This window comes from Fusarium odoratissimum (assembly GCF_000260195.1).
Source record: "Fusarium odoratissimum NRRL 54006 unplaced genomic scaffold supercont1.39, whole genome shotgun sequence".
Lineage (NCBI taxonomy): Eukaryota > Fungi > Ascomycota > Sordariomycetes > Hypocreales > Nectriaceae > Fusarium > Fusarium odoratissimum.
In genome coordinates this window covers 1-244,039 of record NW_022158780.1, presented here as the reverse complement: position 1 = coordinate 244,039, position 244,039 = coordinate 1, and the positions used below count along the sequence as shown (strand labels likewise).

Sequence of the window (244,039 nt, the reverse complement as noted above, 5' to 3'; positions counted from 1 at the left end):
TCTCGCTGGATCGCACTGTTTCTAGCCGCTGTATCTGCCATCATGGGTCTCCTCTTGCTTCCAGCTGTGGTTCTAGCCGCACTTATCGTGTATTATGTTCTCTTCCCTAAGAAGAAGACTGGACTTGACCTCCCTCCTGGTCCCAAGCCTCTTCCCATTGTCGGTAACGTCTTTGATCTCCCGCCGGCTGGAACGGCTGAGTATAAGCACTGGGCCAAGTTCAAGGATCTGTATGGACCTATCAGCTCTATCAATGTCCTCGGAACTCCCCTCGTTGTCCTGAATGACCGAGAGGCTCTTCATGACTTACTGGAGAAGAGGTCGACAAAGACATCGTCTCGACCTTGGTCACCCTTTGCAAGTGAGCTGTGCGGTTACAGCGTATTCCTTCCCGTTATTCCCTATGGAAACAAGTTTCGATATTTCCGTAAGCTGGTGCACCAGCAGATGGGCACCAAGTTGATCTGCTCCGAATTTCGCGACACTCAGGACCTGGAGTCACTTCGGTTCCTTGTGAGGACGATTGAGAGACCCGAGGAGTTCCAGAAGCACATCAAGACGTAAGTTAGACCAATAACAGTGCAGAGAGACAGCCCCGGGGAAGCATCGGCTAACCACCTTCACAACAGTGAAGCCAGCGCTATCATCTTGCGGATCATTTACGGATACAACATCGAGCCCAAGAAAGTCGACCCTCTCGTCAACCTGATCGAGAAGATGATGATCAACTTCTCCGACGCCTTTGTCCCTCTGTCCTGGGCTGTCGACATCGTCCCCAGCCTCGCCCGCCTCCCAGATTGGTTCCCCGGAACTTCTTTCAAGAAGACTGCCAGAGAGTGGCGCAACACCACCGATCAAGCCTTGAACACCCCTTACAACTTTGTCATGGATCAGATGGCTAGCGGAACAAACCGACCGTCTTATGTTTCCCAACTCATGAGCAGCAAGTCATTCAAGAACGACAATGGTACTGGCGAGCCTACCAAGGAGGATATTGAAGCTGTCAAAGCTACTGCGACTATCATGTACGGTGGCGGTGCTGACACTACCGTTTCGACTATCAGCAGCTTCGTACTTGCTATGATTGCTTTCCCCGAGGTTCAGAAGAAGGCTCAGGCTGAGATCGATAGCGTCACTGGAGGCGAGAGACTGCCGACCTTTGAGGACCAGGACCGCATGCCTTACATCAACGCCCTGTGCAAGGAGGCTCTTCGATGGATGCCTGTCGTTCCTACCACTACAACCCATGTTACTGAGGAAGAGATTGAATACCGAGGATACCGCATTCCCAAGGGCACATACCTCATCCCCTCAACATGGTGGATTCTACACGACCCCGAAATCTACGCCAACCCTGATGCCTTCGACCCTGAGCGCTTCATCGCGCCTCGAGATGAGCCTGACCCCAGTGACTTCGCTTTCGGTTATGGTCGAAGAATCTGCCCTGGTCGATACCTGGCTGAGGATAGTATCTTCATGACTGTTGCTCGATTGTTGGCGGTGTTTGATATGCGCAAGGCTGTTGACGAGAATGGAAAGGAGATTGATGTCGTGATTGATGGTACACCCGGTCTGATCAGCCACCCTGTTGAGTATGCTTACAGCATTACACCAAGAAGCGCTAAGCATGTTGAGATGGTTCGAGCTGCTGAGAGGGTTCATCCTTGGGAGGAGAGCGACTCCAGTCTTTTGAAGAAGGATTCTCCTGTTTGAGTTTATGTAGCTCATAAATAAGAAGCATTTGAACTCAACAGAAAAAATGCTCCAGCAATTGTCGTCATGTGTCGGCTTGACATGATGTTCACAGTAGTAGTTGTGCCTCAGACTTCCCTGAAGGTTTCAACACTGTTATTCAGCAATATCAAGCTCGAGCTACCGTGACCCAGTGGCCCATACAAGAAGTCACACTGATGAAGGATCGATGAGAGCGGGCATAGCTGATCAGATATGCCGCTTGATCCTGAATCAGCCACATTACTGTGCATGATGTTGTGAGCAGGGGGACCTAGTCATCAGCATAAGTGTTGATATGCTACGTGAATGCTGAAAGGAAAGCCGCGAAAGAGTGCTATAAGTGCAGGTGAGCACCAGCCCAATCTTTAGCCCCAACAAGACAAGCTACACACTACAAGAACAACACAAACAGCACGCATCATATCACTTCAAACCCCACCAAACATTTCAGCCACTCACTAAACACTTTAATCATCCAATCATTCACCATGTGTATCAAGGTTATCCCATATGGCAAATGCACCAAGCCCGACTGCACCACGCGAGTTAAGTGGGAGAAAAGGGCGGAGCTCATTCCGTGCCAGCTGAGCCAGGAAGGGAAGCAATGCCAGACAACCGAGCGGTCTAAAGACATAGATATTGTCTGCGAGGACTGCCAACTGGAGGAGGTGGGTGGAGGCTATGAGTACGGGCCGACCCCTCTCCCCAACCCTTCGAAGTAATGACCTATCTTGGTCCGGAGAGGATATTGAACGGCGGAAGGAGGTAATAGCGCAAGATTTACCTAGACCGGAGAGCCTATAGAAGGGTAATAAAGCCCAGGTATCTGGAATCAGCTTTCTACAACCTCACTGCTTCAATCCAGGGGAAACCGTGCTGCTGTGCCCAATTATGTGAAGATGAGTTTGACTGTCGTGTGAGTTGTGATATATTCCAGAAGTCTGCTTGTACATTAAAATAACCATTAACTGCTAGCTCTCTAAGTAAAGTTCATGATATCACTGCCACCGAGAAGTATTGTCAGTCGATCATGGCTTGACAAAGCGATACTTGATGTATGGAATCCAACCCTTGGGCATATCAACCTTCTGGGTAGTGAAAGTACAGGGGCTGAAGACAGGCCAAGTGTGATCCTTTGAGAATCCAGCCTCTGTGAATGTCTTGGTTACTTCCTTTCTGCAAGGATACTTGAACTCAAGGTTGTACCAGCGATCATATGGAGCAGCTCCCCACTCGACCACCATCTTGTTACCTCGGAGAGGAAACTTGAGGAAATCATTGTCGAAAGCATCGATCGCATTAATGAGAGTAGTGAGGGAACCTTGAAGTTCTTTCTTGAGGTGACCCTGGATCTGGATGAAGCCATCACGAACCTTGCGTGAAGCCACAGTCTTGGAGAGCTCCGCGTTGTTCTTCCAGTTCTGAGTAAGCTGAGCGTTGATCTTCTTCAATGCATCGCGAGATCTTGACTCATGCTTGGTAAGGAGAATGAGGGGAGTAAGGTTCCTCTTGATGTCGTTGGCATACATGCTGATTTCAGATGTGACAGTACCGTAGCCATGCATGATGCCGCGAAGCGTGTCGAACCTTCCATCATCCAAAAGATCAGCAAGGTTGTTAGGGATAAGATACTGTGCATCAAGGTTGTAGGCGGCCTGAATGTTGCCCAGGAAGTTGTAATAGATGAACTTGCGCTTCTCGTCGGCAGAGCTAGCAGCGGCGATGATGTTGTTGAGATCCTTGACGGCTTTGAGAGCGGCAGACACTGTGATAGTTAGCGATGAAAGCTCACGCAGACGGGAATAGTGACCGACCATTGTTGAGGTATGTAGAAGCTGTCTTGCCGGAGCAGGCGTTCTTCTGACAAATACTCTTCTTGATCGAGTCGACCTTGGTTGAAACAGTCTTGACGCGGGTTTGGACAGTGGTTGCTGCATTCTTGATCGCCATAATTCGGTTCTTGTAGGGTGTAGCGAAGGTCTTTTCCCAGTCGGCGAGCATCTTTGACATCTGGCCGTTCTTGATCTCGGTGCCCTTGGGAATCCACTCAAGAAACCATTCCATGACGGAATCGAGCTTCTCTCCGCCGCATCCATCTGCACCGCATTTGCTGAGGCGCTCGACAAGATCGAAGTAGCTCTTTGTGTTGATCTGTAGCCTGGTCAGTTAACCGTTCAAGTTGAGGCGAGGGATGGGTGATAACATACCTCTGCTGCTTTCTGTACCACCCATCCATCCTTATTGGCAAGTTGGTTGGAAAGAACGGTGCTCTTGGTGTTCCCGTACTTGAAGCCTCGGTTGGCGAATTCCTATTTCCGGCTTTAGCATCAGACGAGACGATGATGAAGGAAGACCAACCTCTTCAGCGCTGTTCGCAGTAGCCAGCGCAATCCACTTGGCTCCCTTGAGCTTACCGTCTACCCATACAGCGCGCTCCGTCTTGACTTCTTTGATAGCTCGGGGCGCCTCTCTGCAGTATGCTGTGTAGCCGCTGACGAAGTCATCGTTGCCCATGGCATCTCCGATAAGGTCGCAAATGTTGCGGTTGTTGGTCAGGATTTGAACGCCACATGGGCTGGTGTCGAAGCATGTTGTGATGGGCTCTGAGCCGTATGGGATCTTGAAATATTCCTCGCAGCCGTAGGTCCCTTCAGTGGACTTGCAGATAGCGTCGAGATTTTGACCAGGTCCAGCAAGAACCCTGGGAAAAAGTGCCGAGGCAAGAAACGGGAGCGATTGATAGCGACTCATTATTGATTGTAATTAAGAAAGTCGATTTGATCTCAGAAACACAGACGAACGGTGATCGGAATTTTGGTGGGAAATAAACAGTTAAAATTGACGACCCCTGGCTCAGTAGCGCATGATGCATTTTCAGCTCCAAACACCAACTTTGATTAGTGGCATTCAGCCCTGGCGGTCTAACGCGCCGCCACAACTACTAATTCATTCCACCTTACGGAATTAGACACTTGTGATCAATGTGACAGGGTTGTTGATTTGTTGACAGTTTCTGGCTTAAGCGAAGCTACTTTTTAACCTTATTTATCAACGCCACGAGACCGGTCCAGACTGGCGGTTTCAACGCTATCGCTCTGGTGTCTCGGTTGTTCAGTATCCCTTACGTGCAAGGCTAGCCCAACACAGACATGAACGGTTTTTGGTTGAGGGATTCTGCCTTGTCAGATCAGGGATATTCCTGTTTTTGTGTCGGGATGGTGTCCACGCACTGGAAAGCAGACCGTCCAGACCAGCTGAACTCATGTTGGGTGCGAGAATGGTTGGCTCTTTGGTCCAGAAAGAGCTTTCTGCAAGGATGAGAAAATGATAAAAAAGACTCAGGTCTGAGGTATGGATACACTAAGCCTGGGGAGGGTATCGCAAGGGCCACAATAGAATCAGATAATCTGCATGATGACTTGATCCTCAGCCCTATGGACTAGATTGGCGCACTGCCTTTTCCCAAGAGCGTGACCCTATGGTCAAGGCACACTCTCGGCAATTTCAGCATCCGTTTGATATGGCTTAAAAGCTTGTGTGTCTTAGAGGTAGGCCCTGCAATACTTCTAGGCAGACAATCCTTCGGTGGGGTGCATCGACGGGCCCTGACCTGAGTTAAGGGCTATTTACTAGAGTCTGGCACTGCCTTAGTATTTCGAATAGCTGGTTTTTATTCTACAATCCTTCCCTGCTATAGTAAAGAGGAGGAATAGTGATATTAGTGCTGCGTTTATGAACATCTAGGGGCAATCTAGTATCATTATCTGGTAATTTACTAAAAGCCTTCTTTATCTCTCTTGAGTGAGGAGAGAAAAGCTATATTTTAGGTTGCCCTTTCTTTTAGTATTATATCTAGATCTTGCTCAATGTATTATTTACAGTTACGACCTATGGCCGTGAGCTTTTAATCGCTAGACTGAAGTTGGTGTTCATGTAAGGTGCCATTATAACACAGTTTTCAAGGGGCAGGCAGCTGCAAACAGATGGAAAGGGCAAACAAACTAGGGGATGCATTGTAGTCTCACCGCAAACCTGATAATTCTAAGAAAACAACTCACAGACAAACACGACTTTGACCCACTCACCCGCCCGGCTTGCGTCTTCGTTTAGCTGACATCTTCGTAACGCAGACTTTGCATCACCTGAGCCCCAAAACTCAACAAAATCACCTTAAATCCGTCGCCATCACCACTACCAAAACCACCAGAAAGAGAGACATGGAGGACGGGCCGGAAGACGGTCATGTCGCTCTAATAAAAGAGTTGGAAGCTGCCATGAGCAAAGAAGCAGCAAGAAAAGGCTAGCCTGTAACTGACCATCCGGATCCTGAAGCCCTCGTCGAGGCACTCCGAAAGGAAAGTACTAAACGCAACGGCACAACAGAGATGCCTAGCTTCTCCGTCACTCAGATCCCAGATCTCTACGAGCCATGCGTAATCCCCGAGGAGGACCTTGAACCAATGCCTATCTCTGACATGAGACTCAAGACTCATCACCGCGGCAAGAAGGTCTTGCTTCGGGTCAAGACCGCACCCGCTCGAGTCACGACCGTCGTGACCATCGTGGAAGATGAAGAAGGGACAGCAGTCCTACTAGCGCTTTATCAACAGCTCCAGGAAGACTTGTTGACTGTCAGACATCCTGCTCAAGACTCCGTAGCAATCCTCAAAGATCCCTTCTTTGAGCAAACAGCTGAAGGAACTTACTCCCTACAAGTCGACCACCCAAGCGACATCATCTGGCTAGAAGACCACGACGAGAGAATCCCCGAGAAGTGGAGAGTCCACAGAAAGATCAAGAGTAGCGCAGAATATCGTGCCGAGGGAGAAGGGCTCGCGAGCAAAGAGCACTGGTTGCCCGCACTACACTCGTCAGTTTCTCCATGGTCTTCATTCACGCAACCTTACTTCTGACACAATCAAAATAAACCTTGACTCTAAACACAGCAGAGTCACCAGACGAGAAGCAGCAAGCGCTTTTCGGCCGTTCCGACATTTATCTCAAACTCGATCGCCCTCGTCAGGCGTTGCTAGACGCTATCGAAGGAGATGGCCTTGCAACTTCGACCGAGAAGCCCTGGCTTCTTCAAGCTCGCGCGATCTACCGCCTTGGGAAGTTTGAAGAGTGCCAATAGAAGCTTCGGGCTCTTAAAAAAGCGTTTCCCAAGAGCGTGCCTGCTTGGAGCCTGCAACTACACATCGGTAAAAGTCTCAAGGAGCAGAATGACGGCGCGTATGCATTTGGCAACATGCTCATTGATGCTCAAGAGACACCTCCATTGATCAACTGCGCCACCTTCTCCTCTCTTGTTGAGACCCGCGTCGCCCCTGGCCGAGTTATGGGGCTCTTCCTTACCGAAGACCTATCTGCTGGAGACTTGATACTCTGCGGAAAGGCGTTCTCGTACTATTTCATGGATGATGAAAAGAGTCATGAGACCTATCCCATCTTGTTGAACATGTCCAGTAAGGAACTGACATCTGGTGGCTCTGTTCACTTGTGGCCACAAGTCACCCAAAAGCTGTTTCACAACGCGAGAATGCATCTATACGATCCAAGAACTATTCCACGGGGACCACAAGAAGCTTCATCACCGGAATACCTGCTAACGTGGTCGTAGCTTCATGGTAGAAAGAATCATTAACTACAACGAAGTAAACGCCCCGAGAACTAAAAGTAATGACCTCGAAACCAGGGTATTTCGCAAGACAGGAGGCTCCCTAGAGATCGACAACAACAACACTAAGTTCCTGACTTCAGGGATCTGGCTCCTCGCTTCCTGAATCAACCACAATTGTGTCAGCAACTGTCGGCGTTCTTTTATCGGCGACATGCAAATCATCCGAGCTACGCAGGATATGTCCGCTGGGACGAAGCTGCTTCTCTCCTATCGTACTCCCTGCGCCTTCGAATCCTACGCGCAAGTACAGAAACACCTCTCAACTTGGGGCTTCAAGTGTGCGTGCGACCTATGCAAGAGTAGAAGCAAGGAAGATAAAGCGGCCCTGGAAAAGCGGCGCAAGATCTGCCACGAGGCTTCCGATCTTCTAAAGACTGAAGTGCTTCAATTCAACTGTGCCAAAGCCAGAACAGTCCTGAAACAACTAGAGAAAACTTACAACGGAAAGTCCGCCGACAAAGTCGGACTGGAGCTTTCGGAACTTTGTTTTGGGATGAACGATCGGTACACGGATTCGGGAATGCACGCTGATTTTGTCAGGATGATCGTGAAGTCTCTTGAGTCACTGGGCTTCGTCATTGTCGCGTATGTCCCTGGCCCAACTATGTCATTTATCTGTTTCTCAATCTGGCTGAACTGTACTGGAAAGTATCTCGGCAGCTCTCCATGCATGTTTTCAACTACGCCAAGCTCTCGTACAAATTCGTTGTTGGTGAAGTAGTCTCGATGCCACAGTTGCTCTCGGACACCGTTGAGCACTTCAGGTCTATGTAAGAGGAATGAATTTTGTATTCACACTGGACTGAATGTTCAGATTTAAACACATCCTATAGGCACGCCAATACATTAGAGTTGGCAAACCAGAGGAACAGACAACCATTGCTTCGAAGCGGGAGAGACGGATATGGGAAAGGGAATTAATGTAAATTAGTTCCGTTTTTGCTACAGAATAAAACAAGAACTAAGATCCCTCCCCAAATATGTACTATCAACACACAAAGCTCCGTATATATCCCCAGCTATAATCCTTGACTGCTCTCAGAGGCTTCCAGACTCTTAGGCACTACCAACGTTGACATAACACAAGACCCATCCAAATTGAACGGGGTTGAATAGACTGATATGAGCAGGCGTCTGCTTCGTAAAAGCAGCGCTCCCAGGCTGGGTGCCAAGGCTGTCCTTGTACATCTGACAGGTCACCTTGTCGGGGTCGACCTTTTCGCCGTCGGGGAGAAGGAACTGAACGCCGCGGAGCTCAAGATCGGTGATTTGGTAGTCAATGTGCGTGAGCTTGCCGAAAGGAACGTCGACGAACTTGTGTGTGTTCTTGTCTCGGTTGAAGGCGTAGACGCTGGCTGTTGCGAAGGTTTCAGTCTTGGGGGCAGCTGTTGCGGTAGATGCGAGGGTCGCGACCGCGGTGATGAGGATGGTGGCGAAGTGCATGGTAGCGAGGAACTTGGTTATTTGAGATTGGAAGTTGATAGGAAATTGAGATACTGTATTGAAGTAGTGTAAAAGAGAGTGTTGGCTGAGTTGGATTGCAATTGAATATTGGGCATGGCGAGTTTCTTATATACACTTGGGTAACTCTGAGCGTCATCAGCCATCGTGTCCTCTTCACTATTTTTAGGTAGGTAAGCTTCCTACAGTTTAATACGGACCAAACCTTTCGTGTTGATTCTGCGGACCATTTGACACGGCGTAGGCAGTGTTCAAAGCTGCAACGAAGAATAGTCAGCACTTGTTTCCAATACAGTACCTCGAATCACTTTCCCGTATTCGATGTTATGTCTCCCTGGTCACAATCCACACTTTTGAGGCTGAGTGACTTCATGAACGTCGATCTTCTTCGCCAATGGTGTAATCAAAATGTCCTTGCGCCAATGGCTATGCGGCAGTCAGCAATGGTACCTCGTGTCCTGGTCGATCATATGTCAGATTTGAGCCGCTCGTCAGCCTAACCCATCCAAGCCATGTAGCTCACTGCTTACTGGAGAAATTGCCGAGAGTGCTTGGAGGAAATGAGATGGTGATGCACTTTCTGTATACGAGGTTGAGAGCATATTTATGTTATGGACAGACGTTGCCGGAAGAATAACACCACGCATCACCTAGCAGATGATCTGCCGCAGCTGTGGTGACCAATAAACCCAGGCACCTGCAACTACTCGATCAGCACACCAGAGTCAAATGAAAGGTTGGAATCGATACATCGTCTGCGGTAACGTTGCTTATTTTCTTCACGACCTGATCATCTTAGTCACCCTTGCTGGCCTGCTCTTACTTTCACTATGCTCTCCACAGATTGCTACCGAGTCGCCCAAAGCAGAGAATAACATAAGAAAGAATCTCCGTTTCCGTCAGCTCTCCCTATTTTGAAAGCAAGGTGCTTGGTGAAAGAAGAGAGAAGTCAATGCTTGGCCCCACTTCCACGTCTTTAAGATAAGTGACCGAAAAGAACCCAAGGAAGAATAGACAAAGATTTACTCAAACCAAATTCCTGAATTTGTATTGGATGAGTCGAGTGAAATTTGATCATGTTTACTCCATGCCTGGAAGTTATCGAGATAACAGTGAACTAACTGCGGGGGCCAATCGGCCATCTCTTAGAGATTCCTGTTTGGTACAAGCGTTGCCAAGACAATCCGATGGCCTCTTTGATTGGACGAGCTCCCGCAGTACACATCAAGACGCTCCACTTCTTGTGACTTTGGCTGGACAAGATGGACGAAGGAATGGCTATATAGATATGACATTCCCCCTCCTAAAGACTTCATATCTTTGTTCCTCGTCACAAGCGAAAATGGCGATCCTCTCTCTTGCCCACCTCGCTGGAGCAGCCGTGCTCATTTTCATCGGCGTTCTAATCGTCCGTCTGCGTTCACCTTTAGCTTCCCTCCCAGGACCTCGTCGCCTAGGTCTTCTAACACCATGGCAACTGAGATACCATGAGCTTCGTGGCAAAAGAACGCAATATGTCCATCGAATGCACCAGAAGTACGGTAATGCAGTCCGTGTAGCCCCAAATGAGGTTGTTTTCTCGTCACTCGACGCGATGAAGGAGATATATCTGTCCAAAGGCAGTGGCTTTGACAAGACAAGTTTCTACAACCTCTTCTCTCAGTTTGGGCTCAGGTCAGTTGATCCTTAATGTCACTATGGCACACCGAACTAACACAGAAAAGGACAATGTTCTCAACTTTGCAAAAAGGCCCAGTAAGTCTCAAACTCCTTCCGCAGCCATGAAAGCGCTAAACATCCCGTGCAGCACAGCCAGAGACGACGAGTAATCGCCGACCGTTACGCAAACACCAACGTCAACCGCGAAGCCTCTCTACACGGTATACAAGAGAGATCACAAAACTTCATCTCTCGTTGCAAAGATGCTCCAAAGCAGGAGCTTGACGTTTACGTATGGGAGTCTGATCCTTTCTGCGCTTCCTGGCTAACATCAAGAAGATGTTCCTCCACTGCTATGCGTTCGACTGCGTCACACATCATCTGTTCCATCCTCATGGCAGTGACTCGATTCTCCAGGCGTCAGATGAAGAAACACTCCATGAGGCGGTATTTGACAACAGCCTTGTTAGTAAGTATCATCGAAAACCTTAGAGGGTACAGCGCTAACATAAATGACAACAGGGAGGCTCTTGAACTATTACCACCCGACTCTTGGCAGCGTTGCAGGCAAGCTGGGCTTATTCGGAAAGTCGCGCGGTATTCCTCGAGCTACAGAACTTGTGCTCAATGGTGTGAAAAAGGGCGGCGTCGCTGACTTTACACTGGTGAGTCGCATGCAGGAAGAGAAGTTCGGCATGGGCACTTTTGACATCGCGTCTGAATGCATGGATCACATGCTTGCCGGGATTGAAACCACTGGGGATGCGCTGTGCTTTCTGATGTGGCAGATCTCTCAGCCAGGCTATACCTTCATCCAGGAGCGCCTACGAGATGAGTTTAGAGCTAACCCTGATGTTCCTTCTGATCAACTTGAGTACCTCGAAGCAGTCGTCAAAGAAGGTCTCAGAGTCTTTCCTTCGATCCCCATGAGTTTACCAAGGTGCGTTCCTGAAGGCGGCGCAACTGTTGATGGCCATTGGCTTCCTGGAGGTACTATCGTGAGCTGTCAGCCATACTCGATGCACCGAATGGACGAAGGGGTTTTCCCCCGTCCAGATAGCTTTGAGCCACAGAGATGGCTAGAGGAGAAAGGCTCAGCTGAGCGAAACCGACTGTTCTTTGCGTTCTCTAATGGAGGTCGTGCATGCATCGGAAGACAGTGAGTATACGAGCTCCCAGTTGAGGATACTGGCTAACTCATTGTCCAGTCTTGCTATAGTTGAGATGAAGACACTTTTGCGTGACATCTATTCGCGATATAGAACAGCCCCTGCGGATGGCATGACTTTTGATATGAGCATGGATGACCAGATTTTTACATCTCGACCGAAAGACCAGAAGTGCAATTTGAAGTTTATCGAATGGGTTGAGGTTGCAGGTTGTTGAAAGCCAGAAAAACTGCTGTCGAACTTTGACGCAATGCTTAAGGAGAAAGGCGGTATCTTAGACACAGTAAAATACACACTTTCTTCCGCCAATAGCAACGCTTAAGATTTACCTTACCTCTTGACATATGGTGCATGTGCCGATGTTACATTGACACAAATTCGAGCATTGGCGAAGTAGAATGCTCTAGAGAACCTGCAAGTAGAAAACGACATACAGCACAGTATCTTAATGAACACCAGTAGTTCTCCCATGGGAGATGGAACAAGCAGCTATTCAGTCAGGGGGAACTAATCTCGTTCTGGCGTTAGTGTAACCCTGCGGGGACTTCCACCAAGCCCAGCTCGCTGGAGCCACTCGCCAAACTATCACCAACTCATCTCAATCGGCCGCGACCACAGCGATGAGCGCTCCAGTTTCAGACACTCTCAAATCGTTACCAAAGAAAACCAGGTCCCGAGCAGGGTGCGTGCGATGTCGCCGCCGACGGCAAAAATGTGACGAGAGTAAGCCCTCCTGCGATAGATGCGTCGAGGCTGGGAGCATCTGCAAATATGAGGTTGCGCTGAGTTGGGGCGGAAGAGCATTCGCAAAATCCACTTTCGGAAAGTGTCTTCACGATATCAAAAGAACAGGTATGCTTAATAGACTGGAGACTCGGGTGAGCACTTACTTATGCTGGTTTAGACAACGCCTCGACAGGCAATGGCTTTGTCTACAGCACGACCCATGCCCAGTCACCTAGGCGCAGGGCATCGCGGAGGACCACAGCGACGCGGTCAAATGCCAGCCATGAAACAAGGCCACAGCGCTCGACAGAAAGTCATGTACCGGAAAACACTCCGGATACACTAGATCGACGTGTCACCACCACCAACGCCTCCTTGATCATGAAAAGCGATTGCATTCTGGAGGTTTCATCAAGAGTTCACCCACAAGATAAGCTGACCGGTCCCCTTCACCCCTTACGACCGCAACATCAGATATCCTTTCTTCCGCCCATGGCTAAATATCTCTTCCAATTCTACCTCTCCGAAACGATGAGACTTACAGTCCCAAGCAGCTATGCCAAAACAGAGATCTGCCGATTCCTCGTCCCGATGTCGCTCCAAGAGCCTAGCTTACTCTACGCCGTGATGGCGTTCGCCTCTGTTCATCTCGATGCCATCGGTATGCTGCCCGGAAATTCGCAGCGACTTATCGACAGTCTCCATTGGGCCAGCATCAACCATCTTCGAAGATTGTTGGAAGATGCTGACACCACGTCACAAACTGTGGCGCTGGCTACCACGAGAACACTATGCCAGGCTCAGATTTATGGTGGGACATCATTATGGCGCATTCATCTTGATGGTGCGCGTGCTATCCTCCAGGCGTCTCAAGCAGGCAAACAAGTGATGAGCAGGCCTCACATTCCTGTGAACACGGGGTTCCTGGATAGTTGGTTCCATAATGCGGAAGCACTAGCTTCCTTGAGCCCGGCCGGGCTGCTCGGTGGTCAGCTTCTTGTCCACGGCCAGACCGATTCTGGAGAGTTTCTCGACATTTATGGTGGCGTCATGTCTGATCTTCCTGCATTATTCAAAGAGGTCGGAGCCCTCTTGGGAAAGAAGCACGTACGCACCGCTGAGCTCGAACTTGAAACGGAGGATCTCGTTCATCAGATCCACGCAAGGCTTTCTCGTGACAAAGCCGAGAATATGATCATCGCATCAGATCTGCTCTCGTTTCTCTCAGCGAATGATATCCAAAACTACGCACTCAGCAACGCTGGGTTTCTCTATATGGCACTCTTACACCTATACTGTAGCATGGGGTCTTTGTCTCCTTTCGCTACCGAAGTCCGCTTCTGCGTTACTCAAATCATTCAGTGTGCTCATAAAATGTCTCGTGAGTCTGGACTCTCTCCGAGAGTACTGTTAGTCTCACCCTTGTTCACCGCCGGGCTTTATGCTATCGGGTCTGCGCGAGATGAGATCAGGCTCGAGCTGGTAGACATTGGAAGATGGATGAAGACTCCTCATCTGTTCAAGACACTAGAGCTATTGGAAAGAGTTTGGCTTCAACACCCCGATGACTCGACGCGCACTTGGGAGACGATTGAAGATATGAGCGTCGACTTTCTTCCTTACTAGCTCGAAACTACTTGAGGAAAGCCTTAAAGCTTCTTCACCCGTTAAGGAGATAATAGAGGCATACCAGCTACTGTGACGAATACAGACTAGCCCACCACATGGTTGTTACTAGACTCTCTCAGTTTCAACGACGTTGAGCTCAACGCTTAACTTTCCAACAGTCTCTCCGACACCTGGTCCCTGCACTTTGTAACCTCGGAACTTCCTGGCTGGCAGCTTCTCGTTGAACTACACAGAATGGTGAGTAATCTTGCCTTGTTGCTGGATCGACTTCGGGTTACTTACCATAGCGTCGATTTCTTCCAAGGCCCGTCCCTTAACTTCAGGCAGGTAGAAGTACACCCAAACAGCGCTAATGATGCACGAAGGGAACCAGATGTAGCCATATCTTGGTCCCCAGTTCAACGCAACGGGATTAATGAAGTAAGGAGCGGTGAACGTGATCAGCCAAGCGCCAAGGAATCCTGCTGCTGCAGCAAGGCCGAAGGTGTAGCTTCGAAGGCGTTGTGATGGGATTTCGCCAGCAACGAGCCATGAATATGGAGCAATCATGCCCTGAATGAGAAGGTCAACAACACAATCTTTGCATAGACATCGAAACACTTACATTGAAAGCCATCATGTAGAAGCATGAAAGCGCAACCAGTACCTTGCCGGTGATGATTGCGCCCGGGTTGTGATCATAAACGATTGCGATGATCAATTGGAAGAAGCCAGCGGTTATGAGGCCACAAAGGAGGAGTACTCTTCGTCTTCCATATCGTACAACGATACAAACATTGGCGATGATAGCAAGCATACCTGCCATACTGAGAACGTTGCTCATTGCAAACGGGTCTTGAACTTTAGCCATGGCGAAGAAGTAGGCCTTGTAAGCTGCGTAAAGGTCAGTTACGTATCCCTTGGGCGACATCAGGGATGGTTACCAATGATGAACATTGACCCAGTGGCAGCCTGGAGGCAAACAGCACATATGGAGATCATGGTTCGCCTTCTGTCGATTGGGTTATTGAACATATCCAGGATACCGACACCCTTGGACAATGCACGCTCGTTATCAATAGCTTGGCGGATATCTGCTATCTCCGCCTCGGTATCTGCGCCCTCTGGCCTGAGCCACTTGAGCGACTTGAGACCATCTTCGTAGCGTCCTTGAAGAACAAGCCATCTTGGTGACTCTGGAATGAAAGGCAAACCAGCGAATATGATAGCTGGAACTACGTATATCATTCCGAGAGGGATGAGATATGCAGAGCGATCAGGGCGTTTCGCTGTTGCCCAGTCGATTATGGTACCGATGAGTGTGCCCTATGAACCACGAGTCAGTATCGATATACTCTTCATACTGTCAGATAGGAGTACTGACAAAGGTTGTGCACAGATGAAACACGGTCAAGAACAAACCACGATACTTTGCTGGACTACTCTCTTGGATGTACAGTTGGGAGAAGGTCATGAAGTAGCCGTTGGCCAACCCGATAAGAAGCCGGCCAACATACAGCGGCCCAATATGTGTCGTGGTCATCATGATGATGTTCGATACTGCGCAGAGAACGCAAGCCATCCGAAGACACATTTTCCTTCCAAGTTTTGCCGCTACGAACCCTGCGAGACTGGAGCTTATGAAGGCGCCCATCGTCATCAGGGACGAAATAAGCTGCTGTCGAGTGGTGTCGATGTTCCACCCGATTGCGACTTCGGGGTCTCGGTAGCCATAGATCTGATCAAGAGCAGTAGTCAGCACAATGCTCGAGTGCTTGTTGGACGTCAGGGAATGCAGGTGCCTACCTTGAGAAAGCCAGGCATGGCTTGTAGTCCACCGATCAATCCAAAGTCAAGGCCATACTGGAAAGGAGACAATACGATGATTCCGCATGCTAAGAAACATCGCCAGTGGGCACGAACAGTATCCTGCGATGGGTCTGCCATAATCAAGGGCCAGATGGAGTGAGGACGATCAAATGAATCGAGCAGTCAACTGCTCTGGCTTTCTGCGGCTACCGTTTCCTTTCATACTGGAGCTCAACTGGAGGGACTTGGCCAATCACCTCACGGTTGTTCCTTCAGACAAAAACATTGAAACCTCTCATCACTAACTATATCGATTGGCGCTCAACCGAAGTGCGGGGTGCATAATAGGTTCCACCTAGAGTTGCAGATCAAGTCAGAGTTGCACCCGGTCGTCAGCCTGAAAGTGCGGAAAGAGTGTTGTCTCTTTGGGTAATCGGGGTGTTTCTTCCGGAGAGTTGCCCTATCGTACTGAGTTCGGCGGTATGCATCCGATGGGAAGAGTTGTCAAACTAAACCCAAAGCTACAAAGTTATGTACTAGAGCTACCCTTGCATCAACTTTATCCAACAAGATGTGAAGCCTAATGGAATTGCCAAGTACTTCCCCCGCAATCTGAGAGTCATGCTGAAGTTTTAGTCTCGTCTTGCATGAGTTTTCAGCTTAAGTTGAGAGCCATCGCGACTGGCTGCGCTGCTAATTCCCGAGCCAAATGCCGGGACCAGGGTAACATTTCCCCCCTCATCATTCAGATTGGCACTGATTGTCACAACATTGCCTGACAAAGAGATGACATGTCAGTCACGTTCTGAAGCTCATTCGCAGCCTGCAGGACGTGTGCTGCTTTGCATAGTTCTCTGCCAATAGGACCACGAACCTGGCTGTTAGCGTATAGATATCCCACGGAGGTCAAGCGCGTTGCATGATATCCGAATAGAGAGGCGATAGCAGTTTGTTCTCGCCATCGGGTGAAACATTTGACATTTACGGCCCTGTAATTCGAGCATCAGATTTGGCTGTTCCGTGTCTAGAATGGAAGCATGCTATAAATTGAGCGTAATCAGTAGCAAGTGAACCAAACTGATGACAGAATCAGAACCATTATCCAAGTACCGTAGAGCTTGTTAGCGAGTTTGTTACACTAGCATAATCAACCAACTCTTGGCTGCAGAAGGATCCTGGTTGCAGACCAAAAAGGGCGGGGAACAAGACGGGGACAGCTACCTCGGCTTCCCAGGGTGATGTTTTCCGCTAACCACATGGTCACATAAGTGACATGTTGCATTAAACCCCAGATGAAAAGTTTTGAAAGTGCCAGTACCACCTGTTCAGCCTTTTCAAATCATGGCGGCTCACAAATCCGGTATCAAGGTCATCATCGTTGGGGCCGGCTTTGGCGGTTTGACTGCCGCTATTGAATGCCATCGGCAGGGTCATGACGTTGAGATCTATGAGTCCTTTCCTGAGCTCAAAGTTCTTGGAGACATCATATCATTTGGTGGCAATGCCGGCAGGATCTTTAATCGCTGGTCTGACGGAGAGATTGTAGCCCGTCTACGCCCGTTATGCATCGACATACAAGAATATGGCTTCAGAATTCACAAATGGGACACAGGAGAGGTCGTATATCATCAAAAACGACCCCCTCCTAACCCTGAAGCCCCAGTGTTGAACGGTCATAGAGGCGAGCTGCATGAGATTATCTTCAATTATGCACGTGATGAGCTGGGCATTCCAATTCATCTCGGCCAACGAGTGTCTGAGTATTTTGAGGACAATACACAAGCTGGTATCATACTGAAGACTGGGGAAAAGGTATTTTACATATTTCTCAATGCAGACCTTTCGCTGACTTTTGTTCCAGATTACTGGCGACGTGGTGATAGGTGCTGATGGGGTGAGGTCAAAGGCAAGGGAGCTTGTTCTAGGATATGTCGACAAGCCCAAGAGCAGTGGATACGCTGTTTGGAGAGCATGGTGAGATCAGGATCTTGTATGGTGACGGGTAATCATATACTAACAGGCATTAGGTTCTCGAACAAAGACATGATACAAGACCCCCGCACAAAAGAGTTCTGCGAGAACGGCGATACCTTTAACGGCTGGATCGGACAAGATGTGCACTTCTTGTTCTCGACCTTGAAAGGGGGTAAGGACTGCTGCTGGGTACTGACCCATAAAGATGACCACGATATCGATGAGTCATGGTCGTTCCCTGGTAAGATAGAAGAAGTGTTAGAGCTCCTGAAGGATTGGGATCCTACATGCCGAGCGATTGTGGAAAAAACGCCGTCAGTAGTTGATTGGAAACTGGTCTATCGCGATCCGTTACCGACTTGGATCAGTAACAAAAGGCGAATCGTACTTCTTGGTGATGCTGCTCATCCTTTCTTACCGACGAGTGCTCAAGGCGCAACTCAAGCTATGGAAGATGGCGTTACTATTGCTGTCTGCTTGAAGCGCGCGGGGAAGAGTAACATCTCTGGTGCACTAAAGGCTCATCAGAGTATGAGGTAGGAGAGATCCAGCATGCCATTTGAACATTTCTTCCGCAAAACTAACACAGTGATAGATATGAGCGCGTAAAAGCGGTTCAAAAGACAGGAGAGTCAACCAGAGATCTTTGGCACAAAACGGATTGGGGTAAAGTCAAGGACAATCCTAGCAGCATCGGATTCCCGCGCGAGGATTGGATTCACCAATTTGATGCTGAACGGTATGCAGAGGAGAATTTCGAGAGTGCTCTCAAAACTCTATGGCATGAGGTCAAGGATAATGTCCTGGTCGACGAGGCCCCTACAATGGCGCAAGTAGCGGGCTAGGATTGCATCACTGTTTCTGCTATCCTGACTTTATTTCTTTTCCGCCACCAAATTTACAGCCAAAGTTTTATGACGTTGACCAAACGCGAGCCATTGTGTAGTCACTGTCTTCAGGGTAGGCTGTCGGTGCCTGTCCCAATTGTCAAACACGCGTCATAGACTTCGGCAGTTGTCCAATTACTCATGCTGAATCATCTGCCCCCAATCAATAAAATGATCGTGCCTTACTCATGAATCGCGCGATCGTCACAGAAATGTAGTTTCCCGTCGGTCTTGAAACTTCGGCAGAAATCCAAGAACCTTCTAGCGCCCTTCCATGAGATGGTGTTAACGTTATATCGAAGCCATACCTCGGTAAAGAGTTTCTATTCCAAGCACCGTCGCCGTGAACTAAACCAAAATTGTGGTCTGAAAGTGGAACATGACGGCATAGACTGGGTCTTTGGACCGAAGTTCGTGGCAATGATGGAACAATAACCATACAAGTCATGACATCACAAATATCCGATTTCTAATATTTGCAATTGTTTATAAACGTGCAAATGTCTCGGCATCTATACTGTAGTGAATAGAACATCAAGTTATAAAATAATATTATTTGAAAATGGCACCAAGACGATTCTCTACTGAACCTGCAGACGCAAGCCCTTTGGGCCAGCCTCTCAAATTCGAGTTCAGCGGTAAAACCGCCAAGAACCGATTTATGAAGGCTGCAATGACAGAACGACTCTCAACCTGGGATCCCAAAGTCCTTGAGAAGCGAGGCGTTCCTACACCAGAACTTATCAATGTCTACCGACGATGGGGCGAGGGAGATTTCGGTGTTATCCTGACTGGAAATGTTATGATTGAGTATGACCAGCTCGAGGCTGCTGGAAACCCGATCGTGCCCCGAGATGCACCTGCGTCCGGTGAGCGGTTTGAAGCGTTCAAGGAATTGGCAACTGTTAGCAAGAAGCATGGAAGCTTGATTGTTGCACAGGTCAGCCATCCTGGACGCCAGGTCGCCGATAACATTCAAAAGAACCCCATTTCTCCTAGTGATGTGCAACTGGAGGGTGAGGTGATGGGCATGCACTTTGCCAAGCCCAAGCCCATGGATGAGCAAGACTTCAAGAATGTTATTGAGGGCTTTTCTCATGCTGCCGAGTTCCTTTACAAGGCCGGCTATGACGGCATCCAATTGCATGGTGCACAGTAAGTAGACCAAGTCTCAGTGCTCTGGATATGATACTAACAGAGAGAAGTGGTTATCTTTTAGCCCAATTCCTTTCACCTACGACAAACAAGAGAACAGACAAGTACGGCGGTTCCATCGAGAACCGATCTCGCATCATCTTCGAGATTGCCGATGCCATCCGTGCCCGTGTCCCCGATAAGTCATTCAGCCTTTCCATCAAGGTCAATAGCGTCGAGTTCCAAGAAGGCGGTTTCTCCACCGACGACTGCAAGGTCCTTTGCAAGCAACTCGAACAGCATGGCTTTGATTTCGTCGAGCTTTCTGGAGGAACTTATCAGAGCCTTGCCTTCTCTCATCGGCGAGAGAGTTCGAAGAAGCGAGAGGCTTTCTTCCTCGAATTTGCCGAGAAGATTATCCCTGAGCTTACTAAGACCAAGGCTTACGTCACTGGTGGCTTAAGGACAGTCAAGGCTATGAATGAGGCTCTCAAGACGGTTCATGGTATCGGCTTGGCACGACCGGTTACTAATGAGTTCGACTTGCCTGCCAAGATCCTCAAGGGTGAGGCTAACAGCGCAATCGACACTTTGCTCGATGAGCAGAACTTTGGTATCACCAATGTTGCTGCTGGTACACAGTAAGTCTACACAAGAACTACAATCATTTATGGCCAGAAGACTAATTTCTGTTTAGAATCCGACTGGTTGGTAAGGACAAGCACCCTCTTGACTTGAGCCGAGAGGATCATAAGCAAATCTTTGAAGAATCTATGCAGAAGTGGGGTGAGGGTATGGCGCATAATGATGATCAGTCTAAGTACGGATACGTTGATATTGAAGGAGTCAAGTTGGAGCCATATGGCCAAGCTGATGCGGCGGCGTAATTGACAATAGATAATTAGATCGAGTATATAATAGATCGTAATCTGAGTTCGCAACAGACTTACTTAATTTCACAGTCACTACCATACTCCACTGTACAGGACCCCAAACACGATATTCAACTACAATCTCAGATGAGGCAACGAGAGGAGGGGCTAGATGCCTTGACCAATATGCATATCAGCTGATGTTAGCATAGCCCAAAGAAAGTCATGGGTGCGACTAAACAGGCTAAAAAGACGTCAAAATTATGACGTTGACTTCAGCACCACTACAGTTGAAAATGCAAAGGGAGCCTGAAAAAGCCCTCATGATAGTCTTATTTCACAAATCGGCTGTGCTGACCATCCAGAAACCCAAGGTATAATTTGTCCGAACCCCATTTTCACCATGATCTTCAACATCTACAGTTTGGTCCCGCCTTGTCTACAGCCCCAACTCAATCAACTGAATCAGCCATGGTTGCGACACCTTGGACCCTAGTTCGTTTCTTGGATGAGTGCGAGAATGCGGAGAAAGAAAATTCGAGCGATGAAGTTTTCATCTCGACTACTACGATCAATTTATTAACATCGAAAGAGTGCGTCAGCGACATCCTAAAGGATCGAAATTGTCCAAATCAGGATGTTTTGAAGAAACGGATCTATGATAGACGTTGCCCTGCGAAGATCATCTTCCTTATCTTAGCTCGAGCCGACATGCTAGATCGTATTGGCGAGTTCTTATCCAATGACTTTTCTGATCATCATCTTCCTATAGAGGTTCTATGGACGCGCGAAGGGTACAAACTCAAAAGTGCGAAAGATTCAGACTGGACAATTGCTCCCTTCGGAGCAGGAATCCACTATAGAGATGTCGACTATTTCACGCAGAAGCAATGGCCATTCTTGGCCCCTATCTTCGAGAGAGAGTTCGAATATGTGCTACAGCAAGGTATTCCTCTGCCGTTGGTCGAGAAAGGCAACGCGATTGTCTCTGGATTTAGCTCCGTTTCCAAGATCAAGATGCACCATGCCCATGTTCCAGAGCAGATAGAAGTAAGTCTGCCAAGCCCGGCTCTTCAGCATGTTTGATTTGACGTGATATAGCACTCGATGGCCATGAAGAAAATGGAGCTGGAGAGTGAGGACCAAATCAAGTATGTCAATAAAGAGATGACTAACGTGACGTCTCTTCGATTGCTGGATCACGACCATCTTGTCAAAGCGATTCTCGCCTGTACCAAAGGAAAGCAGGCTTTATTCTTCTTCCCATGGGCCAAAGGGGGAGACTTGTATAACTTCTTGAAAAGCAATTCTAATGAGGGCATGGCTGCTATCATATGGATGCTGGATCAAATGGTCGGACTCTGCAGCGCTTTAAGTCTGTTGGCGGACAAGGGATATCGACATGGTGACCTCAAACCTGCCAACATTCTATTGTTCCCTGAAAAGTCTGGTAGCTACCGCCTGAAGATAACAGACGTTGGACTCTCGAAGCTTCACATCCTGGCAACAAGCAGACGACTAAATGGGACGACTGCCAAGGCTACCACGAGGCGATACAGCCCCCCTGAATTTGACCTCTTGTTTGATGATGATGGGGAGCCAGTAGAAGACTCTGATGACATCAAGCTATCGCGCAAGTTCGACGTTTGGTCTCTCGGTTGCGTCTTCATCGAGTTTCTCATCTGGGCCAAACTGGGTCGGCAAAAGTACAAGGAATTTGACCGGTCTATGAAAAGGGACCGACGTTTCTGGGACTCTGGACGCGAAGACCTTGACGACAAAGTTAAGGAAAGGATACAGAACCTGGAAGATGCTGTAGAGGATACCCCAGGTGACAAGGTCGTCCAACAAGTTCTGGAATTGGCCCTGAAGCAAATGCTCCTTGTCGACAGCGATGATCGTAGCAGTGCGTCAGACATTCACAAGGAATTGGAAAGTATCAGAGATAGCTACAGTGAGTGTTTCCAATCAAAGGATGAACTTGATCTGCCGCTAGGCCTGACTACCGAGCAGGACGCCGAGTCCGACCGTCTTCAACAAGAACAGGACCTATCAGGCGCAAATGACGGCATGGATCAAAACGAACCTGAACCGTCTAGTACTCAAGACGAGGGCTTGAACACTACGGCTGTTCCTTCGGGTCATACAGCTGCTATGGTTGTAAGTTGAATAATCAGAACACCGGTGCTTTGAACTTGATGGCTGACAGCAAGGTAGTATGTGAGTTAAAACGTTAGGTCCTTTGTCAGAGAATAGAAGAGCTGATGAAGAACCTGATATCGCGGCATATAGAATGTATGTATCAGGCAATCCCGTACACTGAACTGTTGTCCTCTTGTATTAACAATTTTTGAGACTGTTAGTGCATCATGAAAACTTCATCTTGAACTTGTATACTTACAGGAACCTTTTAGCGGGTATGTTTTGCCATCCTTATCCTATAGTAATTGTTGTATACTGACAGGAACAGCAAAGCGCCAAGCTACTCAATCAATGGACAGTCAATCCCGACAATGAGTTTGCAAAGAAATTCTTCTCGGAACAGAGCAGCCCGAGCCCAGTGGACAGAAGTCGATTATGCGACTCATGTTCAATGCTTCGCATCTGGGAGCCCAATGCTACAATATCTGGTAGAATGAGGGACTTTCAAACTCTTGCTTCGACATGTGACATGTGCAATCTTCTATACGCCATCTTGCAAAGGCTTGGCCTTGAAGAGGATCAAGAATTGCACTGCATTCGGGACGGCTCTACATTCAAGCTGAAGGGGCGTGACGGCCCGCCAATCCTTTCCCTGTTCTCTGATCCTGGTACGTTCTCAGTATGTCTCATCGATGAGTTACTAAATATTATGTTCTCAGCTTACAATTCTAACGATCTTGGATCCGTCCAAGTGGGATATCCAACTTTGTCCCCTCCAGAAAGTTCTGAACGGTATCGTCTCTTTCAAAAGTGGCTCCATGTTTGTGATAATGAACACGGCCATGCACGAGACGCATCCTCTGGCGGCTGTGCTGTCCAGATGCCCACTAGACTGATTTACGTAGGCGAGTCGAGTGAACATTTGGAGGATATTAAAGATTCTGGCTTTCTACGTTATCTTGCTCTTAGCCACTGCTGGGGAGGCAGCACGAGCCTGTCTACCCTGACGAGCAACATCGATAAATTCCGCAGTGAGATACCGCACGAGCAACTGCCTCTTAATTTCCAGGAAGCCATCAAAGTCACGAGAGCACTCAAGATCTCATACTTGTGGATAGACTCATTGTGTATCATCCAGGACGACCCGGAAGACTGGCGACGAGAAGCTGCTCGAATGGGTCAGGTTTTCAGCAACGCCTACTGCACAATCGCAGCGGCAGCGGCAGCGGCGTCTAACGAGGGCTTTCTCACTCCAAAGCTCAACTCAGCACTTTCTGCGACCTTGAAAACTCCCGAGGGAGGTCTGCTTCACATTTCGGAGTTTATGGAAAATTGTAACAGAGATTTAGAGTCAGCACCCCTGAATACGCGAGGTTGGGTGATGCAGGAGCGAGCTTTATCTAGAAGAACACTGCACTTCACCAAGACACAAGTTTACTGGGAATGCGGAAATGGACTGCATTGTGAGCGGCTCTTCAAATTGTCGAAGTAAGTACTATTCATTGCTCATCGTAATTCATGTCCGGTCTAACTAGTATTCTTGTTAGTCCCCAATCAGCTCTGTTCGCAGACTCGGATTTTCCCAAGGCGATACTCAAGTACTACAAAGGTGGACGAATCACTCTATTTCAAAATCTTTACGAGAAGTATTCCAGGCTCAATTTCAGCTACACGTCAGACCGACCAGTGGCCATCCTGGGTCTGGAGAAACACCTTTCATCTGTCCTCCAAACTCGCGGCGGGTTTGGTGTCTTTGAGCAGTACCTGGCGAGAAGTCTGCTCTGGTCCCGACCTGAGAATATCTATCTGAACAGTATCACGTTTCAAGATGACTATCATGTTCCTTCTTGGTCATGGATGGCATACGAGGGTCCGATCACCTTTGCGAATATACCTTTTGACGAGGTCGAATGGAGTACAGACTGCTTGCTTCGATCTGGCGAGGAAACCGGTACAAACAGCAAGAGGACTGTGTTGAAAGCAGTTGCTAGAGATCTCAAATTGGATAAGCTGGATATGCGCCATAGAGTCAAACTTGATGAAGGGTCTGGGTTCGAACTATCCAACTTGCGGGGGGTTGTCCTTGGTAAAGACAAGAAGCGAGAATCTCGGGTCCAGGTATACTACGTTCTCCTTGTCACCTTAGCCGAAGACGAGCCAGAGCAAGCAAAGGTGTATGTTCGAGTTGGAGTGGCCTGGCTTCTTGAACATAACATCAAAATGGATGGTGAGGATGTTGTGATTTACTAGCTATCGCTTCCTTAATTTATGATTCAAGTTATTCTTTGAATCCCTTTCATTCCATTGCCAACTGCTATGATTCTATATATATGTGATGATGATAATGATGACTAGTGTAAGAGAACCTACGTCCCCAGACTGTTATGAATAATGGTATGTAGGTTTGGTACGCTCATTCGTGTAGGGAGCTTTTCTGAAGGTCGTGGGAAGACACTTTGCGCGGAACAATATGTTGTCACATCCCACGTCTAAAAGAGTCCCGGTCCCATCGTATCGTGTAAATATCTTGCTGCATTTCGACAGAGAACTTGTTTCGGGGGAGACTTCGTTCGAGGATAGCGAGAAGCTTTTGTGGGCTGACGTCCTTTGCATTGATGCGGATAGTATCGTATGATGAGCTGGTCACTGCATGCCCACTCGTTTGCTGTTGTATTTGCCCGGGCATTTTGAGAGCAGGACAAGAGATATTGATGAAGTGGGACGTCAACGGATAGATGAAAATATGCTTGAAATGGAAGTCGGAGAAGAAAGACGGAAGTGGCTGATTTAAAAAGACTCGATCACGGACGCGATATGACTCAGAAATGACAAATTGTAAAAAAGGCAGACAAGGCAACCTCAGAAGCGGGGGCTGTGCCTAGTGGCCTCTCTTGGTGGCCTCCGTCTGACACACCTTGGAAAGGCAGGCTCTGGATTGAGCAATCAAGGCAGCCACTCAATAGCTTCTGCCTGGAATTTTCAACCCTGGCTGCAGTTATCCTCAGATTAGGCTAGAGGAGGGTGCCAGAAGCATGCAATGGCGCTGGGCAGAGTGATTCGCGAAGTTGATAACGAAAAGGTGGCGGCACGAGCCGCTCCAGGCCAAGCATTCTAACCGCCGTGGCATCATCCTGGCCAATGTCCGTTATGGGGGCCAGAAGCCTTGTTCGAATTATCTATGCGACTATTGGCTGGCCATATGCAAAGCTCAAATGTCTCAACCAGGGGTCTCAGCCGCAGTTCAGGAAGGGCTTTATATTTCTCAAATGCGTACTGAAGTGAAATCAGGCTCGGCTGAATTGAGAGTGGAAAACTCAGCCTTCAGACATCATAAGCAATAAAATGCATTGTCTTGCATCCCCTAACCTGAGATATACCTTGACTATATCGGACTTGCATGATTGACGGTATGGTCAAACCTTCTAAACCCCGTTTAAGAGTGAGGGGGGCAAAGAGGACCACTTCATATGTGACATCACCAGAAAGCCTCAGTGCATCGCAAAGTCAACAGTTACCCAACTCATCAGCGACCTCTCATTATGAGCCTCCAAGCATCCCCAATTGGGGAGAAGCGCCATCTCGTTCCGAAATCGACTTGAAGCCTGGGACAGGGCAAGGGTCTATCCATATTTCAGTTTTATCTCAGAGAGAAAGCACATCAACGTTTCGGAGTATCTCTGATATGGGTCACCGTAAATGGCTTGAGTCATTAGTTTCTTATAGAATGTCTGCAAGTATTTTTGGGGATGTTCAGGATTCGGAGGCACCAATGGTTGACATCGATATCTCCTCTGTCTGGGAAGCCCTGATGAATGCCTGCAGGAAGCCCGCCATTGATCATACTGGTAAGCAAGAGTTTATACCTCTGGGACAGCTCCTTCGGATTCTAAGCCCAAGGAATGTTGAAAAGATACTAAATCAAAGTTTCACGGATGAAGCTTTGATAAGCCTTGTCAACGAGGTATATGGAGCTGATGGCGAACCACGAAGACTGAAGATCATGGCTACACTGATATTGGTGAATGGACTGAGCTTTCTACTAGACTTTGTCAATGCAAAGGTAGAAGATAGTCAGCTTCCAGTTACCGTCCAGCGACAGGGGCAGCAACCTATTTTATACGACCGTGAGAAGAATGAGATAGAACCTTCAAAGAAATGGACTTGGTCCTATCCTCAAGCCGAATACTTTACTATGAAGCAGATGCAATTATGCAGCCTGTTCTGCACTATCGACGAAGAAGGACAGTTCATGGATCATTTTCGCCTCCCTGCAGATTTCGTCCTACCATTCGTGGATTCTGAGCCCCCTGAGATTCGGTCTGGAGGATATGGTAAAGTCACAAAGGTCTTCATCGAGCCGTCGCACTTATGGTACCGGGGTAAGTACCCGAAACCAAAGTGCTTCGCTATCAAGGCTGTTCAGCACAGCTCAATAGACCACCCAAGTGAAGCAGACTCTCTCGCAAGGCGGTTGGTTATCAAGAAGCTCGCAGACAGAGAACACCTTCATCAGCTTCTTTTCTCCTTTCGTCGGGCCGACTATTACTATCTCGTTTTCGAATGGGCTGATGGCGATCTGACTGATCTATGGAAAACAATGCCAGGCTTATACCGCCCCGATATCTACGAAGACGCGTGTTGGTTCTTCCGCCAATGCGCCGGTATTGTGCGGAGCCTGGGTAGTCTTCACGAGCAGCGCTCGTCCTACACTGCTAGCACTATGGAGGAAATAGTTCATGTTGCACTGGCAGGAAAGTACGGACGGCACAGCGATATAAAGCCGCAAAATTTGCTTTGGTTTGGTGATTATCAAGGAGATAAGAAAGATCATCTAGTCATCGCCGATCTTGGTCTTACCCAGTTCAACACGTCACAGTCCAAGTCGCATGCGTCATGGGCTGGTATCAAAGGTTATACGCAAACCTACAAAGCACCTGAGAGTGAAGTAAGCCGTGAGGTTGGCGCCAGATACGATATTTGGTCCCTTGGCTGCGTGTTTCTGGAGCATGCGTCTGTGTTTCTGATGCGGGATGATAGCTCTGTCAAGGCCTTCTCAGACAGCAGGCTAGAGGAGGATCGTCGTCGGAACAGAAAAGGGAATTATCATAGCGACACTTTCTACAATGTGATCACAGAGGAGAATTCTACAGACGCGTACACACCGATTGGAAGCAGTGTCATCCGGGGGGAGGTCAAAGAGGCAGTTATGAAAGTAAGAATCATATCAGAATCAATCCTACATCATGAGCTAACAACTCATTGTCATAGATGATTCAAGGTCTAAAAGACCATAACTTGTGTGCTCCTTCGATGTGTGACTTCTTAGATCTCATCAGCGAAGGGATGCTAGTACCGAATCAGTCTGTTCGATATACTGCCGGTATGGTATTGAGAGCTCTTAAAGATATCCAGCTCCGTTGTGAACAGGATCGCCGGTACGCTTGCTCATCAAGACACTTGCCATTGGAGGATCAGTTGGAGTCAATTCCCGATAGCCACATTCCTTCAAGACAGTCTCAGATCTTGGCAGGTATCTCAGGAGGACAAGACGGAGCCAGGGCCAACTTTGACTCATCTCACATGGAGGCAAACGTTGATGCTGCGGGTGCCGACCTGGAAGCAATGAAAATGCTTCATGAGTTGCGTCACATGAGCAACGACATGACCCTATCCCCAGGTAATCTACAGCTCCAGATGCCCCAGATTCAATTTGATGGGTCTGTAGCAGGGCTTTTGCAAGAATCCAGCCCTATCAGCGATTTGATCCATAAACTTGAGTCATTCTCCATCAGAGAAAAGACTTGACAGGAGTTATGCATCCTGATGGTTATACCTTAGACTGTACAGCTTGAATAGACTTGATACCCATTCTTTTCACAGGTGTGGACCTAAAATATCATCAATCTTTTCGAATCGACTAGGGTTAAGATTTCCAGAGGCGCCGATTAGTGATGGTGGTGGTTTCCTTCAAAGAGGGGCATCATAACGGTGTTTTGTGATGCAGCTGAAATACATCACTAACCGGGTCCTGGAATATTGTAAGAGATTTACATAAGTTCTCCTTGGAGTTAGCTTTATGAACTGTCCCAGCTGACGAACCTCAAGGCACTGAATACAGCTAAGTCTACCAATAATGCAGGGGTATTTGCATCAGTAGCGCAATTACAAGCTGGCACAGACATGTCACGTTGCCCATATCGGTGCTTGACACCTAATCGGGACGCAAAAGGTATAAATATTCCAAGAAGCTGCCCGAAACATGCTGAAGTGTCAAAATAATTCTTATCTTTTACTTTTTTATCGCCTCCTCTTGATCATTCCAAACTCTCAGCATGAATCTGAATCTACACGACCCCGGGGAATGGATGAAAGACCTTCCAAGCGACATGAGTGTCACTCAAATCTCAATACCAGGAACTCATAATAGTCATGTTATTAAATCCAACATTGTGGTAGAACGAAACGCCAACATGAACTTTGCCTCCTATGCGTTATACAATCCTGGGATCGTTATAATGTATTCTGAAGTTTATACTGCAATAGCAACATGCCAAAGATTTTCGATGTGGGATCAACCTCTTATTTCATTCCTGACTAGAGAGTATAGGTCGCGGAAGAAGGGTACATATGGGGTAGTTGTTACTGACTTCTGCAATCAGAGTATCGCCTCACTCTTCTATGAGCAGAACTTTGGCCGTTAATTTCTATACTACTCCGCCTGTTCTGTTTCGAATTACTGGGGGATGTTCATTGAGCAAGATAGCGCCCCATAATGGTCAAATACATGGCACCATCAGTAGTATTATTTGCAGTTGAGACCTGTGGCTGAGAGCTTATAATCGCAACACAGAACTTAACTTCAATATCCATAGTCTAATACGATTCTATTGCCCTTTTATCTCTATAGCCCTTTCTATTCTATTATGTTCATCACTTGTGAACCTCATTCGTGCTTTCAGACCTCGCCACGCTTATCGCTGACGTCCTCGAGGTTCTCGGATTGGCTCACTTCACCCTTGACATCAGATCTGAACTGTTGCTCCTCCTGTTTTAGTTGCTCTTTGAGGATCTTGTCTGCCTTCCAGATTGGCTTGATCTTGAAGAGTCTGTAGACTTGCTCCAACGGAATTCCACTTGTCTCGGGAATGAGGAAGAAGGCGAAGATGAAGGCGAAGAAGGACAGAGTCGCAAAGAACATGTAGACACCGTATCCCATTGCAGCAAACATCTGTTCGGTGAATCGCGATACGAGGAAGTTGAACAACCAGTTGCTGGCGGTCGTGCAGGCTTGGGCAAGGGATCGGAAACTGGGATCGAAGAATTCCTTGACACTAATTAGACGATGGAAAATAGTTGGGAATGCAAGACTTACAGAGTTGATGACCCAGGGTGTACCATTCCATGTGGGGGTATAGACGGCGGTCCAGAGGTAAAAGAACACGATAGCGGCAATACCACTGCCAGTCAAATGATCTTGGGGGTTCTTGGTAGGGTCGACGACATAGATGTATGCGCCCAACACCCACATGCAGATGGAACCGGTGATACCACCAATAAGCAAAAGCTTTCTTCGACCAAGTTGATCAACAAGGAAGAGAAGCCAGACAAAGGTCATCACAGCCTTGACGACACCAAAGATGCCTGTCATTACGTTGACAGTATCATGCTGAACTCCAATGCTCTGTGAAAAGTTAGATTGGTACTAGTACAAAACGCGACCATGGTTGTAAACTTACGGAGAACACAGTTGGGGAGTAGTAGTTGATGGCGTTGATTCCAGAGCCGTTCTGCCAGAAAAACAGCATGCATCCCAGGAAGAGGCGCCACATCATGTTTGGTCGATCCTTGAGAGCCTGGAAAGGCTTCCAAAGTCCAATACCAACAGTCGACTTCTGGATCTCGTGAGCGTGATCAATGGCTGATACCTCTTCGGTGATGTAGAGATCGGTCGGTGGGAGCTGTCGAATCCAGCAAAGATTCTCCATAGCCTGTGTTCTGCGGTCTTTGAGGAACAGCCATCGAGGAGACTCGCGAAGCCAGAGTGTTCCAAGGAAGAGAAGGCCCGACGGGATGATCTGGACGGCAAAGGGAACAATCCATTGTTGGTGGCTTTCGGGCATGTGCTTCTGGACACCATACTATCCAAAGGTCAACAAGCGCGCAATATGGAACGGGATGAAGGCTTGACTCACGTTGATCCAGAATCCAACCAAACCACCAATCTGCCAGCCAAGCTCGTACAGACCGACCAGACGACCTCGAATAGCAGGAGGCGCCAGCTCAGAAATGTAGATGGGGATGATGTTGCTTGCAAAACCGGTTCCAAGACCTGATAGAACACGACCTGCGTATAGAATTCCCAAGCCAGTGCTAGAGTCGGCACCGCATTGGAGACCAGCTCCGAGCGTGAAGGTAGCGGAAGCGATAGCAAGACACCATTTGCGGCCAACCCAGTGACTGAGAACGTAAGTGAGAAGAGCACCAAAGAAGGCGCCAGCAATGAAAAGCGAGACAATGTTCTCACTGATCAAGTTTCGCTCCTCGACAGTCTTCGTGTCGATCCCAAATTCCTTCTTGAACGAATCAAGCGTGATAGTCGTTCCAATGAAGGCACTTGTATAACCGATCATGTTCGAGCCGCAAGACGCGACAACAGCAAGCACATAAATGCGCCAGTTGTACACCGAAGGCGGCGTCGGCCTATCTTCAGCAAGAGTGAGGATACCCATGGTTACAAGATCAGTATGTCCGTGAGTTATTCGAGCAGAGGAGCTGTCGAGATAAAGAACCAACTCCAGATCAAAGGCTTTATAGGAATCAGCGGGATCCGGGGCCCCGACTTTGAAGTGGTGAGTCTTTGTTCTTCCCCATCCTGACAAAGTTTTCTTCTCCATGCGCTACGTTACAAAGATGCCCACATTGCTCTGGGGCGCTGGAGTCTATGGAGCAAATGAGTCGGGCCGGACGAGCGTTTTCCCCGTATGGGGCAACGAGATGGGATTGTCGTCGGTGTGCTTCCGCTATCTGATCAATTCATTCACGTAATTTCGATTGAGCTTAATGAGCTTAAATGATTGGTAAAATCGGCAAATTGAGTCGTCGAAGAATCTGTTCCTGAGTCGCGTTGACGCCTCTTACGGACGGGCGGCTTAATGGCTCTTGGCTTCCAAGCCATTTGAGCCTCATATTGAGCCTCAACATCCACTATCATCGCCAAGGACAAGCCATTTACCGCTGTAGAACCAGTAAAGCCCTCTGGAAAAAGCCTAGAAAGGGACCTCGACCTCTCGTGACCCCCACTATCCCCGTCCAATACCCAGACCCCGGACCATCCGGAGATCAGCGCGGAGAAAAAATCTCCAGGCGTCTCTGAGCCTCCGGCAAAACCTTTACCCCACAAGGTATGAGTCTTTTCTTCGCCAGAGGGATAAAAGCTTCGATGGGCCACGTCAAAGCTCGAGGGTGACACCAAAATCGGGTACCGGCACGTCTAGCTGATCAATGAAAGTGTTATCAATGGCATCTGAGAGGACCCTTGACGTCAGTTGCGTTGGGGGAGTTATGCGTGACCCCAATTTCCCCGAATTCAGTGGTTGAACCTTGATCCGGGGCCTCCATGGGGGAATAAACATGGAGATTAGCTATGCATAGACTAACAAACCCAAGGAGAAGACTTTATCAGTAGACAAAGGATCCAAATGCCGAAGGAAACTTCTCAACGCGCATGATTGAGCACAATTGATTACCCACTAAAAAGAACCAATGAATCGACCGCCGTCATCGGAAGCATCTTCAAGTTGTTTGCTGTGAGACGCGTGTGCGCCAAACCAGAAAGACAAACAGGCAATACTTTCAGAAAACTGCTGCATATATGATTATTTAAGATGAATAGAGTTTGGGAATTACATCTTGACTTACAGACTTAGATATCTCCATCAATGTCTGGCTGTTTGTGCAGAACCAGGATTGTCAATGCAGAAAACAATTACCATATTCTGCTCTCCAAACAAAGCAGATAACACGCTCAGTGCTTCTGTACAGTTGCATCAAAGAGAGGAGAACTATCAGAAAATTAAGGCGACCTGCATAAAATAGCAAACCTCTTTGTCTTTCCAGCACTACGGCCTTATCGTCATGATTCGGACAACTACCCTAGAACGAGGAGGCGGAGCTTGAGGGCCTGGTGGATACGCGTAAAGTACGCGATTAGGCAGGTCCTGAATTGTTGGGACATCGTCAGCTCAACCAACAACTTTTGCAAACAACTCATGACTCTCCAACAATCTCAGTCGCCATGGCTGACAAACGTCCTTTCAGAGTTGTGATTGTTGGTGCGAGCGTTGCTGGGCTTAGCCTGGCAAATATGCTCCAGGCCAATGCCATCGACTTTCTGGTGCTGGAGGCTTATCCCACTGTAGCGCCTCAGGTCGGAGCTAGCATCGGGCTACTGCCTCATGGAAACCGCATTCTAGACCAGCTCGGCTTATACGAAAAAGTCATGGAGATTGCGCCTCCTATACAGATTTTCAACTTCCGAGACACAAATGGCCAAATTCTAGCCCGCCATCCAGGGATGGACGAGCGGCTTGTCGAGAGGTCAGTATGTTTACGTATCTTAAGCCTCCTTCGACTGACCCTACTGTTGAAGGCATGGATACCCTATGGTCTTCCTCGACAGACAGATGCTTCTTAAAGTGCTCTACGACAACATAAAGGACAAGTCAAAAATCTTGACAAACAAGCGAGTTGTCCGGACTGAGTTGGCCAATGGCGGGGTTCATGCAGTCACATCAGACGGAACGATTATTGCTGGTGATATCCTTGTTGGAGCGGACGGCGTGCACAGTACAGTACGCTCTGAGATGTGGAGGCTAGCTGGCAGGTTTTCACCAGGCCTCTTTGACCCAAACGAGCACGAGGGTGAGTCAAGATACGATCAAAACATATCAACACACTGGCTGACGGATACAGCACCTCCCTGTGAAAACAGCTGCATCTTCGGTATCTCTAATTTATGTCCTGGTATCAACCCAGGCGATCTACATTGCGTATTCAGGAACAGCTCTTCGTATCTCGTTACTGGAGGCCCCCAAGGGCGAGTCTACTGGTTTCGATTCCAAAAGCTCCCGGAAAAGGTTCACGGCTCAGCTATTCCACGTTATACCGAGAAGGATCTCCAAAAGTCGCTGTCCGAAGCTGCTGACGACAACATATTGCCTAATCTGAAGTTTTCAACACTTATTGAAAACAAAGTGAGTGCTGTCATGACTCCACTCGTGGAGTATGTCTACAAGCAGTGGCACTTTGACAGAATCATCACTCTGGGCGACTCAGCGCACAAGGCAGGTCCCAGAGAATACACGATATTCACCCATCTGACGCATATAACAGTTTCATCCAGTGGGCGGCCAAGGGGGCAATGCTGCCGTTGAGAGCGTGGCCTTACTGACAAACATCCTCGTGAAAGCACTCAAACGGAGCCCTTCAGGACGTCTAACCACCGTCCAAGTCGAGTCCATGTTTGCAGATGTCCAGTCTCGCCGAAAACCCAGGTTGGAACTCAACCATCATTATTCTCATAACCGTGCGAACACAGAAGCACTTGATACGCCTCTGAAAAAGCTTATGGCGATCCACCTGCTTCCGCTGGTAGATGAGCAAGTCGTAACTCTTGGCTACTGCTCTCAGCATCCCGGTGGAGAAATGCTGGATATGTTACCAGTGGAACACCATGAGAACTTAATACCATACAAACAGGAACTGCTTTGCGAGCCAATGTCAAGAGGCAGTATACAATGGGTATTGATGATGACCTATATGATTTTCGCAGTTGTTGCAGTCTCTGCAGGCAAATATGGTACTACTGCAACCGATGGATTTGCCTCGGATAACTCCCCCAACGATATTATTGGCGACCGATCAACTTTGTATGAATTTAGTCTCTCTTGGACGGCCATGGCTTGGATGTCGTATCTCAAGCCTCTAAAGCTCTACGCATTTGGCCATTTAATCCAGCCGGTCGGCATCATCATGATTGAAGGCTATAGAGGAAGAAACAAACTCACGCCTCTTGGACTGTAAGACATCTTTATTTGGGTAAGAAACGTGGATACTGATCGTGTTTAGGCCTGCCTTGTGGCTCATGCTCATTCAATACGCCGGAATCGAAGTCGCCATGCCGTTATACTACCTCATCTACACCTTGATATCTGATGTCGAATCATATTGGTGGCCTCTTAGGAGATTCGTTCCTCTACGACACGCCAGGCATATTTTCACCGCGTGCGTGATAGCAGAAGCAATTCATATCGGTCCTGTCCTGTCAGACACGTGTCTCCCCCAGTGGATGGAAGCCGCCAAGTCATTTTGGCCCTTGCTGGTTTCCGTATTAGTCACAATATTCGGATCCTTTGGCAGCTATCAAACTGCACTGGGTCCAAACAAAGCACTAAAAGCCGAACTCAAACTGTTGGGCAGTATATACTTGGCTGCTGGACTTTTCGGCGCTTTGTGGCATTTTTTTGCCATCACGCAAGCCGTTCGCAACGTTGACCCCAATACTTTACTCAACTTCGGCAGACCGGCTATATTCGAGGGACCACCCCATATAAAGGCAACACAACAGACTGGGCTATTTGTATACTTCCTAGCCTCGTATGTGTGGGCGGTCCAAGCTATCTGGGATTTGAATAGAGTCGGCCGAGCCAAGATACACGTGTTCGCTGCAACACTCTGGATCTTGCTGGCGTTTGTGAGTTTTGGACCCGGTGCTAGCGTTGCTGGTGTCTGGTACATACGAGAACATGCTATGTCACGGACGAGCTTCCAGCAAAAACAAAGGTTCAAAAAATCTCAGTTTCATGATGGCGACGCCGTCAAGACTGGGGCGTCAACTTCTGGTTGAGACCTACGCTATCTGATAAGATAAGACTAATCGATAAAATAATATCTTATCGCACGTGCCTGGTGTGCCGATAAGGTTGATATCGGTCTATGATCGGACTGTTCATCGTGATAAAACCTCAGCCGGTATCTCAGTTCGCAAAATATCAATGATGAGCTCAAGATAATAATAAACTCAATTTCTCTCAATCATAGAACATGGAAGAGTACGCGCGTCAGCCCAGTCCTCTGCCGGCGCGGCCTGGATCTCGCAAACGCGTCGCACCGATAATCTCCGTGCTAACCCTATGCCTCTTTGTCAACCTATCGATGAGCCTCTATCAACTCCCCTCAAATCGATTGATCGAGAGGCGTCTTTGCGTAGACTACTACCGCCAGAATGATCCGTCGCAAATCCAGCCCGGTGGCAGCGTTGACGAGAAGCTATGCAAGATTCGCGAGATAGAAAAAGACCTGGGTCGGATTCAGGGCGTAATGGAGACGCTCTGGGTTGCCGGAGGTAAGTATCCTTTACCCGATAGCATTTATCCTACTGATACGAGGAAGACTTTGTCATGACTATTCCCCTCAGCTTTCTGGCTGAGAAATGGGGACGCCGGACGATACTCAAACTAAACCTTCTGTCGCGTTCCTTTATGCTGCTATGGGCTATCATAGTTGGATCTTTCGATGCTCTGCTCTCAACCAAGGCTATCATGGCCGGCCCGGTGCTGTCAGTCCTTGGTGGAGATTGCGTCTTCAACTCTCTTACCTACAGCCTTGTCTCGAATTTAACAGACGACCATGTTCAACGAGCCATTTACTTCGGATACATGAGCTCAGTGTCTTATGTCGTGGCCTTACTTGGGCCTGCACTAGCTTCATCTACCATGACTCTATCGCTATGGCTACCGTTCTGGCTCGCCATAGCCCTGCTCTCATTGGCTGTCCCTACCATACAGATGCTACCTACGCAAGAAAATACGGACAAAGGAACCGATGGTGATGACGAGAGCCAACATGAGCCTCTCCTCTCATCCCCTCGTATTAAAGCTCAATCCCATCACGAGCCACTACTCCAGTCTGTGATTGGCCGTCTCCAGACGATCAAGACCATCATCGTCAGCCATCCAAAGAATTTTAGCTTGTTGTTGTTCAGCTTCATGCTCACATCCCTCGCGAGCTCAGATACAAAGCTTCTTGTGCAGTATATATCCGCACGCTACAAGTGGACATTTGCGTCCGCTGGATATCTATTATCTGGAAAAGCAATCGTCAACTTCACGTTACTCACCATCGTTATTCCCAAGCTTTTGCGATCTGCACGCCAGGCGCGACAAGAAGACGCAGCTGAGGTAGCGGATAAGTCAAATATCCGGAACGCTATGTACTGCCTTGTTGCATCTGTGTTTGGCGCCTTGGGCATCGCCATTGCGAGCGAGATTTGGATGTTAATCCCCTCCATGTTTGTCTACGCTCTTGGTTCTGCCCTTCCTATCTTCACTCTATCACTTCTCAAATCTCCTGTCATATCGCCGCCTCATAATTCCGACTCGTCCGATCCCGAACCTCACATCTTCTCTATTGTCATGCTGGTAAAGACTGTTGGTTCGCTTTTAGGGGCGCCTTTGATGGCAGCGCTCTGGGTCCGCGGTCTTGGGATTGGCGGCATGGCTCTCGGTATGCCGTTCTTCGTCAGCCAGGCATGTTATGCTGTGGCCATTTGGGTTTTCGTAAACATAGAGGTAGACCGTGATGTGTTGGCTGCTGCCGAGCGGAGGAGACGCAACCGGGACTAGAGCTCAGGGAATGCCAAAAGTCAATTCACTGCCAAACCTGGCACGCTTGCGATCTTCTAGCACTGTCGAATTGCTTTGACAACTCAACAAGAATGGCTGGGCAAGGCCGGCATGGCGCGTGCGAGAAACAGCTATGGTTGCAGTACACAACTTTCAACCACACGAATTGTTGCCTCAGGTTGTTTCTAGATGAAAGGGCTTATCAAGTTGCAAGGTTCAATATGTTTATGGAGATGATATTCGCGTCCCTGGGCTTCCTGAGACATGCAGTTATCCACCAATATCACCGCAGCCGCCCTCAACAATCATGACCCGCACCAGGATCTTGCCTGCAATACTACGTAGATCAGTCTAATGTCCGGAAATAGATGGAGACACAGAACAGAATGCTGTGGAATCCGCGTAAAGAAGTTGGCCGCCATACAATTGTGGTTCAGCGTGACGCTCAATTCTATCTGCCAGCAATACAGCTGGTATATCAACTAAAGCTGCTGCAGTTCAATGACCTTAAAATAGACTGCAAAGAAGCTTTCTGCCCAATTATAAGCATAACAACAACCTCGCCAAGTAAAGTTCGGCGAAGAACGCCAGAGGTAAGATCGCGCGGTTAAGCTTAACCCTAGTCAGGGGTTGCGTTTCAGCATCGGGGATTTCTTCAAAAACTGACCAGTGATCGACGCGTCGTCTCATTTGCCTGCAGGGATTCTTCACAAAACACTTGGCTATGATAGGCGGCAATATTCGTGTTTGAAACGAGCCGCATGGGCTGTATCAATTAAGAATTTTGCCATGTCAAACGGTGGGTTGTTTCAGTCGAAATGATCCACCTATCTTCAGAACGACAAGGAGAGTTCGGGAATGTGGGCAATCTGATGAGCGAAAACTTGGCTTCTGGCGCCATCTGGGGAGTATGTCACTGAGTTGACGAATGACTCCCAGGAAGTGACAAACCTATAAGTTTCCAAGACATCTCCTCCACCGAGTCCTCTTTTTGTTCTGTGTCTCATCATCACTTTCTTTGCATTTTATTTCACTCTTTCGACAAGCTGTGCTTGGTCATTCTTTATTTGTCTTAACCATTCCTAAAGTATTTACTGGTTTGATACCATTTTCTGTCGTTTCACTCATCTCTCATCACATACCAAGCATTCTTTCCTACCGATCATCAAAATGCAGTACCGTGTGATCATGGCGGCCACTCTGGCCATTGGTGCCTATGCCGCTCCCGCTCCCCTCATTACTGGCGCTCCATCTCTCTCTCGTCGTCAGGATAGCGAGGGCGGCTCCGGTGGTTCTGGTGGAAGCAGTGTTCTCGATGCCCCCATGACCATTGCTGCCGGCGAGTCATTCGATGGTGGCAATGCTATCTTCGACCGTGGTGTTTCTTGCACTGGTCAGGTCGAGGGCGGCGACTCCGATGCCGTCTTCATTCTCGAGAAGGGTGCCACTCTTTCTAACGTCCGCATTGGTAAGCTCAACCAGTCATTCTTATTCCCAGCCAGTCCTAACTGTTACAGGTCCCAACCAGATCGAGGGTGTTCACTGCAACGGTGGCTGCACTCTCAACAACGTTGTCTGGGACGCCGTCTGCGAGGATGCTTTCTCCATCAAGAAGCAGGAAGATGGTGAGACCACTACCATCAACGGTGGCGGCGCTACCGGTGCCGAGGACAAGGTCATCCAGCACAACGGTGGAGGTACCGTCATCATCAAGGACTTCGAGGTCTCTGACTTTGGCAAGCTCTACCGTAGCTGCGGTAACTGCAAGGAGATGCCCGCTCGCCACGTCGAGATCTCTGGCGGTTCTGCCAGCAACGGAAAGATCCTCGTCGGCATCAACCCTAACATGGGTGACACCGCCAAGATCTCCGGCATCCAGCTCACCAACGTTCCCAAGGAGTGCATCACTTTCGAGGGTGTCACTGACGGCAGTGAGCCCAAGGAGGTTGGCACTTGTGACTCTAATGCTGGCTCTGGTTCGGGCTCTGGTTCTGGAGACTCTACTGAGGCCCCTGCTACCCCTACCACTCCTGCCGATGGCTCTGAGACCCCTGCCGCAACTGAGGTTGCTGACCCTGTTGAGACCTCCGCTGATGGCTCTCAGGGTGACGACCAGTCTGGTGACGATCAGTCCGGCGACAACGATGATGGTGACAAGGATGAGTCTGATGATGACAAGAAGGACTCTGACTCTGACGATGAGAACAAGGATGAACAGTCCGACAACGAGAACCAGGACCAAGACTCTGAGTCTGAGAACCAGGAGAGCGCTGATAACCAGCTGGCCCAGCCTTCTCAGCCTAGCTTCAACTTTGGAAGCGGTGGCTTCGGTGGCTTCTAAGCGAGCCTTAGAATTGGGTTGGACACCGTACAATCTACTCAAATACACCGGATGTACTCGAAGGCATCATTCACAGTTAAAAACTTGTGTTCTTGTATCTATATAGTTAATATTTATGGGGTTAAGACAATTGTTGAGGCGCTATCATGGCTTTACTCTTCCACGTGACACTTCATTTCTCCGACATGATCCAAATCTTCCTTTCATTCTCTTGTTCTTGAATAGTGGACGGCCGTGGTTGAGGTAAGGTGCTCATGGTCACTCACGCTCGAGGCAGTTCCTGATTAAATTATCACAAACAATCCCATAGTTAAAAACATTTCCTTGGTGAAATAGATCCACCCACCAGTGACAGAGCCTAATCGGTATAGGCTAAGCTATTCCAAACACAGTAGTCGCCGGAAACAACACGCTGTCAAGCAAGAAGCGAGTAAGACCTAACCCCATTCGTTGGCGAAAACAGGGTGAGAATGCGCAGCTCGTATCAGATAACTATGCGAGACTTGCATGACTGTCAAAAATGTAACGGCTTCATGAATCGAGCGGCAATCCAGGCCTGAGGCTGAGCTTAAAACCGGAACAACTCTCTTCGAGTGATCGTGTCTTGTTGACTGCCAATAGGTCAACAACAGATCACTGCGCCGCTTCTGAAGGGCTTGTTTTGCAACCGTCCTTGATTGCTCTCTTTGGTGGCATGTCATTTCCTTGGCGCCAGGTCTTTGGTGACGTATTCTTCAACCCTCTTCATCCATTCCAGGGCATATTGAGCATGTTCACACCCTCTTGATCAACACGGTTCACAAATCGACGATGTTTCAATTGCCTTTATTTTTCATACATGGTTTGAAGCATTAGAATACTCAAATTTTGTGAGTCTTGGTAAACATCTGACATAAGCAAATCTGGGTCGTAATTTGGATATTCACGATGTTATTGGGTCAACATAGCCCCCGAAGGATTCAGTCCAAGCGGCGGGTAATGATTTCGCTCATTTCGCTAGCTCAACTGCGCCTTTTGCTTGGCTCGCGCTGCCTAGCGCGTTACAATTTTTGTCTGATGATAAAAACCTTCACGTCAGCCCAATTCCTAAAGTTGCAGTAACCTTATCAGTCTTCTCCACACTCGTTTCTTATTTCCGTCGTAACACAATGGGTGTATTCCAGAAGGGTGCTGGCCTTGTGCTATTTTTGGCACAGTTTGCACCTGTCCAGTCTATGAAGCTTGACAGCAAGGATGGCATCTTAGACGCGTCTAAGGGTCTTGCTGGGGATCTCATCAGTTTCTACAAGGGCAATGAGACTGGTCAAACCCCTGGTCTTCTGCCCGAAAGGACTATGGGAACAGATGGGTACTATTGGTACCAGTCGGGGGCGTTCATGGGTTCTTTTGTGGACTATTGGCAATTGACAGGCGACAAGACCTACAACAAGCTTATTACGGAGGGCATTCAGTGGCAGGTTGGCAAGGGAAAGGACTTCATGCCCGCCAACAACACTGCGAGCATGGGCAACGACGACCAGTCTATTTGGGCCTCTGCTGCACTGACAGCCGCCGAATATGGCTATCCTGAACCCTCTGAAGGCCAACCTGAATGGCTTGATCTTGCCGTTGCAGTCTGGGAAGAGCAACGCGCACGATGGGACACAGAAGTAGCGCAGAAGACCTGCAATGGCGGTCTTCGATGGCAAATCATGATGACCAATGCTGGTTTCGATTACAAGTCGAGTATGTTACCTCATCAAGTTCTGCCTTCAAGTCACTAACCTCTATAGCACTTGCCAATGTTCTTTTCTTCAATCTTGGCGCTCGTCTCGCTAGACTCACATCCAACGAGACATACGCCGACTATGCCTCAAAGACCTGGGACTGGCTCGAGACCAGTGAGTTAATCGACAAGGAGACTTGGGCAGTCTATGATGGTGCTCAAGCTACAAAGGCGACCAAGAACTGCTCAAATGTCAACCAGATCCAGTGGTCTGCCAATTCGGCAGGACTCACCATGGGTGCTGCATTCATGTACAACTTTGTAAGTATATAACTTGATGATAAATGGTTTTATACTGACTCATCTTTTCAGACTGAAGGATCAGATGAATGGAGGAAACGTACCGAGAACCTCGCATCAGCAACCTTGGGGACATTCTTCAAAAAGAATGGCGACTTCAATGAGATCGCGTGTGCGAATAGCAAAGGAAAATGCCCTCGCGACATCGTCATGTACAAAGGCTTCACGCACCGATGGCTTGCCGTGGCCACCCAGGTGGCTCCCTTTACAGCCAGTTCCATACTCCCTGTCCTTCGAAAATCGGCCGAGGGCCTGAAGGCAGAGGGAAATGGCGGTGATGCTTTGGAACAGAAGTTCTCCAACTTTGTTGTTGTTTCCAACTTGTTGATCGATGACTCTTCTGCCCCTGGACATCAGAATGAGACCGGCAAGACGGACAAGGCGGAGGACTCTCCCTCTTCGACATCTACGCCTGCTTCCAAGTCGTCGTCTGCTGAGGCTGAGGGCAACTCTGCCATCAAGCTCACAGGTTCAAGTAGCTTCCTGGCTTTATCCGTTCTTATAATGGCTTCCCAATGGATCTTGTAGATTCATAGCTGAGTAGGGTTGGAACTTGACCTGATTATTGCTTGAATGACATGAGTCAACGTGTATAGAGATTTATGAGATGAAAGAAACTATAGAATACCTTAACGGCATGTTCATATAATAATCGCTGACCCGATTTGGGCGACATACTTGTAATTCCAACTGAGAATGAGACAACATGACCAACTCGGAGCCAAATCTAGGTCCCGGTGGAGACCGACGATAGCTTCCAGGCTTTGGGCCGCATCGGAGGCTAAGTGGGCCTCTAGAAACTTTCCGAAGGTCCGGTGGAATAGAGACCGAAGTCTACCGAAGCTTGGGGTTGATGGTGGATCATTGCGCGTTGGACATCGTCCCAGCATCAAGTTTACAATCACGGCGACGCGTATTCAGTTTTGACAGGTTATCGATCATTATATACAATTGCTAGAACTATAAACGCCTAGTAATCAGATCCAGGTTATGTACAAATCGAGGAAAAGTCTTTACTCTGCTCGGTCAATCGCAGCTGCTTTCCTTGCTAAAATCCAATGATCCCTTGCCATAGTTCGCTCCAAGATTCATTCTTTCAGATCCCTCAATGCGATTCTGGTATATACAAATTTCTGCGAATATTTTTTCTCATTTCATGAAGAGGCTGGGTATCCGTGGTGTAGTAATGGTATGTCGGGGCATGGTGGAACGTTTCATATCGTCATTCGGTGGGATAAATCCCGACGCGATGGGTTAGGACAGTCATCTGGAAGCTGACAATGCCTTGTTTGTGGTGATGTGTGCGATGCTATGGCCACTACTCATCTATTGTCGGCCAGCAGGGATGGAGATGCCAGACCAGCGAGGAGCGGATGAAGGCTCAAAGACGTTGGTGCCCAGAGGAGGGTCACGGCTGGTAGTGGCAGCGGAGATGCTGGGTGTCTCAGTGACGATGGCGGAAGTTTCGGAAACGTTGACACGGTTGCCCCAGAACTTGTCCATGATGGGATCATGGACAGCCGAATCGCGAGTGTTGGAGAGGTTACGGCTGGGCTCGGTGGTGCTCAGTCGTCGAACCTGGGTAAGTCCACGGAGAGCACGAGGAGCAGTGCGAACACCACGGGAGAGAGTCTGGATGGAAGAGCTCATGATGAAAGTGTTGGAGATTAGAGCGAGTAGATGGATGTATTGATCAGATAACAGATGGTTTGGAGTACAGAATCTGGGGAATTCGGAGTCCTTTCAATCTACTTATATCCTTCTCGGGCTGGTCCCCGGGCTGAGGGTGCTTCGGCTCGGATGAAGGGAATGCGCCTGGAAAAGGCAATTCCCCGCAACAAAACTCCCCGCACTATCACCGGTTCACTCCGCATTTACCCCAAAGTGGCCTGACATTTAACCTGGAACCCGATGTCGGTAGTTGTTTGCCAAGGGCAATGGAAGAGTGACATGTCTGTCAGTACAATGAGGCTACAGACTTAGGTATAGAAACTTCGATGGCTTGCTTCTGGATATCTTGCATCGTGATTGTCTGCCCATGTCCACCCCAGGTTCTTGCGATGTCAGGCCATCCGATAATGCAACAGTACCACGCGCATATCTCCTTGACCACTGGCAGTGAGGCTGGTTGTTGGCTGTACCCTCGCTTTTGGTTTCATGACCGCCGGCGAACCCTCCCAGTCAGTAGATGGGTGGCTGTCGCTTCACGCGATAAAGAGGAGACTTTTTACTGGACCATCTAGGCAGCTGCGTACATATAGTGATATCCAGGTGCTATGTCCGCCGGTTAATCGAGTCGTTGTCGCTCAAGAAAAAGATGGAGGGTGTGATTCTGTGCCGCGCCGCTGAACTTATCCAGCCAATACCCTTGCACGGCGGGTTCGCTAGGCGGATGATTCGCTACTTATAGAAGATTATGCATCTCCCTATTTCTCCTATATGTTCCACGATTCTCTTGAATGAGTACTGAAGCCATTAATCTCAATCACCTAGAAGTTGCTCTTACAGTGATAATGTTTGAGGATCATCAAAGCACTGAAGCAGACAGCCGATAACGCGAAACGGTATGATCATACTATATTGGCTACGATGGATTGCAGAAGATAACACGAAGCTCTTCAGGCCCCCCAACCTAACATAAAGACAAAGAAAATCGAACTCTAGCATAAGGATTCTGTTGAGTAGTTGCTCGCAGATAAAGCAATTTTGGATTGCATCATTACCTTCCAGATCATGGAACCGATACCTTGCGCCTTGGAAACTATCGTTCACCCCGAAAAGCAGAAACGGAAAAGCGACACGAAATCATGAGAAATGCGCAAGTGGAATAGACAAGAGTGCCTCAGTTTCATGTCGATAAATGAAGGGTGACGCATATGATACTTTGAAAACGGGAGTTGCTGTTATCAAAGGAGAGAATTACATAGCCCACGGCTTTCGGTGGGCGTCGCGAAGGATCGTGTTGGATGTTGTGCATCGTTGTGTACGAAAATAGTCGTCTTCAAAAGCGTCTCGAGAGTGCCAAATATGCCCGCTCGCTTATCGTTGTCGAGGTTGGTTATGGCGCTGCTTCCTTTCGTTCATACCTAATCATTGCTATACTCCGTCGTTCCATCAGCTAAGAGGATCGTCTTCGGTAACCGACTGAATCCAGCATCTTCGTAACACACATGGCCTTTTATGACAAAGAGTTCCTGCCACGTCGACCACGGCGAGATTCATTGGTGGCTGTCTTGGTAAGGGCGTTATCCACCATGACATCGTCCTTCTTGATACTTCTTCGTGGAATCCAGAAAAGCTGAACTGCTCCGATAACAGCTACAACAACACAGCTGAACCACGCTGACACGGAACCTGACAGAGCATAGAAAACTCCAGCAAGAGGCGGCGCAACAGTACGTGCCAAACAGGCACCAGACATAGCCAAGCCATTGACTCGGCCAAGCACCTGAGGAGATGGTGTAGCATCCTTAATAAGAATAAGAGTAACGGGTGCCACTATCAGCCCGCAGAAACTCTGCATTAACAATGATGCGTAGATTCCCAAGGAGACAACTGGTTCGCCAAACGCAGAGAGGAATGGCATGAGCAAGTAGGAAGCAGGATACAAGATAATCATGCTCACAAAGGAATGCCATACTCCAACGCGGCTAACGAATACGGGGAAGATGACGGCCTGGATGAACAGACCCAGTACTCCGTTCACTGCAAGGTATACGCCGACATCGTGTACGGTGTAACCAAGACCACCAATCCAGTCAATAGTTCCGCGTTTCTCAGCAGGATCGTCGAGCAGATACGTGGCGAGAAGGCTGCTTGCAGCCATCTGGTGATACGAGAAGATAAGTAGTGCGACGATGAGCATCATGATCGTCTTGTTGAACGTTCGTTCACCGGACTTGGCCTGCTCGTCCTCCTGCTCCTCGTTAGGGGGTGTGAGAAGATCCTGAGGAAGGACAATGGAGTGCACAGTTCCGAAAGAAGAGCGGCGGAGGTCGATAAAGTCGTGTTCAACTGCCATTCCAAGACTGGACTCGGCAAAGCGAGGTCGTGATCGGCTGGTGGAGGGAGACATGTGTCGACGGCTGCGAGAAACGGAGGTGCGGACGGCAGAGCGTCGGAGAGGTGTGCGCTCATCGATAGATTCGAGATCGTCTATAGCAGGGACTTCTTGGTAATTGATAACGCCATTCTCGCCCTCGGATCCGGGCTTCACAAGTGTCTCCTCGAGAAGAAAGAGTCCTTGAATAACGGCGATGGCCACCACGGCCACTGACACAAGGTTAGGGAGCAGGTAAGGATATCGCCCAAACAGTCCATCCTCTGAAAAGATTGAAGGGTAAAACTTGGCGGGTTGAGCGAGGAAACCTCCCATCGCGGATCCGATGATGCCGCCAAGAGTCCAGACGAAAGGCTGCACGGCGTAAGCCTTGGCTGTGAGAAAGTTAGCATCTCCACGATAATCCTAGCTCAAAGAAAAACTTACGCTCATGCTCAGGCAATTTCACCATCTCAGCGACCATAGTCTGCATGACCGACACGTTTCCGTTCAGCGCGCCGCCGACAAACCTTGCCAGAAGAGCAACCCAATAGCTCTTAGCCAAACCAAAAATGAGACTCGACAATGCCACGCCAACGAGTCCAAACAGAACAACAGGCTTTCGACCGACGCGGTCCGAAAGAATACCCCATCCCATCGAGGTCAGCGCCTCAGCGACCGCATATGCCGAGACGAGCAGTCCCGCGTAAAGTGAAGCATCTTTCTCAGCAATACCCAAATCCTTGACCATCACAAATGTGTAGGCCAGAATGGAATTGAAGGCAATCGGCTCCGAAAAGCGACATATTGCTGCATGTCGTGGTTAGCGCTCGTGAGATTATCATGGGTGAGGGGCCGTTATGGCGGTGAGAGAGAGGCGCGCATACCGAGAATTAGAAGTTGCCTCGTGGGGAAAGCATTAGGATCTTTGTCTTCCCTTGCTCTCAAATTCATGATATTTACAACAAATCTTGAGTTTCTTTTCTTCTTCTCTTGGAAAGTAAATGATCTGAGAGAGCAAGGGCGCGAAGTTGCAAGACCTGAAAGTGAAAAGAGAGTCCAAGAGAGAGAGAAAAAACTCTTTTGGTGGGCCTCATGACTCTCAAGTAGCCTAACAGAAAATCCACGGCCGCTGAATGAACGAGTGCGCTTATGGTACTACGGCCCGCAAACCGACTCGGTGCAACGCTACTGTAACCCCCCACGCAAGTTTTGCAGCGTTGCCACCCCCCGGTCAATTCACGACATCCAATGCAATGTTTATCACTTGGCAAACGAGGGGGAAAGATCCTGGTTCACGGAGAATCTCTGCTAATACTGCGGATATTCTCAGCGCATCATCATTATCGCTCCATGCAAGACATGAGCTAATGGAATGGGCGTTGGCGGAGATTGAATGCCTCTGCGCATTCCCGCGTCGACCTCCTCCCCTGCTCATTACTCAAGATCTCGATAGCCAAGCACCAACACGAATCACTCACTGTAAGAATTTGCTTCTTTTTAAGCTTTGAGCTTGACTGGTGTCTTCTTGACCGCTCGCTTCACGGTCGGATGGCAATACAGTAGCCTGCCTACCTTACCAAAATGCGGATGATCAGTGGCAAGTATTTCCCGTGAACGTTTGTTTGCCACCAACGGGAGGCAAAGCCACTTTTCCTCGTCGTGATGTGATGTCAAACCACATGCTCCGGCTGTCAAAGTGTCAAAAAAACTCTAACAGCCATAGCGCAACCTGCAAAAAAACGACGACATGTCGCATACAATTTCATCACAATACCGATTCAATATTCACTGAGACCAATCAAGACTTTTGTCTCACAGCACCTAGATCTTCCGTCGCACACCGTTCTTCTGCCAAGTGACGACCCGCCCATCTTTCATGTGTGGCGAAACGGAAATCGTTCAACCAACTAACGTCTAGTGGGAGACGAGCCAATCGACACTGAGTTTTCGCAGCTATCATGCGGGCACAATGAGGCTGAAAACGGCAAAGACGATTTCATGCAACAGGATGATGTGGTATCGGTAGATGACAGATCGGATCCAGATCTCAACTGTTTCTCTTAGCTTCCCTATTGAGGTCTGAGCTTACTCTGATCTGCAGGCTTCTTTTCACTGCACGGACCCGTGATATCCGCAATATCGTAGCGAGAGATAAGCACGATTAGGCGCTGAATCCCAGGAATTGACGGCTATATGCAGAGTAATACATCCGGACCAATAAATCGTATTCTGTGAATTATCGGGAGGCTGAAAAGCTTATGCTGGTACAGCATTAGTGCATGAATATGATACTCTCGTGAGCTGGTAGCTTGGCCTGCTTGGTACTGTTCCCCGCTCACTCACCGGTTTCTTTAGTTCCTGGTGGCTGGGGACTGTCGCTTCAGCCTTGACAACGAAAGTCGGTAATTGAGCGATGCTTGTTCTACAACGTATGATCCAGCTTGTGTCCATGGTATAATCCTTGATGATGCGCGAATATGATACAAGCTCCCAAAGCCGTGTTACGGGTACTTGGGTACCATCCCAGTGCAAGAAAAGACACGAGCACGTGAATTTCTCAGAATGGTACGCTGCAACATAGCATACAAATGGACACCTGCTCATGGAAACCATGAATGGTGCACCAAGGACTGATGACAATGGGCTGTGATATTGTGTCCGCCGGTGTATCGTCTCCAATGTCACAATTCGGAACAAAGCTCCCTACCTACGACAATTTCTGTTTCTTGTCAAACACTGGTTAATCACCCCGGGATGTGGCTGACCCTTTGTGGTCATCAAAAAAATTGCTTTTGCTCCATGTGCGATAGATCATCTCGAAAACCGGACTGCTGATTCATTATATACTTCTGTATCACCGTCGCTAGCGAATACGGTGGGTAGCACGAACTTCGTATTGACTATACCCCTGCAATGTCTCAATATCTTATGCACGGGGAAACAAGCATCTGCAGTCGAAACGTGGTTTACAAGACTCATTGGGACAAGTCTTATCGTCATAGAAGGTGAAACAAGTACGGCACAATGTCTTGGGCGTTGTTGAGCCGTTCCGTTGGTTTCACTTGTAATTTCTTATTCACTAACTTGTCCCTGTATCATATTATGCGTGTTGTCTTGGTGATTCATCAAAGTAGCATCATCGAGATCTTCACAGTACTAATCCGTGCACTGGAATGAGCTTTACTTTACATGCTGTGTCACCATTATTCCAGAAACGGAGGATATTCGAGTCGGGGGTACACGGATTTAGGAGTAGAAAGTGTCTCACTTAATTCTTGAGCAGCATAGATATTAATGGCTAAATTTAGCGGATTTCAACAACAAAGGGGCGGCGATAGTTGGCCATGACCATCGTGAAAGATTAATGATACTGCATTGAATTTTACAGGTAAGGTCGTCCGTCAGGCTATGCAAATTTAGTTCTGGGACGTTCCTGGAGTTCACCATCTAAGATGATATCAACCTTCTCGTTGTAAAAGCAGACAAGTCGTGCAATCGCTGCGCTCTCAAGAGTTGGGTGGTTGTAATACCAGACCAGGTTCTCAAAGGTCTTTCCGTCGATGACAATATTATAGTATTCGGCCTCGCCCTTGTAAGGACACTTAGATCTGACAGGGCTTTTCGATAGGACAGTCTGATCAACAGCAGATAATGGAAGGTAGTAACGAGTCGGCAGACCTGTCTCGAGGAGATGCATGGATGATGTAGCTTTCGCAACTGTTCTGCCGTTGACTTTGACTTCAATGGGACGTGTGGAGTGCAGGATGTCAACGCGTTTGAAGGGATCTTTCGCGTGGACGAAGATGGGTTCATCCTCCTCAAACCATTGATCTAGCATCTGTCAGTGCGCTGATATTCTTAAGTCATACTCGAAAGCTTACCTATACTGCGAAATTCAATCCGCACCATATCAGAAAGTGCCCCAAGGGTCACATCTTGAAAGAAGCGCAAAACATTGTCCACTTTTGCCTCCTTGATACTATCATGGGCTGGGATCACGAGTTGAGCTATCGCAGCCCTCTCTTTGAGCTCCACCGAGATGTTCTTCTTATCAACCAGCTTCGCGTTCTTCACATCAACCACCGGCACATAGATAGTGGGGAAACTGTCATGTTCCCAAACATAGACTCCGTGAGTAGTATCCACAATAGTGGTATGGTTGTGAATGGCTCGTATGCGGCGAGATGTCTGCATTGTCTTGCGGGGACCATGTTCGATCAGGCTCTGAGCGAGCTCAACCAGGCCTGATGCACTACTCATATTGAGATATACCTGAATATGTTTATTTTTCGTGATTCTGCGTTTCTTAAATAAAGATATGGCAGTATCAAAGGATGTTGGGTGAAGACAAGTACCCCGCTCAATGACGCAGACAATATTCAGACGCTGGTCTTGATTTATAATCATCGCTGCAGGAAGACTAACTCGAGTATGAGAATATTAATGTCATTTTAAATAGCTCTGACCTTATCTCGGGTTTCTAAAGAAAAGAAAAAAAACTCCATGAGATGTAAATTGTTCCCACTTTGTTGCAAGCGTATTGCTAGCTTTGAATGCAGTGATACTAGAACTTCGGCTTAATATGATTTCGCGCTCTCTGGTATGTTGGTCACAAACCAACGGGCACAATTAAGTGTCGGTTTAAGATAATAAGACATCGTTTTCTTTTCTTTCGAAGTGATGTTTTGCCCATTCCGGTATCAGCCAAGGACAAGTTGGCTGGCCGTTGGTGGATGACCGACACAGACAAAATGCATTGACGGAATCCATAATCAATGCCACCAGTTGAGGTGGTTTTAAAAAGAAGTCCGTGAAGGCGATTGAGTTAACTCTGGCCTAATTCATCGAGGAGAGTCTGTTTGGGGAGGAGCTGGCTAGACTGCAGGCTGTAGCATTTGTGTCGATAGCGCATCGACGTGCGCTGCGACCTGTCCTGTAGTATGTCTTAGTTCTGTCAGATGAAGCAGAGGTAACAGAAGGGCGTTACAATCTCTGGGGTCATGTCTTATTTGAAGGAGACCGAGTTGAGCAAACGGTCTCGTCGTGTTCGACTTGTAGACGTCGAACGACAACAATGACTATTTCCCAAAGCACTACTAACCTCCATGAGTTCATATTTTCCATCTTTATGACTCGTAATTCAATGACCGTGGCATTTGCGACCTGGACCTAGGGTACAACGGAGTGCAGCGCCTCGAGTTCCATTACATACGTTGCAGCGAGCGCGCTTTTAATATCTCGGGAGGCACTGCAAACGACGGTAACGAAGAAGAACCGACCCATTCAACTACGGACCGCTACGCCGGCCCAGCTACTCCCGCGTCAAATCAGTTTTATCTTCCACAGAGCTCCGCAACATGATTCATTTGATCCTCTCGTGAAGATTCAACATCCTCCAGAAACCTTCGAAATGTTATGTCCAAAGCCAGGTTCACTTGTAATGGGATGTATCTATCGAAACTATACGTAACAGGCAGTACCTACCGCAACAAAACTAGAGCCACGGGCATTTTAAATCCTTCTACAAAGCTTGCCTGTGTCTAGACTATAATCCCAAGCATCACTTCCGACTCCCGATAAAACCCAAAGACTCTGAGTAGGGTCATACTTTTCCTTCACCGCCAACAGGCGGGAATAGAAAGCTCCATAGAAGTCCTTCTTGAAAGACGGAGTATAAGGATTTGCCTCGTTCATATACGCTCCAGTATCTGGCGCCCATTCCTGCCAGAGCTTTTCCTTTGAATCGTTCAGGTCACGTGCTCCTTTTGCCAGCGTTTCTGCCGGCGTAAGAGTAGTGTCGAGAGTCAGACCGTAGCTCATTGTATGCAGATAGGTCGATCGCCATGCTGGTAGAAGCGCGCCTTGCATGCTTCTTGGCGTGTTCGCAGGACCCGGCCCACCTTGCAAACCGATAACAACCATACCGGATCCTTCCGGGTCTGAGTTTGTAAGCATCCGCTTGAGGTAGCTAATTAACCTCTTCTGGCTGATTTTGGATGTCTCTCGGCGGCCAAGAAGTCGACTGGACGGCATTGAATAAGCTCCGGCCTGGTTTGAGCCTCCAGCATTCAAGGCTTCGAAGAACCCCTTATAGGTGGGATAGACAGTTGTGTTGGAAGCAACGATGGATAGGATGCTACTGTCGTTGCCAGTAAAAGCATGGATTCGATCGATTGCCATCTGAGCCAGCTTTTCGGTGGCTGTCTTTGACTTATTGAAGGCATAAAATCCCTGGCTGATGCTGATGCCGGCTTTGTGATTACCTTGTACTACCGCTGCACCGGCTAATCCAGCATCCATAAAATCAGGAAGTAGGCGCAATAACTCTGAGAAAGCGTTCCAGGTTGCTTCATATGCAGCTGAGGTGTTACCACGAGGAGAAATAGCGAAACCAGTTTCGATGACACTTGGCGCGGGATAAGCTTTCAGCACGTATTCAGTAACGATGCCATATTGTCCCGCGCCACCCCCTCGAATGGCCCAGAGCAGGTCCTGATTCTGAGTGGCATCGGCAGTGAGTATGTGACCCTGAGTCGTTACAACTCTCACTTGGTATATGTTGTCAGCGGCCAAACCGAAGGTGCTGGACAATGGGCCATGACCACCGCCTTGAATGTGCCCTCCCAAGCCAACTGTGGCATCATTACCGCTTACGATGACATGGCCGTGCCTGAGGGCGTAACCAACTGCATCACCGTAAGTGAGTCCGCTTGCAGCGATCAGCACGGTGTCTGTCTTGTTAGTCCCAGGCACTATCCAGTTCGGGTCGAACTTGACCCGTTGCATGTGACGAGTCCAGATGGACAGGGAGTGTGCACCACTGGATCTATAAGAACACTATTAGCAAGAGCCGAAAGCTTCGTGGCGGCAACGAAATACGAACCTTCCGCATAAGTCGTGGCCAGTTCCTTTAACAACGATGCGAATATTTCGTTCTGAAGCCCATTTGACAGCGAGAGCGATCTGTTCATCGCTCGTCGCATTTACAACATAACTTGGATAGCCACCGAGATGGCAACCAACCGTTTTGCTATATCCTTGAGCCCCAGGAGGTAGGCAGGAATTGTTGGCATATAAAGCGGACGAAATCGACTCGGGAAGGTTGGCATGGAACATCGACTGAGTCCAGTTGGCCTCAACGGCGTTGCATTTCAATGGTGAATCAAATGGATTCGTTTTGTAACAGGAGGATGCAGCCGGGCGTGTTTTGATGAGACTGCCACTGATAGAGTCATTCAATGCCGCCCACTCGGCGTCAATGGGCCAAGCTTTATCGAATGGTGAAAGTTTGCATTTCGGCGGCTCTGTTGGGGAAGCAAGAGCTGCTGAACATAAAAGAAGCTCAAGCAAACGCATGATTTTTTTTTTTTGGAGTCGATCTGATGCTGGAACAAGTGTATATGTATCTGCTGTTCTACGTCCATTTCTACCGTAGTCGGCTGTTTTATAGCATTCAGCTTGGTTAGGTAAGGGACACAAAATACTGGGACCTTCGGACATGACGGAAAGCGAGTTGCGGCTCTAGAGTTTTCGTATATCCCTTTTCTTTTTCGCATTCCAAGTCAAGGAACTTGCTTGTCTGTAATGACCAAGCCTAGGTATTTTTGGTGCACCAGACTACGTCATGTGGGTTTTGACAAGCCATGGCTTTTCCTTTCCAAGCGCCGTCGGCAAATTACCATGTTGTTGACTCGTGGAACCCCTAATCTTTAGATCGTTTTCGTGAGGGACACGTCATCGTTTTGCTTTGTTTTCACCCTGAACATTATTCAAAGTGAGTGGAGTCCGTGAACAGGCCGCCGGAGAAGTCGAGAGGGCGGCTTGACTTCAAGGGGTATTGTAGCCAATCGCTGGTTATTCGCACAGCTTGACCAAATTGCACTCCACCACTCGGGAACGGTTTCGAGAATGTGGGCCAGCTTGCAACTACTAGGTTACTGTATCAATCCGAAGGCTCTTTCTGGGACATCAGCTATAAGATGACAGAAACGGATCTTGCACTTGTACTACTTCATTCTTGCCTCAGACCCTTTGATCCCTTCTCCTTTCACAATCATGGGTTTAGTCCAGTTCGAGGATGGCAAGGTCCTCTATTACCCATATACACCTTCGACTGCAGCTGGCTATGGCTTCATGGCATGCTTTGCCATTGTAACATGCGTACATATCGTCCGTGTTGTACAGACCAAAAGGCGCTTTTTCATCCCTATGATCCTTGGTGGTATATGTATGTCTTGCCATGCTATCACCAACAACGCAACTCTTACTAACTGTCCACTTAGGCGAGATATTTGGATATTATGGCCGCGCTTGGGCCGGTCAGCTACCCAACTCACCCAGGCCCTTCATGTTGCAACTCATGCTCATTCTCGTCGCGCCAGTGTTTGTCTGCGCTACCATATACGTCACACTGGGACGATTAAAACATCGTATCCTCGGTCGACCTAATCGAAAATGCAGCATAACAGTGCTCTTTATTCTCACCGATAACGTGGCTTTCTGCTCGCAGATCGGTGGTGGTCTCGTCCAAGTTACCGGCAATCTCGACCTGATGAAGATTGGAGACCATGTTATTTTGGGCGGCCTCGTCTTCCAATTGGTAGTTTTGGCTATTTATCTGGGCCTGGTCCATAAGTTCTGGAGAAAAGCCAAGAGGCAGCATGATACGAATGGTCTTCGATGGCAGCCCTTCGTAGCAGCGCTGGCTGGAACAGTGGTAGCGGTTTGGATTCGAAACCTGGTTCGTGCAATCGAATTCATGCAAGGATTCCATGGTTTCATCAGCGAAAATGAGGCCATGCTATATATATTTGACGCGTTTTTGATGTTACTGGTTATGGTGACCTTTATTCCGTTTTACAATAGTAATAGTATAGTGCCACAGCACGTCAAGGGAGGATGGGATGCTATCGAGCTGGGTCCTTGATGATGCAACACAAAGGTAGATACCATTTTTCAAAGATCCTTCTTAGATTGTTCAGAGAAAACCCCAGTTGCCAAACCCGCTCATATTACCCTCACCGCTTCTGTTGGCCACTGAAGCAAGTCACAGTAGTCGTGTACTACATATTTCCTGCATACCTGGAGGATGTGATCAGCCCAGCCATGCAGAAACCAAGCCCTCTTCACAGTCTGAACCAAAGGTGCGTAATAGGCTAATAGCAATAGAGCTACAGGGTCTTTGGTCTGCAGGCAGTCAATAAAGGTGTCTTCCATCATGTAAACCCAGATAAGAACCATCTTGTAGTGCAGTGGGCACCTGATGCACCCATCCTCACTACCGAAAGTGGCTTCGTAGATGTTGGTGAGGGTTTCTAGAGATCGTACAAAGACGTCATTGCGCGGCAGTGCATCTGAAACAATAAGATCACGAAGTTTCCCAACCGAAACAGTCCAGTCAACCCGAGCGAAGCCCTCGCAGATGTAGGTTGGGCGGGGGTCATCAGGAGGCGCCTTACCGCTACCGAGCGCCTCAGTGAGCCCAGAGAACAAGACCTTTTCTTCAAAAAGCTGCCTTATAAGTCGTGTGCCACGGGCTAGTGAAAGAGAGCTATGAGGTGAGTTGCCGTTGGCTGAACACACAAATAGATCATCAGACCCTGTGGGACCTGCTGCAAACACACAGAAGCAAACTAGCGTTGTTGAAACATACAGACTGCCGCAATTTGAGGCGTCTATTTGCGACAAAGCTTCATTTGTCTGGATCAACCCGACAGAGAAGTGATCTTTAGCCAAGGCAATATAGCGTGACCTTTTCAGTGAATTGTTGGATGCTAGAAATGCTAGATGGTACGCCGCAAGAGAGAGGCAGAGATGGAGGAGATAGGGATACGACGCGGCAAGTAGTGTCGCATCTCGTGACCAGAACTGGACAATCGGGTGATTAGGATCATCAGAGCCGCCAAGATTTGGTCCAGTGAAGATGATGAATTGACGCAATAGCTCGGCTTGAGCCATGTTCAGTTCTGTTTCTGGGGACTGGGGTGACTCTCTGGGTTCAGACTGGAAGTGGGATCGGAGCGAGGAGTCCTGGGCCTGGGATGACCAGTTCTTACGCGGCCGGCCTCGTCCAGGTTTCACCGGGGCAATTGGTGCGGTTGCGAGTGAAGATGCTGGCACGACTGGATGAATGTCATATTGACATTCCAAATGAAACCTGGTGCAGTTGGTGCATCTCGGTTGAAGTTCATCACACTAATCACACGGTCGTAAGTACTTGATGAACGATACGCATGCATGGATAACTCTAACCTTAACTTTGCGCCGCTTGCAATTGGAGCAACCATTCTTAGACTTGTGATGGAACTTTTTTTTAGATCGTTGACTTGGCAGCATTGTGGAATTGATATGGAACGACCTGAAGCTATCCAGTCGGCAGAAAGCTGATTTTTCGCATAGACTGAGGTGGTTGTAGCTAACTTATAACCTCGCCACGGCCTTGAGCGTTTCCGGGACTGCTGGTGTTTTTTTTATCCACAATTTGAAACGAGTGGAGTGGCCGAGAGCCAATCGCTGATATTTCGTTCAGATAAACCCCACTGACCTGGTAGCATCCATTATGCACCTCTTGGGTACCGATAAACTTGGTCGAAAGTGGTAGGCATACTACCCCGGTGCGTGTATGGTTGACCTCAACTGGCAGTGGTTATAAATCCTGATTAGGCAAGTCTAGCCTATGAGAATCGCCAGTAAGTTCGGTGCCTAATTGAGGCCTCTTGACCGTGCGAACTTAGCGAACTCTCTACCTCGGGTCAAACAGTAGCGAAGGAGATACCGCAATTGAAGAGTTTGTGCAACATAGCCTGAGAATCGGTACTTTCAACCTGTAGATCGATAGAAATACAGTTCTTCCAGCTGCTCATGACCACGTGGCCTTCCGTTGGGGAATCTCGATCTCTCAAGTCTCATTTGAGCACTACAAAAGGGCCCTGGAGATTGCCGAAACCTGTCCTCGCATATCATGGAGATTTGAATGTCATGCAAGAAAACTGGAAACCGAGTGCTTGTAATATCCAGATGAGTCGGGGCGCGGGCATTGAACTTCGAATCCACAGCTTCAACACTTCTCGGTCAAGATACCTCGCTTGGTCAGGGGACACCCTGGAGTCGAAAGAAGAAACCTGTGTCCGTGTTAGAGCTCACGGGTTGACTTACCAACCGTCAACTGATTGGTCTGATTGGGTCACGGTCGAGGCGGGTCGCATACAACCCAAAGACTGGCAACGCGCGTTGTCCATTGCCTCGCGTCAGAACCTTGGCAAGGGTAAACCAAAAAGCTCATGATACCTTCGAAAGAACTTCGATCTAAACACGAAGTTAACTCACATCCAGAAGGCTCGCCTATATATAACTGCTCTTGGTCTCTACGGGGCTGAGATCAATGGCGAGCGGGTAGAAGATCATGTCCTAGCCCCGGGCTTCCAGTCTTTTAAGCATCTACATGTCTACGATACCTACGATGCTACAGAACCGGTTTCAAGAGGCCGAAACGCTATTGGTATCCTGGTTTCAGAGGGCTGGTACGCCGGGCGTCTCTTCGGTCATATCGAGAAGCGCGATTTCAGGAACCTCTGCGGATTTAGAATCGGTGCTATGTGTCTTTTGAAGGTCACTCTCAGCGATCGAACCAATGTTCATATCCCATCTGATAAGACGTGGTCCTCTAGCTTTGGCCCGCTGTCCGATTCACAGATTTACAACGGAGATCTACGACTCAGGAAAGAGTCCGTTATGACGGGTTGGTCAATGGCATCTTTTGACAATGGCGATTGGCTCAGCGTCGAAGAGCTTCCGCCATTGACCGCAACTCTCGTTCCGTCAGACGGTCCACCCGTTCGAAAGCTGAAAGAGCTTCAACCAAAGGAGACCTTCCAGACCGTGTCGGGCAAGGTTATAGTCGACTTTGGTCAGAACTTTGCTGGTTGCGCTAGGATCACTGTCAGTGGCCCCAGCGGTACCGATATCATTCTCAGAAATGCTGAGGTACTGGAAAACGGCGAGACAGAAACCAAGCCCCCACGCACCACTGACGTGCCGGCCCGCAAGTTTGAGAACCTCGATTTACATTTCACAGCTTCCGCTATGCTAAGACTAACAACTGGCCCGTGAAACATACTCCCCTAGAAGCCGAGGGCATCACGAGCATTGCAGTATGCAGTGATATGGAACGAACAGGATGGTTTGAATGCACTGATGAACTCTTGAATCAACTTCACACCAACGTCGTGTGATATATTCAAATCGATTTTATCCATATTTCTACTGACTGCCCGCAGCGTGATGAACGTATGGTTGGATTGGCGATGCCCACATTGTCGTGACAAAGGTTGGCCGAAGATTGAAATCGATGAAACAGTCTCTGGAGGCGCATGGCGCACCGATTAGCCTCTTCTAGTTCACGGAGATCAACCTAGACCTCATAATCCGTGTTCCAAACTACACTTCTTTGGCTGTGGCATTCTAGAACCTTGCCGGGAGTGGAAACATCAACCTGACAATACGAAATGGTGCATCAAAGACGGTCGCCTCATACTCTCAACAGCGACTATCACAAAGAACCTTCACCTAGCAGCCAACACCCTTACTCGTCGCACAATCGGTTCCAAAAGCACTGCAGCCTTTCATATCAGCGCATCAAGACTGAAAAAGGGTGGTGTCGCCGGTGCATCCATATTTCACACCAATAGTGCATATATCGCTATTCACAAACACGCTGACTCTTCGCGATTTGTCTATGTTGAGCTCCCCAGAGATTCCTGAACCAAGCGAGGAGGCATTTAAAGCTTGTAGAGGCACAGTAAACTTCACGGGCTCGACTAGGTAACGCGTAAACCTCACAGTTTTCATCAATGCTTCATAACTCTTACAATTGACATTTCGTGTCGGGAGTCCTTAGTCGTAGTACTTGGGTATCGCATATAATCGACATGTGTTGTCCCAGCCTTCATTTATGAGCAGCATCTGAGGCCTGGGTATTAAATGCAGCGCTACGACGATTCACAAGCCTAGGAGTTTATGCAGTGAGATTTTAGTCAGCTATAAAAAGAGGCTTTGCTTCAAGTGTAGATCCTCTATTGAGGCGGAGTCATGGGCAGGCAGACAAGCGGCATGACTCAGCTGACTGCAAACACCTTTGATATGTAGCATGTCACAACGTAAACGAATAAATATTTCTTGCTTCCATCCTACTCATTGTTTTAAAGCATCATCATTCAATTATTGCAAGTCTCAAATCCAAAGATCCAACCACCAAAAATCTTCACCATGACAACCGAAAAGAGATTCACTGGCTCTCGCATCAACGTCAAATCCATCGAAACCCCCTCCAGCGCAGAATGGCGCATCCGCTTATCTGGCCCAAATATGATAAACCTCATGAACGGCCATCGTCCACAAGACATGGACGATAAGTGGATGTGCATGACAACGGGGCCTGCTGAACAAGGATTAATTCGCGTACGCATGTGCAGAAGCTGGTCAGATAGAGAAATCATCGCGCTTATAGGACGTGTCGGAAGTGATGATGAAGCAATTATTGCCAAGGAAGGCGGAGAGATTTTGGCGATTATGTGGCCGACGCCGGAAGAGGACGAGTATGATCCTTTTGATGAGGAGAGAGCGAAGAAGTTTGCTATTGGGTTCTGTCGACATTTTATGAATTGTGAGCTTGAGAGTTGATGAGTATATGAGGGCGAATAATGGTTTCTGCCAATGTTCAGGTTATGACATGGTGTTCTCGCGTTAGATTTCTTTGGTCGGTATGTAGGATAGCTCATGAAAGAACGCCGATGCTCCAATTTACCAAGATCGTTGTCTTTTCCCAAGGCCGTCTATTGTCTTAATTGAATGGCGCGTCACTGCGCCTGAAGTCAGCTTGGCTGTCTGCGTCGTGGTCTCGGCGTGACTGACTAGGCGCTCCATCCTCTCACGCAAGATCATCGCGTAGGGTCGCCTCTCGGCGGTGAAGGCATTCTTGCGGATGCAGCTCTGACCTCCAGTCTCTCCGTCGCCCGGCGATGTGTTTCTGCGACCGGGCGGGCTGTTACAGTGTACGCTTGCCGATGGGGCTGCTGAAGTTGAAATGGTTGGCGATTATTGATAAGCGGTGCCGAATCCGCAGAACGGTTTGGGAAGAGGTCATCAATGGCTTCCATGAGATCCTCGTAAAGGCCTTTGACGAACGGCACGATCCCGCACATTTTTTGTAGGTCAAGGATTTATGAGAGTAAAGTGTCGTGACTGTTGACCTTTTTGTGACAACATTACGGTGAAAATAATCTGTGCAGAGATCACGTGCATCCGTGTCACAATGAGCAGGCTTCAATTCGGAATAACCTCAGCAACGACTCATGGACTGGATATCTTTTGAATGGGATCTTTTTTTGATATCCTTAGTTATTTGTATACGTGTAGTAAAAAACGACATGCGCTTTACATCTTGGGTTTCCTGCCCGACTTCTTGAAATGGCCTGCCTCGCCAGTACTTCCCTCTCTGCTATCCTGCTCTTGAGCATTCTGACTGTTGGTATTCTTCTCCTTCTCTGTCATGTTCTTATCTTCGAACGAGCTCGCATCGCGTTTTCCCGGTGCACCCTTCAGCGAAGCCATGGCTCCATCTGAGTGATCGGCGACTGGTGGATTGTTCTTGTCGTGGTTGGGATCGGAAGACACTGGTGTTTTGACTTTGCCTGAGTTCATGCGGATAGAGGTGTATGAGCTTAGCACGGGTTGGGATCGAAGCGCGGATGTGACGGTCGAGATGCGTCTGAAGGAGGAGAGAGATTGGCGTGCGATGGTCATGATTGCGAAAAGTCGAGACGAGTAGAAGATGTATTTGCGGAGGATCTGGGAATTTCTGTTAAAGCTTGAGTTGCTGATGCTGAGGGGTGTGCTGAAGAGTTGAAGAAGCAAAAGAATCGTGGCTTTTCATGGGTCTTTGCTGAAGCGAAAGTAATGACGACATTTCTGAAGCCGACATATCGTCAATCATGGCCATGGTTGATGTCATTGATACATCAGTTGACTTGACCTCGAGGTTCCACAAAATCCCAACGCGAACTCCATTTCCTGTGATTACTCCAGATTTTCGACTTGTCCTATGTTTTGCCTCTCAAACACCAATGGGACTTCACCTCTTAACGCTCTCCAATGATTAGTTGCCCTCATCAGCTCGGGACATCCTTCGACAGCCCATCCCCATCTTTCCAGAAACCGAGGCGTCACCTCCCAGCTCTCCATACGATGCGGCTCTCCCCAGATAATCATGCCACGCCGATCTGAAGCATAGTCGCAATGTTTGCCTCTTGACACAAGTCGCCGTCCTCTTGGCCCAGTGCCCTCTCCATATTTGCTGAACATGATGTCTTCCAGTAGATCTCCCATTATGTCAGTGACAAGTAGTCGATGATTGAAATGATCATGGTGATTGATAAGATTGTCTCTCATCTTCGGAAACGGAATGAAATCGATCCAGGTTGCATGTACCCTTGTTGATTGCAGGGCTGTAGGACGAAGATGAGGCGGTACATCTAGGCCTGTCTCGACACAAATAGCATCGCGCTTTAAGCCAACCATGACATCCAGTTTCTCAGTCCGACCCTCTACAAGTACAAGATGATCCGTCACCTGTGAGAGGGTTACTTTGTTCTGAAAAAGCCCTCGGAAAGCATTGTAGTTTATGAGATACAGAAGATGGTCCGAGAGAGGAGACGCCCCGCCCGTCAATGCCCGTAGACGTTGATGCATGTCGAGCTGCTGGCTGTATAATTCAACATCTGCGGTGCTCAATGTGCCCTTGTATATAGTGGTAAGAAACAATCTCGGGTCTTGCTTAGTGATGGAGGATTCATCATTGTCGGCTCCGGCCTCCAGACCGAATTCATCCACCCTCCAGAGCTTGACTCCGAATGTCGGCCTTTGCTGCTTGACGCGAGTTTTTGTTGTGTCACCATTGTTCATGCGATTTCCTGCGTGCAAAAGTCAGAGATGGTCAAGCTAGCCTCCAAAATAGGAAGTATTGTAATCAGAGCTGTCCGTCAAATTACTTACGGCGAGCTCGTTGGTTGATCCTGTTTTGCAGCTTACGCCGCTGCTTTCTCTCAGCATCTTCCATCATCGATGGAATTCGTGACAGGCCTTGCTAAGCTCCAGCAGTAGTGATGAATCAAAAGGCCAGCGGGCTATAGCGAAAGTAGTAAAAATGTAAGCTTTGATCAAAAACATGGTCGAATTGGGGTTTGTGACGGATAAACTCTCCATGTGATCTGACGAGCCGAAATATGTCACGCTAATACGAATCGAGATAAAAAGTCATCCTCGCATGGTATGATCTGCAAAATCCGATCGCGAATATTCCTCGAGCCCTTGCTACACGTTTCCTTTTATTCCGATGATGCGCCACTGACAAGCGTTATGACTCCGTCCAAGCGACCAGCAGCATGCATGGCGTACCTGGAGGAATCCTTCGGTGATTTATTCTCTTTTGGGTTACAATGTCATCAGGACTTGAAGAGCGACATAGCATGGTGGTCTAGGTAACAGTTTTTGGGCTGCATCCTGAGCTGCGATAAATCTACTATAAATTCAGGAGAAGCTGCAATATTATACCAAAATCTCTTCAGTTCAATCCAACATTTAATTTCACTCCAATAACCCTGCTTCTCAAATTCAGTTTACACAACTTTAACATGTCTCGTTACGCCTCTCTCTACACCAGCCCCCAAGGTCCAGGTGACAGCCGACCAACTGCTCTACAGGTAGTGCAGGATGAGCAGATGCAGAACGAACTCATTGGAAAGACAGCAGTCATCACTGGCGTGTCATCCGGTATCGGCATAGAAACCGCACGGGCGCTTGCTGCTACAGGCATTAAGCTCTTCCTTACTGCCCGAAACCTTGATAAAGCCAAGGAAGCTCTCGCTGATTTCTGGAACCCGGATCAGATGGAGCTTGTACAACTTGAGCTGAGCTCTATGGATAGTGTTCGAGCTGCCGCAAAGACAATCCTTTCTAAGACCGACGAGCTCAGTATCTTCATCGCCAACGCTGGTGTCATGGCCGTCCCAGAGCTCACGACGACTGCCGATGGCTTTGAAGAGCAGTTTGCTACGAACCACTTATCTCACTTCCTCTTATTTGAGCTCCTCAAACCTAGTCTTCTCAAAGCGTCAACTGAGAAATTCCAGTCTCGGGTCGTTGTCGTCTCAGCTACTGCTCATCGCATGCAAGGCATACCCGCTTCGAACGACTACAATTATGAGACCAGTGGTGCCTCAGCTTATACACCCTGGGAAGCATACGCCCGATCCAAGACCGCCAATACCTACATGGCCAATGAGATTGAACGTCGATATGGCTACAGGGGCATCCATGCGACTAGTGTTGCCCCAGGACTGGTTGCCTCCAATATTGGTCGTCATATTCCCCAGGAAGTGATGGCAGGGGTTATTGGTGACAAAATGCATGAGGTTCAGAGCCTCGAGCAAGCGGCTGCAAGTACTCTGGTCGCTGCCGTGGGCAGAGAATGGGAAGGAAGAGGAGGTGTTTACATCACCAACTGTAGTGCTGCCGAACGGGGCGAAGATGACGGTGTTTCGACTTCGTACACGTATGTTTCTCACACTTACAACCCCAAGGATGAGCAGAGACTGTGGAATGACTCTCTAAAGATGGTGGAGAAGTGGAACAACTATAGCACAGAAGACATTTGACGATGAAAAGGTCGGATGGGTTTGCGGATCAGCTGTATACAGATCACCAACCAGCTCTACAATTTTCTTGGCTTCAATTTATATTTGGTTCGCAACTTCACATCATATCATACGGACACGGATACAGGAGAGATCATCACATCCAGGAATTCTTACGATTCGTCAGGTGTTCTTAGCTCCAAGTCAGTCCCGTTATGTTCCAGCATTGCAATTGCTGTATCATGCAATAGGTTTCATAAATGTGATGTTGAAAATTGGAAAAGAATTTTCATGGGATAGCCTCATATCCAGCGCTTTTGGGCAAAAACAAAGGAAACATCATCGGCCTCCATATTCCTCTCTGTCATGTGAAGACCCAATGCATCAAACATCGGTCAAAGATATGAAGGGAGTCAGTCAGTAAAAGGGTTCCAAAAATTCCCATACCAGGCGCACCCAGTATGGAGTTGGTCGCTTTAATGAAAGAATAAGAAATTTTCAATAAGCATAATTCCTCTCTCAGCTTATTGCTTCACAGAGCAGGAAAAGACCCATGCACTAGGATGTATAAGGAAGAAGGAAAAGAAATTGGAAGGGTGGGAGGGAGAGCGAGACTTTATACTCGTTTCTGTCAGGCCAAAACGTCAAGGTTCAGGTATTTAATCAAGTAAAAGAAAGGATATGAGCGTAGTGGAACATTCTAAGGAGTCAGAAGCCATTCCTCTAGAGTTTAAATATTGATATTTGTTGGCTGCCTAAAGCTTATTCATCCAGCCTTCAGTTCGTCCTATAGTATCCACTAGCACATGATGCTGCATGGAAGCTTTAATGACTACTGGAAAGTTACGTGGTGGTAAAGTTGTGGATTCGTGTGAGGCAGCGCAGTGGCAGCCTCGAAAGAAAGCTACTTACGACAATGCTTTCAAGTGTAGGCGAAGATTTTGGAATGAATGGTTTTCTTAAAACTCAGCCTGAGGCTGATCTTGATGTATTAATATCGCATTACGCGAAAGTCCTTTCGACCCATGAGCGTTCCCTCTCAAGAAACTCTTTGAATGTTGTCAAAAGGATTCCCCAGCCCTTAACTTCTCCAATATCGACCTTATCTCCCAAGCCTCTCGACATCAACTGTACAGCAACAAAGATATCCTCATTCTTTTTCGCCTCGATCTCCTCATCAGTCAGATAAACAGCTTTTAAAGGTTTTCCGCTTGCTTCGCCCAGTTGTTGCATAATCTCATCTGGCGAGAGTTTCTCACTTGCAATTTCAATGGTCTGCCTATTGAAGCGGTTCGGCTCGCGGAAAGCTGCCACGGCAAACTTTGCAAGGTCCTCGACATCCATGACTGGTAGCTGTTCCTCGGGCGTGTAGGCAGTTGACCACGTATTGCTGCCTACAAGGCCGGAGCACATGATGTTGACTTTAGGCGCCAGGAAGTTACACATGAAAAAACCCCCTCGGAGAATTGTCCACTCCTCGAAACCGGCGTCCTTGACGAGATTTTCGACTTCTTTCTTCCATCCATGGGCGCGTCCAACAGGGTGTTGTGGGTCATGGTATTGGTCTTTTTCCATATCTTTGATGGCCATACCGCTAGAGTAGATCATATGTTTGACGCCAGCTGCCTTCGCTATGTCGATGATGCGTTTCGCTGCCGGTACCTCCGAGGTGAATGCTGTGATATTTGGTACCAGATTCATGAAGACGTGTGTGCATCCGTTGATGACCTTTCTGAGAACTGCTTCGTTGTCCCAGTCGCCATGGGTAACTTCAGCACCTTGGTCTTGTAGTCTCTTGGCGGTGGGAGAGTCCATGTTACGAGCTGTAGCGCGTACGATCCAACCAAGCTCAAGGAGTCGTCTTGCCACAGCGGATCCTTGGGAGCCGGTAGCACCGGTGACAAAAACGACGTTATGTGACATTGTGTAAGTCCTGAAAATGACCTCCTGGGTTGGTGTTACTATGAAGGTATTTTAGTCGTTTGAATGACCTGCTTTCAAGTTCAATCGGTTTGGCTATACGGGTTTATAAAATACGTATGGTTCGTTGCCATCCTATGTCAAAGTGCGGAGTTGCGGACTTTCGATGTCCTACTCCTACAACAGTCCTCGACCCCCAACACGTTCTATTCGTCCTAGGACCATGGTATCCATTATAGTCTGGACCTTGAAGGATTCAGATTTATCCGCTTTAGATAATCATGTACGCACGAACCAATAGCATGACGGGACGGCTGCAGTGTTCTTCCGTGTCTGATTAATGCGAAGAGCAACTCCGCGAAGGTTTTGCTCTGATTTGTCACCAAAACGGCAGGTCCCGTGAGACATAGTCACTAAGCCAGGCAGAGTCAGATATGATATCGTTTTCAGAGGTGCTTCTATCCATAAAATTCAGATAACATAAGTTCTATCTACATGTGCCTGGCTTTCTTCAGTCCGGGATAAATCTGGGGTTGTTTGTTACTTTTCTTGTCATTCATGAACTCTTCCGCAAACAGGTCTCATGATGTCACCAAGTATTCACACTACTCTCTAGGCTTTTGTCCACATATGACGTATCTGTATTCGTGTTGGTTCTCTTTCATTGTGGTCAAGGTTCATAACTCACATGGGCCAATATGCGTGGATGGAAGGGTTCTTGAGATCTTTTCTGACATCAGTCAGGAAAACATCCAACTGAGGTTTCGACCAGCCCAGGACCCTAGTGAAGAGAGCACTACTAATCCCGTCGAGGCCACTAGAAATATTCTCGAGGGTCCAAGAACCTAAATCTCGTCAGTTGTATTCTGTAAATGGCACCAGCAGGTATTTATTTACCCAGCTCTTTGTACTTTGGATCCCTAGGCCAACGGTTTTGTGGCCATTTAAAAACCCGCTGTGTGACGTTCCTGAAGCCAGCAGCTTCCATTTGTGTCTTATAGGTCATTGTTTCACCAAAAGGTCGACCCATCTTTTCTGTAGCTTCAAGCAAGAGTTTCGACCACTTATATAGAGCCGTTTCAGGAGCCATTGTGCCATCATCGGACGTTGGGGGAAGGATGTCCACGACCTCCATCCAGCCACCTGGATTCAGATGCGTGAAACTTTGTCCGAAGAACCGTGGCCAGTTGGCGAGCGAGACCGTCATAAACCTGGTATAGATATAATCAAATTGCTCTGAGAATGTCCAGTCTTCTTCCACGTCATCAATCTGGAACTGGACATTAGGCGGCACGAATAAAGGCTGGATTGGGCTCAAGTCAATGCCGATGACAGTGGTTTCAGGATAATCATCAGCAAAGTCAATTGCCCAGCACCCTGTACCTGTGCCGGTGTCTAATACCCGTCTCACAGGTATCTCGCCCTCTCGAAAGATGGGCGCGAGGAATAACTGGTTGTCAAAAGTGAGGAGACAAAGCGCATGCTGAAGATCCAGGCGGTCTTGTTCCGAGTTATCGTTTGGGCCGACGTAGATGCCATCTTTGTAGGCATGATATGATCTGCCATTTTCAATTCTGTATTTGTAAATGCTGGAGGCGATCGAAGCTGTGGAGCTCCCAGTATCATTTTCGCCCAGGGCTGAATCATTGTCGGCGATGTTCCCCTCATCTGCTTCGAGTTGACCAGCGGGCTCTAGTGGCGCCGTCTGTTCATGGGGTGATGATTCCTTTGGAGAAAGGGATTTTGACGTTGGAGGTGACCCTGCCATGCTTGCAAACTGTATGTATTAACTTGAGCAAAGTTCAGCTGGGGTTTGTACAGGGAAGCGTGTCTTTTCAAGTGGAGGTGAGATATTTTGACAGCTGGCATATGTGAAAAGGGAGGGTTAGCGTCAGGTCATGAGGGGAAACCCGGTTAAGAAGCCATATGCATAACCCTGCAGTAGTGTACAGTCACGAACTTTGAACCCATGGACCAGGTGTTCGTAGTTCCCCGAGACATCCAATGCATCAAGTAGACTCCGGTAACTTGTTCTTGACTGCTAAAACAGCGACTTATTTCATCATTGAACTCATTCGCCATCAGCATTGACGTGCTATAAACATTTTCCGATAACCAATGCTGTTTATTTGTTGTTGGTTTGGTCTGATTCAGCTCTTTTCTGCCGAGCTGCATGACCGGTATCTCCCTCAAAGCGATTGGTGAAGCCCCAAACTATTGGCTCTTAGTCTTGTGAGGCGCGTTATCGGCTGCGGCGATTGGATGTATCTTCAGCCACATATTTTTATTTTCATAGTGAAGCAATCGGGGGCAGGTTTTGGTTTTGGTTTTGGTTTCCTTTCTATGCCGGTTGGCTTCTGCATTTTAGGCTCGGGTCCTGGTCCGATATGCTGCAATGGACATGAAAATGCGGACGTAAAGGATGAGATGAAGTGTCGTCAAATATGATGCCAGACACTAGGCATCTGCTTTCTAGTTTCCCACTGTTGTACGGTCATCAAACGTTGCGCCCATGAGATCGTTTCAAATTCTCACAGGCGTGTTGGCCTTCATCGTCGCCAACAACGTTAGCGCTGGGCCGTGCCAACCTTCTTCCTCATCCATTGGCATAAAGGCCATTGTCGACACCACCATGGCTAAGACATGAGTTACTGCGGTCAGCGAGACTCTCACTAAGTTCCTCACTAGCCTTCGCTCGACCGAGAATGCTACCGCCGATTGTACCACTGAGACACTCACTGTTTCGACTGAGACTTCAGCTGCTGTTCCTGAGCGCACCACCAACGCCGACTGCGACGGAGCAACTCCCTTCCATGACGTAGGAACATGCGTTACTACTAATCCCAACCTGCCCTAATGCACCAACGCCCAGTTGTCAGACTCTGAATAGAGGAGTAGACCCATACTCAGGCACATATGTTACGTCCATTGCCAATTCAATCTTGTATCACTACTTACTCTCTACTAATGAGTCAATACAAAAGAAACCTAGGGTAATATGCAAAACGTTGTTGCATTCAATGTGTGGCGATCTGCAAGTTGTGACTTGTTGCCGGATCTCAATGGCATTCGGCTAAGGACTTCAGCCAGTGAATATATATTGAAAGTACAAAAACACCTCGTCGGCCCAAGATTTTAATGGTGTCTTAGATACTACGTCCAATATCTCCATGTCAACGTCTCTATTCACAGAAGATTTGAAGCTCTGAGAGAAGATCAAAAACACTTCTTATCACAGGCATCTAATACGCTTCGCTATGAACAACATAACTAGGGAGAAACAGCAGATAGCGCTTGAATAAGAAATACCTAACCTGTGTGCTTTTGTGTTGATCTATCAAGCTCATGAAGGAATTGCTCTACTAAGAGGCATTAACTATACTCCATCTAGAGTTGCAACATTTCTTGCCCTCAAATATAGGGCTTACATCACGGAGTCCTTATTAACCATTCACGGACTTCTCTACTACCTATTGATAAATGGCTATACAGTACCGTAGAATATCACGACTCCACGGACAGCAACCGGTACAGTTAAGGTGGTTTTAGCAAGATTCTTACGGGAGACAATTATGAATATAAAAGTCCTCCACAAACATCTCCATCAGCTTACACCAAACCCTAAAGAAAAAATAAAATACAAAGACGAAATTTTCAACTCCAAAAAGATTCACGAATATCCAAGGAAGCACTATGGCGGGCTCCGGAACCATCAGCTGGATCAGGTCAACTGACTTACATGAAAAAGTGGTATTCTGGAAGTGCATGCAGTATCAAGGGGGTGCAAAGTATTGTGGGAACTACAACAGTAAAGCTCAAACAGTGCGCGAAATGCCAGGCTAGACGCGATGCTGGTGATGAAGCGGTCAATAAAATGGGGGCAATTATAGGAGTTCTTGACTTTGTTGAAAATGAGACCGGTGTAGAACATTGGCGTTACGACTCAGAAAAATTCCAAGATCCTGGGTCTTCTATCTTTGGACAAATAAACAGGTTTTACTCGATCACAAGGAAAGCTTAGCTCCCATTTCTGACATTGCAACAACTGAAATCGCTGGGCTAATCTTGAAAGGCATGCAAACTGGAAGATAACACGCTTGCTTCTAATCGTAACCATAATAACTATTGGTAATACTTGATGGAGTTGAAGAGCCAGTACGACTCTTTGAAGGCCTCAGGATGGTTAGTGACATAGTCATCACAGGTCTTAGATCCAGTAGAAGCCTTGCACTCTTCGTTCCAAGTGCCTTGGTCAATGTTGTCTCCACAGAATGCTGTGTTGATAATCTGTTTCGCATTAGCACCCGACTGTTTGTGTCTACTGTTAGACTTACGATGGTCTGTCCCTTGAAGTACTTTCCAACATTGCAACCAGAACCGCTAAGGAACTGCGAAGCAGGAGTACCCCATTTGCTGGGATCGGGGTTTCCAGACTTGATGTTGGCGGGGATGCTCTGGCGGTTGAACCAGTAGATCTTCAGAGCATCTGACTCAAGCCAAACAGCATAGACACCTCCTTTGCCCTTGTTGAAGGCTGATCCGTATGAACCAGAGGCGTGAGTGCTACCGCAACCGTCGCTGAGAACATAAGTTAGCTTATTGTCCTGTATTATGCCATGATATACTGACTAGTTCGTGCCGTCCTCGCATTGCTCAGACTCAGTTCCGCCGTTGTTGCAGTTAGGGCGCTCGTCGAGACCACCGATCTTGGTGAACTTGCAAGCACCACATGTATGCAACGAGACGACGTTTTGGCTTTGGTCGTTGATCCCCTCGATGATGTCAATCTCCCCGACTGGGTCCTCGTCAAAGTTGTACGACCAGCTGCGACAAATGTTAGCTCATCATGCCCAGTGAAAACATCCAAAGATTGGAACTCACAATGATGGCCAAACACCACAAGCAGTACCAGGCATGTGCTCAATGTCGGCAATCAGAAGGCCATTGCCATAAGCAGCTTTAGACTCTAGGCGGACACTGTCTCTACCATGTCTGGTCTTGCTTGAACCAAGAAGTTTAGCCTTGTTCACAGAGTCAACGCCGACGTAGACTTGGCCGTTGGTTGTTTTGGCAAGACCGGCAGATTGAGCTTTGCTTTTGCTCAAGTAGTTCACTGATCCGTGAGTGGGATCCCCTCCGTAGGAAGGGTCAATGCTATCGTAGTAAGCAGCCTATCTTGTCAGATTTGTGCGTTTAACTGCGAGGTCGAGAACGTACATCTCTGAAGTAAAATTGATCAAAGAAGTTGCTGGAGTCGTAAGTGGTCTTGAGAGAGAACTTGCGCGTGGCCCGGGCACATGAGGCCTGGGCAGATGCCGCCACCACCAACAACGTGAATAAAGATGAATGCATGTTGAGTCTTGTGAAGAGAAAGAATGTGCAGTTGGCGATGAATCAAGATCGTCGCTGGGATAGTTCAGCTTTACATACCAAATGCCGTAGCTGAAAGGATCACCGCACGGCCCGATCCTCAGCTCACCGTGGTTCAAACCTACCTCCGCCATTCGCTGCTTCGCATCGGAAACTATGCTCGAGACAAGCGTATTCCCAAGCGCCATCCTTCGCTATGCACGTGCCTTGGTTGTCACTAACAGCCCAGCGAGCAAGGGTTATTAGTGCTTAGAACAACGGGGCTGAGTGGTCCTTTGGAAAATGAGCAAATTTGATTCGGGGCAGTGCCAGTCATACGACGTGAGGCCATTATGTTCCTTCGACAATACTAGGACCTGAGGAACTGTTCGAGACTATAGACCTCATGATTATGTGGTAAAAGCACGGAATGTGTTGCACGATGTGATACAAGATAAATAACCGATATAGCCAGCCAGTCGCGATGAACTTGTGTGCGACGTATGTGCATGCATTGCAGAAGAACGGTTCAATTCCAGCTTGATCTGGTTCCTGGTTCGGCCCTACTAGATCCGGGATTGTTTGTGGTTGCGTAGGGCTAGCCTGGACAGGAGGCCTGAACTAAACTATTGAACGGAATGGTCTAGACGAACTCAATGTTAACGTTGCATATTCCTACGCATCAATATGGCTCAGCATAAGTGCCTGGGATGCCTGGTAGTACAGCGTATGTGATCGATGTTGCATGGTCTGATGACTCTGACCGCCTTCGGTATAGAACTCAGGAGGCCGTCAACTGAACGTATGGGTAGAAATTCCAAATAAAAAGTACGGAATAACCTTTGGACAGAACCCTATGACAGATCTGATAAGTATACAGACAAGAGCCGTTAGAAAACTTGTCTTGGTGGTGCTTGGCAAAAAGATGGTGCCCGTCTTGGCGAGATCATAGTGCCGAAGGACAAAAAACGTGGTTCCGCCCGGGATCGAACCGGGGACCTTCTCGGTGTTAACGAGATGCCATAACCAACTAGACCACGGAACCTAGCTGTTTTGTTGCAAGAGGGGCTGAGAATTATGTCCCAGGAATCTGAAGCGAAACGACGCGCTCCGAAGAGACGGGCGGCTCTCTAAATTCCCATGGAGCAGCCATGGACACTGGCTTACCAATTCATTGTTCAGATGAAGGAACGGAATTGGCTGGGGGCGTATCGTGTCACTGAACGGCAGACTTTGTATATGAGTGACGCGTCATTGTCAACTCCAGTCTCCAGCGGGATTCCGACTCGCGTGATACCATGAGACAACTGCATGGATCTGTCCTACCCTGCAGCAGTTCAAATGATTAAAGAGTCAGAGCGATTTTGAGAAGCAGGAACATTATTTGCAGGTAAGAATAATTTCAATATTTAACATTCTTTATCTAAACATTAGTTCGCTTTTGTCCCGGCTTCATGTTGAGTTATACCTTCAATGTTGTTATTACTTTGATGTAGTAGACAACAGACATCGACGCTGGACATAAATAGCCCATGACCCCAGAGAAGTTTATTCACCCTGACATCTGCTGGGCCAAAGCATATCGCCATATACTAACTCCGGGACATTGGTAAGATTGGATACTACGTAAAAGATCTCCATTTCAAACCCTCGAATCTAGATACGAGAGATCGACCCTGGTGCTTAACAAGCGGATCATGCGATAAGCAACAGGAATTCACGAGTCAGCGAGTTCCGTCTCCAGGGAGAAGAGCTGGGTTAGGCGAAATGTGTGCCTTGGGACCGAGGGATTGCTAAGCTGAAACCGGATTTCGGGAAAAGTCATGACGCAACTCCGTGGCAAAGAATTCTTAGCACAAATCTCAGCCAATGAAAGTATTTTCGCAAAGTTTTCGTACCAGAGTCCATGGAGTTTCCGCGGAGGACGTCATGACGGACTCAATCAGCTCTCCGAAACAGTCACATTGTGTAGAAAATGTGCATCATCAAACCCAAAACATAATCTCGTGCATTTGGATAGTAAAGGTTACGTCGCAGATATCACAAACCCGCGCAGTTTCCGACTGTAACCAGTCCAAAGCAAAAAAATACCCGTATCAAGGGCCGGGGTTTATATGATTACGGCCGAAAACCCCGTTCCGGGTCCGACAAGCTAAGAGATGATGGGCCGAGGCATAACCATAACGAGATAAAGGAGTAACCCAGAAGGTTCTAGCCTCTCGCTTGGTGATATCATCCCTTGCCGGATTTAACGTAAGGACCCAGTCACCACGAGAAGCCCAAGCCTGTATGGGGACTTACGGCCGGTCGGCGGATCCGACAAATCCATGCCATGGAATTGAAGAGATTTGTACTCCTTAGTCGTTAGTCGTGCCCGTTACGTCGTTGATTAATAAAATTTCTACCGTTTCGATGTGGAACCTTCCAATGTCTTTGTTTATAAACTGCCTTGGCTCCCCGAGTCACCGGTGATCGACATAGATCTTGTCTCTCACACCACAGATCGCAATAACACTAACCGACGCGGAACACCAAACGTTATTCCACAGCCTCGATCGGTAGTTAGATTACGACAATAACGATGAGCGACGCGGAAAACATCGAAGTCCCTGCGCGGACAAGAATACCCTACTGGCGATTGGTCGCTGACCAGGCTGGCATCACACCAGAGGTTCAAAATTACAAGTACGATGGCTCAGGTACTGAGGAAGATCCCTACCGTGTGAAATGGATTCCCAACGATCCCCGAAACCCTATGACCTTTAGCTTGGTCAAGAAATGGTTCATCACCATGACCGTCGCTCTCACAACCCTTGCTGTCGCGCTTGTGTCGTCGGCTTATACAGGTGGTATCCGTGAGATCATCATGGAATTCCACATCAGCCAAGAGGTAGCTACCCTGGGTGTGTCACTCTTCGTCTTGGGTTTCGCAATTGGTCCCCTTCTCTGGGCCCCTCTCAGTGAGATGTTCGGTCGTCAATACCTCTTCATCGGTACCTATGCCGCCCTCACTGCCTTCAACTCTGGCTGCGCGGGCGCACAAAATGCCCAGACCCTGATCGTCCTCCGTTTCTTCGCTGGCGCTTTCGGCTCATCACCTCTCACCAACGCCGGTGGTACCATCGCCGATATGTTCCCTGCCTCTCAGCGTGGTCTCGCCATGGCCATCTTCGCTGCTGCTCCCTTCCTCGGACCCGTCCTTGGTCCCATCATTGGAGGTTTCCTCGGTATGAACGCTGGTTGGCGCTGGGTCATGGGCTTCCTCGGTGCCTTCTCTGGTGCTCTCTGGATTGTCGGTACTCTCTTGGTCCCCGAGACATACGCCCCCGTCCTTCTCCGACGACGTGCCTCCAAGCTCTCCAAGATCACAGGACATGTCTACGTCAGCCAGATTGACTATGAGCGTGGTAAGGTTACTCTCACCGAGTCTTTCAAGACTGCCCTGTCGCGACCCTGGATCTTGCTCTTCAAGGAGCCTATTGTCCTTCTCCTCTCCATCTACATGGCTATCGTCTACGGTACCCTCTACATGCTTTTCGGCGCTTTCCCTATTGTGTACCAGCAGAACCGTGGCTGGAACTCTGGTGTCGGCGGCCTGGCCTTCCTTGGCATCATGGTCGGCATGCTCTTGGCTATCGCATACACCATCCCCCAGAACAAGCGCTACATCAAGATCGAGGAGAAGAACGGTGGCTTCGCCCCTCCCGAGGCTCGTCTCCCCGCCTGTCTTATCGGTTCCGTCTGTCTGCCTATTGGCCTTTTCTGGTTCGCCTGGACCAACGATCCTAGCATCCACTGGATGGCCAGCATTGCTGCCGGTGTCCCCTTCGGATTCGGCATGGTTCTTGTCTTCCTCAGTGTTATGAACTATCTCATTGACTCCTACACCATCTTCGCCGCCTCCGTCCTGGCTGCCAACTCGGTTCTCCGATCTCTCTTCGGTGCCGCATTCCCTCTCTTCACCTCTTACATGTACCAAGACCTCGGCATTCACTGGGCTTCTTCAGTCCCTGCTTTCCTCGCTCTGGCTTGCGTTCCCTTCCCTTTCCTCTTTTACAAGTACGGTGCTTCCATCCGTGAGAAGTGCAAGTTTGCCGCTCAATCCGCTGCTTTCATGCGCAAGCTTCAAAACGACGCTGCTCCCTCATCCGAGGAGGAGAAGAATGACGAGACTGTTCCAGAGGAGGAGAACTTCGACGACGATGCCTCAACTGAGGTTGAGGAGCCTGCCTACGCTCCTATCACTGCTAGCAGGACACACCACTCTGTACGATCGCACGCCTCTCGTGCATCGCGCGCGTCACGGGCTTCAATGGCCTCGCGTCGCAGGTCATATGAGGGCAACCCTTACGACATCGACAGAGTCAACACCAAGCAATCATTCACATAATCATCTCATAAAAGTTATTACTGGGGCTGGAAACCCGAAAATTAATTGGTGGCATCATAGCGTTTAATTTTACTATAGACTTTACTTCAATTTATTTAATACCCAATTCATGTATCAATGCCATTCATTGCAGTTAGCCCTTGAAACTTTGTGAGATTATCGCCGTGATGTATTTGTGACAGAATGAGATTGTCGCTGGCCGTCCACAAATTTGAAGTCATCCGGGTCGCATTCACCAATGGTAGCTCTGGTCGCGACCCCGAGCCGTTGAACGCCGCCGCTCGATGGTTAATCGAAGCCGATCAACCGTAAAGAAGTTTCTAGGCTTTTGCGCTTTAGTTGAAAGAAGGCGAGCCTCTCACCCCATACGCGATTCTGCGTCCATGACCTTCGAACTGCGATCCAATTCTTGCAGGGACAGCGAGCTCGAGAACATAATACCCCGGTACTCCAGATGAGTCATCAAAAGTCTCGGTTCCGTGGTCTAGTTGGTTATGGCATCTCGTTAACACCGAGAAGGTCCCCGGTTCGATCCCGGGCGGAACCACGTTTTTTGGCCATCATTTCGTTTGATGCTCATTATTTTTGCTGAACCGTACCTCTACTTGAGGTCACTAACAATGAGACACGTCACTTGGAAATATTGAAAGCCTTCAGATGGTGGAAACATCCTTCTTTATCTATAACTTCACCTCGATCCTGTAGGTTCTCCAGGTGGTTTCGCTAATACGCATGCTTCCTTATCTAAACTTGGTTCTCCTGGACATCAACACTTATCGCTCTGCTGAGCCTCACTTGCTGCCTCACTACTGACTTCCTCCACCTTCACTGGCTTTGGTTTGATGAAAACAGCCGACACAAGCATCAGTCCGCACAAAGCAGTGTAGAATGCCCACATAACACGTAAACCACTGACATACCCATGCTTGTCAGTCTCACCCTGCGCCTTGTCACTAGACACAGCAGTCAAGTTGCCACCGTGAACAGTACGCTGGATAAAGACCGTTCCAACAACAATTGATATCGAGACAAAAAGGCCACGCATAAAAGTGTACGCTGACATAGTCGCCGCCATATCTCTCTGGCGGACATGCGTTTGAAGAGCGATCATAGGGTTCTGGAAGAGTACACCGCAGCCGAGACCTGCGATAACCTCTGCTATGACTAGCTTAGGCCATTCCTTGCGTTGACCAAGGCTAATGAAGAGACCGATTCCCAAAGTCATCAGCGCGGCACCCACCAAGATAATAAGCTTGTAGTTGCCGGTTTTTCTCACGACCAGTCCCCCGACACCAGTTGAGATAGACATCGGGAGGATCAGAGGGAAAAGCGTGACTCCGGATATGATTGGCGAAAAGCCCAGAACGACTTGGAAGTACAGCGGCAAGAAGTAATCGCAAGCAATGAAAATGAACGAGTGAAGGTTGGCGACGGCAAAGGCGGCGATATTGGTGGTGCTCTGGAAGATTCTGATAGGAATGATGGGATTTTTCGCAAACTTCGCTTCCCAGACCATGAAGAGTGCCAAGATGACGACTCCAAAGACCAAGAGGCAGATAACAAACGCAGAGTTCCAGGGCGCAAGTCCACCTGAGCCAGCTTCAAGTCCGTAAAGGAAGCAAATTGTGCCGCCAATGATGAACGCAAATCCAGGCCAGTCGAGGCTGCGAAGTCCGTCAACGAGAGGTTCCTTCTCGATGTCGACCTTGAGCAAGAAGAACAGCCCAATCAGTGCAATACCCTCAAAGGGTAAGTTGATGTAGACTGGTAATGTCAGCAGCTATCTCCAAAGGGGTATGCGGTGTCAACCTACAGCACCATCTCCATGTCACTGTCTGAGAGAAGACACCACCCAGCACAGGTCCAATGGCTCCAGCCACGCCAAACACTATTCCCGTTATGCCGTAGTATTTGGCACGATCTTTCAGAGGAAACAGATCTCCGATCAGAATAGTTATTAGCACCATACAGCCGCCACCTTAGTCCAGTTAGCGGGCTGAAGTCGTGTTTGATAGAAAGTGCTTACCTCCAAGACCCTGGACAGTTCTTCCTCCGATTAACATGCCACTTGAGCTCGCCAAAGCACAAATGAGACTCCCGGCCATGAAAAGACCAGTGGAAGTCATCATGCTAACCTTTCGACCGACGATGTCAGACACCTTTGCCCATACAGGCGTCACCGCTGTCGTGGACAGGGTGTACGAGGATCCAATCCAGGCATATTCGCGAGCTGATACATGTAGTTCTTTACCAATAGTCGGAAGTGCCGTTGCCAAGATAGTAGTATCCAATGCACAGAGGAACAGCGTCAAACAAAGAGAAAGAACAACAAGACGCCGCTGAAGTGTCTTCATCGGCGGAGGCTCGTACGATGCACCCGTCTCAACGGGCTGGAGGCGCGCGCCCACAGAGTCCTTCTCGTTTGGCTGTTCATCTTGAGATGGCTGTGACTGTTGAGGCTCTGACATGATACGCGTGATGTTACAGCCGAGAAATTGATCGAACAGGAACTCGTGATTTTGTAAACAGGAGATTATTGAACGAACCACTTATTCGAGGATTAGATTGCGTTGGTTCGGCTCGCTTTCGGTTCGGGATGTAGATTCCGGGAAGGTTGCATGATCTTCGTGGTAGCGTGCCGATGAGAACGGCAATTAGGAATTGTGCGATTGGCCTGTGAGATGAGGAGAGGGGGAGAAATAGAAACTGTATTTATTCATTGTTAAAATTCGCTACGGGAGTGGATTGATTTGAACCGAGAGAGACTGAGATCTCAGTTGTCTTGGGGTCTTGTAGCGCCATGATGTGGTTACAAACGTGATGCGACGAATACTCATGACAACGAATGCTGCCACGACGCGGAAAAATTTACTTTCCGACCACGTTACTATAAGCTTACCCTGGAGTCCTAAACCGAGATAAATTATTCAAACTTTATAATGCTACTCTAAGCTAGATTTCGGATGGAAGCTTCCAACTCTATTTGGACCGCTGGGTTACCCTTGTGAACTCAATCGGAGTACTGAATTTTTAGTGCATATAGTGCGCTGTCTCCAGCATATCTCCCTCCAGCTGGCACCAGCAGATGTTGGCCCTCACCCAAGGCCAGTCAATGTGCACGGGAGAGAAGCCGCGAATTAATATGTTTGTTGGGAATCAATGCCCTGAGAAGAAGAAGATTTACTGATACTCTGGTCATCGGCAATAGTAACAAAAGGAGACGACTTGGGAAGAAGCTCATGGGCGATTGTGGAGGTCGTCGGTTTGCTGCTTGAAGCAATTGATTCTGGCTAACAGCTGATGCCTATCGTGCGTCCCCCCCCCGGCAAGGGATGACAGAAATTGAAGCATAAAAAAGAGGGACAAATAAAAAAAATCGATTCCACAACTCTAAAGGATAAATACAAAATGAGAGAATCATGTTTGGCTGGGTGGTGCTGTTGCACCGTTTTCCAGACGAGTACATGCCCGAATGTGAGAAGAGCAAACGCGCGCCAACAATGGGCAGGCGAACCAAAATAGAGGAGGATTGCAACATCTAAGCTTGAACAAAATACACAGTTTTCTGCATCCAGAACGTAAACCTTTCGCTAGGCCGGCTGACGTCTTGGTGGATGGTAATCTTCGGGCTCGCCTGCGATGCCTGTGAAGTTGCTTTCCACGCATAAATAATCCACTGATCCACCATGAGGACCCATACCATCACTATGCCCACGAATTCTACCCCGATGACCAGCGTATTTCTCACGATCTCTCAAGCGACAACTTTTTTACACATTCGGATGATAGAAATTATCCCATCTATGGTAAAATTGAAGACGCGACTGCGAGTGTCAAGAGACTGTGAACCTAGCCAGCCGCGTCGTCGGCCTTGAGAAGCATGCTCATGCTCAGGATTGGAGACTCATCAACCTCAGCAGCGCGAGCTTTCCAAGGCCCTCTTAGAGCATGCAAGAAAAAGTGACTTCGGGCAACCGATACAATTAGATAATCTTGGCGACACGTTCAGGAAAAATAAAGCCTCAAGTTTGACCAGTATTTTTGCATCTGGCCGTGAGCCTTGAGTCGCGTCTCATCTCAAATCGGCCAACCTCAGACTCTCAGCGACAGACCTACCCCTCGATTCGGTTCAGAGGGTGATCTTTTCCGAACCGAATCGAACCGAAGTTTAGCGACGACGCCTCCTCAACGACTCAAGAGCTCATCTCCAATGAAAACGAGCACAATTGAACATGACCAAGTTAACCCGGGGCCTCGAACTTCGTGGGGGCCATCTAGTCTCTATTAGGAGACCCCAGAGTCTACCCCGCGAGAAAATATTCCTTTGATCTGAAGCCGCGAAGGTCTTCCGCGATTCGGAGATCCCCAGGCATGCGGGGAACATGTTTTTAGTGCACTGTACCCCGGACACTCACTGCGATAGCGCCCTGTGTCATGGTTATCTGCGGGGGATACAAATTGTTGACGACACCCTCGGCCACCGTCTCGGAGAGACGCAGAATCTCTGACTGAGCTCACAGCCTCACTCTGTCGTTGTCAATTGAATCAAGCCTCAGGGTATTGTACTGGAGACTGAGTTGCGGGCTTGAAAGAGACTACGTCGTCGAAGAGCCTCATACGTTCATCTTGAAATATCCCAAAGTTGTCTTAATCTTTCCCATCCCCAAGGATCGCGGTCCCAAGTCTTCTACCATTGCCTACCTACCTAGCCAAAATGGATACGGTATCACAAGAACACCCTCTCTCACCGAGACCGCCGCGGTCAAAACGAGGTCGTTTATCGCTAGCTTGCACACAATGTCGCAAGCGAAAAGTGCGATGCGACGCGACAACGCCCAAGTGCCGCAATTGTGTTCTTCGCGGCGACGAGTGTGAGACCTTCGATCCGCGAAGGCCAAATGGTCCGGCTGTGCGCAAATGGCCACACAAGAGCTCACAAAGCACATCTACAATATCACCGATTCAGCGCCGAGCTTCAATTGCGACCGCGAGCCAACAGAGCTCTCCCGCGTCTTCGATCGTGGGGTCGCAACATGCAGGGAACAAAGATAGGAATCCGTCGTGGATTGAGCGCGCATACCAGGAGAGCCAGAGCACGCCCGATAGCGGTACAGATGTGCACACGAACGACAGTCCTGATGTGGTCATGAACACTGATGAGTCGTCTCATCGCATCAAGGTCAGTATTCAGGCTTCGTCTCACAGCTGCATACTAATTGAGCTTGCGTGCAGTACATGGGCTCCAGCAGCCTACAATGCCTCACCCGATTCATCGATCTTTTCCTCCAGCGGCGCGGTTTTGACCCAATTGGCAGACATTTCCGATGGGGAATGTGCTTCACAGAAGAATATGCCCTTCCATTAGTGCCAATCCTCCCAGATCTTCCCAGCATGTCAGTCATGGAGCCCTGCTTGAAGAAATACTTCAGTCGCACGCACCCTCTCGTCCCCGTCCTCGATCATACAGCCTTCATATCCGACGTTCTGCGATTTTCCGAGATGCAACAGACATCCCCGACCGGGCTACAGGGCGCGGTGACTTCAGTGGATGCGCCAGCCCTTGTCGCAGTGTACGCTGTGCTGAGCATCGGAATGGACGACCACGAAGGTCAAATATCGCCAACGGCTACTGGCTATCTTACTGGGGCTTATTCCCTAGTGAGTCACCTGCTGAGCTTCCCATATATGAGCTCAGTACAAGCGCTTGTGTTACTCGCAATTGCAATGCGTGCAAGAGGTAATTAGTTACTCATATCCTTGTCTCATCTTCATCAAATTCTTAGACCACTGAGGCTGACTATTCTTATAGGGAAGGACGGCCAATGCTGGCACCTCCTTGGCCAGGCTATACGAATTGGCTACTCAATAGGCTTCCATCGCAAGATCGTCATATCGAATCCGAACGAAGATTCCGGCAACCAAGTCGACCGACAATTACATTCCCGGGTCTGGTGGGCGTGCTATGCTTTGGAGAAGTCCATGCAATTGGAGACCGGTCGGCCGAGCGCTATTGAGATCACCGATTGTGACCAACCGTTGCCCGACAAAACCAGCGGCCTCGATCCTTGTTTCATCAGATGGGTCTCGCTCTCTTTGCTAGTCGGTAAGATTAGCGAGCACATCTTCCAGCGTAGAGCAGAGTCTGCCTTGGAGTTCCTGTCTGGCATCTCGGAGCTGGATCAGGCCCTTGTAGATTGGCTTGATGAGGCGTCGGAAGACGCAAAAGCGAATCAGAACGCCTCCAAAAGCTCAGAAGAGCGGTCATTTGCCGTTTTTCTGTCTCTTCAATTCCACCAAGTGAGTCTCTCATATCCATACGACACTTCTGTTACTAACGCATCTCCCTCAGGCTCAAATCACTCTTCTACGAGCATCTCTCCTCTTCCCCGAGGCCTCTTTCAGCAACGAAGTGCAAAAGCATGAGACCAAGATTAGTACAACACGACTACTACAAAGCCAAACAACCTGCGTGGAAGCCGCAAGGTCAATCATAACACAAGTCGCAGAGTTTGCAGACTCGCAGCCTGACTTTCTTCTTCTGACGCCTACGCCGACCTTCCTTGCCGCCACAACACTCGCGCTGCAGACATTCAAGAAGCCTCATAAGCGCATGGGCCGCAGCGACGGGGAACTTGTGCGCATCGCATCGGACTATGTGGCAGACTGTTATCGAAAAGTTGGGCAACACAGCGAATTCGTGAAAGGCGTGCTCGAGTTGACGCAGCGGGTGAACCAAGTCTTGTCTGGCGATAATAGCTCTTCTGTTGATCAAACACAAAGACCTCAGCAAGACTTGCCGACCACAAATAACGACCAGAGAATGTTATCACCGAATCAATTCGGCGACGTCGCGACCGATTCGTTCGTGTTTGATCCCTTAGAGTACTTTCAGGATCCCTTCCAGGCAATGCCTTTAGACCACTTCTGGGCTGTGATGGAGAGCGATTTTGCCACGATTGGAGATCAAGGGATGTGCTGAGATGGCGCATGAATGGTCTAAAGATTCCCCAAGTTTATCATGAACTTACCTAAGCATATTATGACTTCGGATTAGATACCCTGTGTAGTAATGAATTGACGAGAGCGTCTGCTTTACATACCTGTCACAGAAGATCCAGCATAGATGATTTGAGAGAAGAGCGGAACGTTTCAAAGCGAAGTAGTAGGTCCCCAGCGGGTGCACGTCTGATATAAAACTCCAAATGATCATCCTCGTCGGTTTCGTTTCCATGCACACCGAGCCGAGCCGCTCGGACTCCATGATATGGTTTCATTGTGCAAGCTGATCATACGTGAGAGGTTCGGAATTGCCTATCATCCTTGAAAACGCTGTCAGTCGGGTTACAAGGGAAACACTGGGGGAACAATCGTCCCTGCTTGTGACAACTTATAATCCTCTTGCCTAAGATTAAGTAAACTAAAACCCTAATTTGGTACTAAGATCCACTAGGCTTATGAAGATGTTTCTCAGACTTATCTAGCAGTAATGGAATTTTGTATTGGAACATCGTTGTCACAGGTCACGGCTCGAGGCTCTTCCTACCTCTTGAAATGCGCAAAGCAAGTATGAGCGATTCTTACACTTTATTCTCAACCGCCGTTTAAGATCGCCATAATCACAAAGAGACGAGCTGAAATACTAGAATAATATCCCTCATGCTATGCTTATGACAAGTAGACTCTTGGACCTCGTATCAGCCAGTTCCTCATATACCAAATAATGTCGACGAGATTGGATCGCATACAAAGCAACACGGGCATGCAGAGTCAGCGAAGTCATGATGTACCGTTATATTCGGCAATTAGACAATACAAGTGACTACAGGGTCCTTTTCGTGGCATCATGTCGCGTAATGTGAGCCGCTGGAGCCTCCCATGGGATTCTTGATCTGTCAACCGTTCGCGGGTCTCGGCGCGGGAAACAGTGTTCTAGCCCAGTTGTGAGGCAAAATCCGCGACAAAGATGATCAAATGATTAACAGAGGACCGAGATGAAAGCCTCTCTGCAGACTTTGCGGACTCGTCCGCTCGGTTGAACTCGGTTGGTTCGGTTCGGACATTCTATTCCCTCGTCGCTGATCCTGCAGTACCCCAGATTTTAGTCTACGCACCAATACTTTGGACGCTGTGGGGCCGAAGAGCCGCTTCTTCGAGCTGGATATAAAGAGGAATGGGAATTTCGACCTTCAACTTCAATCCAAGTCAACAGGTCACCACCGAAGCATCTGGTTCAAACTTCATCTTAAGCTAGTATCAGTTTACAAGATGGCTCCTTCAGCAACTACCACCACCACCACTACTGAGGAGCACCCAACCCTCACCCTCCGCCCCGAGGGACTTGAGCGTATCGTGATTGATGGTAACGACAGACGATACGGTGATTGGAGAGATGATCTCGTCCGTGATGGATACGCCGTTGTCAAGGGTGCTATCCCTAGAGAGCGAGCTCTGAGCTACGCTAACCGTATGTACGGTCTTATCGAGAGCTTGTAAGTATACGACCGCATCGCAATTAACGAAGTGTTTACTGACAATTCTCAGCGGTCTCGGCTACAACCGAAACGACCCTTCAAGTGTTCACCCCGACAAGCTTCCCGTCATCAACGAGAAGGGTATGCTTCTGAACTACGGTGCCGCCCACGAGGACTTCGTCTGGGGAGTTCGATCCGAGCCTGGTGTTGTCGGAGCTTTTGAGAAGGCTCTTGGATCTGAGGATCTCATTGTTTCCTTCGACGCTATCAATTACGGCTTTGCCAACAGAGAGAACCTTCCTGAGAACAAGCCCTGGCCTCATCAAGATCAGGACCCCGATGTGCCTGGATTCCGCTGCCTCCAAGGACTCGTCAACCTTCTTCCCAACGGCCCCAATGACGGCGGTCTCATTGTCGCAAAGGGCGGCCACACCAAGAGCAAGCAGTTCCACGATGAGATCCGAGGTACTGAAGAGCGCATTCCCGCCTGGACTAAGGAGTGGTACGGATTCACGGACAAGGGAATGAAGTGGCTCGAGGAGCACGGCTGCGAGTGGTACAAGGTCGAGGCTGAGCCAGGTGACCTGATCCTCTGGGATTCCCGAACCCCTCACTATAACATTCCTGTGAAGAGCCAACAGGACCGCTTCGCAATCTACACTTGCTTCATGCCCGTGTCTGAGGCGTCTCAAGAGGATCTCATTCGCAAGAAGGATGCATTTGAGCGAAGAGTCGGCACAACAGTGAGCCTATTCCTACCCATCTATTTTGTTTCGAGTACTAACAAGTCCAGCACTGGCCCAACGCTCGCCACCTCGGCTCTAATGAGGCCAAGCGCAACGGCAAGCCTGATCACGTAGTACGCGACAGGCCCCTGCACGAGCCTATTCTGAACGAGAGGGCTTTCAAGTTGACGGGTATTCCTTATATCAAGGCAGAGGCTAGATAGAGAGGAAGGCCGGTGAGCATATTGGAAGGAGTTTTTAGTTATTGTAGCATAAAGACATCAGAATGCATACGTTTTGTTAGAGATACAGCGCGCGTTCTATCATGATCATCATTGTAATGGAGCGCCCAATGTAGAATATTTCGTACTACACGAACTCATGACTGTAAGAACGCCTCGGTTCTTCATCATCCCGCTAGTCACATCTGTGCATATAGACGAGACTCGGATTGAAACGGGTTAATTAAGAGTGTCGATCTAGAATAAATAACTTGATGATAACTCTTGTGACGATACTTCTCACGTACTGAGCTGCTTGAGAGAACTGACTACAAATCTGAAGAATGCATGCCTGGGTTTCGGATCAAGCCTGAGGCTTCAAGTCAATTTGTCAAAAACTAGAAATACCGAATTCAGTAGCCACGTTCACTCTTCCTCTACGGCGACACGCATCATGTCGATTCAATAGAGGTTCAACTTGTGTCAGGGCTCCATGTTATCTCATAAAGGATTAGCTTTGTCTAGTGAAGTGAGGGGTTGAGCGTGCAGACCGATCTCGGGTTGTGTTGCAGCAGCCCTTCGGTTCGATTCGGTTCGGACTCGGTTTGCTGCTTCGTTGATCTTCGGAACAAGCGATGCTACCGTACCTAGCGTGGTCCCTAAAGAGACCCTAGCCATCACCGTATAAGATGCGATTTGCAAGATCAATATCATTATCATTGCTACTGGCACGAAAAAGTTAAGCGCAATATCTCGATACCATACCAAATTCATCATGGGAAGCATGCCTGAACTACATGTTGTGATTGTTGGTGGAGGCATCGCAGGTCTCGCAACTGTACGTCTGGCGAACCCTTAGAGGCACTAAAACCCCTAGCTAACTAATCCCAGGCCTTTGCTCTAAGACACCCCAACAGACGCATTACTGTGCTTGAGCGCTCTCGTCTACTACGCGAGGTTGGTGCTTTAATCTCACTGCAGCCTAATGCAAGCAAGATCATTACCAAGTGGAAGCTTGATCCCTTCCTTGAGAGTGCCGAGCCTCAAGCCGATCAAGGCTTCAGAATCTTTGATGCAGATGGCAACTTGGTGAGAGAACTTCCCTTCCAGAAGGGACAGTTCGGTGCCGAAAGAATGCTTTATCACAGACAAGATTTACAAGCAGCTCTGGGAACTGCAGCAGCAAGCGAAGAGGCGTATGGTAATCCTGTAGATGTTCGCACAGGTTGCCAAGTTGCGAGCGTCGACTGTGACGAAGGCGTTGTGACAATGGACTCGGGCGAGAAGATTCGCGGCGACCTCATCATTGGTGCCGATGGCATTCATAGTGTTGTGAGAACTGCCGTGGTAGGCGAGAAGAGGAATGCTCTACCGACCGGCACGTCAGCTTATCGAATGCTAATCCCAACTGAGAATCTGGAGGGGCTATCTCTACCAAACCAACTCCTGGATCCCCGGGTGCCTAAGACAACCATGATCATGGGTCACGATCGAAGAGTGATCATGGGACCTGGCAGAAACAGCAAGCTGTACGGTATTGTTGCTTTAGTGCCAGACGAAAAGCTTGCGGAGGAGAGCTCAGACAGCTGGGTTGCTCCTGGAAGCATTGAGAAGCTGTTAGAAGCGTATTCAGATTTCCCTTCATGGCTCCACGATATCTTCAGAGCAGCTCCAGACATCGGCTTGTGGCAGCTCAGAGATATCGATCCTCTGCCACGTTGGGTGAAGGGTCGAACCATCCTGATTGGTGACGCTGCTCATGCCATGCTTCCTACTCAAGGTCAAGGTGCATCACAGAGCATCGAGGATGCGGAGGCTGTCTGCGCGTTCTTGGCCAACGTCCAATCGAGGGACGAGGTCGGCGCTGCTTTGGAAAGAGTCTTTGCTGCCAGATATGATAGAGCATCTCTGATCCAGAAGTTTAGCAGGGAGCAGGCGAAGCCAGCAACTGATGGGGTGAGCAAGAAGGTGAATCTTGATCCTGCTCAGTTTATGAGATATAATTGTGATTATGATGGAGCTGTGGACTGGGAGGGGCGTCAGAAGAAGGGAACCGCAAATCCTTGATGACATAGGTACTTATAAAGAGAATTTGTGATGCCAATATCTTATTTCTTATAACGGATAATTGAGCGGAGCTGTGATAACTCGGCCTTACATAAAACATGCATTCATGTTCTTTCTTATACAGGAGGATTATCAGTAACTGACACTCAGGAGTACACGCCCTTTTCAGTCGGGAACATATCGGGAGGACGACAACCCTGAAAGACTAAAACATATTGCCATTTTATTGAGACCCTATAAAGCTCCCCGGAATTCTAGTCTGTTATCTGATTTGGTACTTTGTCGATACTAGAAGCCTATTGGCCTGATATCTTCTGCATGATGGAGACATATCACTTGATTAGAAAGGTAATGAGAAACTGTTCAGACTGTATCATAATCATATTCATATTAACCACCAAACCCTCCTTCATTCACTCAAAACAGGAACTGACGACCAAAACATGCACTACCGGTGAAACGTCGTAATTATAACCCTTTTGTATAAGTTTACTCGGCCTTGTCCTTGTCCACGCAGTACCTTCCAGTAATCTTTCGGATCTTCTTACCGAAGATGAAGACGAAGATGCCGAGGACTCCAAAAGCACCAGTCAAGCCACCAAAGACACCGAAAGCACCATCGTAACCGTTTTGCTCAATGAAGGGAGTGATTCCGTAGCTGACGCCAAATGACATGATACCACGGACGGCACAGATAATGACCAGGAGGGGACCAGCTCGCTGAGGATAGCTGTCCAGAAGATATGTGATAGCGACAATGTTGGCTCCGACGAACGTGAAGTAGTAACTGTGAATAGTTAGAAATTTGAAGCTTGTGCTTTGAGAAGGGGGAGACACTTACGCAGCAACTGCCCAGACATAGGTGAACCAGTGGTACTTCTCAGGATAGGTGGCACCAAGTCCGTACAAGACGGCAGTAAAGACACCAACGACAATGGGGAAAGCAAGAGGAATCAAACGGATCTCAGGCTCGTGGATACCATTGCGTCGGTTCGCGAACCACTTGATGAGCTTGTCCGAGCCGAAGCCGAAGCAAGGAAGTGCGACGAGCGAGGTGACGATCTGACCGGCGTTGACATAGCTAGCAGATGATTGGGGCCAGTTGTAAGGAGGGCTGGTGACAATAGAGCCATAAGTCGTTCCAATAGCAATATTAACACCAAGAGTAAGACCGTTAAGGCAAAGGGCCCAGAGGACGTTGGGGAAAAGCATGAGGCTAAAGGTTTGCTAGTCCGTGTTAGAGGAGCCTAGACCACGAGTGGCGAATAACTTACGGTGAAAATCTCAACGACCTTGTTCCACTCAGGCTTGCCAACCCAGAGTCTCATATCGGATCGGAATGTGCGAGGGGCAAAGTTGACATAGTCGAGTTCAGGACGCTCAGTGCAGACCTCAACAACGTTCTCATCATCGGAGCTGCCGCCAGCTTGGTAGGCAGACTTGGGACGGTAGTACTTGGTCTCGGGGACGAAGAAGAAGGCAAGGACGAGGGAGACACCGGAGAGGATAGCACCAAGACCATACCACCATTCGGGTGTGATGGCTTCGGCGATGGGACCGGCAAAGATGACGAAGATAGCGGTCAGGATGGTCTGAATGGTCTGCTGGATCATCATGCAGGTACTTCTCTCGTGAAGGAAGAAGATTTCCTATCCAGCCATTAGTCATCGCTAGGTTTGTGAAAGTAAGAGGTATTACCTGTGTGATCATGGGAACAAGAGCTTCACTCTGGCCAGCCGAGAGTCCAAGGATGATACGTCCAGCAAGATGCCACTCATAAGTGGTTGCTCCTGCACAGAGACCAGCGCTGAGGATCATGATGATTGTAGCGGCGAGGAGGACGATTCGTCGACCGACCGCGATACCGAGAGGCATGCCGATGAGGTTACCGATACCCATGAAGAGGGTAGGATAAGTCATGAGGTGAGTGATGTCGGCGTAGCCCTTGCCAACGGCAGCGTAACCAGGGATGTAGAAGCCTAAGAGACCTCCGAATCCTGAGACCAATGCCAGACCGATTGTCGAGACTTGCGGTATGTGAGTTTGCGTTTCTGAGAGACGATCGAGAATTGTACACGTACATAGGGAGATAACAATGAGAACGAGAGCCTTTTGCCACATCTTCATGTTCAAGGGATCTGAGCCGTCAGCAATTGGTTGAGTACTCAAAGAGGAGCATAGTCTTACCCTGAGGATCTGCGGTCGGCGTTGGGATGTAGATGGTCTTTCCTTCTATCAGTTTAACAGTTCCGCTGATCTCAATCTTCGACTTCGTGACCTGAATCACGTCGAGAGAATCTTTCGAGACGCTCTCGACATGATTGACATCGGACTTGGTATCCATGATGCTGGCCTTTGTAGTAGTTGTTCTCTGTTGTTGCGCTGCAGAAGATGCTGGTGAAGAACAATCCAACGAGGCTGCACCGCCAGACTTTATAGAGAAATGGACGAGGCCAAGAGATAACAAAACAAGACAGGAGGTGAAGTCCTTGCGCGCAATCTCATGGTCTTGGCTAGTGCAACTCCCCACAAACCTTGTTTCCCCGCATGGGACCACATCCCGATATCTCGGTACGATTAGTGCGGTTTGCGATGATTTAGGCTAGAGGCATCACGAACCGAGCTGTTACCCCGGATCATACCCCGGATTATGGTGTTGCTACCGAACCGGATCCAGACTCTTGCGAGCCCCCCATGCCAAGTTCTGGGCAGACTTGGCCTATCATGAACTATTGATTGGCAATGTCACGAAGAAGTCGTTATTCGAAGTTATGTGTTTATGTGTAATTGGAACTCGAACCGACAACCTTGCCAATTCTTGGCCAAGATTCCACCAAATTTGCAAAGATGATCCGAAGGCTCAACAACCAATATTTTCAACTCATGGGCCTACATCCTAGGCAAAATCGATCTTCTGTGATCTTCTCTGGGCCAAGCTCATAACTGTTTAGATTAGATTTAGCACAGACACGAAAAAGGGCAGCTGTTTGTATGCAGAAAAAACTGTATTGCGAAAAGTCTTAGATACTGTAACAAAATGATCTAGGCTACCATTCTCCCCCACGACCCATTCCCAATATTTTCCATCATTCATCATAAGACTTAACACCTGCCAATCGAAGTATCTGATCCGTTACTTCGGGCTTCTCAAAAGGTTCTGTACGGTACTTAGGGCAGATCTCGCCATTCCTCATAGGCTTCTCCTGGGCGATGCGGATGTTGCTAGAAACGAGTTAACGACGAGCAACGAAAACACCAATCATTTACTAACCAATGAGGCCAATGTGTAGTGCCCATGTAGTTGTTGAAGCAAAAGGATTTGGCCTTAAGAGCTTCCTCTGTTGCGAATTGTCGTGGTGTCACTTTGAGGTTGGTGTTAGTCAAGGTCCGGGCCAACTTGGGACACGCAACTTACTGCAGATGTACTGCACATGTCGGATCTGATCGCCCTCAGGGAATCGAGCATAATGCATGGTACGAGAGTCCCAAAGAACAAAATCACCGGGCTCCATGTCAACCTTGTACATAGTGCATCCTCGCTCCTCAAACCACTTGACGTCCTTCTCGCTGAAGATGAACAAGTCCATGTACTTGATCTCAGGAGGAGGAGCATCCTCATGATCAGCGGAGTCGCGCTTTTGAGCAAAGAACTCATTGAAGAGCTTGGAAGAGCCCTTCATGAGCATGAGACCACCGTCCTTGGGGCCGTTGGGGGCAAAGTTTAGAAGACCCTGCACGGCTTGCATGCTTTAGGTTCGGGTTAGCAAAAAGTTGGGGTAATTCGGAAGGATTACTTACCCCTTGCGCTCGGGGTTTTGATCGCAGTGAGGCCAAGGGCTCCAAGTGATATCGGTTCGGTTAGGCAGGGAGACATTGAGACCGTCAAAAGAGCACAGGAGCTCCTTGGTTCCCCAGAGCTTCTCAAAGATCTCAACAACCTTGGGCTCGGTGCGTGCTTCCCAAGCCATCTTCTCGTGGGTAGCGCCGTATCCGTAATACATACCTCCCTTGAAGGAGACAGGAAGATGATCCGCATTCCAAGTGCTGGGGTCCTTCTCATCAAAGCCAAGCTCGAACTTCTTGAGCCACTCAATCTGCTTGTCGCAGTAGTATTGAGCTTTCTCTTTGCTGATGACATTCTTGATCAGAACACAGCCTGTCTTGTGGAACTCATCTCTCCAGTCGCCGTAGACGACATTGGGGTCAAACTCGACGAGATCCTTGGTCTCGAAGCGAGCAGCGACGGTCTGCTCCATCTCCATTGTAGTAGTGGTAGACATGATGGATTGTGATGAGAATGATACAATGAAGTGAGGATGGAAGTGTGATGTTTGATGATGAAGCGCTAAGAATGGATTGAGGCTGAAGGTTCCTTAGTTATATCTCTGATCCGGGGACTCAGAACGCGGAGATCTGGGGTAATGAGGGCTCTCTCGGTTCGGAATCATCTTTTGCTGACTGGCGAGGCGAAAGGCAAATTCTGTCTCACTAATTTTCGGTCCGGCCTATTTCGTTTCGGTTCGGATTTGGAGACTTCTCCTCATTGCAGTCTCGACCTCGGATATTAACTCAGATGACCGTTGCAAAAGCCACTTGATAAAGGAAAACAGTTCGCCTAGCGCGGGGTCTACAGGGTCTAGACAGTGGAAGAACCAATGATAAGACAAGGAATAAGGACGATGATATCCGCCTGGGGTTGCATGATCAACCGCATTGCGTCTCCGCGATCTTCCCCTCAATCTCCCCGTGGGGTCTTTCAGCCCGAACCGAACCATGCGGATCCAGAAAATTAGTGACTTTGGCTTTCAACTCCGCAGTGAATCTTGAGATAATTATTGAAGGTGAAGGGAGCTTAAAGATACGCTTCAATCTCTTGTCAACAGTAGCCAGTCAAATACCTTGTCAATTCTAATCATTGTATTCACCCAGAACTTATTCGCAGAAATCAGTACAAAGACGTTTTTCATTACCTTTGAAACATCCATTTTCCCTCATTTCTCCGCTTCCCTATCACCAACATGCCGCCTCCCGTTCAGGTTGCTTACAAGCCTCTCAACAAGCCTGAGGTTGGCGACAATGGCTACGTTGAGCCCACTCCAGGAAAGTCTGAGGTGCTAAAGAAGGGCTCTAGACCTTTCGATGCAAGACCTCTTGACTCTGATGTCCGCATTGATCACGATGTTGAAATCGTTGTCCGTGACGGCTGCCGCCTCTATGTCGATATTTATCGCCCCACGGGGTCTGAAAAGGTGCCTGTCATCATTTCTTGGTCTCCCTATGGCAAGAAGTACTCGGCCATTGATATGATCTTCAACGTGTGCACTTGGGCCTGCTGTCTCACAAAAGACGATGTCAGTGGACTGGAAAAGTTTGAAGGTCTTGACCCTGCTTGGTGGGTAAACCAAGGCTATGCAATTGCACATGTTGATGCCCGCGGAGCTGGTAATAGCGACGGCGATGCATGCTGTATGGGTGCACAAGAAGCAGAGGACGCCCACGATGTCATCGAGGGACTGGCTAAGCTTCCTTGGTGCAACGGCAGCGTCGGCATGGCTGGCAACTCATACCTGGCCATTATGCAATGGCAAGCTGCTGCACAGAATCCCCCTTCGTTGAAGGCAATTGCGCCTTGGGAGGGATCTGGAGACATCTTCCGCGAGCAGTTCTGCAGAGGTGGCTGGTTCACTATGAGCAACTTCGATCTTATCACAACTCTTGTCATCAAGGGCCAGCACGGCGTGGAGGATTTTGCTGAGATGTATCGAAGAAGTCCTCAAGCTAATGCCTACTGGAACGACAAGCGTGTGGATTTCTCCAAGATTAACATTCCTGTTTTTATCACCGGTTCGGACCTAAGCCAAATTCACACCATGGGTGCTGTGCGTGGCTGGATGGAGTTGGGAAGTGACAAGAAATGGATTAAGTGGTGTGGACACCAGGAGTGGTTTGAGCTTTACTCGGTGAAGGAAAGCTACCCCGAGCTCAAGGTCAATGCTTTTGTTCTACGCTATATGATATCTGCTGACATCGCCATAGAAATACTTCGACAAGTACCTCAAGGGTATCGATAACGACTGGGAGGAGACACCCCGAGTGCGATGGACAACTCTTCAGTTTGACGAAGGAAAGGTCAAGAGCAACATTGAGCTCCCCGACTTCCCTGTCCCCGATACCGACTATCGCTCATTCTACCTCGGAGACAATGATACACTTCTAGATAGCGCACCATCTTCAGGTATCAAGACCTACAACTCTGAAGATCGCTGGTCCATCGCCAAGTTCCGATACACTTTCGACAAGCACACAAGAATAATCGGAATGCCCAAAGCGGAGCTATACGTGAGCTGTGATGATTTAGACGACATGGTTGTCTTTGTACAAGTCCGCAAGCTCGACAAGAACGGCAAGGAGTTGAGCCACTTGCAGTTCCCTATTGAGAAGACTCCCGTGAAGTCGGTTGACGCAATGGACGAGAAGGATCGCTCAAGTCTTACATTACACAACGGTGCTATGGGTATTCTGCGAGCGTCACAACGGAAGATCGATGAGAAGCGATCGATACATCCTCAGTTCCCCTTCCACCCTCACGATGAGGTGCAGAGGATTCCCAAGGGTGAGGTGGTCAAGCTCGACATTGGGATCTGGTGCATGGGAGTGGACTACGAGGAGGGTCAGACCCTTCAGGTTGATATCTTGGGGCAATACCCCGGGTTCACTGAAGTTGCTGCCTTCTCCAAGCCAAGGCCAGATAGTGAGAAGAACAAGGGACAGCACAAGATTCATTACGGCGGAGAGTATCCTAGCAAGGTTATCATTCCCATTGTAAACGTTTGAAGATAGGAAGGTTACGAGATAGATTATAATCATAGAGCATTGGTCTTACTGCAGATATTATCATAAACCTAGAAATCTGTAACGCTTTGGATTTTGGGTTACATAAACCTAGTTCAAAGAGCCAGGAACTTCTATTATAAAATCTTGTTTACAATCGTGGGGAACAAGTATCTAATGGCCATAAAGAGAGCCTTCCTATCTAAGTAGAGGGGCGAGGTGTCGCTAGACGGCAAACGGGTCTGATTTGGGATCGGTGTTGCGGACATACTCAGAACCATCTGCAGTGTCATCTGCGATCTCCTGTCCATACTGCTCTGCAATGAAAGCATAGATCATATCAATACCTGCTGAGATTCCAGATGAAGTCCAAATATTGCCATCGACAACCCATCTTGCGTTTCGCACCCACTTGACATTGGGCCCTTGCGTCTCAACCTATCGTTGATTAGTAAGAAAGCATCCCGGAATCAGTGTAGCATACCCAGTCAAAGGACCTCTTATTCGAAGTTGCTTCCTTTCCATCAAGCAGGCCCGACTGGGCCACGATGGCACTGCCAGTGCAGACAGTCAGAAGGAACCTCAGTTTAGGGTATCTCTCCTTGACAAATTCCCGGACTCTTTTCACATTTTCTGGATTTCGCGAGCCTCTTCCCCCGGGTACGAGCAGGACTTCAATATCTTCCGGTGCATTATCATAGGTATGAGTTGGGACAACACTTTGTCCGATACGGCCAGGAGAGTCATCTTCTAACGTAGACACAGGATCGAGAGAAGTATGAAGGAGTGAGAGCTCGAGAGGTTGGCGCTTGGATGTGAAGTTTAGGACGTCCAAAGGGCCAAACACATCTAGGGCTTGGAACCCAGGAAACAATGCGACAGCATACTTGGTAGGAGGAGACATGCTTCAGAATCAATTCAAATGACAATCAGAGCACGGCTGGCTTATTGTAAGAGTCGGAATTATGGCGACAGTGAGGGGTAAGCAACTCGTGAGCGATTTGTCAGCATCGAGAATGAGTCAATTAAAATCCGATGTCAGGCGGATATCTGACTGTATTGCCAGATTGATATGATATGCATAAATATCTTGATTTCTACAGGAACAAGTTCCATTTGGTGCGACTTCTACCGGACATCCCTTCGGTGACAGACAGCCTTAGACGACCCGACCCTTGGTCTGCTTAATGTTGATGATGTTAATGTTCTTCCACATGACTACCCCAAGAATTCCAAGGGCCCAGACGGCAGTGCCAGCAATGAACAAGTATTTGTGTGCGTCGCCATAGGCATGTTGGATTGCCAGCCGAGTCGGAGATCCAACGGGGTAAGATAGTTGGGTCACAATGTCCATCGCAATCATGGGCAGATTAGGAAGATCCTCCTCAGGGAGATACTCCGCAAGCTTCTTGGGGAGAATATCTTGCCAGATAGCAGATGACACAGTCAATCCAACGGCCGATCCAATACTGGCACACATGGAGACCAGCGCGATAGACACGGCAAAATACTGCTGCTCTTGGACAGCGGCAAGAATGGCGATCTCGGCAGTAATCATGATGGCGCCGCTTCCAAAGGCGATAAATATTTGAGACATGGCGATGTAGCCAATACTTTGATCAGGTTGACGGAAATAGATCATCAGGCCAGATCCGAGGATGGATAGAGGAAGCGCCACGTAGAGTGTGACAGCTTTATAGTTCCCAGTGTAAGACATCACCATGCCGACGAAGATGGCGAAAATGAAGCCGCCAACGGTGTATGTTGATACAACGTAGCTAGCACGTGTGACGCTAAGGTTGTTGACGACCTGGAGGATGGAGCTGAAGTACATGCCCCAACACATGTAGCTGAAGAAGAGGGTGAAGGAGAGGAGACAAGCACCAGCCACTGTGCGATCCTGAAGAAATCTCCAAGGGATAAAAGAAACTTTGGCGAAGAACCTTTCCCAAATGCCGAAGAAGATTAGAAGTAGGATCCCGAAAACAAAGAAACAAATGATCATGGTTGAGCCAAATCCTTTAGCTTGCAAGGCGTAGAGATTGAATGGCAGAAGGAAAAGGGCAACTCCAGCAGACAGGCTAAGAAGACCAACAACGTCAAACTCGCGAATGTAGTAAGAAAAGCCCTGCGATTCTCGCTTCGGAATGATGCCTTGCTTCTTGGCTCTCAGGTAATGATGCATGAAGAGGCCAAACAAGGGAATGGTAACACCTGGAACAAGGATACTCTCCATGCCGAAGGCCCATCTCCAACCAGCCCCGTTCAAGAATGCCGTAGAGATTGGACCACCCAGCCATGCTGTAATGATGCTCGGAGAGCCGCAAAGAGACTGGATTAGACCTCGATGCCGAAGAGAGGTAGTATCAGCGATAAAGACGCTAAGACTGTAGCCAACTCCATTGATGCCAACGGTGTAAAAGACTTGGGATGCAGCATAAGCTTCAACATTGTTGCAGGCGGCCGACATGATCAGTCCAAGAGTTGCAAGAGTAGCGCAGAACAAGAAGCCCTGAGGTCGGCCGAAGATGTCGAGAGTCTTTGCGATACTCAGATTGGTGACACCTCCAATGACAGAGCTCATCACGCTCGTAGTCGGCGTGAGAGAGTGCATTGCGAAAGCGGATGTGACATATGGGATCAAAGCGCTGCTGATACCCGAGACAAGACCTTGGACGAAGTAGACGAGCCAGATCAGAACAAAAGCGACCATCAGCGCGGTTCTGGACCACGAGAGCGTAACGGCCTCGATGTTTTGTACGCCATGCTGGAAGTTGACGTCTATCGCATCGTTGACAGAACTTTCTGTGTCTCTATCAGGGCCGTCGTGGGGATTGTTGTGGACGTGGTGCAGCACTTTCGTATCGGAATCGACCGTGGAGGACATGATGCGAGAACAACAGTAGGCAGGGATGCCAAGGCTACTCGAAGATGACTGTACTGATTGAGATTGAATAAAGACAAACTGGTCAGGTTTGGTGGATGATTGAGGTGAGAAAGGCAGTCGTTATGGAGGGAAAAGATCGAAGGTAGGAGTGTAAAAACGCGACTTCACATTTAAAGGACCCATGGTATTGTTGCCACGACAAAGATACCGCAGAAAACGTGAATCTAAAACAGATACCTTCTCATTCTCACCCTGTCTCAAGAGATCTGATTGACAAAATAACCCTTGCAGCTGGTGCTGGTATCAACATCATGCTGATGCCCACCAATCAAGATTTAGCTCAAATTCTCTCAAATCACCAACACAGCGAAAATTTCGTTCCAGCCACCTGCTATCTTATCCACACAACCCTTGGAGCTTAGTGTTATCGTATCGCCAAGCCTTGAAAGCTAATTGTCTAGATCATCGTGGCATGCGATGGGATGGAGCTTGCATGTGCAGGACTAGCGCTTGGGTCTGCTCGGGTATGAGCAAGTTGTTGTTGGCGCTGTCTTGAGGACCCCCTGTATTGACGCAGAGCTAATTTGAGCTGCCTGACAGCTGACAGGGCTAGATTATCCTTGTGAATCAAACTGTTGTTGAGGTTCATAGCTGGAGACCTTTCAACAGCGAGCGTGCAGAGATTGTCTACCTAAGTTTAGTCCAAAGGGCTGTCTAAGCTTATCATAAATTATCCTAAACTTGTCCAAGTGTTTCCATCCTTTAGGAGGATGATAGAAACTCAACTTGCCGCTCAGTTTCGAGCTTAGTTGGAAGAAGTGCAAGGCAAATCTTGTCTCTCTATCATAAATCTCTCAGTATCTATGCAGATTACTCCTTATACTCGAGCTTGTCCAACCTAGAGCTCAAACTCGCTTATGATCCAACAGGACTGCATACTTAGTGAACTCTTCATCACTCATGAGCATGTTTAATTCCTCCGGCAAGGTTCCGAGCACGAGTTCTACGCCACCATCCTTTCTCATCGGAGAGATGACCAAGAACCGGAATCGTCTATGGCCACGTTCAATCTGTGGCCGCATTGCTTCCGGGCTACCCCCTTCAAAGAATGAGTCACCAAATGAGACGTCGCTTGTCTGAAACAGCATCATGTTGGATATCATGGCGTTCATGTGCTCGAGACCCATGTTTGCTGTTGCAGGCTTGCTATAGTCTGTCATAGAACGCAATAGAGTAAATGTGTCATGGACGACTGACGGTGTGATTCGTGCAGCTGCCTCTCGGATCACGCGCGCAATCTGTGAGATGTTGGTTTCGGGAGAGCAGAGCGTTTCGATAGGCATGACGGGGCGGTTCATAACGAGCAAACTGCCCATGTAGGACGACGGTAGCAGTGATGAGAAGTAAGCCCGACCGTCAATTGGCATTTCGAGAATTGACAGCTCGTCAGGCTGAAACGTCTGGTTCCTGATCTCCTTAGCCACTTTGTATCTAGATCTGATCGATGCACGCCAGAAAAAGGCTTGCACAATATCAATCACTGATACAGTGACACCCTTGACCCCAGTGTCTGAGAGAGCTTCTTGCTTTAGTCTATGGATACTCTCCCCCGAAAGAAGGAAGACTGTAGTATTAAGCGATCGCTCGCTTGGAGCAGCGGGCCATACTGAGCTTCCAGGGAACACAGGGGCAGGAGGAAGAGTATTCTGCGTAGCACGGGGCTTTTCAGCAGCCATGATCTCGTTGTGAGAAGCTGTCCCATTGCGCAAGTTGACGCCAATCTCGGTTGTGAATGGAAGAAAGCCCCAAGTGCCAGGATCAACCTCATGAACCGGCTTCGCATATCCTTCCTGCTCCCAAATAATCTCAGGAAGATCATGATTGAAGCTTTCGGGGTCAAACCAGTCACATGTCGCCGTCTCATCGCCGTCAAGATACCGACAGCACTCAGCCCATACTCTAATTGCTACCATGACGCCAACGGCATCAAGACAAGTATGAATGAAGTTGGTAGCCAGAATACACCCCCCTCCAACGAAATTGGCTTGTGCGACAAGTATATCTGCTGGCATTGGAGGGAAAGGTGGGCAATCCAGGACAAGGTCATCGCTGAACAAAGATGGCGAGAAGTCCGCTTGACGCATCTCCTGAAATGACGGAAGGACCTGAGAAAGGTCTTTGTACAGCAACTGTCTGGGCTTGGAAGAGGCTGATAATGGGTAAGGAGGGATTGTAATACGATATTCGCCTTTCTTATACCCAAACTCGTGCTCTGAGGCAAGCATCATCTTCCCGTCAAGCTCGGGAATGATCTCAAATGCGCGAACAAGCCCAGCTTGTAACTTGGCAAAGGCTTCTTCGAAGCTGACACCTGGCCGAAGAGCGAAGTAGAAGTTGAGACCCATGTAGTGATTAGGATTGACAGCGTCGAACGGGTTCATTTTGGATCCCAGACGTCGCTTGCGATCAGCTATAATATTCTTCATCTTTTCCGACTCCATGTCTGAACATGGTGTTTCCGCCGTTGTATTTGTCTCTGCATCGCTCACTGAATCTGCCGCGATCTTCCTGGCCTTATCCCCTTCTAAGATCTTGAGAAGCTGGACGGAGAATTCCTCTATTGTTGGATGTGCATATAGATGGCGGGGAGCGAGTCTCTCCTCAAGCCCTGTAACGGCACGGATAATTCTGATGACGCGAAAAACGAGAAGAGAGTCCAAGCCGAGGTCAAAGACGTCCTCGCCGGCCGGAAAATCGTCAACCTCTGGCAAAACAGACCGCATAACACGAGAGACCGAGTCGCTTATGGTGTCAATTGATGTAGTGTCGATCGAGAATGCATCAAAATCCTCATCCTCAGCTTCTTCATCTCGAGAGATATAGAAGCGCTCGATGAAATCTGCATACAGATCTAGAGTGGCGCGGCGTTTGATGGTCTGTTTGTCTGTCCGGATGAAGGGCCTGTCTGCCTCCGAGAAGGCTATATACTCTCTTTGGAGTCGGGTCTTCTGGAAAGTGGAGTTGTTTGCCCTCTCGACGATCGCCCAGATGCTATCGAACAACTCGTTGTTCTTCTCACTGTGGTCCTTGAGCTCAATCAGAAGACCGGCTTGGGGCTTCCCGGTGCCGATCATTAGGCAGCCTTCGACTGCAGGATGCGTCGTGACCAAAGCCTCTGTGTCCAAGGGAGAGATCTTGTAGCCGTTGGAAAGGACAACGACATCATCACTTCTGCCGCTAAAGGCCCAAAGGTTGGGCTTCGTTGGGTGTCTGATGTAAAGATCCTTCAAATTGACCGAGTCCTGGTCAGGGAAGGTATAGAATATGCCCTGGAAAAGAGCCCAGTGCTCGTTGCGGTGTACCCAGTGTTCGTATACACCAGGCTGCACCTCTTTGAACTCAAATCCTGAGTAGGGATGAAAAGCAAACCAATGCCAGTCTTCTCTCGGAACCCAAAGATTGCCGATGAAGAGACCTTCCGTTGTGCCCGTGAGGTTGAGTACCCTGACTACTTCATTGACCTTGGAGACAATGACAGGGCTGACGGGACCTGAAGATGAGGGTCAGTGATTCACGCCCACGGCCATTTGATATGGATTAAAACTACTGACCGCCGGAGGCACAAATGAACTTGGATGACTCGAATTTGGCCAAGACTTCTGGGTTCTCGCCTAGTTCGTCCACAAGTGAAGGCACCATACTCCAGATGTCGATATGATCGGCGAGTGACTCGATCAGTCCGAGATTGGGTAAGACGCCCGAAGGTCCAAGAATACAATGAAGATTGAATAAGGAAGGCATAAGTATATCCATAATTACACCGGCGCCCTATCTTCGTCGTTAGCTGGAGCAGCTTGCCCGCAGGTACACTTACATGGCTCATCGGAAAGGAGGAGTAGATCCTATCACCTTCGTTCCAATTGTCCGTCCAAGGAGCCAATCCACCATCACCTTCAATGGGAGGCAGCAGTCTCACGGCATCCATGGTACCGATCAAGCCGTGTGTCCATAGAATCGGCTTTGGCACGCCAGTAGTTCCCGAAGTGTGCAATATGCAAAATGGCTCGTTGATGACACTCTCGAAAGCCTTACCAAACACGAATGGCTCCGTTGACTCGGCTTCCAGAAGCTCATCTACACTTGGGAGTTCGAGAACTCTCATGTACTTCTCCTGTAAAATCCCTTCCACTAGGGGGAGCATTGCTTGCTCTCGGGGCTTCACCCAAATACTGCAATCTGAAGCATTGAGAACAGCTAATGCACCGGTGATATTGTTCTTGGGTGAAAGGAAGAGGGCCTGTTTGAACTCATTTAGCATCGTTTGTACGATAATGGGTTCTAGGACAACTTACAGCACAGCCAGCCTTGACAGCACCATAGGTTAACAGCACATGCCGAATGTCATCTGAACCTGTGTGAGATCTATGTATGTAATTCATGAAAGTCGGGTGTGTACTTACGAGGTCCGATGTAACCCAAAGCTTGGATCTTCGGCGGCTTCTGTGTTACAGCATGCTCATGTGCCAGATCGCCGTTCGGATCTGCATTCATTTCATTGAGATGCTTATGGAGCCACCATGCTGTTTTGTCAACGGCCCGTCCAAAGGCTTGTGCAGTGATATGCTTAAACTTTGGGGCACCATCGGAAAGGCTGGCAATGGAGTAGACAACGCGTTCTGGATCCGCCACCGCCAGGCGATCAAGAATCTGGGGAATAAGTCTCCTCCCATATAAGGAATCAGTGTCAACCATTCTGAGCAATAGATGAGGACCTTTCAAGATAGGTGAATGATACACAGAGACCTTACGGTGAGTTTGGCAGTGTCGGCCTTATCTCGATGTTAAATTGACGAAGTGACACGTAAAAAATATGTGAGACCTTGATCCTAGGCGCCAGAAATCTTAGAGCGGCTTTAGATGAGTTTATCATAATAAATCCTAAACTTTGGCAATTTGTTTTCTTCACCCTAAAGATACTTTAAGGACCCGCATTATCTTCAGATGGGTTTTATTCGGCATAGGGGCTGGAGAGTTCGAGTCCCATCCAGTTTAAACATGTGGTATGATGAGAAACGAACTCATTCTCGCTCACAAGAAGCTTTCTTTTTTTTCGGTTAACGCCACCAACCAGAAGCTCATATGCCATCCTTGTGTATAATTTCACAAAATCAACAATTGGCGACGCGACATTTGAGCACATTGTTTAGTGTCTTGATGCATGTAACTTGCTCAGTTCCCCCTGTCCACGCTTGATCACCCCGGATCATGAGCATATAATCAGCCTCAAGTGGATACCCGTTGCGCAGTTTCTCACAGCCACGCTGAAACCCCCTGCCGGCTATACGAGACCCTGCTTATCAAATCACAGACTCAACACAGTTGATGTTCCTGCAGTTTGTCACTTCAGTACATACCCCGACACCAGATTATCGTCAGATCGGTCGAATCCTCTAGCTGAATTGGTCATCAAGACTTTCTTCTGGTGCTGAGGCTTGACCCTGCACATTTCGGCTTCATATTTAATATCCCTGGAAACTTTTAGTTGGGCTCAAACTTTAACCGCTTGGCATATTTCCACCACGAATCCAACATATCAACGAAAAGTGGTTCATCCTGAAACCCAACACGGATGCCGTGCTACCTCGACGCATCTTAGTCTCAAGACATACTCCATTTCCATGCAGATAATACCGTCGTATCCTGCCTTCGCGAACCAACACAGCATGTCTGTGACTTCTAAATTTGTCTCGGATGCTTCTGTCCAGGAACAGGCCAGCATTTGCAAGTCAGGAGCAGACTCGACAGTACGACCTGTTGCAGAGCAGCAGGACACAGATCCGTCTGTGCACGCAGTCTCCTCCAAGATCTTGGATATCATCTTCGAATATGCCTTGAACAAATTCAGTGACAGCAAAGAAAGGCTTGAGGCTGGTAGGCCGAAATTTTTGTCCGTCGTGGGCAAGTTCGTGACTGCTAGTACGAGAGTTGAGATGTGCCTACCAGCATTTCCTTTCAAATCAGCAAACAAAGCCTACAAGGTTTTTGGCATATTACCCGACAAAGCGGAGGAGATTGCTTTAGATCGGCTCAATACTATGTGTATCCGCATTGGCGAGATCTACCAGCCTGGCGCTCAATGCACTATCATCTCAGATGGCGTTGTCTACAACGACCTGTTGAGCATTCCTGATCGTGACACCTGGGCCTACGGACAGGCTCTTCGAGAGTTAGCTTCTAAGAAAGGGTTGCAGCACATATCCTTTTCCAGGATCCGAGACTTGGTCGACCTTCCTCTGCCAGCTGAGATGCATGAGATTGCCTATGTCGCCAATGCGACTAATTTCCGCCGAGCCCTTCTCAACCGCTTCGGTAAAGATGATATCGACATTGACAAAGAGATTGAGAAAGACCCTGACACCAAGATGACTTACCTTGGATATCGGCGGTTCCTTGAATCTGATCTGAAGCATATCTTTCCGGTTGGCAATGGACGAACAGCAAATGCATATCGCAGAGATGTGAGGTATCTTGCGAAACAAATGTTGATCCGAGGTTACGTAAGTGGCATGAAATACGTCTCTCCAACCAGTTCTGACAATCTAATAGGCCTTTGCTGCTGCTGTCAAGCACAGCTTCCCTTACCACCTGCGACTGTCTATTCACCAATCTACTGGTGAGCACAAGATATCTATGAGCTTGCTCAACACCAAGACGGGTTTCACTACACCGTGGCACTGTTGTATTGCCCTGACAGCAAGAGGAGAATGGACCAGTGCTCCAAAGGGAGAGTACCTGAAAGACCCAAATATGAAGATTATCCACGAGAATGGTCGACCTAGCTACTTCCAAGAGATTGTTGGCAGTAACAAGCCTCATCAACAGGCTGAAACAGGGACCAGAGAGGTGAACAGCAGTGAGAGCCAAAGTAATGCACCGCATACTGAGCTTCAAGAGCCAGTCAACTTGTCCCTGACAGAGACAGAGAGAGAAAGGGTAGCTGCACTTGCAAGATTCATGATGTCGGCCGACTTCAAGCAAAATGACGAAATGGTGAAGTCAGGTCAACCAGGTATGGATAAAGCCCTAGACTGCAACTCAAACGAGCTCAGCACAATGGCATGGCTCAAAGAGCTAATAAATGCCGTGGCCAGAGACACTGGAGGATATAACGAAAAGGTCACTGGTGTGAATTATCAAGAGATACTAGTGAACGGCGCACACCAGCTTTCAAATACCTAAAGCCATTCAGGTCACAGCTGGGTCTGATTTCTTCAGGTAGAAGGGTGAACTGAGATAGAAGATCATGGCCGTATAAGTAGTAATAGACAGACTTTTCTCGTTTCCTGAATGTATACTGCCTGTTCAAAGTTAAGATCCAGTTCCCTGGAGACACGCTGTGGAAGAAGTCTCTTTCACATACTGCTGCACGTTGACAAGGTTTATTTCTTAGTCTTCTTGTAACCCAATAACCATTCATTCGTACCCGAAAAGCATCTTTACTAATTACTTCCATTTTTCTATGTAGCTACTCTACTCATCCTTGACACTTCTCATGACTCTCTGAAGCCAGTTGGCTTTCGCCATATTAGCCACATGAATAAGTGGCATGTTAGGATCGTCCATCATATCGAATCCATGCCAAGCTCCGGGCCAGATGTGAAGTTCGCATGTTGATCCGCCTCGCCACATCTTGGTTGCATAAGCAACGGCAACATCGCGGAAGACTTCACATTCCCCAGCATCGATATATGCAGCTGGTAAACTCGACAGATCAGTCTCTCTTGCGGGCGCTTGATAAGGTGTAACATGTTCTGATCCTCGTGCATCACCCAGGATAAGATCCCAAATGGCACGAAGCCATGCTGTACTGGCAGGGTTACCGTATTCGAATTGCTGATCAGCCAAGCTCTCGCATCTATCATCCAAGAGAGGCGAGTAAAGCATTTGAGCTTTGATTGGGATAGCTGGGCGCTTCCTATCACGAGCCATAAGGCACGTAGCAGCTGCAAGGGCGCCTCCTCCGGACACTCCAAACACGACAATGGCAGCTGGGTCAATTCCAAGACTCGAAGCATTCTCAGAAACCCAAACAAGCCCCGCATAACAGTCTTCAGCTGGGCCAGGCGCGCGCGTCTCGGGAGCGAGGCGGTGTTCCACGGAGACAACAACGCAATCGATCCCTTTCAGAAGATCAATCACAGGCGTGACGGCAGTGAATCTGTCACCACTAACCATCCCGCCACCGTGAATATGATACAAGACTGGCCTTGGTGCCTTTGATGGCTCATTGGGTTCGAACACTGACAAGGTAATTATATTGTTGTCAGGTCCTGGAATTGAGTGCTCTGTATGACTCAAGTGCGGATTGTCTCGAAGGACAGTCTCCGCATTGAAGATGAATGAGCCGTGGGAGCATTCCTGTTCGCCACTCGCGACTCCGCGCATCAAGTTTAGGTCAAACTCTTCAGGGAATGAGGCAGAGTCCAACTATGGTGCCAGGTCAGGGTCGTAAATCGGACGAGGTATCTTGATCCTCGAGTCAAGCTTTGCAGCTTGTGAATATGGGAAGGGGTATGTCATGTCGATGAGAAATGATAAAGATTCGCAGGAATTAACAGTGTTCAATTCTTGTCAGCCAAGTTATTAGCACCTTGAGATGAGCTATTCGCTAAACAGAGCTGACAGGATGTCAGAAGATACGTGCAGAAAGAGGTGCGTATATGCCCGCAGTGTTCTCGTTCTCGAGCACACATCTTCCAGAAGTCGCCTTTTGCGAACGATGGGTGCCCCTCAGTTCAATTCGAATTTTAGGTGGATACTGGCCCTGGATGAGAAGATTTGAGTCGATTTCGCCCTGTGCATGAAGCTATCGTCGATAAGGCAAGCCCCCATTATCTGTCCCGCCAAGTTATGGACCCTTGAAAGAGGCTTGGAGGGTCGTTCTAGATTCTCTGCGCGCATAAAGAAATAACTTACTCAATACAGGGTACACGATCCTCATCTCATTTCTTTCTTGCTCATATGTTCGCAGTAAACGAGTTGGGGCTCAGCTACTTTGATATCACCACATTGCGTGAATTGGGAGGAAAGAGATTCAATTGATACATCATGCGTTTCTCGCCATTCACCTTGCTACAATACTGCGATAGTAGCCATCATCCCGTGGATAACATATGCAAACCCCCTTCAACATGACGGAACGGCAATTGAAGAAGATACGCCCGCTTGGTAGACATTTCCCCCTACCTTCATAAAGCTGCTGACGAAGAGCGTAGGCAAACTCGAACAGCTCTCAGAAGTCGCCCATCATATAGACTTCTTCACAAATACTGGCCTTTCTGCACACTACGCACCAACACAGGCCTTGCCTGGCTTCGATCTGGAAGAGACCGTCTACGGTGCCTTATCACAAGTCCTCACCCAACATCCGGTTTTGTTTGCGATCCCAGTTATATCGGAAAAGGACGAACCGTATTGGGGACGACTAGCCTCAATCGATCTCGAGAAAGCTGTGTCCTTTGTCGACCGAAGTCAGCCATGTTTGACCGGAGATCAAACAGACGACGAGCTCGATTCGCTGCTTGAACGCCAACACAACACAAACTTCAAGGCTGGATATGGCACTCTACCTGTCTGGAGACTGATAATACTCAAAGACCATGATTTGAGCAAAGGATTCACGACCTCATTCATTGCCCACCATTCGATGACTGATGGAACTGGCCTTCGGATTTTCCATGACTCGTTCCAGAAAGCTCTTTGTGACATTGAGTCCAGTTTCGTAGGTCACCTTGATCGGGTTGTATACTCGAATGATGCGCCGATTGCTCCATCACTCGAGTCGCTTCACCCTCTGCCAATCCCGACGAACGCACCGGCATCTCATGATGCGGAGCTGAATGAGTGGAGAGGGACTCCCATCGCATTACCCTGCGTTACACGTTACAAATCACTCTCGTTTCCATCACATATGATGGGGCACTTTGTGCAAGACTGCAAAAAGCACAGAGTGGCACCAACAGCGGCTCTTCCGTCTCTTGTCGCCAGGTTGCTGTACAACAATCTTCCACTGACAGCTGAGGCTCTTACATGCAACCTTCCAGTAAGCTTACGATCGGACCTACCGCCAAAGCTGGTCGAAGGAATCATGGGTAACTTCATCGATGCCTTCAAAGTCCAGGTTCTTCGCTCCGATTTGGACCAGGTTTCAGATGACTCAAGTACGGGCGCTACTGGGATCTGGAACCATGCTAAGAAGATCCAACAAGCTACTAGAAATTATTTTGCGAATGCCTCACCTTCCGGAGAGCTATATGCAAATGTCGCTGCACTTAAACTTATCCCAGATATTGGCGCAGCCTTGGCCGGATCAATCGGCCATCCTCGCGGAGAATCTTTTGAGGTCTCAAACCTCGGGACCTTTTCACAGGCTAAGAACATCAAGGGAGACGCCAAACTATTATGGCATCGAGGAAAAGTGTTGTTGAGCCGATGCGCATATGCTGGAGGAGCTCCGTTGGTGATTTGCGTACTGAACAACGAGGAGTATGTTGGGTTTGGCTTCACATGGCAGGATGGTTCTATTGAGGAGAGCATTGTCCAGGCTGTGATCGATGGCATCACAACATACTTCAACACTAGGACGTAGGCATCCAACAGTAATAGAGGGGAAAGAAAGGTACCAGCGGTCTCAATTGCCGTGATATCGTCATTTCAGGCATGATGCTTGTACGTGGTCAATTGAAGTTGAATTGCGGCTTCGGTGTCAGGCGTCAAAAACGAATAAGATTTAGCGGCCATGGCGGGCGCATCCCACTGTAACATGCGATCTCGATGCACCTATGCAGGCGAGTTATGTCACTGACCTTTCAGCTATCCTACCTTACTTACTCGCACAAATACATTCAAGACTGCCAATTATCGCAATTTCGGACTGTATCTATTAATTACTGTCTTATCCAGATATTAAGCTTGATGATATGGATAGAGATTATTTCTGTTGTCTTAATAGCCTGGTCCTTATTGACTCCTCTATAGATCCAATCTCACTCACCTCGGTAGTCTCGGCTACAAAACAGCACCTCCTCATTCTTTTCATCCCACCGGCCATGGCATAATATCATTACAATTGCTTACAATATCAGTCTGCGTGTACCTCTATGTCTGAATCGGCTATGCAAACCTTATCAGACCATGCTAAGCAAGGGTCTTAAAGGCGATGCTCGCTGAAAACCTGGTCCGTGTCCAATGGGGATCTTACTCTATTCGGTGCTCCGAAATAAGGTTTGCGGACATGATTCCCTCTTCAGCGTCCTTTTGAATGCGTTCCTGAAACGGCCATTCAAGGGATGAAACAAAACCTTCGATTTCGGTAATTGAGCGCGGGAGTCGGTTGCACAAAGAAGCAGGTTTTCCAGTGCCAATGCTTGGAATCATCAGTGGCACGTTCTGTTCTGGGATAGATTGTAATGACACCTTCTATATCAGTCCCGATCAGGTATTTGCTGAAACTGGGAGGGTATAAGATCGTCTTCATCCCATCAATTCTCTTACGGGTACAGTTTGATCAGCCAAGTTGTCCCATTAGAAAATACAAACATTCATTCATTGTCGTTCATTTTGATCATGCCTAGATTCCAGGCGCTCACCTTAGCTGCTCTCAGTTGTCTGCATGCAACAACTGCATCAGCATACCCACGTCAAGATGCCAGTGTGCGCACAGAATACGATTATATTATTGTTGGTGCTGGAGCTTCAGGCCTCACTGTCGCCAACCGCCTATCGGAGGACCCTGGTGCGTTCTGCCGTTGCATCGGCCGCCCATGTTTGCTGACGCCCCAACAGCTGTGACTGTCCTCGTGATTGAGGCTGGTGACTTGTAAGAGATCTGATAGTTGACCGAAGACGAAATACTGACCTCTACATAGCGATAAAAATGAAGACATCGTGACAATCCCAGGCCTTGCTGGCGGTGCTGTTGGCACAAAGTACGACTGGAACCTTACTTATCCCGCCACCACTTCTCTTAATGGACGCAACGTCTCGATTCCTTTGGGCAAAGTCGTTGGAGGCTCAACCAAACTTAACCGCATGGTCTACGATCGCGGTTCAAAGGCAGACTACGATCGCTGGGCTGAGTTAGGTAACAGCGATTGGCAGTGGGATACCCTGCTTCCTTATTTCAAGAAGGTTGGCAAATTGTTGTCAAGGTCATGCTACAGAGTCTAACTTTAATCGCAGAACGAAAAGTTCACTGGGCCGACTGCCGATATCAAGAAGGAATATAGCATCACCACGGACCCTTCTGCCCACGGCTCTTCGGGTTTCATTCACTCCAGCTACTCGCCTTTCTTCTGGCCCACGACGAGTAAGTGCATCTTTCCTATGTACCATCCGTCAAGCGTACCAATGCTGACAAAACTTCAGAGAATCTTGTTAAGGCCTCTGGGGAGCTCGACATCAACATCGCCTTCGACCAAGCCAACGGTGGCGCAGTTGGAGGATACTTCTGCCCTCACAACCTCAACCCCAAGACTCTTGTCCGCTCCTCTGCACAGGACTACTATAGTGCTGTCTCTCAGCGCAAGAACCTCCAACTTCTTCCAGGCAACCAAGTTACTCGCATTCTCACTAGCAAGAACGGAAGTTCCGTGAGGGCTACTGGTGTCGAGGTAAGCGGTCGCCCTTCTAGAGTAGCTGTTCATGACTAACCATCTTCTTGCAGTTCGCGAAGAACAAGGATAGCGCCAAGAAGACTGTCAAGGCGAAGAAGGAGGTCATCCTTGCGGCTGGAGCCATTCACACTCCTCAGATCCTGCAGGTCTCTGGTATTGGCGACTCGGCTCTCCTCTCCAGCATCGACGTCCCTGTCGTTGTTGATCTTCCCGCTGTTGGCCAGAACTTCCACGATCATGTTCTACTCGCCGTTGTGGGCACAAGTAAGTCTAACCCTTTGTTGACAGAATACAAGAGGCTAATTGTGTTTAGTCAATGCTCCTATTCAAACCGGAAACCTTACTAGCAACGCCACTTTCGCTGCTGAGGCACGCGCTGAATACGACCAGCAGAAGAAGGGACCTTATACTTCACCTACTGGCGACTTCCTTCTGTTCCTCCCTCTCTCCAACTACACAAGTTCCGCTTCGGACATTCACAAGCAAGCCACCAGCCAGGACGGCTCCAAGTTCCTCCCTTCAGGTACACCCGCTGAGGTTGTTAAGGGCTACAAGAAGCAGCAAAAGGTCCTCAACGAGAAGCTCCTTGATACCAAGTCAGCCATCCTGGAGATTATCTGGGCCGATGGAACCTCGGTCCTTGGTCTTCAGCACCCGTATTCTCGAGGCTCCGTTAAGGCCAAGTCTTCCAACATCTTCGACTATCCCGATGCCAACCCAGAGTTCCTTAAGAACCCTCTTGATATCGCCATTCTTACCGAAGGTGTCAAGTTTGTTCGCAAGCTTTCCGGCGCACCCTCAATCAAGACCCTGAACCCCTTCGAGATTGTGCCAGGAGCCAACGTCACAAGTGACAGTGACATTGAACAGTTCATCCGTAGCAGTGCATCCACTCTGTTCCATCCCGCCGGCTCTTGCAAGCTTGGTAGCCGCAGTGACGGCGGTGTCGTTGATGAGAAGCTCAGAGTTTACGGCATTAAGGGCCTTCGCATCGTCGATGCCAGTGTTATTCCTTTGCTTCCTGCCACGCATACTATGACGACTGTTTATGCTGTCGCTGAGAAGGTAAGCTACCAATTAAATTATTTGAAACATATCTCTGACGCATATAGGCTGCCGACTTGATCAAGCGTGGTTAAGTGATGTTGGTGTTCAGAAAGCCCGGGTGGGCAGGAAACGGGACTGAACGCGATTTTTTACCTTGTAGATATTGATTTACCACTCAATGTATAGAAGCTCAACAATTTCATATGTTTCTGCTCGAAAGATTGCCATTGGTATTGAAAGGAAATGCTGCCCTCCTGCTTGCAGTCGCTTCTCTACCTTTCTAGTCGCCGGAACATCAGCGTGCTGACTTTACGCAGATGCACTATGCAGATCTAATGTACTCTTGGCAGCTATAAGACATGCGCTCGCTTTTAATCTTGCTTATAGGACTTTGGCGACGCGTAGTCAGTTACGTATCTTGATGGCAAACAAGTTTCACAGCATATCCCAAGAGGCGGTGTTTCAACAAAACGTCATATCAATGCGACCCCTCAATGGCGATGCTATCTTATTCGCCCCCGACATCGTTTGCTCGATTTGGGGTCTTAGCGTGTGACCACGGTTAGCCACGTCAACGCCGGCATCAACGGATAAGCTCTTTTAAGTCAATTCAGCCAGCCACGTGAGAGGCTTGATGATGCTGACAATATTCATCTGAGGGGTAATTTCATGAATCAAGCATCGTGACCTCAATTTCGTTCAAGTCTCCATTCAATCAATAGCTAGTCAAGATGGACGTCTTTGCGACTTTACCGCCGGAGCTTATCGCGCCGATACTCAGCAATTTACCCGACGTCAGAAGCTTATACAGCGTTGCCAAGGCGTCGCCGCATATCTTTCACTTCCTGAACGGGACGTTGGGAGCCGAGGTTCTCGATAACGTCCTCGATGCATCAGCTCAGAATCTTGCGACAACGCCATGGATCCCGCACGTCCTTCGCCTGGTAGCCCTCATCAGGCATTCTTCCGCGGCAAACCCACCAGCAAGGAACCTCACCACTTTTATCACAAAGTTCATCATGCCGACCTCGACTCAGAATGCCCAAGGAGACCGCGTTCCAGATATTCAATCTAGTCCGCCATCTTGTATCCCACGCATTAGTCTTGCCCATGTAATGCGAGGTGACAATTCCATCACGCCGAGAGAAATGCTGTTCCTCTTCCGGAAGATCAAGTTGCTTGCAGGAGAGGCCTTTGAATTCTTTCATGAGAGAATCAAAGCGACCAAGCCGCAGCATCTGACTGACAAGTGCTACCATCTTGGCACGCTTCCTTGGAATCGACGACCTGATGGCCAATTATGGGGACAGCCATACAAGCTCAACACGGGCGGTGAGGCGTCCTGGTATGAAATGCAGAGAATCACCCTTGGCTTTTGGTGTCTCCAGTTGTGCTATGAGCTCAGTAATGCTGCTTCGGAAAAGCGGCTGAACTGGTCAGACTCAGATATTGAGGCAATCCGTGACATGGGATCCGGCGAGACGTGCTTGTCGGGGCTCAGGAAGTCAAGTCTATGGATCGCCCGAGAACCATTATGGGCTGCTTTACTTTACGTCCGACATTCAGAAGGTTGCTCAGATGAAAGTTCTTGTGTTGGTGATACTGATGTTGTGAATAAGGGTTTGGGTGTTTTCTTCAATACAGGCTTCAAACCAGTGGAGGGGAACCATTTGCATCTCCCCCCTCCAGAGAGAAAAAGTGCAAACTTCGCATGGCCCGACGTTATCCTGAAGCCACCCCCGTTTCCTTGCGTTGACCCAAATGATGCGTTTACCTATCACTGCCACAAAGTTCTAGTTGGATGCAAGGGCTTGAGATGGGCTGGGCCACTTTTATGCCCCAGAGGCACTCCCAGATTGAGTGAGGGTCTGCTATTCCGGCCATTCAGGAGTTTGGGCTTTGGTATCTGGGATGACGAACGATTAGTGACGATGGAAATGCTTGATGACCCCCAGAACAAGAGACCAAGGAGATTTCATGTCTGGTGTCAGGACCAAGTTTTCACTTGGACAAGTCTTTTGAGTAGCGAAGAGAAAGAGGAGTTGAGAGTGTACCAAGAGGCTTTGCAGTTAAGGGAGGAACAGGAATTCGGTGAGTTGATTGTTGGTGCGAACTAGGATGATATTTCTCTTTGGACATGACTATCGGGACCAGCCCCTGACGCGTTACTTGAGCGTATTGAGCATTAGTTCTTGTATGATAATATTAATGAAATTGAAACAGTCTTCTTTGATTCGTGAAGAAAGATTTCAAAAATCCAAAAAGAAGAAACTCGGGTGCAGGGAATCGAATCCTAAGCTTTCAGGCGAAGAAGGTTCAATTGTTTCTTGGGCAAGAAAAATGCGCACGGAGGCCGAGGTATTTAAACCCATTCGAAACAATGCAAAGCCAACGTAGCCGGCTACCTCTCAAGGTTTTGGATCATGCCAGATGATTTTTGAATGGTCGGTAACAACGTTATTGCAGCTTGAGTTGGTACCAAAAAAGCCGCCCCTCTATCACGACAATGTCTTAGTGTGTCCCATCCAGAAGGAAGAGGGTCAAAAGGCAGAACGACCGACTTCCTGGGTTTTTTAGGAATGGATCATCGAAATTCCGACGGCACTCATCACCGACTCACTCTCGTCAATCTTCAATCGAGGGTAGATCCAAAGCTTGTACAACCGCCATCCCTAAAAACAACATACATAGAAGCAAAGACTGTCCACCTATTATCTTCCTGTATCTCATTTGCTACATCACCCTCTTGTCAAGATATAATCCTGAAACTTGAAAACATTCTGTCCTACAATGACCGTCTTTAACATCGACGAGGAGGACAACCTCAACCGCATGCGCCGCGGCGATCTGTACTACGCCTTCACACCCAAATTGGTAGCTGCCCGTAAGCGATGCAGGCAAGCCGTCACTCGACTCAACGCAGCCGAGGACCCAACACGCCGCGAGATGGCCGAATTCTGGAGACAGTGAGCCCAACCCTCATAAAAGACTCACTCATTGTTACTCACATAAGCTCAGGATAACAAACGACGACCGCCCTTTACCTCCACCTGCAGCGACAGAAGATGAGGAGGACAACGTGTTGCACGAATATCCCTGGATCGAAGCACCCATCAGAATCGACTACGGCACGAATATCAAAGTCGGAAGCAATGTTTTTATCAACTTCAACTGCACCATACTAGATACATGCCAAGTAACCATCGGCTCAAGGACGTTGATCGGGCCAAATGTTTCATTCTTCTCCGGTACGCATCCTCTGGATCCTGAGCTGCGTAATGGCACAAATGGGCCAGAACTGGGCGGTACAATCACTGTAGGTGAAGATTGTTGGATCGCGGGTAATGTGACCATTCTTCCGGGTATCACAATCGGTGCTGGTTCCACGGTTGGTGCGGGAAGTGTTGTCACCAAGGTTTGTTGCACTTCGTTCCTTGTGTTACCGTATCTGACATATCCCCAGGACGTACCGCCTTACCATGTGGTTGCTGGAAACCCTGCCAAGATCATTCGTAAGCTTGAACGGAACCCGAACGGAAAGCAATAAGTATAGATCAAGGTCCTGTGTGGCCTGGAGTATGAATATCAATATGACATTTCTCTCGAAGTCATAATATTCTTCGGGCTCTCCGGAACATTGAACCCCCGAGTCAAACAGTGATAGTATTCGAGCTTGTGTGTTATCCACGTAAAGTTTAAAGTCTATATGCATTATAGTATCTTGTAGCTCTGGCACTATGTTTCTTGCGGATCCAACAACGTATCTTACCTATGCGGCTCCGGCGCGGAATCACGTAGCTTGATTCGCCACTACGTCTAAGTCGAAGACTACAGGTATGCAAACGATGATGGATAATTTTTAATGGTGTGATCCGAGTGCATTGCTATGAATTGTTTTCTTCGCGAAACCCATATCCGCTGCAGCGCTTTGCAGCAGTCGTCAGACTTGTGCGTTCTCCCGTGTCCATCGTGCCAACCGAGAGGGAATCATAAAACTCAGCCGTCCTCAATCAAGAAAATGCAGGAACTTATTCTCTCCATCCACCAGAGCCGCTGCCACGGCCGTAGCCACCACCACCGCCGTAGCCGCCGCCGCCGCCGTAACCACCACGGCCACCACCGCGAGCACCACCCTGGTTGGCCTCGCTGACGCGGATCTGACGACCCTCGAACCTGAAATCGTTGCGTTAGAATCATTCCCTGGCATCAAGCGGTGTTGCTGCGTGTGACTCACTCCTGCTCGTTCATGGCATCAATGGCGGCGCTGGCCTCCTCCTGGCTGTTGAAGGTGACGAATCCGAATCCCCTTGATCGGCCAGTCTCACGGTCGGTCATGACAATCTAAAAGAAAATGATGTTAGCATCTCGAAACTCGAGGCGCGCGCGCGAGGGGGTGCTTACGGCGTCAGTGACCTCACCAAATTCGCTGAACTTGGCGCGGAGAGTGTCGCTGGTTGTGGCCCAGGCGAGGCCGCTGGAGACGTCAAATCAGCTGAAATTCATCGTAATCAATGCTTGCGACTTACCCGACAAAGAGTTTGGACATGGTGAGGGACTAGTGTTTTCGACGCGAAAATAGTGACGATTTGAAGGAATATGCAATTGTCAGACGGCGCGGTGCGTTATATAGCCCTCAAGCCACAAGTTTCCCCTCTTTCTTTTCCAGCCGCCCACGTGACTGGGGTAGACTAACGCAGCAGGAGGAGCCTGCACTCACGTTCCAAAGACAGTTGCCTATTATCATGACGTAGTGTCTCAGCCTCCCTATAATCGATCAGGCTTAGCTGATTATCCAGTTTCCCTGATTGATTGTTTTCTTTCGGCATGGTGATTACTTAATTTCTGCTACGTAGAAATGCATTTTTGCGCCTTATTCAAATTTTGTGTGACTTGCTCAAATCGCGACGCTTTTAACACTGCTGTTAGAATACTAACAGATCTTAACTCTCGGATCGAAGCAACAGAGACTGCAGTGGGGACCTCTCTCCCTTGAGTGACCGAAGATCGACGGAGCTGTACAGACCAACAGCCAATCAGATTCTGCCACCGAGAAAAAGGGTCCTGGAGCCCTCACTGATGTGGCTAGTGATGGAGGGGCAAAAGGGTCCAGCGCTAATCTGCAAACACTTCGCCACTATCTATCAGGGTGCAAAAAACGCCCGGCCTGGGCTAGTGGGCGTGTACTCGCGATACGCAAGCTCGATACCCTAGAGCATAATATTCGACAGAGCTGGCGCAGCACCTTGATGATGTGAGAATTGCCTGAAGATTGCGCAATATTTGAGTATCTGACTAAGTATTCTTTAGCTCGGTAGGATACGTGTTTACTCCAAGTAACGCGGTAGAGACTGAATTTCTGAACTATTCCAACTTCCAAAATGTTCAACGGCTTCGCTGACCTCCGCCATCCATGCAGGACTCGCAGAACATGTATTTACGCGCACATCACAGAAGCCCCGTGAAATCAGCATCCTTATAATCAACATCGCGATCAGGCCAAGCACCAAGCTTGGTCAAAAAGTCAACAAAACCACCTTCACCGCCCCAGTAATGCTTCATGAAATTGGTCATCATATCCGTACCATTGAGGAGCGCACCGCTCGTCCATAGTTTCCCGTCTCTGACCCAGCGCTTGGTAACCCAGTTGACCTCTGGAGCTTGTTTCCGGACAGTGTCGATCAACACAATCGGACCAGTCGCTGTTTTGCCGTTCAAGATACCGGCCTGCAGAGGAATAAGGACACCGCCGCAGATGATGAGGAAAGCGGAGCATTCGTCGTAGGCTTTGCGCACGAAGGCAAGCTCGGCTTCGTTGGGGGTGTAGCGAGCAGAGTTCGCGCCCATGAGAACGATATCCAGTGGAGGGCAAGTATCAAAAGAGTCCTTTCCGTATCAGTACAACGGCACAATGTTCAATTGTCAAGCGGACATACCGTAGCCACAAGCTTGATACCGCTTGTCAAGATACAGGGAGAATCAGTCCCCTTCTCAGAAACCCAATGAAATTCCATATCCATTGTCTCCGATTCGAGCTTGGCAGGCGCAACGCCTTCAAAGCTGCTCTTCCATGCATTCTTGGAGAGTCCGTGCAAGAAATCAATGGGAGCGACGTCGAGAATCTCGGTCTCGCTGGAAACATATGAGCAGGGGTTAGTCGAGAGAGCTGATTCTGCTCACTCACCTGTTCATCAGAATGACACCGATGTGAATGGTCCTGTTGGGCTTTGCAAGGTCGAAGGGGACGGACATATTGGTTGTTTCGAGATGGAGGTTGTGATGAATGGATGAGCGATTGTTGTTGCAATTCGTCTTGATCCATAGCGAACTCACTTTTATAGATAGTTGTTCAGCTCAGTTCCCGACCTACGTCGGTCTTGTTGAGATTTATGACCCGCGACATGGATCAAAACCCGCTGCAAATCAGTGAAGTGAAGAGCTACTCAACTGACATCCGAGATGGCACGAACAATTGTGTGTTCTCGCGAAAAGGGCGTTTCAATATTCCTTCCTTCGCCTCGTCATTGGTCAAGAACACCGTTGTCGTTTCGATAAACCGGGTCTAGCCACTTGATATATCCTAACCTCCGAGTGCATTCGGCTCTTCTAATCCGCCACACAGTTGCTACCTTCACAGAAACCAAACATGCAGGCTGCGTTAGCCAACATCGCATTTAGTCAACCCGATAGAAGGAATTTTCTTGTTTTAGGTACGGAGGTAGTTCACATGCTTATTTCTGAATTTTTCGTTTACTAGAAAATAAGTGCTGCATTTTTCGACCATTAAACCCCTGCAGCCTACAAGATAAGGTTGTGAATATTTTGGTTACGACGCTGTCTCGGGTAATTGAAAGGCTGATAACATATTGCCAAAGTTAATTGATTCGTCAGAAGAGTCGTTCAATTGTTGAAGGGGATTCTTCAAAGACAATAGGTGACAAGACATCTTAGTATCTCGGAAGATTTTCCGACAATGAAGAGGTGGAGCCCGATAACAGTATTTCCTCATGGAGTCAGTCAGATCATGCACTGGTGACGCATCATGAGGGCGCTAGTGGATCTTGTGATGACTCGGAAATATTTCCGAATTATATCAAGCAATTGACCAGTATTTCCGAAGCATCGAGTCCTTTTCTCCTCTAATTCCCTATTCAGGTTTGGCTTGTTGAATGAATAGCCGACAATAAGTATCAAGCCAAACCCAAACTTCCCGCGTGCGACTCAAGAGAGCCCAATTGAGGCCTGCTTAACAAAGGCCATGATGGGATTCGGCACACGGCTCCCCCGCTTATTCGGTTATCAAGACTTGGGGTTTCTTTGCAGATCCCGGCAGTGCAGCTGAGGGGAAACATGTCACGTTGGTCATCTTGCGTATAAAAAGCCTACAGAGGGGACGGCAGGTTACCATGTCATTGCAACACAGAGAGTCATCTTTCCCCCGCTTGGACTTGATCTTCACGAGCAACCATGTCTGATCAAGTTATCTACCTCGCTATTATCATCGGCCTGTACGTGCTGTACAAGTTGGCCAATTCGACTGATCAGCCAAAGATCAAGGGTATCCCCGAGATTCCCGGTGTACCACTTTTCGGAAACTTGATTCAGTTGGGGACGGACCATGCTAGAGTTGCGCAGAAATGGGCCAAGAAGTACGGACCTGTCTTTCAGACACGCCTTGGAACCAAGGTGAGAATTCATGCCGCTTTTCGTATTCAAAATATGTTTTGAATATTCAATTCTGACCATCGCAGCGAGTCATCTATGTCAACTCTTATGAGGCCGTAAAGCATTTCTGGATCACGCACCAGTCTGCACTCATCTCCCGCCCCATGTTTCACACTTTCCACTCAGTTGTTTCTTCATCTCAAGGTTTCACTATCGGCACTTCACCATGGGATGAGTCCTGCAAGAACCGCCGCAAAGCTGCCGCCACTGCCCTCAACCGCCCTGCAGTTCAATCTTACATGCCAATTCTCGACCTCGAATCTCTCGTCAGCATCAAGGAACTTCTTGACGATTGCAAGGACGGAAGCAAGGATCTTGACCCATCGCCCTACTTTGCTCGATTTGCGCTCAACACCTCTCTGACTTTGAACTACGGCTTCCGTATTGACGGCGATGTTAACTCTGAGCTTCTCCACGAAATCACCTATGTTGAGCGCGAGATTTCCAACTTCAGATCGACTAGCAACAACTGGCAGGATTACGTTCCGCTGCTTCGACTTTGGGGAGCGCAAAACTCATCGGCTGAGGAATTCAGAGTTCGACGTGACAAGTATCTGTCTGATCTTCTGGCCAATCTCAAGAGTAGAATCGACAACGGTACAGACAAGCCTTGCATCACCGGAAACATTCTGAAGGACCCGACCGCCAAGCTGAACGATGGTGAGTAAGACGCGTCTTGTAAAACAATTTCGCTAACGAACCAACAGCCGAGATCAAGTCTATCTGTCTCACTATGGTTTCTGCGGGTCTAGATACAGTTCCGGGTAACGTGATCATGGGCATCGCATACCTCGCAACCGAACACGGCCAGAAGATTCAAGCCAAGGCCCTGAAGGAGATCTACAAAGTCTACCCCAACGGCGAAGCATGGGAGCGATGCCTCGTGGAAGAGAAGGTTCCATACGTCACAGCCCTCGTCAAAGAGATCTTGCGGTTCTGGACAGTTATTCCCATCTGCCTGCCTCGGGAAAGCATCAAGGATATCCCATACCAGGGTGCCGTGATCCCTGCAGGAACCAAGTTTTTCATGGTGAGACAGCCCTGTGCATATGGTGATGGAACATGCAGCTGATCGGAGATTTAGAACGCCTACGCCGCAGACTATGATGAAACCCGATTCGCGAATCCCTATGAATTTAACCCTGAGCGATACATCGACGACAAGGAGGTTGGAACGCCTCACTACGCCTATGGTGCTGGATCACGAATGTGCGCTGGCTCTCATCTTGCGAATCGCGAGCTTTACACAGCTTTCATCCGCCTCATCACCGCTTTTGAGATTCTCCCTCCCAAGGACAAGAAGGACTTCCCCGTCATGGACTGCATCGAGTGCAACGCCAACCCAACCTCGCTGACAACGGACCCTAAGCCTTTCAAGGTCGGATTCAAGCCGCGAGATGAGACCAAGGCTAGGGAATGGATTGCTGCTGGCGAGGAGCGAACTCAGGACATAAGGTAATGGCCTGGATAAGAGTTTAAGAGAACGGGAAGTGGGCAGTGGAAGAATTGTAAGGTTTGACAGGTGGAGATTTAAACCCTTGCATAGTGTTATCTGTTGTTGTCTAAATGAGGCAGAGTCGTTTCGCTACCCGTTTCGTTACGAGTCATCTACACTCTACCCATGCAGATATCCTCAGCTGCACCAATTGACGCGTCTATCCTAGCTAAATTAAACAAAAGTTAAGGCTAAAAACTACTGAAATGAAACGGTTTCTCACAAGCTTGGACGATAAAGGCCGTTTCAAATATATAGACTCGGGCCCACCGTGGCTCTGTTACCTTGTTAGGGGATCTGTCCCGCGACCTGAAACCAGATCCACAGCCAATAAGAGAAAGGACAAGAAGCATTACAACTTGACGTCTTGGGATATCTCAAACAGCGTAGCATAACCTCACCTGATGCTGGCTTCGCCGAACTCCACACTCGGCGAATGCAATACCTACCCTCATCCACAATGAAAGCGAATATTGGCCGTGCAGCAATTAAGCCACCAATGTTGTCTCTCTTGTTTGCAAAACCTGTCCCGAGCACTCGGAAGCGAATTTCCGTACCAGGCGCCGGCACTTGAAGGGGAGATCTATATATAATGAACTGAGATCTCACCTTGGATATGGCTTGATCATACCATCTTGTTTGGTCTATCTTTCTTTTTCGTATTTTCTTCGTTCTTTACAGGCACTGGCTGCCAACATTGTCCATTCGTTTCTTTGTTTGTAGCTTTATTTTACAATTCGTACATTCTTTCCTGACGATCCTTCGATATATATAGTCTTCACTATTGAAACACCGCCAACATGCGTTTCTCAACACTCCTTTCATCAGCGGCGCTGATGTACCAGGCCGTTTCGGCCGAATCTGTCGAGTACAAGGATGCCGATACGGGAATTACCTTCCAGCAGTACACCGACAAGAGCAGCAAGTTTACCTTCGGTATTGCTCTGCCCAAGAACCCCAGCACCGACTTCATCGGTCAGATGACCGTTCCCATCTCTGAGGGTTATGGATCCGTTGGTATGGGATCTACCATGACCAAGAAGCTTCTCGTTGTTGCTTGGCCCAACGATGGCAAGGTTCTTACCTCAGTTCGCCAGGCTGATGGTTACACCAACCCTGCTGTTCTCGACGATGACACCGTCTCAATTAAGCCTATCGAGAAGGGTACCAAGGTCGGCACCGATTCTTTTACCTTCACTTTCCTTTGCGAGGGCTGCATCAAGACCGATGGCACCACCTTCAAGGCTGCTGATACCAACGCTGTTCTCAGCTTCGCTATGAGCACCACTGCCCTCGACGACCCCACCGACTCTGCTGGTGCTCTCAACTACCACGGCGCTGGCTTTGGTGGTTACTCTCTTGACACTGCCGCTGCCCAGTCCGCAGACTTTGAGACCTGGGCTAAGCTTGCTTCCGATGCCACTACTCCTGGTACCAGCCCCGGAGGCAGCACTGGTTCCAACCCTGGCAACTTCACCACCATCGTCTCCAACGCTACCTACGACTACATCGTTGTTGGTGGCGGTACTGCCGGCCTCATTGTTGCTGAGCGTCTCGTCGAGTCCAAGAAGTCTGTTCTTCTTCTTGAGCAGGGCAAGGCCTCTTTCTACGAGTCTGGTGGCCGCTCCACCATGGACTGGAACGACACTGTCACCCAATACGATGTTCCTTCCATGGCCTACTACCTCACTACCGCCAAGGACACCTCAGCCTACTGCACTGATACTGCCAGCATGGCTGGTTGCATTCTCGGTGGTTCCAGTGTAATCAACGCCATGATGTTTGTCCGCCCTCAGCCTGCTGACTTTGACGACAAGTGGCCTACTGGCTGGAAGTGGCAGGATGTTCAGAGCTCTGCTGACAAGCTCTACGAGCGCACCCCCGGTACCACCAGCCCTACCAAGGACGGCAAGCGAGTTGACCAGGGCGCTTGGAACGTCCTCTCTAAGTTCTTCTCTGGCAACGGCTTCACCGAGGTTGATGCCATCCAGGAGCCTAGCAAGAAGAAGTCTGTCTTCACTCACCCTCCTTTGATGGTCAACGACGGTCTCCGCGCTGGTCCCGTCCGTGACTACCTCCCTCTTGCCCAGGCCAACAGCAACTTCAAGCTCCAGCTCAACACCAAGGTCCTTCGTGTCATTCGAGAGGGCAAGGCTGTCACCGGTATTGAGGTCCAGTCCGGTCCTTCTACCCGCCAGATCATCAACCTCAAGTCCAACGGTGCCGTCGTCCTTGCGGCCGGTGCTCTCGCCACTCCCCGCCTTCTCGTCAACTCTGGTATTGGTCCTTCTGAGCAGATTGAAGCCGTTGCCAGCGGAAGCCAGCGCCTCACCATGCCCGCTAAGGATCAGTGGCTCAACCTCCCCGTCGGAGAGAACCTCAAGGACCACCCTATCTTCACCGTCAAGATGAAGACCAAGCAGCCCATGTCAGCTCTGAGCGAGACCGACTTCACCAAGCCCAGCCAGACCAACATTGATCTTTTCGCCCAGGGCGACGGTCTTCTTGCTCAATCTGGCCAGCGCTTCATCTTCTGGGACACTGTCAAGGGTTCCGATGGTATCGAGCGATACGTCCAGGGTACTTGTGCCGCCGCTGGTGACGATGCTGTCAAGGTCAAGGTCTACCTCACCCACGGTGCTACCTCCAGCGGTTCTCTTACCGTCACCAGCTCTGGTGCTACCAAGCTTGTCGGCGAGCCTTACCTCAAGACTGCAGGCGACAAGGAGGCTGTCAAGAGCTTCATGAACAAGCTCATCAGCTTTGCCTCCAAGCCCAACAGCACCCTCAGCATCGCCAGCAACGCTACCGCCGAGAGCCTCATGGCCGAGTACGTCAGCGGTTCTCACTTTGTTGGCTCTGCCGTCATGGGCACTGAGAACGATGGTACCAGCGTTGTCGATACTGACACCAAGGTTTGGGGTACTGAGAACCTGTTCGTCGTTGACGGTTCCATCCACCCTGATCTTCCTACTGGCAACACCCAGGCCATCATCATGGTCGCTGCTGAGCATGCCGCTTCCAAGATCCTCGGCGGCGGAAATGGTGCTGCCAGCCCTGTTGTTCCCAGCAACGGCACTGTCCCCGTTCCTACTACTGCTATCAGCACTCCTGTCGCTACCAAGAGGCCTTCGAAGTGCAAGAGGTCTATGCGACAGCGCCGCCACCACCGTCGCCTGTAGAAAGACGGTATTGCAAAAGGAGTGGAAATACCACGAAGGCGGAATTGATCAAGATCTCATTACCATGTACAAACTTTAAACCATTGTCTCAGGACAGCTTCTCAGATAGACCATCTTGATGACTCTAAAATGAGTCTGTTTCTTTAAACAAACATGATTGACTTCACAAATTTGCTTCAAATCCCCATGTGACTACTTGATATTGGACAATTAACAGTCTTCAGCTATTCACGGTGCGGCATATTGTGATGATTCTGATGGCATCGCAAAAAACCATGAACGACTGTTGCGCGTAACTTATGGGGCCTTCAGTGGTCTAAAGTCACTAAGAGCCCTGTAGCTGTCGCTGCCATCCAAAGTTTTCGAACGGTCCCCCGCCTCGGCTTGGCTCAGGTAACCGCTCCATACAAAGTTTGCTCATACTGTTAACATCGCAACCTGAATCAATCGCCTCATTTGACTGGCAAAAAGATCGCCATTTATTGCAAAGAGCAAAAGAAACTGATGAGACTGGGACTCGAACCCAGGAGGATTGCTCCACCAGGAAATTGGTGTTAAGGTTAACCTTAACCTGGCGCCATAACCAACTCGGCCATCTCACCAAAGGTTTTTAGTTGGGGAGAGTCCCTGCAATCATCAACATGAGCCCTGGCAAATCCATCGCTTCACGATCAACTCAGACTTGTCCAACAACTGGGTGTTGCATGCGTAGCGAATAACTCGTTTCACATACCATTCATCAATTAGAGAGCCTATCCAGCCAGTTGTAGTAGTTTGCAAGCCCAAAGCCAAACACTGTACGTTCTGGCAACCATTACAGAATGTCAAAGCATGATCGCTGGACAAATAACCAAGAGCTGAGTCACCACGCTCGAAATCGCCACACAGCGAATTATTGCGTCGAAATCTGAGTTACAGCGCCTCAGTTAGTCGTGTTGACTCGAATAAGTTCTTAAGTTTTGCCCTGGCCGTGTCGTTGAATTACGACACGTATTTGCCTGAGGTCTGGCAGATTGAGCTTCATCCTGTTGCATCAGTACACCAGTTTCCCTTCGCTTTACACGACTTCATATTTTCGATCGTTATATTACCTTTTAAAGCACACGGTATCCTAAAATGTCACGTGTTTTCATTTGTGGAAGGGAACGAATGTCCTAATACACGTTGGACTTATAACACTCAAATCGGTCATGGACCGATGCGAGTCCCCTTCAGCTGATGGGTGCAGTCTGCATACAATGATACCATATCGGAATCATCATAAGAAATTCTACCGATGGGATCACGGAAGGGGTGTCTAATCTTCCTGGGTTCCGACGTGGTGAATCTGGACTTGCAGGTGCACCTACGATCCATTGGCATGCATTATACGGCATTCTGAAGCGGGGGGATGCATTGTCTCCAATACCATTCAATAGAATCCATGGGATCTCCCTTTCGAATAATACCTGTGAGAATGGCAATGAGGCTGCTCGGGCGACGCAGCCTAGTCAGGGTATCGAGCAGGCTTCGATCCATCACACTGCTACCATCCATACACATTGGTGGGACTATAACACCTCCAAGAAGATCACTCCCCAGACTAGGACCCTAAATCTTGCATATGAATGCATGCAGTTCCATCAAAGGTGCCAAGGGGCATCGGTAGTGGGTAGCACCAGTCCTGGGATGATCCTACGGGTCCGTTTCATAGGGCTGCAGTAAGCCCTGCTGGCCAAGAGGTTTCAATATTCCCCGACCATCAGGTTTAAACAGATCCAGTTGATTGACTCGATGGCAGTTTTCTCGGGCTTTCGGCTTGTAAGTTCCGCCCCTAGCCCTGCGAAGACACAGCTTGATGCAACAGGAGAGAACTCCGGAAGCAGACCTGCGATACAACAAAACATTGGAGGATTATGAGTCTCCACCCTCTATCCAGTACTAAGGTTTATCCTAGATCAATTGATGAAGTTATTAGGCTACGACTCGTAGGTATAAGCATGAATAGCATCGCATCTCGAAGCACTGTTTCTCACTCAGTCAGGACTCAAGCTGGCGATTCATCCCTGCGCCTTGGCTCTCTTGTTCTGCTATACTAAGGACGGATAGACCGAGTCTTGTCAAATGCTTAATATGCGACTGACCAGCTGTCACAAAGGTGGTTTAGACGTGACTATTGAAGCGGTATGCGAGGGCATCGCCGTGCATGGCCTTAGAGGCATTGCTCACCATACCTATGTTATGCTCCCAAACGTCCAACTTGGCATCTCTATGGACAACTGAATAGACTGCTATCTCCGGCACCATTCATTATCTCTAGAAGTTCACCAATCGCTGAGAAGCAGCGTGCTTCCGCCAGCGAGCTGGTGCGCGTCGCTTGTCGGCTTGGCAGAAGATTGGCAACGTCAGGACCATAGCTTTACCACTGCGCATCACGCTATGGCAATATCAGCGGTAGAAGAACTATCATCTAGATGCCAACACCGTTACATTGCTTCGTGTCAAATGGTAAATTGTCAGTGGGTTCTGCCGAGCATAACCGCCCAAAGCCTTGATCCGATACCGCTGTCGCACTGACGCCATAAAGGACCCATAGTAAATGCGCGTTTTTTATCAGATCTTTTTCTCTGTTTATCAGATCTTGAGTTCCAGTCCAGTCACTGACTCGTCTTACCTTAGTCTGCTGTCGCTGCATGTCATGCTGCGTTGTCTCACGCGCGCCCGCCCACTATTGTCGCTATTAACACCAAGAAGTCTTATTCACATTCACAACAAAACAATGACTACCGATCATAGCCATGGACACGCTCGTGTCCCTAATACCCTTGAGTGGCTTGCCAAGACAAAGAGAGGAGATTACCTTGTGCAAGTAGCATGGCCTTTGTGCTGGGGTGAAGATCGCGTTGCCTCTGAGAATGAAGTGGTCAATCTGGTGTGAGTAGTGCTTCGCCTTACCCCAAAAAGACCGTACCTAATCACCACGCAGCTACCTTGTTGATGGCAATGCCTATTTCTTCACAGCTGTTGATGTTTCCCGTCGTTTGGAATACTTGAACAGCACAAGAACTGTCGTGGTGGGTATTGGATACCCGCCCAGCAAATATGTCTACGACTTCCGTCGTGGGCCGGATCTTACACCACCTGCCGATGAGTACGACATGCCGCTCGACAGGTATGGCAAGCCTCGCACAGACATCTCATTTGGTGAAGCCAATGAATTTCTCGACTGGATCAAAGCCGATGTTATGCCTTACGTTGAAGACACGCTCTTCCCCAAGGCCAATCTTCATACCGGTCGCAAAGCCCTATTTGGCCACTCATACGGTGGCATCTTCACTCTCAACACCATGTTCACGCAACCAGAGCTGTTTAACACTTACATCGCTGCTAGTCCAGTTATTTGGTGGAACAAGGACTTTTTGATCCGCGAGCGTGAGACTGCTTTTCTTGCACGCGACAAGCCCGTCGACCCTCCATTTTCGCTGGCTCTTACATGGGGCACCGGCAAGTCAGAGTTGGTAAGGGACCCTGACGATGACGATGAAAAGTGGTACAAGAGACAGAACTGTGCGGAAGACGATAAGATGAAGCCAAGCGCAACAGCTTTGGTGTCGCGACTGAAGGATTGTCCGAGTGTCAAGAAGATCTGGACCCGTGAGTTTGAGGGCGAGGATCACGGAAGTGTTGCGGTGACGGGTCTTCAGCAGGGACTCATGCAGTTCATTCTGGGCAAAATTTAAATATAATTGAAGATAGAATTGATAGACTTGAATTAGAGTTGGCGCATGCAAGTGCGCACATCGTACAAACTCTTCATAGGTGATGTTGTTGGATGAGTGTGTGTGCGATGTCGATCTACTTTGGCAGCCCTCTGTCCGAGATCAACGTCGCGAAACAGCAGAAGGCGATACTTCAATGGTTAAAATTTTCCATTATTGTAAAACATAAATGGTTCAGTGGTCGCGCGATGCCAAGTAGTGTCGTCGATGATACATTTGCCTTCCGAGGATGCACCAGCTCACTTCACCCCATGAACTGCACCATCCTGACGACTCAGCGACAAGTCTAACGACTGGGACAAGATCACAAGCGATCTTCACATATTACTGGAACTTGAAAGATAAATAAGAAGGCATACAATACCATTCTGTTAGGGCCACAATGTCCCCATCATTTATTACGATTGTCTGTTAGGTACTAGATATATAACATCATACAACATTTACTCTTCCACCATCATTTTGTTTGAGATCAATCTGACCGCATAATCCAAGATAATCCAGTCTCTTAGAAGACAGTACCCTTGGTCTGCTTGATCTTCCTGAGATCGTAGTTCCTGATCAAGAATAGCGAGATAAGAGCAACAGCCATGATACCGGTTCCGGCAGCAAGCATGCGAGCCTGGCCATAACCGTAAGCCTTCTGGATAGCCAGGCGCTCAGGGCTACCAGGCTCATAGAGCAGCTGGGAGTCGAGAGACTCATAGATGGCGTCGATATCAGCCTGCGCGGACTCAGGAAGATACTCAGCGAGCTTCTTGTAGAAGGTGTTGGTCCAGATAGTGGCAGAGATGGTGTTTCCGACAGCAGATCCAATGTTGCCAGTGACGCTAAGGGTAGCCAGAGCGGTAGCGACATACTGGTGCTCGACGGCAGCGAGGATACCGACTTGCATGCAAAGAATGAAGGTAGCGCCAGCGATGGAGATGAAGACCTCACACATGACAAGGTAGCCGATGGACTGACCAGGGCGACGGAAGTAGATCATGAGACCCTGGGCGAACATGTACAGAGGAATACCGACGCACAGAATCCACTTGAAGCGACCGGTCTTGTGCATGGCATAACCGACAATGAAGAGGAGGACACCAGAGACGATCTCAAAGGTGTTGCTGACATACCCAGCTGTGGAGGGAGAAAGGTTATTGACCACCTGGAGGAAAGAGGTGAAGTAGCTGTTCCAGCAGTAGTAGGCGATCATGTAGATGAAGTCCAGAAGACAGACACCGATAACGGTGCGGCTGGTAAGGAGCTCGAAGCGAAGGAATGGCTTAGGGGCAACGAAGCGCTCGTAAGCACCGAAGATGGCCAAGAGAACGACGCCCAAAATGATCATCGCAATGATGTAGGGGGTGTCCCAACCCTTAGGGGCGCTGCTAGCAATGGAGAAGGGAAGGAGGAAGATGACAAGGCCAGCGGCGAACAAGAAAGCACCAGCAGCATCGAACTCGATGAGTCCCCACTTGATGTTCTCCAAGAAAGATCGACCGCTAGACTCATTGACAAGGAGTCCCTGCTTCTTGGCCTTCTGGAGGTTGTATTTCAGGAGAATGTACATGGGGATGGCGACGACGGGAAGGACAATGGAGAATGTTCCAAAGCCCCATCGCCACTGGTCACCGTTTCGGAGGAAGGCCTCGGCAGACTTGGGACCAGCGAAGGCGGTGATCATGTAGGGAGAAGAGGTGAAGGCGTATGCAAGACCTCGGTTCTTGAGTTGTGTGGAATCGGCCGTGATAACGTCGATACTGTAGGTGAGACCGGACCAGCCAACCTGCCAGAAGACCTTTAGGGCAATTAGTAAACGTTTGTCGTTGCTAGGGACCGGAGATGACTCACGACAGCGGCACAGTAGGTGGCGAGGTTATGACTAGCAGCCATCATGATCATACCAACAGTAGCAAAAATGACCATGAGGAGGAAGCCCTCAGCACGGCCCCAGATATCGAGGATCTTGGACAGAGGAATGTAGACAGCAGCAGTCATGCAGTTGGCGACGATGCCAATGACGGGAATGAGAGAGTGAGACTCCCATTCACTGCTGGCGTAGGGAACAAGAGTGTAATTGATCTGACTCTGGAAACCATTTGTAAGGTAGATCAACCACATGCTGCAAGATCGTTAGTTTGCGACTTCAATTACGACAAGGCGAAGACATACAAAACGAAGACGCCAGCAAGAGCCTTCTTGCTCCAGGCCAGAGTTGTAGCCTCAACGGTCTTGACACCATGCTGCGCGTTCTCAGTAACAGCATCGCTGGCGCTACCAGTCTCATCAGGATATTTGCCAGCCTCCTGGTCCTTTTCGTTCATGGCAGCAGTGACAGTGACGGGTGCCTCAGCGGCATCACCCTCATTGCCCTTGCGCCCAAGGAACTTGTCGAGAGCTCCCATGGTGATCTTGTCTTTAGGAGGATAAAATTTAAGCTTAAGCTTTGGGAAGACAAGGAAGAAAGAGAGGCTCAGCAGATCATGGGAGGGAAGAGCACACGGTTATAAGTTTAAATTGACAGGGAAAATTTTAAAGCAGTTGTCTAGAGCAAGGGTGCTTTCTGGCTAGACTGTGAAGGATATTAGACGCAATCCACTTTCCATCAGATAAGATCAGGTCTCTCAGGTGGCCAAATCCACCGAGATCGGGCTCGTTTAGGGCAATTGGGAATTGGGAACCAACAAACAGAGAGAAAGTGACAGACTGGAGATTCTCGGAACGCGAGGGATCCAGCGGCTGCAGCCACTTTGTCGTTAGCACAGGCCTGGAACGCACGAGTTACCGGGTTTGTAAGTGGGGGGTTCAGTTCGGAGGGCGTCAAAGCAGAGATTTCCATTATCTAATCTGATTGATCGATTAGATCGAATCAAAGTTTGTGCTTCATCGGTGAAATTGCTTCTGTTGGCTTTGAGCCGTGTTGTACTGTATCTATCGTATTGTGGGATCTTATTCAATCTTGATGCGCTTTGCAGCATCGCTTTGTAAACAAGACAGGGTTCGCTGAGAGTCACTGAGGCCTCACTGTAACCTCCGCTTTTACAGCGGAGCCCCCCCATTTCGCATCTCACTACTTCCTTCAGCCTTTGCCTCTGGCGTGGGATTGTATTACCTAGAGCCAACCAACTGCGTGATCTTGGCACCACGATACAAGGATTCCCATCAGGCGTGTTCTGTCATGTTCAGCCAACACGTCGGAACACTCCAAGACGTCGTTAAAAAAAAAACCCTGCATCAGCTGTCGACGTTCCGCGCTTGGCAAACTAAAAACCCATCGGAAGCTCGCCGTAAAAAGCCCATATTTCTCTCTTGGCAATCATCAATAACTTCCTCTTGGCAAATACAGCTCCATTGCTCATCATCAGTAGCCCTACAGACCATGCCCATTTATGGCCAAGACTGCATAACGAGGCTTGATTCTGGCCTCACAACCAGCGGACCAAACGCCACAAGGGGTCAAGTCCTCCAGGGGTCGGTGCCTCAACCGCTTGAGCCGCGGGTTGTGGGAGGAGAGTCACTCCACTGAAGGTCGTGAGACCAGACCCCTGAAGCTAGGAATGGGCTTTCTTTGCTCGGCCAACTGTTTGTGCTTTGGTGAGAAAACAAAGTTTGGGCGAGGCACGCGATCTCGTTGCTGCAAGCCTCGACGCAGTTTATCTGCCGCTTAAACAAGCTTAAATGACGGCTGCAACCGGCGCAATTTCATCCAGTTTTCGGAGCTCATTTGCGTAAAAAAGACGGGAGCCGTAATGAAGAAAAGGGTCCCCCACGCTAGCTCCGTGTCACGAGAGGGTAATTCATGACATTTCCGGAAGCGAACAACAGCCGACCAATGTTCCGAAGCTCATTCTAGCTGTATCTCCCGTTGGCTTGATTACCTTGCAATGGAATTGCTATATCCAGAGTTTGCGGCTGGTGAAATCGGCAGATTACAAGATACCTCGCTGTAGAACGTTGATCTTCAATCGCAACCTCTGCATGTAATTGAAGCTGATCAACAGGATCGGCAATGCCGTTGCGCCTTGGCAGCGTGTCAAAGGATTCCTGATCGGTAAGATCGGATCACCGCTTGGCCATTATCTTGGCAGATTTATTCCCGTTGGAGTGCGAATTGTCAATTGTGAACCGCTTCACTCATGCCCAAACGTCACAGCCCGTCGCCAAGAGGTTGTAAGAACGAACAACAGCGATAATAAAAATTGACTGATGATAAACGAGTCGCTAGCATTATTTTACTATCCAATGGCTATCAAATTTCCAATCCAACAACTTTTAAAGACATTTTCCCATTCATTTACAGCTTGGGCTCAAAGCCAAAGGTCGTGCCAGCGACACGAGGCTTGCCCTGATTGAAGGGGCAGATCTGGAAGAAGCGCTCCCGAGAGATCTTGACCAGGTTGGATCGCTTGTGAGGCAGGTCCATCCACTTGTCTTGGTGAAGACCAAAGATCATCTCATACTTAAGAACGTTTTCGCTAGAGAGACGAGGCTCGCCAACGACGTTCTCAGTGCGGTGGTCATCGAGGAACTCGTAGTGCATCACACTGGGCCACCATGCCATAACGCGATACTGTCCGCGGAACTTGTCGTTACCGACGAGTGAGTGTCGGCCGCGATCAAAGTCAAGACAGGCGTAGTGCTGACCCATCTTGTCCTCCTTGGCCCAGTACAGCTCAAAGTAGGCGAAAGGTGTGTCGTTGAAGTAACCCAGGACAGCGAACTGATGAGGGTCATCGTGGATGTTCTTGAGATATGCGCGATGCTCATCAAGAGTACCTGTCTCCATCCATCCAGCAGCGACACGAGGGTCGTTCTGCCATGTGTTGAAGAGACCCAGGTGTTCGGGGTTCTCGTAGTCAAGAGCGACGAGGTTGAAGTGCTCGTCAAGAGATGGGATGTACCGGCTGTAGATGTAACTACCGGCCGCAGGCTTGGGTGTTCGGCGCGGGTGACGCAGGAGAGTGGACTCAGAGGTGGGCGTCATCACATACTCCAGATGAGGCACCACGTTGGCGGAGTTCCAGGTAGGAAGCCAGATGGGCTGTTGACCCAAAGGAGAGGCACATCCCTGCCAGAACGCGCTGCGAAGAATGAGAACCTCAACGCCCGTGCTGGGCGCGGGTTCAACGCCCTTGGGAGGAGGAGGCATGTTGATGGCAACCATGGAGAGGACCAGCTCCTTGGCCAGATCCTCAGCGCCAGCGCCCTCAAGGCGAAGACGGAATTGCTCTACATCAAAGTGATATGTGAAGAAAGTGTAGAGGAACATCCACGTCTGCGCAAGAGTAGGAGTCTGCTTCTCCCAGCTCAACGACCAGACAGGACTTCTTCTGGCACGAGCATACTCGCGGTTATCAGAATCAGGGATCTTATCAGATTCCACAGCGGGAATCTTGGAGAAAACTAGATCATCTGCGTGCAGAGCCTTGGGGAAAGGCTTGCCCTCTGTGACGGAGTCGTCCTTGCGCAGACGATACGACTGCTTACCCTCAGCAGTACGCTCGAGGTAGTAAGTGGACAGATAAGGCAGAGGGAGCCTGATCTTGATTGGCGACTTTTGCTGGAATGGTTCTGAAGACATGATTGTTGGTTGTTGGCTTGTGACTACTGACTGAACTTGTTCTTTTTCTCTCCAGATTTTATTTATACCCCGATCTCGGTGTAGAAGGGTCTTGGCCCAATCAGATTAGATAAGATGTATTCCATCTTTGCTCGAGACGGCGAATATCCCGATGCCTACCGTGAAGTGGACAAGCCGAGGGAAGCAGGGCAGGGGAGGGGAGTCTGTCTTGTAAAGCTTGGAAGCGTGGTCGAAGACGTCGTGTTGAATCCGGTCTGTGCCGATTATCCGCGGTCCCTGCGAGCTTTGCAGTGGGATCATGCCACTAAGTAGACGCTAATTAGGGCCAAGTGGATGGGATGTACGCTAATTTGAGGCGCGGAGATTTAGAAAGGAAGCTGTTGTGGGGTTCTGAGTTTTTTGCTCGCTGTCATGCTGAGAAATTTCGTCTGGTGTTGGTGAAGCTTGTGAAGTATCGAGGTGTCTGCAAGCTCTACCCTATAGAATGATGGAAAGTATTATCTAACTTGCGTCAAGTTCTTCTCATTCCTCGATTATAAGAACTTATCCCTTTAATCCGCTTCGAATGGCCTCCGACGTCACGAAAGCCGTAGTGCACGGAGGTTGCATGAAAGCTTGGCTCGTTCTTGGTGGTCCCGGGATGACATTCACGCCACCGACTTTCGCTTCACCACTACGAAACACGGCTTGCCGAGCTCTAATCAATCAATTTTTGCCATCAATCAGATTAGATTAGATTGATACGTCCTGCGAATCGCGAGTACCCGGCGACAGATGGCTTGAAGCTAAAGCATCACTACGAGGCTTAGGGTAGGAGTCTGGCGATGCAGATGGTGAACAAAAGACGTTACAATTAAACCGATGCAACGACTCGTTGGGTATGAACTTGGGTGCATAATTGGCAATGCAATGGGGATTACTATTTTTGTACGGCCGAGCGAAGCAGAGCGGTAAATCACTTGGTTTGATGTGTCGAGTTGATCGAATACACGAATTTCCAGTGGTTTGCTTGCATGCGCCACCGAACAGGCTACGATACGTGCCATCACAAGCTGGAAGGCAGATTCCAAACGGTGTAATCAGAACCCAGGTGAGTTATTAACTGTGACGCGAGGCTGTTTGGTAGAATTATGGCTCGAATGGAATGTCTACGAAGCCATGGTCACGCAGCACCTAGAGAGTTGTTGACTCTTGGTCGCGTAACAGCGCAACACACGCGACGGAACCGCATGCTCGACAAACGCCTCCATCAGTCCCCCACGCGAACAAACGTAGAAGTAACTTGACTTTTGAGTCTTTGGAAGCGATCGGAAAGAAGTACTTTGCTCGAATCACTTGATTGCGCAAACTGCGGCCTTCTTCCAGCGCTACCGCCGACCACATCACAAATGCAGGTCGTCACCAGCTGCCCCCACGATCAATTGGACCGTTGCGCAAGCTCTCGCAGCATCACGAGGAGGTGAATGGAAAATATTGAAGCAAACATGACCTTGCAAACACAATTCAATGCGCAAGAAAAAAGAAAAAAAAAGTAGCCGAAATACTGTGCTTCGCAGGCCTTGTTGCGATCGCGAAAGCCCCTGCTTGGCCAGCGCCCCCTCAGCTTTCGCACCGCATCACGCTCTCACTTTTGTTTTCAGCCGCTGATTCAAGAGTTGATCTAGGGCCTCGATGCATATATCGCTCATTGTTCATGCCCAATCACGGGGCCATTGACTCGTGTGTGAATTCGATATCATTCTTGTCGAGGCGAGAAAGGCGCGGTCTCGGTTCGGAGGGAAACAGTGGCTTGCTTGCTCCCAACTACCGATAGCACCGGGACATGCTTGTCAGCCAAGAGAGCCACATTTGGGCGTAAGTGGAAAAAGGAAAAACACAAACCGTTGCCAAGGCAGTGAGATTCACGTTTACATGGTGTTTTTCGGCCCTTGCAAGTATTCTGTTGCGAGTCTTTGAAGGCGCAGTGAATGAAGTTCTGCTGGAGCTCCTTGGCCCAGCCTTCTTCACGTCAGAGCTGGCAGTGATCATCCCCCAAGCTCTTGGAAATGTCATAGCTCCCATGAAAATTTTGCTCAACTGTCCGATCTCGGTGCTACGCTAGCATCATGCACGATCATGAAAAAGAAATTCCTAGAATGCAGCATGTGATGCATGATTGCCATGTTTGCCCTGGATTATCAGATGTGATTGATTAGATTCTCAAACGGTTCATTCCGTAGCTCGACGCCAAAGCGACCAGGTGCCACGCGCTGGAGGGGGCGTGCCAGCGATCGAGGAGCAGGGATCTTTTCAACTGAACCCTTCTGGAACTCTAACGCCGGCTTGGGTCACATTGCACCATTTTTTTATCTGATCTGAACAGAATCATCAAAAAGTGCTGGCCATTGAGCATCCTCGGCTTCATCAGATAAACCCTGCCGGCCTGTTTTTATCACCGAGTGCAACACATAAACGCATACTCACCGAAGCATACACCATCCACAATCCTTCAGCAAATCGATCGCCATGGCGCAACACACGTTCAATCGCCAACCACCAGCCCAAAGCTATGGCCTCGTGTCATTCCCAGCACAACACGTTATGCTCATGGTCTTCAACCGACCCAAAGCCCTCAATGCAATGACCAGCGACGCAGAATATGAGCTCGAAGCTCTCTGGGAGTGGTACGACGACGAGCCCTCACTGCGCTGCGCCATCGTCACAGGCGCTGGGCGTGCATTCTGCGCTGGCATGGACCTCAAGGAATGGAACCAGATCAATCAGCGCAAACGAGACGGAATTCCCGAGAAGAGACCCATGGACCCGCCCACGACGGGATTTGGCGGCCTTTCGCGTAGGAGCGGAAAGAAACCCATTATCGCCGCTGTAAATGGTCTGGCGATGGGAGGCGGTTTCGAGATCATCGCCAATCTGGACCTCATTGTCGCTGCGAAGAGCGCTACCTTTGCTCTTCCTGAGGCTAAGATTGGTGTCGTTGCTAATGCAGGCTCTCTACCAAGACTAGCAAGAACAATTGGTCGCCCGCGCGCCACTGAAATGGCTCTCACAGGGCGGAGCATCAGTGCTGCAGAGGCCCGCGAATTTGGCTTTCTCAACGCCATTACTGAAGACGCCCCACCGGACAGCGATGTGCTGGAGCGACCAGTGGTGCAAAAGGCGCTGGAGTACGCTGCGCTCATTATCAAGAATAGCCCCGATAGTGTTATTGTGTCTCGTGCGGGTATCCTTGCGGGCTGGGAGCACGGGAGTGCTGAGAATGCAGTCCGGGTGCACCGTCAGACGTGGGACAAGATCATGGCTGATGGGCACAATTTCCACGAAGGCGTGCAGGCCTTTGTGGAGAAGAGGGCTCCGAGATGGGTGGATAGTAAGCTATGATGCATTGCAGTGCATTTATGAGGCATTTTCTCTCCATATTTTTGTTTAGTATAGAGCCCGACATACTTAATTCACATTAGAGCTAGCCACGGCGGTTTCAGACACTGAGAAGTACCTTACAGACGGGTTCAAATTGTTCAGTGGCTTGTGGTGTGACGCCATGGCCAGCAAGCTCGTGTGGAGAATTCACTGATCCTTGTCAATCTGATCAGATAATGAACTTATCAATCACCCCACCACACGAAAAGAAAAAAATGTCGCCTCGGCTTCATGGGGGTCATCACTTCATCCACTACGTCCCCGCCGACATGTCGATTATTACTACTCTCCGTATGGTAACGGGACGAAGAGAAACCCTGTTTTCTCTTGGGTTGCAACGCTGTTACATGGCGCGGTGGAGAGGCCTGCAACTCGACCACTTCAGCCAGGGCCAGTCCTTTTCACTTTCATCGAACCATTTGCTACATGCGATACCACGCGGATGAATCCTTTACCAGAGCTCTGGCTCTGCAGCATGCGTTCATGCGAACGTGTATTCCCCCCTGATTGAAGAAGCAGCCTCATTCACAACCGCCTTGGCAGAGCAACCTCTCACTGAAGCCACCCATCTCCCGCTCCCTTCTTCTTGCTTCTTTAGCCGCACTAGTTCCGTAAATTTCACACGGGAAGCTAGGATGTATCCAAGGGGCCCATCGAGCGTGGGGCTTTCATCCTCTTCACATCGATTCACGCACGGATTAGCGTGCCGAGATCAGCAATGGACGACCGATGAGCAGACGAGACCCCAAGACGGACACCCTCCGAAGTCGCCCATGATGGGAAGCTCGGGACCCTGAGTGAGTGAAGCTTCAAAGGTCCCCGTCTACCCCCCACACAGCTTGTATACGATATGCTCAGGACGGATGAAAACCTCTGTTCAATACGTAATGGTGTTCCTGCAGTTTGGGTTGGCAGTTCTGCAATAAAATAGTGGAGGCGTTCATGTAGAGTTTCTCGTCGTTGCAAACTGCATCTGTATTCCCATCGTCTCCGGCGGGATCTTCTTCCAGCCCACCAAATACAACATTAAAACAAATACACACAAAATAGCCCATCATGGGAGACGTTCAGTCGTCGGCGCAGCCGCGGGCGAAGGGTGTGCGTTATGACGTACCTGTTCTTCGCAAACAACAAGACCAAGATAGCTATGAGCTTGAAATCCTACTACTAGCATGGACGCTTCTTCTGTATCGTCATGGCCACGGGAATCATGTTGAGTTCTCGTGGGGTTTGAGCGAAATTGGTTCTTCAACGTGTCGCACATTCACCCTCAACACATCGAAGCTGCAATGGGATGGTAGCGACTCTGTCGCATCGGAGCTGAAGGTGTTCCGAAACTACCTGCAACAAGAATTACAGTCAGAACAACCTTTTGAGACAAAAGGATACAAGTTCTTCTTCAATGATGAGGCTGCGACAGGCGAGGTCGTCACTAACGTGACCGAAGACGGCGAGTTGTCAGTGAACTGGGTAAGCGCATGAGCCTCACCTCTCATCTCCACCAACTAATGGGTTGTGCGACACAGGGAAACGTTCAAATCGAAGCGATACTAGAAGACGAGGTTCTGTGGCTCCGGCTGACATGGCGCGAGCCTCTAGGCGCAGAGTTCCTTGCCAACCACTTTGCCCAAGCCCTTGTAGAAGTTCTCAACACGACACTCACCGATTCGACCGCAACAATTAGCTCCGTCCTACCACTAGGCGAGCTGGACAAGTCTGTGATATGGAACTGGAACAAAGACCTTCCTCCGCCAGTACCCATGTGCATTCACACACTGATCGCTGAGCAAGTGAGGTGGCGCCCTGATGCGCCAGCCATTTGCTCATGGGATGGCGACTTCACATACGCAGATGTTGACAGACTATCGACACTCCTTGCGCAACATCTTATTGATCTCGGAGTCAAGGTCGGCGATATTGTACCTCTGTGCTTTGAGAAGTCAAGATGGACGACAGTCGCAGTCATGGGCATCATCAAAGCCGGCGCAGCTTTCTCACTCCACGATCCCAGTCAACCCATGCAGCGACGACAAGTTATGGCTCAACAAGTCAACGCGACACATATTCTCACTTCGAGAGACCAAGCGGAATACGGCCCGGAAATCGCACCCGACGCAAAGCATGTCGTTGTCGATACAGCGACTCTCGACTCTTTGGCCAAGACGATCCAAGATCCCCTCCGAAAACTCCCCGACGTACCGCCCGAATCTCTCCTATATATCATCTTTACTTCCGGTAGTACGGGTACGCCGAAGGGAGTTATGCTCTCGCACGAAACATATACTGCTAGCGCTCTTGCGCGAAGCACGGGAATTGGATACTCGAGCACCTCACGATCGCTCGATTTTACATCATATGCTTTCGATGTCAGTGTCGATAGTATTCTGTGCACGCTCATTCGTGGTGGATGTCTTTGCATTCCCACTGATCAGGACCGTGTGAATGATCTCAGTGGTGCGATCCGCCGCTTGAGGGTTAACATGGTTAACATCACACCCTCTGTCGCACGTATTCTGGACCCCGATATTATTCCATCGCTTAACAGTCTTGGTATCGGTGGCGAGTCTTGCTCGGCTGGAGATATTGCGATCTGGGGCCAACATACTCGAATTGTCGTTGGTTATGGTCCCGCTGAATGTACGATTGGATGTACTGTCAACCCCAGCGCAGCGGGCAAGCCGTACGTCAGTATCGGACCAGGCACAGGTGCCTGTATCTGGCTCGTTGATCCCGATGATCACAACAAGCTTGTTCCTGTGGGCGCTGTCGGCGAACTGCTCGTTGAGGGTCCAATTGTCGGCCAAGGATACCTTGGTGATCCGGAGAAGACGAATGCGGCCTTCATCCACGACCCCGACTTCCTCCTCGCTGGCGCTGGTGGAATTCCCGGTCGCCATGGGCGTCTGTACAAGACAGGCGACTTGGTCCGATATGATCCAGACGGTGAGAAAGGCTTCGTATTCGTTGGTCGCAAGGACACTCAGATCAAGCTTCGTGGCCAGCGTGTAGAGCTAGGAGAGATTGAGCACCACATCAAGAACCTTCTCCCCGTGGGCGCTGAAGTCGTCGCTGAGATCATCGCACCAAGAAACCAGAACAAGGAGTCTATGCTGGTAGCGTTTATCGCTGATCGCGAAGCTAAGGATGATGGCGATGCTCGGCAAATTGACTTCCCACCTCGCCTGCGCGACTCGCTCGAGACGCTCAACGAGAGACTCTCGAAGGTCGTACCAGTGTACATGGTGCCTGCGACGTATATCACCCTCTCCAAGATTCCCTACCTTGTCTCTGGGAAGACTGATCGAAAGTCTCTTCGCGCCCTCGGTGCTGAGATCTCTGCAAACCTTCAGGCCTCAGCAGCTTCAAATGAGTCCTCTGAGATCCGCGAGCCAGAGTCTGAGGCTGAACTCTTCCTGCGCGACTCATGGTGTCGCCTGCTTGGACTTGAGACAAAGCAAGTCAGCACTACACACAACTTCTTCACATCAGGCGGAGACTCCGTTCTTGCAATGAAGCTCGTGCCAGTCATTCGAGACTGGGGATACACGCTTTCCGTCGCTGATATCTTCAATTACCCTGTTCTCGCCGATATGGCAAAGTCGATGCAGAAGGGAGATAAGAGCAAGGGTGTTGATATGCAGATTCCTGAGTTCTCTCTGCTGAAGGATAACATGGACCGCGATGCCCTGCGCGCTGAGGCTGCTGAGCAATCGGGATGCGACTTCAGTGCGATCGAGGATATTTACCCTTGTGCGCCTATGCAGGAGATTCATATGGCTTTCTACACGCGATCGAAGGAGAACTATGTCGCGCAACGAATCGCCGATATCCCCGCCTCGAGTTCTGTTGACAAGCTCAAGTCCGCTTGGGATTTCGTGTACAAGGAGAGCCCCATCCTTCGCACCCGCATTGTTGAGTTCAAGCAGCATGGCTTCATGCAAGTTGTCGTCAATGAATCGCTTCAATGGAAGGAGGTTGAGTCTTCGCTGGGGGAGTTCCTTGAGGAAGACAAGAAAGAGCCCATGTCGCCTGGCGCGCCGCTCTCTCGCTTCGCCATCGTCACCGACAATGCTCTCGACAAGCGATACTTCGTTTGGACGGCCCACCACGCCATTTACGACGGATGGTCTACAGATCTCATCGTCGAGCATGCCCGCGCTGCGTACAAGGGCGAAGAAGTATCGCGACCTGCTCAATTTAAGCACTTCATTCGCTACCTTGCCGAAGACTCACGCGAGTCGTCTAAGGACTACTGGAAGACTCAACTCGCTGGCGCTACAGGACCCCAATTCCCAACCCTGCCATCGCGCTCTTACATCCCCGATCCTACCTCTCTGACTGAGCGCTTCATCAAGCTTGACAAGGCTGCCAAGTCCGACATCACTATCGCTACCGTCATTCGAGCTGCGTGGGCTCTGCTGGCGTCGCAATACTCCATGAGCGACGATGTTGTTTTCGGAGAGACGTTCATGGGTCGTACTATTCCTCTTCCTGGTGCTGAGCTCATTGAGGGTCCCATTCTCGCCACTGTCCCGGTTCGCATTCGTCTCGACCGCACGACTACAGTGCAAGAGTTCCTTCGCGCAGTCCAGGAACAAAGTGTCGCTCGCTCTGCGCATGAACATCTTGGTATCCAGCATATCCGCCGACTGAGCGAAGATGCTCAAATTGCTTGTGAAGTCACTATGGGTCTTGTCGTCCAGCCTCAAGACCCCCAGCCTTCTGAGACAGAAACCGATGAGCTGCCTTCTTTCCGTGGGGGAGATGCCGCTCTTGAGGCCCTGCACTTCAACTCGTACCCTCTCATGTTGGCTGTGTCTCTTCAGAAGACCGGCTTTCGCTTGTTGGCAAGCTTTGACTCGGAGCTTCTCAGCCCCGTCCAAGTTCAACGCGTGCTGTCGCAGTTCGAGGTTGCTATCAACCAGCTTCGCGGCGACGTGTCGCGCTCATTAAGTGACATCACATGTCTGGGTGAAGAAGAGTTAGGAGAGATCTGGGAAGCCAACAAGCAGGCACCTGTCTCTCCCAAGGACATCTCGCGATTCCTGTCCAGCGGCGACAAATACCCCACGGTCCAATATATTCCTTGGATCGTGCAGCCTGGTAATGAGAAGCTTCTCATGCCGCTTGGAAGCACCGGAGAGCTCCTGCTTGAATCTGCTTCTGTGCGCGACGATGCCGATGTTGTTGATGCTCCCGAGTGGTTGAAAGATGGTGCGCTGGGCTACCCTGGCCGACAAAGTAAGCTCTTCCGTACTGGAGACCTCGTCAAGTACACCGATGATCTGAGCTTGGTGTTTATCGGTCGTAGGGATGATATGGCTAGTCTTGACGGTCGCGTCGTGGATCTCAATGCTACGAACCTTGAGCTCAAGCGCCTGCTTCCTGGCACTGCTGGAGCTGTGAGCCGACTTGTTGTTCCCAAGGGTTCGAGCAGTCAAACTCCCGTGGTTGTCGCATTTGTCAAAGACACACCTGCGAAGGATGCTCAGTTGCTCAAGCTCGGTGTCGATACTGAAGATGCATCACTGCCTTTGGCGGAAGATGTCTCTGTTGAACTTGCGGCGGCAATTATCGGCCTCAACAAAGCAATGGTTGAGACCCTTCCACCTTATGCCATTCCCTCAATCTGCATCCCCCTCTCTAGCGCCGCAGACATCAACTCCATGGAGACTCTTGCTTCGGAGGTGTCTCTGTCGCTGGTCGTCGAACTCCGCAAGTCCTTCGCATCTCTCAAGAAGACAATTGCCGACACCACAGTCTTGACCACCAAGGAGCGCGTTCTTCGCGCTTCATGGTCAAAGTTCCTTGGCATTGAGGAGGAGAAGCTATCGCTGGATGACAACTTCTTCCGCCTGGGTGGTGACTCCATCGTGGCTATGCGCATGGTCTCTGCTTTGCGACATGATGGGTACCGTTTGTCTGTCGCAAGCATTTTCCAGAACATGCAGCTCCGGGGCATGGCTAACTCGTTGGTCGAGATCTCGCCCGAGGCCAGCGAGAGTGCGAAGAAGTACACTCCCTTTTCGCTGTTGAACACCAAGGATGTCGATGGCTTCCTCGCCCAGGCTATTCAGCCTCAATTGGCCGACCTGACCTGGAAGATCCAGGACGTTCTACTCGCCACTGGACCCCAGCATGGCGATGTCAAGCAAACAGTGTCTGCCCCACGAAGCTCAGTTCAGTACAACATGCTTTACCTGGACCAGTCAATTGACACCGCCCGTCTAGTCGACAGCTTCCAATACCTCGTGTCACAACACGCCATTCTTCGAACTGTTTTTGTCCAACATGAGGGACAGACTTTCCAAGTTGTCCTTGATGAATTGAAGGTGCCGGTCACGGAACAGAGCGTCGACGGCTCAATTGACGACGCTGCCAAGCAGGTCGCAGAGTCGGATGCCAACACCAGCACTGATCTCGCTTTCGGCGCTTCTTTCATTCGCCTCTTCGTTCTTCGAGGCGAGACTGAGAACGCTTTCATGATCCGTATTTCGCACGCACAATACGATGGTGTCTCTCTGCCCGAACTCCTCCGCCAGCTTGAGCTTCGCTACCGTGGCCTGGAGATCCCCGCGTCGGAGCCTTTTGAGACTTACATCCAGCACCTCTCAACCGTTAAGCCTCAAAACGTGGAATACTGGCGCAAGAATCTTGAAGGATCATCATACACTGAGATCGCTCCTGCTGCGGAGCCTCAGCAGAAGACTGCATTCATGACCAAGGATGTTGACATCTCTGGAGCCTCACCTCACACAACACACGCGATGCTTCTCACTGCTGGCTGGGCCAAGGTACTGTCGCAGCACCTCAATGTCTCCGATGTCACATTCGGTGGTATTGTCTCCGGTCGCGACGTCGATGTCGCCGGTATTGACACCATCATGGGTCCCTGCTACCAATACCAGCCCGTCCGCGTCAAGTTCGAGCAAAACTGGACAGCTTCACAGCTCCTGGACTACGTGCGCAGTCAATCAGTCGAGGGCAGCCAACACGCTACGCTAAGCTTCCAGGAAGTGCTCAAGGAGTGTACAGACTGGCCTGCAGACACTCCCTTTTATGGGTCTTTTACCAACCATCTCAACAAGGAGTTCTTCGACTCGATTCCTTTCGCTGGAACGAAGTGTCGCGTGGATTACTCCATTCCTCACCCCGAGCCTGCCACACCACCTCGTATTGTATCATTTGTTGAGAACGGTAGAACTCAGATTGGTATTGAGGCTGACGAGGAGCGTCGGGAGTTCTGGGAGGCAAGGGTGGAGGAGCTGGCGCGTGTTATTGAGGGGTTTGTCAAGAACCCTAACGATTTGATCTAGTTTTGGGAATTTTCGCATGTTTATTGTTTTACGGATAGAAAGGGCATAAGAATTGGTTATCTATTTCAGTTACTTCAAATAAAGCGATTCACATCGAATTTATCATCAGGCTCGTCCGAATCTTCAAAAGGCATGAAGCTTGCTTTGATCCAAGGTCAACCCCACCAAGTTACTGAAAGAGGCTCCTAAGATTGCCCTAAACTTGCCTAAAATTATCATTACAGGGCCTAAACTCTTCTCACTTCAGTGGACTGTCTTGTGTTCAAGGGATTATTTGCACCACGCTCTCTTCAAACCTACTAATCTTCCGATGATGCGCATGACCTGCGCTTGCATCATAGGGTCTCATTGTAAAGTGAGACTATCAATACGTCGAATCGTACTATATCAATCGGCTATTTGTTGTTCGCCACGCCTTCATTCACCGCATCATCTGAAGTGTACTCTGAGCTGATGGCGTCCACTATGAACCGGCTCCGCTGTCGCCAGATGCGGGCCAGAAGTTAACGGCAGAGAGCTGAGAGGAGTTCTCGAAGTATTCATCTACTCTCAAATCAGGTGTTGCAGTCTTTATTGTGTTACATTATGCATCCATCAACACGAGACGAATCAATTGGCGAACTTCAATGCTTATAAGTTATGGCTTCTTTAATATTAAATGCTGGTGTATTATTTAATGGTTCTCAGTCTATGTCTATAAAGTGTATGAGGGAATCTCCATCGACCCATCTATGACATCTATGGGGGGAAGGCCCAAGTATTTCGGTCCTTTAGTCAAACGCCAATGCACAAATCCCATAAATCCAAAATTCAGTTCGCTAAACATGATGGCAAGCAAGTATCCTCAAGAACCCAACTGCAGATAAAACGATTCACATCGGCACTATTTGATGTTATCGTGCTCCTATGACGGCTCGCCGCCATTTGTAATTGTCCGATTATCATCGTCATTGCGCAGACGCTGCGCGGGGAGGTTGGCCTCCAGGTCAAGATCCTTTACCGGTCTCAGTCCATGTGATGTTTCCTGCCGTGTCTGCTCGGTGCTGAATCGCTCAAACTTCTCGTTAGGAGTATCTTGCAACTGACTCTCAGCCTCGGCCTCAGCCATCAAGCACCTCTTGCGGACTGACCATGTGCTTCCAGCGTGGCCGACAACCCACCAAGAGAACAAGATGGGTAGAGTAACCCCAATGTTGGCACGGCACCCAGACCAGATACCGACGAGAAGAAGCCACGCGTTATGGGCTGGAAGTGCCCACGACCAATGGTAGAACCCAGGCGTGAGCTCAAATGGGAAGACGGTTGACCCGATATTGAGAATGATCCATGTAAGTAGGAAGAATGCAAAGAACTGCATAGGAACTATAGTTGCCAGCACTGTGTCGATGACAAGGTAGTTGATGTCCATGTAGAACCAGAGGCACATCCAAGTCTCAAAGAACTGAGCAGCATCAACGCTCCAATTCTCGCGGAAGGCCCAGAAATAGCCAGCCATGCCTAAAGCACCGATGAGGGTATAAATCTTTCCAGTGATGAAGCGGAAAATATAAACATCTCGCTTTGAGTACGACTGGAGGACCTTGGTAGAAGTTGTAATGCCGTTAAGTCCCATCTGGAAGAAGAAATGCATGAGAATGCCCATCACTAGTGAGACAGTATTCAGAAGAACTCTTGTACCCTGCTCGGTCGGCATGATGTTCCAGATGTTGGCATGGAAGGGTCGAAGGAGTGTGCTCGCTGAGGTAGGGTTGGTCATGTTGACGGCCTTGAGGGCATCGGGAGTCGCAAGGGCATACATGGTTGCGGCAGCGCCAACGAGGCTCTGCATGTTGCCTTGAAGAGAAGAGAAGATGGAAGGATAGTATGCGCCGTTGTAAATCGTAGTGACAGCGTCTTGTGGATCATAAACAGTAGTGTTGTCGCCCTCGATGGTGGACAAAAGACGATCAGAGGCACCAGGATGAGTGTAAATAGCACCCCAGTAGCCATGGTTACAGACAGCGTCGCGAACCTTTTCAGGGGTATCATACTCGGAGGACGAACCGAACTCAACGGAAGGGAACTTGTCTGACTGGAGGGTATCATAAGCACCGGAAATGGCCTTTCCGATATCGCTGCCGTCGAAATCGATCGCGAGGATCTTGAGGTTATGCATTCGTGTCGAGGACTTGAAGAGGGAACCGAAGAGGTAGGACATATTTGCTAGGAACAGAAGTTGAACCATTAAGGCCGTCATAACGACGGGCATTACATAGGTCTTCATCCTGACGGATAATGGTGTAGACCGCGAAGAGATTCGGTTAGATGATCGAGGTGGTATTAATGTCATGGTGAGAATATGTTGTCGTCAGCTGTAGGATAAGGTCTTGGTGAGATGAAATGGAAGTACTGAACGAGACTTGTCTTGATTAAAGGTAAACAAAAGAAATATTGTTTACTTATAAGTCTAAAATATAAACATCATGCCATTCCCCTGAGCTGTCAACGGGTTTGTGTTACATGCCGCTGCCGCCAAACTAAGCTGGCTTCCCGAATCTCCGTTTATTAAGCCTCTCGGGCTCAGACCCGGTGATAAAGTCATGCCAAATCTCACAATGCGATTGGATCAGATTCATGACTCAGCGGAAGTTGGGGTTTTCGGATTCGGTCCCCACCATTCCCGGAAATTCGGACTTCGCGCCAAACGCAATTTCCATAGAGCGAGTCCAGTGGCTTCATATGCATAGACGGTAAATCTTGATTAGAGATTTCTTTTTGCTGCCTCATTGGCGATATAGTGGATCTTTTGCCTCGGGTACGCGCATTCGCTCCCGGCAGTTGAGTAAGGCTGAGCAGTAAACAGATAGCATGACGTATGTATGGACTGAACAATAACTAGATCTAATCATGCTCAGAAACGACCCACTCCCTGTCTTCTTCTGGCTTCTTCTTCTTCTTCTTCTTCTACTTTTGAGGAATATGGGTCTCTTCTACCCGAAATGCCTTGGGGTTGGAACGAAGTAACCCCAGGAGGGTTCCTCATTGAATCCCGGCTCCGGGGACCAAAACTTTGAGTGAATCGGCTTGAGACTTCCTTTAGACTTCCCAGCTCTGACCTCAATCATTGTATTTCTTATGTAAGCTCAGAAATCTCGTCCTGTGTGTGATTGAATCTCGCCCGGTGCCTTTTCGTTATGTCTACGAAATGCGCTTCAACTGATTGGCGCAAGTATCTTTCGCCCGTCTCTACTGCTGTTATCTGTCGCTCTAAGTCCTGCCTCGATTCAAAGGCTAATGATCCACTCTTCAAGAGAGGCTTTTGCAAGGCTCTGAGCTCACCTTGCAAGCGATCCCACCGGGTGGCATAGTGGTTGTTGAGGACAGTCCCCGTTGCGGTTTCATCAATCTCTTATGCTCTTCAACAATTTCGTGCTGGAGTTGGAAGGAAACTGGACCTTGAGCATCAGAAATAGCAATAAGACCTGAAAGAATAGAGAGGGCCAAGCAGCGGAATGGGATTCACAGAAACAGCCAACTGCATAAAAAATATCATTAACTCAACTGACGGTGCTTTTCTCCGTACAGACTTCCTTTCTTTCAGACACCGTGTTTCATAATCCCGACCAAAACCGAACTGACACAATGTGTGACGTATTCCTAGGCCCTAGGCCGAGGTCTAGCGACATATTGATAGCTATCATGGGAATGGCTGGGTCTGGAAGGAGCACTTTCATCTCGCTGTGCACTGGACAAGATGTTCTTGTTGGCCATGATCTGCAAGCTTGTACATATCGGCCATGTCATTCATTGGTTGACACAGTCCCGTCTTAACACGATGCAGGTACACAACACGTCACTGCATACCAATGCAAATGGTCAGATACCTCTGACATATATCTTCTGGATACTCCGGGGTTTGATGACACGAATCGATCAGACACCGAAGTTCTCAAAGAGATTGCTTTATGTCTTACCAAGACGTATGAAGACAATATCAAACTAAGCGGGATCCTATATCTCCACAGAATCACAGATCATCGTATGGGCGGATCTGCCAAAAGAACCTCATGATGTTTCGGAATCTCTGTGGTAAGGACAGTCTCATGAACGCCATTCTCGTCACTACTATGTGGGAAGATGAGTATGCAGCAATAGGAGAAAGGCGAGAGCAAGAGCTGATCGCTACGTGTGGTTTCTGGGGAGCCCTGGTCGAAGAAGGCGCTCAAATCAATCGCCATAATAAAACCCGCTCATCCGCCATGTCCCTACTCAGAACGATTGCCAGAAACGATCGAGTCACTATTTCCATTCAAAAGGAAATGGTCAGTGAGCACAAAGATTTGAATAAGACGGAAGCTGGTATTGGCCTTAACTCAGACTTCCTTCTAGCTGAACAGAGGGTCATGAAGGAGATGTCAGAAGCCCTCGAAATGCAGAGGCAAGCCAGGAAGGACCAGGATGAAAGGTCAGCCGAAGAACAACGCCAATATCGGGAGACGATGCAGAAAAGGGTTGACCATCTCAATCAAGGACGAGAGAATCTCAAGATAGGTCTAGAAGAGATGAAGGAACAGAGACATCGCTTCAAAGTACTGGAGGGCAAGTATCGGAAAAGCCAAGAGCGAATGCGCCACAGGACAAGATCGAGAATCTGGAAGAGCAACACAGGCTCCGAGAGCAAGAGATGCTTCAACGAACCGAAGAAGCCAGTAGGGAATTCAAGAGTCTCCGTCTTCAACTAAGCGAAAGAGGCAATGCTAGAATGGGAATCTTGAGTATGAGACCTCGAAGCTCAGGGTCTCATTACTTAACTGGCTCCAAGGATTTAGTGTTGTTTCTGTCAGGAAAGGGCTTCTTTGGAGGCAGAAACGGAAATCAGCAGTAAGTGAAGGCCATTCGAATATCGACCAGATCTCTAATAGATTTTAGCCGCTACAATAGGGATCTAAAACGACTGAGGGACGAAAATGACATACGCAGAATTTGTGCGCTTGGTACCAATGGATCATGGCTCTACCACTATCATACTGGAAGTAACTTTGGCTGCTGGACATGTAAGTTGAAGCTCAGTTAATCGATATAGATGGTGATTAATATCTGGAGCAGGTTGGTCCGACTCATTTGCAACTAAGTATCCCGAACTTGCTGCTTGGCTAGATAAGCACCAAAAGTTTGTGTGTCCCCGACACATAAGTCTCGGTGCTGATGGGTTCTTCTACATCGCCATAATGGACAACTCGATTCATTGGCGTATACCAAAGTCCATGTCCAAAAGGATCACCGGATATATTGGTGAAAGGACCGTAAGGCCCATCCAGAGACTTTGGCTTGGTTACAATCACGATTACGTGGCGGAGATTTCTGACGATGATTATCTCTGCAACATCGAAAATTACGACAACCTTGAAGGTCTTGTGGGCGATATTGATAGCGAAGGGGCGTCATTCATGGTTCGGAAATCCCCTCACTCTAGACCCCGTTTACTTACTTGGATTAAAGCAGCTTGCTATGAATATTGAAGATCCTAGAGGATACATCTTGGTCCAGGAGTTAGGGGAAGCATTTCAGAATATCGGAACAACTGGCAACCAATTTGACGAGGCAAGATGGTAAAGGTTCAGAAATGACAACGAGTATGATTGGTTGGGGCGCGGGGAGGTAGTTAAAATTGTTCATAGTGAGATAAGCTCTTAGGCATAAGTCTCAACTATAAATAATATATCTAGCTTATAACTTAGATATTATGTTAAAATATCAAACTTATTAATATACTATAAAGCTAACATCATAAGAATATATATAATAACTTATTTAATTACTATTATAAAATATAAAAAAGCATAATATAATTATTAAAATAGTTTAATTTCAAGTCAAAAAGAAATATTTAAAAAAGAAAATAGTTTTTTTAATAGTTTTATTTCTTTTACTTTTAATATTAATATATTAATATATTCCTTATTAAGCTAGGCGACCTCTAAGCTATTAAATCCCAGCATAAAGAAGAGTATAGCTTATATTAGCTTTAAGCTGCAAAGGTTAAAATAAATGCTATTATTGACAGCCGGTGCAGGGAGGTAGATACTAAAGAGAGGCAATTAGAAGCCATAAGAAGACAGGGCTGCCAACCCATGTGTAATAACAAAAGCCACTATGGTATTAGGGGGATCCTGGTCGTTGAAACTCTAACTTAATTCATGTGAGCCCCCCTAGTGTTAGATAGATGTTGCCTACTTGCCACTCGGCACCTTCGGCGAAAATAAGATAAAAAATCCTGCATTTGGTACTGGCAAAGCCATCCGGTGTTCACGTAGACCAATGCCATATGGAATGTTATCCGAGTAGCCCGCATGAAGCAGGATGACGGGGCTCGAATTATTATTGGTCTAGATAAGGTAAAGAGCACAATCAAAGTATCTACAATCGAAGGAAGCGCTATGCTAGGCTATCTACTTGCGGCAAAGACGGCCGGTCTGCTTGATCACGTAGGCTGGGTGATCAGTGATGTACCAGTCCTCGCTACCGACAGCAGTAGGAGCATAGAAGACACCGTAAGGATCAATCTTCTGCTTTAGCTGGTAGAGCTTGGCATAGTTAGATCCGAAGTAAGACTGACCGAAGTCAGGATCCATAACATCACCCTCGTTACCATAACCACCACCACCGGGAGTGACGGCCTTGAGACGCTCCATGACACCATGGGTGAGTTCGTTGTTGACTTTGGCAATCTCCTCTTCACTATCGGTGTAGTTCCAGTTAAGAGCAGTGATAACAAACATGTTGGCGTCACGCCAGGCAGGGTTGGCAGAGTTAGGAGGAGTGTTTTGCTGCTTGGCATTGATGTTGTAGATAATCAATATGCCTTCGTCAGCAAGAATGCCCTTGAGAACGTCGATGGTGTTGTTGAGAAGCTTAGGGTCATTCCAGTTCTTACGGGGGATGAGACGAGAGCCGGAGCGACCATTGTAGTTACCGACGTTTTCAGCAGGGAAATGTGTCTTCCAGGCAGGGTAAAAGCGGTCATGCTCAAAGAATGTGGGCTTGGGGTCAACGCCAAGTTCCTTCCACTCATCAAGGAGGGGCTGAACAAGCTTCTTGAACTCGCCAACAGAGATGTTGGGGATCATCCAAGGGTTCATGGTCCAGAGGAAACTGCCGTTGCCAGCAGGGAACATAAAGCTGTAGCCGTAGCTGTTCTTGTCAGAGTACTCAGGGAAGCGACGCCAGTAGACGTCAAGGGCCTTGAAGAGAGCCTCCTGAGAGATGCCAGAATCCTTGGTATTGACGCTCCAGGTCATGCCAGAGAACTTCATCTTGGGATAGACTCGGACAGTCATGGAGACGACGACGCCCCAGGTAGCAGCACCACCACCACGGACAGCCCAGAAGAGATCAGTGTTCTGCTTCTCGTCGGCAGTGACGAAGCGACCATCAGGCGTGACGATGTCAACGCTGAGGAGCTGGTCGGCAGCAAGACCGGCGATGGGGCTGATGGGGGAGTGGCCACCACCGGGAAGATAACCGCCAGCGACACCAACATCCTATGAACTCATTAATATCTGCGAGCGATGGCCGACGAAGAGGAAGACTTACACGGCACTCTCCACCAACAGCAGTGTAACCCTCCTGGTCGGCAGCCAGGTACAGGTCCTTGACCTGGATACCGGCACCAATCTTGAAGGCGGGGCCAGCGTAGCTGCTAGCACCACGGTAGTTCTTGGTGAACTTGATATCCTTGAGGTGATGTGTCCAGATGCTCAAGGCACCAGCACCGGTGCTCTTACCAAGGAAGTCATGGCCAGTATTGTGAACGACAAGACGGAGGTTGAGGTTGCGAGCAAAGTTGACGGCGAGTTGGATATGGGCAACACAGGTGGCCTTGATGGAGTACAAGGGGAAGCCACCAATGGTGCACTTGGAGCCGGAAGCGGCGTTCTCGGGCTCACAGGTGGCACCCTCAAAGAGGGGTGACATGACCGAAGTGGGATCATCGATGCTTGACGATGTTAGTTTGACGCATGTATGAGACGGCACGGTCGAGGATGAAACTCACTGTGTCGTGCTGTTATGCCAATTTTCTGTAAGGTATTTGCAGCGCTCCTCGTTATAATGCTCTCCTTTGTAGCAGGCTGAGCCCAGGGGAACTGTGCTGATAAGGGCACCTCCGCTGAGAAGGTCGAGGACCTTCCAGATGAGTTTGTTGGGGTAAAGCTTGTCACCAGGGAAAACCTTGCACTTGGAGTCGACAGCAGCAGATCTCTTCTTGGAACCCTTGGTATCAGCAAAGTAGAAGAGGTCAACTTCACTGAGGTTGAGGTCCGTGAGGTTGGTGAGCACGGCATCGGTCAGCCGAGGGGTGTCATCGACAAAGGAATATTTGGACGATGCAGCCGGTGGCTCAGACCACGCAGGGGCAACATTCTTCTCGTTGGCGGCTACCCCACGTTTCAGATTAGCGATGGTTCATGAGAGCAAAAAGAAAATACGTTCTGCAGGCGAAGATGTTACGTACGGACCGCCTTGCCATCGACTTCGATCGTCTGACCAAGGGTGAAGGGAACAAGCGCGGCAAGCAGCCACGAAATGTGAGAGCCTTGCATCTTGTAGAGTTTTGAGGCTGGCTGCAGGGACGGGATAGAACGCCAAGGACTCAAGAGGGTTGGGGGAGGAAAGAGAGGGAAAGGGGAGAGATCGGCTTATGCCACATGGCTTTCTGTGCCGTCTATATATCGAACACTAGTTCTTATGTTACTACTGCAATCCTACAGAAAATACGCGAGTTGTCGTTGGCTAGGCGGTGTTTAGCACGTATTAGGTAGTAATCACCTTGATGCTTAGGTTCATGGGCCGAAAGATATCCATGCTTGACGATGGAGCGCGGTGGCGACGGTGGAGTAAGAGCCGCGAGGCATTGCCGTTGAGAGAGGAGAGAATATCATACATATCGGAAGCATCTGAACCCCGATTTCCTGTCAAAATCTGTGCCGATTGTGCGGGCGCTTTTCATCCCACTGGCGCCATTTCTTTCAGCCGCCACGGGGATGCGGCTTCTCGTCGCTCCAAGGGTCAAGGGTCCCTCTATATGTGGAAATGATGGTCGATTTCTAAGCTTGGCGTAGAATTACTGTTACATTATGCATAACCCTCAATTGGAGAGCCTTCGGGTCGAAGCCGCTTCCCGTCAGACTAGAATAGTCCATGACATATTCTAAACATGATTGGAGCGGGACCCCGCGGACGGACAAATTATACAGGCTGGGCATTCAAGACCGACAAAGTTCGAGATCCTGGTGATTAAGTGAAGCGAGAACTTAATTTTAAGCGGCTGTTGGTTGAGAATCTTTGTCAGAGTGGGATCGGCTTCGTAAATATCGTGCTAAAAGATGATGGCAATCTGCATGGAGAAAGGATCAACGGATTATCATTTAGCTGAGACAAGCGAAGGATCATCGTTCAGCCTTCCGGGCCTTGCGACTGGTTGGGAAGCTTGGCAAGGGTCGGGGATCCGGGGTAGATGTGAGCATCTCGGTAGTGTCTTCGTGATGGAGCTAGAGGAGCAGTAGAGGACCTCAAGCCCTGGGGAGCAAAAAAAGCCCAATGCCATCTTTCAAGGTGCGATAAATAAATGGTTAAAACTTGTCTAAGTTATACTAAAGTTGCCTAAGTTCATCCTAAAGTGGCCTAAGCATTTCTGTCACTTAGAATCGTAGTCCCGAGTTTCTTACTCCCCTGGCCCTTAGCGGTACTCGGTTAAAACATGCTCAGGGTCCAGCCATTATCCATCCCTTTGACATGCATGCTACGTTCATTCATGCATATGCATGTTGGTCCTTCGAGATTGTTGAAGAAAAATCGCGCGAATGCTGATCTTCACCTTTGATGGAAATGCTACGAGATCTAGCCTGAACCTAATCACAAATCACCCAACCATTGCTCTGGATTAACGATATTAGTTCACCCTCCCAATTTATAATGCTTGAAGACATCAGAACGAGTAGTTCGTATATGGTATCGAAATGAGCTATGTGGGAGGCTTCCAGCAGGATCTAGCGAAGGCGTCATGCCTCGTCCTGAAAACAAGTTATTGACAGCCCTAGTCTCAGCCACCACCGGAAGGCTTGGGCATCAACGCCTGCTTAGTTGCAAGCCACAATGTTCTATCATTTCTACTTTAGATTCTTCAACAACCAACATGCATGATCGAAAACACAGCTGAGGGGGAAACATATACGCGTTCTTGGCGGAACACCGGAAATCGTACCGGGAGTCTCTGCGGCACAGAAAACCTTAGCAGCCCTTCAGTCCAACCGCACACGGGACGTGTGACACACAAGTAGCTGAATCACCGGTAGTTGACACACAATTCCTTGATTCCAGAACCAGATGCACTGAGATATGCCGGCAATCACTTTCCCCTTTCGTAATCGTACATGAACAACGCTGTACTGTGCAATCCAGGAACCAGGAACTCGTCTTACTCGAAGCACCAAGATGGTGGTTCAGCTCCCAAACCACGGACCATGCTGCCCATGTTGGGTCACTTGGGTGACAATCCTCATGAACTCTGTTTCTCATCCTGTTTTATTGGTCTCCGCGTTCTTCGTGAAAGATTCTGCGTTGCTGGGTTCCCCTGGATATCTACTATACATAAATCTGAAGGGCCCATCTAAGCGATCGTCTTCATCTTGTGCCAATACCGTAACAGCGGTTCCCCCCTGGTTCGTCCTGTTACATGTACATACAGAGCGACGATCGATCGCAGCGGCCATCTTCGCCCGGATCAGCGGTCACATCGAGTCTGCGTCAATCTTTCTAGTGTCCCTTGACGTCCCATGGTGCAAACTCTGCTCCATCATACTTTTGACACACCATCTCTTTTACGTTGGCTTGACATTCACGATGGCCTCATTACATCTCTACACTCGAACAGGGCCGCCGCCCTATCCTAATCCTTTGAGTCTTCCTACGACTCCTCTTCAGCAAAAGGGCCTCGCTGCTCTTTTCCTCTTTCCAGCTTTATCGATCATCATTGTGTCTATGCGTATGTACAGTCGCGTGACCTCACGGACAGTTGGATTAGGTGAGTCTCTCTCATGGTCAGTGCAATCAATACCGAAAGCTTATCGTTGATAGATGACTGGCTCGTGCTGGCAGCTTTGGTAAGTTTGACACATTTTCATGTCTTGGCGTTGGTCTAACATCGACAGTTCTTTGCTTTGATGATGATTGGACCTCTCTACATGTGTACGTAGTTTTGAATCTTGTTGCATCAGAATGACCCTTTCGCTGACAATTAAACAGTTATGAAGCTCAACTACTGGGGATTCCACGAGCGAGATGTCCCAAAAGACCTTAATCTCGCCGCTGGCTTCTGGTGGAACTTTCTCGTGCAGATGTTCTACAACCCCGTCCTGGCACTCGTCAAGGCCTCGATTCTAGTATTCCTCCTTCGCTTGGGTGGTCATAAAACCAACGTGCGATACGCCATATACGGACTCAACATCTTTAATGCTGCGCATGCCGTCGCCATCTTCTTCACAGCTCTCTTTCAATGCTGGCCCATTGAAGCCAATTGGGACTTTCCCCTGCGAAAGGAACCTGGCGTTCATTGTGTCAACAACTGGTTTCATGTCATTGCATCTTGCATCACAATCGTGACAGACTTCTTGGTCGTCGCACTTCCTTTTTGGATCTTCCTTGGTCTAACCATGCGATGGGCAACCAAGATTGCTGTTCTGAGTGTGTTTTTGTTGGGTAGCGTGTAAGTAGCGCCTACAGCTTTGCGAGATAGATACTAATATTACCTAGAGTCGGTATCATCGGCATCATCCGTGTCATATCCATCTATCACCAACTCGTCGAGGGACCGAAACCCGGCGAAGACACCTTCTACTCCGTCCTTCCCGTCTGGGGCGCCGTCGAAACGAACCTCGCCATCATCTGCGCATCGGTTCCCGCTCTACGACCGCTTTTCCGACGATGGTTCCCTGCTCTCTTTGGAGGAAGCTCAGACGCACCATCTGGAACTCCATACGGCGGACGATATGCCAACAACTCCCGCGGGACAGGTGGAATGCGATCACATAACCACGATGATATTCGTCTAAAAGACCTTCGGGTTTCGCGAACTCAACATACTGAGATTCGTAGTGTTTCGCCGACCGGATCCGAGGAAGAGATCATGACATATAATGGAATTATGCGTACTACGAATGTTCAGGTTGCATATGAGAATGCTTCAAAGGCTACTGTGTCGGAGTCGAGGACTTCCAGTGAGATACGGTTTGAAAGCAAGGCGTCAGAGGTTAGGTCTGGGATTTAATTTCAGAAGATATCAGGTATGGGAAAACTTTGGTTGTATAGTAGTTACTTTCTTAATGATTACCTGGCGCTTTCACGTAGTCATTCAACCATATGTCCCCAGGCCCAAGCATGTTCCAATGGCTAGGCGAAACTCTTTTACCGCTGTTAATGTTATTATATCTATGCAGCAATGGTAACCCATTGATGAGTCTCGATTTAGATATCCGCACTAGGTAAATAGATAATCCTCTGTTGGTGTTACACTGTCAGTCTGGCACTTGCAGGGAATGGTACCCGTTTTCGTTGATGAGCACCAATGAAGCTTAGACTGGTACCTAATTAGGATAGTCTGCTTGGCTCAGTTGGTTAGAGCGTTGGTCTCATATTAGATTGTGATCTAATCTTAGATTAGAGTGATCCAAAGGTCGTGAGTTCGAACCTCACAGCGGACAAAAGTTTTGTCATTTTTTGCCTCTTCTTTCCAACATGAAAACATCATTCATTCATATACACTTTGTTGATTGCTACGCTACCATTGGTATACGCCATGCGAGTTGATATTCTTTTGCTTCTTTAGTATCATGTCTGGCGAAACTGAGTAAGTCGTGCTGCACGCCATTGTTCATTCACTAACTGTCCGTGATCATGTCTTGGTCTCACCCTAGACCCGCACGAGCCATTAAACAAATATCATCAAAATTAAGTGATCGCTAATCTGTAATTACCGTGTATAGTAGAACCCGTCATTACTCTATTCCCAGACACATTTCATTACATTACAACGCACCCACCGCCACCGTCCTTGCCATTGTCATCACCGCAACACCCGCAACAGCCATCGCAGTCACAACAGTTTTCGCATTCGCAGCAATTGTCGCAGCCACAACAGTCATCGTTGCCGTTGTCACCACCATTTTGCTGGTCACTTGGTTGTTGGTACCTTGTGGTATCATACGACGTATCCACCTGATCATTGTCGTATTGGTTGCCGTAGTTTGTGTCATTGGCGTACTGGTCGTGATCATCATCGTAGTAGCGATAGTAGCGATTATCGCCGTCTGGACTGTTTGGAGAGTATTGACGATCACCATCGCTGTCATACCGATAGTCTCCATTGTCTATGTAGTCACCTTCATATTGATTGTACTGAGTATAGGTGATGTTCTCTGGGCCCTGACTGTTGTCGTAGTTGTTGATAACGTAAGTGGGCTCGTTCGAGTCGTTGTTCAGGAAGTACATGGCTGCTCCTGCACCAGCCGCACCGGCGACAGCACCCCCAGCTGCATACTTCATGTTCGACGAGCTCTTCTTGTGGCTTTGTTGAGGGTGGCCGGGATGGTAGCCTTGAACTGGTGCAGGTCCAGCCCTTTGGACTGGCCGGCCTCCACCTTGCGGAGCATGACCTTTTGGTGGTCCAGCCTTCTGTCCTTGAGCAGGAGCTGGCTTCTTGGCCGGAGGACGCGTAGCTTGTTGCGGTTTCTTCATTTGGGTCATCTGCATTCCATGATTGGGAGCAGGCTGTCTTCCGACAACAGGAGCACCTGCAACTGGTCTCGGAGCAGTCACCGGTTGATAACCGGCCGGTCGTTGAGCAGGCCGCTGGGCAGGCTGTGATGGTCGCTGAGCGGGTTGAGCAGGTCGCTGGGCAGGTGGCTGAGCCGGTCGGCCAGCTGGAGGACGTCCGGCCGGAGGGCGTTGTGCGGGAGCAGCTGGGCCTTTGTTGACAGCAACGGGCTTTTTAGGTTTTTGACTATTAAGGCCATGTTGTTAGTGCCTGGAATTTGAGATTGCCGAAGGAGGATGCTGCCAAGATGAGGTGGGGAGAGTCAAATGTGATAGGGCTGGAAGAACTAACCTGAACATCTTGACGAGGAGGTCGTCCCTTGGTCTCTGGAAAGATTGTGAGGATTCTGTAGGTACCCGAATAGCCTATACTGATAATAACGAAACGCAGAAAACACGCGTTCACATCTTTGATGGTGCGCAGTTATATAAGGGTCTTGAACAAGAGACAAGGTCCTCATCAGGCTCAAAATTTGTGCTCTTTTCAACCTCCTCCACCACTACCCTGAGACAAATGCTACGCTGACAACTTGGCACTCCAAAAGCCTCCAGAAAAGATGCTTTTCCCTCGCACTGAAGTAATGCAGTGAGATTCTCAATGCTACTCTGTTTATTTTCGACATCAAAACGGCCCCCAAATGAAGATGCAGGGTTTCCTTCAGCTTTTTGCTCATGGTAACACCTTATCCATATATCTCACAGCGAGGTCCAATAAATTTCTCTGCTGACCACTAAACCCTGTACAACGGCCTGAAGAATCAGAATCGCTTAGCCAGATCAGGCCTTATTCCCGATTTTAGTAGCAGAAGGCCCAGGCTCTGGTACGAGTTTAGCCTTGTAAGCACCAGCCTTATTTCAAATCTTATATGCATCAAAACAACCATGTCTACCCCCGATTATTCCCGTTGATCTTTGGTTGATCGAGGTCTGGAGTATCTCAGATTTTCGGCCGCTTGGTCTTATCAGTTTCATTGTTTGGCCCCCAATATGATCAGGAAACTGCAGTCTTGCATTCTGGTTGGGGGCCGATTCTTAGTTGGCGGCAGGATTTGAAGCGCTTTGGTCATCATTCCTGGCGCAAGATCGTATTTTCACCTTTGGCTACCTGGCATGACAAATTGCGAGTTGGACAAGCGCTTATGTTACCAGCCAAAAACGAACCTTTTGTGTAGAGGCTTTGGTTGTACGGTTCTATGGTCGCAGACTGACAGAAAAGCATGTTGAAGCCGCTGGCTCCGTCCATGGTAAGAGAAGCACAAGGACACCGATGATAGAGTGAATGAACACCAGCAGTGGTTAAGATAATACGGATGAATGATACCGTGTAAGATTAAATATGGTTTATGGATAGACGAAGATATGGAGACGACGCCTCAGCTTCTGACTTCAAAGGCAAGTCGTCTCTCATGCCACAGGACCAAAGAAGCTAAACTTTCCTCTGGGGTCATACTTGTTCTTCAAACTCTTCAAACGCTCTTGCCGCCAGTTCTCCTTTCCATACCAACTGACTGGCTCTTCATTACCAAAAGCGTAGTTAACATAGACGCTCATGTGGTACTGACCAGAAGCTCTATGGAGGATATGGCGCAACTCATTGCCGACAGCGGCAGCCTTCTTGTCGAGTTCAGAATCTCCAGGCTTGTATGTGATCAAGGGAGCAGTGAGGATATTCTGTTGTCGGAAGGCGAAAGCAGCACTCTGGGCATCAGTGCCCCGAACAGCCTGGGTGGAGTAACCCTCAAACATGAAGATAGAAGTGTTGAAAGGAGTGTCAGGACCTGTCTCTTTGGCAAAGAGATTCCATGCGTTCTTCATGGCGGATACATTGTACTTCTGAAGGTAGAGAGGGAAGCGGGGGTTGACAAGACCATTCTTCTGGCATGGGACAGCATCGACATCGATTTGTGTCCACCTGGCAAGGTCGCGGTAGTCTCCAGACTCAGGAGAGATGGCAATTGGGTTCAAATCGTGGAAAGGCTTGGAGATCTTGGGGTCGATGCTCTTCACGCCTTCCTGGATGAGCCAGAAGAGGATGATGGGCTGCAAAAGCCAACGTTAGACCAAAACAATGGATGAAGGATGGAATCTTACGTTTTCGGGGTCCGCAGTAGGGTCATGGACCCAGTAGGACCAGTTGATGACGCCCTCAGGCTGCTTTCGAAGGAGATGCTCATTGGCGGTATGATACAACTTCTCAACGTGTTCGCCACTGAAGACAAGTGTCTCGATGGCCCAGTCTCGGTGCTGGATCTCATACACCTTGGAAGTGATGGAAGTCACAATACCAAAGTTGTGACCAGCACCTTTGAGGGCCCACCAAAGATCGGACTTGTTATCGATGGTCTTGAACGATCCATCAGCCAAGACAATGTTGAGCGAGACCCACTGATCTGCGATGATACCGTGATGGCCTTGGAGCCAGCCATGTCCACCACCAAGGCCTGGACCCATATAGCTAACGCACTCGCATGTTCCGGTCACTGGTAGCGGTTAGCACGTCATCATTGGCAAGAAAAAAACATCAAAGCGTACCGGTTTGCTTGTTGGCAGCCCAAAGTGTGTCGGTGACTTCTTTGGACCTTGTACCGCCGCCAATTGTAACCGTCTTGCCGTCAGCAGCGACTTCGACCTTGTTCAGCTGGCTGAGATAAATCTCAATACCATGGTCCATGCGACCCAAAGTGGTGATGGCTCCATGAGCAGTGTTGTAGGCGAGGAAAGGAAGGCTCTTGGAGTTGGCATATTTGACCTTGAGAAGCAGTCATTAGCATTTCTCATCAACGATTAGTTACGAAACACTTACAGTCGTGGCGACATCCTGCTCTGTACCAGGAACGACAACAATATTGACCTTGGGAGCATCCAGAACGGACCAACGAGTGGTAGCCTTCTCAAACTCGGCAGATCCAGGACAGTAGACCTTGGCCGACTTGGATAACTTCTTACCAAGTTGGCTCAGGTCTTCAGAACATGTCCCAATGGCATCGCTACGAGCAAAAGGAGTTGTCGCGCATGTGACTGCGGTGCTCCAAGCTGCCAATGCAGCAAAGACTTTACTTGAGAAATGCATTATAAGAAACCACGTGCAAATGCAAGACACAACTTGGACCCTTAGATCAAAGACCCCCTCTAGTTAAAGGATCGACGAGGACCAGGTGCATATTTAACCTGCCTGGTTCGCCTTTTTCTTCCTCTGCGCCATCGGCCAACGTTACCCCGAAAAGCCAATCCCTGACAAATCCCCCTGACTTCTTCCTGCAGCCGAGGTTTGACAAGAAAAAGGGAAATTATTCCTAATATCCTTGCTAATGTCCATAGCCACCTTCTTCGTTCAGCAGCCTGCATGTTAGTTCCCCCACCTTCTCGCAGGACAACGGAGATTTTGGTACGACCCGATCGAATATCTCAAAGTCATAGCGCGGAGATGGATCCATTTTAGTACCCGCGGAACGGGTACCGGCGCGGAAAATCCCTGACTTTTAGCTGAAACCCAGTATTTATTTCGGGCTTTTATTCCATGGGTTGCTGATCGCGAAGATGCAATTGTCCAATCGGGTTCCTGGACATGATCTGAGTGCAATCTTAGAACCATCAGCATCGATTTGTGGGAGGCCTACCGAGACTTCCGAAGGCCAGTGGGTATTGGGACCTTTAGTCTTGTGAATTGCCTGAATGCTAGGAACGAAGAAGAAATGATCGTCGAGGCGAGGTGTTGTCAGAAGTGGAAATCAGATCTGAGATTGTACCAGAGCATCTCGAACATCTCCCCAGATTGTCGAGGTAGCATTGACAGCGCCATCTCTGTCCCAACTGAGATCTCATATGCATGTAACGGCCAAAAAAGAACATCTCAGCCAAATTATCATGGATTGAAGGAATATGGTTATTTCTCATTACGTGCGTGGCGTTCTCAGCCGTAGCTTGCCGTATCACAGGCTTTACCATTGAACTCTTGGCGCGTCATTTTCTTCACAAGCTAGCCAGACTTTGCCCTGCTACTGCTTAGTGTCAGGTACGGGTCGGTCTCCAATATTTCCAGCTATCCCCGAGCACCAACCAACTGAACATTGCATGTCTAGCATGGCCAGGGGAGGCAAGAAAACCCATGACGTGTCCCAAATGACAAAAAGAATGAGGTAAGCTTACTTCAACTTAGCAGGCCATCAGAGGAGTTATTTCTGGCACCTTTGGCTAAGACTTCCTGGTGGCATGTGCAGACTAATCTCAGGGGTGCAGATTCTGGGAAGCTTGTGATTCAGTGGAAACGAAAAATGCTCTGCGTATTCAGGCCCCTACCTGCTTACTTATGGGGCGAAGTGTCCAGGACCCGGGCCCATGGGCCGCTGATCTTTGTTCTTTCTCCCTTCTTTCCTTTTGCTTCTGATACCTTTGTTGGTTCTGAAGATGTCAGACCCTGTCGTTGAAGGTTGGACGCTGTATGCGGTCGGCGTCGCTTCGACGATCCTCAGATTTTATGCTCGTATGAGAGTGGATGGTTTGAGGAGTCTTCAAGCTGAAGACTATCTCATGGCCATATCGATTGTGGGTTCCCATCAAGCTCTGTGGACACTGGTTGGATATTGACTTCATCAGGTCTTTTACACCATCCAGACAACTCTTGCATACAACATCGGGATCCTTGCCCATGGTCTCGCAAACAATGGAATAACAGATGCTCAACGAGCTGCGTTGTCACCAAGCGACGCAGAATATGATTTCAGGTTCGTGGTCTTTCATCATTCTTGATCTCCCAGCTCTTTGCTCACTGAAGTTGTCAGAATAATTGGCTCCAAAATCCAGGTTGCCGGCTGGACCATATATTCCGCTCTGATCTGGTCACTAAAGCTATCCATGCTATACTTCTACACTCGCTTGACGGTATAAACTCCAAATTAGTCACAAGAAACGCGCCTGACATTTACTAGACTGGACTTGGTCGTCCATATCGCATCCGGATATACGTTGGGTTTGGTCTAGTCATCGGCACTTTCATCGCCACCATGATAGCTATTTTTGCTGGTTGTCAGCCTTTTCACAAGTACTGGCAGATTAACCCGGATCCTGGCAGTGAGTATCACAGTCTCAGCTGCACAGACGTTGTACTGACACTTCGCCCCAGACTCCTGTCAAGCTGCTATCTCGAAACCCATCGTCTGGGTCTCATTTGCAGCCAACATCTCAACTGATATCTATCTTATCGCAATTCCTCTTCCTATGCTTTGGGGATCGAGCTTGAAAATGATTAAGAAGATCGCTTCTACGATCGTGCTTGGGGCCGGTATCTTTGTACTTGTCTGCGCAACCTTAAAGAGTGTTTTCGTCCTCGTGGTACGTCCTCTGGCAGAGCTTATTTCTCCAACACTATAGCCTAACTTCTGCATGTAGGATCCCGTTAATGGAGCCGAGCTTGCTGGAGCCTGGGGCACTCGCGAAGCCTTTGTCGCCGTGATGACAACCAATCTACCGATCCTCTTTCCGCTCTTCAGAGTCTGGCTCACGCCAATCTTCGGAAGTGTGTTACGCTCCTCTCACAAGACATCCTATCAATATCCTTCCGGGTTTCAGACTATAGGCGGAGGAGGGCGAAGCGGCAAAAGTAACGACCCGAGCCGACGAGGACCTCCGACCGCAAATCCCATATCTGCGAATATGTCATTCAATAATAGCGAGGAACGGATCGTCAAGGCAGAAGCCCACCGCATGGATGACCTGACCGATTATAGCGCATCGAAAGGAATTATTGTTTCGAATGTGGTTGAAGTTATTCATGAAGACAAGAAAGGTGGTAGCAGTAGGAGTAGAGAAGGTTCTGAAGGGTCATGGTAAGAACGAGTTTAATACATGTGATTCGAAATGAAATAACATACAGGGCACTGAAAGACTTTATATTGTTAATGGATAATGAGACATGGCGTTGATCTAAGATGGTTCAGTTCGCATTCAGTAGCTCTTGTTTTCGTCTAGAAAGGTGGTCTTAAATTGTTTGCTTATGGTAAGATCACCACAAAAGATAGCACAACTTTTGGGATTTCGAAATTGCCCAAGCTGTAACGAAACATGGAGCCCTGGGACAACACTTCCTAAAAACTTGACCCTGATGCCGTGTTTGTACGGTGGAGTGTTGTCGGAGATGAATGCTTTCTTAACACTCCTTATCCCACGAGCGCCATGCGTCTTCAACCTTGAAGTTACCAGCAGGTTGCAGCTCCCTAATGTGCTTATAGTAGAGAAGGCAGGTTCCAGGGCTTCCGCCATCGTGGGCGTAGGAGCGGCATGTCGTACCGTCTCCGACAGCAGCGCATCCAGCCTTGCAAGCGGCCAAATCGGTCTTCAGGCGCCGAGAGAAGTGGCCCAGATCGTTCTTTCCCAAGATACCGCACTGAGCACAGCTCGAGTGTGAAGATCCCGAGCTTGATGCAGCGGCGGTAGCCTTGCACTCTGCCAGCTCAGACTCGAGCGCAGCCTCGCGCGCAAGGCAAGCTTCTTTGGCCTCTGCATCGGTCTCGGCAAAAGGATCAGGCTCAACGAAGGGGTCGTCGATCTCAACCTTGGTCATGTAGATGACGTCTGCTCTGGTGCGATCTTCTCCATCGGGCTTGGAGACAATGCATTTCTTGGAGGGAGGGTGGTATGAGCAGACCTCGACGCCAGCAGCCTGGCAAAGGGCAGCGCAGTCCTTGGCGGAAGCAATCCTCTCGTGGGTGGTGCCCGTGCGATACATGTTGCACTTATGCTCCACAACATAGTCTGGGGTAATTGTCTCGCGATGACCCTCAACGCAGTCAGCGATGACGTGGGAAGCACCGAAAAGTGCGGCCAGGCCGTAGATGACGGAGGCTCTCATAGTGGTGGTTGGTGAGTATAAGCAAGTGTAAGGGTTGGTAATTGAGGAATTCTAAGGGATAACTAGACTCAATGATTGGAAAGATTGTGAGCTGATGCTAAGAATGGGATGTCCAATGTTGGAAAGTCCAGATACTTACACCCGGTTCGCCCTCCCATCGCTGCCCTTTGTTTTCTCCTTGACTTATCACTATGAGACAAAGATCTCGTTTACTTCAACCTTACTCTGAGCTTAACATGAGAACTTCCATCTGCACCTGATTTCGACGAGGCATAAGCTTGCAAATCTCTGTTGGTCTTTCCATGGCAACAACCTAGTAATCGTGAGAGCTTGGAGCCTGCTCCCTGGTGGATTCTCAAAGCATAGAGTTTATTGGGTAAGTCTCAGCTAATTCACAATCTCCCCGCTTTGATAGCTGAGAGCGGCATCAAGTTCAGCTCTTGTTGATCTCTTGGCGCATACAGATTGAGACAAAGCAGCGAGACGATTGGAGGAAGATGAATCGTACATTTTTTCTTGTGCCACCACTGAGTCTGAGATGCATGCAAGGAGCCTTTTGCGTGAAAGACGAGCGGGGGTATAGGAAGGGGCCCCGGGGCAAGAAAACGTTGGATCCTGAGAAGGGATGCCAAAATAAACTCATTAAAGGGCCTCCTAATCTTATACTAACTTACCCAAATCTTTTTAATACTTGGTATTGAGGTCATGAGTAGATTCTGCTTCCCCGAGTACGGCTCGAGTGAAATTTTCAAGCCCAATCTCACATGCATATTCCACATACCAGTTGGGATATTCTTGCTGCTCTGGGTCTTGGCTCCAAGTCATCAGTCCATTGCCCAATATATATCCCAGGACTGAATCCATAGAGTTCGAAGATTTCAGCCCCGTTGTAGATCAATGCATGGTTGACTAGATTGAGATTGCCGAGTCAGATGGGGCGAATCGGATGTCAGATCTGAAGACACGGGATTTGCGCGGGAGGACGATCAAAGACATGCATTTCTCCGTCGACCACTTAGAAGTGGCGGAATGGGATACAATTCGGGTTGGCCCGTCGGACCATCGCAGTTCAGCCGTAAGTTGACTGACTTCTACGTAGTAATCAGGCATTGGTGAGTCCACATCCAGCGGTTGACCCTGCAGGCAAGTCTGTGAGTTAAGACATGCAGCGATTTGAAAGGTGCTTGTAAGGACCCTGGCTATGCTGACTACGAATTCATAGTCAGATTTCTTCTGCAACGATTGAAGATGGAAAGTCTGGGGAAGAGGGTCTACTAAGAGCTCATCAATAACGTTTCATACACACTCAGTTGCACGAAGCCAGCATCACGTTTTATTTGACCCCGAATGGAGACAAAGCTACCCTCTACTGTCAGATAATCGAGGTCTCTGATTTTCAAAAGTTGCAAAAACGACCATAGGTCATAATTCCACGAGGCAAGTCGACAGTCACCAATTCTGTGATGGTCAACAACCGAGATGCACCGAGGAGATTAGACGGACTTTATCACATAGATTCTTGAACCGTGAAAGCAAACTTTTGTTTCTTAGGCCAAATTTCGACTATGTTACATCCAGAGGTGCTTGAAAGAGTCGCTAGCAACATACCTAAAGCCTAATCCCATGGCCGACAATTGTCTCCATAGCTTGTGACATTGAAGACTGATTGACAGCTCTTCACTACTGTCTTCTTCGAGTGTCTTGCATGGATTCTGTTCAAATCATCAATGGAGCTCTAGCATACCCAAAAATGATCAATTTGAGCCATGCAATACGCTCATGAAGTCGTTGTTGCTCTGGCAGGCCTCAGGCTAAATGAGAATCAGACAACCATTAATGAAGGCTTCAGAGAAGAAAAACACGTTATCCATTATTTAGACCGACTTGGAGTGAGAAAGTATCGTTTTGCGGCACACCCTTCTCTCATAATACTGGCATCCTGTCCGTCACATTTTCGCGGCAGTGGTATGATCTGACTGTAAGAGATTGGCGTGTGATGTAGTCAACGCGGGATGTTGTGAAGCGCCCGAAGTACCGAGGTTGCAAAAATCATGTCTTGACACCGCAAGTTCTAAGTTTGCCTTTGGGTGGTGAAGCGCGTTGTCACTACGGTGAGCTGTTCAGTTATGATCTGACCTCTCACCTCACCTCAGCTCACCTCGGCACACAGGTGAGGACGCGCGGACTGCATAAAACCCTGATCCGAAGTTCGGAGTTAGCAGCGACCAATTGCACTAAAATCTATTGGCTGTCAATTCCATTAGTGTTTATTCCCCCAAATATAGTGTTTTTTATCGTGTCCATTCCGTGGGGAGACAAAGTCTGTTCTCTAGAGGCTCTTTTCATCCCGCGCGCTAGCATTGGTTATGCTGCTGCCTACAGGCACGGTACCTGAGTTGACCGCTCATTGAGGTTCAGGGACCTCAGCTTACCCCTGCTTCTTCAGCTCAACGACATGCATGAAAGGGACGGAATTGGGGGAAGTGCAGGTCATGGGACCTATCGCGTTGAGAGCCGCGACCATGAGGCTGATGCCGACATGGGTGAAGTAGTCATCTGGACATGTCGACTTTTTACTCTACCCCAAAGAACTTAACTCAACCCCACGATGCTTGGCTTGACCTTCAAGGTGTAGGTGGCCTGAGCCCTGAGCTTGTTTGAGAGGTATCCACTGTAGCTTTAGCTATCACTCCCTGATAAGAGGCCTTGATAAGCAGCAATGATGCAAGTTTTTCTGCCGATGACGGCGTGTACTGCTGATCAGATTCTGTGGCGTCTGCAGTGTCAGCGCAGTGCTGCACAGTGAGGTTGCAATATCAGGGCAGAATTTGAAACAAAGAAAACATGATGAAAATCTCTTTCATCATTCGCCACTAAAGAATTGGAGGGACAGGACATGACAGGCAGCAAGATTTGGGATTGAATCAAGCGTTGATGTGATAAGCTGATAAAAGCTAAACTATGGGGCTCTTTAACGTCACAGGCCCCATAATCTTGGGGCCCTTGACCTCACCAACAAAACAAAGCCGGTCTCACCGCGGATCCACGGCTCCCTCTCCACTAAGTTTTTAGCCACCTGAAAGCAGAAAAAAAAACGACAAAATCAATTGAGCAAAGAGTCCACCGAACACGGGGGAACGTTTCGAATTTTCGCTGCCCGAATTTATTCCGGCCTCTCCTTATCTTTCTATCGAAGAAACCACAAAACCCGGCGGTCAGCATCTGCATTTGAGCGGTGACCTCATTCCTCATAACAACAAAACTTCATCTTCCTTCTCTCCTCTTCGCATTCACCCTCACCTCTTCATACCAACAGCTCCTCTCAAAACCTTGATACCCTCTTCATTCGCATCTTCCTCCTTCTCATTCCTCCTTCACACACAATCACAACCGCCAAAATGACACAACGTCTAAAGCTCAACAGCAGCAACCTCTCCGCTATTGCGTCACAGCAGGGAGACCAAAAGGTCAAGGTCCCCTCCTACGACCGCAAGTCTCTCAAGGAAGGCATTGTCCACGTCGGAGTTGGTGGTTTCCACAGAGCGCATTTGGCCGTCTACGTCGACAATCTGCTCGAGAAGCATGGTGAGCGCGATTGGGCCATCTGCGGTATCGGCCTGCGACCCAACGATGCCGCCATGCGCGATGTCCTCAACTCTCAAGACCATCTGTACACAGTCATTGAGCGCTCCGCAAAGGGCAGCTTCGCCGACGTCGTCGGCAGCATCAACTCCTTCATTTTCGCACCTGATGATCGTGAGGCTGTCATCGCAAAGATGGCTCATCCCGACACACACATTGTTTCTCTCACTATTACTGAGAGTGGCTACTACTACAACGAGAACACCCATCAATTGAAGGACGAGCACCCCGACATTCAGCACGATCTCAAGCCCGAGAACGAGAACGCCCCCATTAGCACTTTCGGCTTCCTCTACGCCGCTCTGGCCAGACGTCACGCTGAGGGCCGCAAGCCCTTCACCGTTCTGTCATGTGACAACATGCAGAAGAACGGAACCATCACCCGCAACATGCTCACATCTTTCGCCAAGCTCCGCAACCCTGAGCTTGCCAAGTGGATCGACGAGGAGGGAGCTTTCCCCAACGCCATGGTTGACCGCATTACCCCCAGCACCTCTGAGAACGACATCAAGTCACTCGCTGAGAACTTCGGCATTGAGGATGCTTGGCCCGTTGTCACCGAGCCTTTCATGCAGTGGGTTGTTGAGGACAAGTTCGCCGATGGCCGCCCTCCCTTCGAGAAGGTCGGTGTCCAGGTTGTTCACGACGTGCACGACGTCGAGCAGTTCGAGAAGCACAAGCTCCGTCTCCTCAACGCCAGTCACTCCGCCATGGCTTACCCCGGACAGCTTGCTGGCTTCAAGTACGTCCACGAGGTCATGGAGCACCCCATCTACCGCAAGTTTGTCTGGCAGATGATGCAGGAGGAGGTCAAGCCTCTTCTCCCCGAGATCCCCGGCGTCGACATCGACCAGTACTGCAACACCCTTATGGAGCGATTCTCCAACCCCACCATCATGGATCAGATTCCCCGTGTCGCTCTCAACGCCTCCGGCAAGATCCCCCAGTTCATCATGCCCTCCATCGCCGAGAACATCTGGGTTACTGGCCCCTTCCGCCGCTTGTGTTTCGTCGCAGGTGCCTGGTTCATCTACATCAAAGGAGTTGATGACAAGGGCAACACCTTCGAGGTTGACGATCCCATGCGCGAGAAGCTTCAAGCTCTGGCCAAGGAGGGCGGCAAGGATCCCCGCTCTATTCTCAGCGTCCGAGAGCTGTTCGGTGACGATTTGCGAGGCGACCAGCGCTTCCTGGACGAGGTGACCAAGGCTATGGAGCTCATCACCAAGGATGGTGTGATGGAGACCATCCCCAAGTATGTCAACTAAGGGATATCGGCGGCGTTACCTATCGACTTGTTCTGGGCGGGGAAAATTACAGCGAAGCGATGATGATGATCGGTTAATGAATGACTTTGGGATGGTGAGCTAGGGTTAGACGCGGGTTTGTATACCGTCCTAGAAGGCACACCTCAGATAGACATCAAGGGCAGATGCCCAAAAAGTTTTAATGATTATGCCATGATTTGATGACGATTCGTTCCATCTCGCTGTGACACTGTTTGATGTTATCCGCCAACGTATCCAAAGACTGATTGATGGTGACAAGGTTGTCTAAGAAGTAACTGTCACAGGGTAGCGCAAATCGATCCTTCATACGAATGCATCGGCCAGTGAGTCTGTGCCGTGTGTTTAGTGAACCATCAAGATGGGAGATGCTATGTCGTCGTTTGAAATTCGCGCTTGCCTCAGATGACGAACTGCAGTCGCAGAACATGGAGAAATTAGAACGGAAACACAAATTAATATCATTTCGTGTCTGAAATCATGCGATATCATGCCGGAGTCTTATGGAACATCTGCTTTTCTTGCTCTGTTGACCAAGCTGGCGTTGAACAGACTGAGACGAACCTTCCATGCGGACGCTTTTGAAGACGGTACTGGGAACCAAGCATCGCTGAATTTTGAGATAAACAGACATGATTAATGAGTATTACGGACTGGAAGAACGAGTATTGGTTTGAGTCTTTGAGATGATATCTGTGAGCCTCCTTTGCTGTAAGAAAATTATGAAATAAAGATTAAGGATCCCACATCGCACTTGTACCTGTCATACATGAGTGTCAGGTGTTAAGGCTCATGTTGCAGCGTTGCATAAGCAAAGACTTGTGCGATTCACTTTGCACAATTTTACGTCACAATTACAGCAAATGTCCTCGTGTTCATTTCGTGGAACATTAATATTCATTCATTCACTGAACAAATCACCAAGAAGCATCGGCAGAGACAAAGTTTATCATGAACGTGAATGCAAAGGTCGTAATTGCGTGAGACAAGTATATACATATTGTCAGTAAACCAAATAATCCGCATAAGAAAACGCGAATGGTTTATTCAAGAAGTGAAATGTGAGTTCATAGCCCTGGTGAGTCGCTCTCATAACTTGAAGTGAAAAAGATACATCAAAAGATCACTGCCAGCTATCCCGAACCTAAGCATCCGTCCATGTCGGCGTTGACATTTAGTAAGGCTTGTCACCGATCCTATATAATTAGCGACTGCTTCATTTAATGGTAGAGTTATGGGAACTTACATGTTACCGGGCTTCTGGTAGCGGGCGACAACCCAAGAGGCACCGGAGCTGTCCTTGGCGACGGCCATACCGACCTTGGTGGTGGTCTTCCAGACGCACTGGGTGTAGTGACCGAAGGACATGTAGTTAGAGCCGGAGATGGCCTCGCCGTTGTACTGGCTCTTCTCGCTCAGGAAAGCCTCAACAGCAGCGGAGTAGGGGTTGGAGCCGCTGCCCATGTAAAGGTTCTCGCCATCCTCACCCTGAGAGTGCTCGAGGCTGCCGAGCTGAGCAAGGTGGTCGGCCCACTCTTGGGCACCGGAGGCAAGAGAGTCGTCCCAAGAGAGAGGCTCGTTACCGACAGCCTTGCGGGCCTCATTGTGGAGGTCGAGAGCCTTCTGTTGATCAGCGTCGAGGTTGGAAGATCCGGAGCCAGAGTCGGAGCTGGGCTGAGTGGCAGCGGGGGCCTCCTCCTGAGTGGTGGCGGGCTCCTCCTTCTCGGGCTCGGGGGCAGCGACGTAGGTGGGCTGGGGAGCAGGGTTCTTCTTGGGCTTCTTGACGACGGGGGCGGGCTGCTGCTCCTGGACAGGGGCGGCGGCGGGCTGCTCGGGAACGTAGGTGGCCTGGGGAGCGTTGCCTCCAGCGGTCACGTAGTGAGTGACGTACTCATACTCGGTGACGACCTTGTAGTGCTTGTTGGAGTTGCCCCAGCTGCCGTGGGGAGCGGCCATGGCGCCAGCGGCCATCATGGAAACGATGAAGCTTGAGAAATGCATCTTGAGAGTTTTGTTGTTGTTGGTTAACGTCACCGGGACTGGGCTGTAAAAAATTCGAGTTGCTTTAAAAAGAACGTGTTAAGGAGTGAAAGAATGTAGAATAATCCTTCAAGGATGAATGAGTGGTTTGCCTGTTAAGGAATGAGTGACAAGACTGATTGAGTCTGGAGAGGAAAAGAAACAGAAGATGGGGGGACGGGAATCAAGGTTATAATATAGTTGTGCAACAGTCAACCAGTGTAATGATCCCATTGGATGAGACATGTCAATGATCCCGACAGTTGGTGTGGTGCCATGTGAAAAACGAAATTCGAGGCGTAAGCCTGGGCCCTGGGCCCTGGACAACAGACAACGTCGAATTGATTGAAATAGCGGAGTTCTGTGTTTCAAAGGGATGATGCTCCGATGGGCTGCTCGATCCAGGGGTAAAGAGACTAGACTAGCTAGTCTAGACCAGGGGTAAAAGAAAACCGTTGATGGCCTCAGCTTGCCGAACCAATCAATACGAGGTCTCGCAGCTGACACCCGAGTCTCCGGATGGGAAGCTCGGGTTGAGTGTGGGGAGGGATGCCACACTGAAACCCCTCATATCAGTCCTGCAATATCAAATCCTTACCCAGATCTTGCCTGCGTGTTTCGCCTTGACGCGGCAATCAGCCAGCAAAGAGACGAGATGACATGCCGGGGCTTGTTGTTCTTGGACCAGGGACCGAACATGCCGGCGCGGTATTTTGACGCCACTAAACGAGGGCGGCAAAAGGTACCATTCGCCCTTCACCACGGGGGATGGGGGAATACGAACGGTACGTGCAGCGCTTTAGTGCATTCTTTGTGATGATGATGAGCGTCAAGGTGCACAAAGCGCATCTAAGACAGGTGAGCATTGGTGTCGTCCAGTCTTGTCGCACAGACATGGGCTATCCTCATCCCCCCCGGGTTTTCTGTAATCACGGGCGACGCCTCCCAATATAAAATAAAGTTACAAGTTCGTAATGTGATCCCCGAGTACAGGGATCTGCCGACCAGGGCCAGGATGCTTTCAAGATTGATCGAAATCAGCCTTGAAAATTGGCAGTGATGCAAGATACCCTGCCAATGCCCAACAATTCTCCTCACTCACTCATTCCCTTACGTTACTATTCTCCTTCCTTCCATATGCAAGTGAGAAAGGGGCCGACACGACCGGTCGTGTTTTGTTTAGGAAAAAAAAGTTTGCTAGCATTTTCTTGACTCGTTTGTTCCGTTGCCTCTGTAACAGGCTAACTGCAGCTACTGCAAGGGACGAATGCACTATATCATTGGTCCACGATGGCTGGCACTCCGCCAAACTTTCAATACATGCCACTGTCCGCTCACTAGAATGTCATCGAACGTGGCTCAAGACCAGCAAAGAGCAAAAAGGGGTTTCAACGAGAACAACAAACTCCTCATACAATGGATCCCTTTAGCTGTTGAGCATCTTTGTTGAAACAGCCATCGATGTTTTGAGTCTTCTTTGTCGGACCTCGCGGGTGCAGACCGTCATCGAAACAACGCCACAGCGCTTCTCCCTGACGAGAGCCCAATCATCTGCAAGCGCCCTTTGTTTCTCACCGTACGCCAGGCGGTCGATCATAGCAATGCACGCCTCGTGTGCCCCATGTTTCCCTCCCCGACATTTTTCGCGCAGGTCTCACAGAAAGTGAGTGAGTGACTGCAGTGATCGGCGAAAGGAAATCTCTCGTCTGCCGATGCTAAAGAATGTTCCTGATGATCGGAAGCTGGCACTGGCACTTGGGGTTGCATTTGCCCAAATGATCCGCTTTGGATGGACGTGCATTTCATGGCAGACTAACGTTAACAGGTCCGTGTTGATGTTGAATCAGAAATTCTGCCCTGCAGGCACAGGGGCCCTGCAAAGGCTTATTTCCGATAGGATTCTTGACGACTACGATTCGTCTCGCATTGATATTTGATCATTTCCGAGCCTTGGAACCGGAAAACTGGGATCGTGGCTTGTCAAATTTCACTGTAACAATGAAGTTTCAGCTCCTCATCCACTGATTCCTCCGCAAGACATGATTGTTTTTCCCTCTGGCCTCTGATCGGGTGGCTCTGTTTCCATCCTGCATACTGCACTGTGCTGTGCTGTGCAAGAACTTGGCGAGCGGGGAATGCCAAGTGGGCTACGCGTAAGCAGACCGACTTTGATGAAACAAGCAGCGACTCATTCAAGAGACGGTTCTTTGAAGATATTTTCAGACATTGTATCGTATCCTTGGGTCACATGAAAGAGGATCTACACAAAGCTAAAAGCTGCCAAAGCGCTGTCCGTATGCACTAATGACAGAAATAATGGACGAGTCTGGGCTTTTCTGCGCACGAACCAGCAATCTTAAACTTCCCGTATTCCTCTGAAACCGCCACATCATGTGCCTTCCTAACGAGGCCATGGCTTGCGACTATTGCTTTGTCAGATTGATTAATTTCTGCCGACGCCTCACCTTGCCAGATCCTTGTAGCACGGCATTTATTCAACACATACGACACTTACAGGGTAAACAACTCTCATGGGGAAGTTTCGCCGTGAATATCCTCGTATGGTTGTTATGCTAGGTCTATGGTCTGAAGAGTTGTTCATGCGACATGTGAAGTTCCGCGATGAATGGCAAGGGTAATCGCGTGCGAAACTGTTCAGTTGTTAACAAGAAACAAAGGAACATAATAGTTTGTCTCAAAGTTTCAACCAGATGCCATATGCTTACAGGCATCAGAGGACATTCACTCTGGTCCAAAGCTGGGTGGCAGTTAAGAGAGGTATTCAGGGTAGGTGAATGACTTATTCTCCAGCCAGCGTTCATTGTCAGAGTTGCAATGCAATACGAATATTAAATGATTTTCAAGACTTGTAACGATTGAGTTGAACAATTCATCTTAAATTGAAAGCTACGTGACCTTATTAATAGTCTATGTAACCATTTCTAAACCTTAAGACTACAATATTAGATGGTTGTGAGCAACTCTGGAGTCTAGTCCAGCAAGTTGCACGCAGAACGCTGCCTTCCAAGTTCACACGCATTAACCAACGAACTGGCAAGTATAAAATTATCCTCCCCTTCACGGTATGGTAGCTGCGGATGATTTCAAATATTGCTGGCTCAGGATGCAGCGAAAGCGGCTGCGATGTTACACTAACTGATTTGGCTTTATCAAAGTGTATAAAGACTCTTATCTGTTAGGCTACCAACAAGTGCCTTATCGATAAGCACAATTGTGAGAACAACCCCATCGGTGTTGATTATTTTGCGAACCTCATCATTGGCCAATTACTCATTCCGCAATCAGTATAAGTAAGCCCTCTGCGTCATGATTACGCCGATACCTCCAATAAGGTTGCCCTTATCTTGCATTTACTGAAGACTTACAAAGCTCGTGTCAGCGAAACTCGGGTAGTGATCCTTGAATATGCACTTAGAGGTTATACGAGCCAGCCAATGTCGCATTTGGCGCTGACGACCGTGAGCAATTTATCGTAGGCGTTATTCGAGACTCCCAAGATATGCTGTCCTGTCAGGTTCTCATCACGTATCAGGCGCCATTGGGTCCTTCTGTCTCACGTATTACATCAATCCACTGGCTAAAAGTTACAAATTCCTCCTTTTGTAAGCCAAGACGCTTCTTGTCAGGTTCCGTTCCATCCGGTTTCAAAATGAACCCTCAGGCGGTGGAATCTCCCTTGTCGCAGTCCGCGACATTCCTCGTTCTCTCGGCAACAGACAACCCGGATGCCGACAAGACAATCCGATCAACATTGTCTAGCATTGCAGACATTACCAAGAACATATCAATTCGCCATCAAACCGCAAACCTCTCATGTACTGTTGGGATTGGAAGCTCGGCATGGGACCGATTGACCAAACTCCCTCGGCCTAACGAGCTACATCCTTTCAAAGAGTTCAAGGGGTCAAAGCATACTGCTGTGTCAACGCCAGGTGATATCTTCTTTCATATTCGATCGGAGAGGCGAGATATGGCATTCGAATTTGAGAGACAACTCATGGATAGACTGGGTGATGCTGTCAAGCTCGAAGATGAGACAGTTGGTTTTAGGTATTTCGATACGCGCGACGTCCTTGGATTTGTCGACGGAACTGCCAATCCAGTCGGCCCCGATGTCAAGGACTCGGTACTTGTCACTGCGCAAGACGACTCTGCTGCTGTAGGAGGAAGTTATGTCGTGGTGCAGAAATATCTTCACGATCTCAAAGCATGGAAGACTCTCAAGACAGAACAGCAGGAAGCCATCATTGGACGCACGAAGCTGGATAACATTGAGCTTGACGATGCGGATGAAGGGCAACAGCAGTCCCATAAGAGTCTCGCTACGATTGAAGACGAGGGAGGAAGTGAGCATGATATTCTACGTGATAATATGCCCTTTGGATCTCCGGCCCAGGGTGAGTTTGGCACATATTTTATCGGGTACTCGAAGAAACTCTGGGTCATTGAGAAGATGCTCGAGCGCATGTTTGTCGGTGTTCCGCCTGGGATGCATGATCGGATTCTCAACTATTCGAAGGCTGTTACAGGATCGACATTCTTTGTACCATCGGCTGATTTTCTTGCTGGACTTGATGATGATTGATTGATGGGAAAGCTGTGTTGTCTTCATATCAGTAGATAAATTCGTAAACAGTTTATGACAGCACGCATAAAGTTATGCTCTTCATCCTGTAACCCAGCCTCATTCTAATCATAGATCTCCTGCGCCACATGTTTACTGCACAGTAAACGCACCCTCAGCAACTATCTCGGCCAATTAAATGTCACATTTCGGTGCTGATACGGGCCGATCAGATCGACCTTCCCACCACGTCAATAGCGTAGTTGGTGATGTAATGTCAGACAGATCCCTCGCAATTTCGCTCACAATTACTTCGAAACCACGGCGCGTTTGCAATCTTCACTCATTACCAAATACTTTGCAAATAAGTCGTACGATGTCTAATGCTGGAATTACGAAGACCTCACGACCCAAGCGGAAGAATCGACCTCGGCCTTTGCCGCCCGACGTCACGGCTAGGAACCTGGCTATTGAGAAACAACGCCGCGGTGAACTAAAAGAAGATTTTATGGTGAGGCCAACTGTGATAAAAACCTCAAGATATCATCTAGTAACTTTGTTTTGGCGCTTGCATAGGAACTGGCGCGCCTGCTGCCCAACCTTACCAATACTCGACGACTTACAAAGGTTCTCATCGTAAACAAGAGCATAGAGCATGTGCGACAGCAGCGCGAACTTTGCATAACGGCAGCTAGTGACATGCAAGAAGTTGTTGACCAGAACCATCAGCTTGTCGCTGAGGTGAATGCTCTGCGTGCTCAGATTGAAGGACCATCTATGCCTCAAGCTCAGGTCAAGCCCATGACCCAAGCCATGACCCAACTAGCTGAAACAAAGAATCACGTCTTTGGGACCTTTCCTGCCGGTTTTGGAGATAACTGGGCAGAAGAATACTCGCAAGTCCAGCATGAGACTACACGTGAAGCGGGCTTCTCACCCGATAATTCTTATGCACCCCCTGTCCTGCAAACAGATGTCAATATTACACCAGACACCATCCAAAGCAGCCTAGAAACTACTCCTGGATCTGTACCTGTCTCAGCGTACCAGAAACCGCAAGTGAACTTCAACTTGTGCCTAAATACAGCGGCCGAGCCTAGTTTTCCCTTCCCAGATCTTTTGGGTCCCAGCCATTCTTATTTGGATGATCCTTTGATGGCAAGTTTCTGGACACAGGGAGTTGTTGATGAGGGTTCGGCTTGGGTTGGTGGTCTTAGTGGAAGCGAGATTTCATCTTTTGTTCAGAATGGCACAGGGGATAATGAGTTACAGAGTTGTATTTAACGAGAGTTTACTATCGGCCAGAATGGCGAAAAAGGAAATCACCATCCTCAGAAATGCTTTAAAGCTTCTTCGATCGCATCTCGAATCTGCAGCTCGTTTGCCTTGAATGCCTCAATAGCTTCGTCAAGCCCTCTCTGGGTGACAGGGTCAGCAGCGATGGCTTGGGTCAATGCGGCCCCGTTGTCTGCCAGATAATTGATATCAAGTGCCGGAAGTCCAGGCCAGTCGGGTCCGATAAGGGGATCAACCTGTGCCAGATGGGCAATTCGCTGTGAGGGAGTACCGTTCTTCATGTAAGAATCACCACCAGGTGGCGCGTTTGCTTCAGCATCCAGTAGCGAGAGCTGGAGGAGTATATCCTCGGGAATAGTGGCATGATCACAGCCGAGCTCAGCCATGGCCATTGCCTCACGAGCGGATATGAAGCTGGAAAGCAAAGTCAGCGCCAAGGTTTCTCACCCTCCAGAATTCTGGTACCTACCTTGCTGGTTTGAGTAGTGGTTGCGTCTTACCAGTCTCTTCTCGAAGGCGCTTGTAGATCTGCTGAATTTGTAGGATCCTGGGTGACATAGGATGATCGAGAGCCGGGTCTTTAGCATTGGGCCACTGCTCTCGGTCGGTATGATACCAAGGAACTATGAGGATGTGAGCATATCGAAAGAGCCACATAAACGAGACAGGGTCTCACAGTTGTAGTAGGGGCTAATAGACAACGTCTCTGCCTGGCTGGCAGCAATGGCTTGAGTAACAGAAAATAGAGAAGTTCCCAGCGTGCGGATCCCTTCTCTGAGTAGAACCGGGCTGGCGTTGAGAGCAGGACCTGTGCACGGAATCTTGATACAAAATCGATCCTTCGAGATACCGAGCTTCTCGAACTCGCGTGCATATGATCGGGCCTGGGCTATAACCTTTTCAGTGTCGTATGCGTGGAAAGCTGAAGTCTGAAGCAACACCCGCCCCTGGATGTTCTCCATGTTTTTGGCGCACAGCAGGGCACTCTGCAGATGATGATGTGAATGAGTGGCTACTATCAAGATAGACAAAGTGACTTACCATGCGATCAAGAATTACCTCCCATCCTTCGTCTTTGCCTTCTTCAGCAGTTTTCAAAAATAATTCGCGGTTCTCGGGAGAGATTATTTGCTCATAGACCAAGCGCTGATTGCTCGTTTGATCATATGGCTTGAAAGGCAGAAATCTCTTCGCCTCTTCTGGATCCATACAGTCGATGTCAATCTTGACTATCGAACGACTCAATAGTTAAAATGGATAACGAGAAAAGGAGGTGCTATCATACCTTGCTGCTGGAGTTTGTCAAGCCAGGTGACTTTACTCATGGTGAAAGGTCGCCGTTTGGAGAGCAGAGGTTGCAAGATAAAAAGTGATTTGAAGAATCTTTCAAACAAGAATCACGGAAGAAAATAGCCTCATTTATAGCTGAATGAAACCCCTGAAAAATAATCGATGGTCGTTGCTAACTGGAGAGTGGAAGAGTCGTCGTGAGTAATGGACGAGACGCTAATGCATGGACTGTACAGTTCCTTACACCCTCAGAGATATCAAACATCTAATAGTTATGACATAGGCGAGAGATACTGTACAGTAACCCAGAAATTCTAAGTACCGCTAAATGTCCAGTTTCCCCATGCGCGTGGCGAATGTACAGCCATGGCATAGTGCCGCGCGTGTTTCTTTTTGTTATCTCTGATTCAGATAAAACTGAAAATCACGTCACAAGTGCACTTATTACCTCCGTGTAAGATACTACGGAATACTTCGCCCGAGACGTATGCGATGGAAGTTTGAACTAATCGTCATAAGATCGATTATCAGTGGATGACCAGTAATATAAGAAGGCTCGCTTTAGCTTTGTCCTCTTTATCATTCATACGAAGTAAAAATGTATTTGAATTTGGGACTAGAGTGTACTACTCATTCTTTCTCATGCATTTCTAAAAAACGCTGATCCCACCATCTACAAGGATATCTGCGCCCGTGATGTAACTACCTGCTTTGCTGGCGAGCAAGACAACAGCACCCGTGAGTTCCTCCGGGTTTCCCATACGGCCATATGGGGTTCTCTTTGCCCAAATAGCTCTATGCTCTGCCAAACCGTCCCCCTCATTCAGAATAGTATCCATGTATCCCGGACTGATACTATTGACACGAATACCATGTACCGCCCACTCTGCGGCGAGTGAGCTTTTCATAGAGATAATGGCGGCTTTCGCCGCGTTATAGTGAACTTGAGGCTGGGGAAAGTTTACTATGTGGGCTGATATGCTCGCCATTAGAATGATGGATCCACCTGTTCCTCTGCTTGCGATAGACTTCGCAACAGCTTGAGCTACCAGGAATGAACCCGTGGTGTTGACGTCAAACATGGTCTTGAATTGATGTGGAGTAATGTCCAAAGCATGTGCAGCAAAGGCGATGCCAGCAAAGCAAAGGCAGATGTTGATAGGACCGATGACTTGCTCTGCGTTCGCAACGGCGGCTGTGACGGACTTGGAATCTGTCACATCAACTTCGGTAAACGTGATCTTTGCTTCAGGGAAGTCGCTCTGAAGACTGGTGACTGCCATTTGCCCAGCATCAGGATGCAGGTCAAAGATAGCTAGTCCCTGGAGTCCATGTTCAAGCAGAGCTCGACAGGCAACAGATCCAATATCCCCAGCACCCCCAGTCACAATGGCATTGCCTGTGACCGCGAACCGATCTCGTGCTCGGTCCAGAGATGTGGTGATGGTGTGATTATGTTCTGGGCAAGATGTTTTAGAGTTAGTTGAGTCGTCACTCAATCGCATTGACGGAGGAGCGCGGAACTTGAGCTCAGATCGTGCGACGGACATTTTAACCAAGCAATGAGGGGTAGTACAGTGATGCGATCGATACAGAACAATGGATGACAGACAAGCTGGAACCGGACAAGTAATGGTGACTACGATGAAAGAACAGAGTTGAGCTATTTATTTAATGCCAATTCTTAGTCATAGGCCTATATATTGACCACTTTGATCCAGTCTTCATGATGTCGTAAGCTGCTGGTACTGTACAGTAACCATGTCGATCAATGGAACTTTACGGCTTCTCAACCAATGAAACTGATCGGATGCATGTTACTGTACAGTAACCGCATTAGCGCTCACAGTCGCATCCAGAGATGACAGCGAATCACCGCAATTGCTTGCCAACCATGTTACAGGCCTTATAGATAAGCAGATTATACCAGCATGGCCATTCAGGTTGGAATCGAAAACGCCAGGGGCAAAACTACAAATGAAATGTTGATTGTTTCTCCGGCGCTGGTTGCGCTGTTGGAAGAGAACTAGCTATCAGTTTCTAGCTTATTTCTATTTGACGAGCTCCCACTCTTCGCCGAAGCCATCCGTCTTCATGAGAGAGGCATTTCCAAGGTTATCAATCTCTCCCTGTGCAAGAAACATGTTCTTCAAATCGTTGTAGTACATGCGGCAACCATGTCCACTCAGGACGACCTCGCCATTGTCATTGACGCTGACATACTTTTGAGTAGTGCCTCCAACTGCACCAACGGAGATGTAGTCCTTGCCAATGATGACAGTCCTGTTTCTGTCACTATCACGCTCTCCGTCCAGCCGGATGGTGAAGCGAGTGCGGCCCTGCTTAGTCGCATAGATCAAACCACCCTTTTCAAGCCAGTATAGCTCTGGGCTAGACTTGGACCGAATGTAGTAGCTACAGTACATTAGACACAAAATTTCAGAAGAATGCCTTGAAGGAAACTTACGAATCACCACTGACGACGCTGACTCTTGCAGGTTGATTGAAGTTCGAAATGATACGACCATCTCGATCATTCAGCAAAGTGTATATGATCTTGTTTATGAATGAAGGAGCCAGATCCCACGCCTGAGCGCCGCTGCCCCAAGAGTAGAAATCAGGGCCGAGACGCTTGACATGCTCTGGATCCTTGGTAGAAGCCTCGCGCCACCACTCATCGATGGTCTCAGCATCAGGAGCTGCAAGAAGGTATCGATAATTGGGCTCGGAAGTTTGCTAAGGAAAGGTCAGAATGCTGGTCCCCAAATGGCTGCTGAAGTTTGGAGACGTACCCATTTGAGAAAAGCGTAGTAGACCATGATGGGCGTTGAGAGTTGATTGAAGTAAAAAGGTGTTTGGGATTTCTGGAGATTGCTACTGAGATGAAGGTTGAGACTCGGATGAGGAAATCCTCTTAAGCGTTCTCCATGTCATGCTTTATATGTACCTCTAGATCGAACGGTGACACGTACTCTCCGATAAAATACAGAGACTTCGCTCATCATCGAGTATCATAATTGACCACCATCGATATGGCAAGACGTATTCTCAGCTGAGGCCTTCTCAATTTCCTCTTCTAAGACATTTCATCATCATTTCCTAGCGCTGACCGTTGTCTCAAATGCTTGAGCACCAGCTTTGTCTCAATGTTTACCAACAAGGAATCTCCGCACTGAAGATGGCTGGCTGAACGTCCCCAGAAACCTTGATGAAATGAGCCGATTCCAAGCAGCATGAGACAAGTAGCCTGTCAGAAGGGTTCCGCCGGCATTTGCCTGATAAATACCGACGTCAGTTTGAGACTGAACTGAAAATCCTATCTCAAATGGGATAGTAAAAACACGGGACGCTCAATTTGTCTGATAGTTCCTTTGATCTACGTCACATGCCGGTCTGTCGCAAAAGCATAGCGAGATGCGGGCACATTCCTCATGTAGCTGCACACGAAGGTTGGTGATGGTGACGAAATCACCGGAGTCGATCTCAGCCCTCTCATTTGAACAGATTTGAATGCAGATGCTCTCGCAAATTGACCAATCCGAATAAATTTAAGCTCAGCGTTGTCTAAGAAGATCCCTGTACAAGCATCTCAGCTGAGATAGCTATCATGCAAGGACGGACATGGCCAGAAGCAGGCTGGCAAAGCTAGATGTCAGCTGCACGAGAGAGAATTGGGAAACAACACAAGAAATACTATTGGATCAAAGGGACATATGATTTACGGAGACCTCATAGATAAGCTTTGGCAAAACGGCCTCTTCTACAAGTTAGGTATGGCCTGTCTCAGGTAAAATCCCTTCCGCCGGCTGGCCCGATGGCCCGTTCCGAGCTGGGTGCTGATCGTCTGCAAATCTAAACCTTGAGACATACTAAAGGGAGGCCTAAAATCTATATCTGTGTGTCGCGGTAACAACAGTGAGACAAAAGTTCATCCAGGACGGCAAGGAATCGTTCAAGACACTCAGCTGAAGGCCTCACATCTGACACATGTTCTAGCAATACGACTATCATTACCCAAAAGCAAGTCCAAATAGTGGGCGGAGGCGGTAAAGCTTCTCAAGGAAGAGATCCTGACGTCGGAAGGGATGAGAGGTAAGCTTTTTGGCAGCCAAAGGCCAGACATTGTTTGTGATGGTGGCCCATGAGCTCATGTGCGCACGCTCCGACTCCCCGGCGTCATGGTCAAGTCCTAAGATTGGTATCATATCATGATTTTCCCTCATATCAGAACAGCTTTAGTGGCGTCAGAACATCTGTTTCGGAAGAAAAGGCCTCGACATTCCGTGAGCTAGTGGAAGAAACGCAACCAGTAGACTATCGACGAGAAGGCAGGCATCAAGGCAATTCTTAGGGTATTAGAATGGCTGAGACTATTGGACAAGGGGGCGAGCATAAGCTAACAGTCTACTGAACCTTCTCCTAAAATGTGCTAAACTTGTCGGAGTATTTAATTACTTGCGAATACACCCCCAAGCTTTTCGCTATCCCCTAAGTAGTATCCCTATGATGAGATCTAGCTGAGAGTGCGATTCTAGCGGGACTAAGGTTTGCAATGGCAGGAAGGTCCATTGATATCAAGACTCAGGTTTACGATAGTTTCATCCCGCATCCTAAGAATGCAATTGAGAGACAATCTCTGCTCAGAAGGGATAGTTGTAGATCATACCAGCCACCAACCGGCACAAGTGAGACGAAAGTCCCCATCTGAACCAAAACCCAATAGCAAGTTAAAACAACGAATTTCGGCCGGAATAGCGACATCCGAGAATTGGCGGCCGTTCACAAACGCCAAATATTTCCAGCCGTGGCGCTGCTGGGTCGGGACATACGACTGCCAAGGTATCATGCCGTCAACGAAAGTACGAGATGTGAATGAGGAATCTAAGTAAACACTGACAGCAACTAATCGGACAGGAAATTCTGTAGATAAAAGAGGACTTCATTCGCACTCTAAGTTCGTAATCACTCCTCATCTCCCCATCCTCCTTCACCTTCTCTTTCCTTTCCCAACCATGCATGAATCCTGGAAGACCATCATCGCACTCTCCAGCTTTGCGCTGAGCAGTGCAGCAAAGGACGTTCCGTTCGATGCTCGTCTCATGGTTCAGCAAGCTGGACTGCCTTCCGTTCTTAGTAATGGCTCTAGTCCACCTCCGCAGCTTGACATCCCAAGCACTCGTCCAGCTCGGTCCATCGACCTGAGCCAGATTGTGCCTGTCCAAGATGCTTCTGGTAACAGCCGTTGCTGTCCCATTGGAACTGTCAACGATGGTACTGGCTGTGTTTTCCCTCACTCATCTGTCTGCCCTGAGGGTACTCGTCTTGAGGGAAATACTTGCATCAGCGAGAAGCCACCTAAGTGCCCTGATGGTCTGATCTACAATGGTCGCAACTGTATCGGTACTGCACCTAGCTGTCCTCCTGGTAGCCGGTTCAACGGCGAGTCCTGCGAGTCCGAGGCCGAACCACGTTGCAACCCTGGGTTCAAATATCAGGACGGGAACTGTGTCTCCCTTTCTGAAGCTGGATGCCCTCCAGGATTCACTCTCAAGAACCGTCTTTGTACTTCAAGCAGCAAGCCTCAATGCCCTGCCCCTTTCAAGTACGAGGATGGTAGCTGTGTTGATTCAAAGCCGCCGGCTTGCCCTCCTGGCAGTAAACTCGCCGACGGCAATTGTATTGGCGAAGCCCCTCCATCTTGCCCTCCCGGCTATGTCATCAACAAGGGGGTATGCACCCATGAGTCAAAGCCAAGATGTCCTCCCGGATCCAGCTTTGATGGCACTGCCTGTGTCTCCGAGAAGCCCCCATCTTGTGAGCCGGGCTTCTTCAATGGCAAGGTCTGTGAAGACAAGCCCTCTTGCCCTCCTGGATTCAACCTCGAAGGAAGAGTCTGCGTCTCTGAAAGCAAGGCTTCCTGCCCTAGCGGAACCTACATCGTCTCCGACAAGACCAGTGGAAAGTCGGCCTGCTGCTACAAAAACTTTGACTTCAACGGAGACACCTGCTTCAAGTCTGTTGACCATGAGGATGACTGCCCTCCTGGCACTCACTATGACAAGGGCCGCTGCTGGGTTAGTCCCACTGAAGAGCCCAGCTGCCCTACCGGCGGAAAGTGGAACGGAAAGACCTGTATCGTTCAGTCTGTTCCTCAATGCCGTGCTGGACAGTACACCAATGGACGGTGTATCATCTCTGAAAGCCCTCGTTGCCGCCCTGGTGCAGTCTTCAACGGAGAGAACTGTGTCCTCGAAGATCGCGCAGCTTGCCCTCCCGGAAGCGTTCTTAGCGGCAAGAAGTGTATCTCTAGCACTCCTCCCGTCTGCGAGCCTGGCCACACTCTGACCGGCGATTACTGTATCTCAGAGGAGCGTCCTCAGTGTCCCCGTGGATCCACTGTTGTTGGCCGATACTGCAAGTACCCCGATCTTCCTGTCTGTGAGCGTGGCACCAACCACCATGATGACGACTGCACTTCTTCCGTTACCCCAGAATGCCCAACCGGAAGCTCTTTCAATGGGGTTAACTGCATCTCAAACGATCGTCCTATTTGCAGGCCTGGCTACATCTTCAACGGCGCCACCTGTGTCTCCGAGAGAGATGTCCCAGCCTGTCCCAACAACATGCAATTCGATGGCACCAACTGTGTTTCAAAGGAGCGACCTATCTGCGACCCCGGCAAGTCTTTCGATGGCGGTGCTTGCGTCGATCACTCTGACCCTCAGTGCCGACCTGGTCTTGTTTTCGACGGCACCAGCTGTGTATCCAAGGAGCCTCCCCGCTGTGAACCTGGTACCAGCTGGAACGGAAGCAAGTGTACTTCTGAGAAGAACCCTGGCTGTGCTCCCGGTATGAAGTACAACTCTGAGACTGAGACTTGCGACTCATCTCTCAAGCCCCGTTGCCCTACTGGAACTGAGCTCAGAGATGATATCTGTGTATCAGTCACTCCTCCTCAGTGCCCTACTGGCACTACCAGAAAGGGTGGCAAGTGTGTCTCTGTCGAACCTCCCCGTTGCCCTCGAGGTCTTACTCCCAGTGGTGGTCTTTGCATCTCCACCAAGGTACCTGAGTGTGGCGAGGGCACTATCTTCGATGGTAAGCGATGTGTCATTGGCAAGACCGAGGAGTGTTATACTCTTCACACCTGCCCTCCTGTCGGTGCCCCTGGCCTCCCTGCTCTGGGTGGTCGCTAAAACCTATTTCCTAAATCCCCCATATGTATCAGTAGTACGAGCCTCAACTCACAAATTGACAACTTTCTTTCTCTCAATTTCTCTCTGTCAATGATAAAGATTTCTATGCTTTTCCAATCTACGCTGAAGTGAAATACATATGCCCTAGTAAGTGTAGAGTTGTGTATATTAGAGTATATTATTACAAACTTACCTAAAATTATGATGATAAGTTATACATTTTAGTTCATACTAGTCATGATTTTACCTAAGCTTATGATGATAAGCCTGGGCCAAACTAAATGCGTATTCAAGGGGGTCTATTAAGAGGTAACCTTAAAATATCGGTAGTATTGATTTTACACTATTGATATATTCTATCCATATCCTCTGGGATGATCCCATCACATTTAAGCACCGTTACCATTGTAAGCAACGCTGTTGGGAGAGCCGCTGAGAGTACCAGTGATTCTGCCAGTAGTGGCGAGAGACTTAATACGGTTGGTAACAGAGGCGGGGGTGGAGAGACCCTCAAGGACCTGGAGGTACAGAGCAAGACCGGCAACGTGAGGGCAGGCCATGGAGGTACCGCTGATGGTGTTGGTAGCAGAGTTGGAGCCGATCCAGGTGGAGAGGATGTTGACACCAGGGCCGAAGACGTCGACACCAGCACCGTAGTTGGTGAAAGAAGCAGGGCGCCAGCTGGAGTCGATGGCAGCAACGGTCAGAGCGTTGGGAGCGTTGGCAGGAGACTGGCCAGAGACGGGAAGAGGTCGGCCGGCGTCATCACCGTTACCGGCAGCAACAACAGAGAGGACACCAGAGTTGTAGGCAGCGTTGATGGCAGAGGTCCAGGTCTGAGAAGCGGGACCGCCAAGAGACAGGTTGATAACAGAGCGACCAGCACGGCTCTTGGAGGTGATGTCGTTGACAGCCCAGTTGAAACCAGCAAGAATGGTGGAGGTAGATCCCTCACGGCCAGCGAAGACCTTGACAGAGATGATGTTGGCCTAGAAAGCTGGTTAGTCTCTGGATAGCACGGTTGTAGAATATTTGACTTACCCGCTTGGCGACACCATAGGTAGTACCAGCGATGGTACCGGCAACGTGAGTACCGTGACCGAGGGTATCCTCATGAGCACCACCAACAGCGTTGTAACCAAGAGAAGCACGGCCACCGAAGTTGGTGTGGCTGACCTGGACACCGCTGTCAACGACGTAGGCGTAAGAGCCTTGGCCGGCAGTGGTGTCGTAGATGTAGCTGGTTGAGCCGGAGGTTCGGTGAGAGATCGTACCGAGACCCCATGGGGCACCAGACTGGGTGGTCAGAGCACGGTCAGCAAGCTCGGGCTCCGACTCCTCGTAGCTGAGGTACATAGTGTAGTCAGGCTCAACGAAGGCAACCTATAGCATGTAAGCGATCGAATGACTAAGACTAGATGTTTAAACGAACCTCAGGGCTCTTCTTGATCTCAGCAATGGTGGACTTGTCGAACTCGCCAGAGTAAGCGCTCCAGCTGCTGATGTTGAAAGTCTTCTCAACACCAGAAGTGTCACGCTTGTTGAGGCTGCGGCGGTGGACATCACCAACCCAGTTCAAGTGAGCCGCAACAGAGGAGTCAGAGGCGTCGGGCTTGAGGGTGATGATGTACTTGTCGGGAACAGCCTGTCGCTTGGAGAGGATATCGGCAGGAGCAGCGAGGACTGCGGGGAGCAGAGCTCCAAGAGCCAGAGCGAGGCGGCGGATGCTAGTCATGATGAACAGAGAGATACAAGAGGAGATGAGGCTGTGTGGATGGGGATAGTAAAGCTGATTATCGTGGTGATCTCCAAGTGTATTTATACACAGATCAGCATGAATACACTTTAAGTTGATTGATAATACGATTAGATCCAATCATCCATATCATCAACACCAAGTCTTGCGTGATAGCGTTGAGTTTGGATAGAGACTATTCAGCTTCCTAAACCGTCACGGCGGCCGAGGTGTCCAAGTAAGGAAAGTGATAGTGGGTGAATAGTATCAAGCAAAAGTGCCACTGCCAAGACAGACTTGTAGCGGAGTTAGCCTCGAAATATCTTGGCTAGCTACCTTGTAAGACTATGCTCCTCCTTGATTATGTCGCTGATGATTGGAGTTGGGTATCACGGTCCATAAATCTAACTCTGAAAATGTTATTACTGTTCAGAACGAGTCATCAAGACGAAAATAGCTCATTGACGTTGCAAAGATGTTTGTATTCAAGGGTCCAACGGTATACCAGGCATGAAGGCTGCCAATGCTGGGGTTCAGGTGTAGCCGCGGGGTTATATGCTGTCATCATTTTCTTATCACCTCGAATGCTTGGACCTGCTTAATCCTTCCCGTACCTTTTCTCCTAGCGAACATCGGCCTCCCCCGCCATTTGCTTTGCCATGACCGCTATCTCGTTCGGGGCCGCTCCTCACAAAGGGAAAGGTGCGCCGACTTCCTTGGACGGGATGCACCCCCTTGTTAGGGAAAATCATAGTGTCGATCCGGCAAAGGGAGCAACATAGCGCAATATGATGGGATGAATGCGAGATAGTGCTGAGTTGATCGGCAGTAGAGGCCTCGTGTGACCCTGGTACCCCTGGGCCTAATCCTCTTTCTAATGAGCTCGCGTGATTCGGACACATTACCCATACGGGAATATCCTAAGGTTCTTATGTTTGCACTAGAGAGTATGCTTAGTTTATGCATGCGAGATACCTGGCTTAGCGCTCAGCTAGCAGACAGGGGTATCGCTGATTCCGCGAATCAAGGCCTAAAACCTCATCACTATCTCGGTATTAATGACTAGTGCGATGTCGACCACGGAGGTGCAAATAAAGTGTTGGCGATAGGGACTTTAATTGGAGTGTCAGATAAGCTTGACTATGGTCTTGGCTTCTAGCGAGCTTCTTAAATCGGGTATATGTGAGGACATGATACGAGAGAGATCGTCGGGCCGGAAGTCGTTGGCGCAACTTGGCATTCGCCGCTTTGACCTACCTGTGAAAGTGTGACTCAAGATAGCACGGAGCCGATTAGGATGAGGGGATATTCCAGTCTCATAATTGAGTTTATCTACAGATATCCTATAAAGACAGTACAGATACATTGGATGCCTCTTCCTCTCCTACAGTTATGTATCTCTCCCATTTCAATGCCCAAACCTGGCTAGTCCACAAATACCCGCCGCTCCACCTTGACAGAAAGGGGTCCAGGGTTCGAGTTGAATCGATCAAAGATGACGAAGTTCATCTCTTGGTCTGCCAAGTACATGTTGTATCTCCGTACCATGGTTGAAATCAATATCTGCTGTTCAACAATCGCAATGTGCCTGCCAAGGCATTGACGCGGTCCCTGACTAAACACGATGTAGTACCTTCTGAGATTGGACAATTGCTCTGGGTCAAACCAGCGCTCCGGATCGAATTCATCAGGGTTCTTATACAGTTTCCTGTTCCGGTGAATAGTCCATGGTGAAACTGCAACAGTCGTTCCTTGTTTGATGTGATGGCCCGCTATAATTGCGCCTTGGGGACAGACCACGAGACGTTGCAGAGCGTAGGCAATTGGGGGTCGAAGTCTCAATGACTCGTCAATACATGCTCTCAAATATGGAAGGTCCTTAGCAGAATCGTATGAGACAATTCCGTCGTGATTTGGTCCTAGTCTGGCGTCGATCTCGGCTCGTAGCTTCTCGAAGCATTTTCGATTTGAGAGCAAAAAGTATAGGGTACTTGAAAGAGCAGCAGCAGTAGTTTCGCTACCAGCATTCATAAAGACGATGGACTCAGATAGAAGTCTTTCAAAAGAAAGTCCTCGGTCTTTGCCCTCACGGTCCTTCAGAATCTTGCTCATGAAGTCTTGTTGAGAACGATCTGGCGAGCCGTTGCCCAGTCTCTGAGTGCAGCGTCAGTTAGTTTGCCAACGTCAAGGCTGGCATATCATTTACTTCACTCAACTGGTCAATGCAGACGTTATCAAAGTCTTCGATACCCTGGGCTCCAGTTGATTGTTTCAGCCAGTTCGTGGTATTGCAGAGTCGTTTGGCAAGTTTGACGCATCGTATACTGGATAGCTGAGCTAAAGTCGTAGATAACCTTGTCCCTCGATGGAGTGTATCAATGGTACTGGGGATACAGTATTCTTGCCTTCCAGCAGATTTCGCTCTTGTCGCATCGCCTCCATTTCCCAGGAAGCCCATAGGGAGGCCAAAAGCCATATCGCCGATGACATCCAAAGTGAAGTAGTTGAACCTTTGCCTGATTAGTTTATTGGGTCCCGGCGGAAAGTTTCCTTACCATTGCCGAATGTCTAATGTCTGACCGGAAGGAATATTAGTGCTCTGATCTGCAACACCGTCAAGGTGGTCCAGCAATCTCTGGAAATTTTGCCCGATGACAGGCTCCATATCCGTAACAGTTTTGAGAGCGAATGAGTTGGAAAGGTATTTCCTTCGCTGAGAATGGTCACCATGATCAATGACGTTGACAATATCGCGCTCTTCACCAGAAATCTTGTCATAAAATGTGTCTTTCACAAGCTTTCGAGCTGCAGCATGGCCATATATGTCAGGCACGGCTTCCGGGATGTTGAAGATGATGAGACTAGGCGCAATTCGGATGACATCACCAAGTCTTTCATGCTGACGATGGATACTTCTGGAGCGTCGTTGGAGCCATGTTTCCTTGAGAATCCAGAAATGAGTGGTTGCTGCAAGGAAGCTGGGGGCTGGATATTTTCTCAGGCCGAGAGGATCAAGAAGATAGTAAAGAAGTGGCTTCAAGACAAGGACTGCTACTAAAGTGAGAGGGATAAGGAATGCCAACTCTGCTGTGTTTATCGGTAGCGAAAACATGATAAGAGACCATTGGACAGCTGAATGCGCTGTAGGTCATGTTTTGCAGTAGAATATCTCATAATATTTATATTTGGGTGAGATATATGTGAGAAAACATCGGACATAATTACTCATGTGAGCAATTCTGGTTTAGATTTCCAACCGAGTTTTCGATAGTGGCAGTTGCCAGTCAGCCAATGCCCAACATTCGATCGAAAATACCTCTTTGAGGATCGAGAATGATATCACTCTCTGATGTTGTCGAATTATACTTTGCGGCGTAGTGAAAGGTACAGCATCGGACCAACTGACAAAGAAGCTCGGGCAGAAACACCCAAAGAGGCAATTTAGCAGTGCTGCACCCCGCCCTTTTAGCGTAGCGTAGGCAGCCACATAAAAGTCCCCTCGACCAGATTTTCCTTTATGGGACCTTCAGTTCTCGAGCATATTTTCCCAATTCTGCTCATAATAACGCGGTCATTCTGTCTCCTCAAATTCCTCAAGCAATCGATGCGGTAACATGGGTCGAAGATCACAGCACACAGCCTGGTACACTGCATTCTCTCTGCAGCGTTCCTTGGGTATGGGTTGAACTGACGTAACTCACAGCCAAACATGTCAAGATCGTCATTTGAAATGCAAGTATAGGCTTGATGTTAGAACAAGATATCGTAACCATTCTGATACAGTCTCCAATAGGCAACTCAACTAGCCTACCCTGCTCGAACTGCACCAAGTCTAAGAAAGAATGCAAAGCCGGATCATTCTTCCTATTTCGCCCAGGCATCAAGTCCAAAACCTCCAAGACCTCAAAAACAAGAGATAAAACTCGTCGAAATCGAAGTACAACATTACCACTTACAGAGAACAACTCTGATAGTTTAGAGACATCCTTACCTTCAAATACTGCCTTGTATCTTGGCTCCTCTTCATCAAGAGGTCCACAGGCTCTGACACTGACCCGAGAACAAACATCTGTGCTGAGTTCGATCGACAATGACCAAACTTACCAGAATCCGAGCAATATCCCACTTAGCATCAACGAGCTTCTTTGTAGCGAGATTGATGGTACCCTGCCCAGTGGAGACTGCACTACACCGCCTTTCATAGTGAAGCCCGGTTCCCTCTATCTTGATCGTCCGATCGGACAAGCTATTGACCACCGCGGAGCGGAGCTCTTACTCCACTTCAAGACAGTCATAGCGAAACCATGGGTAAGAACATAATTTAGCCCCTCTAAGTTTCTCTTTTCATCTTTAATCGTGGCTATGTAGTTCGAAGTCACAGATCCTGACTTCACCAACGAAGCTCTTCGACGAGCCCCGAGATGTCCTCTCCTTCTCTACTCATTACTTGCTGTCTCCAGTAGCCACAAAAGTTGGTTCTTGGACGACCCTGACATCGCTCAGGACTATGCGAGATATGGAGAAGAATATCATGAGAAATGCATTAGTTTATTGCTGCCTATGCTCAATGACAGTGAAAGTATTACGGACGGTGCATTTTTAGCATGCTCTACCATCCTCCGATGGTATGAGGAGCTCAGTGGTAAGTAATCGGTATTAGAAAATGGTCATTGCTTACCTTTTTAAGCACCTATCCACGGGAGAGATGATGCAAGACATTTGTTGGGAGGCTACGCATCAGTCGCTGAGTCGTTCAGACAAGATCTGCCTTGGGAAGGGTTCCGACAGGCAGCACTGTGGATTCACCTGCGCCAGGATATTTTCAATGCTGTCATTAACCAGAGGGTACCCAGAACTAACGTCAACCGACTGGGAATCGATCGCAGTTCCTCACCCACAGACGAAACAACTTGGGCCAAGCGAGTACTCTGTCTTGAGGCCGAGGTCGTTGAATACTGCTTTAGCCACGAAGGATCATCAATTCAACGGTATACATCCCTCGAAGTCCGCTTGGAGGATTGGGACCGTCAGAAACCACAAACTTTCACGCCAGTCTTTTACCAAGAGCGTGATCCATCTCAAGGAGTATCATTTCCCATCGTTTCTGTGCTCCTAGATAGTTGTGGTCAGTAATCTTCCCGGGCATGCACCAGTAGCATCTCTGACTACGTGTAGTATTTGCTTTGAGCCATTACTATTTCGCCATGCTTATGATGCTCGTCCATGATCCCCGCATGCCGAAAGTTGGTACTCAGTACCTAGAATGTCAGAAGGAAATCAGAGTCAGACTGACCGCTTCGCGGCTATAGTTTTATGACTGACCGCCTCTAGATAAAAATACTACATTTCCTGAGATTACTGTGTGGTCTCGCCTCTTCAAGTCCGGTTCCGCCTGCCAGAGGGATGACGTGCCTGGCCCTTTCGCTATGTAAGAAAAGACAGGTTGATATCTGGATTGGGGACTAATTTTGTTTATAATAGTCGGGTCATGGATCACAGATCACGCGGAACGAGATGCGGCGATAAATGTCTTGAGGAATGTCGACCAAGAAGATGCCTGGCCAACATCAAGTTTGCGACAAGACTTAAGGGCTCAGTGGGAAAGCAGGGACTAGAATGAGACATATAAAGAGTTTCGAGCTGCTTAATGAAAGATATGCACATATACATACTATTCATGCAAGAATACGAAGGCGTCGGCTGAGACCTCGTGATTACCCAGTCAAGACCCCATGTCTGACTCTACGCCATCGACCTTACGTGGTTTCATCCTAACCATGCTAATTATCCTACAACATACATCGACAACGGAAAATACGGTAAAATGCCGTCTCTCAACAGTTGGTGGTGGCGCTTCCTCGAAAACTATGTCTATGCAGCGCCAGAACCTCCGCCGCGAAAACGCACGAAGCCTATGGAGGTGCTCTGCGTAGGCTTACCCAGGTCTGCGACCGAGTCTCTCCAGACCGCGCTTTTGAAGCTTGGATACGATCACACCTATCACGGCTGGGACATCGTGTACGAGACGCCAAATTACTCATCGAAATGGGTTCGCTTATGCCGAAAGAAGTCAGTCAATATTCTTCATCATTGTGCATAGTTACTCACATAGCGGAGATGGTTCGGCTCGCTCGATGGCAACACTACCATTACAAAAGAAGAGTTTGACGAGGTCCTCGGACACTCTGTAGCTGTCACAGATGCCGCAGGCTCAGTGTTTGCGGCCGAACTCATCGCCGCATACCCCGATGCGAAGGTTGTCCTAAACTACCGCAGAGACTTGGATGCGTGGCACGAGAGTGCTGTGAAGACTCTAGTGAGCGTCCATGAGAATTGGGCTCTATATATATTGTCTTGTCTCGGGAAGATACCGTTCTGGGGCTGGCATGTTTATGAACGGTTTATGTGGCCCGGCCTGTTTCGAGCCCTGGACGGCAACATTGAGACAGGAATTGCGAGGAATGGCAAATGGGTTTACAAGGGTAGGTAACTCGCATTACGTTCCAAGAAGTGCCTCAATGATCGTCAAGAATGGCAGTACTAACCAAACCATAGAACACTGCAACATGATCCGCGGCCTCGTTCCGAAAGAAAAGCTCCTCGAATGGACTGTCGAAGACGGGTGGGAACCTTTGTGCAAGTTCTTAGATAAGCCAGTTCCTGACGGGCCATTTCCTCACGTCAATAAAGCTTCTGGCTGGGAGAATCATGAGGCAGAAGTCACTAAACGATATCTGATGAGTGCCTTGTCAGGAGTCGCTGTCTTATCTGCTGTTGGAATTGCAACAGGCGCCATTGTATATAAAACCATGTGGTGAATGCCTGGCACTGATGAGAAAACGAACCTTGGTGATTCGATGTTGCACCTGGCATACAAGATATCTAGAAAGTGTTCTGATGCCTCAATTTGAACCATCCATCATACTAGATGCATTAAGCTAAGAAAAGTGCATGACGCCAATGAAAAACCTCTCCAATATGGATGTAATCAAACTGAAACCGTTCAAGTCATCAACTCTTGAGATAACCTTCTTCGCTCTTGAACCTCATAAGTCATTGACAACGCTCCTGTGAATACCTTCATACACGATGTCCCCACCCAAACTGTACCCTCAACCAAACTAAACCCAAAAAGACAGGTAGAAGGCGGATCAAGTCGTCACCCCGAAAGCCGGAGATGCTAAACCTATAGCTATTCAGCCGCTGCTCATACCTGCTAGCTCCATTTCAAAGAAGTCCATGATCTGATCAGGAGTGCAATTTGCAACCCACACATGGCCTTGGCGGTTGGGAACTCTGGTAGACCCCCGGATTCTGCGGTCCAGAAACGTTGAGAAAGCCCACTGCACCCTTGTCTAAACGGAAAATGGAATGGTCAACCAGTGTATACGTTCCTGGGACAGCCATCTTCATGTCGACGATCGTTGACCCACCGCAAGGAACAGAAACGGTCTGAATACCCTTTGATGGGTTGCTGGTCACGCCACCATCTCGGTACACATTCTTGAAGTGCGTGCCGATGATGTGGAATGAACTAGTCAGGTTTGGTCCAGCATTTCCGAAGAAGATTCTCACATCGTCACCGACATGAGCCTTGAGAGGATGATCTCTTGTCAAGGCAGACTCGCTACCGTTGAAGGTAACGACTTGGGGTTCTTCACGAAGACCATTGGGATATGAGAACTCAACAATTTCGGATCGTCGACCGTCATCATCAACCTCTGGTGGCTCATGGTAGAACTCGCTCTGCATAACATAATACTCCTTGTCCACGGGTGGTAGGTCATTGCCTTCCGGCTGCACGTACATGAGGCCGTACATGCCGTTGGCAATGTGAACGGGGACAGGCGCGGCGGCACAATGATACACGTAGAGACCGGGGTAAAGGAGCTTGAAGCGACCGACCTTGGTTTCGCCCTCTTCAGCGGTAGTGACAGCGGCACCACCACCAGGGCCAGTGAATGCGTGGCAGTCGATATTGTGAGGATTGCCTGCGGGGTCTTTATTCGTGAGGCTCAGCTCCACGACATCTCCGACTTTGGCCCGAATGAAAGGGCCAGGGACAGTGCCGTTGAAAGTCCACTGTTCGTATTTATACTGGCTGGTCAGCTGCGCTAGCTTAGTTGTAGTTACCAGCGGAACCCTGACAAGAGCAGGATGGTCTCTTGTGATAGAAGGAGGAACATTTGGCGCCGTTGTGAGGATGGCGTCTTCTTTGGGGAGCTTTGAGATCAGCAATGTCTCGTCGTCAACTGTCTCGAAGATCTTGTGCTTATGATCTCCGCCAATAGCAGGTACCATGGCTATGGATGCCTGGGATGGTCAGCTATACTCAAGCCTGAGTCAGTGATGTAACTTACCTCATCATCGACGCAGCATGAAAGAGGCTTCTCCTGGTACGTAGTGGTTTGTTCGTCTTCACAACATCCAACAGCCTTTTCTTGGATCACCTCTGGCTTCTCGTCCACGCAATGGGCACATTTTGGCTTCTCTGGCTTCTCTGGCGCCAGGCCCAGCTTCACTGGCTGGGGGCCTCGTTGGTAAAGATAGTAACTGAGGGCAAGCCCCGTGGATACAGCCAGCGCTGGAGTAAGACGAAGATTACTGACTCGACTATTGGACCTAGTATTCGATGAAAAGGATCTGGCTCCGATCACCGGAGCCCGCCTGGCTGGAAGTGAGAGGTTTCTGATGAAAGCAGTAGAAGCAGCAGCTCTACTGGCAATAGGAAGCAGTTGACTGGTTACTGGAGCAAGGGTCCAGCATGTCGTCACCATGCGAGACATAGTGAAATAGGATAAAGTGGAAGTAGTTGCAAATATTGAATAATTGTTGGTTCAGATTATCCAAACTCTAGCAGTAATCAGACCTGGTCGATCTTTATACTGCGATTACCAGGCCATGATATGGCTCACAAAATAGTACTAGAGCGCGGAGATCTATGTTTGAGTGCTTTGTAATATGACAGCTGTTACTGACGCATGATGGGGCGGACATGGTTTAGTGGTTGACCTTGATTCCATAGCCCTGATCATTGGTGAGCCCGAAATGGCCACCTGAAAACGTCAACTTGCATTTCTCAATGCTGAGCCAAGTAGCTACTTCCCTATAAAATCAGCCCTTTATAAATAGGTTGGGGCTTATTCATTGCTAAATGGATGTCCTTTATTTAACCACACTCCTAAAACAACGATGGTGACGCCCAAGAAACAATATTTAAATTTCAAGGTGGTTAGGGCTAAGCTAGCAGATGTTCAACTAGAAAGGGGAAGGCTAGGACATTTCTCGGCTTTGCGAGAAGCAAGACCACACGTCTTGTGAAGTGGAATGCCTTTCAGTCAGATCATACGTATCATATCATCATGAGAATAGCGCATCTCCGCGGCTCGACGCTTCGCCCTCCAAGTCGAACTACGACTGAAACGGCACCCAATCAACAGTCCTCCACTGTCTCGCCTCCAAGAACAGAATACGAAAATTTGCAACCCCTCGCAAACTTGTTTTGTTAAGTGCGGTGCGAAACTCTATCTGTTATTACCTATGTGTTTGGCGCTTTTATTCCCGAATGGAGGCGACAAAGTTGGAAGAGGAATCAATGATTCTTGCAATGGATTCACTGGTTGCTCCGCGGCATGGACGCTTCATCTTATTTGAGTTCATAGCACAGACTTTGGGGGCAAAAGAACAACAGGCTCAGATATTTCGAGTACCTGTGCTAAGCGGATATATCGGAAGCTTAACATTCAGACCCAAAGCTTCGTGAACAAGTAAAGCAATGATTACTCGTTGAACGATAAGTGAGTCAAAGCACCTGAGTCCGGGAATATTCACCTGGATTCCTCGATGAATTCTGCTCCTGCTTCTTTTCGAATAAACTTTTATTCCTACCATAAAGGACTTGAGGATATTGCCTGATAAGCTACCTTATTTTGGCTGGTAGCTGAAGTAAACTCTTGTTTCGAGACGACAAATTTCCAATTGAACTAGATCTACGAAAACGCTTATAGGTCTGGCAACTAATTAGTATGAATGTGTCTCATTCCATTGTCATTTATATCCCCATTTGTATATCTATTAGCCTTAAGCGCCAATTGGTTGCCTCAACTCTACATAGTTAGAAAGGAATCTATGTAGGATCGGAAGTAAGTCCATAGTCATCTTTAGTGGGATCTTATCTGCTCAACATTTTGCTTATCACCAAAACCAGGTGTTCCACCAAGTGAGCCAAAGATATCACCGATATAATTCTGGGCAGGGATGCCAGCCTCGAATCTGGTGGACCACTCCTCCAAGATCCCCTCAATTACCTTGAGAGCAGTAAGATAGAGATTGCGAGTAGATGGCCCCAAGCCACCTTTGTCCATAACGAAAGGAAGTTGATGGGGCTTATCCTCATGTCCTCGATCGAAGTTGGAAGCAGATCGAATCAGGAGGATTCGCGAAAAGTCAGCCTTCCCTTGAAGTGCTGCGTTCAAGAGACCAGCCAGAAGGGCATTATCCTCCTGAGCTGTCATTGTGTACTCTCCCTGTCCTGAAGTATAGACTCTCGCAACCTTCTCCATAGCTTCAGAGATTCGATGACCATGCCAGAAGGTATTGGAAGACAGAACATCTCCCTCAAGAACAGTTGGATCCTGAGCCGCTGCGTCAAAAACACCACCAGAAGAGTCCTTCCACAAAGCTCGATGTTCAGCAGCTTTGGGTGAGTCTGTAAGCTCAACAGTCTTGGCAACGGAAAGAGCGTAGTCTCTCAAGTCTGCATTAAGCTCAAACACCTCAGAGCCATGCACAATACCAGGAAACTGGTCAGGCCTGTCTGCTCCCATAGGAACATACCCTGACCCCCATTCCTCCGGGACTTCTCTCGCATCAAACTCAAGCTGCGTATCAACCTGAATGGCGAACTTGGCAAAGGCGACAGAGCCAATAGTAGCTCGCTTGGGATTAACGCCTGCAATGCCGGTCAATAAGAAGTATGACTTTGTGAGGTTGAAGAGCGGCGATGCCAGGAGAGCACTGATCGATAAAGACGCGTTGATAACTGTCTCGGGTCAGAGAGGAGGCTTTTGAGGGGGGTTGAATTCTTACGGGCGGTTCCGACTACCAAAAGTGCGACTTCGCCATTCTCTGTGACGTGGATATCTTCGTAGCCCCTAGCCAAGCCCGGAACGCGCACTGTACGAGAGAACTGAAGAGCACTATCAGGAGAAAGCCAATTCCTTGATTCTTCGTAGAACTTGCCACCATTAGTTCAATGCTATCCCAAAAACCAAGTCTCACTCACCATAGCGATAAGCAGGACTTTGGGCGTTATCTTAGCGCCAGTTGGCTGCTGCGCCTGGAGCCCTTGCACGACTGAGCTTTGTGCACTCATGATGCTTCGTATTGGTGGGTATGATCACGGATGGTCTTGATTCTGCTCCTGAAGTTTGGAAAGATTTTCTTGAGGCAATAAGTTGATAAAAGACAAAATGATCTCATTTAAGCCTGGGCGGGGTCGAGATGGCGTGATCAGCGCAACTAACATTTGGGCTCCCTTACTATCCATTTTATCTACCAGCCGAGGCTCACGATCCTCTCGTGTCCACTGCCTCAGTCCTCTAAAGTGAGTTCCAACCAGATAAAGGAACGGAAGCTTCCACATAGCCCTCAATCCGAGACTCGTTAGCAGAGCCAATGCCACGCCCCAAGAATGAAAGCGACGGGCAGAGCCAGTTTCGCAATGTAAATCATCTGCTCTCTTTGATTCTGTGACCGAATGCGCATTTGTTCTTCATAAAATCGCCTTGCTTCCGCAGCAAGCCTCTCTGAGTCGGCAGCTATATCTTCGCCCGACCTGTTGCAGATCCTTTCGATCATGGCCGACACGTCGGCTTTCGAAGCTTGTCGTGCAGTTTGTTCTTTTATATTGCTGGGCTGTTGTCCTGGTCCCGGATGCCCGGTTTTTTTATCTTGTGCCATGGAGTCGAACTGATGGCCTTGGTCGTGGATCAAGCGTCGGAGATCGCGGCGTTATGGGCAGAGTATTGAATGGGTATCTCTATGGTGGCTATTTACCTGTGTAGAAATGATAAATTCTCTCACCCACCTCACATGTATTTTATCTAGAGTGATCATGTCTGCCTTGGCTGAAGCCTAGGCAGATTTGTGATTGTGCAATCAGCCTCAGTCTTAGGTGGCTTGGCCTGGCCTGTGTCACCCTGCAGCCTCATATGCTGCATTCCTCACTACGTCCTTCGTCTATGAATATTTCAACTTCAACCAATTATCCAATACTCTTCGCTGAAGTGTTTCCCTGTTGTATGAGAAGATTAGAGATCTGACATTATCAAGCCTCGGAATCGGAATTGGCTGCCGGACTCGCGGCCGAGCCGAGCCGTGGCTATAACTGTTGGTCTCGGCGAATAAAGGTGCAATTTTGTAAGCTTCAATTGTAGCCGTGCCCGAAAAAGATTTTGATGTGTAGACAGGAGCTAAATGTATGTATAATAGTATAGCTTGCGTGCAGAGCAGCTGTACCATAGAAATGGAAAGTAAAAAAGAGTTGGCCATGCCACAAGCTTTCACTGTCAGCCTGAAAGCCCATAGTTAAATATAAAGAGATGAGATGTGTTGTTCCTAAGTCCTTAGTCATATCTAGATCTGCAATGTCGTAAACTCATCAACACTGGTTTTGATGATGATGATGAAACAAGATCCTGCCCATGATCCCCTTCATACCTTCCTTCGGCCGAAGAAGTCCATCACCTCCAAGCTGCCATGATCAGAGACATATACCCGCTTGTCTCCATCTGTGATATTGATCGTTACCAACCCAGCATACCTTGTATACCACGTCTCCCACTCCTGACTCGTAGTTGGGTAAGGGAAAGACGCGATCACCTTCTCCTGTCCGTCAAAGCGAACCTGCGCAAGGTTGTCACCCGTTGTCTTGACCAGGTAAATACAATCAGAGCTGGTCGGCTTGCCTGTATCTGGCTGTGCGATCTTGACTCCCTCCAAGCACACAAGTTGGTCGTCGCTCACATCCACAAGGACCTCGTTCCCGCGGACGACGAAGAGTAGAGGGACCTCACGACCACCACAGTCTTGGCGGAATCGCACTGAGGCGGAAACTATAGACAGCCCACCCACATCAGCGCGTCCCCAGAGCCAGTTATCCAGGATCGTCTCCATCGGGACGTTGCCCCAGTTGTGATCATGGTAGGCATTGCCTTCAACCTTGGTCTTGGTGTTGTTGACAGTGACCTCTCCGGTCATTTGGCCGCCAGGAACAGCTACGAACCATGAGAAGTGGCAACCCTCAACGTCCCATCGGCCTGAGCCCGGACGATACGATGGAGTAGTTCTCTTGACCACCACGTCGAAACCGAATCCTTCCATCTCATCGGGGTCGACAAAGATGTGATACTCACCCAGCCCATTGACACTGCGGAAGTAACTCTTACGATACTGCAGATCACAATGACCTTTTGCCACGACAATTTCGGCAGGGAGGCTGCCAATGCGCTTATGCAAGTCACAAAGTTTCTTGCCGTCCTTGGCGATGTTCAGATCAATGATTCCCGTCTTGGGACCGTCTCCTTCTGTTATGTAGAAGGAGGCCACCTGGAGGAACCATCCATCTTGAAGATGTGCGTCGGCGTACCACCACTCCCACTCTCCACTTTCGGCACCAGGACTGCGTAGGCCGTCTTCCCAGCTCGCAGGTTCAGAGCTGTCTAACCCGAGCTTTTGCAAGCTCTGGTTATCAGTGAGGAGGTGTCCTCGTGACGATTCAGTCATAGGTAGGTATGTTTGTTTCGAGTATGTTGGAAGCTCTGTAGTCATTGAGAGGAGAAGAAATGTTCAGGATTGAGTTGAGTAAGGGTAAGTATGTATATCGAGTCAATCTTTGACATTTATATATCGCCGTATCACGTACGTCCAAGTGCGATTCATCGTTATTCAGACTTTTCTGACTTGCCTAGTGCTTTCGCTTACTCCAACCGTATGATTTTGGATGCCATCATGCCACTAAGATCAGAACACAACAAATATACTATTAGCTATCAGTTACACGTGTCGATTTAAGCTTTTGATAGCTAAGATACCGGGATGTCTTGTCGTTCCGCAGCTTCCGCGTAGAGCATACTCGGGTGCTGCCAGCAAACCTCGCTGAGCTTCTACACTGATATTGGTTGCTTGAACCCTGTCCAGTCTTTCATGATGACATCATTCAAAAGTTTATACAGTACCCAATTACTAGTAGCTAGTATGCTTCTCTTTCTAGTATACGGTTCAGGCGGTAGTAACCTCGAGTCTCGGAATTGCAAGCGACCTAGTGGAGTTCTCGGCCGAACCGAGCCGCGGTTATGGCTGCCAGTCTAACCTACGCGGAGGTCCAACTCCATAAGAGTATTCATATAAATTAAAATTAGGGACTGGGGTACAAAGAAACATATAATGAAAGCAGAATATTGCGTGCGACGGGGATCATAGAATACTGTAGGTGTTGGTTGAGATGAGAGCGGGGTTGAATCGATAACGAGGATATGACAGCTTGGCTGCGTAAGCGGGGCTTGACGATCAATGAATTGCCTCAACTTTCGAGATCCCCGACTAACGACTCAGCTCTCTATAGAATCCATTCTCGAACCACATAGCAATCATGTCTTCAGAACAACTCAGCGCTGGCTCACTCTTCAGCCTCAATGGCCTTGTCGCGGTCGTGACAGGCGGAGGTTCAGGTCAGTGAACCCCTCAAAGCACAGATCACAACTGATCGTATTACAGGCATCGGCCTCATGTTCGTCAAGGCGTTACTCCAAAATGGTGCCGCAAAGGTCTACATCGCTGGTCGAAGGAAGGAAAAGCTCGATGAAGTCGCCAGCTCATTGGGCGACAAGGTCGTTGGGGTCCAGTGCGACGTCACCTCCAAGTCAGATCTGCAGAACATGGTCTCTCAGATTGAGAAGGACATTGGGTACGTCAACCTGTTGGTGTGCAACTCTGGTATTGGAGGACCTCAGGTGAAGCCAATTACTCCCGAAACAACCTTGGAAGAATGGGCCAAGTCCAACTTTGACACTGATTTCGGCGATTATGTCAACACTTTCGCCATCAATACCGCGTCGGTTTGGTTCACCAGCATGGCTTTTCTCCCACTTCTGAAGAAGGGCAACGAGAAGGGAAATGTCGAGCAGACGTCACAAGTCATTGTTACCAGCTCCATCGCCGCATTCAACAAGAAAGCCCCCGGCGGTTGGGCATACGGGCAGTCCAAGGCTGGAGCTGTTCTAGCAGCCAAGCAGCTTGCCGTTGCCCTTCCCCAGTGGAATATCAGAGCCAACTGCATTGCTCCTGGATGTGAGTCAATTCATGGAAATCTCGAAAAGTGGCATTCTAACGTTTCACAGTATTCCCCAGCGAGATGTCAGAGCCAATTGTCAAGATGTATACCGACGAGTCAGGACAGCCTGGTGCCGTGCCAACGTCAATGGCACCGCTTCGAAGAATGGGAGATGAGAAGGATATGTCAGGAACTTTTCTATATCTAGCATCTCGGGCGGGTGGATATTGTAACGGCACAGTTATAGTCGTCGATGGTGGTCGCTTGAGTAACTTTCCGACCACGAATTAGGACAAGTTCTTGGACCGCAGGACAAGATACATTAAATACAAAATTACAATAGTTTCTGTATTTTTATTCCACCAATTTCAAGGTATTTTGTCTATATCTAAGAGTTTTCCAGAGGCAATCCTGGACTCGTTAGAATTGGTACCTTATTCCGGCTGGGGTTTCTTACGATACTGAGCCAATCACGCTTCAAGATGGATAAACTGTAAGTTTCTCTATCATCAAGCAGAAGATCCATCCTCGCGCTGTGTCTCGATTGGCAATTGCCGAGATCTCACATGAAAAAGATCGGGCTTGCAGGTTGGTACCCGAAGTGCCGTTCGATGAACTAGGACTTTACCTCCAGTCACAACAAAATTGCTCATTCGGGACTGGTGAAACCGGCCTGCAATGACTGCATGATTATCACATTCGATGAGCCATTAGAGCTTCAATTATATGACGGCTTGGTAGGCTCCTCGATCGTATTCACGATACACCGCATTCCAAGTCACCCGATTGCTGCCTTGAGGGATCTGCTAGCCGTGAATCCTCAAACGCCATCTCAGGAACCATTGGCTCGTTAGCGGGGGATCGCTGAGGTGAGACTGAGCTGGCGGGAGGCCCATTTAGTGGAGACGGGAGATGACAAAAAGCCTGAAACTGTAAACGGCGAATTCATGTGGAGGCGAGCTACTCCTTTTCTGACACCCAGGCGACGCTTGGGCGCTTCGCCACAGCCCTCAGCGGCATTGCTGCCTGTAGTCCTACCAGAGTACAGGGGGTTTCTGTGCAACACGGACGGGCAAGTGACTCAGCCCGGCAAGGCATCTTGGCAATCATCGTCGTATCGAATTCACGATGATAATGCATGCAGGCATGCGCGAGCTGCCTGATTAGGCCAGAGGCCTTTGCAATGTGCGTTTTGTTATAAGAGACATTCGTATCCAGGTCTTAACACCATCATCTTCATTCACACCAACTCCAATCATTTCTCCTTCATTCACAATGGCGCGTACTTCACAAACAAGGGCTACCAAGCGTGGCGGCCGTCGCAACACCACAAACAACACGCGCAACACACGCAATCACAAAGAGAATGATCTCGAATACATGGCTCTCAAGCAAGAGGCAGAGCGACGCGAGCGCATCCTCGCTGACCGACGCCGAACTGCTGCCAAATGGCGCCCCAAGATTCCCGAAGTCCGAAAGGTCAACTTTGAGAACTTCAAGAACAGATTCCAAGACATCGATGAGCCTGACTATGCCATTGACGTTCTGATGTCGGGTACTGGTACCCAGGCTCAGATCCGTCGTGAGCATGGTCTTCGTCGACGTGAGGAGATGGCTCGTCTCCGTCAGAAGTACATGTATTACCCTGGCGGTGGTGTTATTGAGACGCCTCATCGCAAAACCGATGCCTATGAGAAGGCTCGACGCGAGAAGGATAGCCAACCATCTTCCGACTCTGAGATTCAGCGCATTCGTATCCAGTCCCAGCCCATCTTGGGCCACTTGACAGCTCTTATGAACGACACCGAGAAGCGATCGTCTCCCCGAACATTTATGCGACCCTTCAAGACCCTGGTTCACTTCCAACCCAAGATGCGAGAGATTCTTGCGACTCTTGAGGACAAGTGGGCTGACTTCGAGGACATTGGTAGCGAAAGCTCCGAGGCTGTCGATGTCGCTGAAGAGACTGAGGCAGAGGTTGTCGACGAGGAGGACGCCGCTGAAGATGGTGATGATGTCGCTTCTCAAACATCTGAGGCTTCAAGCATTGAGTCGGTCGACTCCGACGCCGACGAAGATTACGACAATTTGATGGACAGCCCCGAGGCGCTTCGCGACATGCGATGCTACGTTGACTTTGTCGACAAGGAAGTCCTTCCTCTTTACAACCGCTTCGAGGGCTCTACCGCCGACCGCGTCAAGTTCGACGATCTCTGGTCCCTCTTCCGCGTCGGCGACCTCATCTACATGCCTGCATCTGGCGAGACTGGCGGTCGTTACCACGAGATCTGGCGTGTCTACAAGGTCCGAAGCCCCGAGCCCGAGACATCCTATCCCACCTCTGGCTGGGACTTCTTCGCAGATGAGCAGCAGATCGACGAGAACTCCAAGTTCAAGATCTCCGCTTATTACATCGATCACGACGGCAACACCTTTGGCGCTGTCCGGCGCAAGTTTGAGATTGAGTCGTTCATTGGAGAGCGATCAATTGACTCACTCGAGGCCTTCCCCATCCGATACCGCCACGACTACAAGCAGCTTCTCAGCTCAATGCAAGACCAGGGCCGCAAGTTCATCAACTACTTGGAAGATCGCCATCAGCAGTACAGCGCCTGGACTTTGACCAGAAACCCCCCTTCTCATCGCACCGAGCCTGAAGAGGAGATCCTCGATAACGAGGACTATGAGAAGATGCGACATCCTGAGTTCGTCGAGAGTGATGTCATCGTCGATCTCACAGAGGCTTACCAGAAGATGCCTGACTGGCGCCCGCGATTCCATCAGCTCACGATCAACAAGTCTTCCCGTTGCGAGATCAAGGATGACGAGATGCCTATCCAGCATTGGTTCAACGGCACTCGCCAAAACATGGCATACTCTCAGAATGAGATCATCCAACACGCCGATGGTGTTGAGGCCCGTCAGCGAAGGGACAACCTTGCCGTTGACGCTTTCCTCCGCGTTCGTGTCAAGGGCAGCCGAACCTTTGAGACCAACCCCAAGGCTTTGGAACTTCGCGATGAGGATCTTGTTCTTCTTCCTAAGCGTATGTTCGCTTATGCTCTTCGCGAGCGTCGCTTCTTGCCCATCGATCTCAATGTCCTCAAGCCCGTGCGACGCGAGCCTGGTGTCTTTGAGAACCTTCGCATTCAGAGCGATTACAAGGATGTCGTCCGTGGACTTGTCATGTCGCACTTCCAGCGAAAGGTTCTTGAGCGCAAGTATGCTGATGCCGCGACTGAAGGTCCTAGCCAGGATCTGATCCAGGGCAAGGGCCGTGGTCTCGTTGTGCTTCTGCATGGTGTTCCTGGTGTTGGAAAGACTGCCACCGCTGAGGCTGTCGCTATGGAGAACCGCAAGCCACTGTTTGTCATTACTTGCGGTGATCTTGGGCTTACACCCCATGAGGTTGAGTCTTCGCTGAAGAACGTCTTCCGCCTTGCTCATCTCTGGGACTGTGTTCTTCTGCTTGACGAGGCGGACGTGTTCCTCTCTCAGCGATCCAAGCAGGACATGAAGCGTAACGCTCTTGTCTCCGTCTTCCTCCGTGTTCTTGAGTACTACAACGGTCTTCTCTTCTTGACTACCAACCGAGTCGGTACAATCGACGAGGCCTTCAAGTCTCGTATTCACCTCTCCCTGTACTACCCTCCTCTAGACAAAACTCAGACCCGCGACATCTTCCGCCTCAACATCGGCAAGCTCAAGCAGATTGAAGCCGAGCGCCACCGCATGACCGGCGAACCCGCTCTCGTCATCAAAGAGAACGAGATCATCGACTTTGCCGCCAAGCACTACGAGGAACTGGCCCGATCAACTGGATGCTGGAACGGTCGACAAATCCGAAGCGCATTCCAGATCGCGTCCAGTCTCGCCATCCACAACTACGCCAACCAGGCTGAGGCAGCTCGATCCCGCGGTCAGAGCCCTCCTGCGGCTCCTGTTCTGGACAGGACTTGGTTTGAGAAGGTTCAGATGTCGACACAGAGCTTTGACCGGCACATGAAGAAAGAGGCTGGTAGCTATGACTCTGAGATGCCGATGCGAAGCACATTCCAGGAGAGCAAGTTTGACTAAGGCTAGGGATTCCACAGCTGGACTGGGAATATGATTGATCACGACTGTTTTCGTTGTTTCCTTATTTTGGCGTTAGTAATTATAAGAAAGTCAAAATTAACATCCTTCGAATTTGAGATGAACAATACACCACAATTCACGTAAAATCGCATCAGACTCTGAGTGGTTCGAGATAGATTAACAAATTCTCTGAATTATCTCTTGACCTGTTTCTATTTCAACGATTTGTGAGCCCTTTGCTGTCGCTTGACCTGATCTGCTACGTTAATTGCTTTGAAGTGGCCTAACCTAAACCATGTCACTTGCTCGTCAATTCTTGGAGTCGATGTCTTCACCTAATCTCACATACAGTCAATTGATTGCAGCGGTGGAATAAAGGACTTCTGGTTTCGTATGATGCCTTGCTCACACGCGAGGGAGTTGGACGCATTCGAATCATTGAGGTGAATCTGACGACGACACCTCAGGGGGCTACACCCCAGAACACAACATCTAAGGAGCGTGCCAAGAAGCTGTCTCGGACTAGGTTTGATTCCAACTCGTGCTCAAACTTACTCGTTGAAGCTCATCAAAACAGATCTGAGAAGGCACCATCGGCCAACGCCTCCAAAGGTATCGGAGAAAGCGGTTGGAAAGCAGCCAGCAACCCTGGTCACATCCAACGAACAACCGGACTCGGTAGCTGGCCCTAGCAGCCCAAGGGCGTCACAAGAGCCGACACCCCAAGTCAAACATCCTCAGTCAACCCCAGGGAAACACACGGAATCCTCGTCCAGTGAGATGAAGACGCCACCAAAGGACGAGCCAATTCCTCGCAGCGATGAGGACATTTACAAACCCCGATACGCTTCCATGAGCCAGAGGCCCAAACTCAAACCCAGGTCACGGAAACGGCCTGGCTCGCCATCATCCAGCCCACCAATGTCTTCTCCCTTGAGTCAGATCCCAGATGATGTAATTCGTGGAATAGAGAGACTGAGGATTGCAGACACATCTGAGGTGACTCTTCAGTCGCCCAAACTTATCCCGGTAGCGTAGAAGAAAGACGCACGGAGTTACTACCATGTGGAGAAGGCTGAAGACTATCTTATCAGTAGTTATGCTTAATTGTTTGAACTTTGTGTGCTTTGCTTTATCAGCGGTGCCATATCCTTCTACTAAGTTCAGCTCAGTAGAATGGGTTGCAACGCCTAAGTCCAAGCAGAAACCGATATCCAGTCGAGATTTTAACCTTAGTTGCGTTAGTTTACTCGGCAAGCTGGTTGGAACTACGCATTCCACTCCCCACGCGACCCAGAGCGCGTTGACGGCCGATCCTGGTCGATTGATAAACTATCCTTGAACTTCAGGGTCCTGATACAACGCAAGACATGTTGCCGAGAAACCGATACTTGATACGCTTAGTCTATTTGATGGACCGTAAAATTGGTAATACTTGGATACTGATGGTTATCATGCCATGTAAAATTTCTTGAGGCAGTGCCGCGTAGTTTCTCGGCAAACGTGCCGAGTACCGCGACTAGCGGTTGTTAGTGAAGCTACAATACAACCTCGAACAGCAGAGAAGCATAAACTCTTACACGCTGATTTAGGTTCCCCGTTAAATGTTCTGGGCGAAAAAAAAAGAGGAAGGAAAAATACGTGATACAGGCTGTCGACGAGCTTTTGTCTATTGGATGATCCGACAATTGACGAAGCCAGCTTGAGTGCCGAGAGTTGCTAAGATATCTCGGCATACGGCACGCGAAGAGCCACAGAATTAACTCATGCCAACATGACTATTTTTTGCAGTGGAGTCCACGCCAAGGTCGCCGAACCGACTTTGCCGTCGTGACGGCTTGGCAGATCTTGTTATAAGATAATCGGTCATCATTTTCATCTTATCTGATCCGGTCTGATGTGATCATCGTGAGCTCTGCATCCGAAAACCCTCATGATGAGTGCAGCTACTGAGAAAGGCCACGCTGAGGCGGAAGTGACCTCTCCTAATGAGGGTCTGGTCCGACCAGAGACATCTTCAGGTACGTTGCTAGCTTGTACTTTGACAAGTTTTTTATGCTCATAAACTCAAAGGCGAATCTGTCGAGGAAGTTCTGTCAGCGGCTGGCGTGGGTTTCAAGGATGATGATCCAACTCTACCATGCCTGACTCTTCGCATGTGGACAATCGGCATTGCCTTCTGTCTTGTAGGCAGTGGTGTGAACACTCTTTACACGCTGAGATTCCCATCCATCAGTCTTTCGCAGTCCGCAATCCAGTTCCTGGCGTATCCCGTCGGCAAGGCATGGGAGTATGCGATACCGGACTGGGGTTTCACCTTGTTCGGCAAGCGACATAGCCTGAACCCTGGACCCTTCAACCATAAGGTATTTGCTCCCTAGAATCCTCGAAAAGATACTCGCTAACCGTGGCTCAGGAGAACATGCTTATCTACATCTTGGCCAACCTCAGCTTCTTGACCCGATTGAGCGCCGATGTCCTCACCGAACAGCGCGTCTTCTACGGCCTCAAGGCAGGATGGGGTTTCGAGATCCTCGCAACATTGACATCGATCCTGTTTGGCTTTGCTCTGTCAGGCTTGACGCGATCAGTAGTTGTCGAACCGAAGAGCCTCGTTTGGCCAGGCGTGCTTGGAAACACAGCTCTCAACGCAGCCTTGCATACACCACGCAAGGAGGTGATCGCTGGGTGAGCACTTCTCTCAGTGCTGTCGGAGGCGGATTTTACTAACTTGTTTGCAGCAAGATTTCTCGTTATCACTTCTTTATCCTCGCCTTCTTCGCCTCTTTCTGTTGGTATTGGTTCCCCGACTTCATCTTCCCTGCCTTGGGTTACTTTACATGGATCTGCTGGATCGCCCCCAAGAACCCTGTCGTCAACCAGGTGTTTGGCATGAAGAGTGGACTGGGGTTGTTGCCCTTCACCTTCGACTGTGTGTGCTCGCCGCTCTATGATTCGAGGCTTCGGTCACTAACGAGCTATTGCTTCAGGGAGTCAAATTGCCTACATCGGATCACCACTTGTAGTCCCAGTCTGGGCTATCCTCAACGTTCTCGCCTCCCTTGTCTTCTGGATCTACATTGTTAGCCCCGCGCTCTACTACTCGAACACCTGGTTCTCAGCCCATCTGCCGCTACAAAGCAATTCAATCTTTGACAATACCGGAGAAGTCTTCAACGTCTCGAAGGTTGTCAATAAGAAGGAAGGCTTCACTTTTGATCATGATCTGTATGCACAGTACTCTGACGTAAGTCTCGTCCCATCACGCCTCCCAGAGGTAAGAGATGCTAATGCCCTCCCCCAGATCTATCTCCCAGTAACCTATGCGCTTAACACTTTCGGTCTGTCGTTCGCCACCATCTCGTCTCTTTTTGTCTGGCTCTTTCTCGAGAAGCGCCGGGACTTAGTGAGAACATTCCGCGATGCATGCAAATCGTTGACGTCGAAGAACACATCAGGTCGCGACAGACTGCAGCCACAATATGATGCAGTTCCGCTTTGGTGGTACATGATCGCTGCCCTTGTAGCATTGGGCATTGGTATCTTCACCTATGAGTACTACCCCGTTCAGCTGGGTTGGTATGGTGTGATTTTCGGCATGGTAGTATCTTCTGTCTTCTTCATCCCTGTGAGTACCTCGGCCTCCACTCATAAGTATTCTCCTGACTTTTGAAGCTCGCTTGGGTGTATGCTACTAGCAACATCAAGATCCAGATCGATATCTTCTGTCGCATCATCGCTGGTTACGTCTGGGAAGGCAAGGTCCTGGCCAACATCTGGTTCTTCAACGTTGGATATATCTCGGGTATCAAAGGCCTTGCCTTTTCTCAGGATCTGAAGCTTGGTATCTACTGTGGTGTAAGTGGTCCTTGTCTCAAGGTGATCGACTCTCACCATATCAGATCCCTCCTAGAAGTCTCTTCCTGGTCCAAGTAGTCGGCCTTATTATCGGAACTCTTGGTCAAGTATCCGTCCTCAACTGGGCACTTGGAAACATCCCCAACGTTTGCAATGCCAAACTTGCCCCGAACGGTTTCACTTGTCCCTTCTCTCGAACTCATTTCAACACAAGCATGGTCTGGGGCGCCCTCGGTCCCCGTCGCTTCTTCGAGCCAGGCGCTCTTTACAGGCCCTTGCTCTGGTTCTTCCTGGTCGGAGCTCTTCTTCCTGTCGTCGTATACCTCCTTCGAACCAAGGCCTTCCCTCATATTAATTGGCTGAAGAAGATCCATGTTCCGCTGTTCCTGGGCGGCTTGAACTATATCCCGCCTGCATCAGGTGTTAACTATGGCAGTTGGGCTTTATTCGGTATCTTGTTTGGCGTCCTTGTTAAGAAGCGCAAGGCCAGCTGGTGGCATCGATTTAACTTTGTTCTGAGTTCCGCGCTGGATTGTTCTGTAGCCATCGCTGGCATCGTCATCTTCTTTGCCGTTTTCTACACCGGCGCCGCGGATAATTTCAGTTGGTGGGGAACCAACGTGTACAAGGTCAGTGATGAGAGTCATCGAGATGTGCTGCCGGCTAACGATGTAAATAGGACACCTGCGATTGGAAGAGTTGTCCTTACAAGGCGTTAGCAAAAGGGCAGACGTTTGGACCTTAGTGGCCCACGAGTATAGCAAGCCTAAATCTTTGATATCTAATTAAAGAATTTAGAATAAGAAGTTTAGCAACACGTTTAAGAGTAATGAAGCATATATGTAACCTTGTTTGCTGGAGCCAAATGGCGCGACGTTTTTTTTTTGCTTTCATGCGCTGACTGTTTAGGTTACAGAGGATGTGTGCCCCTGTACCGGCCAGGCACCTTGTGATGCGTAGAAGGCCTTCTGTAAAATAGTGATCAGACACGCTAATACTGGATGGAGAGTTCCAATACCACATCGGCAAAGTTAATCTTGGTAGCTAAACAAGCAAAGCCTCATCCTTCGGGGACATTCCACCTGCCGGAAGCAAATTACAGGACAATCATGCAGTATTTCTAATGCAGTAAGGATTATAACGTGTGATGATCAGCATTGATGCGGGGAAAGGAGGGAAATAACATGATGATCCCCTGGAGCTCTTCGCTAAGCGCTGACGATGTAGACGTCATAAGGTTCACACAAACTCAACGTGGTATGCAGGCGGGGAACACGGAATGGCATGCTAAGGCAATACAAAAGCTCCTACATCCTCATGCGCAATTTCACTCATCGTAACCATCACTTTTCAAAATGTTCTGGTCAAATGTTGCCTCCGTTGCGGGGCTTGGCTCTCTGTTTCTTGACGTCGCTTCAGCGCAGACAAAATACGAGGTTCAAAAACCTCCACTTGACACCGACTGGACTTACAAGGTCGGCACCAATCCTTGGCCGGAACATCCGCGACCGCAGCTCAAGCGCGATGATTGGAAGAGCCTGAATGGCATCTGGACATGGAGAGGCGACGGCGATCTCAGCAACCCGCCCAAAGAAGGCCCTCTTGATCGTGAGGTGCTGGTTCCAGCTTGCATCGAGAGCGCTCTGTCGGGATTGCAGATTCTCGACGAGCGCGAGTTCTGGTACCAGAGGTCCTTCGAGATATCGAACAACTGGAAGAACCAGAACGTTCTTCTTCACTTTGAGGCCGTCGACTATAACTCAACCGTATTTGTCAACGGGAAAGAAAAGACGACGCACATTGGGGGCTACGACCGTTTCACTGTCGACGTGACAGAGGACATCAAGTTTGGAGATTCGAATGAGCTGTAAGTCCATGATTGAGCTTCCAAACTGAAGCACGCTCTAACATCTTACCAGGCTTGTCTTTGTCAACGACCCGACGGACGATCAAGTTATTCCCATTGGCAAACAGACCTTGCGACCGAGTCACATCTTCTATCGATCGTGCTCGGGCATCTGGCAGCAAGTCTGGCTTGAGGCCGTTCCGAAAGACTACATCACCGATCTTGACCTCGCTGCGGGTGCAGATGGTGAAGGTCAGTAATTCCCCGTCCCCGGTGTCTCATCAGATCGCTGACCATTCTATTCTAGTTACCGTTACTGTTCACACTTCTCAACAGTCCGGTAAATCTGCCAAAGTGGTGATTGAGGGCAGCGATGGCACGAACCTGGCATCTCACGAAGGGACCACCGATGAAGAATTCACCTTCACCGCCAAATCGCCGAAACTATGGTGGCCCGACTCCCCAACGCTTTACAACATCACCGTGACACTTGACAGCGGAGACAAGGTACAGAGTTACACTGGCTTTCGAACCATATCCAAAGGTAAAGTTGAGAACGTCACACGACCACTTCTCAACGGTGAGTTTGTGTTCCAGTTTGGAACTCTTGACCAAGGTTTCTGGCCCGATGGGTTGCACACGCCACCGAACAGGGAGGCTATGGTCTCTGATTTGAAGCTCCTAAAGAATTTTGGCTTCAACATGGTTCGCAAACATGTTAGTATGACCTTGTGATCGCTGATATGATTTTAATACTGACGACCGGAGATCAAATATGAGCCGCATCTGTTTTACCAGGCATGCGACGAGCTTGGTCTGTTGGTCATCCAAGATATGCCCAGTTTACCTGCAGACGGCAATCGCAAGCCCAACGACGCAGAGCAAGCCGAGTTTGAGCGACAACTTGAGATTCTTGTGAAACAACACAGAAGCTATACTTCAATCGTTACCTGGGTACATAAAGCGACTCCTTGGGATTATTCGTTTACTGATCAAGACAGGTCATCTACAACGAGGGCTGGGGTCAGCGAGACGGGTCTCCTGAGAAGAGCCTGACTGAGCTGGTGCGAAAGCTTGACAAGTCGAGACTCATCAACTCTATCAGCGGATGGAACGACCACGGGTTTGGCGACTTCCATGTAGGTAGATCCCAAGACCCTACCGACGACTTTGCTGACTCGTTATAGGACAATCACAACTATGCTGCACCTCAGTGTGGCACGCCATTTTACTCGCAACCCAAGACTCCATATGACCCTGAGCGTATCGGTATCGCAGGCGAGTACGGTGGCATTGGTCACAACGTCTCAATTGACCAGTAAGTTCCCATCTATGTGCTCAACTTCACCACTAACTGCCCTTGCAGCCTTTGGAACGTAAAGCAAGCCATCGATAGCATCCCGGAGACATACGAAATCAACGAGGACCTCGACTCATACAATTATCGATCCGGCGTCTTATTCCGGGACATTCGTGAGCAGACTCAGCGTTTCGCTTGCAGCGGTGCCGTATATACTCAGACGAGTGATGTTGAAGGCGAGGTGAATGGTCTGATCACCTATGATCGTCGGTTCGTGAGACCAGATGTTGAGAAATGGCAGAGTGAGATTGCCAGTGTATACAAGGCTGCAGCATCTCGAGGCGGGCGTGAATCTGACGACAACGGGAAGCGCGTAGCTGGGTCATTGTTGGACTTGTAGTTCTGAACGTAGACTGTTAGCTTCAATTATAATTCCATACTTCGGATCAAGATCTCGTCTTAGTTGACGTCGTCACAGGATCTCTTCGTATTTAACAATGTACTATTCACTAGCAAGTGCTTTTCTTGACAATGCCAGGGTCTCACTACATTGAACAAAGGCCCATATGGATTAGTCAACAAAGTGGCGGGCGATCCTTCTCGCCACCGGCTGCCTGCTGGGATACGTCACCTGCTTTTAAGATTCACCTCCATTGAACCCAAGGACTCAGAACAGTACCCTCGTATTAAAAAGCAAGCCTACGAAACCTTGAGTTTGAAAGAGCCAACAATGTCATCAGACAATTACAACGAAAAATTGACAGCCGGTAAGGAATTCAAAACTCGAGATCTCTCTCTTTTGTCAATTTCGCTGACTTCAACCCAGCCTCGAACCCAGACACCGAGGACGAATGGCAGATTGTAAGCAAGGAAGACACTCAACCTGATGATTTGGGAAAGGACGAGAACAAGGAGGTAATCAAGGAGAAAACTTCTGATAACTCTGAGAGGAGTGCCGCGGAGGAGAAGAGAGAATTAGCAAAGGCAAAATGGGAGGGCATGCAGCCACAGAGGGGCGGCGTGTACCCTGATAGAGAGGTCAAGACCCCAAGCTATCCCCTGTTCACTGGAAACTGGTAAGGGATTCTTGGCGCGTGTTTCTGAATATGATATGAAGTCTATTCAAGAAGATCCTTGGTCCATGAATGTGCGTTCCTATTTGGCCAAACTGGTGAAGAGGGAGTGATCTGTTGTAAAAGCTCCAGAGCCGTCCGGACCTTACTCTTATCTATTGGCTGACCATCCCAATAATCGTGCATTGCACCGATCAGATATAGCTCATCAGCTATCTCTGGCCAGTCTACCGCAGACTTGACACAACCAGTTGGTTTGGTTGGTTGGACGGATCGCTCGTACTTATCACGGAATATGTGATATCGGGCCATGGCGTCCCAAGTATGCCACCGCCAACGATTCTCAGACGTCGCTGTAAACGGAAGAGGACTTCGCGATGCAGCAGGTTCTTCTGTCTCTCCTAGAAGAAAATCGACGAGTCTCTCAAACTGTTTCGTTGTGAGGGGGAATAGAGTAAAGGGACCTGCTCGTCGCCCTGCATGCAGGTACAGCTCGTTACACTACCCAGATGTTAGCACATGTCTGACCAGCCTATGGTTCAACCTACCTCTGATTCCGATTCTCCACGATTAAAGACGAAGACCCCACCAAATATCTTTGCTTCAGCCCAGTATCCGACGGTATCGGCAACCCCGTTGGGGTATCGCTCAACCGCGATATAAAAGGTGTGGCAGAAAGCTGTTGGGTGTCGATACCCATCCCATTGACTGGTATCGCGTGGTGAGTCTATCCACTTTTGGTAGTCTTGATGTGTATGGTTGGCGCCATCTTGTTGATATAAGTATACCGCAATCTGATGAATAGACACTGCTAGCAGCTCAAAAAGTCTTAAGTGGAATGGCCGTGAATCTATAGTGGCTTCTTCGAAAGCACATAGTAACTGGGACAAAATATCAGGTGAGCCGCGCGTGAGGGCCAATCAAGGAACTCACCGGTAGATGGAAGCTCATTCTCGATGGAAGGTTGCAACGTAGCTGGCGAGCTTTCTCAATCGTTCCTGGGCAAACGTCGAGATGTTGAGTAGCAGGATGGCCGTCTTGCGGCCAGTGGAATTCTTGATACGAGTCAATCGTAGGAAGTCCATCAATGATCTCTGCGAAAGTTCTTTCCGCTACGTCTGTTTCCATTACTCTCATCAGAGCTTGCACAAATGCTTGGCGATGCCTTGTTCCCAGTACATCAATTGTAACCAGGTCCACTGTGTCGTCAAGCATTTCTATTGTAGGTTGTTGGTAAAAAGAAGAGGTAAGTTAGCTTGGCAAGATTGTCTCTAGATTTGATGGCTCTTTGCCATGTTAAAGGTGGTGGTGCGAAAGGGAAACTCCAGCTTTGGCTGAACACAGGCTGCAACGGACTTCAACCTGAAATAAACCAGAAAATCAGGGACGAATGAGCGTCCAGTGGCTCAAATAGTTACATCAAATCATACGACGCCAATTACTAATCATTCTTGGTTTCGATATTATCAACTTAACAGAAGGTGATGGAGTTGACAGTTTCCGTCATCCTTAGAACCGAGCTCAGGAAGATACGAAAACTTGGGCCTTTATTCTAATAGCAAAGAGACCTGAGCACACTTCGTGTAGATTCAGCTGTCCTTTCGACAAATTAGTTATACCGCATTATCTAAGGTCAGAAGTTTGTTCTCTGCGACCGAGGCTGTGAATGAGCGCAAGTGCTTATGTGCATGACTGTCAACACGGACGAGATGTTTTAACTCGATATTCTTCCATTCGGCTACCCTTATATTCTAATATGACCCTACATATCCTCAACAAAGGGTAGTGGTGCAGTGGTATCTCTCCTAAAGCCTACAAACCTTCTAAAATCCGAACCTAAAATCCTAAAACTCTCTCCTTGCACCCGCCCTTTGTTTTTTGAGGTCATTGGTTCGAGTTCACGCTTCAAATCATCTTTCTCATATTTCGAGGCTGCACCCCTTCTGCAGCTAAAAGATCACAAAGTCCTCCGGTTCTTGTTCATTATCAGTTCAGAACGACATGAGGCGTCACATAGTGCAGTAACTAAAAACCAAACCCATTGATGGGATAGCTCCTGGCCTGAACTGTTGGAATCTTGACGCACAGGACTTATCAATTTCTTTGACAATGACATCCCACGAGTTTTCCAAACCAGGGTTGTCAAGATTCTGTTCTTAACCAAACCGTAGTGAGATCTGCGGAGCAACCATGATCCGCCCTATATGTTCGATACGAGCCAAAATCCATGTGTAAAAGAATCATGTTCCCAGATTTAAGACTCTGTTGTCCCGCAGATTTCGGTTTCTCTGTCAGCTCATGAGTACGAAAGACATAATTGGATTGCCGGAAAATCATTCTCGGGAATTCGAAATCGAGAAGGTGAAGCATAGTCTAAACATCCATTCGTTCAGCAGGAAATCAGAAGCTCGCAGGGGGGGTTCCCTAAGTCTGTCTCCGAGCTTCAGAATCAACTTCCATCGAAAGGTTCAGGCCATTCCGTGGGAACTTACTTTCCTATGATCTAAAGCTGTACTGGACGAAAGTCCTTGACCTCATTGCTTAGAGTACGCATCCGCCTGCTTACCTTTGGTCATCTTTTCTGAGTCTATGCATCAAAAAGCCAAACCGTTGGACAAATCCTTATGGGCTTACAACCGGAACCCGTTCAGATTGATTTCCCCTAAATATGGAATCAGGGGTCTATATGCCACAATGGGCAAAGGATCAAGCCAAATAGGTCAGTGGAGGGGGCAAGATGGAATTGGGAGATTTTGCCGAAGTTGACGAGGAGATCTTGAGTTACGAGTACGTTTAGGTTGAGACTGTTATTAAGGTGACGCGGCAAGCCATGGTAGTATGAAGCCACATTTGGTATATGAAGTCTATTCCCTGGCAGAGCCGGCTGTAACAAAAGTAAACGTATACTATCGTGCGTGGTTGAACACTGACGCGGAGACAGTGCACCGGAAACGACACTTTCACTTTGCCTATGAGTAGTGTCGTGTCTTTTTCGTCAAGGCCCATAACTGATTCTCACCCTACTTAAGCCCAAATTGTGCAAAGCTTTCCCAGGGTGGGGTAGACGAGGCTGGTCCCAAGACGATAGATGGCACGTTTGGCATAACCGTTTGACATACTAACAGAGCAGGGCAGTCTTAACCAACCGAGGATGTCTACCCTGCCCGCTTTTCCTTTTTGGGTAACTAGGCCCCGTAAGGTCACAGATTCGAACGGGGCATGACAAAATAAGGCGAACGATTTTTGGGATTTAGCACTTCACGACTACGCTGCATACATAACACGATTGTTTGAAATAATATGTTCAATGACACTATGCAACTATAATACAGTCTTTACAAATCATTACTCGTGATCTACAGTCTTGGGCTCCACGCCGTTGTGGGTAAGAGTTGGCTCATCTCTGTCCAGATCATACATGGCATCTTCTTGAGCATCGTAGTGGCGGAAGATAGCATAGAAGATGCAACCAGTGACGAAAGAAGAGATACCGACGCCAGTGTAGAGCCACAGGAAGTTGGGATCCTTGGCCTCGGAAACAAGTGCCTCAGCGATGGCAGATCCAAAAGCGTTGGTGAAGAGGTAGATGGACTGCACGAAGGACTTCATGCTGGGAGGGGCCTTGGTGTAGGCGTACTCGAGACCAGTGACGGAGATGAAGATCTCAGATATACCGATGAAGATGTAGGCGGGTGTCTGAATGGCGATGTGCACGTTGTTGGGAAGCTTGGTGTTACCGTCCTGGCCAGCAGCACATTCACCAGGGTGTTCGTAACAAGGCCCAGCAGAGTAGATGATGTGCTGAACGATAGCGGCGTAGGCGAGGCAGAGAGCAGCGAGCCAGAAACCGATGGTGATTCGGGCAATAGGTCGAAGCTCAATACCGGCCCGGCGAAGGATAGGGTACAAGACCTTCTCGATGAGGGGAGTGAAAACCAAAATGGAGATGGGATCGAAGTTTTGCATCAGATCGTTGGGGACACCGTGACCTTGCATTTGACCAGCTTGGGTGACGAAGTTGGTAGAGAACTGTCCGTAGCAAACCCAGAAGATGGGGTAGAAGATGAAGACCTTGCAAGCACGGAGAGCACGCTTAAGCTCGTCGACAAAGTGGTCGTTCCAGGGAACAGCCTTGGTTTTTCCGTTGGCCTCGCGCCATGAGGGCTTGGCGGCATCGGTGTTGCGAGCAGCAATCATCATACCAAGAGCCTTGAAGGCATCAGTGATGACGGAGCCCTGAGGAGGGCGGTTGACAAAGGTCTTTCGGCGGAGGACCAGAGTGACGATACCGACATTGAACATGCAGAAACACATGAGATAGGCGGTCCAGAAACCCTTGTACTTCTCCATGAAGGGGGTAGCGAGCAGTGAGAGGGCACCGACGTTGATGCACCAATAGAAGATCATGTAGATGCGCTGGTAGGTAATAGCAGGGTCGATGACAACGCGCTCGCCATTCTTCTCAGTTCGGATAGCCATTCTGCGTCGCTGGTACTGATCGGCGATGAGAGGTGCGATGTTGGACTTGATACCACCGGTTCCAAGACCAATAACGATGATAGCAACGATGTATCCAGCCTTTCCAGCACCATGCTCCATAGCAACAGGTAGTGATGTAGTCCAGAGGATGATGAGACCAACCCAGTAGAAACCGCAGAAGACCAAGATAGTTCTGTACTTTCCGAGGTACTGATCGGCGATGATGGCACCGAGAATGGGAGTCACGTAGCAGAACCATTGGAAGAAGAGGTTGAGACCAGTAGCAGCCTGGTGGCCCATTCCAAGACCCTTGGCACCATCCGCGCCTGTCGGGCTGTTGGAGATGTAGTTCTGGAAAAGACCCTGAGCACCATAGTAGGTGAATCGTTCCGTCAACTCGACAACAGCGATGAGGAAAGCTGAAGCAGGGAGGTTCTCTCCTACACGTCGAAGAGTCGCCTTCTCATGATCATTGGGCTCCTCGCCATCGGGAGTAGTACCGAACTCAGGATCAGAAGCATAGTGTTGCTTGTCGAGAGACTTCTTCTCACCAATAGAAGGGGCGATATAACCACCGGCGAGATCAGTCTTCTTCTCGGCGGGCACGCGCTCACCTAACTCCTCGTGGAGCCTGCATTGCATGAGATTAGCAAGGGTACGAAATAAGCTTGAATAGAGTTTGCGACATACTCGGCGGCCAAATCCTCGTGATTCTGGGCCATGTTGCAGACGTCGATGAGACTCGATGAAAAAAAAAAAAGTTTTCACTGTCACGGATGCAACAAGGGACAAGGCGAGGATGGTTGATGATGAAAGGGAGGAGAGGATGGGAGTAAACGAAGAGTAATAAAAATACCAAGATCTGGAGACGTTTAATAAATATTCTGTCATGGAAACACGGTCGACTCCATATTCTACGCCACGAGATGCCACACCTCGACCGAAGCCATGCCTGTTGCTGTAAAACATCCGACCATCAGAGAAAGGAACCTTTGTAACGGCCCGGATATGGGTATGGAGCATCAAGCAACGGGCAACAGACGGGGGGCAAAAGGTGGCCAATGGCTATGACCGTGTGGCGTGCTCCGAGTCCTTCTGCAAAATTTCGAGAAACATGAGCCATGTCTAAAATGCCGAAGATCCGAGTCACCCCCTGTCTCGTACGAGCGACGGTGACACCTCAAGTGGAGGCTCCGGCCGTAAAGAAAAGCACCCCACAGAAACAGCCGAGCCTAGTGGCGCGAGGGAATTGTCCGGATTTGTGATCCATTCTCTGCCAGAATTGTTGTGACTGTCATTATCGCGATGTCGCTCTCCGGACACGGCGAATCCGTTTGTATGACTCTTTTATGTATTACACGATCGCGTTATATTTGTCGATATCCTAAAGCCAAGAGATTATCTTGTGTTAATCCATGTGATAATGAAGGATCAACAGAACTTCACCTATCATTAAAGATCGGCATAACCTCGCATCAAGCTTACCACAACGAGTAAAGTCCAATTTCTTGCAAACACCCACTGGCTAAATAAAAAGTTCCGCGGCAACTTCTCCCAAGCGCGTGGTAACGTAACAATCGCTGTGTCCGTCCGCGACTAATGTTTGGGAGAGGGAGAACCCTGAATCCACCCGCCACTGATAATACTGCAGTACGGACGGGCCAATCGACGAGGCAAAGGGCGCGATTCGGGAATGACGGCTGGCTATCTCAGGCACCGTCAGTAATCTTTACCCAAGAGGAAGGTCATTACTCAATCATTCAAGTCCTCCCCGCAAATCATCTGTGCAAGGTTTATCTCAGACAAGAAGCTCGTCCAAACAGCGTGCTACAAATTGTCATATGACGTACAACCCTCAAGTAAGAACGTGAGCCCATTCCCTTTACAGGAAACTCCACGAGCGATATAGGGTTATCTAGAGCGTCAGTTGATTTGATAATACCGTGATGATGTGCTAGCCAGCTTCTCGATACGGAATGATATGGTCTTTTGTGATATGGGCTATTGGCCTTGATGTCGCAGGATGCTCTTCAAAAGTTCATCAATCATGATGGGTAAGCGACATGGTGCATAGCATCGCATCTTATCTCCGGTCATTCCCAAGGCCAAGCCGGCAGCAGCCGCCATTTTCCCTTGGCGATTTCTACCATTTTTTGTGCCGCATTTCGCCTCAGCTGATTCAATTGCCATCATGTCTCCCGATGGTGTTGCTATCACCACTTTCACAACGTTGTGAAAGTCAGTACACCACTATTACCTAAAATCAAGAGATCGTCGCCACGCCGCTTATCTCCTAACCCCATTCTCCATTCCTGTCAACTGCACCCCATGTTTTCCTCATCTCCATCTCCATTTCTCAACGGAGAGAGGCCTGAGGCTAATGCATGGGGTAACGGTTCACTCTGTGTCAAGAAAATCAAGGAAGGCGGCCGATTGCAACCCCCCATGTCTAGTAAGCTTCAGAGGCTGCATGGAAGCCAATCACGCCCCTCGCCGTATTTCCGTGAACGCGTTGTTTTTTCCTGGGGTTTCAGGGGGTTCAGCTGGATGGTGGCATGGGCTAGCATAGTTTTGGTTGTTCAGGAGAGAGAGCCTCAACAAGCCTTGAAAAACCGTAAAACCGTATCTTGTTACCGAGGTGCCGAGGTTGGGAAAGAGTTTTAAGAATGAGATTATGGAGGGCGGGATCTAAAAAGTCAAAATAGACGCGTCCGAAGCTGACGAAGATTGTCGTATTCAGGGTAGGTTGGGTTGGTTGCAGATGGTACCTTGCGCTGAGTACAGTCAGCAATGGCGATGGCTCGCCACGAGTCGTTACGAGACCTCTAAACCCAATTCAAGAGATTATGGCTCCCTTTTGGTCGTTTTTAGATTTTTCTCGATATCTTGCAGTAATCGTATCGTTGAAAATAGAATTTTTGGCGTTCGTGATGGTTACGTTACTGCGCAGCATCTGTTCAAAATTTAGGGACGCCATATCCGTGACCCATTGATCTCACTCACAAACCAAAAACTTGATGAACATTTCGTATCACGGCAAATTCCTGCAGTATTTCGGAGTGTGATATACTGAAATGACGACTGAAAATAGATATTTGTAGTTTCATATGTCACTATAAGTCACCAGTTCAATCAAGGCAAGTTCAATACGTCTTTCAGCACACGTAACGCCCCAAGGAGCTCATTGTCGTGATATCGCCTCGCCACCACCTGCAAATTCACAGGCGCACCCCCAAAATCACCCTCCTCCCACAAATCTCTAACATGTCGACAAGCATCGCTTAGCGGAACATAGCCCGTATCATAAACTTCCCCAGATTCAGCCCTAATCGGCGTGGGAATAACCGCTCCCGGGTAGTCGACAAGGTTATAGAGCGAGGTGTAGGTCCAGTAGAAGGCCGTGTCGTGCGCACAAGCTGGCCCTACGAACGACGGGCCGATAATGACATCCACATCTTGGTCACTCCAGCTTTTGGCAAAAGCAAGTCGGAAATCTTCTCGCTCTCTGTGGACGGCTGTGAGATCTACGGCGGTGTGCATGCCCAGGGGCTTTGCGTCTTTGTAGATCCATTCTGTAAGAGGGTGAAGAGGCTCACCGGATGAGATTATGCCGCTTTCGGTGAGATGGCCGCCGTCGGGCCAGTAGAGTCTCCGGACTTGGTTCCATGCTTCTTCTGCGCCGAATACTTTGAACTCTTTTAATTCGATGAGATTGGCAAACTTGCTGTCGGACAGAAGGCTCATGGCCCAGGAGATTGCCCTCTTCACTGGGGGTTGAGGCTCGATGAAGCCATCGTTGCTGATGATGCCGACCTTGAGGCGCCGATTGAATCGTGTTTCAAGACCAGTCCACGGAATCGGAACGACATTGGGATCTGAAAGATAAGGCGTTGAAGAAAGGACACATTTCATGAAAAGGTCCATGTCTCTCAAGGAGCGACACATAGGTCCCGTTGACAGAGGGATGTTCAGCACGGCGGGAGGCGGAGCGCCCTTGATGTACCCCCTTGTCGGCAAGACATTCGATGTGGTTTTGAAGCCATAGATACCACAAAATGCAGATGGGCCACGAATACTCCCACCAATATCAGTTCCGATCCCCAAGATTGAGCCTTTCATCGCAATCAGCGCAGATTCACCTCCTGTCGAACCGCCAGCAGACAGACGAATGTTGAAAGGGTTCAGGACTCTTCCCCAGTGGGAATCACTCTCAAGATGCATCAGCGATTGAGGCTGGTTAGTTTTGCAACAAATGATGGCACCTTGGGCACGCAAGATTGACACCATGTCCGCATCTTGGTCATCGTTGCTGATACTAATAAAACAGCCCTGGGAGGAAGAGGTCCCGGCAACTTGGATATGATCTTTGATGCTGATGGGCAAACCATGTAAGGGACCGACAGGCTTTCCATGTGTCTCGAGATATGAATCAAGCTTTTGAGCTTGTTCGATAGCTTCGTCCATGAACCATTGTGTCAGACAGCATGTGAGCTGATGCGCAATGATGGACCGCTTGCAGAATGCTCGTGCAACAGTTACCGCCGTGTGCTTTCGACTTGCAATTGCTTCAACAAGGCCCACAGAATCATAACTCTCGGTGATGCTGATCTCCTCAGGCGATAAAATGCCACAGGTTGCTGGGATCGTGGAGACATCTGCTGGAGGGTTTTGTATAACCTCCAAAAGCAGCCGCAACTCATCGGGAACCCTTGCTGCAAAGGCTTCCAACAAGGCAGCCCTCTTCTCCTCGAACTCCGGGGTACCGCGAGGGACGGAATTCGCCTGTACAACGGGAAGCCCTGGAAGCATCTCTGCGGCCAATGGTCTAGATTCGAGGGACTTCAAGCTATGGGTGGCGACACTTGAGGAGTCTTTGGAATATCCGGATGGGGGGACTGAAGAAGAGGCAAAAGTCATAGCCGAAGAATGTGTTTGTTTGGAAGCAGATTTGCCAGGAAAGCATGACGAGAAGGACAATGAGGAGGTGGTGCAGTTGTGATCATCCAGCTGATATATGTCAAGCCTTGGCCTAGGAGTTCTCGAACCTCGGGCTTCTTAGCCTTTGCTCGATGCCCTATTCTTCAGTTGTTTGCACCGCTGGTCGCCCAGCAAAGCAAACGCTCGGACCATGGGTCAAATGCACACTCCAGCCGACAACCGTTTCGCAAGCATATCGTTGGCCCACGATATCATTCGCTTCTAACCACTCAAACAACCCAATCCGACACAACCATCCTCAAAACTTCCATTGTTGACATCCAACTGTATCAAACTGATCAACCTTGGCTTCCAGAAGCTCCAGGTGACCAGTTGGAACAATCTGCGAAACGTCCACCAACATGTCCCAAGGACCCTTCGCTTCGTTGAACAATCCTTAGCGGCGTTTCCATTGTCCCTCTAGCTTCGACCACAACCAACAACAACAACCATGTCTGACCTACGATACGTAGATTGCGCATCGGGCGGTGAACGTCATATCGCACCGCGATTATTGCTGATTCCGCCGCCTTCTCCTGGTGACACAGGTGCGGGGGATCAGGATATAAGAGGTCACACAGAGCCCTGTACAACACAACAAGAACAGAACATCGCGCAATACCCTCCCCTCAGGCCACCTACTGCTTCTACACTCCGATTGCCTTCGCCTGAACTGACGCCGCTCATGATGGTAAACTTGGTGGTGAGGAATCCCATTCCTGGGACTATCCATCTTGTTGACCTTAATCGCAATCTGCGTGTTCGTCATGCGGGTGGTGGTGACGGCGACATTGTCCTTGACCCTGTCCCAAGTGACGACCCAGAGGATCCTCTCAACTGGACTCCTCGTCGCAAGGTTCTTGCGTTGATCTGTCAGAACTTGTGAGTGTGTTTCCTCAATGTGTGTCCTTTGCTGACTCGGAAAGGTACACCTGGTTCACGGGCATGGCTGTTGCTACTGTTTACTCTGTCCTTGTCCCGCTCTCACAGCAGTCCAGGGTCTCAGTCAAGACGCTCAATGAGGGAACAGGTTACATGTACCTGCTCTTGGGTTGGGGCTTGTTGTTTTGGCAACCCTTCTCTCTACGATATGGCAAGCGTTTGACCTACCTCCTCTCCGTGCTTGGAGCCATCGTAAGTCAATCTTCATGCTTTCGTCGCGGGCAATAGCTAACAAATAATAATAGGGAACAAGCGTTTGGAGGTAATGCTTTCCAGTGATGCGATACTGGCGTGTGACTTTACTGACTGCTCACAGCGCCTACGTCTCAAGCAACGGTGAATGGATCGCCAAATGCATCATCCAAGGCTTCTTCATCGCACCCATCGAAGCCTTGCCCGAGATTTCCATCACTGACATCGTAAGTAAAACCTTCCGAACTTATAACCGACATGTGATTGACTCTGTCCAGTACTTCACTCATCAACGTGGAACCTACATGGGCATCTACGCTCTCGCCCTCGCCGGTAGCAACTACTTCGCGCCCGTCATATGTGGCTTTATCGCCGAGTATCAAGGCTGGCAATGGGTGTTCTACTGGCCCGCCATCTTTCTCTCGTTTGTCTTCGTGTTTCTCTTCTTATTCATGGAAGAAACCAATTACAATCGTGTCGCTCGACACGCCGACCATGTACAGATCAGTTCGTCCCGATTGAGTGATGAGAACGACGGCAAGGCTGAAGAAAAGGCTGCTGAGGCTGGAAAAGCTGAAGTTAGAGAGGCGGATGAAGCGAACGTACAGTATGCCAAACCGAAAACTTTCCTGCAGAAGTTGTCGCTTTGGCAACCTACACCAAGTCAGAGTATGGCTCGTCACGCTGGACGCTCGCTTCAGTACCTCGGTTGGCCTGTCATCTTTTTCGCTGGCTTCTCATACGGCTCGTATCTTATCTGGTTCAATGTTCTCAATGCGACAGCATCCATCATCCTGTCAGGCCCAGGGTATGGCTTCAAGCCGTCAATGGTCGGACTGAGCTACCTCTCCTGCTGCCTCGGTACCATCATCGCTGCCATTCTTGCCGGACGACTGAGCGACTGGCTTACTATCAAACTTGCACGTCGCAACAATGGTATCATGGAAGCTGAGCACCGTTTGTGGCCGCTGGCAATTTGTGTCATTGGCGTTCCGGCATCCTTGATCCTTTGGGGTGTCGGCGCGCAGCACGGTGTTCACTGGTTCGGCCTCATTTTTGCCATGTGCACTTTGTCTGTGACGAGTGTCATGGGACTGATCATCAGTATCAATTACCTGATTGATAGCTACTATGAACTCAGCGGTGATGCCATTGTCACGATTATTTTGGTTCGCAACACGATGTCTTTTGCCATTAGTTATGGGTAAGTTTCCGTTCGCTGATGGGATCAGCAGACACTAACAGCCAACAGTATCACGCCTTGGATCACCCACATGGGCTATCAGAATTGCTTCATCTCCGCTGCGTTTATCGCTTTGGCCGCTTGTTCTGCTTGCTTTGTCATGATCAAATTTGGAAAACTGCTTCGACAGCGAAGCGTGCCCCGGTATCACAAGTTGGTTGATGACGATAAGAGGGTCTCAGGAATTGCTACATGATGGAAGGTTGAGAATTGGCCGTATATACGAGTAGTCAATTATGTATAATTAGTATCGTCGTGAATAATGATTCGTGTAATCTAGTTTCCCATGTCCGCGTCTCATGCCCGCTATGCAATCTTGATGTGAACCCATGCGTCCATTCAAACCAAGGCTGCAGCGGCAAGGACAGCAGCAGCAAGGGCTCCGACACTGGCCTTGGCCCTGGCACCCATATTTCCAGAGTCGCCAGTCTCGCTGGCTGAAGCACCAGTCGCTGTAGAAGTCTTGTCACCACTGCCGCCCTTTCCACCGCTCCCACTTCCGCTACCGCTGCCGCTGCCGCTTCCACCACCGCCCGAGCCTCCAGAGCCAGCGCTTGACTTGACGCCACTCTCGTTTCCAACACGAACGTTATTCACAGTCAGAGGCGATGGCTTGTCGCCACACTTCTGCGTTACTTGCACTTCAGGTTTATCCGAAGACTGGATGCCGCTGCTGGTAACGTCCTGGAACTGGCCATTGTTGGTATACAGCGGTTCCTCATAGACGTTCTGCCCGTCAGCCTGGATTTGCAGTGTACAATCGGTCTTGTCGGCTCGTCGTCGGAGTTTCGCGCTGCTGGGCTCGCCGACGAGGATGGATGCGACAATGTAGATGAGCTCGTCCGTGTTCAATTCATCGTCGCTGTCGACTGCGACGCTGAAGGTTGCTTGGCCGTTGGCGGGGGCGCTCAATTTACTGGGGCGATCAGTTAGTGGAGTTATGGAGGGGACAGGGAAGTCTTGGGGACTTACATGGCGGGCTTGCCATCGACCTGGACAAGTTCAGCGTTTTCGCCAATTGTAGCGTTCTTGAGATCGACTTCGACTACGGTGCCGGTGCTTGTAGGAGCAGAGCTGAATGTAGCTGTCGCAGTGGCTGTGTCGGTCGAGTCCTCATCGTTGGTCTCGGACGCTGTAGCTGTCGCGTCGGCATCTGTGGCGGTAGCTTCAACTACTGTTAGCTTGCGTGTCTGCAAAGATCATTGGCATTCCTCTCACCATCTGCTGTCGCTGTGCCTTCAGCTGTTGAGGCATCCTCGCCATCATCGCTCGCCGTCGCGGTGGGCTGCTCATCGCCTGAAACTTGGGAAGCTTCATCTGACGGTTGAACAGCTGTTGGCTCTGGGCCATTTGTGGCAGATGGAACACTATCTACATCTGTCGGTTGTGCGTCTCCATCACCGGCAGGATCTGAAGGTTGGTCTTGGGCAGGATTTGAGGGCTCAGCAGCGGGTGCTGATGGTTCTGGTTGAGCGATGGCTGAAGGTTCTGCGTCTTGATCAGGAATGACTGTTTGAGCCAGGCCGTTTACTGCCAAAAGGCCAAGGATGAGGCTGCCAGCGAAGCGCATGTCGACGGTTATTAGCGGGTGTAACTTCTACGTTTGTGTCGTGTTCAAGGTATCTTCAACTTCTTGCAAATACTCAAGGAGTATCGTGAGAGATGTGCAGAAAATGGAGATTTCAGCTCGAGCTGAAAGAAGCTTGTTTATTATACCTGAGCTAAGCTCCCTCCCTTGACATCTGAACCTTGCTGCTGGTTCAGGTGGTGGCATTGTCGGTGGCTTTGCTGGTCCAGACCTTGGGAGCCCTGCAGCTGGGCTGTTAGGCCAGCCACTCAGGCGCCAGCTTTACCATCTGGGGGCTGTGTTTAGCGTCAGAAACAACTGTCGTGTACAGAAATAGCTTCACCTTCGTCAGTGCACCACGGGAGACCCGACGTGTCTCCAGCTCTATACGAGAGCTGTCAGCAATATAACCAGTCGCCATTCCACTTAAAATTCACGATGGACTCTTGAGTATTTATGATCATTTGTGCTTGCAGGTTAAGCTTAGTTGTTCAATTTCGACTACCGAAATTATGCCTTGCTTAATGTTGAGAATAGCTTCAATAGTTCACGCCACAAGAGGCCGCCGCGAGACCAGCTGAAGGGCTAAGCATTTTAGTTAGTCATGGCACATTCCATTCTTATTTCAGCCCTGGCAGCCAATGTATGTCACTAATCGAAAATTGACGATTGCGGCTGAGCAGTCATGCCTTTTCGTTGCCCAGCCAAGATTGCTATCCCATTCAATTAGAAACGGGACAAGCCACATATGTTTCGGTATCTTCCGACAAAGCACAATCTTATTTTTCGATGACAGGTAGTAAATTTATTCTGGCCAGTCTCTTGAGAAGGCCACCCTCGAGAATCTGGGTTTACATTGCAGGCTTAACAAGATACGTCTTCAGCCCGAGATGTCTCCTCCAACCCAAGATCGTGGTCCGACATGATCTGGGGCGGGCAACGCGGCCTCCTCTTCATCTCATCCAGTTGTCTCCTTGTCTCATCCCTCTTCGATTCAATCAACTTCCTCTGTTCTTCCGTCTGTACTAGAGGCGGAGGCAACAAACCCTTGTCGGGATGATACCACTTCTCTTTAGGCGTGTTTCTACCATCGACACCACGAAAATCGATCTCATTTTGAGGACGGAAAGGCAGACGGTCAAGAAGCGCCTTGATCAGATGAGGTGACAAAGGGACTGCATCATGAACATCGCGGTCTGGGCCCAGGGAGCGCAAAATGCCATCTTTGCCGAGTGAGAAGACTCCGTTGAAGGAGGGATGGTGCTCAAGCTTTCCCCAAATATCGCTGAGCTCAGCTTGGTGTTTGCTGATGGCTCCCCATTGAGCTCTACGACTAGTGTCGGAGTCCTGGGCTTGTACTTGGGCGTCGCACTGAGTTGAAGACATGGTGAAAGTGCAGAGTTTTCTGAGGGTAGGTGTTTAATGAAAGAAATTTAGAAAAGTTAGTTGTGATCCCAGTGTTGATTAAATATTGAAATCTGTTTTGCTCGGTCAGCTTCTGCGCATGATGAATGTCGAATTACATACCGCCTTTCAACTTACTTCCTCCAAAGGTCACTTCAAGGACTTTGGTGGCATCCTTAGTTGCAGGGGTATTGTCCTTCTCTGGGGTCAGATGCATGGGTATGAACAGGGGTCTCTGACCAGCGAACGAATCAGATCGAAGCCAGGCCAGGTCAGCATGGAGATGTCATTTATCCTCTCCAAATTCACAGCGATGCAGTTACCATTCTTGAAATTCGTACTAGTTCCATGTGTTTGAAAGACAACTTTTGAGTGATCCGATGGTCATTAGGAAGCTGCTTTGCAATATAAGAAAAGTAGGAAATCATAGCAATGGCTTTCACAGACGAAGCCTTGGGTAAGGAAGCCGATAGTTTGACTTGCATGACACATCTGGAAAGCTAACATGCATTAAAAGAAAGATGAAATGGAGTGTCCTCAGGACGAGGCAATATCACCAGAGAAGGGACATCGGCAAGGAGTCATGGCATGTAACCAAATACAGCAGTTTCAACCGGTCCACGGAACAAGTGCATGAAAGGGATAATGCATTTTATACACAATGACTGACTGGTATAGCACGGCTCTTAGCTTTGAAGCTATCTCTTGCCCTCTGGGGAAAAGTGTGAGCCTTCCTATTTGCAAACTGGAGCACTATTAGGTTTGGCAACACTGTTGCTTGGGTTCGTCTGGCTGCAACCATTCGCAAAACCTAAAGCGGTATCATCGACAGCCGCATTGTAAGCAGCTCCGCAGTTGGGGTCACTATCGAGGTTAATATCAACTCTCTACTTTTTCAAAAGACAACTTACCTGGCACCTCCGGAAGCGGAGTTAAAGTACGAGCAGATATCGTGAGAGAAGCAGTCTTGTGTATAGACATTGCCAACAGCAGTTCCACTGCAACCGGCTCCGCATCTTCCGTTACAAGAGTAGCTTTTTGAATTAGTATTATGTTCTTAAAGAGGAGGGTAGCTGCGAAACTTACTCTCCTGATCCGGAAGGATTGGCACCGTAGTTGCTACCAACAACACCCGTGAAAGTACATTTCTTGCCAGCACTATTGGTCCAAGAGGCAGTGGCTGTTTGACCAACTTTGAGACATGTAATGGCTCGCTTCTCCAAAGTTGGCGAGGCGATGGAAAGGCTGGCAAGAACCAAGACAACAAGAGAGCCGAGCATGATGGGCAGATGATTGAGAACAAGATACTATACTAAAGACTTTCTTTACTAATTACCATTTCAAGCATACTTCTTTTATACAAAATTATAGTCACATCGCTAATTTTGGTAGTATATTCTGTCATCGGAGGTGTATCTTGTTCTGGAAAGTTGCGGAGATAATTTCGGAGAATCGCTTCTTGGCCATTGGCTCGATATGCGAATGTGACTATGATCGTCCCAACAAGAGCGCAACTTAAGCTTTTGTAGACCTGTTTCAAGTATTCAATGCCGTATATGGAACAATAGTAGCCATGTGTACCGGAGAAAAGCTCGGCATCCTTAGGAGCATCACGAGCCTTTGTCTAAACCCTTGGTATTTCGGATAGAGCTTGTCCGTGACCATAAACAGACTACCCCAGAGTACTCCAACTCAGCTGTCACTTGTTATTTGGTCCCCAGAGGGGCAGTGTATGGGTGCGGATATGCCTCTAGTCACATACGAAGCCGTTCCCTGGAGATCTTGACATATGCATAAGACATGTCTGGGACACGACATCAATTCGAGATCTTGGCTCCTGGTCAATCAAGTAAGGCCTAGACACCTCATCTATGACGTCTATGATCCTGAGATACCAAGATTGCGAGCCACGGGATCACGAACAAGCACCTATTGGCGCATCTCATTCGGACCCTGGCTATTGTCCCGACAGACATCCGAATTCTCAAGTGTGGAGACCATTGTTTGAGACAAGTCTAAAGTTACAGGCCCTCATGGAGCAATAGAACTTCTGACCTTCAGGCAAGGTGCCAAGTATACGTGGCCTGTTTTCCATCAAATACGTATCGGATTTAGCCGAGTCTTTCTGTCGAGTTCTCTTCTCTCCTAGATACCTTGATAGAGGAATCACTGGAATGATAATCTTTACTTCCTACGGGAGGACCCGCATCCGTGCCGTGCCGGCTCGCGTCGTCCAATACGTGGTCGTCCGGGGAGCCGGAGTGTTTTTGACTTCGAAGCTGAACTGAGATCTGTCTTGAAAAGTTGGTCGATCAATCAGCTTTTGGCAGATTATGGCTATTTACGGCAATGAGCTTGGTAAAGCTATGCTTTTCCGCATGAAAGTCTTAGATTAGCGAAGCAAGGGAGATGGCTGAGACGGGACAGAGATCCTATGGCACGAATTAAATTTTAGATCGACATAGTGCAGCTGAGGGGTTTGCTATCAGACCAACAGCGAGCCTTTCATATATTGACGGAAAACATGCCCATAGGCTCAAAATGGCGTCTCAAATACGCACTGCTGTTCTTCAAACTCAGAAACTTGTCCTTGAGACACGCAAACTCACACGTGCATCCAAGTGTTTGGAATCTGTATGGGTTTTGGTGATGGAATGGCGGGAGGTTGGCATCGAACCAACACCTTCTCTCTGTTTCATCTGAACCAACAGTCTTACATCCCCTCACTCAACTTATGCGTTGCCTGAGCTTTGAGTTCGTTGGACAGGATATTTGCCTGTAGATCTTGACGTTTTCAATGCATGTCATCCAAGACATCCTTTCATGGCACATCGATCCTCCGAGAATGATCGGACCTTGAGATATTCTCGGGGAAGCTGGTGGGAGCAACGTAGATAACTCGACATGTGATGAGTTTTGAAGTAGTATATATATCCCATCATATCCCCAGCTACTCAAATCGACTCAGTATCACTCAAATCATCTTTCATTCTACTCAATTACTACAACTCAACTACTATCCAATATGTCTATCCCCGGCAGATTCATGATCATTGTTGACGGAAAGCCCGTCGCCAATCCTCAAGACAACGGCGAGCCCATCATCCAAGCTCAGCCTGGCGACCCTGCTGCCATCTTTGAGCTTCGAGACGGTCGTCTGTTCTCTGGTGAGTGGGCTTTGGGCCGTCTCAACTTTGAGGACCGATCCATGATGCCCAAGCGTGTCTTATGGCGCAAGCGAGAGGCCGTCGAGGAGCTTCAGCCCGTTCAAGTCCAGGACTTTGATGGCCCCCCCGAGCTCAACTTCTCAGGTATGCATTATCACTTGTTGGCCTTAGCGTTTTGATATTCACAATTAGTAATAGGTGCCGGTCTGGCATTCATTGAGAACAAGCTTTATGCACCTATCATTCAAGGTACGCTTTTCTTTTCATTGCCTTCATAATGCATGAGGACTGACATTATTTTTGTAGGGGAGAACCAGCCTATGCAGATTCAGCTGTTGCCCTTCTAGGTAGTGTTGATTGATAAGTTTGTACAGGATATTCGTTTTCGAGAAACACGTCCTTTGAAATCAATAGACTTCAGCATCAATCCAATACTCAAGTTTACATTTTATCCTTCAAGATTGTGCTGTTTCGTTCATCCTTGTTACACCAACCTTGAAATGATTGAATCTCGGCTCATGGTCTGTACCAAAGCACATTCGTATTGGCCATGGGTCTTTATAGTGCTCCTGGGCCATAGTGAGACCCGCATACATTGCCATGAAACACGTTCCAGGTGCTTGTGATAGTCCCGGCTTTCCTGACATCGGACAAAGACTATCAGCCTCGATGCAGCCCTTGGATGTCACATACGACCATACCTATAGGAAAATACGGGATCCCGTCCGCTCTCCCATAGTCAAGCCTGTAAGGGGCGGATTAGTAGTTGGGTCGGTGACGACCAGCGAATCCCCGCTGTTGTATGTTCTTTTTGTAGTTCTTATCGTGATGGTGGATATGCTTTTGCCCCATCCAGGATGGCGCCAATGTCTTTGCTTGCCAGCATGTACATCTCACATCCCCACTTGTTCCGTATTCTTCGATCGCCAGACATTGACCGGCTGATACAACTAATGGAAGTAGAATTGATATGGAAGCTCTGGGCAAGGTAATTTGTAGCCCGACATTCATGTCCCTTTTTCTCCTCAGCCGTCCTTGATATTGACTGCTAAGAGTGCAGCAGTCTCAACAGTTGAGACTACTCCAAATCCTGCAAAGGGTAAGCTGCCGCTAACCTCAAAGGGTTCGGACTGCTACAGTCAGTAAGGGAACAGGAAACGCGTTTCTGCCACCGTCGTCGTTCTTTTGATTGTTCGCGACCTCACCAGCTTCTGTCTTTTGCCGCAATTGAGTCAAACAAGCAAGCATTGAATCAACCCTGGGTCTTGAGCGTCATGGCATCCGCATCTACCCAGCCGACAGCTACTGCGGCTCTCCAGCCCACCGTTGAGACAGTCCAACGCGTCCGCAACCCCGGCACCAAGTCGTGCATCTCAACCAGCACCGAGTTCCGTTGCAGCAGCGGCCATCCCGGGTGCTGACTTCCAAGTACCCACGTGGCTCCGCGATCAGATGAGATTATGGAAGATTCCGCCAACCCCTGTCCGGGCATGTGCATGGGTCCTCGAGGCTTTCGATCACTTCAACTCCAAGAGAGCGCTGCCAGATCATTTTCGCGGAATCCGACCTCAGCTACATCGAGCATGGTTGAGAGAGAACAAGAAACAGACCAATACAACTACCACCAAGCAAAGAAAATCAGAGGAACCCCCAACCAGCCTGCCGCCAAGAAAACGAAGGGGTCAGCGACAGTCAAGTCAGAGAACTCGCAAGTTGCAATGCCACCTCCAAAGCCACTGGGAAACTTGAAAGGAAAGTACGCCATCGAAACATTTTATGCCTGCTGCGATGACGAGTCTCAACGGAACCACGACGAGTTCTGCAGTATACTCCTCTCCCCAGGAGACGGTGAGGCGCTGCGAGGTTATCTCACTTTGGGCCGAATTAATTACACTGCACTCATGCTTTTCGATAAATGTCTAACAGAACCTTCGACGCGCAAGGTACCATTCAGGTGGCGCGGCAGGAGAATGTTCAACAAGTTCAAAATGTTCCGAGGTGACAAAAACTACGGCTGGGCGAAATTTATTGGAGATGGCAAGATCGAGGTTTCTTTTCAAGCTGAAACTCGAGCTCGTGGCGCAGAAAGGTCGGAGTATTGGTGAAAGGGGCAAGCATAACGTAGCAGCGTTTTGGGACGACTGGCACGAGTTGGATGCGGAAAGCCTGGACTTGCTTGATATTGACAGACTGATACCACCTGATTGGTAGTCATTTCTTGCTGTTGAAGTAGGCTCGGCTTCCTTGTTTAGTCGCCGCTCGTACTCTTAGCCGTTCGAACAGCTTTTGATTGATCAAGAATGCAAACTGCAAAAGCTTAAGGGAAGACTGTCCAGTACAGCCTTGTAGTCTCCTGTTGAGAAGCGGTATAGGTCCTATTATTCTATTCCCTAAATAAGGGAAGCTTCTGTTTCTGGGGCAGTGGCATAGCGGTCTTATCGTCACATCTTCTCTTCTGGATATCGTATGATACTTTTTACCGGGCAGGATGAGGCTCACCTCCACTCCAATTAAGCACTAACGCCAATCGAGAGCATGCATTTCTCGTGGAGACTCATAACGGACGGTCAGCAAAGCTACACAGTTCTTGTCTACTAATCTTCCTGTTTGTCCCATAAGCCATTTGCTTCTGAAAGTCTCCAGCTTCCGAACAAGTGCATGAGGTTGAGACTGCGGAGCTAGCTTCTTATGCACTTGCGGGATATACGTATATAGCCTATATTGATACGCTATTTGCCTATAATTGAGCAAAAATGCTTCATATCGCCCGCGTATATCTCCTCAAAGCACTTTCCATTCTGATTCAATTACCATGACTGGTTTAAGATACGACCCTGAATACCTCGAGGCTCTGGGGCCTGTTACCAAGGAACCAAAGCCCGAGCCATCGAAATCAGTTTTTGAGATCAGGAAGAGCACTGAGGATGTCATCCGGCGAGTCGTCACTACTTCGCCATATCCCGATGGCGTGAAAGAGACTGTGTACAAAGTCGAAAGTTACGATGGAGTCGAAATTGAAGTCACCCGCTTTGCTTCCGAGGAGACGTTGGCTTCGGACAAGCCAACACCCGCTGTGATGTACTTTCACGGTGGTGGTTATGTCTCTTGTTACGTGGAGCTATTTGCGCCTCAAATCGCCCGTTTCGCAAACGACTCAAAGCTTCCATACTTTGCGGTATCCTATCGGCTGGCGCCGGAGCATCCTGCTCCTGCTGGGGTCGAAGACGCATATGCGGCTCTTGAATTTGTGTCAAAGTCTGCGGCGGATCTCAATATCGACCCTACCAAGATCGCGCTGCACGGTGACAGCGCTGGTGGAGGACTCGCCGCGGGTCTTGCTTTGATGGCGAGAGACAGGCAGCTAAGCCCTCCGATCGCGAAGCAACTGCTTGTCTATCCAATGCTAGATGACCGAGACCATGTTGAGAAAGATGATCCAATCCTGGATCTTATGGTCTGGAAACCTGATGGTGCGAAGCTTGCATGGGACGTGTACGCCTCTAAGGTTCGAGAGAAGGATGATCCGCAAACCTTATCTTACGCAATTCCAGCTCGGGCTGTGACGCTGCGAGGCCTGCCTTCCACCTATATCGACGTGGGATGTCTCGATCTGTTTAGGGATGAGGACCTGGAGTATGCGAAGAGATTAGCTAACGCGCATGTTGAGGTTGAGTTTCATCTTTGGCCGGGGCTCCCTCACGGGTTCGATGGGATGAGAGATATCAGCTGGTTTGCGAGGTGCCAGGAGAGTCGCATAAGTGCGCTGAAAAGGATGTGATACTCAGTTTATGTATCACTGGGATTATTTGCTAGTGAAGACGTACCTTGAGATAGTCATTATGTGTGATGTGAACTGCCACAAATGGAACACTGTTGAAGAGCATAAATCCAATACCGAGCCACTGTAGTAGACCGATAGCATTCTTGGGATCACAATAGCCACACCTGGGGGTATCAGGTAGTTGCACAGCATGCTGAAGGATGCAAGGCTTGGTGGCTCATGAAGCCCAATCCGTCCTTGACGTTACCATGTGTACCTGCAGCTGCCTTCATATGGAGATGATCTGTTGCAAGACAACGTGTCAGTTGATTAAGCTTAGATCTCGCTGGCGGATGATCTCGATAGAGGATACTTACACCGTAAGGCGTATTGTCGATCATGGTGCTTTCTGGGCGCATCGGACGACGACCATCTTGACCATCACAGCTGCAGCGGATCAGTCCAACAACGAGCTCCGAGGCAGCCAAGAAAGCCACTGAGAAATTTTCGTGCACTCACCAGTTGTCTCCCGGTTGTCTGGCATCGAAAGAGGTCATCACATGGAATGGCGGCAATTCGGGCTCTGAATTGGTCAATCAGTCAAGGTATGAGACGATCGCATTGGTCGGGATGCAATGTGTTGACCAACAAGGCTAATAGGCCCGATGCACGTAAAATGACACTTCAACTACCAGAGCCGCGTCAATAGAAATGCGGGTGAGTGTGGAGAAAACATGGAGTATATGTCATCAGACGCAATAAACTCTCGTCTAAGAATTGACATTGCAACGCTACCATCTCATGGCGAAATTCCCATTGACGCGTTTTATTCTCCGGCTGATCCATCGTACCCCTCAGTTCAATTCATCGGTGAAGAGCACCACCGAGCCCCAGACTTTTTGATCGACACGTTCGGGAGTGAGAGCCGTGGGGGAGCTATGTCATGTCATGTAATGCGGGTCATTTGTGGCCGAGATGTTTTTTTTGGTGGTATTGAATGCGCGTATATAAGTTCTGGGTGATGCTGTGCACGCGAGCTTGAGGTTGATCGGCATAGCAAGTCACGATGAAGTTGCTTTCGCTTTCAACTGTCGGGCTGCTTGCCTTGGCTGGTTTGTCGATTGGACAAGAGACAAAGGATGTGCCAATTCAAGACAATGGACTCACAAACATCGTTGAATGGTAATGGACTCGATTGCCGCCTTGAAGCCCCCCCATCTAACAAACAACCCAGGGACGACCATAGTTACCTCATCAATGGCGAGAGAATCTTTGTCTTCTCTGGAGAGTTCCATTACTGGCGTCTGCCTGTGTACGCTTCACCTCCTCCGTCAACCAAGCACGAATCTAACATTTGTCAGACCCGAACTTTGGCGCGACTTGCTAGAAAAGATCAAAGCCGCCGGCTTCACAGCCTTCAGCATCTACAACAGCTGGGGCTACCACGAAGCGACCCCAGGCGTCCTCGACTTCGAAAATGGCGCCCACGATTTCGTGTCGATCATGACCCTTGCCAAAGAGCTCGGCCTCTATCTCCTGATCCGTCCTGGTCCCTACGTCAATGCCGAGGCTAACGCCGGAGGCTTTCCTCTGTGGGTCACGACCGGAGAGTACGGCAAGCTTCGAAACGATGATCCTAGATACACTAAGGCTTGGTCTAAGTATTGGACTGAGATTTCCAAGATTATTGAGCCACATCTCATTACCAATGGCGGCAATGTTGCCATGTTCCAGGTATGGCTGCAGCGTTGACAATGGTGGAGGAAGCTGACGAGTGTAGATTGAGAACGAGTTAGGCGGCCAGTGGAAGAATGACGACAAGAGAATCTTGAACGAGCCTACCGCCAACTACATGCAACTTCTCAAGGAGTCCGCCAGAAAGGCCGGCATCGATGTTCCTGTGTTCCACAACGCGCCCAACACTGTGAGTTCTACCTCTCCAAATATGAAGTGTGGATAGAATATTAACAGATCCGCAGCGTACATTTTCTTGGTCCAATGACTTCGAGCGCAATGCAACCGGCAACGTCGATGTCACTGGTGTCGACAGCTACCCCTCCTGCTGGAGCTGCAACCTCGACGAATGCACCGGCACCAACGGCGAGTACGTCCCTTACAACATCCAAGACTATGTCACCTACTTCAATAAGCAATCTCCCCGTCAACCTCACTTCTTGCCTGAGTTCCAGGGCGGTTCCTACAACCCATGGGGCGGTCCAGAGGGTGGATGCCCTGGCGATATCGGCCCTGACTTTGCCAACATTTTCTACCGTGACTTGCTCGCACAGCAAGCCACCGCCATTTCTCTGTACATGATGTACGGAGGCACAAACTGGGGTTGGTTCGCTTGCCCTGTTGTTGCAACTAGCTACGATTACTCTTCGCCTATCTCTGAGAACCGTGCTATCTGGGATAAGTACTACGAGACCAAGTCGCTGACTCTCTTCACGCGGGTTGCGCACGATCTTACCAAAACCATCCGAGTCACCAACAGTACTTCCCTTTCTACGAACGATGCCATCTTGATATCCGAGCTTCGACATGAAGAGAACGATGCTGCTTTCTACGTTGCCCGACACGATCACTCACCTTCCGGTACCAAAGAGACCTTCAAGCTTCATGTTAAGACCTCGGAGGGCAAGCGTATGTTTCGATATTCTTCCTTATTCCTCAACTACTGACAACTTCTAGTCACCATCCCCCAGAACGAGGGCTCAATTACCATTAACGGCCATCAGTCCAAGGTCATCCCAACTGACTTCCACTTCGGCAAGAAGACACTCCTCTACTCGACGGCCGAGGTCCTCACCTACTCCATCATCGACAACAAGGAGGTCATTGTCCTCTGGCTTCCTGAGGGCGAGCAAGGAGAGTTCACTCTCAAGGGACACACCGAGCTCAAGCACGACAAGTCTCTGAAGGGCATTAAGGTCAAGGCTGGCAAGAAGAGCGTTACTGTCAACTACACTCAGCAGAAGGGTCTTTTCACTCTCAACCTGAAGGATGGCTCCACCATTGTTCTGGCTGATCGAAAGACTGCTTACAAGTTCTGGGCTCCTACACTGGATAACAACCCTTTTGCGCCTGTCAATAAGACTGGTGAGTTCTACTGATGGCACTGGTTAGAAGGGTATTGATTTTTATAGTTCTGATTCACGGCCCCTACCTCGTCCGCCACGCCACCATCAAGAACGGACAACTCAACATCCAGGGCGACCTCGACAGCGCCACCGAAATCACTGTCTTTGCTCCCGAGTCTCTCAAGTCCATCGCCTGGAACGGTGAGAAGGTCAAGGTTTCGTCCAAAGAAGGCCACAAGTACACCATCAAGCTCAAGGGACCTTCAAAGGTCACGTTGCCCAAGCTTGAGTCCTGGAAGTTTGCCGACAGCTTGCCCGAAATCAAGACCGACTACAAGACTTCATCCTCGGCCTGGGTTGGTACGTAGTACAGGGGCGCCTGTAATGACTTGATGTACTGACCTTGAATAGTTGCCGATAAGAAGAACACCACCAACGCGGTCCTCGTCCCCGATCTGAAGAACCCCGTGCTCTACGTCGATGAGTACAAGATCCACTACGGAAACCACATTTACAGAGCTACTTTCCCCACCACTAGCTCTGCCCCTACCGGTGTTTATCTGAACCTCACTGGTGGCATGGCCTTTGGCTACTCCGTCTGGCTGAACTCGGATTATATCGGCTCTTACCTCGGTGAAGCTACCACTGGCCATGCAGGTCAAGAGTTCTCCTTCAAGAACGCCACTCTGTCGAAGAAGGAGAACGTTCTGGTGGTTCTGATGGATAACTCTGGCCACGATCTACGTGATGGCGCTCTTGACCCTCGAGGTATCACCAACGCTACTCTCATTGGCCCTGCCAAGGGCGGTTATAAGTTCTCTGAGTGGAAGATTGCTGGTCATGCTGGAAGCGTTGAAGGCGAGGTCATCGATCCCATCCGCGGCCCCCTCAACGAAGGTGGTCTCTACGCTGAGCGTATCGGCGCTCACTTGCCTGGCTTCTCCGACAAGAAGTGGAAGTCTTACTCCTCTAAACAGGGAACTCTCGTCAACCCTTCGGCTGGAGTCCGTGCCTACAGAACGACCGTTGATCTTGATATTCCCGATGGCCTAGACGTCGGTGTCTCGTTCAAGCTTACAGCGCCTTCCAACATAACCTTCTCCGCCACCAAGAAGGACTACAGCAACCAAGTCAGAGTTCTTCTGTTTGTCAACGGCTACCAGTATGGACGATTCAACCCATACATCGGCAACCAGATATCCTTCCCCGTTCCTCCTGGTGTTCTGAACTACAATGGAGAAAACACCATCGCTGTTACGGTCTGGAGTCAGAGCGCTCAGGGTGGTGAGGTCAAGGTCGAGTGGGAGGTTGACTATGCCCATACATCCAGCTTCGATGTCAAGTTTGACAGCAAGTATCTCCGCCCGGATTGGACCAAAGAGAGACTGCAGTACGCTTAGGAAATTAGTAGAGTTACGTGTTACGAAGTGGTGTTTGAGAGTTAAACATGTTAGTTATTAAGACATTAGTCATGTTCGCTAGACCAAAATTTAGTGAAGCTCGGTTGGCTTCACGAAGACCCAGTTCTTGTCAGCTGTAACCGGTAGTCCTTCCTTCTTCTGAGCAATTGTGTTGTTCTTGATCATGCCGTCAATCTGCTCTCTGTAAGCAGGCTTACGATCAACCCAAAGGTGAATACCGCCACGCGCAACATCAACACCCTGGAAAATCATGGGACCGTCACTATCAGGAGTATCACCACCAGCAAGAATAGGCCTGTTCCACTCATCGATGTAGGTGAGAATAGCAGCCCACTTTCCAGACTTCCAAGTAGCTGGGGCCCAGAGCCAGGGAGTCATCTCAGCATCAAGGTTCTGCTTCTGTGTCTTTTGAGTGTAGACACCATCCTCAATCTGTTTGCGAGCAGTAGTGATCTCGCCCTTCTTGGTCTTGAGGAAGAGAGATACACCGATGACGTTCTGGGGAGGGACGTTGTAGCCGTATTTGGGATCGCTAGCAACCATGCGGACAAGCTCTTCGGAAGCAGCGCTGACAACGTAGACCTTAATGCCGTTGGCCATGAGGCGGTTGTACAGCTCGACCTGGCCCTCGAAGATCTTGGGAGGGGAGACTTCGGTGGCTGTAACCTTGTCGTCCTCAAAATAAGTGGTGGGAATGGTCTTGTTGTAGGCCATCAGCTCATCGACGTAGCCCTTGAGCTCACCAAGAGGGAATCCGCTGAAGATTTGCGCGGCCCAAGGATAGCAGACAGCATCCTCGATTTCGCAGAGGCGCAAGTAGTAGCTGTACAACGACTCCTTGTGCTTCTTGGTGTCCTTGAAAGGGACCAGCTTAAGAGCAGGGTCCATGGTCTCTCGTGTAAGAACACCCTTGTTCTCAAGGTAAGGAAGAAGCGATTCCTCCAGATCAAATTGATAGCTGGTGTTGTCCATGTCGAAGACAGCATAGCGACCATTGTTGGCATTGCGAGCAATCATCTTGTTGAGAGCTTTGGCAGCTTGGGCAGGCCAATGCTTGAGCTCGGGACCCTTGAGACCATAGTTGCCATTGGAGGGAGCGGCAACGGAGGGAGTGCTTAGGCTTGTCAGCCAAAGGGCATTGACAACGAGATTGATGCTGGGTCTCATGGTGAAAAGGCTTGAGGTGAGGTGAGGAGTGAAAAGCGTGAGGAACCTACTTTTCAGCTTCAACTTGGGATGGGATTCACAGAGTAATTAAAGAAGTCAATGGCCTTCAAGGTTTAGCGGCCCGACAATTATTCCATACGAAGTCACTGATAGTGTTGCAAGAGGTAATATCCGGTGGTTGGTCTAAATGGACGATCTTGGACTATTTGGTCACGCTACCCCGCTTACACGTTTATTGAGGGGTTTTAGTCGCTGTCAAGATAACGGCGACATGAGCTTGTTTCTGTTCGACGAAGGTCTCGATTATTTAATGTCGCAGACTGTCTCGTCAATCTAATACTATTAAGGCTTCTATTCGACATCAGATCGATCTAAACCATGCCCATATCTCGCAGCTGAAGGTGGTGATGTCAGCCACTTTCCTGTCTAGGCCAAGTTTCCAAGAGCAGGGGAGGGTTGTACAGTTCAATAAACGGTCAAGATCTGCGTCATTGACACGAGGAACAAGAACGGCACTCGGCATTAGTTCAAGGCTCCAAGCCAAGAACCCTTTTACTCCAATGATGTAACGTTGAAAGGGGTCCCAGGGCGTTTTCTAAACCACTAACGGGCAGCTAACAGGGGGTTCAAGGTTTAAGCTTGCCAGCATCGGGCTCCGAATTCTGCTTATCGCAGGGAGAAATACTTGGAATTAAATTGCGTTCAATTGGCAGGACGGGGCGCCAATGATTGGGTACAAGGGTTCCTAGCTGCGTCTGTACTGTATTTCTCCATTTTGTTGAATTGACCCTGATTTGCAGAACCCTTTGGTGATTTCTTCGGCGAAGGCGATGGCGATGGCTTTTTATTGACTGATTCGACTCCGATGACCTCCAAGAATTCCTCGAATTCGGCTTGGGGAATCATTCCGCCGCTTGCGTTCTTGTGACCAACAGCGAACCTAGGTCCCAATCGCTCTCTCAGCGTTTTGTCGTCTGCTCGATCTGCTGCTTGAACAAGAATTTCTGGGATGTTGACGGGAGGATCTCTGCCCCTGGCACACGTTGGAACGCGACACGAATAATTGACAACGCCTCGCGCGTAACCTTCATTCGCTACCATCACAACCTGGAGTTCTCTTGAAAACAATTCACGAGCTTGACGTGTTGCAATGACAGCATGAATCTGTGCTTTCGAGTTGATGCGGATTACTGCGATTTTTTTATCTGCAGAAAACTTGGGCACCACGCGACCGGCCCTCTTCATTTCAAATATCACTTGAGCCCTTGCTTCCTTTAAAAACCTATTCTTGACAAGGTCTCTGGGTGATGAGGCCTCGATCAATGTTTTCCAAGCTCTGGGGACGTCGTAGGCTGCGGTTCGGCGAGGAGCATTGATGAACATTGCGCTACTATTTATCGACCTTCTAGTATGCGTCTTAAACGTCGCTTCCATGTTCGGAAATGGCGAGCGCTATCTGATTGCATTGCCCAGATCGCCATGTGTTCCCATGACACATAACCAGCCGCATGCTTCCTCGACCCCTTCTTGTAAGTCGCGGCAGATGAGATAAGTCAGCAACGAGCTTGTAGCTATCGGTGGACATTTGTTCGCCGTCACTAATATCGCGCCCTCGGGGTGATCGTCATTCTCTGCGATATGGTGGTCAATGACTAACGCGCGATGGGGTGAGTCGATTACAGGCTCTGATTTCCATGAGCCTTGGTCGAGGACAATGATGTAAGATGGCTTGTAAGCTTCCATGTTTGTACGAGAATCCCTATAGTTTAGAGAGCTGTTTTTGTTCATCGTGTAGCCCGATATCAACTTGGGGTCAAGGCCGAGCAAGATGAGAGTTTTTCTTATGATGGCTCCAGCAGCAAGGCCATCAGCGTCTTTATCAGGGACGATAAGAGTCCGTTTACTAGCGGCGGCACTATAGGATGATTAGTTGAAGTTCCCTTTAGACAAATTATGTCCTTCTCATCCAGACGATTGGCATGGGCACAAGTAGGGGCAGCTGACCATTCACGAATAAAATCCTTTGCTTTCTCAATCTGACTCTTGGGGGCAGGCCATATCATCTTTCCATCCTGATCCCTCCGCGGTTGAGCTTTGTGATAATCCTCTTCAGGAAATATCGGCTTCGCACCGCGATACTGAAACTTCTTTTGGGCCACAATTGAGCCTTGAAATTGACGTACGATTGTGAGGGATGGCCCATTTTTGCGAGCGATAGGTAATACGGATCTTTGTGCATTCAAAGTCTTTGTGACAGACGGAGTTGATGTGAGGCGACGCATGGTTGCGGTAATGAGATAAAAGCCCCAAGCATATTGACATGGTTAATTGGAGTCATGAAAAAACGAAAAAAACGTGGCGTGCAGCACACAGCCACGATTATTCGCCACATATCATGCTTTAGGGTATTGCTCTTCTGTTTACCAACTAACAACCGCGATCGAACGCCGTCAAATATTGATATTATTATGGATATATGTAAAATACTACGCCACCCCATGCACATTGGAGCGGCGATGGGGCGCATGGGGTATCCTCAGCCGAAGGCCGTGTGTCCGCGGGCCGGGAAGCTATTACTATTACTGCATTATCTACGTACTGATCCAGTGCCATGGCCATTCTTGGTATTATATATCATGTAAGGACTCCGTGTAAGAACCTGTCGTTTCCTAAGCTCCTGATCCCTCATCTTCATCTTCATGCCA

General features: G+C 49.0%; 106 protein-coding genes and 5 non-coding genes across 132 annotated transcripts; 59 read left to right on the top strand and 52 right to left on the bottom strand.

The window, feature by feature from the left end:
• Positions 1 to 42: 42 nt before the first annotated feature.
• FOIG_14271 (uncharacterized protein) lies at positions 43 to 1,713 on the top strand (the record flags this gene model as incomplete). Its single annotated transcript, XM_031215492.1, has 2 exons — positions 43 to 560; positions 630 to 1,713. The coding sequence occupies 2 exons, from the start codon at positions 43 to 45 to the stop codon at positions 1,711 to 1,713; spliced, it is 1,602 nt and encodes a 533-aa protein (XP_031054886.1).
• Positions 1,714 to 2,222: 509 nt separating this feature from the next.
• Positions 2,223 to 2,456, top strand: FOIG_14270 (uncharacterized protein; the record flags this gene model as incomplete). Its single annotated transcript, XM_031215491.1, has 1 exon — positions 2,223 to 2,456. The coding sequence occupies one exon, from the start codon at positions 2,223 to 2,225 to the stop codon at positions 2,454 to 2,456; it is 234 nt and encodes a 77-aa protein (XP_031054885.1).
• A 153-nt stretch (positions 2,457 to 2,609) lies between these two features.
• FOIG_14269 (uncharacterized protein) lies at positions 2,610 to 4,548 on the bottom strand. Its single transcript, XM_031215490.1, has 4 exons — positions 4,093 to 4,548; positions 3,942 to 4,043; positions 3,549 to 3,885; positions 2,610 to 3,499 (listed from the first exon to the last, which is right to left on the bottom strand). The coding sequence occupies exons 1-4, from the start codon at positions 4,483 to 4,485 to the stop codon at positions 2,763 to 2,765; spliced, it is 1,569 nt and encodes a 522-aa protein (XP_031054884.1). The 5' UTR covers positions 4,486 to 4,548; the 3' UTR covers positions 2,610 to 2,762.
• Positions 4,549 to 6,119: 1,571 nt separating this feature from the next.
• On the top strand, positions 6,120 to 7,354 carry FOIG_14268 (uncharacterized protein; the record flags this gene model as incomplete). Its single annotated transcript, XM_031215489.1, has 3 exons — positions 6,120 to 6,534; positions 6,684 to 6,849; positions 6,943 to 7,354. The coding sequence occupies 3 exons, from the start codon at positions 6,120 to 6,122 to the stop codon at positions 7,352 to 7,354; spliced, it is 993 nt and encodes a 330-aa protein (XP_031054883.1).
• A 211-nt stretch (positions 7,355 to 7,565) lies between these two features.
• Positions 7,566 to 8,135, top strand: FOIG_14267 (uncharacterized protein; the record flags this gene model as incomplete). Its single annotated transcript, XM_031215488.1, has 1 exon — positions 7,566 to 8,135. The coding sequence occupies one exon, from the start codon at positions 7,566 to 7,568 to the stop codon at positions 8,133 to 8,135; it is 570 nt and encodes a 189-aa protein (XP_031054882.1).
• Positions 8,136 to 8,396: 261 nt separating this feature from the next.
• On the bottom strand, positions 8,397 to 9,960 carry FOIG_14266 (uncharacterized protein). Of its 3 annotated transcripts, XM_031215487.1 has the most exons (4): positions 9,626 to 9,960; positions 9,406 to 9,578; positions 9,062 to 9,333; positions 8,397 to 9,003 (listed from the first exon to the last, which is right to left on the bottom strand). In XM_031215487.1, the coding sequence occupies exon 4, from the start codon at positions 8,855 to 8,857 to the stop codon at positions 8,471 to 8,473; it is 387 nt and encodes a 128-aa protein (XP_031054881.1). In that variant the 5' UTR covers positions 8,858 to 9,003; positions 9,062 to 9,333; positions 9,406 to 9,578; positions 9,626 to 9,960; the 3' UTR covers positions 8,397 to 8,470. The 3 variants fall into 3 exon arrangements, with proteins under 3 accessions (XP_031054881.1, XP_031054880.1, XP_031054879.1); XM_031215486.1 differs by having other exon boundaries at positions 9,406 to 9,960; XM_031215485.1 differs by having other exon boundaries at positions 9,062 to 9,578.
• A 257-nt stretch (positions 9,961 to 10,217) lies between these two features.
• FOIG_14265 (uncharacterized protein) lies at positions 10,218 to 11,920 on the top strand (the record flags this gene model as incomplete). Its single annotated transcript, XM_031215484.1, has 6 exons — positions 10,218 to 10,549; positions 10,600 to 10,630; positions 10,683 to 10,826; positions 10,874 to 11,003; positions 11,057 to 11,693; positions 11,743 to 11,920. The coding sequence occupies 6 exons, from the start codon at positions 10,218 to 10,220 to the stop codon at positions 11,918 to 11,920; spliced, it is 1,452 nt and encodes a 483-aa protein (XP_031054878.1).
• Positions 11,921 to 12,323: 403 nt separating this feature from the next.
• FOIG_14264 (uncharacterized protein) lies at positions 12,324 to 16,145 on the top strand (the record flags this gene model as incomplete). Of its 2 annotated transcripts, XM_031215483.1 has the most annotated exons (4): positions 12,324 to 12,555; positions 12,608 to 14,941; positions 15,003 to 15,376; positions 15,437 to 16,145. In XM_031215483.1, 2 exons carry the CDS (start codon positions 12,324 to 12,326, stop codon positions 14,053 to 14,055), a joined length of 1,680 nt encoding a protein of 559 aa, XP_031054877.1. In that variant the 3' UTR covers positions 14,056 to 14,941; positions 15,003 to 15,376; positions 15,437 to 16,145. The 2 variants fall into 2 exon arrangements, with proteins under 2 accessions (XP_031054877.1, XP_031054876.1); XM_031215482.1 differs by having other exon boundaries at positions 12,608 to 15,376.
• Positions 13,759 to 16,145, bottom strand: FOIG_14263 (uncharacterized protein). The gene is made up of 5 exons (XM_031215481.1): positions 15,844 to 16,145; positions 15,422 to 15,775; positions 14,982 to 15,363; positions 14,663 to 14,931; positions 13,759 to 14,610 (listed from the first exon to the last, which is right to left on the bottom strand). Exons 1-5 carry the CDS (start codon positions 15,982 to 15,984, stop codon positions 14,284 to 14,286), a joined length of 1,473 nt encoding a protein of 490 aa, XP_031054875.1. The 5' UTR covers positions 15,985 to 16,145; the 3' UTR covers positions 13,759 to 14,283.
• A 969-nt stretch (positions 16,146 to 17,114) lies between these two features.
• FOIG_14262 (salicylate hydroxylase) lies at positions 17,115 to 18,906 on the top strand. Its single transcript, XM_031215480.1, has 4 exons — positions 17,115 to 17,658; positions 17,708 to 17,820; positions 17,874 to 18,356; positions 18,416 to 18,906. The coding sequence occupies exons 1-4, from the start codon at positions 17,188 to 17,190 to the stop codon at positions 18,663 to 18,665; spliced, it is 1,317 nt and encodes a 438-aa protein (XP_031054874.1). The 5' UTR covers positions 17,115 to 17,187; the 3' UTR covers positions 18,666 to 18,906.
• Positions 18,907 to 19,111: 205 nt separating this feature from the next.
• FOIG_14261 (oxidoreductase) lies at positions 19,112 to 20,830 on the top strand. The gene is made up of 3 exons (XM_031215479.1): positions 19,112 to 19,862; positions 19,913 to 20,482; positions 20,539 to 20,830. Exons 1-3 carry the CDS (start codon positions 19,270 to 19,272, stop codon positions 20,726 to 20,728), a joined length of 1,353 nt encoding a protein of 450 aa, XP_031054873.1. The 5' UTR covers positions 19,112 to 19,269; the 3' UTR covers positions 20,729 to 20,830.
• Positions 20,831 to 21,184: 354 nt separating this feature from the next.
• FOIG_14260 (serine/threonine protein kinase) lies at positions 21,185 to 25,105 on the top strand (the record flags this gene model as incomplete). Its single annotated transcript, XM_031215478.1, has 5 exons — positions 21,185 to 21,763; positions 21,815 to 22,873; positions 23,178 to 23,523; positions 23,575 to 24,343; positions 24,403 to 25,105. 5 exons carry the CDS (start codon positions 21,185 to 21,187, stop codon positions 25,103 to 25,105), a joined length of 3,456 nt encoding a protein of 1,151 aa, XP_031054872.1.
• Positions 25,106 to 25,331: 226 nt separating this feature from the next.
• Positions 25,332 to 25,541, bottom strand: FOIG_14259 (uncharacterized protein; the record flags this gene model as incomplete). Its single annotated transcript, XM_031215477.1, has 1 exon — positions 25,332 to 25,541. The coding sequence occupies one exon, from the start codon at positions 25,539 to 25,541 to the stop codon at positions 25,332 to 25,334; it is 210 nt and encodes a 69-aa protein (XP_031054871.1).
• A 592-nt stretch (positions 25,542 to 26,133) lies between these two features.
• FOIG_14258 (serine/threonine protein kinase) lies at positions 26,134 to 28,773 on the top strand. Its single transcript, XM_031215476.1, has 2 exons — positions 26,134 to 28,067; positions 28,124 to 28,773. The coding sequence occupies exons 1-2, from the start codon at positions 26,253 to 26,255 to the stop codon at positions 28,658 to 28,660; spliced, it is 2,352 nt and encodes a 783-aa protein (XP_031054870.1). The 5' UTR covers positions 26,134 to 26,252; the 3' UTR covers positions 28,661 to 28,773.
• Positions 28,774 to 29,681: 908 nt separating this feature from the next.
• On the bottom strand, positions 29,682 to 31,624 carry FOIG_14257 (uncharacterized protein). The gene is made up of 4 exons (XM_031215475.1): positions 31,048 to 31,624; positions 30,592 to 30,993; positions 30,228 to 30,536; positions 29,682 to 30,179 (listed from the first exon to the last, which is right to left on the bottom strand). The coding sequence occupies exons 1-4, from the start codon at positions 31,582 to 31,584 to the stop codon at positions 29,811 to 29,813; spliced, it is 1,617 nt and encodes a 538-aa protein (XP_031054869.1). The 5' UTR covers positions 31,585 to 31,624; the 3' UTR covers positions 29,682 to 29,810.
• Positions 31,625 to 33,149: 1,525 nt separating this feature from the next.
• Positions 33,150 to 35,759, top strand: FOIG_14256 (uncharacterized protein; the record flags this gene model as incomplete). Its single annotated transcript, XM_031215474.1, has 5 exons — positions 33,150 to 33,451; positions 33,504 to 33,775; positions 33,827 to 34,197; positions 34,247 to 34,932; positions 34,982 to 35,759. The coding sequence occupies 5 exons, from the start codon at positions 33,150 to 33,152 to the stop codon at positions 35,757 to 35,759; spliced, it is 2,409 nt and encodes an 802-aa protein (XP_031054868.1).
• Positions 35,760 to 35,890: 131 nt separating this feature from the next.
• Positions 35,891 to 37,939, top strand: FOIG_14255 (uncharacterized protein). The gene is made up of 2 exons (XM_031215473.1): positions 35,891 to 36,257; positions 36,305 to 37,939. The coding sequence occupies exons 1-2, from the start codon at positions 35,957 to 35,959 to the stop codon at positions 37,534 to 37,536; spliced, it is 1,533 nt and encodes a 510-aa protein (XP_031054867.1). The 5' UTR covers positions 35,891 to 35,956; the 3' UTR covers positions 37,537 to 37,939.
• Positions 37,940 to 38,482: 543 nt separating this feature from the next.
• FOIG_14254 (pectate lyase) lies at positions 38,483 to 40,041 on the top strand. Its single transcript, XM_031215472.1, has 2 exons — positions 38,483 to 39,004; positions 39,054 to 40,041. The coding sequence occupies exons 1-2, from the start codon at positions 38,707 to 38,709 to the stop codon at positions 39,875 to 39,877; spliced, it is 1,122 nt and encodes a 373-aa protein (XP_031054866.1). The 5' UTR covers positions 38,483 to 38,706; the 3' UTR covers positions 39,878 to 40,041.
• Positions 40,042 to 40,917: 876 nt separating this feature from the next.
• FOIG_14253 (uncharacterized protein) lies at positions 40,918 to 43,014 on the top strand. Its single transcript, XM_031215471.1, has 3 exons — positions 40,918 to 41,602; positions 41,650 to 41,903; positions 41,955 to 43,014. Exons 1-3 carry the CDS (start codon positions 41,026 to 41,028, stop codon positions 42,468 to 42,470), a joined length of 1,347 nt encoding a protein of 448 aa, XP_031054865.1. The 5' UTR covers positions 40,918 to 41,025; the 3' UTR covers positions 42,471 to 43,014.
• Positions 42,823 to 43,741, bottom strand: FOIG_14252 (uncharacterized protein). Its single transcript, XM_031215470.1, has one exon. The coding sequence runs from the start codon at positions 43,590 to 43,592 to the stop codon at positions 43,269 to 43,271; it is 324 nt and encodes a 107-aa protein (XP_031054864.1). The 5' UTR covers positions 43,593 to 43,741; the 3' UTR covers positions 42,823 to 43,268.
• A 586-nt stretch (positions 43,742 to 44,327) lies between these two features.
• Positions 44,328 to 47,109, bottom strand: FOIG_14251 (uncharacterized protein). The gene is made up of 4 exons (XM_031215469.1): positions 46,869 to 47,109; positions 46,429 to 46,791; positions 44,449 to 46,376; positions 44,328 to 44,377 (listed from the first exon to the last, which is right to left on the bottom strand). Exons 1-3 carry the CDS (start codon positions 46,933 to 46,935, stop codon positions 45,121 to 45,123), a joined length of 1,686 nt encoding a protein of 561 aa, XP_031054863.1. The 5' UTR covers positions 46,936 to 47,109; the 3' UTR covers positions 44,328 to 44,377; positions 44,449 to 45,120.
• On the top strand, positions 44,397 to 48,198 carry FOIG_14250 (uncharacterized protein). Of its 7 annotated transcripts, XM_031215462.1 has the most exons (4): positions 44,566 to 44,995; positions 45,304 to 46,386; positions 46,441 to 47,463; positions 47,708 to 48,198. In XM_031215462.1, the coding sequence occupies exons 3-4, from the start codon at positions 47,118 to 47,120 to the stop codon at positions 47,893 to 47,895; spliced, it is 534 nt and encodes a 177-aa protein (XP_031054856.1). In that variant the 5' UTR covers positions 44,566 to 44,995; positions 45,304 to 46,386; positions 46,441 to 47,117; the 3' UTR covers positions 47,896 to 48,198. The 7 variants fall into 7 exon arrangements, with proteins under 7 accessions (XP_031054858.1, XP_031054857.1, XP_031054856.1 ...); XM_031215464.1 differs by lacking the exon at positions 47,708 to 48,198 and adding an exon at positions 44,397 to 44,506 and having other exon boundaries at positions 44,565 to 46,386; positions 46,441 to 47,512; XM_031215468.1 differs by lacking the exon at positions 47,708 to 48,198 and having other exon boundaries at positions 46,441 to 47,512.
• A 1,031-nt stretch (positions 48,199 to 49,229) lies between these two features.
• On the bottom strand, positions 49,230 to 50,373 carry FOIG_14249 (uncharacterized protein). The gene is made up of 2 exons (XM_031215461.1): positions 49,866 to 50,373; positions 49,230 to 49,815 (listed from the first exon to the last, which is right to left on the bottom strand). Exons 1-2 carry the CDS (start codon positions 50,242 to 50,244, stop codon positions 49,391 to 49,393), a joined length of 804 nt encoding a protein of 267 aa, XP_031054855.1. The 5' UTR covers positions 50,245 to 50,373; the 3' UTR covers positions 49,230 to 49,390.
• A 1,122-nt stretch (positions 50,374 to 51,495) lies between these two features.
• On the bottom strand, positions 51,496 to 53,340 carry FOIG_14248 (uncharacterized protein; the record flags this gene model as incomplete). The annotated part of the gene is made up of 2 exons (XM_031215460.1): positions 51,496 to 52,810; positions 52,868 to 53,340. 2 exons carry the CDS (start codon positions 53,338 to 53,340, stop codon positions 51,496 to 51,498), a joined length of 1,788 nt encoding a protein of 595 aa, XP_031054854.1.
• Positions 53,341 to 54,039: 699 nt separating this feature from the next.
• Positions 54,040 to 54,910, top strand: FOIG_14247 (uncharacterized protein; the record flags this gene model as incomplete). The annotated part of the gene is made up of 2 exons (XM_031215459.1): positions 54,040 to 54,211; positions 54,267 to 54,910. 2 exons carry the CDS (start codon positions 54,040 to 54,042, stop codon positions 54,908 to 54,910), a joined length of 816 nt encoding a protein of 271 aa, XP_031054853.1.
• An 80-nt stretch (positions 54,911 to 54,990) lies between these two features.
• FOIG_14246 (uncharacterized protein) lies at positions 54,991 to 56,319 on the bottom strand (the record flags this gene model as incomplete). The annotated part of the gene is made up of 2 exons (XM_031215458.1): positions 54,991 to 56,178; positions 56,236 to 56,319. The coding sequence occupies 2 exons, from the start codon at positions 56,317 to 56,319 to the stop codon at positions 54,991 to 54,993; spliced, it is 1,272 nt and encodes a 423-aa protein (XP_031054852.1).
• A 525-nt stretch (positions 56,320 to 56,844) lies between these two features.
• FOIG_14245 (uncharacterized protein) lies at positions 56,845 to 58,092 on the top strand (the record flags this gene model as incomplete). The annotated part of the gene is made up of 2 exons (XM_031215457.1): positions 56,845 to 57,108; positions 57,316 to 58,092. The coding sequence occupies 2 exons, from the start codon at positions 56,845 to 56,847 to the stop codon at positions 58,090 to 58,092; spliced, it is 1,041 nt and encodes a 346-aa protein (XP_031054851.1).
• A 979-nt stretch (positions 58,093 to 59,071) lies between these two features.
• On the top strand, positions 59,072 to 59,870 carry FOIG_14244 (uncharacterized protein). The gene has a single exon (XM_031215456.1). The coding sequence runs from the start codon at positions 59,248 to 59,250 to the stop codon at positions 59,659 to 59,661; it is 414 nt and encodes a 137-aa protein (XP_031054850.1). The 5' UTR covers positions 59,072 to 59,247; the 3' UTR covers positions 59,662 to 59,870.
• Positions 59,871 to 60,414: 544 nt separating this feature from the next.
• Positions 60,415 to 60,783, bottom strand: FOIG_14243 (uncharacterized protein; the record flags this gene model as incomplete). The annotated part of the gene is made up of 1 exon (XM_031215455.1): positions 60,415 to 60,783. One exon carries the CDS (start codon positions 60,781 to 60,783, stop codon positions 60,415 to 60,417), a length of 369 nt encoding a protein of 122 aa, XP_031054849.1.
• A 273-nt stretch (positions 60,784 to 61,056) lies between these two features.
• FOIG_14242 (uncharacterized protein) lies at positions 61,057 to 62,098 on the bottom strand (the record flags this gene model as incomplete). The annotated part of the gene is made up of 2 exons (XM_031215454.1): positions 61,057 to 61,949; positions 62,032 to 62,098. The coding sequence occupies 2 exons, from the start codon at positions 62,096 to 62,098 to the stop codon at positions 61,057 to 61,059; spliced, it is 960 nt and encodes a 319-aa protein (XP_031054848.1).
• Positions 62,099 to 62,321: 223 nt separating this feature from the next.
• Positions 62,322 to 64,214, top strand: FOIG_14241 (uncharacterized protein). Its single transcript, XM_031215453.1, has one exon. It carries the CDS (start codon positions 62,670 to 62,672, stop codon positions 63,690 to 63,692), a length of 1,023 nt encoding a protein of 340 aa, XP_031054847.1. The 5' UTR covers positions 62,322 to 62,669; the 3' UTR covers positions 63,693 to 64,214.
• A 407-nt stretch (positions 64,215 to 64,621) lies between these two features.
• Positions 64,622 to 65,594, bottom strand: FOIG_14240 (uncharacterized protein; the record flags this gene model as incomplete). Its single annotated transcript, XM_031215452.1, has 1 exon — positions 64,622 to 65,594. The coding sequence occupies one exon, from the start codon at positions 65,592 to 65,594 to the stop codon at positions 64,674 to 64,676; it is 921 nt and encodes a 306-aa protein (XP_031054846.1). The 3' UTR covers positions 64,622 to 64,673.
• A 419-nt stretch (positions 65,595 to 66,013) lies between these two features.
• Positions 66,014 to 67,470, bottom strand: FOIG_14239 (uncharacterized protein). The gene is made up of 3 exons (XM_031215451.1): positions 66,489 to 67,470; positions 66,280 to 66,436; positions 66,014 to 66,230 (listed from the first exon to the last, which is right to left on the bottom strand). Exons 1-3 carry the CDS (start codon positions 67,357 to 67,359, stop codon positions 66,197 to 66,199), a joined length of 1,062 nt encoding a protein of 353 aa, XP_031054845.1. The 5' UTR covers positions 67,360 to 67,470; the 3' UTR covers positions 66,014 to 66,196.
• A 1,819-nt stretch (positions 67,471 to 69,289) lies between these two features.
• Positions 69,290 to 71,563, bottom strand: FOIG_14238 (uncharacterized protein). Of its 3 annotated transcripts, XM_031215450.1 has the most exons (6): positions 71,087 to 71,563; positions 70,809 to 70,997; positions 70,473 to 70,762; positions 70,221 to 70,415; positions 69,926 to 70,169; positions 69,512 to 69,878 (listed from the first exon to the last, which is right to left on the bottom strand). In XM_031215450.1, the coding sequence occupies exons 2-6, from the start codon at positions 70,941 to 70,943 to the stop codon at positions 69,714 to 69,716; spliced, it is 1,029 nt and encodes a 342-aa protein (XP_031054844.1). In that variant the 5' UTR covers positions 70,944 to 70,997; positions 71,087 to 71,563; the 3' UTR covers positions 69,512 to 69,713. The 3 variants fall into 3 exon arrangements, with proteins under 3 accessions (XP_031054843.1, XP_031054844.1, XP_031054842.1); XM_031215449.1 differs by having other exon boundaries at positions 69,290 to 69,878; positions 70,809 to 71,563; XM_031215448.1 differs by having other exon boundaries at positions 69,591 to 70,169; positions 70,809 to 71,139.
• Positions 71,564 to 71,911: 348 nt separating this feature from the next.
• FOIG_14237 lies at positions 71,912 to 71,985 on the bottom strand. Its single transcript has one exon. It is a non-coding gene; the product is annotated as a tRNA-Val (tRNA).
• Positions 71,986 to 73,257: 1,272 nt separating this feature from the next.
• Positions 73,258 to 75,473, top strand: FOIG_14236 (uncharacterized protein). Its single transcript, XM_031215447.1, has one exon. The coding sequence runs from the start codon at positions 73,522 to 73,524 to the stop codon at positions 75,328 to 75,330; it is 1,809 nt and encodes a 602-aa protein (XP_031054841.1). The 5' UTR covers positions 73,258 to 73,521; the 3' UTR covers positions 75,331 to 75,473.
• Positions 75,474 to 75,803: 330 nt separating this feature from the next.
• On the top strand, positions 75,804 to 75,877 carry FOIG_14235. Its single transcript has one exon. It is a non-coding gene; the product is annotated as a tRNA-Val (tRNA).
• Positions 75,878 to 75,961: 84 nt separating this feature from the next.
• On the bottom strand, positions 75,962 to 78,165 carry FOIG_14234 (uncharacterized protein). The gene is made up of 3 exons (XM_031215446.1): positions 77,357 to 78,165; positions 77,144 to 77,308; positions 75,962 to 77,094 (listed from the first exon to the last, which is right to left on the bottom strand). Exons 1-3 carry the CDS (start codon positions 77,796 to 77,798, stop codon positions 76,097 to 76,099), a joined length of 1,605 nt encoding a protein of 534 aa, XP_031054840.1. The 5' UTR covers positions 77,799 to 78,165; the 3' UTR covers positions 75,962 to 76,096.
• A 1,510-nt stretch (positions 78,166 to 79,675) lies between these two features.
• On the top strand, positions 79,676 to 82,433 carry FOIG_14233 (uncharacterized protein). Its single transcript, XM_031215445.1, has 4 exons — positions 79,676 to 80,509; positions 80,563 to 81,067; positions 81,140 to 81,627; positions 81,680 to 82,433. Exons 1-4 carry the CDS (start codon positions 80,045 to 80,047, stop codon positions 82,307 to 82,309), a joined length of 2,088 nt encoding a protein of 695 aa, XP_031054839.1. The 5' UTR covers positions 79,676 to 80,044; the 3' UTR covers positions 82,310 to 82,433.
• Positions 82,434 to 83,595: 1,162 nt separating this feature from the next.
• Positions 83,596 to 84,750, top strand: FOIG_14232 (uncharacterized protein; the record flags this gene model as incomplete). Its single annotated transcript, XM_031215444.1, has 3 exons — positions 83,596 to 83,819; positions 83,872 to 84,544; positions 84,595 to 84,750. 3 exons carry the CDS (start codon positions 83,596 to 83,598, stop codon positions 84,748 to 84,750), a joined length of 1,053 nt encoding a protein of 350 aa, XP_031054838.1.
• A 772-nt stretch (positions 84,751 to 85,522) lies between these two features.
• FOIG_14231 (uncharacterized protein) lies at positions 85,523 to 86,814 on the top strand (the record flags this gene model as incomplete). The annotated part of the gene is made up of 2 exons (XM_031215443.1): positions 85,523 to 85,585; positions 85,639 to 86,814. 2 exons carry the CDS (start codon positions 85,523 to 85,525, stop codon positions 86,812 to 86,814), a joined length of 1,239 nt encoding a protein of 412 aa, XP_031054837.1.
• A 489-nt stretch (positions 86,815 to 87,303) lies between these two features.
• On the bottom strand, positions 87,304 to 89,158 carry FOIG_14230 (uncharacterized protein; the record flags this gene model as incomplete). Its single annotated transcript, XM_031215442.1, has 6 exons — positions 87,304 to 87,601; positions 87,656 to 88,041; positions 88,089 to 88,463; positions 88,513 to 88,841; positions 88,896 to 88,952; positions 89,002 to 89,158. 6 exons carry the CDS (start codon positions 89,156 to 89,158, stop codon positions 87,304 to 87,306), a joined length of 1,602 nt encoding a protein of 533 aa, XP_031054836.1.
• A 648-nt stretch (positions 89,159 to 89,806) lies between these two features.
• FOIG_14229 (uncharacterized protein) lies at positions 89,807 to 91,395 on the bottom strand. Its single transcript, XM_031215441.1, has 4 exons — positions 90,613 to 91,395; positions 90,230 to 90,561; positions 90,086 to 90,176; positions 89,807 to 90,036 (listed from the first exon to the last, which is right to left on the bottom strand). The coding sequence occupies exons 1-4, from the start codon at positions 91,092 to 91,094 to the stop codon at positions 89,901 to 89,903; spliced, it is 1,041 nt and encodes a 346-aa protein (XP_031054835.1). The 5' UTR covers positions 91,095 to 91,395; the 3' UTR covers positions 89,807 to 89,900.
• Positions 91,396 to 91,832: 437 nt separating this feature from the next.
• FOIG_14228 (uncharacterized protein) lies at positions 91,833 to 93,648 on the top strand (the record flags this gene model as incomplete). Its single annotated transcript, XM_031215440.1, has 2 exons — positions 91,833 to 92,801; positions 92,851 to 93,648. The coding sequence occupies 2 exons, from the start codon at positions 91,833 to 91,835 to the stop codon at positions 93,646 to 93,648; spliced, it is 1,767 nt and encodes a 588-aa protein (XP_031054834.1).
• A 222-nt stretch (positions 93,649 to 93,870) lies between these two features.
• Positions 93,871 to 94,549, bottom strand: FOIG_14227 (uncharacterized protein; the record flags this gene model as incomplete). The annotated part of the gene is made up of 2 exons (XM_031215439.1): positions 93,871 to 94,083; positions 94,130 to 94,549. 2 exons carry the CDS (start codon positions 94,547 to 94,549, stop codon positions 93,871 to 93,873), a joined length of 633 nt encoding a protein of 210 aa, XP_031054833.1.
• A 255-nt stretch (positions 94,550 to 94,804) lies between these two features.
• Positions 94,805 to 96,532, bottom strand: FOIG_14226 (uncharacterized protein; the record flags this gene model as incomplete). Its single annotated transcript, XM_031215438.1, has 1 exon — positions 94,805 to 96,532. One exon carries the CDS (start codon positions 96,530 to 96,532, stop codon positions 94,805 to 94,807), a length of 1,728 nt encoding a protein of 575 aa, XP_031054832.1.
• A 544-nt stretch (positions 96,533 to 97,076) lies between these two features.
• On the bottom strand, positions 97,077 to 101,538 carry FOIG_14225 (uncharacterized protein). Of its 2 annotated transcripts, XM_031215437.1 has the most exons (6): positions 101,341 to 101,363; positions 100,993 to 101,285; positions 100,885 to 100,937; positions 100,407 to 100,829; positions 100,144 to 100,360; positions 97,077 to 100,082 (listed from the first exon to the last, which is right to left on the bottom strand). In XM_031215437.1, the coding sequence occupies exons 2-6, from the start codon at positions 101,282 to 101,284 to the stop codon at positions 97,438 to 97,440; spliced, it is 3,630 nt and encodes a 1,209-aa protein (XP_031054831.1). In that variant the 5' UTR covers position 101,285; positions 101,341 to 101,363; the 3' UTR covers positions 97,077 to 97,437. The 2 variants fall into 2 exon arrangements, with proteins under 2 accessions (XP_031054831.1, XP_031054830.1); XM_031215436.1 differs by having other exon boundaries at positions 100,993 to 101,538.
• A 415-nt stretch (positions 101,539 to 101,953) lies between these two features.
• FOIG_14224 (uncharacterized protein) lies at positions 101,954 to 103,842 on the top strand. Its single transcript, XM_031215435.1, has 2 exons — positions 101,954 to 103,089; positions 103,139 to 103,842. The coding sequence occupies exons 1-2, from the start codon at positions 102,211 to 102,213 to the stop codon at positions 103,769 to 103,771; spliced, it is 1,512 nt and encodes a 503-aa protein (XP_031054829.1). The 5' UTR covers positions 101,954 to 102,210; the 3' UTR covers positions 103,772 to 103,842.
• Positions 103,838 to 105,343, bottom strand: FOIG_14223 (uncharacterized protein). The gene has a single exon (XM_031215434.1). It carries the CDS (start codon positions 104,975 to 104,977, stop codon positions 104,063 to 104,065), a length of 915 nt encoding a protein of 304 aa, XP_031054828.1. The 5' UTR covers positions 104,978 to 105,343; the 3' UTR covers positions 103,838 to 104,062.
• A 160-nt stretch (positions 105,344 to 105,503) lies between these two features.
• FOIG_14222 (uncharacterized protein) lies at positions 105,504 to 107,697 on the top strand. Its single transcript, XM_031215433.1, has 2 exons — positions 105,504 to 105,760; positions 105,808 to 107,697. The coding sequence occupies exons 1-2, from the start codon at positions 105,706 to 105,708 to the stop codon at positions 107,178 to 107,180; spliced, it is 1,428 nt and encodes a 475-aa protein (XP_031054827.1). The 5' UTR covers positions 105,504 to 105,705; the 3' UTR covers positions 107,181 to 107,697.
• A 118-nt stretch (positions 107,698 to 107,815) lies between these two features.
• FOIG_14221 (uncharacterized protein) lies at positions 107,816 to 110,624 on the top strand. Of its 2 annotated transcripts, XM_031215432.1 has the most exons (9): positions 107,816 to 107,997; positions 108,058 to 108,326; positions 108,377 to 108,410; positions 108,460 to 108,721; positions 108,773 to 108,899; positions 108,959 to 109,203; positions 109,257 to 109,470; positions 109,520 to 110,271; positions 110,319 to 110,624. In XM_031215432.1, exons 2-9 carry the CDS (start codon positions 108,158 to 108,160, stop codon positions 110,343 to 110,345), a joined length of 1,830 nt encoding a protein of 609 aa, XP_031054826.1. In that variant the 5' UTR covers positions 107,816 to 107,997; positions 108,058 to 108,157; the 3' UTR covers positions 110,346 to 110,624. The 2 variants fall into 2 exon arrangements, with proteins under 2 accessions (XP_031054826.1, XP_031054825.1); XM_031215431.1 differs by having other exon boundaries at positions 107,816 to 108,326.
• Positions 110,625 to 110,839: 215 nt separating this feature from the next.
• On the top strand, positions 110,840 to 112,494 carry FOIG_14220 (uncharacterized protein). The gene has a single exon (XM_031215430.1). The coding sequence runs from the start codon at positions 110,985 to 110,987 to the stop codon at positions 112,368 to 112,370; it is 1,386 nt and encodes a 461-aa protein (XP_031054824.1). The 5' UTR covers positions 110,840 to 110,984; the 3' UTR covers positions 112,371 to 112,494.
• Positions 112,495 to 112,852: 358 nt separating this feature from the next.
• On the top strand, positions 112,853 to 113,988 carry FOIG_14219 (acetyltransferase). Its single transcript, XM_031215429.1, has 3 exons — positions 112,853 to 113,219; positions 113,272 to 113,668; positions 113,717 to 113,988. The coding sequence occupies exons 1-3, from the start codon at positions 113,044 to 113,046 to the stop codon at positions 113,798 to 113,800; spliced, it is 657 nt and encodes a 218-aa protein (XP_031054823.1). The 5' UTR covers positions 112,853 to 113,043; the 3' UTR covers positions 113,801 to 113,988.
• Positions 113,989 to 114,088: 100 nt separating this feature from the next.
• Positions 114,089 to 114,893, bottom strand: FOIG_14218 (uncharacterized protein). The gene is made up of 4 exons (XM_031215428.1): positions 114,780 to 114,893; positions 114,655 to 114,727; positions 114,488 to 114,594; positions 114,089 to 114,426 (listed from the first exon to the last, which is right to left on the bottom strand). The coding sequence occupies exons 1-4, from the start codon at positions 114,797 to 114,799 to the stop codon at positions 114,282 to 114,284; spliced, it is 345 nt and encodes a 114-aa protein (XP_031054822.1). The 5' UTR covers positions 114,800 to 114,893; the 3' UTR covers positions 114,089 to 114,281.
• Positions 114,894 to 115,511: 618 nt separating this feature from the next.
• FOIG_14217 (uncharacterized protein) lies at positions 115,512 to 116,663 on the bottom strand. The gene is made up of 3 exons (XM_031215427.1): positions 116,435 to 116,663; positions 116,187 to 116,382; positions 115,512 to 116,136 (listed from the first exon to the last, which is right to left on the bottom strand). The coding sequence occupies exons 1-3, from the start codon at positions 116,500 to 116,502 to the stop codon at positions 115,699 to 115,701; spliced, it is 702 nt and encodes a 233-aa protein (XP_031054821.1). The 5' UTR covers positions 116,503 to 116,663; the 3' UTR covers positions 115,512 to 115,698.
• Positions 116,664 to 117,400: 737 nt separating this feature from the next.
• On the top strand, positions 117,401 to 119,770 carry FOIG_14216 (phenylacetate 2-hydroxylase). Of its 2 annotated transcripts, XM_031215425.1 has the most exons (4): positions 117,401 to 117,936; positions 118,002 to 118,635; positions 118,683 to 119,005; positions 119,060 to 119,770. In XM_031215425.1, exons 1-4 carry the CDS (start codon positions 117,718 to 117,720, stop codon positions 119,432 to 119,434), a joined length of 1,551 nt encoding a protein of 516 aa, XP_031054819.1. In that variant the 5' UTR covers positions 117,401 to 117,717; the 3' UTR covers positions 119,435 to 119,770. The 2 variants fall into 2 exon arrangements, with proteins under 2 accessions (XP_031054819.1, XP_031054820.1); XM_031215426.1 differs by lacking the exon at positions 117,401 to 117,936 and having other exon boundaries at positions 117,966 to 118,635.
• Positions 119,771 to 120,181: 411 nt separating this feature from the next.
• On the top strand, positions 120,182 to 122,732 carry FOIG_14215 (uncharacterized protein). Its single transcript, XM_031215424.1, has one exon. It carries the CDS (start codon positions 120,271 to 120,273, stop codon positions 122,650 to 122,652), a length of 2,382 nt encoding a protein of 793 aa, XP_031054818.1. The 5' UTR covers positions 120,182 to 120,270; the 3' UTR covers positions 122,653 to 122,732.
• Positions 122,733 to 123,154: 422 nt separating this feature from the next.
• Positions 123,155 to 123,254, bottom strand: FOIG_14214. The gene has a single exon. It is a non-coding gene; the product is annotated as a tRNA-Leu (tRNA).
• Positions 123,255 to 125,252: 1,998 nt separating this feature from the next.
• Positions 125,253 to 126,487, top strand: FOIG_14213 (uncharacterized protein). Its single transcript, XM_031215423.1, has 2 exons — positions 125,253 to 125,565; positions 125,618 to 126,487. Exons 1-2 carry the CDS (start codon positions 125,330 to 125,332, stop codon positions 126,369 to 126,371), a joined length of 990 nt encoding a protein of 329 aa, XP_031054817.1. The 5' UTR covers positions 125,253 to 125,329; the 3' UTR covers positions 126,372 to 126,487.
• FOIG_14212 (uncharacterized protein) lies at positions 126,459 to 129,115 on the bottom strand. 2 transcript variants are annotated; one of them, XM_031215421.1, is made up of 3 exons: positions 128,571 to 129,115; positions 128,250 to 128,520; positions 126,459 to 128,196 (listed from the first exon to the last, which is right to left on the bottom strand). In XM_031215421.1, the coding sequence occupies exons 1-3, from the start codon at positions 128,801 to 128,803 to the stop codon at positions 126,919 to 126,921; spliced, it is 1,782 nt and encodes a 593-aa protein (XP_031054815.1). In that variant the 5' UTR covers positions 128,804 to 129,115; the 3' UTR covers positions 126,459 to 126,918. The 2 variants fall into 2 exon arrangements, with proteins under 2 accessions (XP_031054815.1, XP_031054816.1); XM_031215422.1 differs by having other exon boundaries at positions 128,250 to 129,115.
• Positions 129,116 to 129,270: 155 nt separating this feature from the next.
• Positions 129,271 to 135,608, bottom strand: FOIG_14210 (uncharacterized protein). Of its 2 annotated transcripts, XM_031215419.1 has the most exons (3): positions 133,861 to 134,020; positions 132,387 to 133,782; positions 129,271 to 132,324 (listed from the first exon to the last, which is right to left on the bottom strand). In XM_031215419.1, the coding sequence occupies exon 3, from the start codon at positions 131,977 to 131,979 to the stop codon at positions 130,693 to 130,695; it is 1,287 nt and encodes a 428-aa protein (XP_031054814.1). In that variant the 5' UTR covers positions 131,980 to 132,324; positions 132,387 to 133,782; positions 133,861 to 134,020; the 3' UTR covers positions 129,271 to 130,692. The 2 variants fall into 2 exon arrangements, with proteins under 2 accessions (XP_031054814.1, XP_031054813.1); XM_031215418.1 differs by having other exon boundaries at positions 132,387 to 135,608.
• Positions 132,372 to 135,608, top strand: FOIG_14211 (enoyl-CoA hydratase). The gene is made up of 2 exons (XM_031215420.1): positions 132,372 to 132,438; positions 132,496 to 135,608. The coding sequence occupies exon 2, from the start codon at positions 134,485 to 134,487 to the stop codon at positions 135,355 to 135,357; it is 873 nt and encodes a 290-aa protein (XP_031054812.1). The 5' UTR covers positions 132,372 to 132,438; positions 132,496 to 134,484; the 3' UTR covers positions 135,358 to 135,608.
• Positions 135,609 to 135,679: 71 nt separating this feature from the next.
• Positions 135,680 to 142,822, top strand: FOIG_14209 (uncharacterized protein). Its single transcript, XM_031215417.1, has 2 exons — positions 135,680 to 136,866; positions 136,923 to 142,822. The coding sequence occupies exons 1-2, from the start codon at positions 136,453 to 136,455 to the stop codon at positions 142,710 to 142,712; spliced, it is 6,204 nt and encodes a 2,067-aa protein (XP_031054811.1). The 5' UTR covers positions 135,680 to 136,452; the 3' UTR covers positions 142,713 to 142,822.
• A 527-nt stretch (positions 142,823 to 143,349) lies between these two features.
• On the bottom strand, positions 143,350 to 145,137 carry FOIG_14208 (uncharacterized protein). Its single transcript, XM_031215416.1, has one exon. It carries the CDS (start codon positions 145,039 to 145,041, stop codon positions 143,617 to 143,619), a length of 1,425 nt encoding a protein of 474 aa, XP_031054810.1. The 5' UTR covers positions 145,042 to 145,137; the 3' UTR covers positions 143,350 to 143,616.
• A 1,624-nt stretch (positions 145,138 to 146,761) lies between these two features.
• FOIG_14207 (uncharacterized protein) lies at positions 146,762 to 147,433 on the top strand (the record flags this gene model as incomplete). The annotated part of the gene is made up of 1 exon (XM_031215415.1): positions 146,762 to 147,433. The coding sequence occupies one exon, from the start codon at positions 146,762 to 146,764 to the stop codon at positions 147,431 to 147,433; it is 672 nt and encodes a 223-aa protein (XP_031054809.1).
• A 486-nt stretch (positions 147,434 to 147,919) lies between these two features.
• On the top strand, positions 147,920 to 148,210 carry FOIG_14206 (uncharacterized protein; the record flags this gene model as incomplete). The annotated part of the gene is made up of 1 exon (XM_031215414.1): positions 147,920 to 148,210. One exon carries the CDS (start codon positions 147,920 to 147,922, stop codon positions 148,208 to 148,210), a length of 291 nt encoding a protein of 96 aa, XP_031054808.1.
• Positions 148,211 to 148,761: 551 nt separating this feature from the next.
• On the bottom strand, positions 148,762 to 151,464 carry FOIG_14205 (uncharacterized protein). 2 transcript variants are annotated; one of them, XM_031215412.1, is made up of 4 exons: positions 151,204 to 151,464; positions 150,745 to 151,126; positions 150,285 to 150,687; positions 148,762 to 150,232 (listed from the first exon to the last, which is right to left on the bottom strand). In XM_031215412.1, exons 1-4 carry the CDS (start codon positions 151,289 to 151,291, stop codon positions 149,141 to 149,143), a joined length of 1,965 nt encoding a protein of 654 aa, XP_031054806.1. In that variant the 5' UTR covers positions 151,292 to 151,464; the 3' UTR covers positions 148,762 to 149,140. The 2 variants fall into 2 exon arrangements, with proteins under 2 accessions (XP_031054806.1, XP_031054807.1); XM_031215413.1 differs by lacking the exon at positions 151,204 to 151,464 and having other exon boundaries at positions 149,017 to 150,232; positions 150,745 to 151,182.
• Positions 151,465 to 153,265: 1,801 nt separating this feature from the next.
• FOIG_14204 (uncharacterized protein) lies at positions 153,266 to 155,119 on the top strand. The gene is made up of 5 exons (XM_031215411.1): positions 153,266 to 153,771; positions 153,825 to 153,850; positions 153,899 to 153,935; positions 153,993 to 154,452; positions 154,500 to 155,119. The coding sequence occupies exons 1-5, from the start codon at positions 153,591 to 153,593 to the stop codon at positions 155,011 to 155,013; spliced, it is 1,218 nt and encodes a 405-aa protein (XP_031054805.1). The 5' UTR covers positions 153,266 to 153,590; the 3' UTR covers positions 155,014 to 155,119.
• A 222-nt stretch (positions 155,120 to 155,341) lies between these two features.
• Positions 155,342 to 155,446, top strand: FOIG_14203. Its single transcript has one exon. It is a non-coding gene; the product is annotated as a tRNA-Met (tRNA).
• Positions 155,447 to 155,542: 96 nt separating this feature from the next.
• FOIG_14202 (uncharacterized protein) lies at positions 155,543 to 156,981 on the bottom strand. The gene is made up of 2 exons (XM_031215410.1): positions 156,850 to 156,981; positions 155,543 to 156,744 (listed from the first exon to the last, which is right to left on the bottom strand). The coding sequence occupies exons 1-2, from the start codon at positions 156,855 to 156,857 to the stop codon at positions 155,766 to 155,768; spliced, it is 987 nt and encodes a 328-aa protein (XP_031054804.1). The 5' UTR covers positions 156,858 to 156,981; the 3' UTR covers positions 155,543 to 155,765.
• A 980-nt stretch (positions 156,982 to 157,961) lies between these two features.
• FOIG_14201 (uncharacterized protein) lies at positions 157,962 to 159,670 on the bottom strand (the record flags this gene model as incomplete). Its single annotated transcript, XM_031215409.1, has 4 exons — positions 159,361 to 159,670; positions 159,090 to 159,306; positions 158,649 to 159,037; positions 157,962 to 158,597 (listed from the first exon to the last, which is right to left on the bottom strand). The coding sequence occupies exons 1-4, from the start codon at positions 159,625 to 159,627 to the stop codon at positions 157,962 to 157,964; spliced, it is 1,509 nt and encodes a 502-aa protein (XP_031054803.1). The 5' UTR covers positions 159,628 to 159,670.
• A 1,021-nt stretch (positions 159,671 to 160,691) lies between these two features.
• On the top strand, positions 160,692 to 162,627 carry FOIG_14200 (uncharacterized protein). The gene is made up of 6 exons (XM_031215408.1): positions 160,692 to 161,099; positions 161,151 to 161,278; positions 161,336 to 161,435; positions 161,483 to 161,624; positions 161,677 to 161,885; positions 161,943 to 162,627. The coding sequence occupies exons 1-6, from the start codon at positions 160,962 to 160,964 to the stop codon at positions 162,381 to 162,383; spliced, it is 1,158 nt and encodes a 385-aa protein (XP_031054802.1). The 5' UTR covers positions 160,692 to 160,961; the 3' UTR covers positions 162,384 to 162,627.
• A 72-nt stretch (positions 162,628 to 162,699) lies between these two features.
• FOIG_14199 (uncharacterized protein) lies at positions 162,700 to 163,401 on the bottom strand (the record flags this gene model as incomplete). Its single annotated transcript, XM_031215407.1, has 1 exon — positions 162,700 to 163,401. One exon carries the CDS (start codon positions 163,399 to 163,401, stop codon positions 162,700 to 162,702), a length of 702 nt encoding a protein of 233 aa, XP_031054801.1.
• Positions 163,402 to 166,283: 2,882 nt separating this feature from the next.
• On the top strand, positions 166,284 to 168,518 carry FOIG_14198 (mannitol 2-dehydrogenase). Its single transcript, XM_031215406.1, has one exon. It carries the CDS (start codon positions 166,800 to 166,802, stop codon positions 168,309 to 168,311), a length of 1,512 nt encoding a protein of 503 aa, XP_031054800.1. The 5' UTR covers positions 166,284 to 166,799; the 3' UTR covers positions 168,312 to 168,518.
• A 681-nt stretch (positions 168,519 to 169,199) lies between these two features.
• On the bottom strand, positions 169,200 to 171,236 carry FOIG_14197 (uncharacterized protein). The gene is made up of 2 exons (XM_031215405.1): positions 169,576 to 171,236; positions 169,200 to 169,525 (listed from the first exon to the last, which is right to left on the bottom strand). The coding sequence occupies exons 1-2, from the start codon at positions 170,328 to 170,330 to the stop codon at positions 169,504 to 169,506; spliced, it is 777 nt and encodes a 258-aa protein (XP_031054799.1). The 5' UTR covers positions 170,331 to 171,236; the 3' UTR covers positions 169,200 to 169,503.
• A 2,415-nt stretch (positions 171,237 to 173,651) lies between these two features.
• Positions 173,652 to 175,142, top strand: FOIG_14196 (iron-dependent peroxidase). The gene has a single exon (XM_031215404.1). It carries the CDS (start codon positions 173,869 to 173,871, stop codon positions 174,952 to 174,954), a length of 1,086 nt encoding a protein of 361 aa, XP_031054798.1. The 5' UTR covers positions 173,652 to 173,868; the 3' UTR covers positions 174,955 to 175,142.
• An 87-nt stretch (positions 175,143 to 175,229) lies between these two features.
• Positions 175,230 to 176,289, top strand: FOIG_14195 (uncharacterized protein). The gene is made up of 2 exons (XM_031215403.1): positions 175,230 to 175,444; positions 175,510 to 176,289. The coding sequence occupies exons 1-2, from the start codon at positions 175,310 to 175,312 to the stop codon at positions 176,215 to 176,217; spliced, it is 843 nt and encodes a 280-aa protein (XP_031054797.1). The 5' UTR covers positions 175,230 to 175,309; the 3' UTR covers positions 176,218 to 176,289.
• FOIG_14194 (uncharacterized protein) lies at positions 176,265 to 177,554 on the bottom strand (the record flags this gene model as incomplete). Its single annotated transcript, XM_031215402.1, has 5 exons — positions 176,265 to 176,643; positions 176,699 to 176,852; positions 176,906 to 177,215; positions 177,271 to 177,458; positions 177,515 to 177,554. 5 exons carry the CDS (start codon positions 177,552 to 177,554, stop codon positions 176,265 to 176,267), a joined length of 1,071 nt encoding a protein of 356 aa, XP_031054796.1.
• A 539-nt stretch (positions 177,555 to 178,093) lies between these two features.
• FOIG_14193 (gluconate 5-dehydrogenase) lies at positions 178,094 to 179,069 on the bottom strand (the record flags this gene model as incomplete). The annotated part of the gene is made up of 1 exon (XM_031215401.1): positions 178,094 to 179,069. The coding sequence occupies one exon, from the start codon at positions 179,067 to 179,069 to the stop codon at positions 178,170 to 178,172; it is 900 nt and encodes a 299-aa protein (XP_031054795.1). The 3' UTR covers positions 178,094 to 178,169.
• A 414-nt stretch (positions 179,070 to 179,483) lies between these two features.
• Positions 179,484 to 180,647, bottom strand: FOIG_14192 (uncharacterized protein). The gene is made up of 3 exons (XM_031215400.1): positions 180,312 to 180,647; positions 179,987 to 180,255; positions 179,484 to 179,934 (listed from the first exon to the last, which is right to left on the bottom strand). The coding sequence occupies exons 1-3, from the start codon at positions 180,336 to 180,338 to the stop codon at positions 179,571 to 179,573; spliced, it is 660 nt and encodes a 219-aa protein (XP_031054794.1). The 5' UTR covers positions 180,339 to 180,647; the 3' UTR covers positions 179,484 to 179,570.
• A 1,779-nt stretch (positions 180,648 to 182,426) lies between these two features.
• Positions 182,427 to 184,830, top strand: FOIG_14191 (uncharacterized protein). The gene has a single exon (XM_031215399.1). The coding sequence runs from the start codon at positions 182,532 to 182,534 to the stop codon at positions 184,713 to 184,715; it is 2,184 nt and encodes a 727-aa protein (XP_031054793.1). The 5' UTR covers positions 182,427 to 182,531; the 3' UTR covers positions 184,716 to 184,830.
• A 42-nt stretch (positions 184,831 to 184,872) lies between these two features.
• On the bottom strand, positions 184,873 to 187,002 carry FOIG_14190 (alkaline proteinase). The gene is made up of 3 exons (XM_031215398.1): positions 186,148 to 187,002; positions 185,757 to 186,098; positions 184,873 to 185,704 (listed from the first exon to the last, which is right to left on the bottom strand). Exons 1-3 carry the CDS (start codon positions 186,448 to 186,450, stop codon positions 185,105 to 185,107), a joined length of 1,245 nt encoding a protein of 414 aa, XP_031054792.1. The 5' UTR covers positions 186,451 to 187,002; the 3' UTR covers positions 184,873 to 185,104.
• An 873-nt stretch (positions 187,003 to 187,875) lies between these two features.
• FOIG_14189 (uncharacterized protein) lies at positions 187,876 to 189,562 on the bottom strand (the record flags this gene model as incomplete). The annotated part of the gene is made up of 3 exons (XM_031215397.1): positions 187,876 to 188,604; positions 188,657 to 188,960; positions 189,006 to 189,562. 3 exons carry the CDS (start codon positions 189,560 to 189,562, stop codon positions 187,876 to 187,878), a joined length of 1,590 nt encoding a protein of 529 aa, XP_031054791.1.
• A 635-nt stretch (positions 189,563 to 190,197) lies between these two features.
• Positions 190,198 to 192,065, top strand: FOIG_14188 (uncharacterized protein; the record flags this gene model as incomplete). The annotated part of the gene is made up of 6 exons (XM_031215396.1): positions 190,198 to 190,758; positions 190,819 to 191,092; positions 191,138 to 191,575; positions 191,626 to 191,732; positions 191,782 to 191,878; positions 191,932 to 192,065. 6 exons carry the CDS (start codon positions 190,198 to 190,200, stop codon positions 192,063 to 192,065), a joined length of 1,611 nt encoding a protein of 536 aa, XP_031054790.1.
• FOIG_14186 (uncharacterized protein) lies at positions 192,040 to 195,730 on the bottom strand. Its single transcript, XM_031215394.1, has 3 exons — positions 194,811 to 195,730; positions 192,559 to 194,763; positions 192,040 to 192,504 (listed from the first exon to the last, which is right to left on the bottom strand). The coding sequence occupies exons 1-2, from the start codon at positions 195,234 to 195,236 to the stop codon at positions 193,699 to 193,701; spliced, it is 1,491 nt and encodes a 496-aa protein (XP_031054788.1). The 5' UTR covers positions 195,237 to 195,730; the 3' UTR covers positions 192,040 to 192,504; positions 192,559 to 193,698.
• Positions 192,275 to 193,268, top strand: FOIG_14187 (uncharacterized protein; the record flags this gene model as incomplete). Its single annotated transcript, XM_031215395.1, has 3 exons — positions 192,275 to 192,519; positions 192,568 to 192,932; positions 193,006 to 193,268. The coding sequence occupies 3 exons, from the start codon at positions 192,275 to 192,277 to the stop codon at positions 193,266 to 193,268; spliced, it is 873 nt and encodes a 290-aa protein (XP_031054789.1).
• An 880-nt stretch (positions 195,731 to 196,610) lies between the features above and the next one.
• On the bottom strand, positions 196,611 to 197,824 carry FOIG_14185 (uncharacterized protein; the record flags this gene model as incomplete). Its single annotated transcript, XM_031215393.1, has 3 exons — positions 196,611 to 197,491; positions 197,539 to 197,686; positions 197,735 to 197,824. The coding sequence occupies 3 exons, from the start codon at positions 197,822 to 197,824 to the stop codon at positions 196,611 to 196,613; spliced, it is 1,119 nt and encodes a 372-aa protein (XP_031054787.1).
• Positions 197,825 to 198,114: 290 nt separating this feature from the next.
• Positions 198,115 to 198,411, bottom strand: FOIG_14184 (uncharacterized protein; the record flags this gene model as incomplete). The annotated part of the gene is made up of 1 exon (XM_031215392.1): positions 198,115 to 198,411. One exon carries the CDS (start codon positions 198,409 to 198,411, stop codon positions 198,115 to 198,117), a length of 297 nt encoding a protein of 98 aa, XP_031054786.1.
• A 308-nt stretch (positions 198,412 to 198,719) lies between these two features.
• Positions 198,720 to 200,444, bottom strand: FOIG_14183 (uncharacterized protein). Its single transcript, XM_031215391.1, has one exon. The coding sequence runs from the start codon at positions 200,278 to 200,280 to the stop codon at positions 199,165 to 199,167; it is 1,116 nt and encodes a 371-aa protein (XP_031054785.1). The 5' UTR covers positions 200,281 to 200,444; the 3' UTR covers positions 198,720 to 199,164.
• Positions 200,445 to 200,822: 378 nt separating this feature from the next.
• Positions 200,823 to 202,301, top strand: FOIG_14182 (3-oxoacyl-[acyl-carrier protein] reductase). 5 transcript variants are annotated; one of them, XM_031215387.1, is made up of 4 exons: positions 200,823 to 200,937; positions 201,064 to 201,179; positions 201,226 to 201,798; positions 201,849 to 202,301. In XM_031215387.1, the coding sequence occupies exons 2-4, from the start codon at positions 201,101 to 201,103 to the stop codon at positions 202,070 to 202,072; spliced, it is 876 nt and encodes a 291-aa protein (XP_031054781.1). In that variant the 5' UTR covers positions 200,823 to 200,937; positions 201,064 to 201,100; the 3' UTR covers positions 202,073 to 202,301. The 5 variants fall into 5 exon arrangements, with proteins under 5 accessions (XP_031054781.1, XP_031054783.1, XP_031054782.1 ...); XM_031215389.1 differs by having other exon boundaries at positions 201,074 to 201,179; positions 201,849 to 202,185; XM_031215388.1 differs by having other exon boundaries at positions 200,823 to 201,000; positions 201,074 to 201,179; positions 201,849 to 202,185.
• Positions 202,302 to 202,846: 545 nt separating this feature from the next.
• Positions 202,847 to 206,063, top strand: FOIG_14181 (uncharacterized protein). The gene has a single exon (XM_031215385.1). It carries the CDS (start codon positions 203,057 to 203,059, stop codon positions 205,856 to 205,858), a length of 2,802 nt encoding a protein of 933 aa, XP_031054779.1. The 5' UTR covers positions 202,847 to 203,056; the 3' UTR covers positions 205,859 to 206,063.
• A 90-nt stretch (positions 206,064 to 206,153) lies between these two features.
• On the top strand, positions 206,154 to 206,896 carry FOIG_14180 (uncharacterized protein; the record flags this gene model as incomplete). Its single annotated transcript, XM_031215384.1, has 2 exons — positions 206,154 to 206,208; positions 206,436 to 206,896. The coding sequence occupies 2 exons, from the start codon at positions 206,154 to 206,156 to the stop codon at positions 206,894 to 206,896; spliced, it is 516 nt and encodes a 171-aa protein (XP_031054778.1).
• Positions 206,897 to 207,794: 898 nt separating this feature from the next.
• FOIG_14179 (OPT family small oligopeptide transporter) lies at positions 207,795 to 210,461 on the top strand (the record flags this gene model as incomplete). Its single annotated transcript, XM_031215383.1, has 9 exons — positions 207,795 to 207,879; positions 207,932 to 208,224; positions 208,275 to 208,546; positions 208,600 to 208,790; positions 208,849 to 209,105; positions 209,163 to 209,486; positions 209,534 to 209,716; positions 209,761 to 210,345; positions 210,396 to 210,461. 9 exons carry the CDS (start codon positions 207,795 to 207,797, stop codon positions 210,459 to 210,461), a joined length of 2,256 nt encoding a protein of 751 aa, XP_031054777.1.
• Positions 210,462 to 210,991: 530 nt separating this feature from the next.
• FOIG_14178 (uncharacterized protein) lies at positions 210,992 to 213,373 on the top strand. Its single transcript, XM_031215382.1, has 7 exons — positions 210,992 to 211,583; positions 211,636 to 211,814; positions 211,870 to 212,279; positions 212,331 to 212,516; positions 212,564 to 212,701; positions 212,750 to 212,880; positions 212,929 to 213,373. Exons 1-7 carry the CDS (start codon positions 211,072 to 211,074, stop codon positions 213,260 to 213,262), a joined length of 1,890 nt encoding a protein of 629 aa, XP_031054776.1. The 5' UTR covers positions 210,992 to 211,071; the 3' UTR covers positions 213,263 to 213,373.
• A 98-nt stretch (positions 213,374 to 213,471) lies between these two features.
• Positions 213,472 to 214,006, top strand: FOIG_14177 (uncharacterized protein). Its single transcript, XM_031215381.1, has 2 exons — positions 213,472 to 213,629; positions 213,689 to 214,006. Exons 1-2 carry the CDS (start codon positions 213,593 to 213,595, stop codon positions 213,940 to 213,942), a joined length of 291 nt encoding a protein of 96 aa, XP_031054775.1. The 5' UTR covers positions 213,472 to 213,592; the 3' UTR covers positions 213,943 to 214,006.
• On the bottom strand, positions 213,981 to 215,252 carry FOIG_14176 (uncharacterized protein; the record flags this gene model as incomplete). Its single annotated transcript, XM_031215380.1, has 3 exons — positions 214,869 to 215,252; positions 214,484 to 214,816; positions 213,981 to 214,436 (listed from the first exon to the last, which is right to left on the bottom strand). Exons 1-3 carry the CDS (start codon positions 215,148 to 215,150, stop codon positions 213,981 to 213,983), a joined length of 1,071 nt encoding a protein of 356 aa, XP_031054774.1. The 5' UTR covers positions 215,151 to 215,252.
• Positions 215,253 to 217,204: 1,952 nt separating this feature from the next.
• FOIG_14175 (POT family proton-dependent oligopeptide transporter) lies at positions 217,205 to 219,694 on the bottom strand. Its single transcript, XM_031215379.1, has 2 exons — positions 219,105 to 219,694; positions 217,205 to 219,045 (listed from the first exon to the last, which is right to left on the bottom strand). Exons 1-2 carry the CDS (start codon positions 219,134 to 219,136, stop codon positions 217,281 to 217,283), a joined length of 1,797 nt encoding a protein of 598 aa, XP_031054773.1. The 5' UTR covers positions 219,137 to 219,694; the 3' UTR covers positions 217,205 to 217,280.
• A 259-nt stretch (positions 219,695 to 219,953) lies between these two features.
• Positions 219,954 to 221,219, top strand: FOIG_14174 (uncharacterized protein). The gene has a single exon (XM_031215378.1). It carries the CDS (start codon positions 220,743 to 220,745, stop codon positions 221,076 to 221,078), a length of 336 nt encoding a protein of 111 aa, XP_031054772.1. The 5' UTR covers positions 219,954 to 220,742; the 3' UTR covers positions 221,079 to 221,219.
• A 327-nt stretch (positions 221,220 to 221,546) lies between these two features.
• Positions 221,547 to 223,223, bottom strand: FOIG_14173 (uncharacterized protein; the record flags this gene model as incomplete). The annotated part of the gene is made up of 1 exon (XM_031215377.1): positions 221,547 to 223,223. The coding sequence occupies one exon, from the start codon at positions 223,221 to 223,223 to the stop codon at positions 221,547 to 221,549; it is 1,677 nt and encodes a 558-aa protein (XP_031054771.1).
• A 619-nt stretch (positions 223,224 to 223,842) lies between these two features.
• Positions 223,843 to 225,964, top strand: FOIG_14172 (uncharacterized protein; the record flags this gene model as incomplete). Its single annotated transcript, XM_031215376.1, has 6 exons — positions 223,843 to 224,273; positions 224,318 to 224,525; positions 224,579 to 224,595; positions 224,650 to 224,752; positions 224,804 to 225,729; positions 225,778 to 225,964. 6 exons carry the CDS (start codon positions 223,843 to 223,845, stop codon positions 225,962 to 225,964), a joined length of 1,872 nt encoding a protein of 623 aa, XP_031054770.1.
• Positions 225,965 to 225,973: 9 nt separating this feature from the next.
• On the bottom strand, positions 225,974 to 227,509 carry FOIG_14171 (uncharacterized protein). The gene is made up of 3 exons (XM_031215375.1): positions 226,987 to 227,509; positions 226,741 to 226,933; positions 225,974 to 226,684 (listed from the first exon to the last, which is right to left on the bottom strand). Exons 1-3 carry the CDS (start codon positions 227,336 to 227,338, stop codon positions 226,108 to 226,110), a joined length of 1,122 nt encoding a protein of 373 aa, XP_031054769.1. The 5' UTR covers positions 227,339 to 227,509; the 3' UTR covers positions 225,974 to 226,107.
• A 269-nt stretch (positions 227,510 to 227,778) lies between these two features.
• Positions 227,779 to 228,840, bottom strand: FOIG_14170 (uncharacterized protein). The gene has a single exon (XM_031215374.1). The coding sequence runs from the start codon at positions 228,719 to 228,721 to the stop codon at positions 228,200 to 228,202; it is 522 nt and encodes a 173-aa protein (XP_031054768.1). The 5' UTR covers positions 228,722 to 228,840; the 3' UTR covers positions 227,779 to 228,199.
• Positions 228,841 to 229,378: 538 nt separating this feature from the next.
• FOIG_14169 (uncharacterized protein) lies at positions 229,379 to 230,049 on the bottom strand. The gene is made up of 3 exons (XM_031215373.1): positions 229,826 to 230,049; positions 229,651 to 229,773; positions 229,379 to 229,603 (listed from the first exon to the last, which is right to left on the bottom strand). Exons 1-3 carry the CDS (start codon positions 230,017 to 230,019, stop codon positions 229,474 to 229,476), a joined length of 447 nt encoding a protein of 148 aa, XP_031054767.1. The 5' UTR covers positions 230,020 to 230,049; the 3' UTR covers positions 229,379 to 229,473.
• A 1,715-nt stretch (positions 230,050 to 231,764) lies between these two features.
• On the top strand, positions 231,765 to 232,253 carry FOIG_14168 (uncharacterized protein; the record flags this gene model as incomplete). The annotated part of the gene is made up of 3 exons (XM_031215372.1): positions 231,765 to 232,050; positions 232,105 to 232,155; positions 232,213 to 232,253. The coding sequence occupies 3 exons, from the start codon at positions 231,765 to 231,767 to the stop codon at positions 232,251 to 232,253; spliced, it is 378 nt and encodes a 125-aa protein (XP_031054766.1).
• A 344-nt stretch (positions 232,254 to 232,597) lies between these two features.
• Positions 232,598 to 232,713, top strand: FOIG_14167. The gene has a single exon (XR_004093461.1). It is a non-coding gene; the product is annotated as a 5S ribosomal RNA (ribosomal RNA).
• Positions 232,714 to 233,489: 776 nt separating this feature from the next.
• On the top strand, positions 233,490 to 234,011 carry FOIG_14166 (uncharacterized protein; the record flags this gene model as incomplete). Its single annotated transcript, XM_031215371.1, has 1 exon — positions 233,490 to 234,011. The coding sequence occupies one exon, from the start codon at positions 233,490 to 233,492 to the stop codon at positions 234,009 to 234,011; it is 522 nt and encodes a 173-aa protein (XP_031054765.1).
• Positions 234,012 to 234,567: 556 nt separating this feature from the next.
• Positions 234,568 to 235,684, top strand: FOIG_14165 (uncharacterized protein; the record flags this gene model as incomplete). Its single annotated transcript, XM_031215370.1, has 1 exon — positions 234,568 to 235,684. Exon 1 carries the CDS (start codon positions 234,719 to 234,721, stop codon positions 235,682 to 235,684), a length of 966 nt encoding a protein of 321 aa, XP_031054764.1. The 5' UTR covers positions 234,568 to 234,718.
• A 980-nt stretch (positions 235,685 to 236,664) lies between these two features.
• FOIG_14164 (beta-galactosidase) lies at positions 236,665 to 241,413 on the top strand. Its single transcript, XM_031215369.1, has 8 exons — positions 236,665 to 236,848; positions 236,901 to 236,978; positions 237,028 to 237,400; positions 237,447 to 237,590; positions 237,646 to 238,309; positions 238,358 to 238,765; positions 238,813 to 239,106; positions 239,158 to 241,413. Exons 1-8 carry the CDS (start codon positions 236,733 to 236,735, stop codon positions 240,144 to 240,146), a joined length of 3,066 nt encoding a protein of 1,021 aa, XP_031054763.1. The 5' UTR covers positions 236,665 to 236,732; the 3' UTR covers positions 240,147 to 241,413.
• Positions 240,142 to 241,416, bottom strand: FOIG_14163 (uncharacterized protein). Its single transcript, XM_031215368.1, has one exon. It carries the CDS (start codon positions 241,332 to 241,334, stop codon positions 240,237 to 240,239), a length of 1,098 nt encoding a protein of 365 aa, XP_031054762.1. The 5' UTR covers positions 241,335 to 241,416; the 3' UTR covers positions 240,142 to 240,236.
• A 620-nt stretch (positions 241,417 to 242,036) lies between these two features.
• Positions 242,037 to 242,717, bottom strand: FOIG_14162 (uncharacterized protein; the record flags this gene model as incomplete). Its single annotated transcript, XM_031215367.1, has 1 exon — positions 242,037 to 242,717. One exon carries the CDS (start codon positions 242,715 to 242,717, stop codon positions 242,037 to 242,039), a length of 681 nt encoding a protein of 226 aa, XP_031054761.1.
• A 69-nt stretch (positions 242,718 to 242,786) lies between these two features.
• FOIG_14161 (uncharacterized protein) lies at positions 242,787 to 243,616 on the bottom strand (the record flags this gene model as incomplete). The annotated part of the gene is made up of 2 exons (XM_031215366.1): positions 242,787 to 243,249; positions 243,339 to 243,616. The coding sequence occupies 2 exons, from the start codon at positions 243,614 to 243,616 to the stop codon at positions 242,787 to 242,789; spliced, it is 741 nt and encodes a 246-aa protein (XP_031054760.1).
• Positions 243,617 to 244,039: the final 423 nt, after the last annotated feature.

Excerpts from the sequence above, each read along its gene's own strand:
- FOIG_14269 (XM_031215490.1), bottom strand. The coding sequence starts at position 4,485 with ATGAGTCGCTATCAATCGCTCCCGTTTCTTGCCTCGGCACTTTTTCCC. Across the intron at positions 4,044-4,092 it reads CTGCGAACAGCGCTGAAGAG|GAATTCGCCAACCGAGGCTT; the intron begins GTTGGTCTTCCT and ends AGCCGGAAATAG. Across the intron at positions 3,500-3,548 it reads TTCTACATACCTCAACAATG|TGTCTGCCGCTCTCAAAGCC; the intron begins GTCGGTCACTAT and ends TAACTATCACAG.
- FOIG_14266 (XM_031215486.1), bottom strand. The coding sequence starts at position 8,857 with ATGCACTTCGCCACCATCCTCATCACCGCGGTCGCGACCCTCGCATCT.
- FOIG_14263 (XM_031215481.1), bottom strand. The coding sequence starts at position 15,984 with ATGGCAGACCCATCGCAGGATACTGTTCGTGCCCACTGGCGATGTTTC. Across the intron at positions 15,776-15,843 it reads CCATGCCTGGCTTTCTCAAG|ATCTATGGCTACCGAGACCC; the intron begins GTAGGCACCTGC and ends GCTCTTGATCAG. Across the intron at positions 15,364-15,421 it reads TTCATCTGTGCACAACCTTT|GGCACACTCATCGGTACCAT; the intron begins GTCAGTACTCCT and ends CGTGGTTCATAG.
- FOIG_14262 (XM_031215480.1), top strand. The coding sequence starts at position 17,188 with ATGGCGGCTCACAAATCCGGTATCAAGGTCATCATCGTTGGGGCCGGC. Across the intron at positions 17,659-17,707 it reads TACTGAAGACTGGGGAAAAG|ATTACTGGCGACGTGGTGAT; the intron begins GTATTTTACATA and ends CTTTTGTTCCAG. Across the intron at positions 18,357-18,415 it reads AAGGCTCATCAGAGTATGAG|ATATGAGCGCGTAAAAGCGG; the intron begins GTAGGAGAGATC and ends ACACAGTGATAG.
- FOIG_14261 (XM_031215479.1), top strand. The coding sequence starts at position 19,270 with ATGGCACCAAGACGATTCTCTACTGAACCTGCAGACGCAAGCCCTTTG. Across the intron at positions 19,863-19,912 it reads ATCCAATTGCATGGTGCACA|TGGTTATCTTTTAGCCCAAT; the intron begins GTAAGTAGACCA and ends AACAGAGAGAAG. Across the intron at positions 20,483-20,538 it reads AATGTTGCTGCTGGTACACA|AATCCGACTGGTTGGTAAGG; the intron begins GTAAGTCTACAC and ends ATTTCTGTTTAG.
- FOIG_14258 (XM_031215476.1), top strand. The coding sequence starts at position 26,253 with ATGATTGACGGTATGGTCAAACCTTCTAAACCCCGTTTAAGAGTGAGG. Across the intron at positions 28,068-28,123 it reads TCAAAGAGGCAGTTATGAAA|ATGATTCAAGGTCTAAAAGA; the intron begins GTAAGAATCATA and ends TCATTGTCATAG.
- FOIG_14257 (XM_031215475.1), bottom strand. The coding sequence starts at position 31,584 with ATGGGTATCCTCACTCTTGCTGAAGATAGGCCGACGCCGCCTTCGGTG. Across the intron at positions 30,994-31,047 it reads TGGTTGGATTCTGGATCAAC|TATGGTGTCCAGAAGCACAT; the intron begins GTGAGTCAAGCC and ends ACCTTTGGATAG. Across the intron at positions 30,180-30,227 it reads CACCCTGGGTCATCAACTCT|GAATTCTTCGATCCCAGTTT; the intron begins GTAAGTCTTGCA and ends ATTAGTGTCAAG.
- FOIG_14255 (XM_031215473.1), top strand. The coding sequence starts at position 35,957 with ATGGAAGAGTACGCGCGTCAGCCCAGTCCTCTGCCGGCGCGGCCTGGA. Across the intron at positions 36,258-36,304 it reads GACGCTCTGGGTTGCCGGAG|ACTTTGTCATGACTATTCCC; the intron begins GTAAGTATCCTT and ends GATACGAGGAAG.
- FOIG_14254 (XM_031215472.1), top strand. The coding sequence starts at position 38,707 with ATGCAGTACCGTGTGATCATGGCGGCCACTCTGGCCATTGGTGCCTAT. Across the intron at positions 39,005-39,053 it reads TCTTTCTAACGTCCGCATTG|GTCCCAACCAGATCGAGGGT; the intron begins GTAAGCTCAACC and ends TAACTGTTACAG.
- FOIG_14253 (XM_031215471.1), top strand. The coding sequence starts at position 41,026 with ATGGGTGTATTCCAGAAGGGTGCTGGCCTTGTGCTATTTTTGGCACAG. Across the intron at positions 41,603-41,649 it reads TGGTTTCGATTACAAGTCGA|CACTTGCCAATGTTCTTTTC; the intron begins GTATGTTACCTC and ends TAACCTCTATAG. Across the intron at positions 41,904-41,954 it reads CTGCATTCATGTACAACTTT|ACTGAAGGATCAGATGAATG; the intron begins GTAAGTATATAA and ends TCATCTTTTCAG.
- FOIG_14252 (XM_031215470.1), bottom strand. The coding sequence starts at position 43,592 with ATGAGCTCTTCCATCCAGACTCTCTCCCGTGGTGTTCGCACTGCTCCT.
- FOIG_14251 (XM_031215469.1), bottom strand. The coding sequence starts at position 46,935 with ATGAATTTGAGAGCAAGGGAAGACAAAGATCCTAATGCTTTCCCCACG. Across the intron at positions 46,792-46,868 it reads GAGGCAACTTCTAATTCTCG|CAATATGTCGCTTTTCGGAG; the intron begins GTATGCGCGCCT and ends CACGACATGCAG. Across the intron at positions 46,377-46,428 it reads GAAATTGCCTGAGCATGAGC|CCAAGGCTTACGCCGTGCAG; the intron begins GTAAGTTTTTCT and ends ACTTTCTCACAG.
- FOIG_14250 (XM_031215462.1), top strand. The coding sequence starts at position 47,118 with ATGAACGAGTGCGCTTATGGTACTACGGCCCGCAAACCGACTCGGTGC. Across the intron at positions 47,464-47,707 it reads ACCAACACGAATCACTCACT|CGCAACCTGCAAAAAAACGA; the intron begins GTAAGAATTTGC and ends TAACAGCCATAG.
- FOIG_14249 (XM_031215461.1), bottom strand. The coding sequence starts at position 50,244 with ATGAGTAGTGCATCAGGCCTGGTTGAGCTCGCTCAGAGCCTGATCGAA. Across the intron at positions 49,816-49,865 it reads GATTGAATTTCGCAGTATAG|ATCAATGGTTTGAGGAGGAT; the intron begins GTAAGCTTTCGA and ends GACAGATGCTAG.
- FOIG_14244 (XM_031215456.1), top strand. The coding sequence starts at position 59,248 with ATGACAACCGAAAAGAGATTCACTGGCTCTCGCATCAACGTCAAATCC.
- FOIG_14241 (XM_031215453.1), top strand. The coding sequence starts at position 62,670 with ATGTCTCGTTACGCCTCTCTCTACACCAGCCCCCAAGGTCCAGGTGAC.
- FOIG_14239 (XM_031215451.1), bottom strand. The coding sequence starts at position 67,359 with ATGGCAGGGTCACCTCCAACGTCAAAATCCCTTTCTCCAAAGGAATCA. Across the intron at positions 66,437-66,488 it reads TCCAAAGTACAAAGAGCTGG|GTTCTTGGACCCTCGAGAAT; the intron begins GTAAATAAATAC and ends GACGAGATTTAG. Across the intron at positions 66,231-66,279 it reads ATCCACGCATATTGGCCCAT|ATACGTCATATGTGGACAAA; the intron begins GTGAGTTATGAA and ends ACACGAATACAG.
- FOIG_14238 (XM_031215448.1), bottom strand. The coding sequence starts at position 70,943 with ATGCATTCATCTTTATTCACGTTGTTGGTGGTGGCGGCATCTGCCCAG. Across the intron at positions 70,763-70,808 it reads ATCAATTTTACTTCAGAGAT|GCTGCTTACTACGATAGCAT; the intron begins GTACGTTCTCGA and ends CTGACAAGATAG. Across the intron at positions 70,416-70,472 it reads TGTGGTGTTTGGCCATCATT|CTGGTCGTACAACTTTGACG; the intron begins GTGAGTTCCAAT and ends CATTTGTCGCAG.
- FOIG_14236 (XM_031215447.1), top strand. The coding sequence starts at position 73,522 with ATGAGCGACGCGGAAAACATCGAAGTCCCTGCGCGGACAAGAATACCC.
- FOIG_14234 (XM_031215446.1), bottom strand. The coding sequence starts at position 77,798 with ATGTCAGAGCCTCAACAGTCACAGCCATCTCAAGATGAACAGCCAAAC. Across the intron at positions 77,309-77,356 it reads AACTGTCCAGGGTCTTGGAG|GTGGCGGCTGTATGGTGCTA; the intron begins GTAAGCACTTTC and ends AACTGGACTAAG. Across the intron at positions 77,095-77,143 it reads AGTGACATGGAGATGGTGCT|TCTACATCAACTTACCCTTT; the intron begins GTAGGTTGACAC and ends TGACATTACCAG.
- FOIG_14233 (XM_031215445.1), top strand. The coding sequence starts at position 80,045 with ATGGATACGGTATCACAAGAACACCCTCTCTCACCGAGACCGCCGCGG. Across the intron at positions 80,510-80,562 it reads AGTCGTCTCATCGCATCAAG|TACATGGGCTCCAGCAGCCT; the intron begins GTCAGTATTCAG and ends GCTTGCGTGCAG. Across the intron at positions 81,068-81,139 it reads AATTGCAATGCGTGCAAGAG|GGAAGGACGGCCAATGCTGG; the intron begins GTAATTAGTTAC and ends CTATTCTTATAG.
- FOIG_14229 (XM_031215441.1), bottom strand. The coding sequence starts at position 91,094 with ATGTCTACCACTACTACAATGGAGATGGAGCAGACCGTCGCTGCTCGC. Across the intron at positions 90,562-90,612 it reads CAAAACCCCGAGCGCAAGGG|CATGCAAGCCGTGCAGGGTC; the intron begins GTAAGTAATCCT and ends CCGAACCTAAAG. Across the intron at positions 90,037-90,085 it reads ACTACACATTGGCCTCATTG|CAACATCCGCATCGCCCAGG; the intron begins GTTAGTAAATGA and ends ACTCGTTTCTAG.
- FOIG_14225 (XM_031215436.1), bottom strand. The coding sequence starts at position 101,284 with ATGGTTGACACTGATTCCTTATATGGGAGGAGACTTATTCCCCAGATT. Across the intron at positions 100,830-100,884 it reads CTGTCAAGGCTGGCTGTGCT|GCCCTCTTCCTTTCACCCAA; the intron begins GTAAGTTGTCCT and ends GAGTTCAAACAG. Across the intron at positions 100,361-100,406 it reads CCTCCTTTCCGATGAGCCAT|GGCGCCGGTGTAATTATGGA; the intron begins GTAAGTGTACCT and ends CGACGAAGATAG.
- FOIG_14224 (XM_031215435.1), top strand. The coding sequence starts at position 102,211 with ATGCAGATAATACCGTCGTATCCTGCCTTCGCGAACCAACACAGCATG. Across the intron at positions 103,090-103,138 it reads AAATGTTGATCCGAGGTTAC|GCCTTTGCTGCTGCTGTCAA; the intron begins GTAAGTGGCATG and ends ACAATCTAATAG.
- FOIG_14223 (XM_031215434.1), bottom strand. The coding sequence starts at position 104,977 with ATGCGCGGAGTCGCGAGTGGCGAACAGGAATGCTCCCACGGCTCATTC.
- FOIG_14222 (XM_031215433.1), top strand. The coding sequence starts at position 105,706 with ATGCAAACCCCCTTCAACATGACGGAACGGCAATTGAAGAAGATACGC. Across the intron at positions 105,761-105,807 it reads GAAGAAGATACGCCCGCTTG|GCAAACTCGAACAGCTCTCA; the intron begins GTAGACATTTCC and ends CGAAGAGCGTAG.
- FOIG_14221 (XM_031215432.1), top strand. The coding sequence starts at position 108,158 with ATGCCTAGATTCCAGGCGCTCACCTTAGCTGCTCTCAGTTGTCTGCAT. Across the intron at positions 108,411-108,459 it reads GTGATTGAGGCTGGTGACTT|CGATAAAAATGAAGACATCG; the intron begins GTAAGAGATCTG and ends ACCTCTACATAG. Across the intron at positions 109,204-109,256 it reads TGAGGGCTACTGGTGTCGAG|TTCGCGAAGAACAAGGATAG; the intron begins GTAAGCGGTCGC and ends ATCTTCTTGCAG.
- FOIG_14220 (XM_031215430.1), top strand. The coding sequence starts at position 110,985 with ATGGACGTCTTTGCGACTTTACCGCCGGAGCTTATCGCGCCGATACTC.
- FOIG_14219 (XM_031215429.1), top strand. The coding sequence starts at position 113,044 with ATGACCGTCTTTAACATCGACGAGGAGGACAACCTCAACCGCATGCGC. Across the intron at positions 113,220-113,271 it reads ATGGCCGAATTCTGGAGACA|GATAACAAACGACGACCGCC; the intron begins GTGAGCCCAACC and ends ACATAAGCTCAG. Across the intron at positions 113,669-113,716 it reads CGGGAAGTGTTGTCACCAAG|GACGTACCGCCTTACCATGT; the intron begins GTTTGTTGCACT and ends ACATATCCCCAG.
- FOIG_14218 (XM_031215428.1), bottom strand. The coding sequence starts at position 114,799 with ATGTCCAAACTCTTTGTCGG. Across the intron at positions 114,728-114,779 it reads ATGTCCAAACTCTTTGTCGG|CGGCCTCGCCTGGGCCACAA; the intron begins GTAAGTCGCAAG and ends TGACGTCTCCAG. Across the intron at positions 114,427-114,487 it reads GATGCCATGAACGAGCAGGA|GTTCGAGGGTCGTCAGATCC; the intron begins GTGAGTCACACG and ends CAACGATTTCAG.
- FOIG_14217 (XM_031215427.1), bottom strand. The coding sequence starts at position 116,502 with ATGTCCGTCCCCTTCGACCTTGCAAAGCCCAACAGGACCATTCACATC. Across the intron at positions 116,383-116,434 it reads GGTGTCATTCTGATGAACAG|CGAGACCGAGATTCTCGACG; the intron begins GTGAGTGAGCAG and ends ATATGTTTCCAG. Across the intron at positions 116,137-116,186 it reads GTATCAAGCTTGTGGCTACG|GACTCTTTTGATACTTGCCC; the intron begins GTATGTCCGCTT and ends TGATACGGAAAG.
- FOIG_14216 (XM_031215425.1), top strand. The coding sequence starts at position 117,718 with ATGTCTGATCAAGTTATCTACCTCGCTATTATCATCGGCCTGTACGTG. Across the intron at positions 118,636-118,682 it reads GACCGCCAAGCTGAACGATG|CCGAGATCAAGTCTATCTGT; the intron begins GTGAGTAAGACG and ends ACGAACCAACAG. Across the intron at positions 119,006-119,059 it reads CAGGAACCAAGTTTTTCATG|AACGCCTACGCCGCAGACTA; the intron begins GTGAGACAGCCC and ends TCGGAGATTTAG.
- FOIG_14215 (XM_031215424.1), top strand. The coding sequence starts at position 120,271 with ATGCGTTTCTCAACACTCCTTTCATCAGCGGCGCTGATGTACCAGGCC.
- FOIG_14213 (XM_031215423.1), top strand. The coding sequence starts at position 125,330 with ATGCTGCGTTGTCTCACGCGCGCCCGCCCACTATTGTCGCTATTAACA. Across the intron at positions 125,566-125,617 it reads AATGAAGTGGTCAATCTGGT|CTACCTTGTTGATGGCAATG; the intron begins GTGAGTAGTGCT and ends ATCACCACGCAG.
- FOIG_14212 (XM_031215421.1), bottom strand. The coding sequence starts at position 128,803 with ATGGGAGCTCTCGACAAGTTCCTTGGGCGCAAGGGCAATGAGGGTGAT. Across the intron at positions 128,521-128,570 it reads CTTGCTGGCGTCTTCGTTTT|CATGTGGTTGATCTACCTTA; the intron begins GTATGTCTTCGC and ends ACGATCTTGCAG. Across the intron at positions 128,197-128,249 it reads CCACCTACTGTGCCGCTGTC|GTCTTCTGGCAGGTTGGCTG; the intron begins GTGAGTCATCTC and ends ATTGCCCTAAAG.
- FOIG_14210 (XM_031215418.1), bottom strand. The coding sequence starts at position 131,979 with ATGTCTTCAGAACCATTCCAGCAAAAGTCGCCAATCAAGATCAGGCTC.
- FOIG_14211 (XM_031215420.1), top strand. The coding sequence starts at position 134,485 with ATGGCGCAACACACGTTCAATCGCCAACCACCAGCCCAAAGCTATGGC.
- FOIG_14209 (XM_031215417.1), top strand. The coding sequence starts at position 136,453 with ATGGGAGACGTTCAGTCGTCGGCGCAGCCGCGGGCGAAGGGTGTGCGT. Across the intron at positions 136,867-136,922 it reads GCGAGTTGTCAGTGAACTGG|GGAAACGTTCAAATCGAAGC; the intron begins GTAAGCGCATGA and ends TGTGCGACACAG.
- FOIG_14208 (XM_031215416.1), bottom strand. The coding sequence starts at position 145,041 with ATGACATTAATACCACCTCGATCATCTAACCGAATCTCTTCGCGGTCT.
- FOIG_14205 (XM_031215412.1), bottom strand. The coding sequence starts at position 151,291 with ATGCAAGGCTCTCACATTTCGTGGCTGCTTGCCGCGCTTGTTCCCTTC. Across the intron at positions 151,127-151,203 it reads AGTCGATGGCAAGGCGGTCC|CCGCCAACGAGAAGAATGTT; the intron begins GTACGTAACATC and ends AACGTGGGGTAG. Across the intron at positions 150,233-150,284 it reads CTGTTGGTGGAGAGTGCCGT|GATGTTGGTGTCGCTGGCGG; the intron begins GTAAGTCTTCCT and ends ATGAGTTCATAG.
- FOIG_14204 (XM_031215411.1), top strand. The coding sequence starts at position 153,591 with ATGGCCTCATTACATCTCTACACTCGAACAGGGCCGCCGCCCTATCCT. Across the intron at positions 153,772-153,824 it reads CTCACGGACAGTTGGATTAG|ATGACTGGCTCGTGCTGGCA; the intron begins GTGAGTCTCTCT and ends TATCGTTGATAG. Across the intron at positions 153,851-153,898 it reads GGCTCGTGCTGGCAGCTTTG|TTCTTTGCTTTGATGATGAT; the intron begins GTAAGTTTGACA and ends TAACATCGACAG.
- FOIG_14200 (XM_031215408.1), top strand. The coding sequence starts at position 160,962 with ATGTCAGACCCTGTCGTTGAAGGTTGGACGCTGTATGCGGTCGGCGTC. Across the intron at positions 161,100-161,150 it reads ATCTCATGGCCATATCGATT|GTCTTTTACACCATCCAGAC; the intron begins GTGGGTTCCCAT and ends TGACTTCATCAG. Across the intron at positions 161,436-161,482 it reads ACTTCTACACTCGCTTGACG|ACTGGACTTGGTCGTCCATA; the intron begins GTATAAACTCCA and ends GACATTTACTAG.
- FOIG_14198 (XM_031215406.1), top strand. The coding sequence starts at position 166,800 with ATGACACAACGTCTAAAGCTCAACAGCAGCAACCTCTCCGCTATTGCG.
- FOIG_14197 (XM_031215405.1), bottom strand. The coding sequence starts at position 170,330 with ATGCATTTCTCAAGCTTCATCGTTTCCATGATGGCCGCTGGCGCCATG. Across the intron at positions 169,526-169,575 it reads TACCAGAAGCCCGGTAACAT|GATCGGTGACAAGCCTTACT; the intron begins GTAAGTTCCCAT and ends CTAATTATATAG.
- FOIG_14196 (XM_031215404.1), top strand. The coding sequence starts at position 173,869 with ATGCTGTCCTGTCAGGTTCTCATCACGTATCAGGCGCCATTGGGTCCT.
- FOIG_14195 (XM_031215403.1), top strand. The coding sequence starts at position 175,310 with ATGTCTAATGCTGGAATTACGAAGACCTCACGACCCAAGCGGAAGAAT. Across the intron at positions 175,445-175,509 it reads AACTAAAAGAAGATTTTATG|GAACTGGCGCGCCTGCTGCC; the intron begins GTGAGGCCAACT and ends GCGCTTGCATAG.
- FOIG_14192 (XM_031215400.1), bottom strand. The coding sequence starts at position 180,338 with ATGGTCTACTACGCTTTTCTCAAATGG. Across the intron at positions 180,256-180,311 it reads ACTACGCTTTTCTCAAATGG|CAAACTTCCGAGCCCAATTA; the intron begins GTACGTCTCCAA and ends ACCTTTCCTTAG. Across the intron at positions 179,935-179,986 it reads AGCGTCGTCAGTGGTGATTC|CTACTACATTCGGTCCAAGT; the intron begins GTAAGTTTCCTT and ends AATGTACTGTAG.
- FOIG_14191 (XM_031215399.1), top strand. The coding sequence starts at position 182,532 with ATGCATGAATCCTGGAAGACCATCATCGCACTCTCCAGCTTTGCGCTG.
- FOIG_14190 (XM_031215398.1), bottom strand. The coding sequence starts at position 186,450 with ATGACTAGCATCCGCCGCCTCGCTCTGGCTCTTGGAGCTCTGCTCCCC. Across the intron at positions 186,099-186,147 it reads AGATCAAGAAGAGCCCTGAG|GTTGCCTTCGTTGAGCCTGA; the intron begins GTTCGTTTAAAC and ends TACATGCTATAG. Across the intron at positions 185,705-185,756 it reads CCTATGGTGTCGCCAAGCGG|GCCAACATCATCTCTGTCAA; the intron begins GTAAGTCAAATA and ends CCAGCTTTCTAG.
- FOIG_14186 (XM_031215394.1), bottom strand. The coding sequence starts at position 195,236 with ATGTCTCGCATGGTGACGACATGCTGGACCCTTGCTCCAGTAACCAGT. Across the intron at positions 194,764-194,810 it reads CATGCTGCGTCGATGATGAG|GCATCCATAGCCATGGTACC; the intron begins GTAAGTTACATC and ends TGACCATCCCAG.
- FOIG_14183 (XM_031215391.1), bottom strand. The coding sequence starts at position 200,280 with ATGACTACAGAGCTTCCAACATACTCGAAACAAACATACCTACCTATG.
- FOIG_14182 (XM_031215387.1), top strand. The coding sequence starts at position 201,101 with ATGTCTTCAGAACAACTCAGCGCTGGCTCACTCTTCAGCCTCAATGGC. Across the intron at positions 201,180-201,225 it reads CGTGACAGGCGGAGGTTCAG|GCATCGGCCTCATGTTCGTC; the intron begins GTCAGTGAACCC and ends ATCGTATTACAG. Across the intron at positions 201,799-201,848 it reads CAACTGCATTGCTCCTGGAT|TATTCCCCAGCGAGATGTCA; the intron begins GTGAGTCAATTC and ends AACGTTTCACAG.
- FOIG_14181 (XM_031215385.1), top strand. The coding sequence starts at position 203,057 with ATGGCGCGTACTTCACAAACAAGGGCTACCAAGCGTGGCGGCCGTCGC.
- FOIG_14178 (XM_031215382.1), top strand. The coding sequence starts at position 211,072 with ATGTTCTGGTCAAATGTTGCCTCCGTTGCGGGGCTTGGCTCTCTGTTT. Across the intron at positions 211,584-211,635 it reads TTTGGAGATTCGAATGAGCT|GCTTGTCTTTGTCAACGACC; the intron begins GTAAGTCCATGA and ends ACATCTTACCAG. Across the intron at positions 212,517-212,563 it reads ATACTTCAATCGTTACCTGG|GTCATCTACAACGAGGGCTG; the intron begins GTACATAAAGCG and ends TGATCAAGACAG.
- FOIG_14177 (XM_031215381.1), top strand. The coding sequence starts at position 213,593 with ATGTCATCAGACAATTACAACGAAAAATTGACAGCCG. Across the intron at positions 213,630-213,688 it reads CAACGAAAAATTGACAGCCG|CCTCGAACCCAGACACCGAG; the intron begins GTAAGGAATTCA and ends ACTTCAACCCAG.
- FOIG_14175 (XM_031215379.1), bottom strand. The coding sequence starts at position 219,136 with ATGGCCCAGAATCACGAGGATTTGGCCGCCGA. Across the intron at positions 219,046-219,104 it reads CACGAGGATTTGGCCGCCGA|GCTCCACGAGGAGTTAGGTG; the intron begins GTATGTCGCAAA and ends CATGCAATGCAG.
- FOIG_14174 (XM_031215378.1), top strand. The coding sequence starts at position 220,743 with ATGTTTTCCTCATCTCCATCTCCATTTCTCAACGGAGAGAGGCCTGAG.
- FOIG_14171 (XM_031215375.1), bottom strand. The coding sequence starts at position 227,338 with ATGCGCTTCGCTGGCAGCCTCATCCTTGGCCTTTTGGCAGTAAACGGC. Across the intron at positions 226,934-226,986 it reads AGGCACAGCGACAGCAGATG|CTACCGCCACAGATGCCGAC; the intron begins GTGAGAGGAATG and ends CAGTAGTTGAAG. Across the intron at positions 226,685-226,740 it reads GTCGATGGCAAGCCCGCCAT|TAAATTGAGCGCCCCCGCCA; the intron begins GTAAGTCCCCAA and ends TGATCGCCCCAG.
- FOIG_14170 (XM_031215374.1), bottom strand. The coding sequence starts at position 228,721 with ATGTCTTCAACTCAGTGCGACGCCCAAGTACAAGCCCAGGACTCCGAC.
- FOIG_14169 (XM_031215373.1), bottom strand. The coding sequence starts at position 230,019 with ATGCTCGGCTCTCTTGTTGTCTTGGTTCTTGCCAGCCTTTCCATCGCC. Across the intron at positions 229,774-229,825 it reads AATCCTTCCGGATCAGGAGA|CTACTCTTGTAACGGAAGAT; the intron begins GTAAGTTTCGCA and ends TAATTCAAAAAG. Across the intron at positions 229,604-229,650 it reads TCCGCTTCCGGAGGTGCCAG|TGACCCCAACTGCGGAGCTG; the intron begins GTAAGTTGTCTT and ends TAACCTCGATAG.
- FOIG_14164 (XM_031215369.1), top strand. The coding sequence starts at position 236,733 with ATGAAGTTGCTTTCGCTTTCAACTGTCGGGCTGCTTGCCTTGGCTGGT. Across the intron at positions 236,979-237,027 it reads CATTACTGGCGTCTGCCTGT|ACCCGAACTTTGGCGCGACT; the intron begins GTACGCTTCACC and ends AACATTTGTCAG. Across the intron at positions 238,766-238,812 it reads TGCGCCTGTCAATAAGACTG|TTCTGATTCACGGCCCCTAC; the intron begins GTGAGTTCTACT and ends TGATTTTTATAG.
- FOIG_14163 (XM_031215368.1), bottom strand. The coding sequence starts at position 241,334 with ATGAGACCCAGCATCAATCTCGTTGTCAATGCCCTTTGGCTGACAAGC.